Consider the following 276,225-nt stretch of genomic DNA (forward strand, 5'->3'; position numbering starts at 1 on the left):
CTGCCCGTGCCCAGCCCCGCTGCTGCCTGCGCTGCCAGCTCGCCAGGCTGCTCTGTGCAGCAGACGGGCAGGGCGAGCTGTCGGCAGCAATCAGTCCCCGGGGACCGAATTGGCCTTGACGTATCTCCCGAGCGCTGCTCGGCAGTGGCCTGCGGTTCTCCCAAGGGCAGAGTGCCGCTCGCTTATCAGGGCTGGGTGAGCCAAGGGGGGGCAGAGGGGAGAAGCCGCAGCCCCAGGCCTCGCTGTGCGGATGGGGCAGCGCTGGAGCGGTACCCGCTCGCTGCCCCAGATGCGATGGGGAGATGTTTATGTGCCAGAAATGGGGGGTTGCGACCTGTAAAGCTAGGCTGAATTCCGTGATTTATTTTTATTTATTTGAGCTGAAGCGATGTTGGTGTTGGAGGAGTCAGGTAGTAACAGTTTATTTTCCAGGTTGAGATTAGATCAAGCAAGGAGTAATCGGAGCAAAGCGAAATGCTTGGTGTGCGGTGGAGGAGAAGCAGCCCTGCAGCCTGGGCTCTCCCTTTCCTCCAGATTTCCCCAATTCCCTGCCAGCTCCCGGGGCAGACCTGAGTGTCCCCACCTTTCCCTTGCCTTGTGCCGCGGGGACAGGGACAGCCCCTCCTGCCACGCCGGGGGCTAGACGGGACTCGGCGCATCCTCAGAGCCCCACGTGCCCCGGGCCCTGCCGCCTCCTGCGCTGTGCCAGGCTGCGAAGCTCGCGGTACGGGCAGAGCTGCCGGCGGAGGGGACGGCAGCAGAGCCCTCCCGGGGCAGCAGGGAGAGGACGGACCCAGGTCTGTGCACCCTGTCCTGCGGGTGTGGGTGCTGGGTGCATGCCGTGGCACCCCAGCCAAAGGGGTCCCTGCGCCGAAGCTGTGCCAGGGCAGGGTGTTTCCACGGGTGCTGCCGGCCACGGTGGGTCCCCGCAGCAGCCACGCTCCAGGTGGGATCCCCCGGGGTAAGCCAGGGCGGCTGCACTGCGGCCGGGCGATGGGTTCCTGGGCGGGCGGTGGGCTGTGTGAGCCTGTTCCCCGGCACTGCCGGCCAGGGGAGCGTGCCGGCTGGGAAAGGCAGGCGGCTGCAGGGAGAGCCTGCCTGCAGCAGGCTCCGACCTGCGCACAGCTTGTCCTGGAGCTCACTCGTGCGCCCGTGGGTGCCGAGGTGCCAGCGGTGAGCAGGCAGCACGGTCCTGCCAGGGTGTGCCGGTTAGCCGGATAACCGCTCACCCCTAGGCAAATGGCACGGGGAAGGGGTGAAACCCCACATCCATGGGTGCAAGCTGCTGTCCGTGGGGTTGGCGGGGCTGTTGGGGAGGTTTGGGGCAGCAGCCAGCTCTGGGCCCTGGGGCTGGAGGGATCTTGGGGGGCTGTTGGGGAGGTTTGGGGCAGCAGCCAGCTCTGGGCCCTGGGGCTGGAGGGATCTTGGGGGGCTGTGGGGGCAATGCCCCGCTCCTGGCACCCTAGGGTGTCCGGATGGCAATCCCCACACCCTGCTGCAGCACTGGGGCTCGGGGAAAGCACCCACCTCACTCGGCAGCATCTCCTGTGCAGCCGAGGCAGCGTCGTCAGACAAAGCTGGCAGGCACTGGCGGCAGGAGGAGGGGACGGGGCTGCCGGGAAACTCGGGCACTTCTCCCTGCCCTGCTTTTCAAAGTGCTTTTCAATCCTTTTCTTTTTTCTTCTCCGCTTTCAAAAGCTGCTGAGAAGCAGTAAAAGGAACCAGCGATGGGTTCAGGAAGGGTCGGAGCGATGCAGCCACCCGCTCCGCACTCCCGAGCCTCCCGGCACCCCGACCTCGCTGCCATCTCCCCAGGGCCGGATCCAGCCCCGGGGCTCTGCGTGGCCCAAGCTGCTGTGGAGGAGAGGGGAGGGGGCCCGTCTCTCCCAGGCAGTTTCTCAAGCTGAGTGGGTGCCTGCTCTTCCCGGCCGGAGCTAGGCCAGCCCGCAGGAGCCTTCCCCAGCGGCTCCCACCGGCCGGCTGATTTTAATCCCTCCTGACTGCGCTGCCTTAGCCAGCGCCGTGCTCCTGTGACAGTGTCAGGTGAGGCGAGCGGTGCCGCACCGGCGCTGCACCGGCCTTCGCTTACCACGCGCTGGCCCCACGCGAGTGGGTAGAGCTGCCGGCGGGGGCTGTGGCAAACCCTCCTCCTCTTCCTCACCCACCGACACACCACCGCTGCATCCAGTGGTGGCTCCCAGGGTTCCCCTGCTCAACTGTGGGCGTGGGGCTTTGCTCCGGCCTCAGTTTCCCCATATGGAAAGCAAGGAAAATAAAGTTTGCCAAACAACCTGGCTACAAAAATGGCACTGGTGTGAGCCAAGGAAGCAGCATGGCCTGGGAAGCAGGCTGCAGGCACCGGCGGAGGCAGGGTGGTGCTGGACACCTGGGCTGCGGGCAGAGGCCATGCCGTGGGTGGTTTGGCCATGGTTCTCAGTCCGGCAGAGCCTCTCCTCTGTGCCAACCGCAGCATCTCTGCAGTGCCACGCTCGCCCCTGCTGCCCGCAGGAGCCACGGCTCTGTGGTTATGCCGCGAGCAGGCTCCTGCCCTTCCCACGGAGGGAAGTGTCCGTGCCAGATGAGCCATCAAAGCGCCCGGTGCTGCCCAGCCCCGGCTGCCGCCACAGCCATGGCCCCCGGCTTGGTGCTGCCGTGCCCGGGGAACGGAGCTCCTTGCACTGGAGACGTGAGAAATCTTCGGCCTTCCACAGCGTTGTGCCCCAGCACCCGAGCCCCCAGGGTCGCATGGCCGGGGCACCCCGGGACCCCACTCGCCATCGCCCTACGCCCCAGCCCGGATCTCTCCGCAGAGGCGACAGACGCTCCGGAATATGCAAGACACGCTGCATTAGGGAGATTCGGGATAATCTCGTCTCTCCCGCCCCTTTTCTCCCACAAAGGTCTCGCCTTAATCCCCGAGAGCGGCTGTGCAGCCCTGCACTCTCCCTTTCGGCACATCGCCGGGCCCGGGGGGCTGGGGTGGCCGGGGTGCCCCCGCCATCGCCTCCCGGCCCCGGCCCACCCAACCGCCCCACGGCCTGGAGGGGTCCTGCGGCCCCAGGGGGACGGAGCAGCAGGGCTGGCTGGGGACAGAGAGCTGGGGGACAGTCCAGGGCGAGTGTGGGTGCCGCAGCCTCGTGGGTGTCACAGTCACGAGTGGCATGGGGACACTGGTGCTGCCCCGGGGCTGAACCCGCCTCCTCCCGGCGGCTCGGTTCAGCTCTTAAATCCCCTTAATTAATTCGAGCCGGTCACCCCCCACCTCTCCAAGCCGCGGCCGGTCTGCCAGGGCTGCAGCCACCCCCCTGCTCTGCCCCCGGGGACCCCACTCGGGACCCCCCCCGAGGGAAGGGATCCGGAACCCCTCGCCCCCGCGGATCGTTGCACCCCGCCCACGGGACCCCACTCGGGGACACCCCCCCCCCGCCGGACGCTCCCGGGACCCCCCACGTGCGGGGCCGCGCCGGGGACAAGGGTTACCGCCCCCCCCCCCCGCCCCACTCGGGTTTGAATGGAGGGTGTGGGGCTGCCCCGTGACGTCGCGCCGCGCCATTGGCCCGGGCGGGGCGATGACATCATGCCCGCCGCGGCGGCAGCGGGGGGGGGCGGTTTCGCCCTGGCTCGGCTCGGCTCGGCTCGGCTCGGCTCGGCCATGGGCCGGCGGCGGGTCCCGGGCGCGCAGGTAGGGGGGTCCGGGGGGGCTGCGCTGCGGCTCGGCTCGGCGCGGCTCGGCTCGGCGCGGCTCGGCTCGGCACGGCGCGGAGGGAGGCAGCCGGGCCCCGGCTCGGCTATTGTCCGGCGGCGGGCGGGGTCCCCGGGGCTGCCCCGAGCCCCGCTCCGGTAGCGGGCCGGGCGCGGCGGTGACCCCCCCCCCTCCCCCCCACCCCACCCTACCCTACCGGGGCGTGGGGCCGGTCCGCGGCGCGGGTGGGCGAAGGGGTTAACAGGATGCGGAGCCGTGTTTGCCCAGCGTGGGGCACCGGCCCGGCTCACCCCGCCCCGGCGGCGGCGGCGGCGACCGGTGGCCGCTCGCCCGCGGCTCCCCGCGCTCCGTGGAGCCCGACGCGGGGTTCGCGGTGCCCGGAGCCGGCGGTGGCCGCAGCCGGGGCGGTAGCTGCCCGCGGCCCTTCTCGGAAAGGCTGATCCTCGCCGCGCTGGAGCGGGTCCAGCAGCACCCCTGGGCTGGCCGGGGCTGGGCGCGGGCGGGTGCTGAGTCAGAGCCGCCCGAAATCCCCCTCCAGCTCATCCTCCTGCAGCTCGGGACCGGGTCAGGCCTTCCCGGCCGGCCCCCAGCCCACCCTCCCGCACTGCTCGCCAGCCCTGGGCAGGACGCGCCGGCTCCCATGGGTGCCCTGGAGAGCGGGGACCTGCCCGGCTCTGCCAGCCTGGGCACGGGGCGAGCTCCCGAACCCGCTCCGGTGCCTGGGGAGCTGGGGGCTGAGGGGCAGCGACTGCTCGTGGGGAGCTGGACTCAGCCCGCGCCGCCCTGGTTTGACCCCAGCGGTAGGAGCGTTAAGTATAGATGTTTCCGAGTACCGAATCTATAGATCGGGACGGCTGGTCTAAAGGGAGCTGGGATCGTTAACGGTCTGGGGGAGAAACTGAGGCACGGAGCGAGGCAGCGAAGAGAGCGCAGGTCTCCGCACCCCGGGACGGGGCTTTCTCCCTCGCTGGGCGTGCAGTAAACAAGTCTGTTTTGGACGCGGCTCCCTCGGAGACCCTGGAGTGAATCCAGCTGAGGTTTAGCACCGAGGAGGTTCAGTGGGTTTGTGTCCTGGGGGGTGAAGAGCAAGGCTGGCCTGAATCCCCACGGCTGGGGCCGGCCACCGGACTCGGTGCCGTGGGCTGACCCGCTGCTGGGGCTCCCTCGGCGGCCCCGACAGGCAGCCACACACCGCTGCCCGCAGGCAGCCCCGCTGCCGGCAGCGTTGTGCTGACCGCGGCGGTCTCTCCCTTTGTTCCCTGGGTTTTGTCGTGAGCGCAAACAGCTGCCACGGGCGCGGGCCCCCCGAGCCGGCCGGCTGCGGGGTGCCGGGCCCTGCCGGCAGGTAGGGTGCCACGGCCAAGCTGTGGGAAGCCTGCCTGTTTACTTCCCGTCCACCCCAGCGAAACCGCAGGAATTTGGAGCTCGGCGGAGGTCGGGAGGTCTGTTTAGCCCCAGTATCCTGTCGGACCCCGGCCGGCCCCTGTTGTTGTGCGAGACGGAGCCAGGGCCAGCGAGGAGATAACCTTTCCCCCCGGAAATGTCCCCTCCTCGCCCTGGAGAGCCGCGGGCTGGTTTGCGGCCCCGTAGCAGGAGGATTTATGGTCCTGTGCGTGTTCTGGCGCGTCCTGCCAATAGTTCCCTGCTGAACTCTGGCTAGCTCCCGGTCGTCAGCGGTCCCTCGGGGAGTACTGCTCTGCTTTTGGCACCAGTGTGCCGGCACTGGGGCGGTGAGTTCCCCGGCTTGGCTCTGATCGGCGTGCTGATAGCCTTGGTGAGAGCTGAGCTTCGTCTCCCGCCCCGGCAAGCCGTCTCGCTGGCCCCGGCTCTGACGCTCGCTGCCGGCTGCCTTTCCGCTTCCAGAGGCGCTGCCGGGGCTTTTCCACGCATCCCATGGCTGAACCGCAGCAGGGTCCTGGTGCCAGGGACACGACCAGACCTGTCACCCGTGCCTGCGAGGAGGCGGTCACCAGGGCGCCTGGGCTGCCCGCGCTAAGAGGACTGTCTGCCCCCAGGCCCTGGGAAGACTCGCTGGGGAGCCTGACACGAGGGTGTGACAGCAGGCTGGTCCCCTCCCGGGGCCGGCGGTGGCAGGGTGTGATGGGTGCCCTGTCTCCGGCGGCTGTCTGCCAGGCAGCAACATCAAAGGGGATCCTGAGCCGGATACCCGGGGGCAGCGCACCAGAAAGTGGGGCTGAGCAGCTGGCGTGTCCTCCCTGCCCGGCGTGCGGGCTCTCCCTGGCCCCGGGTGGCGAAGGGGGGGCCCGACCGGTCCAGCGCAGCCCCTGCCCCAGCGCCTGGCAGGGTGGGGAGAGCATCCTCTGATCTCTGGCCTGGAGGGTGCTGCCTGGGGCGCTCTGCGCGGCAAAGCCGGGGAGGCTCGTTTGGAGCCGGCCAGGCCGGCCGGGATGCTTTTCCCCCTCCATGGGTTTGGCTCTCCCAGCCTGTGAGCAGGATGAACTGGGGACAGGACACGTGGGAGCGCAGCTGGACTTGGCGTTTCCCCCGTGTGCACCCGTGCGCTGGCTCCTTTCTTTAAGCCAATGGTGCCCTCTGGTCCCCATGGGTGCTGAGCGGGACGAGATGGGGAGGATGGGGGGGGGGGGTCTTGTGGGAAGCCTGCGCCATCGGGGCATACAGTCCCCGCGCCTGGCCAGGGCTGTCCCACCCTCCACGCTGGCTGCAGGACCCCGCTGTCCTGCAAGCAGACACGCATTCGCAGGGGAAATCGTGTTCCCGGGGACCTGTTCTCGCTCCTCAGAGCTCGCGGTCCCAAAGGGCTGAGAGGGCAGGTGGGAAGCAGCGCGTGGTCTGTCGGTTCACTTTATCCCTCTTGTCCTTGACCCGCGCTTGCAGGTCCTGTCCCCTCCCCTTTCCCCGAAGCCCTGCTGGGACTTGGCCGTGCTCTGGGCTCGCTGGCCCAGGACGGGCAGCGCTGCCTGCCAGCCTGCCTGCAAAATCTCTCGGGTTACAGAGCAGCTTTCCCTGGTAGGTAGCTGGAGGGGCGACGGCGGCAGGGAAGCCGCCCTGGCCTGGTTTCCTTTGTGAAAGCACCGGCAGCGGGAATGTCACAGGATCCGCTCTCCTCTCCCCGAGCGAGAGGAGGAGAAAAGGGCTCTGTGTCCCGCTCCCCCCGGGCAGGACGGGGCCGGCAGCTGGGCCGTGCGGGCAGCAGCGTCCTGCTGCGCTGCTGTCACCTCTCGGGGCGGGCTGGGAGCGAAGTGTCGAGGCATGGGGGAGATTTTGGCCACTATGAAAAGGCTTTGTGGGCAGGAGCGTCGAGGGGGGACGCGGTGGCTCGTTTGGAGGCTGCGACGGTGATGGAGAGCTGCTGGCCGGGAAGGCTGCCGTGGTGTGCCGGTAACGCTCCAACCTCCCGGTGGCCCCTTTGCCGAGGCTTGCAAAGTATCTCACAAATGCTGAACTTGGCCCTGAAATCTAAATACAAGGGAGGGACAGTCCCCAGATGGCCTAAATCAGCAGCACGGTTGCCTGGCCCAGCTGGGGAGCTTGCCGGGAGTGTTTGTTTTATGTAAAACCAAAGGCTGGAGGAATGCCGGCCTGAAAGGAGACCTTGCAAGGGGAAAATGTCTGTGCCACGCACATGCACATGCGCTCAGCTGGGCGTGCATGAGATTCTGGCGAGGGGAGCGGGGCTCCAGCGAGCTGCTTGTCTGCATGCGGATGGGGTGAGGAGGGGAAGAAGTCCACTCGCCTCCTGGTTTGAGGGTGCGGAGGAGGTGGCACGGCTGCTGGGGATCAACTGGGGGCTCTGCTGGCCACAGCCCCCATGTACTGTTGCATCCCCGGGGCTCTGCCGCAGCAGAGTCGGGCGGTCGCCCTGCTGAGAAGGGCTCGTGCTGCTGCCTCCGTGGGTTGGTGGGATCCTGCACGGGGACGGAGGGGGAGCAGTGCCGCTGACACCATGCCACGCGCCATGCCAGCCCTGGCTGGCCCCATACGGAAGCGGGGCGCAGCAGGGCTGGGAGGGCTGGGCACCGGGACTTTGCACCCGCGTGGGGTCAGAGTCCGTCCTGCCTGCACAGAACTGGCCTGGCCGCAGCCTGCCTGAGGCCCCGCTGCCGCGGCGGGGGACGGACAGGCATCGCGGGGCAGGTTTGGGAAGGGATGGGGGGCGGCAGCCCTTCCCCAGCTGCGCTGGGAGCTGTGGGGCAGATGCTGCAGCCCCCTGCGGTGTCCGGCTGAGCGGGTACGGGGCTGGCTTGTGTCAGGACCGTGCTGCCATTGCTGCCTGTGGGCTGTGGGGCCGGGGCTCACTTCAGCCGCACCCTGGGGCTGGGTGGGCAACGCAGGGGACACGGCCCCCACCCTGACGCTCGCTCGGAGGAGGGACGTCGGTCCCTTCCCTGGGACTGCAGCGTTGCCAGCGGTGCCCAGAGGGAGGAAGCGGGTGGCTGCGAGCCCTTCCTCCCCGTCAGCCTCTCCCGGGACCACCTGGGGCTGCCTGGCGCCAGGGGAAGAGCAGGATGCGGTGACGCGGTCCCTGTCCTCGTCCCCTCCTGTGGGGCCATGGGCGCTGGGCTGGACCGGGTGGCACCGAGGTGGCCACAGGAAGGAGGAACGTACTTCTCTGCATCCCGGTCAGCCAGGGCCCTCGTCATCTCTGCCGCCAGCTGCCACCCCTGAGTCACGGCGGTGACGGTGAGGTGGCTGGGGAGCGTGGGCACAGCCACGCGTGGGCTCAGCGCCGGGGTGCAGCAAGGAGCAGCGTTGGAGGGCTTTGGGGTGCTCAAGGGCAGCAGCAAGGCTGCATCCTCATGTCCTCATCCTGCCAAGCGTGGGCACAGAGGGGTACCCCCGGGGTGCCTGCCTGTCCCGGCTCCCCCCCGGCACGCTGCTTGGCTGGCGGTGCCTCTACGCCCTCCTTGCACACTTCCTGCCGTCTGTTTCCAATTCCTCCTGGCGTCTGCTCCTCCCCGCTTTCCTCCAATTAAAAAAAAAAAAATCCCAGGCATCTTCTCGGTGTGCGGCTCCCAGAGGCTCGAGCGCTGCTGTGCCCCGCTCCGGCGGGCTGAGGCCGCATGGGGGGGCATGACAGTGGGTGCCTGCGGCACCCCGCGTCCCTCTTTGTGTGCCCGTTCACGTGGGGCACAGGGTCAGGGACCCTCCTGCAACACCCCCGTGCCCAGATCTTTCTCTTGCAGTCCTTCCTGCACGTCTGCTCAGTGGATGGGGTCTGGGACCCGCTCATTTAGGGGGTGTGGGGAGCTCGGGGGTGTCTGGGGACCCGGCCCTTGGGGAGCGATGCCCTCTGTGGAGGCTTTTCCCGGGGGAGCAGAGCGGCTGGCGGGCGTGGGGTCACGTTTTGCAGCCTGGCGGGGTGAGGGCTGGTGTCGGCAGGATCGTGCCCATCCACGTCCTCGAAGCCTGACCGTGTCCCTCTCTCCTGTCCCCTAGGAGTGACCCGTCTGTGACACTGGTGGGAGCCCAGCCGCAGAGCATCGAGTGCGAACACCGGCCGGCTCCGTGGGACGCGTGGCTCCATCTTGGTGCAGCACGGCGCAGCCCCTCCCTGCCGCCGCAATGCCGATCCTCAAGCAACTCGTCTCCAACTCTGCCCACTCCAAGCGGCGCTCACGGGCCGACCTGACGGCCGAGATGATCAGCGCGCCGCTGGGGGACTTCCGCCACACCATGCACGTGGGGCGGGCGGGGGACGCCTTTGGGGACACCTCCTTCCTCACCAGCAAGGCGGGGGAGCCGGGGCCGGAGGCGGGCGAGGAGCCAGGAGCCTCCAAACCCAGCCTGCTCTCCCGCCGCTTCCGCAGCAGTAAGCGCTCGCAGTCGGTGACGCGAGGTGACCGGCGGGACATGCTGGGTTCGCTGCGGGACTCGGCCCTCTTTGTGAAGAACGCTGTCTCCCTGCCCCAGCTCAACGAGAAGGAGGTGGACAGGAGCGCGGGGCAGCTGCCCAAGAGCCTCTCCTCCAGCCCCGTCAAGAAGCTGCCCGAGGAGGTGAGCCCCGAAGAGCAGCAGCGCCCGAACGGGGCGACTGCTGGGCCGCTGAGCCCCGGCTTGGACGAGCGCGACTTCGGGGACATCACGGAGCTGCCCGTCGTGGTGGCCAAGAGCGGGGCAGGCATGAAGCACGCCGAGTCCATCATGTCCTTCCATATTGACCTGGGGCCCTCCATGCTCGGGGATGTCCTAAGCATCATGGATAAGGAGCAGTGGGAGCAGGATGAAGACCCCGAGGCAGAGGAGAGCCGTGAGGAGGAGGCGGATGCCGCCCTGCCCGGCTCCCCGGCGGCAGCGGCAGCGGCAGCTCCGTTGAGCCAGAGCCCGTCCCGCAGTGCCGGCGGCCGCTGCCCCAGAGACAGCAGTTCGGCGTCCAGCTGTGCCTCGGGGCCGGAGGAGCGCAGCCCCGTCCCCGGGCCACCGAGCCACCGGGGCCCCCCGAAACGCCCCGACAAGGAGTTCTCGTTTGCTGACGAAGACGACGACGAGATCAGAGTATAGAAGGCGGGCGGCCAAGCCAAGGGGTCTGGTTCTCGTTTGCGGTTGCTTGGACACGGGGCCGAATACCTCGGCGCTGCAACGGGTAGCACCGGGGAAGACTCAACTCCTCCCTCGTTCCCTCTCCCCATCCGGCGGCGGACGTGCCGCAGCAGGACAGCACTCTGCGCCCGGGGCCGGGGCAGCCCTGATGCCTCTCGGCTCCCGGAGAGCTCCAGCATATCCCAGGAGGGGAAAGCAGACTCGATTTTTGGTTCTTTCTGTTGGACTTTGGATATTAGCTCTTTTCTTTTTTCCCCCCTGCCCATGTAAAGCAATATAGGATCAAACAAGACGAGGCTTTGAAGTTTTAGCCCCTTTAGTAATATATATATTTTTTTCCGCCGTATGGTTTTTACTGCTCTCCGATTTGTACTTAACTTTCTTTATTCTTGCTTTTGGTTTTAACGGAGGGGAGATTTCCCATGAGGAAGGACTTGGCTCTGGAGCTGAGGGGGCCCGGGACTGTGGGCGACTCCAGCTCCCCCGGTTTCTTGGGGACTTTCTGCAGACCGAGAGCCTCCGGCCTCGTGCCGCAGCGGGGGCTCGCTCCCCGTCCCTCTGACGGATGGATCCATCCCAGATGCCTGACCCTCCAAACAGCCCGGGGGACGCAGGGATGTCCCCTGGCCAGCCCTGGCACTGGCTGCTCCCGCAGATGCTGATGGGAGTGTGGGTCCGTCCCCCGTGGGAGGAACACCTGGGACCCCCCGTGAGCCAGGGCGAGCCCCGGTGTCCTGCGTGCCAGGCGACTGCCGTCGCGGGGCTGGTCTGGCTGGGCAGTGCCGACGCTGGCCTGGTGCAGGCGGGTGGAGGAGGAGGGTTTTATACCATGTATGTACAAATGCAAAGAATAAAAGGAAATGGTAGTGACAGCAGCGGCTTGAGTTCCTGGGGGACGAGACGCATGGGGACATGGGTGTTTGCACCCCGCTGCACAGGTGGGGACCGGCTTTCTCTGTGCTGCCACCGTCCCCAGACCCTGTCCTGCTACCTCCACCTTTGCTGCCTGTCCCTGGCTGGTCCCCTGCCCGGCGTTTCGGCACCTGCAGTGGCCGTGCTTTATCTGCCCATCGCGCGGGGCTGCCTGCGGTGAGAGGAAGCGGGCGAGCTCCCGCCGGCCGGATCTGGCTCCGGGCTGGGACCCTCCGGCCAGGCTGGTTCCTGCCAAGGGACGGCTCTGCCAAGATGCCGCTCTCCTCCCTGCCAGCCAGGGAGGAGGAGAAGGCGATGGCAGGGCAGGACTGGCTGTCCCTGCTCCCACGGGCTGGGGGCCAGGGCGGGGGTTGCCCTGGGTGCTCCCAACCCCACGGGGCTGCCGTGGCCCCTGCCGACCCCAGTGAGGGTGGATGGAGGGGCCGTATCTGGCGTGGTGGCAGAGCGGGTCGCTCCCGTCCCGTGGCCGGCTTCCCACAGCTCAGCCCCTGGTGCGAGCGGGGCTCTGCCAGCGTGGAGGGTGCCGTCCCTCCCCAGCCCCACTGCTGGAGCTGGGCTGTGATGGGGTGAAGCGGTGGGAGCAGCCCCGGAGCCCTTCCCCGAGTGGGTGGAGAGCACAGCTCTGCTGGGAGCACCAGCCGGGCTCTCCTCACTGGTGCTGGATGGGGAGGAAAGGATACGGCCCTTCCAGCATCTCCTGGCCCTGGGAGGGGCTGGGTGCCCCTGCCATCCCGGAGGGATCTCCCCTGGTGAAGCCGGTGGGAGCGGGCGAGCTCTGTGCCGCAGCGGGGACACAATGGGGTCCTGTGCGTGCACCAGGGCCGACACAACGCCCCACGGCGTGGGACATTGGGCTATTGTCCGGGTCAGGGAGAACAACAGCAGCTGCAGCGGGTGGCTCTGAGCTCACCGGGCTGCCTCTGTCCCGGTCGCTGCAGTGCAGCCCCCCCGCCCTGCGCCAGGGTCCCTGGGGCGCTGGCCCCTGCCCCTGCTCTGAGCACCGATCTGCTGAGCTGATGGTCCTGGTCTCTGCCTCCTGGGAGGTCACCAGGCTGCCGCGGGGACCTGGCTCCTCTTGTCCCTTAACGATGCTCTGACGTGAAGCAGCGGGGCAGGGCCAGGGTTTGCAGCCCCTCGCTCCCTGCGGCCTCAGCAGTGCCGCGGGGAGGAGATGGGCCCTGGGGTGACCCGGCACTGGCTGCCTGTGACCGTCACTTGGCAATTGCGATCTTTGTGATGCCTGTCAGCTCCAGCCTCGCACTCGGCAGCACCGCGCTGCCGTGAGCCGACGGGGCAGAAAGCGTGCGCTGGCTCGCTGAGCACGCATGGGACACAGCCCCACTCGATGGGATGGGATGGGACGGGACGGGATGGGACGGGACGGGACAGGATGCGATGGTGGCTCCAGCACACCACGAGCAAGTGAGGACGGGGCCAGCGCAATGGGTCCCGGGCTAGTGGGGAGTAATGCCAGCACTGCTGCAATGCCAGTAGTGTCCAGCCAGTGGCTGCTGCAGGGGAGGGCAGGTTGGCCAGGCTGCACCCGCAGCCTCCCCAAAACCCCTCCATCTGCACAGCACAGGGTGGGCATCTCGGTGTGGGACCCGCCGTGTGCGTGGGATGCGGCCGGCATGACCGCTCGGTGCCGGGTGGGTGCACAGCGACTGGCGCAGGGCTGCGGCCGCGGCACCCGCAGGCAGCGCTCCGGCAGGCGGGCAGCGCTGGTCCAGTGCATTTATAGCTAGTGACAGAATGGGAGCAGGTCTCCATCCCTGATGTGTCAGGCCACGTCGCTCCGGGCACGTGCCGGGGATGCGCGTGGCCGTGGGAGCTGCATGCTGGAGGAGTGATGGAGCGTTGGGTTAAACCCGGGGGCTGGGCAGCCTTTTCTGGTTAGGACCCTGGCAGCCCTGGGAAGCAGCGTGGCACCGTGGTCGTGCCCGGCACGTGCCGCTGCAGCCTGGCACGCGTGCGAGCCTCTGGCTCAGCAGCGGGGACCGAAAGAGCTTCTCATCGGGGCGCGAGGTGCAACCTGGCCGTCCCCAGCAGGAGCCCAGGGACGTGGGTCTGTCCTGCTGGGCACCAGGCACTGGAGAGCGGGGCTGGGGATGGTGCTGCTGTGCACCCAGCAATGCTCAAAGCACTCAGAGTGCAACAAAACCCACACAGGACCCATCCCTTGCTACCTGAGCGTTTAGTTACAGCACTCAGGCTGCATTTGGCTCTGTTTAAGGCTGAGCAGCAGCCCCGATGTGAGGGGGTTAACCCAGCTCACGGGCAGACCCTGCTGCTTCTGGGGAGACGCGGGGGCCAGCTGCTCTGCCCCAGAGCTGGGGCTGGAGGAAAAGCAGATGTCGGTGCAGAGAGGCAATTATGGGGATGCGATGGGGGCCCGGGGCTGAGCTCGCTGCAGCTGGGCTGCGGCACCAGGCAATCAGGGCTGCAAATTGAGATCAGATGCGGGCAGCTTCTCTCTCTAAATGGAGGGCTGGGGGCTGCTGCCTGGGTTGGTTTTGCTCTGGCTTGGGGAGGAAGAGGAGAGTTTCTGAGCACTGCTGGGGCCCAGGTTGGCTGTGGTGACCTGCAGAGCGTGGTGCTCCCTTGGGAGACCTGTGCAGCCTTGGGCAGCCCCAGTGCCAGCTGCTTTGCAGCCGTGCTCCCTGCCTGCACCCTGCCTGCGTTGGGCTGGAGGTGCCTCTTGCTGGAGCAGGGGCGATGCAGGAGCTGGTGGCTGGTGTGGAGAAGATCAGGTTTGACTTGGAGGCTGATGTGGAGCAGCAGCGAGGAGCTCAGCCCCTGCCCTTCCCGGGTATGGACAGTAAGTTGGGGACGGGATCCTGTGGCATCCCTGGAGGGTGACAGGGGTGCAGGAGGTGTTGGGGTTCTCCTTGCTGGTGCTCCTGGCTCTTGCTGCACTCACCATGGTGCCTTGGTGCCTCTGGTCCTGCATCCTCCCCGGGCTCCTGCCTGAGGCCAGGCTGGCTCTGGGTATTGCTCCCTCGGGGATGCATCTGGCACAGCTCTGCGGGGGCTGCCGGTGGCGTGGGCTGAGATGCTCTTGCCCTTGATGGCACGGTGGTCCTGGCACTGGGGCTGGTGGGTGAAGCTCTCCCTGCCCTGCTTTCCCCCACAGAGCTGGGGGCAGCCGCCTGTGAGTTCTTCCATCGAGGGCTGTGCACCAAGGGTGAGTGCTGGGAAGGGACGGGGATGGGACTGACACCACCCTGCAAGATCCTGGGGCCACCAGGGAGCCGGGCAGGGCCCCCCTCTGCTCTGTGACCAGCCCATATCTGTGGCAGATTGCTCTGTGGCCCTATGGCCAGTGGGTTGGCAGGTTTGGACCCAAAATGCTAACACAGCTCAGAGCCCGTCCTTCCCCCTGGCCCTTTGGATGAGAGCTCCTACCCCTTCTGCACCGGGGGGGGCTTGAACACCTCCAGGGCAACCAGACCTTGGCAGTGCCCGGGGAACTGAGCCCCCATGCACCCAGTGGGTGCTGCAAATCTCCTCCACACCCCACAAAGCTCATGCTGGCATGTCCCAAGCCAAGGAGCTGGCGGGTGCTGGGGCGGGGGGGCTGCGATGGTGGGGGCTGCGGGGCACGGGCACGCTCCAACGGGTGCGTGCCGGGGCCAGGCGTGCGGTGCCCCTTCCGGCACGTCGGTGGGGAGAAGACGGTGGTGTGCAAGCACTGGCTGCGTGGGCTCTGCAAGAAGGGTGACGGGTGCGACTTCCTGCATGAGTACGACGTGACCAAGATGCCCGAGTGCTATTTCTACTCCAAGTTCGGTAGGTGTGCGACTGGGCCGGGGACCCCAGCGAGCCTCTCCCACCCCAGCACCCATGTCCCTCGGGTCTGGCCTTGAGCAAGTGCCTGATGCCACCTCCTGTCTGTGGGAAGAAACACCGCTGGCACCCTCTCAGGGCCACCACTCCCCGGGGCAAGCCTGGGTGCTCCTGGGGCACCTCTGTTCCTCCCATCCAGCCCATCCTCGAGCACTTTCCACCGCATTTGGCTTGAGCGACTGTTGTCCCACCCGTCGCACCCCTTACTCCTGCAGGCGAGTGCAGCAACAAGGACTGTCCCTTCCTGCACATTGATGCCACCACCAGCACCGTGGGCTGTCCCTGGTACGACCGTGGCTTCTGCAGGCACGGTGAGCTGCCGGGATGGGTGCCGGGGTGAGCGGGGGCTGCCCATGTTCCCTACCCACTGGTGATGGGGGGGGGGGTCCAGACCCCACTGCTGGCCCAATCTCCTGCCACTTCCAAGGTGACTGAGCCAGAGTGGGGTGAACCACAGCGGGTTGTCTGGGGACTGCCTGGGAGCGGGACTGGGTGCCTGGTGGGGATTTGGGCTTGCGGCAGCAAAGGCCCCATAGAGCTGAAGGGGAATGGGGCTGCTGGGGAAAACTGGGCTCCTGAAATCCCTGCGGGGCAGGGGGTGTGGTACCGTGTCCCCACAAACAGGAACCTCTCCTCTGCGCGGCAGGTCCCCTGTGCAAGTACAAGCACACGCGCAGGGTGATGTGTACCAACTACCTCGTCGGCTTCTGCCCAGAAGGACCCAAGTGCAAATTCATGCAGTACGTACGGGGCAGGCTGGGGGGGAGCTTGGCACACGGCCAGCCTGGGACAGCGGGGGACAGCTCCCTCTCCAAGGCTGCAGAGGTGGACGTGGCCCTTGCAGTGTTTGGGTCGAGGATGAGGGTGCTTTAGGTCCTTGTCTGAACTAACTGGACCCCTCTGGTCTCTCCTCGCGTCCAACCTGAGCTGGTGACCGCAGGGTTTGCAGCGGGTGGGCAGGGGACAGCCCCGGTCCCCATGGGGAAGCCTGTACCAGCTGCCCGAGCCCTGGGACAGCCCTGAGAGGCTGTGGGGGCCATGGGGGGGCTCTGGGGGTACCGCTTGCCATGTCCCAGGGAATAACCGCCTGTTCTCTGCGTCTTCCTCCAGCCTCAAGGCCGGGCTGATGACGAGCAGCACGGATCCACCCCAGGTGATGCAGGGAAGGTCCTATGCCATTCCCTCTTGAGCCGAAGCCCTTTTGCCCTGTGCCTCTGCCCATCAGGGTGATGCACCAGCTGCCCCTGCCCCACAGCTCTTGCTTCCCTTGCTTCTGCCCCAGCTCTTGTGGGACAGCAGCTGCCAACTGCCCCTCCTGCCCCATGTCCCCCCAGGGAGCTGGCTGTCCTTGGGGGCTGGCACGGCTGGATCCGGCTGCCGGCGGAGAGAGTGGATGCAAGGACATGCCACCCATGGAACCCCCTTTACCAGCCACTGGCGCTACCCAGCATGTGACAGCGCAGATGTGGGACACCAATAGCTGCCCCCCCGGCCCACAGAGCCTGCTTGAACAAGGCATCTGCTTCAAGGTGAGTGTTTTTGGGACTGGGAGGCCTGGGAGCAATGGCCTTGCCTTGGAGGGAGGGTAAAGCACTATGGTGAGGGGTAGCATGTGGTGCGGGGATCCCCACAGCGCTCTTGAAACAGCTTCCTTGATTCGAGATGTCTGTCTTCTCCCTGGGCTGTGTTTCTTGGCCCTGGAGCCTGTCCCCCCCCAAGGCAGCTGGGGTGTGAACTGGTGGGAAGGAGGCTGTACTTGGATTGAAATACTCTGACTGCAAGTGAAGGGACTTCTGTGGTAACAAACACTTGGCGTGCAGCGGAATAGCCCTGGAGAGCAATGAGCCCCTCGTGTCCCTCTGGGTTGGAGGTTTGTTGTGGTTGGAGGTCTTGGTGAGCTTGCTGTGCTGGAACAAGGCACGGCTCCATGAGCTCGGTCGCTGGGAAATGATGTGAAAGTGAACATGTGGTAACATGGCACTGGGTTGATCCAGCACAAAACCGATGCCTGCCTCTCCCTGTCCCCCCAGCGTGGACAGAAAGGTCACTGCGCCAGTAAGCGTGGGAAGACCCAGGTGGAAATCCTGCTGGGGAAGTGACTCGAGTGCTCCCGCACGGACCGTGGAAGGAGGCACCGTAAAGCGTGATGGAGCCAGCGAGACGGCTACTAGGGCAGTTGCTGGACTAGAAAAGCCAGTTGGTTTTGCTCAGCGCTGGCTCCCACAGCTCTTTGCGCAAGCAGCAGAGCAATCGCGGCTTCCTTAACACAACTAAAATGGGACTGGTCACAGCTGCCGCTGCTCTCTCCTGCGCAGCTGGCTGCACGCGGAGTGGGCAGGAGCGGTCACTACGCAGTCACAGGTTTGAAGGGGTGCGGGACCAGCTTATGCCTGTGTCCTGGGCAGATGAGGGTGTACTAATCCCCTGTGAGGGGGGCGAAGAAGCACCATGTTTGAGAACACACAGTACTAAGCAGGAAAGGAAAATTCACGAAGGCTTTTATTGCTGGGAAGAGGGAGTTTTTGGTGAAACACCTCTGACACAGTACTACTGCACTGTGCTTGGAATAAAGAGTTCAGCTTTTTTTTTCTTGGCTTTTTTGTTTTACCCTTCATGCCTGTAACATGACCGCTCCTTTTCCAGACATGTTTGGTGATGGCAGGCTACAACTAGCACTCATAACTGTCCTCATTTGTCTGATTGCCCTTTGGGCACAACAGTTAATTCAATGGATTTTCTTCCTCCAGAAATAGGGCGCTGCGGTCTGAGCGCTGCTGCTTTCATGCCTTCACAAAGGTCCTTCCCTCAGTGCCTGGGCAGTCCCACCAGCACCGTGCTGACAGTGAAGCAGGGGCTGGGGACCCTTTGTGGAAGGGCCCTGCAGGGACCACCCTTCTCCTGCCAGTCTGTACCAAACCCCACTGTGCTTGCTGCGGAGAGGGGTAAGTAAAAGACAGGCTGCGCCAGGCACAACTCTAACTTAAAGGGAATGCTTATTCTGGCCTAACCCCACCCTGCCACAACCCATCACAAACCTTACTGCCAAACACTCAGACTACAACACACATGTCAATTAATCTATATTAACAGCCCAGGTCAAGGAGTTGTCCTGTGTCTGGTGTCCCAAAGCAAAAGATTTGGGCTCCTGCAGACTACAGGAGCTCTACTGCATACAGACTTCCAAGGGCTGGCTCTAACACTTTCTTCTTTCAGTACTAAATGCTGCCTGATCCACAGAGCAGTGACCACAGGCTGTTACTGTCTGTGTCACCCCTCTGTCTACAGGAGGGTAACTGAAAAGCAGCTCCCTCAACAAGTAAAGAACCTGTCTCTGTCAGTAAATGGGCCTCTGCGGATTTGAATCCCTGTTGGGACACTGGTTCTGAGCACTTCTACTGATTCCCAGTCAAATATTCGTGAGTGTTCCTTGGGAGCTGTTCCAGCTTCTTCAGTGGTACTTACGCCAGCGATGACACTCTAGAAAAACGGGGGGGGAGAACCAGAAGAGTGTTAGCACAGTGCTATGCTTGAGGACTACATGAGTGTGCTTTGCCCAGCAGTGACGAGCAGGAGACCGCAGCCTTCTCTGTTTATGTGCTGTAGAGCTGCGTGTGAGAGCAAGTCCTGCTGGGGAAACTACACAAACACCAGTAAATCCCTTGTCAGTTATGAGTAAATCCAGGGAATGGGTGCTTAGTGTTGGAACGTCTCCTCTCTCTGCTTTGTGCAGGGTTGAGGAGTGCTCCTGACGGTTCCTGGCGCTCCCCAGGGAGAAGCTGTGAATCAGCAACTGTCATCACCAAATTTAACTAAATTCCTCTGCCTGCCTAAGCCAGGTCAGAATACTGTTCACTGAGCTCTGATATTAGTCTTAACTGTGAAGTATTTAAACTATTTCAGAGCTTGAATTAACGTGAATGGTAAATAGACTTTCTGCCTGCTGCAAAAGGGGGAATTGCCTGAAATAAGACAGATACCAAGAAGGAAATCTTACTGATGTGCTGGTAGTTCCATCCGTAGCTGAGGAGGCAGTATCCAGCCAGCAGCATGGAGATCCCAGCTGGTCCGCCCCTCTTCACGTTGATGTACTTGTCATAATAGCTGCTCCAGGCTGTTGGAACAGAAATGCAAGGGTCAAATCATGCGCAGGTCTTGGAGTTCACTAGTTTCCATGGAACTTTCCAAAGCCAAATGGTCGGGTCTGTCTATTTACTTCTTTATAATCGAGACTGGCCACTTGGACCAGGCTGCAGCAGGTAAATTAGGTAAGCGGGCCAACTTTGCCCCAAGAGCCAGGAATTTAGCCTCACCTTTCTGCGCTCCTCCAAGCAGCCCCTGGGGAGAAAAGTCGCAGGTGGCCAGCCACATGGGCAGCTCCCCCAGCTTCACATCCATCAGACGCCTTTCTGAGAGGGGACCTGTGCAATGAGAAGTCAGGGTGGTCAAAGGTAGGAAAGTGAGGGCAATGCGCGTGGTGCTCACGTTCCCTGCGCTGGTGGTGAGCACAGAGCTGGTATCTGGTACGGCTGCAAATGATTTGGGCTTGGGACTGACTGCTCGGGAAGGAAGAGCGAATCGTCTCTCCCACAAAGTGAGTTGGCTCCGCCAGCCCGAACATGCAAGAGCCTGTCTTAAACCTAAATAGAAATGTAAACCATTGGTTTTGCAGGCCGGAGGGTTGGACAGTTAACCTTCTTGGATCCCTCCTGGATCACTTTCTGGACAAGCCCAGCAGCTTAGCATTTCCTACCCCTCCTCTCCCATTCACATGGGACAGTTTAGCCTGACAGCGCAGTAAACCTCAGCAGCAGAGACTTTTCTCATGTTACCTTGCTGTCCCTCTGAGAAGTTGCCCTTTGGTGTCTGCGTTGTGATCCCCACACCTTCTTGGAAAGGCTTCCCTGAAAAAATACTCAGCCCATTGTAATTAGGATACAAGTCTGGAAACCACTCCAAGCCCATGGCACCTGCTGGCGTGCTCCTGCCAGAGGCCCGGGATAGACAGATGGGTTGGCTTTTGGAGGTGTGGAGCAAGAACTGGTGTGGCGCCAGCTCGGTGTCCCTCCTCGCATTCAGGATGGGCTCAGGAACTACAGCCATCTGCTCCTTGCTCTCTCGAAGCTTTTGTATGCTGGTTAGGTCATTTTTGGATGTCCCTTCATTGTGACCTCTGAAACCCTCTATCACTGACAGATGGAGGTTCTTGGTATGCAAGGCAGAAAGAGGGGCTTTATATTCCACACTAGCTTCTAGGTACATCTGCTTCTCTTCTGTCACAGTTTTGTCTATTCCTTCCTGCTGACCGAGGTCACCAGGGCTACTTCTGCAGTCAGCTTCAGGGGGATGTTGAAGTACGGGTATCCTTATTGCCTTTAAACTACCGCCTTTTTCTCCCTTGGAGCTTGCAGATGCATTCTCCGCAGCTCCAAGGCCACGCATCTCTGTGTTTGAGGTTTCTGGAAGAGTTATTTCCTCCTGTGGGTCAGGCTGGGCTGCAGCGGCGTGGTCAGCAGCACGGCCTGGAGCCGGCCCTTCCACAGGTGACTTGTGTGTGTTGTGGTTTCCTGCCGAAACGCCCCTGCTCCTGGCACCGCTCTTCTCCCTGATCACCCTGGCGCGGTGCTTCTCTATTACTATTTTCACTCCGTTACTCAGCTTTGCGGGTATATCTTTAACCTCCTCGGGGAGCAAATCAAGGCACTTGGCTATGTCCTGTACGGCGGGCTCCACGTTCTGCTCTGCGTGGCGGCCGTCGGGCTGGCGGAGAAGCCCGGGGCCGGACCCTCCACCCTGCTCGGCCGCGGCCTTCTTCCCCTTCTGGGTCGCCGCAGCCGTCTCTGCGCATCCCGCCACCGCCTCCCGCGGGGCCGCGCCGGGCAGCCCCTGCCCCACGCCGAAGCTGGGCGGCTGCTTGCTGCTCTTACCGACCGCTCCCGCCCGCGGCCTGCTGCCTGCCCCCAGCCCGGCGGCCGGGCCAGGGCCTAGGCCCGGGGCGCTGCTGGCGGCCGGGCCTGGGTCTGGGTCTGGGTCTGGGTCTGGGCTTGGGCCCGAGGCGCTGCCGGGGGCTGGGCGCGGCGCAGCCTTGCAGTGCGGGAGGTGGGAGCGGAGCCGCTTGAAGGGCCTGTGGCAGTGCGGGCACAGCTCCCGCCCCGGCGGCGCCGCGGCCATGGCCGCGCCGCGCCGCCCCCGGGGCCGCTTTTCCGTCAGGCGCCGCCGCCGCCGGTGCGACCTCGGCCGCGCGCAGTGCGCATGCGCGCCTTCCCCGCCCCGGCGCACGCTGTGACACAACAGCGGGCGTGGCCGGCCCGGGGAGGGCGTTACGCATGCGCAGGAGGCGGAGACGCCGGAAGCGGCGGTTGGAGCCGGGAGGGGGACGTCTCTCCTCAGCGGTGGGCGGCGGGCCGCGCCGGGCCAGGCCGCACCGCACCGCAGTGCAGCCTCTCGCCTCGTCCCGTCCTGTCCCGCCTCGCAGAGCTCAGCTCAGCCCGCCATGAGCTGCCGGCAGCCGCTGCCGAGCGAGCGGGGAGCGAGACAGAGGTGGGGGACGAGCCGGGTGTGGGGGAGGGGAGCGCGGCCTGAGGGGAGGCGGTGGTTGGGGAGGGGCCCGGGGCGAGGGGCAGGGGCTCGGCCTCCGGGGAACAGCCCCTCGGGCACCGGCGGGGAGGTTTCGGAATGTGGGGGGTCTGTGGCGAGCGGGGGAGCCGGGCTGGCAGGCGGGAGGAGGGGGTGAGGGGGGCGGGGGTGGTTCACGCTGCCCTCGAGGGGTTGGCTTGAGCAAGAGGGTGCGCGGAAGGGGGGAGCTGGGAGGGTGAGGGATGGGGAGAGAGGGGATTAAACTGGGGGAGTTAAACTGGAGCTGGGAGTGTGGTGGTGGTGAACGTTAAAGGTGTAGCCGGGGGGGGCGGTTGGCTGCATTCGGGAGATCAAATGGACGTAGAGAATGCAGAGGATATGGGGGCCTCGCGGTGTGCTGGAGGGGCATTTCTCGGCTCGGTGGGGAAGGGGAGGAGGTAGGTCCTGTCTGGGGTGGGGGAGAAACGGGAGGGACCGTGAAGCACGTAAGAGCTGGGCTGTGAGTGCCCAGAGTGCGTGAGGTGGCAGGGTAGGCCGTGGGGGATGGAGGTGCTGAATTTGCTTGTGGGCTGCAGGTGTTAAGAAAAGGAGGGATCTACAGGCAACACAAATGTGGAGCAAGGCGGGGGAATGTCTCTCCTAAAAAGAGCGGCCCTAGGAGAGGGAGAAGCCGACAGACTGTGGTGGACAACGGTTGAAAGCGCTGTGGGCATCCCAGGGATGGGCGAGCTGGGAGGCAGCTCCTGGTCTGTAGGCGTGGACCAAATACTGGCAGCTGAGTCTGCTGCTGAAGCTTGTCTGTAAGAAAAGATTCAGTTATAAATACCTCACTTGAGTCTGTTTTGACTCATTTGAGTATGTATTAATTTTTAGCCACCAAAACAGCTCCATCCTATATTTTGGATAAGTGCTCAGCACGCTGAGGTCCTGGTTGACCTATGGCATTTGTACGGTGGGAAAAATTATATTAGTATTAAAAATCTGTGGACAGTGAGAGACTTTGGTTCGCAGGGATTCTAGGTTGCTGTTGTTGATCAGCTGCTGTGAAGCAGCGTTGATGTCATAAGAGGATGGCAAATACGTCAGAAACAGGGAAAGATTTGTCTTCTGTGAGGTATTTTCTGACAAAACTGTCTTTCCACATGGAAAATAATGTTGCTCAGGAATGTGACTTGACTTTAAATGCTGTCAGAGTGGAGAGACTAAAGAAAGTCATCATAGGCGCTAACTGCAGACTCATGTAAGCCAGATGAACGTAATTGGGTATTTATTGAAAGTGTGGTCACTGCCACTCTTCCCGGGTGCTTTTCTCAGCCTGTCAGATGTCATTCAAAGTCCCAGGCTTATTTTTAGACGTGCCTGAGTACTGAGAGCAGTTGCAAGGCTGAGAATTGTCGAACGAGTTTATTTAGAAAGATGCTCAGCACTGGTTTTAGTGGCAGGTGTGAGTCCATGTCCCTTAACCTGACATGAAAACATCAGCCTGGCTGCTTTGTGAGAAACATGATCATTTTCTCTCTATTCTGTACAGAACAGCTAAAAAGAGAATGTGAAAGGCCACAGCACAGCAGAGGTTTAGATACATCTTTCATTAATTTATCAAGTTTTCCAGCTTTTTTTTTTTGAGAGTTCCCTTTAGAGAACAAAACAGAAGGTATATCAGTAAGCTGCTAATATTTTTTTTCCTCCTTTCTCCCTGAACTTTCTTCAGGAAGAGGAGACGGAATGGCAATGAAGATGATGGTCACGTTCCCCAGACAAAACGTAGTACCAGGAATACTGTCCTTCAAGACTCTTGGGACACTGAGGTGAGAGCTTTCTCAGGCAAATTCAGTTTCCTTTAATGCTGAATTTAAAGAATGGTTGGAATATTCTGTGAAATTTTATTAATGGAGAGTAGTTAATGAAAACACTTTTTTTTGCTTTGTATATGAGCTCATGAGGCTTTACTCTGTTACATACTTCAGAGATTGAAATCTGTAAAACGCGGTTTGGAAATCAGCATGTTTGTCAGTGAACCTGGTTATCTTTGACCTGAATATTTCTATTAATATATTTCAAATACTGATGTGTAGCACCCAAGTGAAGATACAAGAAAAGCATTTGCTGCCACTTCTAGTTTTGCTGTCTGAAATGAGGCGTAAGGTATCCAGAACTGAGGAGATGACTAGGCTGGATTACAAGTGTGTGTGGTCACTTTGCCTGGCCATCTACTCTTCCAACTTTGCATTTACTTATAGTAGTGTGATTATTTGTGCTAGAAAGTCAAAAAGCATTCCAACTAGGGCGATACACAAAGTGCCTGTTGCAAGCAGTAGTGCTTATCTGATGTTTAAAAAATGCTCTGATAAAGCTCATCAGTTTAAGCAGGACTTGCTCGTTCACAGCTAAAACACTTGAACTCAGACTATTGGGTTTCTACTCGTATTTGCCATGATCTTTTGCTGGACGTGGGATAAACTGTCTCCTCTTCTCTCATCGCTCGCATGACAGGTGTTCTAGGATGGTGTGGTTTGCTAGCTGTGAGATTTCTTTTTTAAAAAAATGCTGATTTCCAAACTGCTGCCAGATTTCCTGAATTGTTGCCTGTATTAATCATCTGAAAATTCACTGTATGCATTTCTAATTAGCAATGTGGTTCTGTTACAAAATGTTCATGGAAAAGAGCATGCAGAGCAGAGGCTCCTTCCTGGTTTGTGTCCCTAGGAGTTAATGAAATGGATTTCTTTTAAGGTTTTTGAAATATTGTTGTTGTTTTTTGTACAGCCCCCTCACTCCGAAGATTGGTTGTAATGAGTAATTACAAACTATTGCAGTTACATTGAACTATTAACCGTACTTGGACCGCAGAAAATGTTTTGTGCTATGTAATTTTGAGCAACATATATTTTGTCACATGGTAACGGCTTCAAATGTATACTTACATTTAAAATGATACAAAGGTCTGTATCCCATGGTTCCTTTTGTGAGGGAGACTTTCTTTTAACCAGTACACCTTTACACGTAGCTGATGCAATAGTCAGTGTTATTGTAGGGAAAAATGCTCTAACAGCTGAGATTTTCATCACGAAGGAATTCGCTGTGATGAAAAATGTTCCTGTATTGCTGTTTTGCCAGAAGTAAGACTTGCTGGGGTGAAGTAGTTTTTGCTTCTCGGGTATAACGGGTAGAGCCATAAATAGTTGCTTGCCATCTGACACTGAATCACTTGTCCAACAGGTTAAACACCTCTTCGTTTGTAGAGTAGTTAATGGCTAAACGAGCTTTGTGGCGGGAGGAGGAAGAATTTAGTGTGGAACAAGGGATTGAAGTAGGAGTAATGAAATTAAGAATATCAGGAAAAACCTTCATGGTGAGTGGCAGAAGCACCTTTGCTTGTCATATAAACACTTGGCGTTTGACTGGGCAAAGCCGCTAAAATGCAGAAATGGAAATAGTCTTGTAGTAGTCACACAAGAGTGGATGACCTTAACTCTGTCCTTAACGGCTGTTTTGTTTGGGTGTCTGCAAGTGAACAGCATGGGCATGAACTGCCTGCCCTGCCACCAGCAAAATCAGTGCAGAGGTCAGTTGCTGAAGCTAACATTAAGACTCCTGCTTCATGCATGCACTTGTGTTGTAAAAGTATGTTTTTAACACATTAAACCCTGATGTGCAGGCAAGGAGAATCTCTTACTGTTGATGCTGAAGTGGAGGAATGCGCCTGCTGGACACAGCAGTTCTACAAAAAATCAATGTTCTCTTTCTTGAGGGAACAAGATTCACAATGTCGTCTACTGATGAATAGAGCTTTTTTTTTTCTGCTTGTTTTCTTGTAATGTTGGATCGCTGAATTGAGCATGCCCAGAAATTCAAGCCATGAGATTAAATCAGTATTATTTTAATGTTTCTTTAAGGACTTCCTGTGCCGAATGGAGAAATTCTTGTGCTTATAGTGCACAAGTGCTTCCGATTTATGTCACTTTGAAATTCTTGGCCATTTGTAATACTTTTATTTACTTTCCTGATACTTTGCCATTTGCAAAGGCAGCTCTTGCTGATTACAAATCCTCACTGGCTTTAGGGTATTGAACTAGGAGAGAAGGTGTGTGTGTGAGAGCGATTTGTAACTTCAAAGAGTACAAGAGGAGAGAACTGCTTTTCATCTGAGGGCATACGTCCACCTGCTTTTTGTGAAACATTAGCTAAAATACTGATTCCTTCTGCCTTCCCTCAGTTGGAAGTTGACTGTTTTCTCCTACAGACTGTGGTTTACTTGAGAATGTAACCTCAGTATGAAAATCAGGCAGCCGTATTACTAAATGCGAACTTGGCTTTTGTCAGGATCTCTTTCCATTTTTTTTGTCTTACTCTTCACAGCTGACAGCAATATGTGTAAGATGGAGATTTTTTTTCTTAGAGGCAGGTCAAACATGGGCTGTTCTGTGATGTTGTCCCTCACTTTGAATCCTACTGCTCACATGAGCTAGATTTGATGCAAAGGCATATTGCTGTTTTCTCCTGCTAGATCGTCCTTTCAGCCAGGGTAGACAGCATCCTTGACTCCAACTGACTGTTACAGGAGGGAAACAGGTTCTCTTCAATCTACTTCTTGGCAAATTACTCTAACGATGTGCAATTCCTGCTCCTCCTGGAACAAACCACTCCCACACTCCTAGGTGACAGCCACCCTGAGGATGACAGTAAACTTCTGCTTCACAGTTCAGTCCATGAACAGGCACACAACAAAAACGCTAGACTAGAACTACAGTGAATGTTAAACATTAGCGAAGCGGAGCATTTGCCACTGCATTTTGCTTCCTGTTCGGCCTGTCCTCCATTTACTAAGAGGTTGGCTGTGTTGTTTTCCCTGGTACTCGCTTATAAATTCAGCAAAAGCCCTTCCTACTCTCCTGTCATTGCTGTCCTGTACATGAAGTTAGGCAGAGTTATAGTGGATCCTCTGAGAGGCTGGCTGCAAGCAGCCGCTCACGGGAATGACGAGAATCTGCAATTGTGCTCTGCAACCTGGGGAATCACTGATGAAAAGCCCTTTGCTCTGATTTTCCCTGGGAAGGAGGGGAGTCTGCAGTGTTCTGACTAGCTCTTTTCCTTCCGGAATAACTTTCTTCTGTAAAACCTCATTTCTTGTGGTTCCTCTTTGTTATTCTGACCAATGACAGGATTCCCCAGACCTTAGAAATACCACTGTTTTATCGATGGAGATTGCTGACGCACAGCAGCAGTTGCCTCTCTCAAATCAAAGTTTTTTGTCTAGCGTTGCAGCTATGCCACTCTACAGTATTACGCTGTTGAGGAAGAGCTGGGTTTAAATTCTCATTAACACCAGATTATGCCTCTGTTAAACTCATCCTGAAAGATTTTGAGAGCAGCAGGGTCTGAATGGCTGTTTCTTAAGTTCCTGTCATGAAAGATTGAGATGCTACGTCACAGATCAGCAGACTACTACATTTAACAGGACATTTGTTTGGAAATTATTGAAAACTTCTATAGCTACTCAGTGTGATGTTAAGAGGGGCTAATGAGTCAGGTAAACCGTGAAGATGTCCTTTTGATACTTAAAGTACTCAAACTTTCATTGGGCTACTTTCCTTTGCCCTTTCGCTTAAAACTTTGTTTCATTGTGTAGATGCCTGTCATTGCTGACATGATGACTTTAAGGATTCTTTTTTTGTCTAATTGTAGTCCAAATGCGTAACAGAATGTGCACCACAGCCTGGGGAAATGGTAGGTCTTTGATGTGATTTGGGCAATAAATGGGCTTCACGTGCTAGTGAATTTTTGCATTAGAGAAATGGAAATAAAGAGAGTGTGACAAACCAGATCTGTCAACAGCCTTAGATGTAGGAAGCACGTCCCAGGACACTGTCTCGGTTTTGAAAAAATTAGACATGCATAAAATAATCATTACTAACAGCTCTAAAATGTTTGTTAAGATGTGAAACTTTAGCAGTGAGTAATACCAGGTTCTCATTTTGATTTTTACCTTGATTTTCAGAAGGTGGCTGTAATGAAAAACAGTAAGGAACACAGACTAAAAGGAAACAAAGTGTCCTGTGCGGTGGGTTTCTCTCCAAGGCTGCTGTGACTTGTTCCGCGTAACAGCATTGCATTTCAATATTTGTGCTTCTACGCAAAATGAGATGGTCTAGCAAGCACCATTTTGTGGCTCCTCTCTGTCCTTCTGGTCTTCTCTCCCTCTCTAGCGTTAGCAGCATTAGGAAGAGGAGCTGGTTGCTCATGTAGTTACATCTGCTGCTTCCTCAAGAATGACTTCACATGTGTTCTGTTGTTTTCTCCTTGCTAGCTGAACCTAACACACTAGCGCGGGTGCAGCCTCGGTGCTGTTGTCTTGCTTGCTGTACTACAACAGACCGAAGCATTTTTGGTGCTTAGCAAAACAAGGAAATTTATGTGGTTGAATTGTTACGATCGATTGTGGAATCACTGCTGTGGGGTTTCCAGTCGGCATTGAGATGTGGTCGACCTCAAATATTCATACGGTGCCTTCCTGGGCCTTTCTCATTGCTCGTTGACAGACATGTCGGGTGCAGTTTGCACCGTTCTTCAGAATTACTCCAAAGTGAGGCCTTCTGGATGTGGTGCTGACTGTTAAATTACTGTGGACTTCTTTAAATTTGTCTTCCTCTGCTGTGGCCACCAAGCTTTGACTTCTGTGGTTTTAGTTTAATACTAACAAAAATGTGGACTTTTTTTAGCTGCTGTCACTTACGTTGGCTGCTTCTGAGAATTTACTTCTTGCGGATGGCAAAGTAGCCATTCTCTGGTTCTTAAGCACCTAAATATTTGCAGTGTTGTCCTGAACAGCATATCACACCGTAATGAAATATTTCAGCTGAACTAATGGAACCTTTCATTAGCAGCCCTTAAAATGGTGTAAACCAAACAGTTTTATGTCTTTGAAACACTGAAAATGATGGCTAATGCTCTTCCAGTCATTACTATGAAATGTGTTTATCCTAAATGCTGGCAAATGAGCCCTGTCCTCTCTGCGAGCTAAATAATGAGTTCTCTTTTCTGCATGTGGAAGTCTTTGATGCCTGTCGCTCTCTTGCTGTCATGTCAAGTAAATTGGTACGGAAAACTACAAGTTAACATTGCCGTCCCAGTACTTAACTGGGAGAAGAGTAGTTGTATGTATGTCAAGGTGTTCAAAGACTTAAAATGGGTATTGTGTTGCATTTGTTTTTAACAGCCTGTTGCTTTGGATGCTTCAGATCTCATTTTAGAAAGATTGACTTGTAGGAAACTGCTTTGCATGGTGCTTACCTAAAATGTCTGCTAGAACAGAAGTGATAAACTTTTCCTCGTGCCCTGCCTGCCTTTACTGACACGTGCAGTTCAGTAGGACTGTTCTTTATTTTCCAATTCTCGGATTAATTCAGCAAACTTCACTAGTGCTAACGTGGGTCATGGGGGCAGAGCTGGTGGGCCTAAAACTGAAAGATTGAAATCCAATGTACTGGAGGTCAGCAAACCTCTGGGTGAAGGCTTGCTCATCCCTTCATCCCTCAGATGCTCATCCCTCTGTGATGCTTTTCACGTGTTGGCAATAACGGAAGCTATGAATGCCAAGAAAGCACTTGGTGGATTTATGTTAGTCCATCAGGCTGAACGTGAGCCTGAAAATCTGGAAGGGAGGGACTTACTGTAAAGGTTGTTTGCTTAATTGCTTAACTGAGGTGTTTCATTATGGACAGGAGAGAAAACTGTGTGAATTTGCTGTTAACCTTCTCTTTGTCTCAGTCCTCCAGCAGTGATAGCGGCAGCAGCAGCAGCAGCTGTAGTAGCAGTAGCATCAACAGCCCTGACAGAGCGTGCAGTGCAGAAACCAGCCTAAACCCGGTAATTGCAGGATCCAGTCCTGTCTCCTCTCAGTCCTTCCATGAGCAGTCTGCACTAAGCCAAGGTCCTTACTTCCACATCAACCAGATCCTGAAGGAGGCACACTTTCACAGCTTACAGAGCCGGGGACGCCTTCCTACATGATGAACCAGCAGTTCCCTGCCTTCTGTGAAGGGACAGCACTGTGTAGATTTGATATTTCAACTTAAAAGTTTGTTAAAATGGAATTGCACAAAACGCCTGTTGCCTTTTCAGTCTATATTTGAAATAACAGGTTAACAGGAAATTGTTTACTTGTGGTTTGCTGCACTATTGCAATGCAAAAGGGGCTTTGAAGCAATTTTTATAGGATTCTTTTTGGGGTGTTATAAAGTACATGTCAAGAGGAGGCCGAGGAATCCACATCTGTGTTATAGGATTGCAAAACGTCCAATTCCAATCAACTGCCTGATCTGTTTGTTAGCAATTTGTTGCTTTATGTAAAGTTCTCTCAAACGTTCATCTTCAGTTTTATAAGTCTTTTTTAATTTCAATAAACTAGTAAAACATTTATTTGGCAACATAAGTTTTTTGAGCATTGAGAGTTAGTAAGACAGAAAAATAGGTGCCGTCGCTGGAATCCCTTAGGACTGCCCCAGCTGCAAACTTTCCACCCAGCTCTGTGTGCGATGAGCCTTATCTCTCTTGATCTTTACTGCTGCAGTACTGAAAATGTGAAACTAGAACCAGGAAAGCTTAGGCAGCTGTAGGCGAAGTGTCAGGTGCCCGCTGGGTTCACTTAGAGAGCAGATTCGTGGTGCCTATGGAGACAAGTGTAGAGTAGCCTGGGGAGGGGCTTTTGAAGAAGGAGTCAAATTTTACATTGCTCCTGTACCCATTTCTAGCTGTGAAATGTTTTGTTTTCTGTTACAGTGTGTAGGTTGTTTTTTTCCTTTAATTTGACTTTAATGGTAATGACTTCTAAGGAAGAGGAGGTGAAAGAGTAGCTACACCTCTGTTCCAGCAGCCAGATGGCAAGGACAGTCCTGGCCTGTGCCTGGTTCAAGGGACATACTATCATCTGGCTAAGGATGGAAAAGTACTTCTCTTCTGACAATAGCAGCAGAGGTGTCACCGCTCCCTGCTGAGGGGAGAGCGCAATCTCGCTGAAGATGAATACACAGACAAACTTTTTATTTTTTATTGCATCACTTTGTCATGCCAGAAAGCCAGCCCAGCTTGAAGAGAGAAGGTGCAGCTGTGTCTTCCTCCTCAGTTACAAGCTGCCTGAACAAAGAGCCAGGGCGCGATGCCTCGTCTTCCGCTCTTGTGAGTGCAGGAGGTGGAACCTGTTAAGTTTTTAAAAACAAAAGCGTCAGCAACTATTACAGCATACCTTTGACTTACCCTCATCTATAGTAGCTGCAACAAGGTGTAGACTACAGCAGAGCAGCTCTTCGTAGGCAACTTGAGCTTGAACTACATCCTAAGCAGTGTCACTCCTGGTGGTTAGTGACAGGCAGACAGAGGCAGTTCTGAGTGGCAAAAGCACAGCGCCTTGCTGTTGTTAGCAACAGGTAACTTTTCAGATGTCATTCAATGCTCAAAAAAAAAAAAATCATTCTGAACTGCAGGGAAGGGGCTGTTGCTCTCAGAGCAAGGGGATAACAGCACAGTGGAAGTACAGCTGTTGCCCTTGAAGAGAGCTGTTCTTGCCTAACTATGGACTTTAACCTCTCCTGAACTGTGTTAGTATAAAAGGAGCAAGCATCCATCAGGGATTCTGAGAAGTGTGGCTAGTGCAGAACATGTGTGCCACCACAGCAGGTGAGGGAGTGGTAGGAGCGAGCCAAACATCACTGCACGCTTCTACGCTCTACTACAGCTGAGGTGGGAGAGGTAAAGAATACCTGTATTGTGGCGCTTTGGGCTTTTAAACAACCCTTATACTATGTCTGGTCCTTAATGCTTCTGAATAATGGAGAACAAGAGTTGCAGAGTAAACATCAGCATCAAGTAACACACTCTGCTCTGATAAAAGCAGACCTTTACTCTGCTGTCCCCGTTGAAAAGACATCACCACAGACGGACCCTTGCGTTAATAATAGCTAAAGGAAACAGATTACTAATTCCTGCTTCCTGTAGTGGTGAGGTATTCCTTGGCTCTCTTAGTCCCCAGCATAGAGAACTCCATTTAAGCAGATGTTTTCAACTGGGGGAAATGTAGCAACATAATGGTTGTCTACTGATAAAACTCAGAAACAGGACAACACAGAGCCTTTGCAAGAGAAGCAAGCCACTCTGTTCACACAGGCTTAAATACCCAAGCCAGGCTTCGTCAGGAGTTAAAGGTCAGCATCGCACTGGAAAGGAGTTCAAATAATTAGCTAGTATCGTTCAACGTTTCTTGCAGCCATCTTTAAATGAATTTTATGCATTGATCTCAAAATGCCTCATCTGTACAAGTCTTCACTGCATTTTCATGGTGGTTATTGCCTATGTTTTACCACAGAGCAGTGGGCCCCAAAAATACAGGGGCCATCAGGGTTTTTTTGAGGGTCAAGGGGAAATCCAAACCATCTCGTGCTGTGTTGCCGTAATGGTTCTCTCATTTTACCGAAAATAAAAATCAGGTTAAATATTAACTGTTTGGCTACTTTCTTCTTTCCCTGCAAGCTCTAGTGTTGGTGGGAGAATGAGCACTGGCAAAAAGTTAGCACGGTTCAATTTTACCAACCTGAACTCTTTCTGTGCTCCTGGTAGCAGACTTGCTCTTTCGCGAGCTCGACATACTCAGCGGCAGAAGTCCAAATCTTAAGAGATGGAAGAAAGACATGTGGCCAGTCACAGGGAAGCAGCAATTCTAGACCCGCTTCCCAAAGAGACAGCAGAATGCAGAGAAGAGCCAAGTACCTTACCTGATCTGGCTGGATGCTAACGGCAAGATGTTGTGGAGCTCCTGGGAGCTCAGAGCGCTGCTCCTGCTTGTGTACTGGTTCTCTGTCCCAGTCAGCAAGCCGAAGAGCACCTACAAGACACGAAGGAGCTGGTCGAATTTGGGGGCAGCTGCAGAGCTGCCCCCACAATACACTGCTGGCGAGTCTACTGGCATGCCACTTGTGATTGGTTTTAAGTTTGAACACGAAGTGTCTCCCTTCCCCCTCTAACTCTTGCTTTTAATTGGCACTGCTCCTTATTACCATAGTTGAGTTCTAGGCCTGTTTCAGCACTACTTAACCCAATTAGCGTTGCACAGGCTCCAGTGAATCCTCTTAGATAAGGTTCAGCCAACTCCATGCACGATTATGTGCTGTGCAGCCAGCTCAGCAAGCTCCTCTTATCTTCAGCTGGCATTAAATAACTCTTCCCATTTCTGAGTAAGTGCCAGTAGTTATCTTTAGGCATTAAGCAGTTTATAAAGCCAGCCCTGCTTCCTGATCCATCCCTTCCTTTTCCTTGAACTTACGGAGGTTCGCTGAACCAAGCGATTAAGGTTGCTGTTCAAGTGCGGAGTGAAAACATCCAAGTCAAATGGATCTACGTGTCCCTCCAGGAAGTCGGTCACCTTCTCAATCCTACGAGCAGAGCAGAGGAGTCCTGTCAGGGGTTACATCCTAGTGATGGCTGCTGATGCCAACAGGGCAGTTTCACTGGTCCCTCTGAAACAGCGAGGGACTTGCCCCTAAGAGATGACTGAGCAAAATGGGAATTACTCAGCAGAACAGCAGCTGCCTAAAGGGTTTCCAGCTATTTCACAACCTACAATATCTGCTGTGGCAGGGGAACCTTCTCCCTGTGGTACGTCTTGAGAGAGAGATGCCTCAGTTCTCAAGACTGGAGCATACACAAGGTTTTAACTCTTGGGTGGGAGCTTAACTGTTCTCTCCAGGGGCATCCTCTGACAGTATCCCTGCTGCCGTACAGACACGCTGTGTACGCAAGCAGGGGGGACCAACCCACCATCGCCGAGCTCTCGGCTGCAGAATCCCACCCCTCCTTCTATATTTTGAGGCTAAGCTTAGTGTCGGTGAAGATGTCAGAGCTTAGAGTCCGCACTGCCCTTCTCCCGTGAGGCCCAAAGGCACCACTCCTGCAGGCATTCTGACAGCTGCTAAGGATGTCGGTTTAAACCATTTTAGGGGCCCACAAACTACTGCTAGTATCTGAACCCCAGAACTGCACCGCACCGGGAGTCATGCTTGATCCTGCTGGTTTTTGCTTCCTCACTCTTCGCTGTCAAGATGATACTCAGGTACCGCAGATCGTAGAGTAACTGCAGAGCTCTGTTCTGGGTCATGGGGAAGGTGCCTGCTTTCTGCAAATGGGACAGTCAGGAACAGGGCTCTTCACTTGCATCGAGAGAGGGCTGTCAAAGGACTGCTTCAGGGGAAACATTTAAAAACACAAGCACCAAGAAACAACCAACCTAACTGAACCGTTCTGAGCTTGCAACCTGCTGTCTGATCTCTTTTTGCCTCATTTTTGGGGGAGGCAAGGGAAGAATGCACTCACCCTTTACAACTCTCACAGGCAGACATACTCTGTTGCGAGGGACAGGACTGTATGTGTCGCTGTGTGTCCAGTCACCCTCCCATCCCACGCCAGCTGGAGCAAGGGCTGATCCCACTCACGTACCTTCTCCTGCTTCTCTTCCACGAGCTTTTCATAGGCAGCAAGCACTTCTGCCATGCAGGTCCTCAGCAACTCCTGCAAGGTGACTTTCGGAAGAGTGTGACCACCGATCCGGTTCACCTCTTGGCACAGGCTGAAGAGGAGGCATTGGACGTACCAGGACGGCTGTTTAAGAAAACAGTGTTATTTTCATGTGGTCTGTAAGCTACGTTAGCTTTATCAGCAGCAGAACATCGCTTCAGCTCTTGTGATGTGAACTTCCTACTTCCTCAGTAACCACAAAGCTCTGCCGCTGAGACCTACCTGCCCCCACAGCATGGCTCAAGTATCTCATGGGTTTTTATTTACTGACACACCAGACTTTCAGTTATAGCGGTCCTCAAAGGCCCACAAGTACTTTTACCAGAGGTATTTACCTGAGTGTAGTCAGAACAGAATTGCTTGTTGTGCCTCTTCTGCCACCACTGACCCTGCTCTGACCACCCGCTACCTGGGCTCGTTATTTACTCCCTTGCTCTTCTCCTGGGCCTCCCAGCTATCCTGAGCTCTCATCCGGCTGCTTTTTCCTTCAGAATCAACAAAATTCACCTTATAAGGTTCACTACAAAAGACAATTGCCCTATCCAGCCCCTCCCGTACTGTGCAAACACAGAACTTGCTCTCGCCCTGGCCCTCCTCTCCCTCCATGCGATTGCCACCTGCTTTGTCACTGTGAGCGTCATTCCTGCAGCACCACTGCGCCTAAGGAAAGCTGCAAGCCTCCGTTCTCTGAGGCTTTGCACAGTCCCACTGTTGCAGCCCTGTCCTTCAGTGCATCCAACTTCCATTAAATCTCTCTCCTGGGGGCCTCTGTCTATAAACCAGGCATAAGTCCTTCTTTGGCTCAGTTTTACAGAATCTGGGCCAATCTTATTCATTTGAATATACAGCAGCAACTATCTAATTTCCTTCCTCTGATCTCTGTCCTTAGAGGTGAGTATCTCAAAGAGCACCGGAGAGCGTCTGCCCTCTGCTCATAACACCAAGCAAACCCCACAGCAGGTCAGCACCGTTTGACAAAGCAGTGGTTTTGGAAACCAGAGCTTTTCTCCTCCCAGCCCACTGTTTCTCTTTGTTTACTGAGGAGATTTCTCGTACCTGCACAGGCAGCCGGATCTTTGATGTTACGCTGTTTCCAGACTCAGTCTCCTCCTGAATTTCAATTTCATCCCAGTTGGTGGCTGTGGCCAAGACAGAGCCAGCTGTGTCTAGCAGCAACGTGCGGGTAAAGCACTGAATCAGACCCTAGAGCGCAAAACACAAAAGCACGCGGTCACAGACAGACAGCTCTAACGGGAGTACCAAAGGATGGGCAGCCTGCTCCCGCCCGCTGAGAGACCAACCTCCCGCATCCCCCCGCTCCTCCCAAAGTGAATCCTATGGAGACCATCCCACTGGATGCCACCTCCGAGCTGCTGCCGCCTCCTCTCCCTGCAGCCTGACCGAGCAGCGTGGCAGCAGCGTGGGGAGCTCTCAGCAGCCAGCTAAGGAGCAGCAGCGCTGACCGCAGGGAGCCGAGCGAGCGAAAGCCACGCAGGAAGCAGCTGTGACGACAGAAGCAGCTCCTTACTTTGGTGACAGCTGAGCTCCAGATCTGGTAAGCAAACAGGCTCTGCTGCAGGAGCTCTGCCTTCACCCCCTGCCACTTGGCCTGCACGGGGGTCACTTCCTGGGCTTTCCCCTTCCCCAGCTTCTTGGTGGAGCGAGTTTCCTTCAGCGCCATCTCCGTGCTGCCCGACTGGCCCAGGATACACTGCTTCAGGTGAGGGCAGAGCTCGGTCAGGGACTGGCAGAGTCTCGCCATGAAGAGGACAGCATTGAGTCTGGCATCGCTGGGAGCGTCTACCTGCCCCCCCAGCAGGCTCTGGGCACTCTGGAGCTCTTCGCGCACGCAGCCCAGCACGTGGTGGATGCAGGCGACGCAGTGGTCGCAGAGCAGCCCCTCCACTGTGCCGGTGTCGGCATAGCGGTCAAAGGCAGAGCGCGGCTGCACCACGGAAGCAGCCTCCTTGGCGGCCGAGGAGTCTGTGGGAAGGTAGGACAGGAGGTCGTCCAACCTGGCCTTCAGCTTTGAGTCCAGAGCCGAGCAGAAGCTCTGCATGCACGGCGTGAGCACCTGGGCCTTCATGGACAGGCCGCTCTTGGCAAACTGGCCGCGGTTTGCCACGTTGACCCAAGCGGCGTCGGAAGGCAGGTCGCTGGAGCTCTCTGACCACAGGAACAGGGCCACGTTGTGTTCAAACTGGATGTGCTTGCTCAGGGGAGAGGTGCCGGATTTGACTTCAAGTTCCTGCAGAGCTAAGGTGAGAAGCTGTTTGGAGCTGCTTGAGATGGAGTCAAACCCTTCTTTGGTCAGTGTCTGGAAAAGAACGGGGAAGAAAAAAAGCACCTTTTACACGTGCCTCCTGCCACCTAGCACTTCGTGCTGCTAACAGGCACAACTGTGAGACAACAAGAGGGGGAACAGAGCGAGGCTCCCCATGAATCGCCGCGGCAGAGCACCCACCTCTAGCCTGTCCAGGAAGAGCTGCTGCAGCAGGTCCTCCCAGAAGGAAGCAGGCTTGTCCAAAAGGCGACGGCACACCGCCTCCCAGTTCTGGCTTATGGACTCGCTCGTGAGCAGCTCCCACACTGCGTCGCGAATCCCGGCGAGGCCTTTCATGCTCTTCACGTAGATGAGCAGGTTGCTGACCCCGGCCCTGATGTCGTCACTGCACCTGAAGGGAATGTTTCACTTCAGTCTGACTTGCTCAGACACAGCCCCGGGGAAGGCAGGAGAGAACATCGGCTACATCAAGGTGGGGGAATTCTTAACCTGACAGTAAGAGGCTCTGCCTGCAGAATCACCTGCAGGGCTGAGGGTACACTCTGTCTCCCGGTGAGGCAGCTGCACCCTGGATCCCAAACTGGGGTCCCGCCGGAAAGCCACGTGCCCACCAGCAGCAACCCTGGGCTCTGGCGGGTGTTGAAGCCAGGAGCGCTGCACCCCAGGAATGCCAGCAGGCAGGGAGGATGGGTGGGGGCTCTGCGAAGAGTTGCTGGGGAAACATCCCATAGCCAGCGAGCACATCATGGGGGCTGCAGCTGACGGCAGGGACCGGCTGGCTCCATCGGATAATGACAGAGCACTGACAATGCAGTTAAGGGGCAGGCAGGGCTGCCAGGCTGTCCCCATCCACAGGGCAAGGCAAGGTGGGAAGCGGTGGAGCTGGCAACTCGTATCAAGGGGGTCTGGCTGCCCCCACACAGTCCAAGGAAGAGCAGTGAGGAGGAAAGAGGTGCCGGACCAGGAGCCAAATGAGCCAGGTAAGGGATTTTCTTCTCATTTGCTCTGCGCTTGTCTGCTGGCAGTTACGGCAGTGTAAAGCAGCTCTAGACAAATATCTTTGTGCAGCCCAGGTGGTCTGTTATATCAGAGCGTTCAGCCTAACCGTTAGGACGGTGCTATGCTGCCTCTGGCTGTTTTACTGCTGGGGAGAGGGGATGCTGGGCAAGAAGCCAGCAGAAGGCGCAGCCTGGTTGGAGTGAGTGAGGAAGTAGGTGAGCTTGGGTTTGCTTTGTGCTGCTGCCTTGGCACAGAGGCCGTGTGGTCTCTGGGAGAGTCCTGCAAAGGGGGACATTGTCACACTCACATGGCGATCCACTTCTGCAGCGTGTCCCTGAGGTAGTCTTGGCTGATGGGGTGTGCCAGGGTCCGCAGGGCTGGCTGGAACTCCACCACGGACTCCGGGAGGTATTTGAACCAGCTGCTCAGCTTCACCTCATCCTCCAGAACCCCACCTCTCCCTGGAAGCACATGGGGTTGGGGGGAATCAGCCCAGCACAGGGGTGGCCTCCTGCCTGCAAACCTGGACAGGCGGAGGCCCAATGCGGGGCTGCCCGGGCACTCACCTGCTGGGTGCTGGCCTGTGGTGCTCTCCAGGGTTGAGAAGAGCAAGCCGCAGGGCAGGGCTGGATCTGGTGGCATCCCTTCAGGCATGGTGTAGAAGAGAGCATGAGCCTGGTACAGGGTAGTGGTTAGCAGCTCCATCAGTGAACACACCTGAGCTTTTATACCTGCACCTGTAGAGAAATGCCTTTCAGCCGAGGCAGCCCCTTCAGCAGAGGTGCGAGCAGCCCCGCATCTCAAGGCCTGCGGTTCTAGTGAAACCTTCCAGGGAAGGGCTGGAGGGCAAAGCACTGAGCCCCAGGCACCACCAGCTTCCACATTACAGATGGGCTTGGCTTAAGACCCTGAGCACTGTTAATTTTTGCGGCGTTTTGCTGCTGTGACAAAACGCTGCCAGCGGTAGCACGATGTGGTTGCGTCCCGACCATCGTGAGCTTTATGGGACTCACTCGCCTGCTCTTCTGCAGGGCGAGAGAGATGCAGTGAAAGGGGCTACCCCGACTTTCAAAAGGAGGCAGCTCATTGTACTGACCGTGGTGTGGCTGGTTGAGAAGCTGCTGAATGGCCAGCTTCCTGGCCAGAAGGAAGTCGGCGAGGGCCTGGCGTGGAGAGCTGTCCTCCAGGAGCATGATGGCACACAGGGCTTCTGCCACCGCCTGGTCCGATGCGGTCTGGCTCTTCAGCAGGGACTTGCTCTCCTGCAGGATGGTGGATCTGGCAAGGGAATGAGGCCGACAGTCACTGGTCTCGGTGCTTGACCGAGATATTCAGGTGTGGTTACGTGATAACCCACCAAGCAAGGATGTTATTTTCCCCTGGCAGAAGTGGGACTCTCTGGGTGTTGCGGGGCTGGGTGAGGCGTTCTCGCCCCACAGCTCCACGGGGCAGGGCGGCTGGCAGCGAAAGCCTCGGGGCAGCACTGGAGTCTTGGGTCACAGGCTCATAGAATGGTTTGGACTGGAAGGGACCTTCAAAGATCATCCAGTCCAACCCCCTGCCATGGGCAGGGACACCTTCCGCTAGACCGGGTTGCTCAAAGCCCCATCCCACCTGACCTCGACCACTTCCAATGACGGGGCATCCACCACTTCCCTGGGAAAGCAGCCCCCCACCCTCCTCGGACGACATTGCTTCCCGGCGGCCCCTGAGGAGCCCCCCGCGCCGGCCCACCCGGCCCACCTGAGGTGGCTGGCGGCGGCCACTTGCCGCAGGAGGATGGGGAAGCGGGCGAGGACGGGGCTGCCGCGGGCGCGGGGCGCGTCGAGCTGCAGCTGGCGGCGGAGGTGGCCGCCGAGCAGGTGGAGCCGGGCGGCGGGCAGGTACCGGCCGGCCTCCACCGCACCCCACACCTTCTCGGGCACGTCCAGCAGCAGCTTCAGCTGCGCCGCCGCCCGGTAGAAGCTCTCCTGAGCCGGCGGCCGAGCCTGGAAGGGGGAAAAAGAGGGGGTCAGGGGGGGGCTCGGGGCCGCCCCCCGCCCCGCCGCAGCCCCTCGCCCCCCTCACCGGCGCCGCGGGGCCGGGCCGGGCCGCGCCGCCCCGCTGCAGGCCCCGCACGGCGCCCAGGAGGCGCTCGGCGCTGAGGCGCATCTCGGCGATGGTGTCGGCCGCTTCGATGAGGTCGCGGTACCGCTCGCCCACCATCTGCCGCAGTTCCTCCCGCTTCTGCTCGATGCCGGCCCGCAGCCGCCGCTCCACCGCCCGCAGCTCGGCCGCCGTGTGCGCCTCGAACAGCGCCTCGGCCTCCGCGCCCCGCGCCGCCATGGCCGCCCCGGCCCGGAACCGGGACGGCGCTGACGTGGACGCCGCCGCCGCCATCTTTGCGACGGGAAGGGGAGGGCGCTTCCGGGCTGGCGGCGGGGCGGGGCGCCGCCATCTTTGTGCGGGGCAGAGCCGCGCCCGGGCGCCGTTGCCATGGCGACGCGGCCCGGGGGCAGCGGGGGCGGCGAAAACACCGATTTCTTTTTTATGGCTTTATTTTTTATTTTTTTTATCCGTTTCCCGGGGAAATGGGCCGGTTGTCGCGTCCTGCGGGTGCCGCTCTCGCTCCACGGACCCCGGGAGGCCCCTCCGGAGGCGGGGGGTGGGTTGCGGCCCGGCTGCCTCTAACCGAGCGGGCCGCGGCCCTGCCTCAGCCCCCGGGGAGCGGGGCGGGGGGCCCGGGGGGCTCTCGCTGGGTCCCCGCGTCCCCCCCTCCGCCGGATCTGCCCTAGAGGGGACCTCCCGGAGCACCCCCGGGCCCGGCACCCGGCCCTGCCGCCCGGCAGCGCTAGAGGGAGACAGCGGGACGGCGGAGCGTGGCGGGGCCCGGCCGCCCTGCGCGGCCCGGGGCCGGGGAGCTGCGGGGGAACGGGCGGGCCGGGCCCGCGGTTCTCCTCCGGCCGGGGCGTTTGTGGTTTGGTGGGCCCTGCTCAAAGAGCGGCCCGGGAGGGTGTGCTGGGGGTGCGCTGGGTCCCCTCCGACAGCCCTGCTCTGCGCAGGCAAGATTGTCCCCCAAAATGCTTTCCACAAAACGCCGCCGGCCCCATCTGATGGGCTTTTAATTTAAAAAAAAAAAAAAAAGTGCTCCTCGCTCGGGTTTGGCAAAATCACGCTGAGTGAAAGCGTGTCGGGGGGGGGGGGGGGCACAACTGGAATGCACCCCCTGGAAACAAAAAGGCCCCTCCGAATAGTGATTTATTTCTCCCTCTCTCTCTTTTTTTATGTAGCTCCACCTTGCAATACCTACGCTGCCCGTCGTCTCGCGTATTTTCAGCCTGCGGAGGCAGAATGGAATCAGCACGCTCTGGTTTTTGTTTGCAAAATCTTCCCCGGGCAGTTACTGCCTTTCTCGTATCAGCCTTTGTGTAAAGACACAATATTTTCCGACGGAAACCCCGAGCCGTCTCTCCGTGTACGTACGTATAGTTATATATAAACCTGACCAGAAGAACTCCCTGGAGCCAGCGTACCTGTTTAGCACCTCATACTGACTCAGCCAGCTACAATGCGGTGTAGCAACAAGCGTGGTGATTGCTTTCTTACAGACGCTTGTTCCCAGAGGAAAATCCTGCCCCAGCTCTCCGCTGCTCCCCGGCGAGAGGCAGATCTCCAGGGGCAGGGCTGCCTGCGGGGCCGCTTGCCTCTGCCTGGCAGGAGAGCATCCATCTCCACGGGAGATGCGGTGTGACGAGAGCGCGTGGTCTTGGGGGAGAGGCTGTGGGGGCTTTGCTGGTAGGGGTTGTATTCAAATCCCATAAAGCCCTGTTTGTGTTGCAAATTGGGGGGAGTGGGGAAGGGGGAGAAAAAATCATAGGTGTTTTGGAGTGAAGGGTTTCTTTGCATGGAAGGTGTTGATGGCAAAGCTGGCCTGTGCAGCTGGTCTGAGCTGAACTTTCAGTTTATAGCAGAGCCAATTTCTTTAGATCCGTGTGTTTCCCCGGTAATGTACCTCTTCTCTAAGTGCACATCCGTGTGTGCACACCCCCTCCCCGTGCTGGTCTCTCCAGCAGATTAACCCTCCAGCGATGGCACTTTACATGCCCTGATCTCATCAAAACCCCGTCTTGAGAAGAGAAGCTTTTCCCTTCCAGCCGTCCAGACTGAGTTCCTGCGACCCCTTGTACTCAAAGACCTATTTGTGGTCGTGCTTCATCTGTGCCCCGAGTTCACGCTGACCGGGGAGCGATCTTGTGGGGGTTTTGGGCAAATGCAGCTCTCCTGCTGCGTGGACCCTCCGAAGCCGAGACCACCCCGTGGGTGCAGAGCTGGGTGTGTCACTCGCCAACGGGGAGATGGATATGGGGAAGAACTGGTTTTGGGAGAGGGACTTGAGTGCGAGTCGTCCCTTGGCGGGACTCCAGGGTTGGTGCCTCTTCTCCTCTCAGGGAAGAATCCAAGCCTCGGTTATACCCCGCTGCTCCCGCCCAGCTCTGACACACGCACACCGAGTCAGAAACTGTAGGAAAACTCTTTTACTTCCCTCCCACCCCATCCGTGACTCCCTCCCCGTGGCACAGACCGTGGCAGTCGGGAGCCTTCGCTGTGGGAAGGCTGAGTTCCACACCGAGACATCAAGAAACAATTGCTATGGAGGAAAGCAAGACTTAAAGCAGAGAAACACTCTCTGGCGTGTTCCAGTCACAATGTGTCATACAGGAGACCCACGCACACTATACAGAGCACAGCTATAGGTACAGAGGAGCGTATGTACAGGAGGTGGGCAGCGTGGTGCGGTGCTGCTGGGGCAGACGACCCCTGAATCGCTACAGCCCTGGCTTGGCAGGGAAGGGCTCTTGCGTTTAGTAGAGACTAAAGCTCACCTTCCCTTGCCCTGCAGAAGTCGCCTGTCAATGCGGGAGCAGCCTCTGCGGTCCCCCCCAGCTTGTGCACGGTGCCGCCAGCCCCACGCTGCACGGGGAGGGCGAGGGGGAGCCGAGGGACCCCCAAGGGGCTGGGTCCGACTCGCTCCTGCGTGCACGGGGAGGGGCTGCTCCAGCAGCCACAGCAAAACAGAGGCTGCAGAGTGTCTCTACAGTGACAGGATAATAAACCCCTTTGCTGGAATGTCCAGTATATACACATATGTACAATCGCCCACCCCTTCCCTCCTCCTGGCCACGCAGCGTGGGGCGGGATGGCTGGGACGCCCAGGCTTTGCATCCCTCATCTCCTTCTGGTCAGGACACGGCTCGAGGCGGGTTCCCCCGAATCTCAGCTGGAGCCTGGCTGTCCTGCCCTGGCTTTTCGCAGTCTGGGTCCTTGGAGCAAGCAGGGAGCGGGCTGAAATCCGTCATGAGACACGGGCGTGAGGCTGGGGGTCAGAGGCTGGCAGGGACAGGCAGAGGTGTCCTTGGGTCGGGAAGCGGCAGTTCTCGTTTCAGACCTAGTAGCGGGAAGGCCGGTTTGGGGTCTGCTGTGCCCTTTGCTCGTGCCTTGCTGGCGATTCCCCCTTTGAGCAGCCCTGGGCAGGGCGTGCGGCCGGTGCAGCCCCGGCAGAGGGGATGGAGACTCTCCCTGAGCGGTTTGAAATCGGCTCGTTCACAGCGAGGGCTGAAACAACCCCCAGAGATGTGAGAGTCAAGCCCTGCTCTAAAGCAGCGGCGTGGATCCGGAGCCTGGGAGCTCTCGCTGCAGGGGATGGAGCTGGCTGGGGATCGCTGGCTGCACGACTGCCCGTGAGGCCGCCTGCATCTGTGCAGGTCTGGGAGGGAAGGGACCTCTCCATGGAGTCTCCATCAAAGACAAGGCTCTTCCCGTCAGGACAGAGTCGGGAAACCCTCCAGAGACACGACAGCGCGGTTCATTAGGAGATCATTATTTTAACGAAGTCCAAGGCAGGTTTGGTGCTGATATGAGGAGCTGTAGAGATGCAACAGGAAGGCTCCAGGTCCAAACCCAGCCTCTCCCTGCCCATCAGAGTGGGGTCTGGCTATCGAGCACCGGGGGGGGAACTGGCCATCACAGCACCAGGAGCCAGGCTCGTTCCGAGGCGGGCATGGTCGGAAGCACGCCCGGGGCGATGCTCAGCCCAGCCACAGTGCCAGGCTTCACACCCCCGGCCCCCGCTCCCGGGGGGGGCAGATCGATCCCGCGGGGGCTCGGGAGAGCTGCGGAGCTCTCGGCTTGGCTGGGGTTCCTCGTCTGTGCGGGGGAGAAGCCAGTGGCGGGGAGGGGAAGAGGAGTTGGTGTCTCACGGGCTTTGGGGAGGGCCACACAGGTGCTGGGACTGACAGTCTCTTGTTGCAACACCCCCGGTGACAGCCCCGCCGCCGGTGACAGCCCCAGCGGAGGCAGTGCCGTCGCACATGCAGCCCAGCAGCAAAGCGACCAGCCCCAGATCCGTGCTCCTGGCGTACAGGGGAGCTCTACAGGACGCACAGGTCTCTGCTTCCCATCGCCTCCGATTTGTGATAAATCTGCTCCTGCTGCTCCAGCTGGGCAGGCAGGAGCTGTAATTAATCTCGCCTGCCCGGGGACAGTCTGCGTGTGAAGTAGCAGCGGAGCCACTCCAGCACTTGCGGGATCAGCCTATTTGCTCTGCAATAACTGGGAGAGATTTCTCATTACACCGCCAGCAGCCCTGCGAGGCTTTTCAGAACAGATCCAATATGAGGTCAAGTTCCCACTAAAATCAAGTGGCTGGGAAGGCAAACTTTGTTACTCGCAGCAGCAGCGGTGCTGCTGTTTATTAGTCAGCAATGAACCAGCAGAAGGTTTTATTTTGCTGGTTTTACTGCGAGCTCTGGGCAGCGGCTGTGGCTGCGGCTTCCTCCCCTGCTCGCTCCACCGAGGCGGCACGTTTCGCTCTCCTGCCCTTTCCCTGGGGCTGAGCTGTGGCAGGGTGGCCGCGGGGTGCCCTGGCAGCCCCCGGGAGCCGTCTCGTGCTCCTGCCCTGCAGCATCCCACCTTGGTGGCCTTTGGGATGTCGGTGGCAGTCCCCCGCGCCCCTCGCTCCTCACCTGCAGCCCCATATCCCCAGCCCAAGAGAGCCCCTGGGTGTAAAGCGGGGCAACGGGGTATTGCAGATCACAGCCCCCTTGCGCAGCTCTGAGCTGCCACAAACATCACTGCCCGGGGGGTTTTGCTGGGACAAAGCTGACCTGGGCACACGCAGTGCTGGGCACAGGTCCTTCCCAGGGCTAGAAAGCCGGGCTTCCTGTATTTTCAACAGCAAATAAATGCTGACAATGCTCTGCGTTGCCCTGCAGAAAGCCCCTGAGCCCTGCGCCGTGTCCCCGGTGCTGGCGCTGCCACGCTGGAGCCAGTGTCCGACAGAGCTGTGCCAGGGAGCAGACATCGAGCCCGGCACTGAGGTCATTTTGGGGGGCTGGTGGGGGCACGGAGGCGGCACAGCTGGGTGCGTGATGCCCCAGGCAGGGACTCACTGCAGGGAGCAGGCAGAGCCACGGGAAAACTTCTCCTAGAGCTGGTGCTCTCAGAGCATTGAGCAGGGGTACGCCGTTGAGCAAGGCGGCATCCCAAAACGGGCGGCACCTTGCAGGCAACGCTCATCCTCACCTCCCGCATCGCTTGTAGCGCGAGGTGAAGGCTCCGCGTCTGCCGGTGATGGGGCTGGTGCGGGGATGCCAGGGTGGGATGGGAAAGGGGAGGGTGAACGAGACCGGGCTCTTTTCTCCACCTAAACCACTGCGTTCCCACGGCTCAGCTCTGCAGCAAGAGCCTGTGAACAGAGTCTGGCCTCTGGCACAGAAACTGCTCCGGGTGCTCTGGCAGGAAGACGGCACTTCTGCCTCTCCCCTGGGCTTTGCCTTGTGCTCCCGCTGGCCGAGGAGGGCAGCTTGGCCAGGGCAGGAGCAGGCGGTCAAGGGCTCTGGAGCCCTGGGTTCTGTGCGCCGAGCTGGAGGGGCAGGGGCAGAGCTGATCGCTCCAGGGTGGTCTTGAGCAGCTACACGCAGCGGGTGCCAGGCCAGAACTGCCCCCCCCCCCCCCCCCCGTGGACTGCACCCTGCGTCCCCCCTTTCCCACGCTGCGGTGCAAGAGAGGGACGGGGGGGGGGCTGGACGCACGCTGCCCTGCTCTTTCTCACAGCTTGGTGCTGGAAGCCCTATCGCCTGCTCTGCCCGGTCCCTTTGGCTCGGATGACAATTGGGGCCAAGTCCCCAGCACCCCCCACCTCCCATCCCCCATCCTCTCCATCACCCCTTCCTCCAGCGTGACTTGCCTGGAAGGAGCAGGGCGGGCGTCACCGGCAGCCGGTCGATGCTCGCTCACCGCACGCCGTGGGGCCGGCAGCCCCAGCCCCAGTGATCCTCGGAGCCGCAGCCGGGCCAGGACAAGCTCAGGTCTCACCCAGGTGCAGGAGCCGGGGGCAGCGGGATGTGCCGCAGCCTGTGCCAGGGTGCTCCAAACCCCCGCTGTTTCGCTGCTGTTTAAATGCTTCCAAGGATTTCCCACCAGGGACTGGTGCCGGGCGATCGTGCCATGGCTGCTCAGCCAGCCCGGCCGTGGCTCGCCGGGGACAGCAGTGGTCTTGGCTGCCGGTGCAGCCTGGGATGGACCGTGAGGAGATGCGGGCGGCAAGAGGGGCAGCGGCTACTGGGGAGGAAAAAGGGGGAAATCCTCCATCCGAGGAGAAAACCTGCGGGCAGGTGACGTCACGGCAGGAGGAGGGAAGGGGCTCTCCTGCAGCAGGAGACAGCGGGGCTGGAGGAGGCAGGGTAGGAGCATGGCGGGACCAGAGGGGCTGCCGGGGCGGCAGAGCTGCTTCCCGCAGGGCAGCCGCCTCTGTCCTGGCGTGCCACCTCTGGGCAGGGCGGCTGTTGCAAACGACACAGTCAAACAGCAGCAGGGAGGCTTCAGGGGAGGTGATGGAGTAACTTATAAGCCGGGCAAAATGCAACCCCAAATATCCTTGTCTCCTCGGGGAGGGTGACTGCGGGAGCGTGCTCGGACTCTCCGGGGAGCTCCCACCAGGTCTTTGCTACAAGACGGCGCATCTCCGCGGTGGCACATGTGTTGGCACACACCCATGGCCTCGGCTCATCCTCAGATCACCCCGCCGCGTGCGTGGGTCCACGTGCGAATGCCCGTTTCGGGGCAGAGCACCCACAGCCAACCAGCCCCGAGGGTGACACCGCGGAAGCCAGCGGAGCTGCCCCAGCAATGGCTGTGGCCCACGGTGGCACTTTGGTGTTTAAATGCGCTGCATTGCTACAAGTTGTCTTTGTTTCCCTGGCGAGGCAGCTCCTCTTGAACCGTATCTTTCCCAGTGCTTGAAAGCCAACCCGCCAGCAGCTCAGGAGGAGCCCAGCCAAGGACCCTCGCCGCCCACCGGTGTGCACGCGGCCGTCCCCTAAGCTGGCTCTCCTGCCCCGACTCCGTACGTGCCACTGCCAGTTGGGAGCAAGCGGGGAGAGGAGAGCAAAGGAAGGACAACCCTGCTGTCCTCTCAGATGCTCGTCTGCAGGTCACCATTGAGCAGGGTCCTTTGGGTTTCTGTGGTCTCGTTGAGCCTGGATTTGTCCTGCTTGCTGTCGCTCCGGTCCGCCTCGTCCATGCCACTGACCTTCACCAGGCAGAGGACGTTCTGAAAGCTCTTCTTGAAGTTGTCGGACAAGAAGGCATAAAGGATGGGGTTGGCACAGCTGTTGGCGTAACTGAGGACCACCACAAAGTCGAACATGCCCTTGAGGACAGGCGTGGGCACGATCAGGACGGAGACTGAGGAGACGTTAAAGATGTAGAAGGGGAGCCAGCAGAAGATGAAGACAGCGACCACGATGGAGACCATCCTGGTGACTTTCTTCTCGGACTTTTTCCTCTTGGAGGAGCCCACTCTGATGCCCGAGGACTTGACTTTGATAATGATGAACAAGTAGCAAAGGCAGATAATGGTGAGAGGCACCAGGAAGCCCAGGATGAAGGCGTAGATGATGAAGCCCGTGTACCAGGCACCCGACTCTCCCGGCCAGATGATGGTGCAGCTACTCCTGCCGTGATTATGCTGCACCCCAGCATAAATCATGATGGGCATGATCACCAACAGGGAGACGCCCCAAACGGCCACATTGATCATTTTAGCTGTCCTGGGCCGCCTCCACTTGGCAGATTTAATGGGATGGACGACAGCCAGGTACCGGTCAATGCTCATAACCGTCAAGCAGAAGATACTGGTGAACTGGTTGATCCCGTCCACCGTCATGACAATTCTGCAGATGGCTTTGCCAAAGGGCCAGTGTACCAGGGCGACCTGCATGGCCAGGAATGGCAGACCGAGCATGAACAGCTCGTCTGCGATGGCCAGGTTGAGGATGTAGATGTTGGTGATGGTCTTCATCTTGGCATAACGCAGGATGACGTATATCACCAGCGTGTTGCCGCACAGCCCTACGATGCAGACCACGAAGTAGATGAAGGTGAGGATGGCGTTGCTGGTCAGGTCGAAGTGCTGGCCTGTGCCGTTCTGCGACGCGTTGGTGGGTGCCTCCACGGAGAAGTTGTCGAAGGGGGAAGCCGGGGAGAACCAGAACGCGGTGGCGTTGGGCAGCTCGTATTCCAGCTCCATGGCTCTGCTGGTCCCTGGGCGCCGCTGGTTCAGAGGAGCCGAGATGTCATCTTCCCTTGCTCTGGGGATAGAAGAGAAGATTCTAGAAATCAGAGAATAAATAGAATTGAAGGGATTCCTGGGGAGGATTTGCCCATCCTGCTGCCAGGCTCCGTGGGAGAGAGGCTCCCTGGAGGGGCTTTCCCCAGGCCACCTCCCCAGCTCCCCTCCGGAGCCCGTGCGGTGCCGAGCAGTCTGCCCTGGACACACCGCAGCTCCTCCTCACTCCGGCGGTACCGGAGTCCTTATGACTCCCAAAATCCAACCGGTGACTCCCCGGTGGGTGCCACCGATGCCCGGAGCACCGGCCACAGGGGGAAAACCTTTCCCCTTGCCGTGCCTTTCGGCGGGGTGCCAGCCCCTTCCTTCGCGGCCGCGACCCGAGCCCGGACGGGCTCCCCTGGACGCTGAGCTCGGGGTGCGGGAGCAGCCCCCACCCCGCCCCCCCCTCCCCCGGGGTCCCATCCCGCCGCAGCCGCCGCCGCAGCCGCCGAGGGGCACCGGGCGGTGCTGCCCCGAGCGCGGCCCCCCCCGCTCACCGGCTCCCGCCGCCGCGCCCCGGCCCGGCGGGCAGCGGGAGGCGCCGGCAGCGCCCGCCGCTCCGCTCCGCTCGGTTCGGCTCCGCTCGGCTCCGCACCGCTCCGCACCGCTCCGCTCGGCTCCGCGCACCCGCCCTCCCCGGCGCGGCTCCGCCACCGGACCCAGCGCACCGGCTGCGCCCCGCCCCGCGCGGGGCGGCTCTGCGGGGCCGGGGCGGGGACAGCCCTGCCCGCCCTGCTCTGCCCACCCTGCCCACCCTGCCCTGCCCACCCTGCTCACCCTGCCCTGCCCACCCTGCTCTGCCCGCGCTGCCCGCCCTTCCCGCGCTGCCCACCCTGCTCTGCCCACCCTGCCCACCCTGCCCTGCCCACCCTGCTCACCCTGCCCTGCCCACCCTGCTCTGCCCGCGCTGCCCGCCCTGCCCACCCTGCTCTGCCCACCCTGCCCACCCTGCCCTGCCCACCCTGCTCACCCTGCCCTGCCCACCCTGCCCACCCTGCTCACCCTGCCCTGCCCACCCTGCCCACCCTGCTCTGCCCGCGCTGCCCACCCTGCCCTGCCCACCCTGCTGTGCCTGCGCTGCCCGCCCTGCCCACCCTGCTCTGCCCGCGCTGCCCGCGCTGCCCACCCTGCCCTGCCCACCCTGCTCACCCTGCTCTGCCCACCCTGCCCGCGCTGCCCAGCCCACCCTGCCCGCCCTGCTCACCCTGCTCTGCTCACCCTGCCTGCGCTGCCCACCCTCCTCTGCCCGCCCTGCCTGCCCACGCTGCCCTCCCTGCCCTGCCCATCCTGCTCTGCCTTCCTCTGCCCTTCCTGCCCGCTCCCCTCCCTGCCTGCTCTGCCCACCCTGCCTGCCCGCGCTGCCCTCCCTGCCTGCTCTGCCCACCCTGCCTGCTTTGCCTGTCCTGCCGTGCTCCCCCTTGCAGTGCCCGCCCTGCCCGCCCTGCTGTGCCCACTGCCCTGCCAGCACCCGGCGAGCCAAGCAGGGCACCCCGGCTGCCTGCGGCTCTGGGTGCTGCTGCTAGAGGTGCGGCCGGCCATGCGGTCCCAGACTTTGCACTGGGGAGTGGAGCTTCTCCTGCTCGCAGAGGCTGTTGGTGCACGGCGAAGGGTGCCCAAAACCAGGGGCTCAGAGGGGGTCCCAGGGGCATGTGCTGGAGGTGCTGTGCAGCAGGCAGCATGGGTGCCAGGACCCTGGTTCCTCCCAGAGCGTGGCGGGACCTGCCTGGCTCCATGGGGCTTCCCGCAGAGCCACGCACCCCTCGGCTCCTTCCTCTTCCTCGCACGACCTTGGCCTCGCTGCCTGGCTTCTGCTGCAGAAGCAACGTTTTGGTTCCAGCGATGGTGCAAAGGGCTCGGCTTCTCCTGATGTCTCCAGGGCCACCGGAGGCGGGAGGAACGGGGCAGGGCGATGGCCACGTGATGGCCACGCTGTGACCCCAGCTGGAGACCCCCAAGAGGTGTCCGAGAGTCCCAAAGTCTCCCGGGAAGCTGGGAGTACCTTGGCCCCAGGATTTTGCACTTTGCCACCAAAGGCAAGGCAAGGCAAGGCATGGCAGGTCCTTGCTGGCTTGGCACAGCCTGGGAGAGGTGGGAAGGCGATGCGGTGATTGCCCACAGCTTTGGGGTCTCTGGGGACTTGCGCAAGACGGGTGGCAACTGCCGCAGGCTCTCCCTCTGCAGTTACCCAGTAACGATGACTGGAGGAGGAAGAGCAAAAAAGAGAGGTTTGGGGGAGATAACCTCTGCTCTGGTTTGTTTGAGATGTTGGAAGCAATTAAATAATAGCTATTCCTCCCCCCCCTTTCCATCACTTATCGAGAGACAATAGAAAGCAGGAAATTAAGAGTGACTTGGAACAAAGAGCCCGGAGCGAGGCTGCTGATTGCGGCAAGAGGGGCTGGGAGGTTCTCATTTGCACTTAGCCATCCACTTCCCAAGGTGGATCTGAAGACACAGGGTCCTGGAGCACGAGTGAGAATCATGATCAGCCTCATAAATCTTTAGGAGGCTGGAAAAAGCTTCTCCTGAAAGAAATGATGTGGAAATTAATATCCCGGTAAAAGTGCGTGAGGAGGGAGGATAGGGAAGAAAATGGTTTGGCTGATGCGGATGGGGGATCGGGTCTCTGTGGGGTGCTGCCCACCGGGGTTGGGGTGTCCCATTGCGTGTCAGCTGTCCAAGCCCCGAGGGCAGCTCCCTGGGATGCTGCTCCGGGCAGGGTGGCTGCACGTGGCCCGTGGGACCACCGCCATGCTCTGCCTGCTGGAAACGTAGGCAGAGGTGCAGGCAGAGCAGAGATGTTCCCCGACACCGGGGAGGAGGGGGTGCAGCCCCCCAGGGTGCCACAGGAGAGGGTTCTGATGCCTTGTGACCTTTTCACAGTTGTTTTACCCTCCCTCGGCTGGTTCCTGGGCCCAGGAGGGATGTCCTGACCGTGCCCTTCCCTCAAAGCCGCATCGGCAGCCGTCGCCGGCAGCGGGAAGGGCAGTGTAAAGCCTTGCTGTGTGCGTTTCCAGCGCTGCCTCCTTGAATTTCTCCCCGAATAGGTGACGCTGCCACATCCCTCCCTTGGGTCCCTTGGTGCGCAGCCCCTGCGGTCGGCAAGCCTTGCCCATCCAGGCCGGCGTGCCGTGGTCCCCCGTTGTGCCGGCACCGAGACCAGCCCCCAGCCTGGGCTCGCAGCGGTTTCTCCCAGCACCCCGCGTGGTGCTGAGCATCGTTGTCCCGCTGTGCCGGGGGGCTGGAGCGGTGGGCGGCTGGGCAGGGCGAGCGCGGGGATCCCGGGGTGCCTCTCGCCAGCTGAGGGGCGGCCGGGGCTGCCTGCGGAGCGTCAGGGCTGCAGCCACCTTCTGCACTTCACTTTCACCTCCCTGGGAAGCCGGTGTTGGATGCAGGGGCCAGGGAGCTGTGTGAATTCAGCCAGCAAGCTCGTTTGGCTAAAACCAGATCTGATCTTTATTAAAAAAACCCCCAAACTAATGAAATGATGGGCTGGTGTGTGATCTGAGCTGATATCCATCCAGCGAAGAGTGCAGCAGCAGCTACCTGAGTCGGGAAGCTGTGCTTGAGCCTTTTGAAGATATTTTTTTAATTCTGCTTAGATTTAGGGTTGCATTACAGCCTAGTGTAGGCTCTGATCTGTACCTCTGGGTGGTCCCTGGTTTGGAGAGACATTGTCTTACCCCAGCAGCTGGTTTGGTGCTGGCAGATAAACTCCTCTTTGTCCTTTACCCTGGGAAGCGTCCACTCTGCTGAAAAGCAATTTACTGGCAGGGCTGGATATAGGAGAAACGCACGGCTTCTTCCCACACGGGTTCGACGGCCGATATAACCCATGGGAGAGGCACATGGGGATTACGTGACCACAAAGTAGTTTTTAAAGTCCTTCCAAGTTTCCTGCCATCCATTCCCAGCTGTTCTGCAAGACTCCCCGTGGAAAACAGCGCTTTCGACCCCTGTCCTGGAAACGAGTGTCGTAAGGAGCTGGGGGTTTGGTTGCCAACGGAGGGGTAGGGTGAGCCGGCCTTTCTCCCCCATACCTGGAGGGGAGGCAGCGAGATCTCCGGCATTTTGCAGGAATGAAGAAGGCTGTGTTGGACTGGTGGGGCTCTCTGATGGCGGAGGGGAACTGGGAGGCAGCTGCTGTTCCCCAGCAGTCAAGAGGGGAAGGATTTGCTCCCGCGCGCAGCTCGCTCCCCGGCTCGCTCCTCCTGTGCTCCGCTCGCCTGCAGCCGCCCCACGCTGCTGGGGGAGAGATGGGGGTGTGTGGGGCCGGTCACCCACTTTTGGGTCCCAAGTGGGTGCCACGGGGTCCCTGCGCACACCCTCCCTGTCTCAGCCCTGTCCATTGCTGTCCTCAGGAGTAGCCCTGCCCACAGCCCTTCTGCTGGACTCTCCCCGTTACCTCTGTTAATGACTGATGGCAAAAATGCCGGGTCGTTGCTCTGGACCCTGTTTGTGCTGGGGACAGGTCCCTGGGGGTTAAAGCTTCCCCTCGTCTCCTTTCCTCTGGATGCCCAGCTGCAGTGTCCCATGGTGTGGTGGGAAGGACCTTGGCAGGGAGCAAAGCGATGCCACGCAGCCTCGCTGGCCCCGTCACTGTCCCCACCCCAGCGCACAGGGTGCAGTGCCAGCCCGAGGAGCCCCGGGGCTCATCATCGCCTTCGCAGAGTGGCGAGCCGACCCCGAGCAGCTCTGCCTCTGTGCACGGGGCAGCCATGCCCAAGCCTGCTGCCCTCGCAGGGACCCCGCTGTCCCCCACAGGGACAGGGCCAGCACAGGCAGAGATGACTGTGGTGTTTCCTCTCCCGTGGGCGCTTCGGGTGGCACTGCCCTTTCCCTTCCCATCTCCAGCCAACAGCCACAAGCAGCTTTGGTGGCTCTGCTGATGCCCGGCCGGAGGCTGCCAGGCTCAGTTCCAGGGGCGTCTGGGATGGGGGGAGGCTTGGCTTTCTGCTGATTACCCAGACAAACAGGCCTGGACCATCTCCCCGCGCCCCTGAGGCAGGGCAGAACCAGGCTGGTTGCTGCCGGACGACGTGATCTAATCGGGCAGCGTCTGCAGCGGTGATGGATGGGGAGGGAGAGGCGCTGGTGCCTTCACCTGCGGCCAGGGCCGGCGGCAGCATCCCCGCACGCCCCGCAGCATCCAGACCCCACGGGATGCAGGTTTCTCTGGGAGAAGCTCTCCCAGGAGAGCCCTGCACCCTCCGCATACGGCTCCTTCCCTCCTGCTCCCACCAGACCTCCCTGCAGACGGCTCCTTCCTCCCGCTCCCATCTCTCCCATTCTCACCCTGCTGTTATTTGCCTCTGTAATTAGTTTATTGATCTCTGCTGAGGGTAGTGGGGCTGGGCTGCAGTGAAAGCTGCTGCACGCATTCCCTGTGAATCATATCGCTAAACCCCTGACACTAATGAGCCTTTGGCAACCACAGACTGAAATCTCTGCTCCTGCCCGTGTTTCTCCCTGCTGTGCCTGGCTTGTTGGAGGGTCGTGCACATTAAATCAGGACTTAACAGTACTCTGCATTTGGCAGTCAGGCTTCCTGCACCAGCTTGAAATGTCAGGGTTAGTTGCAGCACGCGCCGATCCGCTGGTACTCGCATCCCCTCCTCTTCAAAGCAGCCGCGGTCATAGCTCAGTGCCAGTGGGACTCTGTGCTCCCCCAGCCTTGCGCCGCGTCCATCGTGTCTCTCACGGCGAGCCTAAAGCCAGCGGAGAAGTGTGAAGCTGTCACTTTGTGCCCTGTGACTAATAGGTGCCATTAGCGAGTGGGATGGAGATGGCGTGATCCTGCCTGGCCCTGCCTGCGGTGCGGTGCGGTGCTGCTCCCGTGCCCTGTCCTCTGGGATGTCTCCGGATGTCCTCGTTCCCTCGGCTCGGCGGCCGCCTTGGTGCGGGTCCAGGCTGGCTCCATCCACCGCCCCAGCTTGACACAGATGGATTTGGGTTGGGAAAGAGCCCGGCCGTGAGCCCAGCCTGCGCAAAGGGGACACAGGGCAGGGACAGAGGGACCCCACTTGCCGTGCCCAGCGAGAGGCATCTCTGGGGCATCTCCAAACCTGCTTCAGCCTGCCGTGCCCTGGGCCATCACTGTGCTGGGATCTGTCTCTCTGCACCTTCTGCCTGCCACAGCTACCCCAGACATCGCTAAGGAGTTTTATCGCAAAAAACCAAAGGGATTTGGGTCCTGGCTGCCCGGCAGCCACAGGGCCCCTGGGAGCTGGGACTGCGGTGCTGCCCCTTGCAGCATCTCACACACCTTAATGAGAGAGATTGCACATGAACTGTTGTTTAAAATTCATTTTAGGGACTCCAGGCAATGCATGGTTGCCACCGCCGGCCTCATCCTTCCTGGGTGCTGCTACAGGCAGGGGCCACGCAGGAGCTGCCAGGAGCTGGTGCTGCCTTTGCCTGCCTGCACCAGGGCGCAGCGCAAGGGGTAACTGCCCGTCTGCCCGGTGTGGGGAAGGGCTGGACAGGACCCTGTCCCCGTCCCTCGCCGGGGCTGAGCCGCGGCAGGACCATGCAGGCAGGCGAGCCGCGGCAGGTGCAGGGGCAGCCCTCTTATCCTGAGGAAGGTGACGTGGAGATGTCCCTGCACACAGAAATGACACCGGCGAAGGGGAGGCGTGAGTTGATTTTGCTGATGCTTCTGCACGGAGCTTCACTGCCATCACGACTGTCCCCATTGTTTGGAGCTGCCCACACGTCCCCAAGGCAGGGACGTCCCTGCCAGCCGCCCCCAGCCCGCGGCAGCGCGCAGGGCAGGCTCCCGTGCCAGCGGTCTCCCCACGGCCAGCCCCGCTGCCTCGCCAGCTGTCCCCAGCCCTTGCCAGCGCCTCCGTCACGGCTGGCTGGGGAACCCCGGGGCGGCGGGGGGACCTCCGTTTGCTCCGTCCCCGCGTCCCTCCCAGCTGGCACCTTGCGCTCATCTGCCTTGTTATGGGAGCTAATGAGGGATGCAGGCAATTACAGGGGGAGATTGATTAAATCCTACATCAGGGAGGTTTCAAATGGCCTTGACCTTTCCCAGCTGTGTCAGGGGAGGCTGATCAAAGGCTGTTAAAAGATAAACACTCTAATAAAGAAGGGTTATGTTGCAGAAGAGCTGGATGTGTCCTTCTGCCACCCCCTGCACCCTCCGACATGGCACAAGCAGGAGGCACCAGCAAGTAGCGAGCCTGGCCTGGCTCCCTCGGCCCCGTGGCCGCCGGCGTAAGCTCCTCTCCCTCCTGCCAACACTGCCGAGCTCCTAGGGAGGAATCGCTGCCAGGGCTGCCTCTGCCCCCAGCCCATCTGGGGCTGCAGGCTTGGCCACTGTCTGCCCCGTGATGATGCTTTGAGGGGACGTCAACGGGTGGGAGAGAACGTGGCGGGGCCCGATGCACCCTCCAAAGGCCGTACTGGGGACGGATCACAGAATCACAGAATCGTATAGGTTGGAAAAGACCTTTAAGATCATCGAGTCCAACTGTAAACCCAGCACTGCCAGGTCCACCACTACACCATGGCCCTCAGCATCTCATCCAAACGGCTTTTAAATACCTCCAGGGATGGCGACTCCACCACTTCCCCGGGCAGCCTGTTCCAATGCTCGATAACCCTTTTGGTGAAGTAAAATTTCCTCATATCCAGTCTAAACCTCCCCTGGCACAACTGGAGGCCATTTCCTCTCGTCCTATCCTTGTGACCTGGGAGAAGAGACCGACCCCACCTCTCTCCAGCCTCCTGTCAGGCAGTTGTAGGGAGCGAGGAGGTCTCCCCTCAGCCTCCTTTTCTCCAGGCTGAACAACCCCAGTCCCTCAGCCGCTCCCCATCAGCCTTGTGCTCCAGACAAGCGGATGCCAGCGGTGCCGTTGTTTCCAGCAGGCTGCCATCGTTACGGTGCAACCCCTGGCTCTTAACGAGCACGGCTGATGGCGCTGCGCAGGCCCAGCCACCACCCTCATGCCGGGGCCACCCTCACAAGCTGCTGGGTGGCAGGAAGGGACGCTCTCAGGGCACCCCACTCCAAAGACCAGGAGCTGCCTTTATGCAGCCCAGCGGGAAGCCCTGCCCGGGGTTCACCTTGCAGCGGGGTGGGGGCTGCGCCGTGCCCGGCGGTGGCGGTGGCGGTGGCAGTGACAGCTCTCCCCACGCCTTGCCGCGCCCGCCCGCCCCGCTTTCCCGCCGCCTCGCCCGCCCGAAACGCAGAGCCGCGGGCGGCCCGCCCCCGCCGCGCTCCCATTGGCGGCGGCCGCGGTGGTGGGCGGGGCGGCGGCGGCGACACGTGTGCCGGTACCAGGAAGTGGCGGCGGGGCTGCGGCGGGGAGCGCCGGGCGGTGAGCGGGGCCGGGCCGGGGGGCTCCGGGGGCCCCGGGCGGCGCAGGGGCCCCGGGCCCAGCTTGTCGGCTGTAGGGCCTGGGGTGTCCGCGGTAGGGGTTGGGAGGGGCCCGGTGGGGCGTTGGGATCCCCCCCGTTGGGGGCTGGGGGAGCCCGGGGTGCTGGGGGCGCGGGCTGTAGGGGGGGGGTCCCCCTCTCCCCGGGGCCGGGCAGCCGGGGGGCGGGCTGAGCCAGGCACCCCCCCACGGGGTTTGGCAGCAGCCCTGGGGCAAGGCCGGGGGCCCGGGAGGGCCTTGGGGGGGGGGAAGAAGACAACGGTGTGTGTATTTCTTATATATTTATATATAAATACATGTGTATTTTGATCTATTTACATATAAATGTATGAACATATGTGCCTCTTGCTATATCTCTATGTCTGTATTTAGGCACGTGCGTGTATTTTCTCGGCAGCGCTGCTCCCTGGGCCGTTCCCCGGTGCGCGGAGCACGGCACCCTCAGGGACCCCCCGCTCACCCGCAGCCCTCGGCCGTGCTTCGGTGCCCGTCCCGGGACTCGGTCCCCTTTTCGCTCGGTCCCGGGGTGCCTCGAGCTGGGTGCTGCGAGGGCGTTCGCCTTCAGCGCGAGTAAAATTGGGTTTTGGCATAAATAAGTGCCACCAAGAAGTGGGACGTGATGCACGTGCCTGGGAACCGCCCGGGACGTGGGACGAGGCGTCCCCGCGCTCGGCGAGGTTCGAGTGCCGTTTCTTTGCCTTTCTCCGGAGCTGCTCTGCCCTGGTGCCGGCTTGGGGGGCTGAGCCCCAAATCGGGGTTGTGCACTGGATGGGATGTGGTGCACCCCACCCCTCCTCGGTCCCTCCTGCTCCTCTGAGCTCGGGTTAGATTGCAAAGCCTTACTTAAGGCGAAGCTTAGGGACGTGGAGCAGGGAGGACGGTTAAGCTGACTCTGTCCCCTTTGGTGAGGAGGGGTTTGGGGCACGCTCCCCCGTTAACCAGGGAGGAATTTGGGGGTTATTCTCTGTCTTTAAACACCAAGCGCTTCTCCTGACGCCCCTCATCTCTCCTAGGTCAGCATGATCCCAGGGCACGGGCCGGTGATCCAGTCGGTGCTGGGAACCTTCCTCACCTGGGGGCTGACGGCGGCCGGCTCGGCGCTGGTGTTCGTGTTTTCCAGCGGGCAGGTGGGTGCCGGGATCGCGTCCTCTGTCCCTGGGAGGCGAGCGGGGTCCGGGGCGGGGGGCTGCGCTGTGCTCGCGGGTGGGTTTGGCTGCCTGGTTCCCAAGCGTGAGGGACTTGACGTTGGTCCTGGGAGGTCCTGGGGCAGGAGAAGAAAAAATCCAGCTCATTTCTCTCCTCTGTGTCAAAACGGAAGAGGAAAAGGAAATCAAATTCTTGACCCTAGGCTGTGGTATGTGCTGTAGCGCAGCTCACGGCATTCGGGAGATGGGGCAGAGCCGCAGGCAGGGCTCTGCGTTTGGAACAGCAGGTTCTCCTCCTGTAACCTGGTTTCTCTGGTGCAGGATTCGGGTCAGCCTGTGCTCAGAACAAACAAAGTGCTGATTGTTAAGTCATCTTGTATTCCAAAATTAGAGGCCCCCCTTGCTGTTGTGTTCAAAATTGCCTGGATGAATTTATTATTTATGCCTCTCTCTTGTGATGATTTATTCAGGAGTTTGTTGCAAAGTGAGATTCCCTTTGCAGTAGCACGTTGGTTTTCTTCCTGGGGGAGGGCAATGTGCTAAAGAAGAAAAACTGCCCGGGGAGTTAAGGAGGGCAGGATACGTGCTGGGTTACTAGAAGACTAATGGCTTTGTTTATAGCAGGCTGTTATTAGAGGAATCAAAATCTTGAAGGGGGGAAATGCAGGGCAGCGTGCACAGACGGGCAGGAGAGTTTCTGGTTTACCTTTCCGTACCCTCAGAGTGTGTTGGCGTGGGCACTGGATGGGCCGAGCCCAGTCCGGGCAGTGTCGGTGGGTTGAGGGAGCCCGGATGTGCTGTAGGCTCTTGGTGATGGTGGGGTGCCATCACCCCCGGATGGGGGGCCCCTCTGTGGGGAGCACGGCTCTTGCCTCAAAGCACAGCAATCACTTGGGTTGCAGAGATGGGGAGAAGAAAGTTATCTCAGTGCGGCAGCGGTGCAGCTGGCTTCCCCCCTCTGCGCGGTTTGTGGCATGGTTGCTCTCCGCTGCTTCTGCCAGGAGTAAATGGTGTGTTTTGTGTTTTTTTTTTTTTTTTTTTTTTTTCTTTTTGCAGAGGCGGATCCTAGATGGGAGCTTAGGCTTTGCTGCGGGGGTAAGTACAGCATCCTTCTACTCATTGTCCGTGCTTGTGTTCTCCTGCCGACCCCTCTGAAGCCCTGCCACGCTTCATTTGGTTGCCCGCTCGTGTTAGCGTTTCTTGGATAATTGCCTGAGGTGCAGGTGGGGCAGGGAAGAGCACGGTGCGGCGCTGGTCTCGTCTTGTTGTGTCTCGGTGCCTCTTCGATGAGGGCGGAGGTGGCACGAGGAGGGTCACAAGGACGTCGAGCTGCCCACGCTGGATTTGGCTCTGTTGAGTTAAACTCTTCTCATTTCCTTGGGCTTCTGAATCATTCCTCCTGGAGCACTGGTGCGATGAAGATGGGCAGGAGAGCCCTTGTCCTGGAGGCTAATGTGCATAGCTTGCTCTGTGCTTCTCGCTCTCCTGCAGAGCGTGGGTGCTTTAAGCCCTTGGGAGAAGGGGGAATGAAGACACTGCAGCTCTACGTCAAGGGTGCACACTAAAGGTGGGGCTTATTGCATCCTTCTTGAAGGAAGACATGAAACTGCATGGCTTGAAATTGTGTCGGGGCTTGTGAATGTAGACCTTCTCCCGCTGCCCAGCTGCTGGGGCGATGGGGAGCAGATGGAGGCTCATTCAGACTTGTTAAATCATATTTGTTTTCCTTCAGGTGCTGGAGTGTGCCTGAGAGCCTGGGGGATGTGCTCTGGGTGGATAGTGCATCCTCCCAGGGTGCGCGGCGGGTGCGCTGGGCTCTGCCAGGTCCTGCTTGCTGTGTCCCAGCTGTGTAGCTGGCACCTGGAGCGTGGGCGATGCTGCTGGGTTTCGGGGTGAACCACCAGCCCAGCAGCGCGGGTGCTCTGCCCTGCAGCGTGCAGTAACGCCGCTTGTGCTGAGGCTGTGCGTGGAGTGGGGCTCCTTCTCCCCTGTGCGTCCCCGGATGCTGCGACACCGCTGATCAAGGTGAAATTTGACTGTTTGCCGCTCTGGAGATCACAAGTCTTCTGCTGTTCCCAAAGCCTGAAGCAAACCCAGCTGCACCAAGCAAGAGCCTGCCATGGCGGGTGATGTGAAATGCTGCAAAGCTCCGTTTGCTCCCTAGCAAGCTTTCCTGGAACGTGCCTGCGACCTGCTAATGATGCGAATAATCCAACTCTGTTGTAGCGGATTCTCGGGCCATCATTTATGAATGAATCACTTGCGTTAGGAAAGCTCCAGAATGGGCAATTCCTCTGTGGTTTGATTTCTGAGCTGTTTTTCTCTGGAAGACACACCCTCGTCTCTGCAAGCCAAGTCAGAGCCACTTCTGTGGTGTCAGGAGATGCTGCTGGGGACAGCGTGGGCTGGGCTGTCCCCTCGCTGTGGCATCGCTGTCTCCCGACACAGCTGGTTGTGACTGTCCTGCAGCTGGGGAGGTACCGGGGCACGGCGGGGTGTTTGCCCCGGCCGAGGGCTGGCTCGGGTGCTGCCCCAGCACGGCACGATGCTGTCCTTGCCGCAGCCACCGTGTCACCCTGCCAGGAGCACTGAGTCATCCCTGTGTGGCAGGGGTGTGGCTCGGCTGGTGAAGCAGAAGTCCTGCAAACATTTGCTCTTCCCCCAACTTCTTTCAATTTGCTGTGCTTGGAGTAGGAAAGGGGAATTTTTTCTGGGGTTGCTGCAGCGTCTGGAGGAGAGCATCAGCGAGGAAACCCGTGGTGGCAGGTCCCGCTGGCAGAAGGTGCTGCCACATAAACCACCCACGACCTGCAATTTGTGAAGGTTTCTAGGTCGTGTTTAAGGGCCTGAGCTGCTGAAGCTGGTGCTGGTCGGGGTGAGTGGTCTGTGTCACCCGGGGTCACTGCAGCCCTGCCCTGATGCTGCGTGGCCAGGACCAGCTCTTTCAGAGGAAGATACCGGAGGTCCACAGGTGATTGTGCCACCATTGCTTCTGGGGCCGCTGGGCTCGCTGGGAGCAGGTCCGTGCTCGGTGGTCGAGTCTTCGGGTAACAGCGATGTGGCAAAAGCACCAAAGGTTGGAACTTTTATCCTCCCGTTTGCTCCAGACGTGCCCGTAGCTCTCTGCCTTGCGTCTGACAAGGGGCTGGCGTATCCCCCTGCGGGGGCTGCGCTCGACCCTGCACCTTGACGCTTCCCCTGTGCAGCTGCCCGGGGCCGAGGAGGGGTTTGCTGGATGTTACCCCCAGGCAACAGGATCCCCCTGAGTTTTTAGCAGAGTTTTTCTTTTCCCAGCTGGGCAGCGTTGTAATCGCTTGCCCGGCAGCGTGGCGGCTGTGCGTCTCATCCTTACCCGAAAGGGTTTAATAATGTGAGAAGTGTTTTCCTCCCTCTGCAGACAGGGAGAGTGCTAGCGATGTGTGTGCTCGGTGGCTTTGCAAAGGGTCCACGGAGAAGCTGGAGGAGAAACCACCTCCTGGCCCGGCCCTTCAGGACAGCCCTTCGGCAGGAGGGACCGTGGCCGACTCGCCGCTCCCTGCACGCAGGTGGAAGTGGGATGGTGGAGGTGGGACGTGATGCTGGAGCTAAGCAGGCTGCAAGCCTGAGGCTGGCTGTGTCCGAGGGAGGGCAATGGAGAGGGAACCCAGATAGGCTGTGGAACCCTGCTGGCTGGCTGGGGCGAGGGGCCGTTCCTGCCTCATCCAGGCTTTGTGCTGCGAAACCGATGTCGGGGGAACCTCAGGAGCAGCGTGGGCTCTCTGTGTTTTAGTAGGCTGGCTTTGCATAGGGGAAAAAGCAGGATGTGGAGCAGCCGGTTTTGAAACCTATTTGTATTGTTTTCTCTCTTTTCTTCCCTGTAAGAAGTGTTTCTTCAGACAGCGACGTTGCTCTGATCATGGACTGCTTCCCTTGCTCTGAGGGATTTCTGTTTAAAACACCATGTCTTTGATGAAGATCTCTTGCAGATACGGAGGGGCCGTCTCTCTGAGCACTGGGACAGAGAGAGGCAGAACTTAACTTCCTCTTTACCTCTGCTCTGAAATCTGGGCTGCTGGGTTTAATTAAACTTCCCTTGCGCTCTGTCAGAGCCAGCAAACCTCCTCTTCCTGCGCTGTTGGAGGCAGGTAGTTACTTCAAATCTTGCTGTTTTGGTGCTTAGCTCAGGATCCCTGATAGTCATCTGGGTTCCAGGGAGCGTGCATGGTGCTCTCCAAGACCAGGATCGCTGGTAAAATAAGCTATAATGGATGGTTCTCTCTTCTGTTGGTAATGATTTTACTGCTTGTCTTCTGGGAGCTTGTAAAGCAAAATAAAACCAGCATGAACTAAAAACTTCTCTACCGCTGCTGAACCAGAAGGAGGACACGGGACAGGGATGTTCAGGGAACCTTGAGGAGGATGGTCCGGGATGCAGGGTGTTAATTTGGGATCCAGAAAGCCACGGCTCGGTGCTGCCTTCTCTGCAGATGTGCCATCTGATCTGGGGGAGCCGGCGTAAGCTTGGGCACGTGGTCAAATCGCTGCACGCTGGGAGAGCTGCCTGTGTGCGCTGGGAGCGTCCTGGCTGCAGAGCTAAATCCCCTTTAGGCACGGCTCAAGCTGACCACGTCTGATGGCACAAGCGTCGTCTCTGGTGAAGGGGACCCGTACGGCTGGTCACCGCAGCACGGAGGAGCTCAGCTTCTTCCAGCCCGGTACCTCCGCTCGGGTGTCTGAGCATTTGGCTTCTCTCTGCCTCAGTTCCCTTTCTGGAAATCGCGGATAATAGAGGGTTTTGTATGCGAAAGCCTCCGAGGTGATGTGTTTCCATGGAGACAAGGCTTCGCTTGCTTGGGCATCTGATGTGGGATTCTGGCTTTTCTCTTAAATCTTGATATTCTTAAATAAGACCTTTTTTCCTAGATGTTCTCTGTTATCTCGGTGTTATCCTGGAGGTGTTGTGCTCTTGGACGTTGTAAACACTACGTGAACGCTTGCAGTCCTCCTTCCCTGCAGCCTCGCGTGGCTATTCCACTCGCTGGGTCGCAGTCTGATTTCTTCTTCTGTCCCAGGTGAAGCAGCAAATCGTAAAGACACGCTCTTCAAGCTGCGCCAGGCACGTCTGGTATTGAATATTCCCTTTCAGTGCTGCTTGAGACAGCATCAGTAATCTACATGGGTCTACTGAGGCCGGTTCTCGTTGTTGGAGCCTTAATGAAGTCAAGCTAAAAAGTTTGGCAGGGAAAGTGTCCTGCTGGTCTCTCACCTTCCACTTTTCTTTCCTGTCCTGCCGAGGGGATCTCCTTCGCTTGTAAGCGGCTTGGGTTCACTGATCTGCACGCTGTTAATGCGGCTGCTTCCCTTGAAGCTGCTGTTCTCATCTCGATGATCCCGCAGGAGTGCGGCGAGACGTTGCCGCTTGCAGTGGACGAGACGAGAGGGCTTTAATTTTAACGCAGTGGTGTGATACGAGACTTGGATGTGCCGGGACTCTCCCCCTCGCCCTGGGGTCCAGGAGGGCCAGCTGTGGTTGGGGATGAAGATCGTTGTCCTGCTTATTCTGTATTTGCAGAAGAAAGCTCCTGTGTGGCTCTGAAGCTGCGCGGGCTGAGCTGGGGCGGTGCTGGCTCTGCAGCCCAGGTGGGGAGGAGTGCTGGCACCGCAGCGTTCGGGAGAGCCTGGGTTGGGCCCCCGCACCCAGCCCCTGCCTGGAAGGAGATGCTGGTGCCCAGGGGTCAGCGATGGAGACCCGTCAAGCCCTGGGAGTGGTGTTGGGTCACAGTGTGGTTATAAATCCTGCTGCCTGGCACGTTTTGAGGGTTTCCCGTCAGCGTGAGGGCACAGACCTGGGTTCAGTCACTTTCCATGGTGCAAGCCAGTTGGGTTTTGAGCCTGGGTTTTGTCTCTAGTTATGCTGATATATCCCAGGGAAGGGTTTGTGCTCCCCGCAACCCGGGGGTGCTTTAGATACGCAGATGCCTTCTGCGTGCTTTCTCCTCCCCCATCAACTGCAGCTTGTTTTCCCAAGAGCTGGTGGATTTACAGCAGCGTTGTTGCATCTTGGATCTGGAGCAAGAAGTCTCTTTGCGAAAATGTCCAAATCCAGTTTGGCAGGAGGTGCGTGTCCCGGTGCCAGCAAGCCAGCACGCTGTGGGTCCCTGCTCCCCATCTTGGCTGGGCTGAGCGGGGCTGGTGCGAGGGGAAGGCTTTGTGCAGAAAATCCTACCCTCTGCTGAAGTGGCTTCATGTTTTATTGATCTGAGGAGAGCGCAGGCAGGCTTTTTCTCTTTTATTCCTGCCTTTGACACCAGCTTGCTTGGTGACATTGGTGGGGTTTGGGTTCCTGTCCCTGGCTGGACAATTACAAAGATTTGAAACAGAGTGTGGGGTTTTTGTTTTGGTTTTTTTTTTTTTGTTACTTAAATCAGGTTGCTGGCAGAAATCCTCACCCTTTGGTTAGTTCATGAGCATCATCTGGTAAGGGATGCTGCCGAACCAGAGGGGTAAGTGCCAGCTCTGACACGGAACAGGGTGGGCAGGAGCTAGCACCCTTGAGCAGGACCTTGGCTGCTCCCAGGCAAGCCCGTGTCCCTAAACCCCCACCTGAGCTCAGAGGTGGGCTGAGGGGAGGCACAGGGACCTTGTCACTTCTGCTGGCTGCTGCAGGGCAATGACTTCCAGCTCCCCCACCAAGTGGGGTCACGGGGTTTCTCTGCAGAGAAGGGTGTAGGAATAAATCGCTTTTCCTTCCCAAGCAAGTGAAGGTGGTTGGTGCAGCCCAGCGGTTTGCTCCCTCAGCTGGTGAGGATGGGGTGGCTTAAAGCTCTGTCATCATCTTCCCCCAGAGCCCGTGTGCAGCGAAGCTGGTGGGAGCTCCGTTGCTGACTTCAGTGGTGACGGGGTCTGGAGGCTGAGCAGTGTCAGGCCTCTGTTTTCCGTGGGGAAATGATATCTTAACGTAAGATGACAATATAATTCTGCAAAGCCTTTCCCTGTTGCTTGTGTTTCCATGTTGGGGCGTGTGGTTGTTTTTTAAAGGAGGTGGCATTTGAAATATGAAGTTTGACAGCCGTGGTTAAGCCTGACATGACAGCTTGCTTTCTTCTTACTCATAGCGAGCTGAGATTTACACAATCCCGCAGGGACTGGTGTCTACAGCGATAGGCATCTCATTCCTTCGTTAAAAGTGATTTAAAATGTAATAGTTCGTTACGCACTTCTCTTCCGCAGGCGAATACTCGTGCCGTGAGAGCAAGCTGAGCGGCATCTCTTCTGAGTGTCTTGCAAATGGGACTTTGTGGGGTGCTCGGGGGGGTCGCTGGATGGAGAGGTGGGGTTGCCTTTCCTCGCAGCGTCCCTCCCGCTGCTGTCTCTGGGCTCGCTTTGCTCGTTCCTGCTGGATCCTGATCCCGCACCCCTTTCTCTGTTGGAAGCTCCCCTTTGATGCGCTTCCCTGCTCGCGGGCAGGGCTGGGAGGGAGCTCAGAGCATCACCTTGTCCACCCCGGGGCAACACGGACCCCGTCCGTCCATGGTAGGGCAGCGGGTGCCACCGCTTCTCTGCCCTTGCTGATACAGAGCGGTTCCCAAAGCCTAACACAGATCTCAGTGTGATTTTTAAGCCCATCTGTGCTTGTCTTGCTGACTTGCTTCCTCCAGCTATGTGATGGGACCGGTCCCCAGAGCTGGTCACGGCTGGGCTCCCATGGAGCGGAACGGCTGCAGGCAGAGAAACCAGGGCCAAGGCTGCTGCTGAGGGTGTTGCGCGGGGCTGATGAGTTTTTAATTAACCCAGCCCAGTACGTTGGGCAGCAGAGGAGAGGAAGAGATAAGGTGATAAAATGCATGTTAATATTATGTTCTTTAGTATAAGCTTGTGAAATTGGTGCCTTGCTTGGCTTTCTGTTCTCTACGCTGGGTAACAGCCTGAGCAACCAGCTCTGAACCCTGCCCTGCTTTGGGTTGGAGATCCCCAGAAATCCCAAATTCTCTTTTTCTATGGTCTTTTGGGTAGTTGTTCCTTCTCCCTCCCTGCTAAGCAGCAAGCAAGGAAAAAAAGCACTCTGCTGCTCGGAAGGTTTTTTTTGCCTGGTACAAACTGTTGGTGAAGCACTGTGGTAGGACTTTGGCAGCACTGGCCTGTGCCGGGAGCCGGTGTGTTGCTGTTCGGGATGGGAAACTTGTTCTCCTCCCAGCCTGGGCGCTCTGGCTCGGACGCTGGGACAGGAGCAGCCCAAGCGTTGGTCCATGCCGAAGCAGAGGAGTTGCAAAGCCCTTGTGCTGCGGTTGCCTTGGTCTGGGGTAGCGAGGCAGGGACCTTGGCAGCTAAACCGCAGCGAGCTTAAATCTGCATAGCAAAGCCTTGGTGTGCCCTCAGCTAGCTTGGAGATGGCTCTTTGGCTCCAGGTGTTATCCAGTATTTATTCTTTTCCTACACGAGACCAAGGTTGTGTGTCCTTCCTCCCCTGCCCGCCCTGCGGAGAAGCCCAGAGCTGGGTGCAGGACGGATGTGGCTCACCCCGGCTTTGGCAGGAGCGCAGTGGCCGGTGGGGTCATGGACCCACTCCTGTTGCTCCAAACCACCCGAGGGGAGGGTGGTTTTCCTGCTCCCGTGCTGCTGCCGTTCCCGTTTGAAGGACTGTCGTGGCTGTGCTAATCCCACAGAAAATCGGCCTAATGAGCTCGTGGTGTTTGTTTGCTGCCTTGGACTTTTGAGCCAAGAAAAACGCTCTTGGTGAAAATGGGGAAAAAGCCTCACTTCTCCATCCTTCAGTGATTTGTTCTGTTGGGAAGCAGGCTTTGATGGCTCTGCTGGGTTGCAACGGCCACGCAGCTCGTGGGGCCGGGCACCGGGGTTTCCTTGGCTGGAGGGTGGGCCGCTGGCAGGGGCACCAGCGGCACTGCCGTGCGGCAGCTGGTGTCAGATCCTCACGGCATCGGTGCCTACGTGGTTCTCACCGCTCCCTTTCTGTCTCCCAGGTCATGCTGGCTGCTTCCTACTGGTCCCTCCTGGCCCCAGCTATCGACATGGCCGAGGAGTCCGGCAGCTTCGGAGCCTTTGCTTTCTTCCCGGTGGCCGTGGGCTTTGCCCTGGGAGCAGCTTTTGTGTACTTCGCCGACCTGCTCATCCCGGCACTGGTAAGTAGGTGTTCCTGGGCCGGGGGGTTTCTGCTCTTCCTTCGGCTCTGCCATCACAGAAGCCAGATACAGATTGGTTTCTATCACAGATTTAATGAAACGATGCTTTCTCCAGGACCCCGGGTGGCTCCGCCAGTGCTGAATGCAGCTTTAGGCTGTCTACACTTTTTTTTGTTCCTTTTTTTTCACGCTTCTACTTTTTGTTCTTTTCACTGGCAACACTTTGCAAACAGTTCAGGTGTGACCTTCTGTTTCAGCCCAGGGGTTTAATTTGCAGAGCTGCCAACCCTTTAAGCATTTCAAAATTGAATGAACCATCCTACCGTCTAAGAGTATTATTAAATAAATAAATTGGAAGCCATTGGATTTTTACAGCTGAAAACACAAGAATGGCTTAGTTGGTAAAGACATTTTCAAAAAATTCCAAAGAGCTTTTTAAGTTTTTTATTTATTTTAGTGGAAGGGGGGATTATCTGTGGTTATGAATAAGGAGTGTGAGGCTTTCCATTTGAAGAGTGGTACGGGCTGGTAACCCCGGTGTGCAGGGGAGCCCGTGGCATCAGCCTTCCCTTGCTCCCTTTGCTTTTTGAGCCTGTCATGACAGGTACAGTCAAACGCATCCTCAGCTATGAAGAAAATTGCTTGATATTTCGGTGTGTCGCTTCTAGTGCAAACGGATGCATTAGAGTAAAGAACAAATAAATGAAACGACAGTGGGGTCAGACGGCTGAAAGCCTGGCCCCCCTCCGCGCTCTCTGCCTGCTCGGGTCTCAGCTCTTCTCGGGGCTCCCGAACCCTTTGCAGGGTGCAGCGGGGGGCCGGGGACTGCCGTCGGGCAGCCGGAGCCCTTGGAAGCCGTTTGCCATCAAACCCTGCTTTTTTCTTCTGCTCTCAGTAACCCGAGGTCTCTTGCCTGCCTTGGCCATGGCAGTGATTGCCCTTGTTACAAGGTGCTGGATGGGGCCGGGGTTGTATTTGATCAGCTGCCCGGAGCTGGTGTTTCCCAACAGGGTAGATAAACAGTTGCACCACAAAACCCGCTTCTTCCTGATGGCCAGCGTTCGTCTCTGCTGCGTTTTGAAATGGGAGCGTGGAGGGGGAAGAGTGTCGGGGGAGTGAAATTCTAGCGTTGCAAAGAGCAGGATAGAGCGGTGACAAGGGCGGCCAGTGTGCACGGTGGTGAGGGCGACGGTCTCGTAGGGAGCAGAGCAATATATATTAAAAAATATACAATTATAGCTTGTTTTAAATCCGGTTCAAGTATCAGTGGGAGAGGAGCTGTTGCCTGCTCTGGCTCAACAGAGCTGTTTGCAACCGTGCGGGAGAGGACGTGCCACCACACACTTGTCCCACGGGACTTCTGGTAGCCGGTGTGTGTGCCAACGCTGAGCTTGAAGAGGGTTTGCACCCCGTGGCTAATGCTGCTGCCTGGGTGTTTTGCTTCCTGCAAAAGCGGGTGTCCCTGTCCCGGACAGCGGGCAGGACCCACCTCGTTAGAGTTTGTACAAATGCAAAATGCCACTTGTCCTTCCCCCGGGTAACGGGTGAGGTCAGGAGAGCTGGTGGTGGGTGGGGGGCTCCTGCGCTCCCTGCCCAGAGGCAGCAGTGACGGCTCCCGGGGCTGGTGAGAGACTCTGCAATGGGCAGGGGATGGGACTGGGGCAGGGGATGGGACTTTTGGGATGCTTTAGGAAGAGGACGGGGTACCTGGAGACTTGGCGAAGTTAGGAGGCATGCTGCGGGAGGAGCACGGGTAGAGGTTAAAGCTGAATGTGTTGAAATGAAAATCAGCAAGTGCCTGGTCAGTCCTGAGCTGTCCTTGGGGCTGTGCTGGGGGGGAATTGGGCTCAAGATGCCTCTCCCTTCACTTGGAGCCCAGACTTCTCTCTCAGGAGCCAGTGCTGCTCAGACAAGGGTTAAACCATTGCACTTCACTTCCAACAAGTCTTGCTTCTTTCTAAATCCGTTAAAATCTCAGGGTGGTTTTTTTTTTGGCCCTCACTTAAAGTCAGGTGGGGAGGGGATGCTGGTGAGACCGTGGGGCACGCTGTCCCTGGGAGGGCAGGATGAGGGATCTGTTTTTAGCAGGCTGCTCTTTGCAGAGAGCTCTCTCTCTGCCTGGCACTCCTCCATAATTGGTTTGCCTGATAGCAACAGGTAGTAAAAGCCTTTAATGACTCCTTATCACCCCTTGCTCCCCAGGGATGGAGCAAGGCTTCGCTCCTGCTGCAGCCCCACCGGGAGCTGGGTGGCTCCGGTGGTACCCGAGTGTTTGGTCAACGGCAGAGCTGGGGCCAGCGGGAGGGTTAAGCCTCCAAGACAAACTGGTTAACGATGCCAAACAGCTGTAGTCATTAAATTCCTTACAAAAGACAGATCTCATCTATTATATCTTTATCTTTTGCCATTTTCCTGCGTGAAGCCTTTAACGCGTTTGTTCATCCTTTAGCTGAGTTTATGGAGGGGGAGATGCTGGCCTGGGAGCGCTCGGCTCGGCTGGTGGAGGACAGCAAGGCACAACGGGGCATTCGGGCGCGCTTGGAGAGCGAGACCGTTGCAGAAACGGACCTCAGGAGTTTTAGAAAAGGGCCTCTCCCTTGTTTTGGCATCCGTCTGCTTGCGTGTCGCGTTCAGCCAAAGTGTGTCTTTACCAGCTGCGCTGGGCTCGGCGGCTGGGGAGGCGGCGGCAGAGCTGGTTCTGCAGCAGGACGTTGCTATAGTTTCTGGAATATCTTAAACCTCTAACGAACGGCCTGTCTGTCTCTTCCCTCCCTGGCCCCCGTGATGCTGCAACAGGTTTCTCTCCTTCCTTCGCTCTCGTTCAATCTTATGACTGCTTTTTAAATAAGAACTTGGCTTTCAGCTGATATTTGAGGAGGCTTCTGGATGGAGAGAGGCAGGTGATGGGGCGTGTACGAGACGCTATTGCCTTTACTAAAAAGGTTCGGGGCTGAGGGTCTTCGATGCCAAGACCTAAAGCCTTTGAGGGAGAGTTTACTTAAATACCACTCAGCGCGGGAGGTCCCTGATCGCTGAGTTTGCTATTTTGGGTCTACTGTAATGCATAAGAGTTCTGGAATTAAGTATTAATATTCTCATCCCTTCAAATGTGTCTTGCAGCTCTGCTGGCTTGGCTGGGTTTTGTTCAGTGTGATGTTTTACTGGCTTTCCGTGATTGGGTTTCTTGCTCTGAGCTCCCTCTTCCCAGAGGAATCCCACAAGAGTCCAGAGGACACATCCAGCCCTGACTCTGGTTTTCAGACAGTCCCTGGCTGCTTTTGGTCCTGAATTTTCACATGCACGTGTGTTGCCTTTGTCTTTGAGCTGCTGGATCCCCAGGACCTCTCCCGGCGGTGCTGCAGGTTGTTGGAGTTCCCACGAGTGTTCCCGTGCCCACGTGGCTGGGCTTTGGGTGGGATGCCGGGTCCGGGCGCAGCGCAGCGCCCGTGTCGAAGCTGTGGCTTCCAGGAGCTCCCTTGCTCCTGCCTTCCCCGGATCGCTGCCCTTAAATGCTCCTCCGAGCAAGCGGGAATTCACAGACACGATGCTGGTGGGATTGGGAAGGTGGCATGGGCAGGAGGAGGAGACAGCAAGCTGGCCATAGCGGGAGATAATAAACCCCTTGCGGGCTGCGGGTCAGCTCGGCTGTACCTGCCTGCCCACGTGCATACACGCTTCTATTAACCGCCTTATTCTTTCTGCTCCCTGGCTGTGTGACGTCCTCTCGGCTCCGCGATCATTACGCTAAATAGGATAATGAGACTTAATCAGCTTCATCTCCTCTACCTCGAGGCTTCATTTTGCTGGGAAACATCAGTCCGCATACAGAAAGCAGCTCTGTCGCTCCCATCGTGGCGGGTGCGCGTCTGCGGCCGGAGCTGAGCTCGGTCCAGGACCCAGATGGGTGCTGGGGCATGTGGGGGTCTGGGGCAGCCCTGGGGTCTCCCCTGGGAGAGCTGGTCAGTGTTGAAGGTGGCTCTGGGGGGGGAGAGGAGGGCAGATGTTGCAGGAGAACCAGGAGTTAATATATAATCCAGGGAGAGAGCTGATGGGCCATTACTCAGTTGTAACTAGGAGCCTGCCAATACTTCTCGTGTAAAAGATGATCGGGGACGGGAGGATGGGGAGCCAGGGCTGTAATTCTGTCTTGGAAATACCATCTCAATTGGATTTTTAAATTTTTTTTTCTTGTCAGCTAGATACAGGCTTTGTTGTGGTGTTTTTTTTCCCGCAAGTACAGAGTAAATCAATAAAGCTGCATGCGATGGGTGGACCATTCCTTAGATTTAAACCAAATAGTAACTAAAGTGCTTTTTAAAAGCCTTTCGCCTGGGTTGATTTGTGCTCCGCGGGTGCCAGCACTGCAGGAAGGACCTTCCCGGGGGTCCAGGGCTTGTGTTTCATACCTGTTTTGAAACACTTTGGGCTGTGGTTTGCAGCTGCATAATGGTTTTCATGAGCAGGCTGAGGATCTTCACGTGGGGTGGGAGTGGAGCGGGTGCGCGTGTGTGTATGTTCGTAGTAGGAGGCTGGATCCCGTTAACCCTCTCAAAACATAATTGCGTTGTGCTCCTGCCCTCTTCTATTTTTTTGCAAATCGAGGCTTGCAAGCTTTTCTGGAATATAGTCTGGGATGGGGCATTTTGCACAGTGAATTTGCAGCTATTTTTGGCGAGCACCCTTGGGAAGGATTTGAGAACTTGATAAACAGATATCCAAGGGATACTCTCCCGTTTAATAATGATGGTATCTGTCGTTTGGCTTGGAATGTGCCTCAAGGATGTATATTTTGCTTTCTAAATCTGTGCAAGCCATGTATCGGGGGGGAAAGCTGAGAATCGTGCGTGGATGGTGAAGCTGCAGGAGGGGGAGGAGAGACCATCACGCCTGTTCCAGGCATAGTTGCATGTTACTTGAAATCGCAATTTCTTTCTCAGGGCTAAACCACAGCTGGATTAGAGCATGGGAAGCATCTTTTTTTTTTTGGGGGGGGCACTAGGCAGTGGTTCCTAGCACATACCTGGAGTACCGGGATAACGAGGCAGGGCAATCGTTAGTGCCGTGGGTGCAGTTCGAGGATGTTGGTGATCCTCCCGGCTCGGTGCCGGCAGCGTATGTGCTTCTACCCGGTGAAGATGGAAAGCTTTTAATACTTCTCTCCCTTCTGATTTGCATGGAGCTGGATTTGATGGGTTAATTATTTCATGAGGCAGTAAAAATGTGCTGGGTCTTGTAGCTGGTGTTAATTTATAAGCGGAATAAAGATTCCTCTTATGCAATTTGCTAATTCCTCCGAGACATGCCCGTCACAAGTTCCCATTCTTAATGTGCTTTTTCCTGTTCATCTGTGACTCCTAGAAAGTTAATTAGCTGCACATCCTCATTGCCATAGCAGGTAGAGGCTTTTTTTTGATTCGAGCATTAACCAAGGGAGATGCCTGTGTATGGGGCATGTGTGTTTTCTGGCTTATTAAATTTTTGCATGTGGGACTGAAACACTGCCCAGAGCAGCCCGGGGACCCAGGCGCGGTGACGTGGGTGGCATCTTGCCGAGCTCAGCCTGGCAGCTGCATGTCTTGGGCCACATAATCTTGGGAAAATGATCAAATAAAGGGGTTCCAGTGAGGTGGTTTTGGGGGTCTGGGGCATGCAAAGTGACTCTACCTTTTTTTACATGCAGACTGTGTTCAGTCTCTCCTGGTCCGTGCTCCGGGCAGCCCTGCCTGCTGGCTCCCGCTGCCTGCAAAGCCTGCCCGCATCTCTGCATCGCCCTCCCGGCGACAGCGGAGCTGGCGTGGGGATGCCTGGATGCAGAAAGTGGGAACGGGCAGATTGCACGATTGCAAAGCCGTGTCTGCGCCGCGCTCGCGCTGCCCTGAGCGAGGGGCTTAGCCCCCCTCAAAGCGGGGTGACGCAGCCCCTCAGGAGCCAGACAGCCCCGCTGCCATCGCTGCGCTTTCATACCCCTTGGCCACATCGATGTTGCACCGAGTCCAGCCCGAATCGGTATTTTGCTCGCGCAGGGGCTGCGGGAGGTGAGCCTTTGCCTCGCAGGGTGAGGACGGACCAGAGGCACTCGGTTGACATGGGCTTGCGTGAGCCGCAGCTCGACTCGTGCGTTCCTGGTTTGCTCTGATTTCCTTTGCTTAGGGGAAAATAAACAGCAGCACTTCTGTTTGTTTTGTTTTGTGGCATTCTGGCCCTTTTCCACTGGCTCTGGAAGGGTGGAAGGATCCGGCTCTGATGACTGAGGAAAGGATCCGGCTCTGATGACTTTTTTGGGAGCCTCAGCAGGGAACGTAGCGAAGTCTTCTATTGGGAAAGGTCCTTCCCCTTCTAGCTCTAAATAAATAGGAGTACCTGGGCATGAAGTTTATTAACTTATCAAATAAACCCAACTCTTCCCTGAGGCCAGCTGCGGAAGGTTATGGGTCCATGTGGGACTGATGCCTGGGACCGGCTCCCCTGTGTCCTGTCCCAGGCAGGGGGCAAGGGCAGGATTTCAACTGGTGCTGACCACAAAGCCCACCCATGGGATCCTCTGAAAGTCCCTTTTTGAGTCCCACTTCTCAAGGCTGGCACCCAGAAACCCCTAACGATTTATTTAAAATCTGTTTGCTCATATGATCTGTGGAAAGCCTGCCTGCCTCCCACCCCTTCCCTGCCCATGTGCAGTGGTTTTAGTGATTGAAATCCAGTTGTTGCTAGATAGGGTGAAATTATTTGCAAAAAAAAGCGCACAAAGTTGTAATTATACTAATTTTTAGAAAAGCATTTTGTTTTATTAATGGAGGTAAAGGGTTATTTACTTTCAGAGTGCAATTTGTCAGCTGCTCTTAATTATAATTCTCTCTCTTCTTATGCATTAAGCATTTCAAAAACCCATTACGTTTGAAGCCCCAAAGCTAGAGCTAAAGAGCAAAGATGCTTTGAATCCAAGTCAGGGTTAAATTCCCCTCCCACTCTCGTTAGGTTTATGGGGACAAACACTAACTGCGCCGACAGCAGACGGAATCTGGAGCAGTTTGACGGCGCTTGCAGCAGCGTGGCTCTGCGGGCTGGCAGCGGGGTTGTGCGGGGAGCGAGGAGGTGAATGAACCCCGCTGTAAAAAAAGCAGATACTGAGAAAACCTGGCTTAATTCTTCGTTCAACGAGCTCCTGCACTGGGATACACGTTTCTCCGCCATTCCCTTCTCCGTTGTGTACCTCTGCCCGTGATAAAGCATTTCTTTCCCTGCTGGTTACCTCGAGCGGGTATTGCCGACTGATAAGGCTGGTAATGTACCACGGGGCTCTTCTCTCCTCCGTGGCTCAGCCTTTGCTGATTGAATTTCAATTACTGTTTGGGGCCTGGCTCAGAATTGTAAAAGAGGATAAATTTTCCAAAAGGAAGAGCACACTGGAATACCAGATCTTCCCCGTACCTGCCAGAAGAGTCTGGCTGGCACCGCGGGGAGGGATGCATTGCTGTCGACAGGGTTCTGCTAGATCCTGGGCAGCGTCTGACCTTTTTGCTGATTGAATTTGAGCACTCTTTTTTGTTACGTCTAGTTTTAGCCCTGGAATAAGCAGAAAGCAGGCAGCAAGCTCCCAGGGGGAGAGCAGGGTGTGGGTGCTGACCCACTGCTTGCAGCTGAGTGTGGACCGGAGGGGACGTGGGTGCTCGGAGTGCCCCGGGGTTGCACCCATGCTTCAGGTTGGATGGGCTGTCTTGGTGGGAGCCTCCTGGGCTCCAAAGGCTGGTGGTGATGCTTGAGAAACTTTAAGCTCCCTTCCTTGCTGCAGTGATGCTCTGCACCCAGCCTGCATCCAGGCGGGCTCGGGGAAGGAGTCGGGAGTCCTCTGCCTCCCTTTCCTGTGACCGCGGGGCCGGTTCGTGGTGAAGAGCCTGCTGCCCTGAGACGGCATCGCCTGTTAAGACTCGCTCCCGTAGCATCCACGCTCTTACTCCGAACATCTGAACGAGGCCCCGTTTATCCACAGGCACGCCGAGTGCTATGGATGGTTCCTTGGCTGTTCTTTGCTCTTAAAATCTGCCTTTGAATTCACTCGTAGCATAACCCCAAATTAATGCCTCCGCTGTGGAAAGTAAACCTGCCATTAAAATGACAGAGAAGCAGCGAGTGAGGTTGCAATTGGTTGGGTGGTGAATGTCAGGGAGAGGAAGGCTGCTTTCATGGAGATCACGGAAAATATACATGCACAGATCTATAACTGCAGCACAATGCCACCGTGCTCTCGGGGTAAACTCTGACTCACTCAGGCTGACTTGGCACGCTGTCTGCTTTGAAGACGAGCTGTAAAGACTCAGTTTTGTGCCTCTCGTGTGCGTACGTCCCCAGGGAGGACAGCTCCCTCTGCGGATGGGTAACTCGCTGCCTTGCCGTGCTCGGTGACCACCCTTCGGTGCAAACGACTCTGCGCCATGCTGGCCGCACGCAGAGTGGTGTAAAACACCCCTGAGAGCGGTGTAAAACGGACGTTTACTCTTAATCCAGTGGAATATTGTATTATATATTGTATTATATGTATAGTATTAATAGGCTGACGACCCTGCCGGAGAGGGGCACGCTGCTGGGGAATTGGGGGAAAAACAGCTTGCTTGCTCCTTTCTGCTCAGCCCGGCTGAGGCTCCTCTGCTGGCGTTTGGACCCTGGGGGTGACTCTGCCTTTGCACCCACTCGATGCTCTGGGCACGCGGCCGTGGGGTGGTGTGTCCTCTGGGGGGGAGCGTTTGGGGTGTGCTGTACGCTCAGGGTGTGAAAATCTCCCTGTCTCCCCCCATCATGCTCTAATTATCAACGAGGTGGTGAAAGCGATGTGACTTTAATCTGTTGTCCGCAGGCTTCAGAGCTAATGCAAACTGAAAAACCGACTGGATGAGTCTCCTCTTCAAGTTGCAGGCTGTTTGCAGGCTCGGGAAGGCGTCTTGCTGTTGGTTTGCATTTTGTACGTGTTTTTTAAGGCCTGTCAAGACCATAGGTGAGGTACATACTACACGTATAAATAAATGCTATGAGGGCTGATTTCAGAGCTCGATTTCTGGGCTTTAGGTTGTCTTGGTTGGAGTCCAGCACCCGAATGAGTTTGTCTTGAAAGCTTAGGACAAGCCCTGCCCCTGGGGCTGGTTGGAGGGGAACCAGCCCATTCCCCAGCTCGAAATCCAGCCGTGCCCTGTGGGACAGTCCCAGATTTACTGTCCTGAGCTTCCAAAGGAAGGGAAATTGGTTAGCTTCTCGTTGGTGGTAATCAGGAAGTGCCTTGTCCCTTATTACGCCTCTCTTCTGTAATAAATTAACAAATTAATTGTGCTAGCTGAAGAGAATGAAGAGCCTCTCCTGTGGATTCATTACGCTGTGCTTCGGGAAGGTGTTTCAGGCTCCCCTGGCTCTGCCGCGGCTCCTGCAGATGAGCAGAGGAGTTGACGTCTCTCTTGGACTTTGGTGCTGTTTTGGTAATTGCGGGATGCGCAAGAAGCGGCGAGGAGGAAAAGAGCAGAAACCACGGCCTTGGGAACGAGCTGGCTGCGGGCTGGGTCCCCGGGGGGCTGCGATGCTCGGGGGGATGCAGGGAGAAGAGGCTGCGCCCCAGCAGTGCCGCTTCGCCATCCGTCTGCTGGGGACTGCTGCGCGTCTGCATTGCTAATTGCGGGTCTAAAGGAAGTTGTGTCTTAATGTAATGTAATTAGGCAGCGCTGGCATGGTGGGGCTCTTCCTTTGAGGGGTGATGGATCGCTGGCTGAGCCCTGCTGCATCCCGCCAGCCCTCCAAGGAGCCCTCGCCGTCCCTGTTCCAGGGCTCCTGACTTCCCACCCGCAGCAGCAGCCGCTCGCTTTGTTCGCCCTTTCCCATTAATTCAATCTGCAGTGATAGCAAATCATTACCGAGGAGTATATTGTGTAAAAATGAGCTGTTAATTGAAGTTTTGTTTGCTTTTTCTCTTACCCTTGCAAAAAGCCTTGCATAATAAAGGGCTGTAAAAATACATGTTGCCACGCTACAAATATACAAGGTGGGAAGGGGGCAGGGAGAGAGAAAAGAGGCAAAGCTGGTCTCCATTAGATTTTAATAAGCATGTGGAGAAAAAGGTCTTGTTAATCCCATCTGAGGCTTAAAGGTTTATTGCTAACAATTAAAATCTCATATTGTAGTGCTGACTCGATGCCACAAACCTCTCTGCTGTGTCCTGCTGAGCAAGCCACGGGTGTTGGGGTGGTGGTGATGTGCGGGGCAGTCCTTAGGAGAATATCCCTTAGGATCTGGCTGTGAGCTTGGCTGCAACAGGCAAGTTTCCTCCCAGCAAACAACTGGAAGTGTATATGCATCCTAACTGGTTTTGGTGGGCAGCACTTGTGCGCTCAAAAACTCTGCCTGGAGCAACTGGTCCTTTGAAAAATAAATTTACTGGTTGTATTTTGAGGTTTCTCCAGGCTTCCTGGTGGACAGGAGGTTGGTGACACGAAACCTGCTCTGGCTGTTGCAGAGGTGGGTTTGGTTTGTTTAACAAGTTGTTTGTTTTTTTGCAAGGTTGCATGGCAAAAGCAGCGAAAATACTCCTGTGCTTTCGATTTTGAAATGGCAAAGGTTACAAAAACGACCTCCTTTCTGCCATGTAAAACATCGCTGTTGCAAAACATCACGTTTTGTAACAAACCTCCTGGGTTTCCCGAGGAGCCTGGGAATTGCGTGTGTGTTCCCTCCTCCCGGGCAGCATTTGCCCCGGCCCCGCACCATTGGGGCCACCGCCTTCCCAGACCGGGTGCCAGCAACATTCCTGCTGTGTTTTTCCTCCCTCCTGGAAAGGCCAAAGCCCCAAACGTGCCAATGAGAAAAATCTGTACATTTGGTTTTAATATGAACGTTGCTTTGGCCAAAAAGGTGGATTTGCCTGTGCCTGGCTCCCCTTGGAGCCCCTCGCGTGGCTCTTGGGTCTGGGGCAGCCGTCGCTCTCCGGGGCTGGTGCCGCTGGCACGTGCCCGCTCCCCGGCAGCGATGCTCTCGGGGGTCCAGCCGTGCCGTGCCGGCTGGGAGCGGGAACCCCAGCATCCTCTGATCGGAAGGGCTGCGTTTGCCTGGCGTGGGCTGCGGGATGCGTTCCCCTCGTTCCTGTTGGAGGGTAGATTTGGCTTATTGGGGTGGTTTTTGATAAATTTGCCTCCCTAGGGTTGCCAGACTTAGTGTTTCTGGGTGTGCTCGGTGCTGTCAGCTCAGGAAAGCACTGCAGGTTTTGGCACTGCCGAGGGTCTCCCATCGGCTGCTGTTGGAGAAGGCAGCTCCCAGGGGAGCCCCCATGGCCAGGGCTGCTCCGGGGTCACCTCGCAGGACACCGCGGCTGTCCCCACGCTCCTGGTGACACGGAAGGGGGGTGATTTATTCCTCCTGCCCCCGCAGCTCGTCAGCAGAGGCTGGTGATTAAAGCTGCTGTTTGCAATTTTCAAGAATTATGAGTTATCAAAGTGGCTGATAATTAGCAGTGAATAAAATGTACTTGCAATAATATTACGTTAGTTACAGATAAACTGATAGCAGCCTTCCTTAATATTCACTTAAGCTTCCCTGTTTGCAGTTATTAGGGGAAGGCTCTGGTGTCGTGTTGCTGCCAGCTGCACTGTCAGGACGAGAAAGGCCTCCCAGCCTCATGTGATCCACTCGTGAGACGCTGCCGGAGCAGATCTGCCGTGAAAACGCTGAAATTTTTGTCTATGGATGAACCTTTCCTTCCCAATTCCCGCGGCAGCGCTGCCATAGCTACAAGCTGCCTGCCTGCCTGCCTGCCTGCTGCAGGCAGGGCTGCATGCTGGGCCGGGGGAGGATGCAGGGCTGGAGGAGCCAGATGGAAGATGCTTGGCGTGGGAAGCGGGGAGCCCCCGGGCCTCCCCCCGCGCCTGCTGCCGCGACTCTGGAAAAATATCGGTGGTCCCGGCACAGGCAGCGGGGCTGGCAATGGAGGGCATTCACCGCCGAGCCGCGGGGAGGGCTGCGGTGCTCGGCGTGTCGCGGGATCAGGCCCTCAGGGTCTGTTCCTCCTTGGGAAATTGGGGTTCATGAGGATGCTCTCGCGTTAAGCGATTGCCGGATTGATCGTTTGGCTCCTAGGCTGAAACCGTGCCTCTGCTCAGGGTCACCCCGCTTCTGCCTGGCACCGAGCAAGCCGGTGCCAGTGGATTTCCGCGGGGCCTCTGGCCGTCATCGAGCAGCGATTCCCTTCCGGCTGCCTTGCTGGTGGAGGAAACAATCCCAACCTGCCGCAGCACTCTGGAGCTTCTCCTGCCGCTGGCGTCGTGGTGGGACAAGGATGTATTTGGGACCTGGCTGTTGGGATGAGGGCTTGGGTTGGATTCGTAGACCCCAAGAGCTGCTGATGTCCACCAGCAGCGTGAGCCCACGTGCGATGCTTCCCACGTGCTCGCCTCTTCCCTTTGCCGACTCTGGTGTGGTTTGTCTTCTCCTGCCACTGTATTTGGCAGCACTCTGAGGCTTCGGAGGACGGTTCTGATCACAGCCTCTGGTTGCATATGCTGTGGTTTTAGGTTTTATGAAACTTCAGGCAGTTGAACTCTAGAGGGAAAATGGAAGAAATCCATTTCGCAACGTGATAGACAGTGCTGACCCAGCTCTCGTTAGCAAGCCCCAAAAGAATTGCCATTGAGGTGCCTTTCTGTCTGCCCTGCCCATTACTGCTGCTCCGTTGTTAGCAATCTCCAAATTAAAATGCAAACCAAGATGTACCTGAAACACTTGGAGACCCTTAAACTTTCATATGAAAATAAATTTGGCTTTCCATCTTCGTTACGCGGGGTTTTGTTGGCATGGGGTTGGGGTTACTCACTGTTACTCTGGCAGCTGGAGCCGTAGCGGTGATCTGGGGCACGCTGGGTGTCCCCAGGTTTATTCCCAATTTACGGGGGCACAGTCTGTCTGATCAAAGGGGTTTGGGTGCTGCTGGTGGGACCCCGAGCAGCTGGATCGGGCTGCGCTGGGGCACGGGGCTGCCAGGCACTGTGGGAATAGAAATAAGGGGGATTTGCTTGTGTCCCAGAGCTGCATATTGGGTGCTATTAATCATAAATATGACTGCACCCACTTCAGTGTTGAGAAAGGCCTTTTTTATTGCATGGAGTGTTTAGGGTTGCACTTGAGTTGTTGATTTTAGTATTTCGAGTGGGGGGTTGCCAGTGATCCTGGCTTTGAGAGGAGCTGCAATTCAAGTCCTCTTAAATACGTGCCTGCTAGCCCCTTCCCTTAACCCATCCCTTCGTGCAGGTCAATATTGACCCAAAGCATGCTTTTTTCCCCCAGAAGAGCGGGAGGACGCATTGGTTTTGGGGACGCTGTGCTGGGGGAACACGGAGCTGGCTGACCGTGTTTCAGAGGGATGTCTGGTGGCATCCAGGCTTCTGGCAGCACAACTCGCCGCAGCCTTTAAACCCCATCCCAGGCACATCCTCACCTGCCTGACTGCTTGTGCTCTTCTAACGAGCTCTGGCTTCTGGTCCCCGCAGAGCGACACGGAGCCTTTGTAAGGAGCCCCAGCCCGGCGTTTGCTCCAGCACGGTGCTGGGAACGGGAAGCGATACAGCCAGGTGGTGTTTGGCTTTTTATTATTGTTATTATTTAAAAAAATGTAGTTTGAAATGAGGAGGGCTTTGGAGAAGCGTGGGTGTGAGCAGGAGGACTTCCCTCCTGCACCGTCGGCGGCGGGGCTGGTGCAGGGTGCTGCTCCCTGTGGACTTTGGCACGGGGTGCGGTGACTTTGCACCCTCGGCACGGGGCTTTGGCACGTTGCATGGGGCGCTGGCTTCCCCGGGGATTGCTGCTGCTCCGGGGACTTTGGGAGCAGTGTGACCGGCTGAGGTCTCAAGAGATGAAGCCGAAGGGTGCCGAGGCAGGGTGGGGGGGACGCGGGAGCGCGGGGCGGCTCGCCATCGCTTGTGCCTTCGTTGGCTCTCGGTGGGTTGCAAATGAGAGCTGCTGGCCCGGGGATTCGCAACCGGCGCTGTGCTGGCGGAGGTTCACTTGGGAGCGTCGAGCCCTTGATATGTTGTTTCAAATAACAAAATACCAGCCTGTTGTTTTACATGCAAATGGGTGCTCTCGGATAACTAAGTGCTTTCTAAGGGAGCTCTTCCTATCCAGTCCTATTTCATGTTTTTAACATAAATCTGTTTGTCTGCCTCAGAAAAGCCGCGCGCTCGCTGCTTTGTCGCTGCACAGCCTTTGTCTCCATCCCCAGAGGTGTCGGGCTCTGTGCAGAAGCAGCGAAGCCGAGCGAGCGGCTGATGCACAGAGCTCGCCACGAGCTCGCCGGGAGCACGGGGGCCGCAGGAACACGCTGCGTCCCTCCCCGCGTGCAGGGCAGCCGCTGACACGGGCCGGGGACGTGCAGTGTCTCCCCTTCCTCTCCTTGCCCCCCCCCCCCCCCCTTTTCTTTCTCTTATCGCTTTCTGGTCTCTGATCTGTTATCACTGTCTTTTAATAAGTGTGAAACGGGAGCCTCTGGGCGCCATCAAAGCATGGCTTGTTATCGTCTCTTACTGTGTCTGTGTTAGCTCCTGGACAAGTTAAGAACACTTTTTTTTTTTTTTTAATAAGGTACTAAAATTGGTTCTATTTCTCTTTCCCGTTGAGGGGCTTTCTGCCGTCAGTTGAGGCCTTATGGTCTTTGTTTCCTGTGGCTTTGCGGAGCCTGTTCCGGGGCGTTTGCTGGGTTAAAGCCAGTAAGATATTGCATGGGAAAAGCAGCGTCACCGACCTTCCCAGACAAGCAACACCTCCAGATGTGGTACCAAGTGATCTACCCAAAGCCAGACCATCAGCTTTTGTCATCACTATTTCTTTATTAATTTATTCTCCTTCATTGGCCAGGTGGAGAAGAGCAGATTATTTCTTAAAGGTGTCACTCACTCTTCATTTCTTTTTAAAATGGGCTTCGGTTCAGTTAGCAACTTGTGCAAGAGGCTGGTTGGGCAGCAGGATGCAATTCGAAATCCTTGCCTCATCTAAAAGCAAGCAGCTGCCGCCTCCTCCCTGTCTCACCCCTTTGCCCCGCAACACCAGCGCGGTACCATTGATACCGGGGTGATGGCCGCGTCACCTGGATGCTTGCAGGAGAGGGACGCGTTTCCATTAATTGGGGATTGCTGCGGTTTTTGGGTAACAAGAGCAGGATCTGCCCGTTTAGGTGGGTGCTGCGTGGAGTGGCGTTCTTTGCTCTCTGCAAAGGCACCTATTTTTTTCTCGTCTGCTTTTCCACGTGGGGCCATGACAATCGAACGACCTTTCTGTTGTAGCTCCGCGAGCAGAGCCGAGTGCGGTGGGGACTCCCGCGTCCCAGAATAGTTTTCCTCCAAGCTCCACAGGTCTTCCTGTCCAAGTCTCTCATTGCATTAGGCTTTTTGAAATAATCAGCCCCCGTGGTTATTTCAGTTAACGCTAATTAGTGCCATGAACTAATTAATGTGGGTTGACTTTCCTTTTCTCTTTCTAATGCTTTTTTAACCCACTGACACATTCCAATTAAGGGACTCATGCAGGGACCGGACTGAAATGACTCAGAGCAATCACAGTTGGAATAAATCGTTTGCTTTACTGAAGGTCACTAATATTTTTTCAAATTGCCGGCATTGCATATTTTGTGCCTGCCAACAGGGAGATGACCTGACCTTACAATAAGCATCTGAAATATCTTCAAGTGTGCCTCCATTTCGATGCAAGCAGATTCGTGGGTACCACGTCAATAGGCAATTGATGTGCTGAGACCGGTGGCACAGAAAATAGCCGTGGGAGGCTTCTCATCAGGACCGCAGACCTTGAGGCAAGTGGTCTTGACCTCGCAAGGACCTTGCTTGTTTGTATCTGTAGCTGTGCGATGGTAACAGAGGGCATATGCTGAACATTACCCTCCTGCTCGTGCTTGTACGAGTGATTTCTTTTCCCCTTGGTTGAGTTATTGTAATTTGCAGAATCCTGTGGGCTCTGGCCGTGCCCTGGGCTCAATTCCCTGCCTCTGCTGACAAGACCCAGTTGAGCGACAGCTGTCTTTGGGCCGGGGGAAGCCACAAATCTGGTGGTGATAAAGCCTACAAAGCTGCTGTTGTAGTGTTTGTAGCTCGTTTAACAAAGCGCTGGTAGGAGCCATGTGGAAGGAGAGCCTTCTGCTCCGTGAAACCTGGCGTTCCCGAAGTCTGAGGTGAGAGCAACGGCGAGTGGGAGGCAGCCGGCAGCCGGAGCAGGGCTGGAGAGCCCCGTGCAACGCTCGCAAATCCTTCCTGTGCTCTTAAAGTTGAGGCTTTACTTCTCTAGCTTCAAATTCCCATCCTTGCTTTTCCTCAGGTTGGCGTTTTCCGGAAAGTGATGCTACTCGCTTTCCAGAATTGAAAACCCCTTTAGCTTCAGCAGGCCTGGACTCTCTCCTGGATATAGGGAGACCACGCTGCAGAAGTGCCAGCAGCAGGGCGAGCCCGTGAGTTTCCATTCTCGGTCTCTTCCTGCCTTATCCGAGTCGGGTCACGATGCTGAAGTCCCCTCTGTCCTCACTATGTCACGCCATCCAGGTTGTGCTGGAAAATGCTTGTATTTCTACCTGCTCTTCCAGCTGCCGCTCGTGAGACGAGGTGCAGAGCTGCTGGTGCCTCCCGCGGGCGGACGCGGTGGGGTGCTGTGGGTCTCCCTGCTCCCAGGGGGATTTAAACGTGAGCACCTCATCGCTGCAGCTTGTAATTGCTGGGTTAATGGAGGTGAAAGCACTCTGATTAAACTGCAATAGAGAGCAGACAGCAAATATGTGATTAGTATTAATAGCACTGGTCAGACTATATTATGCAAATGACGGGAGACCAGACAATTTAGTTATTCATCTTTAACCTTTATTTTTGTTTAATGTGACCTTACCCATCATGTCTCTCATTACCGTCTCTGGCCGTTCAACGTATGTTCGTTTATTCTGCTGCCAACAATCCAACCGCCACACCCCTGTTCCCAGCCGGCGACGCGGGGTGCAGCCTGGACACCCCCTCCTTGCGGGTGCTCCCGGGGGCTGGTTCCCAACCCTGCGAGGAGACGGGGACTCGGGGTCCCGCTCCCCATGTTTTGGGTAGAGCTGGTGACACCAGGTCGTACAGCTGCTGCCACGGGCCACGTTCCCTTCTCTCAGCTGTGTGGTTGTGCCTCTAACTCCGTGTTTTCTGTCGGGTTTGTGGCTGTCTCTGGGTGGGTCTGAGCAGCCTGGGGACATCCAGAGACACCAACCTTCCTGCCACGTGTCCAGCACCGTGGGGGAAAGGCACAAATGGTGTCTGCCAGGTTTTTTTTTTTTGTTTGTTTTTTTTTGGCCGATGCAGATAAAGGCTCTGGCACATCCTTGAGTCGCGTCTGGTTTTCGCGAGCCGTGCCCAGGTTGGCAGGAATCGCTCATGGGAGCAGTGCGGTCCCTCTTGCCACGGGGCGTCTGCTCTGATTCCCTGCAGACTTTGTGCATAGCTGGACGGTATTGGTTTTGGCCGTCCCTCTCTGCTTTCTGGAGGTTACAAATGGTGTAGGAATATATTCCAAGTGAGTCTGAAGTTTCATCTGGCCATCTGGCCAAGTCCCACTGAACTAACACTGGGTGGTTGTGAATGTAATGTCTCCTTTGATGCTCAAATGAGTTCAATTTTGAACAAACTATTTCCCTTGCAAACACAATCCGTCTTGAAGATATGGTACCCTACTGCAAACTAAACCCAGCAGCTTGACCCTCCGTGAGCGGCTCGACAGCGCTGACAGCAGTGAATGTCCCTCCTTGTCTGCTGGTCTCCTCCAGGTTGACTTTGGAGGGAGTTGCGCTTGTGGAATTGCATTTCTTTGCGCTTGTGGAATTGCATTTCTTTGCGCTTGTGGAATTGCATTTCTTTGCGCTTGTGGAATTGCATTTCTTGCTGTTAATGCACCCAGATTTTGGCTTTCCCTCTTTAACCCTGTGCTTCTTGGCCTGCAGCTCCTCCTAACCCTGTTCTTGATGTTTCTGCTGGAAATGCACATTTAAATCTAAACAACTGGGAAGTCTGTGGAGAGAGAGGGGAACCCAAAAGACACGTCTCCATGCGGCTGTGAGAAGCTGCTGTGACACATGCCCCGATCGACTTCCCAACCACACAGATGCCAGAGCGGTCCCTGAGGATGGGGCTGGGAGAAGGCTGAAGGGGAGATGTGGGAAAAACCTTACATTTCTCTCTTGCCTTGCAGGGTTTCAGCGGACCTCCCCACGCAGCGTTTGCCTTGAGCTGCGACCAACGAGTGGTGAAAGAAAAATATGAGCATGAACCTGCCCATCACCTGGACTACGCGAGCGAGTTGTCCATCCGGATAGGTAGAGCTGGGCTCCATCCAGGCAAGCATCCTGTCATATACCAACTGCAGAGTGTACGGGGAAAATACCCCTGTTAAACTGGCACCTAGACTGTCACGTATGTGATTGAAATTAGATTGGTTTTGACATGTGCATGCAAAGTGCACCTTCTCTTCCCTCTCTGGATCTGTCTCTCTGCTGGCTCTTATTCCAAGAATCATTACTTCTGTTTCTACTTCAGTTCTCAAAACCACTTGCACGTCTGTCTGTGCCTATGAATTATTGATAATTAGATATCTCATTCACCAGGGAAATGAAATCATCAGCTTAGCTCGAGATAAGTTTATTTTCAGCGTGGGCGCAGTGAGCGCTAACCCTGCCCTTGCCAAGTTATGCCACGTTGAAGGTGCCCCGTGACACTGACCCTCGGTGGCCCTCCCTAATTATAGACTAGGACTGGCAGTCATGCTGTCACTCCTTATTTTGAAGGTTAATAGAATTGTAGCTGCCAAACTGTGAAATAAAATGTCTTGTTGGCAGCTATTTCCTCCTTAAATAGATTGTAAAGACGGACCTTTTTAGTTAGGGTGGTGGAACCTCGTCAGGCTTCCCCAGGTCCAGGGTGTGTATATGGGACGGGTGGTGGCCGCCCTTACAGCCGGCTGCATGGGGATACGTCCTCTGAGTCAACACAATTTTCTATTCCTCTACTTAACAGCAGCTTTTCAGTAGACAGAGAACATGTAATTTAGTGAATTAATCTTATTGCTCCTCTGCTTTTTCTTGGTTGGAGAGAAACTGAAATAGTGGTTTACAGTATCTTGAGTACAACTGGGAGCAGACTGAGAGGAAGAAATGATCCTTCTTTTTGCAAAGAATAGCGCTAGTCTCTTAAATCAGGCTCCGTTATTTAACTGCATTGTTTAATTGCATGTTTCATAAAGTGTTTCAAATCTGCAGGATTTTTCAGGACTTGAAATACCAGCTTGGATTTTTCCAAAGGGAAGGAAGGAGGTTTTGTGCTAGACTCAATGGGCTTGGGGTCCTGGATGTCTTTTAGCTCCTGGGGCAAGTGCAAGCTTGAGGACTCTTCTAGTCCTGCAGGCTGTAAGGCTGTTGCAAGGTTTTCGATATTTTTATAAGGTGGAAACTTTACATCCCAGGTGCAGTTTAATTTTATTCTTCAAGAAAAAAAAGTAGGCAGCCCTGCAGTTTTCAGAAACTAAAGCTGATGGGGTTTTATGTTTTCATCTTCTCTTAGTTGCAAACAATAACAGCGCAAGTGGTTTTGAGAATAGAAAATTTCCATTAGACTTCATTGTTTTTCCTCTCTCTGGGGAAGTGGTATTAAGGATCTACAATACATTAATTCTTTTATTGTCTCTTGCTATTTTTTGTTTTTGCTTACCAAAATGAACTTGGTATTTTCACAAGATACCTCAAGCCTTCCAAGAAAGCAGCTTTCCCCAGCTCTGGGTACTGCTTGGCTGCGCTCTGGGGAACGCTCTGGGAACATAACGGGTATTTTCAAAGCCTAATGGGTACTAAGTGGAATATTTCAGACTTAATCACTATTGAATCATTGACCCTTCCTTCATATTTACATGTTTTAAAATTGCTAAAGCTGTGAAAAAAACAACAACAACAAAAAATCCCAAAGCACGCCGCTGCCTTGTTTTGCAGTTGCCTTTACTGCCTGGGGATGGTGGCGAGGAGCAGGGGAGCTGCTATGGAGATGGCTGGAGGACGTGTAAACACGCAGCTCTCCAGGGCCCTGCGTATCTGAGGTCTTTGCTGTTAGAGATGTAAACGCGTATTTAACGTGGCTGCGTGAGAGGCTGGGAGCAGAAGTGACTGTGCGGTCACGCTCGGGTGGTGGGATCCTTGTAGCCGCACTAAGCAAGCGAGAAGATTTCGTTTGGACCTGTAGAAAGGATGATAGATGAAATGCAATAGTTAGACCTGTCCCTCATCCACTCTGTTGGGAGAAAAAATTCTTATTCTGCGTTTTCCCCCAGTCAGCAGTGTGTTTGAGTGCCTCTGTTCTTCCCCATCATCCCAAATCCCTTGGTTTCCCATCACTTGTGAGTTGTTTGTAGGGAGTGAGGAAGCACGGTACCGTCCGGACGGGGCTGGGAGCCCCCTCTCTCCCTCCGCATCTCTCCTCTGCTCCCCTCGTCCTCCGGCTCCTCTCCAGCCCGCTGCTGCCGTGCGATCGCAGGCGTCGATGCTGAATCGAAATGAGATTTTTACGGGAGTTGCTAACAGCTGGCTGCCTCGCGGATGCGTGAAGTAAGGCACACGCATCCACGTGAAGTGGAGTATGGGCAGATTTGCTATGAATTGCAGTGAAAAGTCTGTGTCTAGACTCAGTGTTTGACGAGCGGGATAATCACTAGGCTTTAATTACTACAAATGAAAGACAACCCAGCCTTGTCTTTAATATACCTGGGTAGGCAAGGGATGTAATCTGTATTTCTCTGCCTCCCTTGGAACACATTGGGATAAAGCTGAGGAGGGTTTGTTCATTCCTCTGGGTGCAGGTGAAGCCCCTCCGGTGCCGTGGAGGGACCCGGCGGGCTGTGCCCTCCCTGCCGCGGGGGCTGCGGGCTGCCCCGGTCCCTAAACCTCCCCCTGCTGCCCCAGGGCTCAGCCCGCTTGAGTGTGCAGACCATAAAACCAGGGGAAGTGCTTTTGGCAGGGTCACCGCAGGCTGCGGGACCGGGAGGCCAGGTTTGACCCCTTAAATCACAGCTACGTGCGCAGTGTTCTTGGGTAGTTCTCAGAAAGGATTTACATACAGCATCGCACCTTGAAACCTGAGCTGTGACTCATGCTTCTATAAACTATAAACTGTATATTTAACAGCGAGGCATGTTGATTCTTTATCATATCCTGGTGCTGAATGATTCACGTTGCTCCAAATCAGATTACGGAGCGGAGTGGGAGGGCAACGATGTTCGCTATCAGCCGCCTCTACTCTCGCTTTAATATCCTCACTACCCTAGTGCAGGTGGGAGATCTTGTGTCCAAGGAGATGCTTTCTAGGTGTGCTGCGGCAGAGGAGTTTACCGTAACGTGGCCGTAAAGTACTCGGAGTGAAATACCAAATGTCATTTTGGTGCTGAGCTGGGAGCATCCTCAGCGGTTGGCACAGCTCTGGCCCTGGGGAGTTAAGAGGAGTAGTCTCTGAGCTGGCTGCTGACCCAAGCCACAAATAAATGTCTACTGAAGTACCTGGCTAACCAGCAGCATCTCTGCTCGCTCATCATCCATCCCAGACGCACGGATGTCTGTGCCAAGGGGATGTGGTGCGCTTCTGGCATCGCCCTGCCAACGCTGTTAAGTCGCTAATATTATTAAGGGCAATTGGGTCGTTTTAATGACTCCGATTGACTTTTGGTGGGGTGTGATTTAGGAAATGGTACTGTGGCGTTCCTGCATAGATGTTCAGTAAGTAAATCCGGATGGGCTTAGTAACTGGAAAAAGATACTGGTGTTTGAAATAGTGTACTTGAGAAATGAAATTTCATTGAACTTGTTACTTAAATGAGCCATGAGGTTTGGGGGCATGGTAGAGAAACCTCATTACATAGAATTTATATTTTTTTCCTTAAATTTGAGCTGCTGCGTCAAACCAGCTGCAATGTCGCAGAGGTTTAGGGGGTGTTTCGGCTGGGGATGCCCTGGAGCAGGGGAGGCGGGTGGGCTGGGGCACCACCAGCCCCAGACCCGGTGTGGGTCCATCCTGCTGCGCTACCCCAAGACCCGCGGTGCCCGTTTTGGCAGCATCACCCAGCCTCTCCTCTAATTTTCTACCTCCTTCCTGAGGCTGTAATTTTTTTCCATTTTTGCTTTATTTTTCCCCTTCAAAGGAAGTTATCGTGTACCAGGGCTGCTGCAGTGGACTGCACACCGGAGGAAGCAGAGCCTGCTCACATAGCGTCGCTTTCATCAGTGCCCAGGCAGTTCACGTCCTGTAATGATACAGTTCATCATTACAAGTTTGATGTAGTTCATCCAGCTTCTGATGAAAGGGAAGAAGGGAGCTGGGGAGATAAAAGAGGAGGCAAAACCCCTTAGGGACCAATACAAATAGAGGGTGTGAGCTGTGCTGTGGGACTGGTACTGGTGCTTCGGGCAGCGTATGGGTATGGTTTGCCTCTGTCTCTGGTTGTGTCCTCGCAGCCAGAAAATTCACTTTTTGCTCTGTTACTGCTGGTGTAACGGCTGGTTTCAGAAAGTCCAGCCTTGTCCCAGCTTTTCAGGCTGCCCTGATCTGCAGTTGTCGCCTGGTGCCGAGGGGAAAACTCCTCCATAGAAATGGCCAGTTCCCATCATAAGAGCACGAGTGGTTTGCTGATGCTTACCCTGTAAATTTTGTCCTTGTTCCCTCCTTCCCCGAGCAGAAGCAGAGGCCGTGAAGGAGGGATGATATATAAAGCCTTTCCAACCATGAAACCCGTTGTGATTCATTGGGGTAATATTCAGCTGGAGCCTCGCATGTGCATCCGAAAGGTTCGTTAAGTCATTGCAACTTATCACGCGAGGCTCCTTCTGCAAAATGGGATGTTCACTAGTTGTAGACGGTTCCAACTGTATTTGTAATAACGTTGACATGTTCACACTGTGCTTGGTCTGGAAAACTGCTGCTTTCAAAAGGCATCAATTCATTTTGAGTTTTAATAGCCAGCCTCGATGATGAACGCCTCTGGCAATGTCTCTATTGATTTAGAAACATCCTAATGCCCCTTTCTGGAGCGTTTCAAATTGTTATTGACCATCCTTGTCAGGCTGGGTTCCTTGGTTGGTTTTTATAGTCATGACTAAATGTGAATTTATATATGCAGAGCTTCAAAAAAATAAATAAAATCGGAGCACATAATCCCTCATAAACTGATGAAATGCCTTCTTCACACGTAGGTCTGTACCCCCGTTATTCTGGTCGCAGCCTTGCTCCTTGGATTAGGAATTTTGACTTAATGAGGCTAAATGCAACCTGGTGGTTTGTTCTCCTTTGCTCTTGGTCAGCATTGTCACCGGGTGCAAACGTCGTCTTTTGTTCTGCTTTCCAAGATGCATGTATAAACGTTTTGGATATATTTGCAGAGGACACAGTTCTGCACTCCTACACTTATCGCGGCCTGCAGTAAATAAACCACCCAGTTCAGCAGGTTGCTCTGGGTGTAAGTCGTTGGGATTTCCAACTCCAAACAGCCTGATCCCTAAGGAAATGTCAACCTGTGAGCTACCCCGAGAGAGCCCTGGCTCTGGGCGGCCCGTGCTGTGTCGGGATTGCCCTTCTCCCTCTCCGAGGGAATCTCGAGATGGGGATTGTTGTGTTGCATATCCCATCTGTTTGCTGTTGCTCATTTCCACCTTGCTGGGGGAGCAGAGCCTGTTTTCACACATCGTGGTGCTGATGTTATTACTAATAGGGAGGGGGAGGAGGAGGAGGAGAACCAGGCTGCAGCAGCACCGGCAAAATGACTTCTAAATTCCTTGGGTGGAATTCTTCCTCAAGAGACTCTTGAGTTAGTGGTAGGTCTTTAGGTTCAGCTGCCCTTTGAGGAGGAGGAGAAGTCTTGAGTTGGAGTGGGAAGGTTGTCGGACCCTTCGAAGAGGAGGAGAAGTCTTGAGTTGGAAGGCTGTCAGAGCTTGGGAGCACTTGAGGAATAGCTCCTCAGAATAAGCCTGGCATAACATTTGGTTGCTTTGTCCTTTGCTTCATTCTTGGTCGAACAGCGCTGTAATGAGCATGAGAGCTGCTGGCAAGCACAGACAGCTGCTTTATCTGCCTGTAGAGGCACGAGCTGCCTCCACACTTGCTGCTTTCATGACTGCTAGGACAGGGACAAGTGTCCCTCTCCGCAGATGTCATCTGCGCCTGTGAAATCTGCTCTTGGCATCTCGTACCGCTTCCTGCTGTTCTTTGCAAGTGTGGTCTTTCATGGCTTCTTGTTAACGTGTCCTTCTCTGGGCTTCATCCAGCGTCTTCCTAAATGAAACATGGCCAGAAGGGCTTAGCCTAGCTACAGGCTTCTCTGTTTAATTCTGTTCAATTATTAGAGTTGCAGGAGAGCTACAGCATTATTTCCATCATCTCCCTTTCAAGACGGGGACCCTTCAATGGGACCTGTGGGTGGCACTTGAGCTTTCCAAGGGAGATGGTGCAGGTGGAAGAGGACGACACAAAATTAGCTTGCTAGGGATTCGGTGTACACCAGCGCTGGTGGATTGAGTTGTGCCCTGCAGGTATCGTGGTGGAGGATGCGCTGTGCAGCAGTGCCTCATGCCGCGCGCGGGGCGGAAAGGGGACAGACGCTACCCGAGAACTGGAAGGGCTTTTGTCTTTGGAGTGGCTTTTCTTGTAAGCCTCTTATCCTGCCTGTGTCAACACAGGCACAGATTTAACAGCACGAGGACGTGGCTTTCCTGCTCTGCTGTTTGCTGTAGGGTCTAGCCGTGTCTTTTGCCTGTAAAAATGAAGTTAGCAAGCCAAGAGGGCTGGGTAGGTCTGTAAACGCAGCAGGGTTCCTCACCTGAAGTGCTTGGTGGTGGATGAGCAAGGGTCTTCACGCCTGCTGCGTGTGGTGGTGCAGGAGGGGCGGCTCCTTGGGAGACCACCTCAGCTGGCACCGTGACCCGCACGCCCAGCCCGTGGGTGCCGGGGATGCAGGTAGCATCGTGCTACGTGTGCTTGCTGCTCCGCTCTGCGCTCCTTTTATTTCAGGGTGATTTGTTAATCTATGAGGCTTATTAAAATCTGTTGAGTGACATGCTGGTTAGGACCCGTGCTCTGAAATCAGCTTTATCGGCAAGCGTGGAAGCTGCAGCGAGGCTTTCTGTGGTGCTTATGGCCATTAATCAGAGGAGTCATTTCCCAAATTGAGCCTCGTTAACTCTGTGCAATATTATCAAGGAGCTTTAATTTCCTGGCTACACCTGACAATCTGTTAAGTCTTTTTAATTCTGCAGCTGCATAAAATAGGTTACTCAGAAACTCATTTCCATCCTCAGCCTGTCGATGCAGGCAGCTCCGATGGCTTCTGCGCGGTGCTCGGGGGTGGCGAAGCTGCGGGGGTCAGACAAGCGTGTGCACGCGTGCGGGCAGGGGTGGGCGCTCGTGCTGTAATTAGTCCTCTAGTAATAACTCTCCCGACTTAGCAAGGTGATAGGGCATTAAAACACGCCCTGAGGAACATCTCCAGAGATGTGTGTTCCATCAAACCCGTGTCTTCCCGGAGCAGTTGTCCTGTGGCTCGGGAGCTGGCTGGAGGGCTGAAATCCTGTCTCAGCCCAGTTCCAGGCTGGAAGGGGATTAGCACAAGCGAAGCTTGGGAGAAACACCACTCCACTGCAGCTGCATTCAAAAATCCCTTGAATTTCAAGGTTTATTAAACTGAACTAACAGGCAGTATCATTGCCTCTGGAGTGGATGTTGTCTTGGCTTCATTCAATAAGCACAGTAATTCATTTATTTTCTAGCTATGGTTCTTTAGTTGAATGGGGATGGGAATAAATTTTAGTCACCCTAAGGATGCTTTGGAGGAGTGAAATGACAATCAGAAACTCTAGCAGTCACTCTGCGTTACGGCAGCAATATTAGCTGAGGAGTGATGCCAGGACATGTACTATGAAGTGTAGGAAGGCCATCATCATTACTTTGAAGGAAAGGGAATAAACTGCATCAAAAAAAAAGGGCTATTCCCTACATTCAAACTAAACAAACATTTTAAGGATAACGAAGTGTATAAAAAGCCATAACCCAGCTGTGTCATTGGGGATTGACCGTGGCTTCAAGAGTATAAAGGTGTGCGTAATGGGGTTTGCCACGGATGGACCAGGGGTTGGGGCAGTCCCAAAAGGGAGTTAGGGGAGGGTGCTGAAGTGGTCCCCAGCCCCAGTGCATCTGCGCAGAGCAGTGTGACCGTGCTATAGGACAGATATATACATATATGTATGTATGTGGGTGCGTGTCTATGTGTGTGTGCGTGTGTGCGTGTATATATATATATATACACACACATATATATGGTAATTTGCTGTGTGGTTCCGGTCACGCTTTGAGGTGACCTTTCTCTTCTCTGCAATGTGGCCACCAAGGGATCTATTTAGATAACAGCCTGTGCTGCTTTGGGATTTTTAATTGTCGCCCCGTGCCTGGTGCGTGGCGGTGGTTGGGACGTGCTGGGAACATCCTGGCTCTGCTTCTGCTTCGAGTCAGCTCTGAGCAAGCGCAAACCCCCTCAGCAAAACTGCAGCTGTTCTCTGGATGCAAGGAGGGGCACGGGGGAACACCGTGAACCGTATTTTTATTGCCTAAAAGCATGAAGCGCTTGTGTGCAGGGCTTTCTGTCTTTGCAAGGCCGCGCAAATGGTTCCTGAGCTGCTGAGAGGTGGCAAGAAATTGGTGGGCTGGCACCCCGTGTCCTGTCTGGGACCGGTGGGCGTTCGGGTGCTCAAATGCCTTCGTGGAGCTGAGCCTGCTCCCTGAAAAGACAGATAAATTAAGACTTTGATCTTGTTTGTGATTTGGAGCTGGTGGGTTTTGGCTGGGAGCTCTTGGCAAGGTCTCCCACACCGCTGCTGCTGGAGGAGGCTGTGCCCGGTGGGTTTTGCTCTCGCGCACCAGTTCGGCTCCAGTTTAAATCGCAGCCAGTCGCCGAGCAGCTGGGGAAGCTGCTGGGGACAGAGCTCATCCTCCTCGGGAGCAGAGGGTCGGGAACCTTTTTTTCCTTCTGAAGGCACCAGGTTTGTTTTCCCTAATCACTGGTTCTGGTGTGATTTGTGCTGGTGATTTCTTTCCCATCTGATTTCAATTTCAACGCACTTTCATTTCAGTTCACTGTGTCCTGAGACAGTTGTTCATGTCCAGGCTTCTCTTTTATCCTTTTCCATGTGGTATATGGCACAGGATGATGGAATATGCCTTTTCACTAAAAATCAATGTTTTATTCCCCCTGCCTCCCACCAGGAAGCTTTCCCAGATATGAGTATTGATTGTTCAGATAAAAGCCACGTTTACACTATAATTGCTCTTTAAATCAGTGGGGCTGGTGGTTTCATACTATAATTGCTCTTTAAACCAGCGCGGAGCTGGTGGGCACTGGGTGGGTGCCGTGGGATGGAGCTGCTCCTTGGACAAAGATGTTTAGAGACGTGCCAAGTGTTGGTCACCTGAAGTGCTTGGATAATATTTTGAAGAAGCCTCTTCTGTTGGCCAGGTTATGCACAACACGGAGCTGCTGCGGCACAGCCCTCACCTCCTGCACGCCGGGCTTCGGTGCCATCGGAGTGACTTCAGCAGTATCAATATTTTCAATGTTATTTTCAGTGCAGGCGGATCCCGACGGGCTCCTGAGCGGGCAGCTGGGCGGGAGGGGTACGCTGCTATGTGAAATGGCAAATAGCCGGCGGTGCTCTGCAGCAGCGGCGGGCACCTTCCCGGGGTCCCTGCGCCCGGAGGCGGCACCCAGCCTGCGGGGAGCCGGCGGGTGTCCTCTCTGCCCCAATCCCCGTGGGATGTGGGGCGATGACTCCTGCCCACGGCCGTGCAAGGATGGCGGTGTCGAGCCTGTCCCCAGGAAAGGCGATGCCTGCAGCTGGCAGTGGGGTGTGTGCACCCACTCGCAGCTGCGCAGGGCTCGGTGGTCTCTGCCTGAACCCACCCAGCCTGCGTTCCCCCCAGCGCACCCCGATCCCGGCTCTGTGCCACCGCCCGCGACCCAGGGGTACCGGGAACTGGTCCTTTAGCTCCTGGCACTGGGGTGACCACGGGTTCAAACTGCTCCCTGGGGAACAGTGCTGGGGGCCCCCTGGGCCAGGCTGCCTGGAGAGACGGTGCCCAAGGTTGGAGCGGGAGATGCCGCATGGTTACAGGGTGACTTTTACATATTTGAAGGAAAAAGCTCTGCAGGTAATGAGGGCTGTGCTCCCGCGGCTCCTGCCTCGCACCGAGTCCCTGCTGCCTAATAAGTCAGAGGCTGTGATTGAAGCTTTGTCAGCGCCTGGACTTTTGCAATGGCTCTATTTAATTTGAATTTTTCAGCATCTACAGAGAGCGAGCTCCTGCTGGTGCCGTTCCCGAGGAGGGAACCTGAACTGCAGAGCATCCCCCCGCTTCATCTGCTTGTTTCCTTGAAAGGGAGAATAGCTTTGAAGCAGCTGCCCTGCCTTCCCTGCCTCCAATCTGCCTGCTGCTGCCTGCTGCATCCCAACGCCATTCAGTGATGCCCAGGGGACCTGGTTGAAAATGTGCTTTGTGACTGGGACACGGGGAGGGGGATGCGGGGCTGGGCGGGAGACCCTCGCCCGGGCTGGGGCAGGTCCGTGCACCAGCGATCCCGGTCTGCGTGGCCGTCGGGAGAGGTGATGGATAAATAACCCCAATTAAAGAGTATCTTTCCACCTTTCACATAGGCACCACCAGACTGAAATGACTTTTGGTTTCAAGCTGAGCCCATGTAATGGGTTAGCTGCCGAGACATCCTGTCCATCACATAACGTCCCTCTCAGTGGGCTGTTTTCATCCCGATATTGGGGGGCAAACGGCATTCAGCCTGGCTGGGTCGGTTATTGCTGGGCTCGTGGTTGGTTTTTCCGTGGCTGCTCGGCACAGAAATAGGCTGTTGCTGGCTTGAGCAGGATCTTGGAGGAGCGGTGCTGTCCTCCCCTTCGGAGGCTGCACCGGGAGTTACTTCATCGGGGTTTGGATGCAGAATAGCTGCAGCATATGAGCAGAGATCTCAGATTGGGCTTTTTCTCTCTTATTTGTCAGTAGGCTGTGGAAGCAGGAGGGTTGGTGGGACTGGAACAGCCCCAGCACCCAGAGCAGGAGCCAAGCCTGGCAGCTGCCTGCGAGGGAGGTGTGACGAGAACGCGCTCCCCGAAACGTCCCCATCACCAGGGCCTGGGCTGGGGTGGTGGGGACCGATGGCAGCGGGGCAGGACCCGCCGCTGGCTGCGAAGGCATCGCAGCCGCTGCAGGGACGGAGGCAGCAGCAGGGTTTGTCACTCAGCTTCTTGGGAGCTCCGCAGAAAAAGGTCTTTTATTTTTTCTTTTTAAAGACTCGGTGGCTTCTCATCTGTACTTGCTGTAAGCTTAAACTAAGTCTCTCTATTTTTTAAACTGTGTTATCTGCAAGTCCTAAAGCTCAAGCATATTCACTGCCATCTGCGTGTCTCTGTGTAACAGCAGAGTACTCGCCCCGGGCCCCAGTTTTGCCCTCCCGGGTGCGAGCCGAGCGGGTGATGCCCTCCGTGGCACGTGCTGCTCAACGGTAACTCCGGCCTCAGGGCATCGGGAGAGAGGAAGCAAAGCTGAGATTGATTCTCTTTAAAGCCCTGAGATGTATCTGTGGCAGCAGATGGTGCGAACTGCCTTAAAGTCAGTATGAAATAACACTGAATTCCCAATTACGTGTAATTAAAATGGTGCTTATTTATTTATTTATTTATTTTACTGCCAACGGGCGGCTCTCCTCTTTGTACGAGGGGCTCCGGCCCTGGGCTGCGGCATGGTGCTTTCCCTGCAAGCGGGCGGCGGGAGTTTACAGCGTCCGCAAGCGATGCTCAGATTTAAAAATAATCAGTAAAATATTTGTTAGGTTCTTTCTGCCCAGGAGTCTCTTTCCAGTGTGCAAATGGGGACTGTCCCCCGATATCCCATCCCAGGAAGATGCATTTTTTTTGTTTTGAAGTTGCACATGCTTTTCCAGGTGGACCTCGGCAGCTTTCCCAGAGCGTGGCGAGGCGGCCGACACACTTCACTCTTAGCATTTCATTAGCTTCGGAGGAGACCTCAGCCTGCTCAGAGTCGCAGCCGTGCCGGGTTCGGGGGTGTTGGCCGTGCCTGGGAAGGAGCCTCGCTGCCGGGTGCGAGAGCCCTGCGAAACATCCGTCGCTTTATGCGCTGTGTCAGTTTTTTGCTGGTTTGGTTCTGGGGTTGGTCTCGGAGAAAGCAGGACCAGCCCCAGCACCGCGTCTCCGCGTGTCGTGGGCATTGGGAGCCCGCTGTGTAGGGCTCAGGAATACCTTCAGCTGGAAACAGGAGTTGTCTGGGAGGCTTCGTGCTGAGGGCTTTTCCATGAAAAGGCAGATAAAGCCTGTTTAAAATAATCCTTTATTGAAATACTAGAGGATACATCTAACAAATGGATTTTTTTTTCCCATGTATGTGTGTGTGCTTCCCAGCTGAACTCCCGTGCCGCGGTGGAGGAAGGAGAGCTTAGTGCCATTCTGCCGGCTGAGTCATCCCCGCCTTCCCACCCCGGGCTGAGAGAGATCGATTTGCTTTGGATTCAAAGGAGAAAAAAAGAACCCAGCTCCTTCCCATCACAAACACCGGTGGTGGTTCAGATCCCTTTTTTGAAATTGATTTTTGAGAGGTATTTGCTGCCTTCTCCCTGCTCCAGGTCTCTGCTGAGCCAGGAGCCGCCCCTGGGAGACGGGGTCCTGTGGATCTCTAAATGTTGAGGACCGGAGACCTCCGGAGCATCCCCTCTGCCCCGTCCCCACCGACTGCAGCGAGCTCAAGCCTGGTCCGTGGTGAGGATGACGATGGGCACGGCTTTGTGCTCTGCATGGCCAGGGCTGTGTGATAACCCTCCGCGGGGGCAGATGTGGTCAAAGCCCTGGAACATTGGCATGTCCTTGCTGCAGGGCTTGGGGCGAGCGCAGGGGAATCCGGGAGCGAGTTGGGCCGTCCTGACCCCCCGAGCCATCCTGGATGGCTGGGCTGGAGTGGAAGGCTGTAGCCACGCAGCCTTTTTCTGCTTAAACTCTGCTAGAGACAGGAGTTTTCATTTCTGAGGTGTTCATCCCAGATCCATAAATCAGAATTTATTAAAGGAAAAAAGCCCAGACCCTAAGCGAAGAGTCTCGTCTTGCAGCTGAGGCTGTTGCTGAATCCTCCATTTCACAACATAATGCTGCGGGTTGAGCCCTGGTTTTGCGTTTCTGGTTTTACTCTAAGGACTACCTAAAATAGGAAAATTAAAAATTTAATAGTAGGCTAGATAGTGCTGTCACACAGAAGACTGGGAATCTTTCATTAATGTGGGAAGGCATCTCCTGGTCCTCTGGCAGGGCTCAGCTTAAATCTTTCTTCCCCTTGGGCATTGCCCTGCTGCAACCGTCAGGTTCCTCTGAAGTGGGAGAAGTGAAATCTCCTGCTCTCCTTCCCGGATGCTCGTTAGGCACCGGCTAATGAGCATCCCTCCGTCGTGGGCCAGCCGTTGGGGCGGGAGCGTGCCCGTGGGTTCCATCGGGATCCAACCCCTCTTGTGCCAGCATCACGGCGGGGTTTGGGGAGGGGACACGACTGCAGCGAGGTCCCGTGGGAGGGACGGCGTGTGGGGTCCCACCGCCCCAGCCCCACGCCGGCCGCGGCAGCGCTGCTCCTCTCCAGGCTGCCGGCCAGCTCTCTTTCCATCCCACAATCCATTTGAAATCTGCTTTGTTTGCAAAAATACTGTTGTTCTGCTGGAATTTCTTTCTGTGGATCAAGGGGGTAGCTTGTGTGTGTGCGATACCATCAGGACGTCACACTCGGACACTCACCCGTCTCCGCGGTGCGGGCGAGCGGGGGGTGATGGATTGTGCTCCTGAAAGCAGCCCAGCAGTTTGGTTTTGCCGGGAGAGCGGGCAAAAATCCAATCCGCTTGTCCCTTTGGGGGCAGCCGGGATTGATTTTGTTAAGTCTGAGGGCTGAGCTGCTGAGAACAAAGGAGCGCTTTATTTATTTTCCTCAGAAATCGATTATTTATTCATTTGATTTTTCAGATTATGAGAATAGCCCCTTTTCCCCAGGGTGTGTTCGGTCTGCCCGGCCCTGACAGCGACAGATCTGGAGGGGTCAGAGCCTTTCCCTCACGCCGGGCTGTGGCTGGTGGGGGACGAGGATGGGAGCCCCAGATGTGTCCCTCCAGATGTGGTTTTATTCCAGAGCACACGTGAAGCTGCTGAACAGCAAATGCAACCTGCAGCTTGGGAAACTCTCTCTAGGAACTGGCTTGCAAGGAGCTGGCTTGCACTGGGGAAGCAGTGCACTGTTTTCTAGACTTCAGTAAAGCCTTTGACACCATTTCCCACAGCATTCTCCTGGAGAAACTGGCTGCTCGTGGCTTGGACGGGTGTCCTCTTCGCTGGGTAAAGAACTGGCTGGATGGCCGGGCCCAAAGAGTGGTGGGGAATGGAGTTTACTCCAGTTGGCGGCCGGTCACCGGCGGTGTCCCCAGGGCTCTGTGCTGGGGCCAGTCCTGTTTAATATCTTCATCAATGATCTGGATGAAGGGATCGAGTGCACCCTCAGTCAGTTTGCAGATGACACCAAGTTGTGCGGGAGTGTTGATCTCTTGAGGGGAGGAAGGCTCTGCAGAGGGACCTGGACAGGCTGGGTCGATGGGCCGGGGCCAACTGTGTGGGGTTCAACAAGGCCAAGTGCTGGGTCCTGCACTTGGGCCACAGCAACCCCATGCAACGCTGCAGGCTGGGGGAAGAGCGGCTGGAAAGTGCCCGGCGGAAAAGGACCTGGGGGTGTTGGTCGACAGACGGCTGAATATGAGCCAGCAGTGTGCCCAGGTGGCCAAGGAGGCCAATGGCATCCTGGCTTGTGTCAGCAATAGCGTGGCCAGCAGGACTAGGGCAGTGATCGTCCCCTGTGCTCGGCCCCGGTGAGGCCGCACCTCGAATGCTGTGTTCAGTGTTGGGCCCCTCACTCCACGAGAGACATGGAGGGGCTGGAGCGTGTCCAGAGAAGGGCAACGGAGCTGGGGAAGGGTCTGGAGCACAAGGCTGATGGGGAGCGGCTGAGGAACTGGGGTTGTTCAGCCTGGAGAAAAGGAGGCTGAGGGGAGACCTCATCGCTCCCTACAACTGCCTGACAGGAGGCTGGAGAGAGGTGGGGTCGGTCTCTTCTCCCAGGTCACAAGGATAGGACGAGAGGAAATGGCCTCCAGTTGCGCCAGGGGAGGTTTAGACTGGATATGAGGAAATTTTACTTCACCAAAAGCGTTATCAAGCACTGGACCAGGCTGCCCAGGGAAGGGGTGGAGTCGCCATCCCTGGAGGTATTTAAAAGCTGTGTAGATGTGGTGCTGAGGGCCATGGTGTAGTGGTGGACCTGGCAGTGCTGGGTTTACAGTTGGACTCGATGATCTTAAAGGTCTTTTCCAACCCAAACTATTCTGCGATTCTGTGAAATGTCACCGTCTGCGGCTCGCCGGTGTAAAGGGCAATATCTGCTGTCACCTGTTAAGCTTGTGCAGTTGGTACGTGGCTCTGTGGCTCGAGGGGATGGGGCTGAGAGGAGGCCGGATCCTGCCTGCCTTTCCTGATGCGTAAATGCCCCTGCAGAGTGGCCGGCGGAGGCGCAGAGGACGGTGCCCACGGCACCAGAGCCCACCAAAGCTGCTTGGCAGGGGCTGGCAGTGGAGTCCCCCGGGATGCGTGCACGGCTGAGGAGGGGTCCGTGGGTACCGGACCCCACAGCATGGAGCGGGTGAGGGAGGGCGAGGGGAAGGGTGAAGTCCCCTCTGGAGCCCTCTGCCCTTTGGGGGACCTCGCTCAGACCATTACAGAGGCTGCAACTGGCCTCTGCACCCCTGGATTTGATAAGTTGTTGCTTTATAATTTCTCCTAAATATCCCCTGCCCCTCATCTGCAAAAGAAAGGCGATAATTTGGGAAAGATCCTGCTTGGAGAAGGGTTGGGTTTGGCGTCGGGTGGGTCCTGCCTCTGACTCGGTGCTAACAGCGTCGCTCAGCTGCCACTGCGGGCACCGCTCCATTGTGCCACTTCCATCTCTAGTTAAACCTCTGGGCCCTAATGCATTTATTCACTGATTTTTATTTTCAAACAAATTTAATTAATTTGCAAAGATAATTTTTCTAGCTGAAGCCACCGTGTCCTTTCTGAATAAAAAAGAGGAGCAGGTGACTTTGAATAACGGGTACGCTAGAGTGAAAGTATGAGAGAAATAATGGAGAGCAAGAATTGAGCAGCTCATCTTGCTTGTCTCTAGTTTGGCGTCTTGAAAGTGCTGTAAAGGGATGTCGTGGCAGAAAGCAGGCAGCAATAACCGCTGCTCTGTTCTGCTCTCTGGGATGCCAACGGCTACGGCAGGGCTGTGTTTGTACGAATAGCTGCTCCTGGAGACTGCGCCGGCCGTAGTTCCTGCTCTGTGGATTTCCGTACTTTCATTCAGCTCTAATTAAACAAAATTAAAACCAAAAATAGGCAGGAGAGAAGTGCACTGGGAAGGTGGGCTGGGGTATAATGTGGCAATAAGAAGTGGATTAAAATGCAGGTGTGTGCAGGGGAGACGATGCCAGAGCATCCTTGGGCAGGAGGCAGAGCTGGTTCGTTTGGAGATGTGGCCCCGACGTGCCGGGGCGGTGGTGGGACCCTGCGGTGACGGCAGCAGGCAGCTCTGCGGAGCCTGTGGTCGTGTGCCGCTGCGCCGGGCTGCCTTGGGGCTGCTTGGAGGAGGGTCAGTGCGAGCCCTGTCCTCCCAGCTGCCTCCGTCGCTGCGAGATTATCATCTGAGCCCTGATAAAATAGCTCCTGATAAAAATTCCCGTTTTCTTGTTAAGCAGGTAATGAGGTTATTTATTTTTTTTGTCTTCCTTCAGAGATTCGTTGCATCTCATCTTGCTCGGATCAGAAGCTGTTCCCTGCCAAGCATCAGAGATCCGAACATAGCTCAGCCCTCTGAAATGAAGTGATTAAATTAACTCCAATGTGTAAAATTTCAGCATAAAATGATTCAGCGATGCACTTTATCTACTGGGAACTCTTTAAAGAGCCCTTGGAAGTTAGTGTGAATTAGTTTGCTTAAAAGGACCTGGTGCATGTAATTACATTTAACATTGTGCTGTCGCTCTCGCCCAAGAAATTAATCTTTAAACACCGAGCGGTGAGGTTTTTGGCATTCCTCCTGTCTTCTGACATTAGGCAATCTGTGTCACCCGAGGGGCGAGCAGTGCCTTGGCCTTGTCATTACTGCAGGTTGCCACCATGTGCTTGGCTGATGTCATGTCACCTCTGTCACTTGGGTTTTGGACCTTCACCGGGAAGCAGCCTTGGTGGCACAGCTCACCGTGAGGTCCCGTGCCTTACCGGGGAGATTTCCCAGCGCTTTCTGGGGCAGGGGCGTGCAGTGATGGGGTTCGGGTGGTTCCCAGTGCTGGGATCTCCCTCCTGAGCACCCCCCCTTGCACAGCGGGTACAGCGAGGGGACCCTCCTCTGCCAGACCCCGCTTCAAAGCCTGTGCCGCAGCGTCGTCCTCCGCATCCTCGTGGAAGAGGCTGCCGTGGCATCGACATTTGGTGGCTGCAAGAGCGAATCCCTGCGGCTCTGGAGGAATAAGGGGCTGGTTTAATGCCTCCAGTTGAGATTTCCAGAGGGTTGGTTTGTCTGGGCCGACTTTGGCCAACCTGTGCTGTTCCTTCCCTCTATTGCATTTTCCTATCGCCTTTCCCTCTGTATGAAGAGCTGCATTATGGATTCATTTTCCCATATGCAAACGCACTCTGGGGAGCTCTGGGATGACTGGAGCTTTCCCAGATGCAGGAATTACATGGCAGCTTGAAGGATCACCGGCGGTAAGAGACAAAGTGGGGCATCAAGAAAGATCTCTGCATTGTGTATCTGCCTGTACGTGATTTCTCAGGCTGCTGTGGATAAATGACGGCACGCAGAGGGCTGGAGCGGTAATTTCACGCGAGACTCGATGATGGATCGCTGGAGCAGCAGGGGGGAAGTTTGTGCATTAGGATTAAGGTTTGGGGAGACAAAAGTGGTGCTTGCAAAGTGGAGGGAAGGCTGGGAAGGGAGATGAAGTGGTGCAGCACTTGGGTTCGGGTATCAGGCTCCCCGTGGCTCGGTAGCTGATGCTCTCTTTGGAAATGGGCTGGAGGAGGGACCCGGCGGGGCTGGTGCCGGCGCAGGGCAGGCTGGCGCAGTCCGGCGTCCTCCTGACTCCAAACTTCAGACGGATCCCGGCAATAATCATGTGTCTGAGAGCAAGTGGTAGTCAGTCATGCTGAATTAAACAACCTTTTATGAAAGCTCCTGTGCACGCTTGGATAAATGAAGGCGCCTAATAGACAGTGAGTCATGACACTCTATTTATCTTCCTCGCTGAAAGCCTGGGCAGATGCAGGGACCTCTTTTATCTGCCAGAAACACTGGAAAATGAATTCGTTTTGTACAGGGGGCTGGAGGGGTGAGATCATGCCAGCAGGCTGGGGTTGCAGTCACTGCAATGTGTAAATGGGTGTCACGGGTGTCCTGCTCCCGTCTCTGCCGCAACACACAGTGCGGTGGCAGGGTTGATGGCACTGGGCTCTGCTTGGGCACCCGGAGTCTGGGCAGCCTGCGCGCTCTGCTCAAGCAGACTGAGCTTTTGCTAGCAGGAAATAAATGCCTTTTTTTTTTTTTTTTAAGAAAAACCACCCTTATTTTGACCATAGTTGGACAACTGTGAGGAGCAGCTTTGTTCTCTGCATGCAGACTTTCCAGGAGCTGGATCTTCCCTGCTTTGGGGACTTATTCCTTAAAAGAAAACCTTTTCCCTTGGCAGTTTTATTTCCAGCTCCTCTGCGATCCAGGCTGTCAGACCTGCTCAGAGCAGAGGCGTGCGACCCGGGACTCCTGCCTGCTCCCCTCCGCCTGGCTCAGAGCCCGCGGCACTCGCTGCCTCTCCCCGTACCTGTCTGCGCAGGGGATAGCAGTTATCCCATAAGAGGTGCTGTGCTTAATTACTTACAGTAATTAAAACCTCTTATGGAGGTGTCGCATAAGAGCAGCGTGCCTGTGCGGCGGCAGGGAGCAGATGCTCGCTTAACACCCATCTGCTCTTTAGCACTGAGGCCCTTCTGTGCTCCCTGAAATTCCTGCTGCAGCGGCACAAGGAGGACGAGGAAAACAAGGACATGGAGAAGTTTAGGAAGGGAACGAGCTCCCGTCGCTCGCTGCCAGCGTGTGCGAGGAATAGCTTCGGTTACGTGTATGCACTATGGGATGGGCACTCGGTGCTGGGGAGAGCAGTTGGACTGATGGCTTCAGACCCAGGTGCTGCCAGTAATCCTTGGGGGAAAAAAAAACCTGTTAAAAAAAGAAAAAGGAGATGAAGAAAGATAAGGGTGGTGTCCTCAGAAGGCAGAGCGTGCTGTTGGAGTAATGCAGAGCGATGCGTGGGTGCTGCTGGGAGTGTGCGTGTGTCTGGCTCCGCTTCCCGAGGGCTGTGGCTGTTGATGCAGTCTCTTTTCTGGGGTTTCCTCGTGGTCAAAAAATGAAGGAAAACAGGAGGCTGGGGAGAAGGGGATGGTGCCCAGCAGTCCATGAGCGGAGCGGGGTGCTGGGGAAGGGTATCGGCTGCCTTCTGTGGCCTTCAGACGAAGGAGGGATGCTCCTTCCCAGGGTGGTCCTCCCTCTGCTCCCCCTGCCCCGGGTCCCTGCGGACCCATGGCGATGCTTCCGCTGTCCGGCTGTGGCCGTGGGCACTGTGGGCGAGCAGCCATGCCTTGTGTAGGAGCAAGAGCTGGAGTCCAGGGTGGATGGTGCAGGGTGGAAGCGCTGATGGGACCCGTGTGCCACAGGGATGAAGCCCAACTGCCACGAAGCATTTGTTACATCTGCTTAAAGTTAATGGAGTATCGAGGGTTTATGGAGATGAGTGGAGCGGGGAAAGCGCTTGGGCTTGCAGAGTGAGAGACGTTAATAGCGTCATGCTTGCTGTACAGGCAAGCATTTCTGTAAGGGGCTTGGATTGGCTATCAGGCCTTTGGGAATCTTAGAAATTTTCCAAGTAATTTTGATTTATCTCAGCCATTAGGGGAGAGAGTTTAACATGCAATTATTTTCTGCGCCTCGGGAAGGGATGTCAACTACTTGTGTTATCATTTTCTTTAGCAAATGGTTCCCTCTTCCCTACCCCACCCCCAGACAAGGGGTCAGACCAAGCTCGCTCAGCTCTCCTGCTTTTAACAGAGCAGCTATCGTGCATAATGCATGATTCCAGCTGCAAACAAAGCAGGTGTCGGCAATAAGGAGAGTGGTGTGTGGTGTGGGGCTCGGAGGAGCTGAGAGGAATTTGGCAGCGCGTTTGCCGGAGCCGGGCTGGCCGCTGGCCTCGCCTGCGGCTGCTGCTTTGCTGTTACCTGCGCTTAGGGGTGCGGTTACAATGGATATCGTAGAAACAGATGAGAGAGCCAGAGACATCACTGGGCGGAGGCTTTTGAAATAAGAGTATTTGATGCTTTTCTTCCTTTGCCTTGTTCCCGTGCGCATCAACACCAAACAGCTTTTACCAGTAACCGGCGAGCGGCAGTTAATCGTGCCGGAGCCGTGGGGCCAGGCTGGATGGGGAGGTTTGCAGCTGAATCGAGACTAAAATGGGTCTCAGACCACCTAAGAGGGGTTGCATGGGCTCCTCGCACAGAGGCTTTGCCGAGGGGGGTTTGAACAGCCCCAGCCCAGGCTCAGCAGCCTGGTCGAGCACGTTGAACTTCAAGCATTTGAGAGCTGTAGGAGGAGAGAGGCAGGGCTAAAGCCAGGCCTAATTGGAGAGGAGGAGAAGGGCTCTAAAGCAGATGTGAAAAGCTAGAGAGCTCCATAGACTTTGGTTTGAATTTGGGAGCTAAAGTAGTGCGGTAAAGAGGGGTTTCTTTGAGCACAGAGTAAATAGCGTATTCGTCTCTCTGTGTACCGCTTGCGAGTGCAATAAAGCTGAGCTCACGGCTAATGCAAACAGTTTTCATTAAGAAATAATCAAAAATAAAAAGCCATTTCACATGCTGATAAGAAGCCTGTTGGTTTTTATATTTCACCAGCAGTTTAAGCCATACTCAAAGCCATTTATCTTTTTCCAGTGCTGGCTGCAGAGGATATGAAAAATGCAGCAGGCTGCACATATGTAATTAAACTTTTGGCAGAATCTTTGCCCTGCAGCTTTACTAAGAAATTCAATAATGATAAATCGAGTAGAATATATAGAGGACTTTTTGTGAACAAGATTTAAAATAATGTATGTGGCACAGACAATTATTTGCCACATAATTGTCTTGGCAACGTTCTTGCGAGTACCCTTGTCTGATTGTGTCAGCTATTCTTTAAAAACCACCCCTTGTTCTGCTCTTATCACTACTCCAATTTGCTATTGAGGCTTTCCTGATTTCCAGCCAAGTCCCTGTTTAGCCATAATTATTGTTTTGTTCCCCTTAGCCTGCAGTGTTTCAAGCTGGGAGTGCTTTGGGTGCTGCATTTTGCATGACAGCCGCACAAGTCCCCTCCCGTGCTGTGTCCAACACCGTGAGCTGGTATCATCAGTCCACTGTAATTATCTTTCTTTTTTTTTCTTTTTCCTTTCCCCACAGCAATTGGAAGCAAAACACATCGCTTGACCCATGTGCAGTTCGTAGTCTCACTGTTATAAGTGACACTGCTGGGAAAATTATGCTGGGGTTGTCTCCCTGGTTTTAGTGTTGCTGCCTTTATCCTCTGCTAATGCACCGATAATTTTACGAGAGGCAATTTTGTGTTCAAATTGTCCACCTAACCCACCCTCTGCGCTTCCCCTGTAAAAGCTGCGTCTATTCTGTTTATTTCTCACAGATTTCCCCCGTTTGCCGCTGGCAGGAGCAGAGCTCCTCGCCCCCGCGGGCACCGTGCCATCCTCCCTGTCCTTTGTCACCGCTGTCCTTGGAGGTGCTTCAAATGTGCTCGTAAAAGGTCTAATTTTCATCAAAAGTTTTTTCAATAGTAGCAAGCAGACTACGTGTAAGTAAAATAAAATAATTTTTTTTTAAAAAAGGTATCTAATAGAAGTGATACCCGTGTGCTGGGACTGAACGGATACCTTAGCAGGTGGCGGGCTCACGTGAAGCAACGGAGCTGGTCTGGGCATTTGCTGTCGTTAGCGAGAGCTGCGAAATGGAGCTTTTCTGGTAATTTGATAATGGGGAGAGAGCGCTGCCGAAACGCCATGGTAATTCTCAACAGAATGGGGACAGCTGGAACTTCCCCACTTACGCGACACGGGGAGATGAACGTCGGCCATTGCAGCCCTTGCTCCGCTCCTTCGCGGAGCCGGGGAAGCCGAACGCCTGCGAGCCGCGTGGGATGCGCGGGGACGTTCGTGTCCGATGCTCTCGGGCACCTGGTTTCCGCAGGTATGGGCAGCCCCGAGGCGCAGCTGGGTCCCTCCGCAGCATTCAGAGCTCCTCTCCGGGGCTTCCCCCGTGCTCGTGGCCAGGCGTTCAGCAAGGCACGCTTTTTCTCAATGAAAATTCACCCACAAATAGGAGTCGAGGGAGCTGAGATCAAAGCCTGGAAGAGGGAGCTGGCAAGGCTTCGCTTTGATGTTTAAACGCCAGCAAAAGCCTTGCTCTGCCTTGCTGCAGGAGTCCTGGGGGACAGCGTGGTTTCGCGGTGAACCCATCAAAGCCAAGGACGAGGGAAATAAGGATAAAGTACGACTGGGATAAGGCAACGAAAAGCCCAATAAACCAACAGCTCCAAGCGCTGGGAGTTTCCGTGCGGGAGTGCATCTTTGTGCTTGCTGGGGTCGGTTTGGACAGCTGGGTCAAGCTGGAGCAGGAGGTGGCTCTTCCCTCCCTGGGGGCTCCGTGCGTGTCCCGAGGGGACAGCGGCGGGAGGTCCCCTCCCTGACATCGGTCCGGGGAGAGCTGCGATTCCCCAGGTAACGGTGGATGAGACATAGCCGAAAGGGAGCCGGGAGTCTAATAGCAAGGGGACAAATTAACGGCTTTGCAAGCAGAGCAGATGCTAAGGCAGAGTTGTTTTGTTCAGAGCCCAAAAGTTAGATTTTGGAAATGCTGATGACATTTGGTTTATCGGTTCCGCTAAGCGCCAAGCGAAAAGCAGCTGGGAGGTTTTGATTTTTTGGCTTGTTCTGCCTAAAGCATGGGGACAGGAACTGAGACATCTGGGATTTCCACCCGTGGCTGTGCTGTGGATTTGCTGCATGGCTCTGGGCGAGGTACTCCTGCCTCCCGTGCCCATCCCCTGCCTGGGAGCACAAGGGCATCAGCCGTACTGTCACGATCAGATCTTCCCTGATAAAGTAAATCCCTGGTTTTACTCATTTTGTTTAGTTTATCGCAGAGAAGACGAGGGTGACGTGGTCAAGGACTCGGCCGGAGCAGCGATGTGGGGTGATGGATGGCTCCTTGACTTGGCGTGTTGTTACATGCGCTGCTGCGGCTGGGAGGAGAGGCTGGATAAATCCAGGGGAGGAGGCAGGCTCCAGCCTGAGCCTGGTCCCGGTCCCGGGGCAGAGCTGGGATAGGCGAGAAAGAGGGAAGGGAAGAGCTAAAATTGCCAAGGAAGATGTGTTGGACGCAGGCTTGTACTTGCTTGGATGGCACACGCTTCTCTTGAGTCAAACAGCTGGGTTTGTTTTTAAGCACAGTCTTAAAGTCAGAAATGCTAAGGATGGACTGGCCCAGGTCACATCGTGAGATGAGCGAAAAGAAAAAGGGGAAAAAAAAAAAAAATAGAAGACAATTGCCAGCGATGGAGTAGCCTGCCTGGTGTCGGTAACGCCGTTCTTAGCTGGTGCTGTGAGAGATGAGAGCGCAGCGGAGGTGCGACCGCGCTGTCAGCAGGCAGCTTGTTTGCCCTGATTTAAGAAAAAACAAGTCACTGATATTACATTCTGCGTTTTCCCTGCATTCCCCCAGCAGATACCCAAAGTCTTCAAAATGCAAAGCTTCCCCAGCAGCCACCGAAACCTCCGCTTTCAGCATTCATCCTGCATTTGTACCTTGCAAAAACTGCCTCAAGAGCCCGTGCTGCCCTGGCTGCCGCGGCGTTGCGGTCGCTCGTGCTTTTATTGAACGCTTGTTGTTTTCTATAAAGGGAGAAACGCTGGTGTTTTGTCACTTGAATGTAAGCGCTCTTCTCTAAATGTCACACAAACCGTTTTTCCTCCTCCCTGGAAAGCCCTTGACGCTGGAGGGGGATTCCTGCACCTCTCTGCATCCTCCCATCACCCTGGTTTTCGTGTAGGTGGTCCTGCAGCGCGGGCGATGCTGGGAGCCCAGGGGCAGCACGGGGACGGTGCCGTGGTGCCAAACCCATGCCCGTCGCGTTGTGGTGATGGGGCTGCCCAGCGCACGGGTCAGCGTTGGTGGCCGGGGAAGGGTGAGCTGAGGATAATGCTGTTTGCGGGGCCAGGGGGACGCACACCAAGCAATTAAAGTAATTAAAGTGGTCTGGCAGAAGGAGGGAATTTCATCTGTGAGTGGCTTTAGCCTTGGCTGCCCCTTTGCCAGGGGTCTGCTGCACCAGTGTTCCTGGACAAGCCAATCCACTGGATCCGGTTGTCCTTGCTATTGCTTAAAAAAAAAAAAAAAGTATCTTTGTCCCCGCAGGCTGGGATGAAGCTCTGCCATCAAACATTACTGCGCATTATTGACTGGGCTAGGATTTGGGGACAGAAAGTGTCTGGCTCCGTAGGGCTAACAACAATGACAATATTTATCTGCGCAGGATCTTGCTCTGTGGGAAGAGCGGCAGCGGTGATGGCCTTTCGGGAGAAAGCGTGAGAGTCCCGGGCGTCGCGGTTTGCAGCCCTGGTGACGCCGTGCGGGGATGCTCCTGCAGCATGGGAGGTGGCAGGAGGGAATCCACCGGAGAGTCGTCTGGTCCCACTGCAGACAAGTGGGGTTTCAGTCTTTGCCCTGTTTTTTTGGTACCGAAATATGTTAAATTCTTGGTTTTATTTTCTGTGTTGTTGAGGACCGTTTCGGGATGCCTTTACGTGTCCGTTTTTGTGTTACAGATGGCAAGATGCGAAGTTTTGCCGACACCCCTGCTCTCCCAAGGTGACCCCTTGTGTCAATTTGCATGAGCCCTCTTACGCTGAGGTTCTTAATTGGCGCTGAAAACGCACGCTGTGCGACGTGCAGCGTGACGGCCGGGCATCATCCTGCCTCCAGACGACAGGGGAAGCAATTGGCATTGGGTCAAAACTGCTTCAGACAGCTCCTTACACTGTGTCTGCAAAAAAAATCTTGGGGTGGGTGGGTTAAGGGACAGGAGAGAGAATTATATAATTCTCTCGCCCTGGATTTATATTGTTTAAAAGTCCAATCTTCTTTAATACGAAGCCGTAGCTGTTGCTGTGTGAGGTTAAGGAATTTGTGCTCCTCATTTCTTGGCTTCCCTTCACCTTTTCACACTGAAGGTGATCAGTGAGCGGCTTGGTGTGCGTAGGCTTTATTGCGGTGCTGCCTGGTGCTCGTTCCACCCTTCACAGCCCCAACTGGGGCTTGGGTTTTAGTGGCGTGGTTTTAAATAACTGGTTGAAATAGAGCCGATAGTAATGGTCCTGCTGGGAGCAGAGGTCTGGGAGAGCCAGGGTTATCCGGTGATGTCTTAGTAAATGGCAGCAGCAAATCTTTTGGTAGCGGAACAAATAGTCGCTAAATAGGGCTCAGCACACTCGTTTCATGACAGGGGTGAAATAAAAATGAAGTGTTACAGGGTTTTCCTTCATCAGCGAAGGCAAGGGAAGTGCAGACCTGCCAGGTTTGGGGTTGGCAGGGGGGGACGATCTGGCCTCACCACAGGTCCCTGCGGCTGCTGCCCGGCCGCTCTGTCCTCATCATCCTCATCAGCCACTGGCCCCAGAGCTTGTCCCCGCCAGATCAGGACTTCGGCTTTGCAGGCAGGTGTGAGCCCAGGGGTGATGCGGGGGACCCAGTCGGGGCCGGGAGTGGGTCCCCGGAGGAGGAGGAGGCAGAAGATGAAGTTCTGCTTTGCCTTAGGGTCTCACTGGCCCATGGGGGGAAACCCCCTACCCTAACCTGAAACGAAGGGGAAGGGGGGCCAATGCACACACCTTCAGCCCTGCTTTGGTCGGTGTTTTTCCTTCTCTCTGCTTTTTCCTTCTGGGAGGGGAGGCAGGAGATGCCCAGATGTCCGTCTGTCACCCTCTTGGCTGACCCAGCTGTTTTCTGTACCCCCAGACAAAGGTGAGAATGGGGAGCCCTATCAGAGGAGGAAGGGCATGGGGGCCAGCCTGCCAGATGGCCCCCCGGCATTCCCCACGGCCAGGGACGGTGCCCCGACAGCCGGCAGCAGCAGCTGGAGGCGAATTATGCTGATGATCCTCGCTATAACCATCCACAACATCCCAGGTAAGTCCTGTCTGTCTGTCCCTCCCTCCCAGCTCGCGGGCAGCCTCTTCCCGGGGTCGGTGCCGTCCTGCGAGCATCGTACAGGGCTGCCGCCTTCTCTCCCTTCTTCTTTTTCTTGCTGCTCGCAGATAGCACTCACCGAGTGGGTGCCTGGGTGCCTTTTGACCAGGTCTATCATGTCAAATCTTGCTCTCTTGGTAGGGCTGAACCATGGAAGGTCTTGGTAGCAAAATGAGGAGGGGGCTCGGGGGGAGCCTGGGGGCTCGGGCTTGCCGCTGCCTCTCAAACATCTGCAGCCCCGCTCGCTATTGCCAGCCTGTCGTGGGTAAAAATTGTAAATCCGAGAGTATATTGAGAAAGATGACGCTGTGAAGGCAACACATTCTGGTCTCTTTTTGTTTCTCTTCTGGTCTGTGTACCAGCAAGAGATGCATTTTAAAGCGCTGCTTCCCTGCGGGGGCACGTACAATTGGGGTTTTCTTATTCAAGGGATGGAGTTTGCCAATAGATGGAAAACTGCAGAGCCCCGACTCTCGGAGGGCTGTGTCCTTCCAGGGGCTGGGCTTTGAGAGTACAAAAAGAATGTGATAAAAAAAAATGAGATAAATTTGTAACAGCTGAGGACACTCAGCTGCCGAGCGATGTTGAAAGTAATATAAGGCAACCTTTGCAAATGCTTTCCTGGTTTCCTCTCCCCTCCCTCCTCCTCTTCTTCCCCTCCCCTTTTCTTTCTCCCTTCCCAGCTCAGTCTCTGCCTGTCTCAGGTTGTAGCCTGGATGGGGAGGTGCGAGGGGAATAGGAAAAGGCTTTTGGATCCATAAACTTGGGGAAAAACGATGAGCCGTGGTTTCCGAGCTGGTGCAAACGCGTGGCTTGTTGGCAAGGAGGCGGCTATTGTCAGCCGTGAGAGCTGCTGCAGCGCGGGGCTCGCTTTAACCATCAGAGCTGGGGAGGGGGAGCTGCCTTGCGTCCTCACGTGCGCTTTTTGATTTCGAGAGTGACTTTTATCCGATGCCAGGGCATCCGTCTTAAATTCCATCACTGGTTGGGCTTCCTGGGTGAGAAGGCTCCGTTACGGGTCTGTAATCACAGATCCTGTATTTCTCCCCTTGCAAGGGCACCCCAGGATTGAATGGGAGGAAAAAAAAATCAAAGCAAACACACAGTGGGCTGTCTCGGCGTTGGAGCCGGGCTGCGCGTGGGCGTTCTTCTCCTTGAGCACTCGTGAGCTGCTGTCCCTTCCAGCCTTGCTGCTACTTGCTTGTCTCTGGGCAGTAATTGCTTCCTTCCATCCGGTCATTGATTCCCAGCGCCTTAGGTGCTCCTGCTCCTGCGGATTTTCCTCTTTTCATCCCCCTTTTTTTTTTTTGTGGTTTGTTTTTTTTTTTAATTATGGGTAGATAACTCAGTTCAGCTCCATGTATTGCCGGGGGAGGCAGATGTCTGTCAGACGAGGCAAGTAGGGAGCTTTAAATTAGCCACACGCACAAAAAAAGGGGAAGCGTTCACACCGAGCGAACCGTAATTGGATTTCATCCTTCAGACAAAGTGTCAGGGAGCCGGGGTGAAGAGCCAGGCAGCGTGCACATCTCACTGCCTCGGGCCCTGTCGGCCAGGGATTCCTGTCTCTGTCACCGGCAAAAAAAGAAAGTTCTGTAGAGAAGTGAACAAAGTGTCACCCGTAGCAATAGGTTAATGGCAACACGGCCCTGGCTGCTGCAGAGATGCCGGTCTAACCTTTCATTGCTTCTGCAAGAGCACAAAGGCACCCTTGGACGGTTACAGAGGCTCAGAAATTCTCTCTTGCGTCTTAAAGGTCACAGTATTAAAGCTTAATATCCAGAGAGGTGTGGGAGAGCGGTGGCCTGCGGGTGGTTCTGCTGCTCGGCCCCTGCCCGGAGGCTCGGCTCAGCTCGGCGGGGGTCTCTGGCTTGCGGTGGGGCTGTCTGTCCCTGTCCCCAAAGTCCCCCTCCTGCTCTTTTCCAGCTGGTGAGTGCCTTTCCAGCAGCCCCACGGCACTGTTGTGGGGCTGGGTGGGTGACAGTGGCTGTTTGTGCTCGGTGGGGCCACTCACCAGTGGCAAAGCCCTGTACCAACGTCCTCGTTTCAACGGGGATTTGCCCAGTCAGCCAGAGGTTTCAAGTCGCTGAAGTTGGACTTGAGCCCGCGTCTGCAGGTCACAGGATGCCAGCACCGATTTCGCCCTAATAAATAATTCAGATTGTGATTGAAACGGGAGCTTGTGGCCTGCCCCGCTCATTACCAGGGTCTCTGGTCTTTCTTGCATGAAGCAGATGCCGGTCCAGCCTCTTGCTGAGCCGCGGGACGGGGCTCGGCTCAGCTTTCGCTGAAGTCCTTTTGCTTTCCCAGCAAAGTCTCGGCAACGCCGGTGGCATTTCTCCGATCTGCTGCGGCCCCTGCCTGCGGCACGGGGTTTGGAAACACTGTAATGCTCTACCTCAATTATCATCCCCGCGAGCGGAAAGGCTGACACTATAATTAGCGCAGACTCCTGCGGCGTAACGACACCTCGGTTAGCGTGCGGGGCGGCAGCGCCTGTGCTGAGGGAGGAGGCGGGAGGTGCTGAGCCGAGAAGTCGGGGATGCTCGGCGCCTCGGCACGGCCGCCAGACGCGGGCTGCCAGCTCGCCTGGCCCCTGGGCTTGCAAAATCGCTCGGCGCTCGCTTCGGCAGCGGCGTGCGGCTCTGATACCACATCTGGTGCTTGCTCCGCTTCCCTGCGAGCCCAATGCGCTTGCATGGAGCCCGTCATCAGAGGTTGTCCGGGTGGTTCCCAAGGGTTTTCTGTCCTACCCTTGGCTTCATAACGCTTCATAAAACTTCACATGCCTCGGGGGGGGGTTGCTGCGGCAAGGAGGATGCGGCCAGGAGGGCACTGCTGCTGTCCATGCTCACCTCGCCGGACCTCTGGTCTGGCCAAGTGCCTCTGACGGGCTGGAGGTGGTCTTGCTCCTCTGAAACCTGCGGTGTTGTACAAATGAGCCCAAATTCTACCAAGTCCCTCCGTCTTTGGTGGTTAAAACCCTCGCAAGGACCATGTCTGGCCCTGTTCTGCTCCACCACTCATGGGGAATGGGCTCCCTCTTATTATTGCCAGCAGAGCACAGTTTTATTGACTTTGAGCCCCATTTAGGGATGAACATGTTTCGGTCTTGGCAATGCATCTATCTTTGTTTTCAGGCAAATGTGCTAGAAGCCAGTGAATGTGCGGGTAAGATAATTGAATGTAAAGACCAGCCTCTCGCATGCGGTTTGTATTTAGAGGGCTCTGCCGGCAAGCAAAAGGTTTGTTAATTTGTTCCAAAGATGGGGCTGCCAATGTAAAGAATAAATTGATAATGACAGGAGATGCCAAACTGCAGACTATTCCTGCTAATTAATATTCATATATGCTGGGTTTAGTGGAACATTAATTATGTATTTAATCAAGCCCTGTTTATTCTGGTTTATCTTTGTACCTTGGGTGGCTGTTATGCTGAAGACTTCAGATTAATTAAAATGTTACTGGTGTATCACAAATAACAATTAGTGAGGTGTGAACTGAACCGCCTTTCTCTTTGCGCTCATTTAGAAGGGAGGAGGAGAGCCTGGTAGGATGGAGCTCGAGGGGCCGTGGGGCTGCTGCCGGCTCCCCGGGGAGCTCCCGGAGGGGTCTGCTCTGCTCTGAGCCGAGCCGTGGTGCTGTGCAGCAGGGATGTCCCCGGTGCGTGAGACCGGGGGGGTCCTCTGGCGTGGAGATGCTGCAGGAGCCCCTAATGCTCGCACCGCTCTAGGCGAGATGGAGGACAGGACCAAGGCCATCTTCGACCATCCTCATGCGACCATCTTCATGGCCCGGGGCTCTCCCTGGAGTCACGGTGCTCACAGGGGTGTCGCGGGGGTCTGCGCCTGCCTGGCACCCTTGGTGGCTTAACCAGAGCCTGCGGCACTTCCCGGTGGGTGTCCATACGTGGCAGTCGTGTGCAGGGTAGGGAAGGAGTTGCGGATGTTTCCTCTGTCGGATTGTGGCGATGCCCTGCCTTGCTTTCCTCCGGCAGTTGGGAAACGCATGTTTCTCTTCCACAAAAGCTCAGATGATGGCAGGTACCTGGCTGGGATCCCACTCGCTGTGGGGACCGTGATGCCCCATCCCTCCGTCTCCCTGAGGAGCATCCCTGCCTGCGCACCCTCCTCTGCTGCCGCTTGCTCCCGGGGGAGGCAGCGGGGCTGATGCTGGGGCCGGTTGCTGGCAGGCACGAGGTGATGCTTCCAGCCACCCTAACGTTGCCAAGGAAACCTGAATTTTCCTTTTTCTTTGCTATGCGGTGGGCAGAGCAGGGCGGCCCCAGACCCCAGCACACGCCACGAGCCCATCCCCAGGAGCTGCATGCAGAGCTGGAGTCATCCGCTTTGCTCCAGCCCTTTCCTTCCTGCAAGAAAATATCTTGCTTTTCCATATTCAGTCCTGTCACTCCCGTGTTTGCTCCCCGTTTCGATTTCTGCGATGTTTCTGCCTCAAGTGACACCGTTAACAGAGGTGTCTGGGAGGGAGCAAAAGGGACGTGGCAGCAGCACTGCGGCGTGCACAGAGCTGCCGGGTCGTGGTGCGAGGTGGCACTGATGTCCCCTGCTCGCTCCCCAAATCTCACATGGCTCCACCAGAGGCTTGCTCTCCAGTTCCCATTGCCAGGAATCCATTAACAAGCTGGAATTTTTATTTTTTTTTTTTTTTTAACGAGAAGGAGCAAAGCAAGGGGCAGGACAGAGCGCGTGAGCTAAATATAGAACAAATTCACCCTTGGCGGCGAAGGTGCTGTGGGGAGGGAGGTGTGGTATCGCTACGGGCAGGAGGGAAAAGATCTTAAATGGAGAAACTTTTAGATGGTGAAGCCTATGGGAAGGATGAATGAGTCTCCTGGGAAGCTGGACTGGGTCGGGGGGAAGGTCCCCGCACCCTCAGGTGACAGCGTCCAAGTTCATCCCTCTTGGGACTGTGCTTCGAGATGGCAGCAAGAGGCACCCGGCTGCACCACGGTTTGGCACCGGCACTGTGCTTTGGCATGCAGCAGTGTTTGTGGGGACCCTCCTTCTCTGCTTGCCCAGGAGGGAGAGATTTAGCCCCAAAACTCATAGGTCGGGTTCTGGCCAACGCTTGGAGTGAGGGTGAGACGATGCCTGGGGGAAGGTATAGCCCGGGGCCGGTGCGGCGGAGAGGGTGCAGGATTTACAGTGCTGGCAGCCTGCTTGCGTCCCCCGTCACCGGGCTGGTGTCAATGTCTCTGAGTGTCCTCACATCAAGGCATGACGGAGTCCTTTACTGACAGTGGCAGTTCCTCGCGTTGGTGATCGATTTAGGCCAGGCACCTCCTGCCCGTCCCCGGGGCAGCTCCGCAGCACCTCTCCATCCCTAGGGAAGGTGCAGGGTCTGGCAGCAAGTGCTGCTGCCGCCTTGTTTTATCCCGAGGAAACGGGGGTAGAAAGGAAGTCTGCACCAAGGGATGGTAAATGTCAAATTGATTTGAAACACGCTTGTTTGCAGCTTCGCCTGGAAAGGAGATCGGTTCAGCTGAGTGTCCTTGGGCCAGATAGCGTGAGACCTGCCTGCTGCCCTCTGCACGGTGGGATTTGGCTGGGGACAGCCCCAGGGCTGAGAACCGCCAGCTTAGATATGGGAGCTGCCTGGACACTTGGTTTTCTTTATGGCTTCTTACAGCTTTAACCAGTTTTAATGTCCTTTTATGTGTCTCCTGCTTTATGCCTGTCTGGTGGAGAGGAGCAGACGGTGGGTTTTGGTTCTGGTTGTGGGCTGATGTGTGCGGGGGATCCTGCCTGCCTTGCCGTGCCGGCAGCTCACACTGCAAACGGGAGCTGAATCCCTGAGCTGCCGTCACCCCGCACCGCCGGCTGGGATCCGGAGGTGGAGGAAGCTGGTGGGGACCCCAGCGTTGTCACCCCTTGGCCCAGTCCCCTGTTGCGGACATCTCCGGTGTGGACAGTGATTGAGTCCCATCCGTTGCTCCTCGGCTGGCCTGTCTGCACGTCTGCCAAAACCAGCTCCTGGCATTGAGGGCTGTAGGTGTGCGATGTAGGTGTGCAATGTGCTTCTTAATCATTAACTGGTGGAGACATGTCCAAACCAAAAGGATATCTTCCCGCTGGTGAGGAGGGAGCTTCACGGTGAGGTTTGTACCTAAAGCATGTGATGGTTTGACATCTCCCAGGTGAGCACCCTGCTGCGGGGGTGTCTTACCTGTGCTGGTTTTGGCTGGGATAGAGTTAATTTTCTTTATAGGAGCTGGTATGGGGCTGTGTTTTGGATTTGTGCCGAGAACAGTGTTGATAACACACTGATGTTTTAGTTGTTGCTGCACTGGTCAAGGACTTTTCACCTTCCCCTGCTCTGCCGGGTGCAGAAGAAGCTGGGAGGGGGCACAGCCAGGACAGCTGACCCCAACTGCCCAAAGGGCTATTCCATACCATACGGCGTCATGCCCAGTATATAAAGCTGGGGAAGAAGAAGGAAGGGGGGGACGTTCGGAGTGATGGCGTTTGTCTTCCCAAGTCACCGTTAGGCGTGATGGAGCCCTGCTGTCCTGGAGATGGCTGAACCCCTGCCTGCCCACGGGAAGGAGTCAATGAATTCCTTGCTTTGCTTTGCTTGCGTGCGCGGCTTTTGCTTTCCCTGTTAACCTGTCTTTAGCTCAACCCAGGAGTTTTGTCACTTTTACTCTTCCGATTCTCTCCCCATCCCACCGGGCGGGAGTGAGCGAGCGGCTGGGGGGGGCTCAGTTGCCAGCTGGGGTTAAACCACGACACTTACCGCTGCATGGCAGTGGTTGAGTCCAGGTTTGACGTGCTCCGCTGGCGGGTGCAGGGTGGGATGCTGGAGGCTGCAGCTTTTTAAACCTTAAACCAAGGCAGCAAGGTTCAGCAAGAGCTTGTCTGTCAGACCCAAACCAGAGCTGACGTTTTCTGTGGCGGAGCTGGTCCTCAGGTGATGGTGAATTCGAGGATGCAAAGAGATTGCCTGTTGCCGAAGAGGAGGGTATGGAGAGAGGGGTTTGTGGGTGGCTGCAGCAGCACAGAGGTTGTGTACTGTGCTGTCAGTTGGTGTTCCTTGGGAGGGGGTGATTTCCAGGCTGGTTACTTTGTCATTAGCAAAAAATTGATTGAATTCACTCTCCTGGTGCTCTCATGCACTCAGCCGTCTGAGAGAGGGCTGGGGCAGTAAGTGGGATATTACATCTCAATTATAAAGAAAAGAGATTATTTATATGAATATTCTCAGAGATCCATTAAAGGTTGGTAACATTCATTTTGAATGATGGGGTTTTTTGTTAGTCTATTGAAATTGAGACTATTTTACAATTCTTGACTTTCATATGCGTTTGGTACCCACTGGGGTTCGGCAGAGCATGAGAACGGGAGCCGTTTAGCTGCGCCGATTAATCTGTGTCTCGTCTGTGTGATGCCTCTTTCTGAAATTACAGCAGACCTCCTTCCACTGTCACTTCTGCTGGTTGCATCGCTCTTAATGGCTATTCTTGGGCCCTCTTGCAGAACCTTTGATTTCTACTGAAAGGCATTATTTTTAGTAAGAAGAAGGAGGAGAAGATTTCTCTGCAGCTTGCGTTTCAGAGAAGAGGGTGAAAAGGAAGACACGGGCAAGGGAAGGTGTCTGCGTGTGCGGTGAGCACGTTGTGCAGCAATTTGATGGAGTTCAAGTGCTGCGGAGGGTCAAGGGGAGCAGAGGAGAGCGCTGGCCCTGGGACCAGCTCAGCCTGCGCTCGTGACTCAGAAGGATGGAAAGATGCACGTTTGAACAGTCATGAATTTTTCATAGTGTTTTCTGCTCCAGGGAGAAAAAGCAGCCTGGGACGTGGTTTTCCGAGGCTGCTGCCCATCGCATCTCCGATTTGATTTCCAGAGGGACCCTTTGGGCGCGGATGCGTCAGGGATCGAGCGGTTGTTGTTTGCAATGGTGCTGCGACGTGATGGCCCTGCGAGCGGCCGGGGGGAGAGGAGAAAGGTCAGATCGGATGCAGCCCACAAAGACAAAGCTGGGTGTTCAGTGCTAACCGGAGTGTTTCGCACGGCAGTGACTCATGTGGGATCAGGAAGAGCACGGCCGCACGCACACGCTCGCTCTGGGAAAGGTTGCTTTAACCTTTCATTAAACCTTCCGTTAATTGTCGCCTCATCAGCACATATTTTGACATTTTCATCTATTAAGCACCTCGATGGATTGAAACGACTTCCTCAAAGTCATTAAGCTTCTGTGCAAGGGGGTGGAAAGCGTGGGGAGGCGGCCGGGCGAGGTGCCGGCACCGGGCAAAGGATGCAGGCAGCAGCCCCAGCCACGGGTGATGCTCTCAGCAGCGTGGGACGGCTCTGCCCCGTTCCTCTGCTCGAAGCAAGATGCCACCAGCAAAAACCTGGTCCTGTAAAGGTGGAGGCTAAGAAGAAATCCTCCTGCGGGCACAACAGGGCTCTCTTGGGTGCCTGTGTATGCCATGCATCGCTGTTTCCCTGTCCTCTGCGTGCACCCAAGGTGCGGGTGCCGCTCCGCAGAGCGGGGCTGTGTCACTGCTGGGGACGGGAAGGGCCCTGGCCCCGGGCTCTGGGCTCTTTTAGCTCCATGGCCACCGGCTTGGCTCCCTCGGGACTTCCCCTTGCTCCTCCTGGGCAGACAGAGGCTGAGGCTTCGGGTCTGGGGTGCCTCAGGAAACAGTGCATTAATAACAGCCCGATGTAAATGTAATTTCGTGTATTACGTGGGCACGGTTGGGAAGTTTTCCCCTGCAGCCTGGGGAGTGTCACAGCCCATCGCGCTGGCACCGTGAAAGGGGGGGTGAGCGTGGGCAGAGGGGCGAGAGTCGCAGGGTCTCTAATGCCCCACTGAGAGCGGCTCGTATTTCAAAAACTCATTTGCAGGCAGACACCTGGAAAGCCAGCGGAGAACTGATAATGTACATTTATCTCTGCAGCATCGTTTTGAGTTGGTGACTGGTGTTTTGTAAGCGGTAACAGCCGCAAAGGTGACAAAAGCCAATTAAATACAGTATTTTCACCAGCTGGAATGAAAGTCCACTGAAATATGCATGTGGAAGCTCCTTTTTCTTTCTTATCCCCAGCAGATCTCACCGATCTATTGCATTAAACATCGGTGAGCAGTGGCCTGCGAAATGATTTGCGTGCTAGAAATGAAACATTAAATATCCCTGATGGATTCACGTTGTGAGAGGTTGGGGAAGAGAGCGTTTCCAGCACAGGTCGGTCCCTGCTTTTAGGGTAGTTCTGGGCTGTTAATCTGGGAGAGAGTTTTCTTTTTCCAGAGAAGTGTTTCCATGATGGAGGAGTTGTGGGATGTTGGGCAGTTAATGCCAGCACCTTTAGTTCTTTAAAATCAGGTATCTCCGGTGTAAGCCGTGGCCGTATGCTGCCTCATCGGCTCCTGTTTAGCCATTGCAGCTCGACAGATTGAAATGACGATTTGCTTCACGTCGTTGTGCTTTGGTGAAAGGGGAAGAATAGTGGAACAGGATGGGATGTAGATGGTCTGGCTCCTGCGGGGCAAACCAGGAGGTGGCATTAGGGGAATTGCCTCGTGCTATCCAAATTCCACCTTGTTTAATGGACACAAACACTTGAGCAAGGCCACGGGCTTCTCTTGGGCTGGTTTTTCCCCGTATCTCCATGTTGCCATGAGTTGCCCAGAGTCACCTCGTGCCACATCCTACCAGGTTTGCTGGTCCCCTCCTTGTTTCAAACCCAAGCAAACCCCTTCAGCTCGGCTGCTTGCACACAGGTGGGTTCACTGGTGTGAGTGCCCAATTCTGGAGGCTTTTTTCAGGCAAAGCTCCTGTAAAATTGCCTGGGACCCCCACAGGGTAAGGCATTTGGTAGCCCATTGGGGCTTAAAATCCCCTTTTAATGGCCTTTTAACTCCGTGGCGTCGCACACAGCAATATGGTTTGGCTTTCTTTGTGTCCGTTCTGCTGTTAAGTGCTGGTGAGCTGGGGATTTCGGCTGTTTGCTTTTCCAGGTGATGGCTGGCTTGACCCTGTCATCGTCTGCTGTTTTTCATCACCTCTTGCATAACCTTGATGGGACCCATCCGCGAATCCCTGGAAAACTTGGAGGCAAAGCTGCGCCATTAGTTTTTATCTTTCGAAATCAAAGCGGCGGAGTGGAGCTGTCTGGGCACGTCAGAAGCTTTTGAGATGTTTCACCTTCTTTCAGCTTAGTGTATGCACGTCACGGGCCTCAGCCGCTGCTGAATCGGTGCTTTATTAATGCCTCTAATGGGTAAACTCCTGAGTCATTTATAGAGCTGTCCCCGGAGCAGGAGAGAGGAGCTGAGCTAACGTGCGATGCTGAAGCAGGTCTGTGATGGCTTGCCTGCAGTTCCCTACCCAGAAAGGCAATTTCTCTCCATTTTCAAACTGCCTGGCTTTGCTGTGCTTTCCTACTGCCACTGTCCCCACAAACCTTTATCGAGTTTCATCCCCACACACCTTTTTTTCCTCCCATCAACGTGGGATTACCTGAGGAGGCACTGCAGGGCTTCCCATCGGTACCAGCCGTGCCGGCGCTGGCAGCTCTCTGCACGATGTGCCCAGCCATGCTCATACGTTTTATTTGTTTGCCTCCTCCAGGGCGTTACGGTGTAAGACAGCACCAAAACGGGTTTATTTCTCCTATTGCTCTTTTCACAGCCAGCATTTTGGAGGGGAGGCACGGTGAGGCTCTGCTGGGCGGGATCTGTGGGGTTTCGCTGCTCTGCCTGCTCGCTGCTGGCATCTGCCCGTGGTTGCAAATAGTCGTGAGAATAATGATTGCCCAGGACTGCTTTGTCTGAGCAGATTAATCCAGCTGGTGCCTTGGGTTTTGTTTTCTCTGTCCTGTCACCGTCTGTTGGCAGGGTCAGGATGCGAGCGCTGCGTGGGCTGCGGCGTGCGAATCCGCGGGGGAAAGGGGACCGGGCCACTTCCCTGTCCCACCATACATTCCTCAAACAAAAGCTCTTGTTCATTGGGAACCCGGGGGAGGAGAGGGGACAAGTGAATAATTCATACCGCAAATAATAATACATGCCACTGTAAACTGCAAATTAATAATTTAAATTTTGTCTTTGTGTTCTGCTGAAAGGATTTTTGGTTAGGGTAGTAATTAGGAATGGTCTGGCTTTGTTCGTTGGCTTCTTCTGCAGGGCTGCAGAGAAGGCATAAAACGCGTTGAAATCCTGCTTGGCCAATGTGACTTTGTCACAGCTCCTGTTGGCGTTGGGATCTCTGCGGACAGCTTGTACGTGCGGCTGAAGAGCTGCCTTCAGGTCAAGCACGCTGTCACCGCTTAATGGTAATTCATGACAGCGTAACGCTCGAGGGACTCCTGTGCCTTTGCTCCGTCCACACCACAATCTGTTGCTGCTCCCCGGATCCTTTTCACGTGCACGTTTAGAGGACAAGGACTTCTGCACGTTTATCTCCCCCCGTGACAAACCAGCCTGAGCCCGGGGAGCTGCGTCCCACCTGGGTGAGCTGAATCGAAGCCAAACCCTACGGAGCAGCAATCTTTTATGATAAACTGCAGCTTGGTTTGTTCTCACGGCAGCCGTGATGGGTGCCATAAGCGTTTACCAGAAGATGTAGGTGTGTTATACGTGCATGCATGGGCAGCAGCGGTTTCTAGCGTGGGGATGGAAAATCTTACACATGCTGATGGGGCAATTCATGCAGGTCTGGAAAAGGCGCCTTTCTTCTTACTGCCTTTGAGGGAATTGGGGCTGGGGAGCCGGGGCTGTGGGCTTTCAGGGGGGTAACATCACCATGCTCTTGTGCTAGTGCAGTTTGCTGGAAGTCCTGGGGAGCCGGGAGCGTGCTGCTGGCATCCCGAGGAGCGGCCGCGTGGGCTGAAGCAGGAGGCGAATGGTGTCCCAGGGCTCCGGCACTGCACGGGGAGGTGGAAATCTGGCCAAGGAGCTTCTTATGGGGAAGTTGCGTGCCAGAGATCCAGGCGCTCTTGCTCAGAAGAGCCTGTGGTTATGGACGTGGAAGAGAAATGCAATGCGGAGAGCGGCTGGGTTGCCTGTGTTGAGCAGCAGGTCAAGAGTAAGAGCACTCGATCCACTGTGCCAGGAGCTCTGGTCTTGTGCCAGGAGCTCTGGTCTTGTGCCAGAGGTGCCTGCGAGGACAGCCGGGGCTTTGGGGGAAACACCGCTTACCAGGACTGGAGCTGATGGGGACGTACTGCCGCATGTGTGCGCAGATGGTGGCTAAGCAAGGCCACCTCTGGAGCAGCGGTAGGATTTATGTTTCAAATGCAAAGTGAGATCCACTGCTTTCTGGTTTGGTTAAGTTAAAAAAAGAAAAAAAAAAAAATGTCTTTCGAAAATGACTTTAACCTCCTCCTTGCTAGTCTTATAATGGTGGATACCTAGAAACATGACAATCACTGAAATCTGGTAATCTCTGCACTTTCTTGTGCAGTAATGGCAAAATGATGTTACCTAGAGGGAGCTGGAGTTCGATCTTGGGGGGAAAAAAACAGCGTTTGAATAGTGGCAATAGGGATGTGCTTAAACTCTCAAAGAAGTACAAACCTCGTTACAGCAAGATTAATTTCCCACTAGGAACTTAACGGTTCTTCAAAGAGCAAGATGAATAATTGATGGCATGTTGGCATCCGTAGTACCTTCCTAAAGGAAGTGTGTTCATTTGCTGACCCAGGAGAATTCGCTTCGTAAATCCTCGCAGGAGGAGAGCATGTCACCCCGGCTCCGTTAACGCTGCTGCCGGGCTCGACGTGCTGGTGGAGCATGGGTCGGAGGGTGTAAAGCACTAAGGTACATATAGCCGGTGCAGCCCGTGGGATTACCAAGGAGAAGGACTCGGGCAGCCGTTTACGAGCCCAGCAGTGTTTGCTTCGTTTAATCAGAGGATGCTTTTGCAATGAACCCTGCGAGCGTGTCTCTGGCCTGGCGTCCGTGTTGGCACCCATGGTCCTGTGTTGCATCGGGTGCGCGTTAGCTCGTGCAAAGGGTATTCTCAGCATCGCAGACTCCTTCCTTTACTCACAAAGAAAGGCATTTACTGCTGTTAAATCCAGAATTCTTTCCATTTCTTTGAGAGCTCTGCAGGCACAAGCCTCCGCTGAGCCCTGCTCTCCTTATCTGCCCCAGAAATCCGATGTCCCCGGCAGGCAGAGCTGCGGTATTTCTGCTGTAGGTAGAAGTTATTTACAAACCCTGCTTTTCCTCTAATCTTTGCCCTCCCTCCAAGCCCAAGATTTTGCCTCCGCTCAGACTGCGGGATCTGTGAGTTGCTCCTTGTTTTATCGTCACCGCGGATCCTCCTCCCCCGCCTGCATCCCCGGAGGAGTTAGGAAACTGCAAGGGTATTTTTTAGGCAAAGACACCCATGGGTGGGCGATGGGTGGGCTGTGCTGCCGGCACCCTGCTGAGCGCATCCTCTCGGAGAGCGAGAGGCATGGGATAAACTAACCGATAACGGGCAGGTCTGCGTTCCCGTCACTGCCGTCCTAACCTGCTTGTACATCAAGAAAAGGGGGGGAAAAAAAACCCCTAACACCTCTGATGCTGTTCCACAAGAGCGGGCTGCCAGGCCTGCCTGTAGCCTCCTGGTGCGGCTCTGCCTGCTGCTGCGTTTGTACGCGAGACAAGAGCGAGCAGAGGGCAGGCGAGCGGCATCGCTGCCTGCAAAACAGGCACGGGGTACAGCAGTGATCCCTCCTTGCCCTGCCAGGACGAGGCTCGAGCTCCGCGATGCTGCAACGCCATTTTCTTTATTCCTGATATCCTGTCTTAAGTGATTGCAAACTGATTTGGAAAGAAAAGTGAATTTTGTTTAGTGTTGTGTTTTGGTTTTTTTTAACATTCCTGTAGGATATTGTTCTCTATCCACAGGCTATGTTCATTTTCCTGCTCTTTATGGCATATAAGAGAAACATAATAACTGAGGTTAACGTACTTGCTGCTGTAATTTATTAAGGCCCTGTGAGCGATGCTTGCTATTTACCTGTTTGGATTTCTACGGAATCTGAAGGGCTTTTATTTTATTTTTGGTTGGTTTTGTGAACAGGCCTTCTCCCGAGGATTACGAATGGCTTCCCACGGTGACTGTGAAGCTCATTTCATGCTCAAAAACGGAGCTGGCGAGGGCAGGAGCTCGACGAGCCCCGCGAAACCCAGACCCTGGGTTTGCAGGAGGGTTTTTCTGGTTGCTGACTAAGCTGCAGAGTGGGTGGTGGAGGGCTGTGATCCCTGCCTGGCCACATAAGCTGCCCTGAATAGGATTTAAAACAGCAGCCTGCTTAATTTTACCCGGTTCTTTCAGCTTGCCAAGCTCTTAACGGACTCGGGCAGTGGGTGATAAGGGAGAGGTTTGATGGGATGGAATCAGCCGTTCCACTTTCAAGTTGATCCTTTGAACTTAAGGTTCCCGTGGCATTTGCAGCCGGAGGTGCTGGGGGACGAGCCCTGCTATGTGAGCGTGGAAGCGGACGCTCTCCGCACGGCCGGCCGCTCCGGGCAGGGCTGGAGCCCGTGCTTCTCGGAAAACAGATATTGGAGAGTGCGAGAGCAAAGAAACAGCGTTCAACGCTGTGGGCAGCAGCGGAAGGCGATTTCACACCAGGGCAAGTGGGCAAAACTAGATTTCGACCAGGGAAAGCGAAGCAGCTTCCCAGGTGAGTTCGATCTCTTAGTTTCCCAACTTCTGCGTAGTTTGGGGTTCCCTCCCCTTTGATTGAGCAGGCACGTACAGCACCGTCAGCGTGTATCTGAGCAGCGAGTCTGGGCTGTCTGGAGCCGTCTCTGTTAATGACTGAGCCTTCTACTTTCAGAGTTGAAGCATCTCTTCAGTAAATCTCTCCTTTTTAAAGTTATTTGTGTATTTTGTACATTATCGTCATCCAGGACTCTGGTATTCAGGGTTGGTTAGGAACTGGCAGTGCAGAGCCACATCCAGGCGCCCCAGGACCATCTCACATCTACTACGGCCCCTTTCAGCGGGGTCTGGCTGCCTCAGTGCCGGCACCTCGCTCCTGCCTGAGCAACCTTCCTCTCCTCCCTGCCAAGGAGAAGAGTTGCCTGGGAAGTGCAGCACTAGGCACTTTTTTGGGGGCTAGACCAAAGACAAGACACCCTTCTGTAGCTCAGAGCACCACGGTGATGCATCTCAGGAGCCCACGTGGTCCCCTCGGGGCTGCAGCGTGGTCCCCGGGGGGCTGAAGAGCTTTGGCCTCCCCAGGAAGATCCCAGCATGGGGTGGGAGATGCAGTGCTTTCCATGCCGAGGGGCAGGAGAGGGGTCAGTGCTGGGCCTCATCCCAAAGCCCATCCCAGCCAATTCATAGAATCATAGAGTCGTTTAGGTTGGGAAAGACCTTTAAGATCATCGAGTCCAACCGTTAACCCAGCACTGCCAAGTCCACCACTAAACCATGTCCCTACACATCTACACAGCTTTTAAATACCCCCAGGGATGGGGACTCCACCCCTTCCCTGGGCAGCCTGGTCCAGTGCTTGATAACCCTTTCGGTGAAGAAATTTTTCCTCATATCCAGTCTAAACCTCCCCTGGCACAACTGGAGGCCATTTCCTCTCGTCCTATCCTTGTGACCTGGGAGAAGAGACCGACCCCACCTCTCTCCAGCCTCCTGTCAGGCAGTTGTAGGGAGCGATGAGGTCTCCCCTCAGCCTCCTTTTCTCCAGGCTGAACAACCCCAGTTCCTCAGCCGCTCCCCATCAGCCTTGTGCTCCAGACCCTTCCCCAGCTCCGTTGCCCTTCTCTGGACACGCTCCAGCCCCTCCATGTCTCTCGTGGAGTGAGGGGCCCAACACTGAACACAGCATTCGAGGTGCGGCCTCACCGGGGCCGAGCACAGGGGACGATCACTGCCCTAGTCCTGCTGGCCACGCTATTGCTGATACAAATTTGTGTGCTCCTATGGATTAGAGCAGACGGGAACGTTGTCACTGTCCTCCTGCCTCAATGAGATGGAACATCTTGTGCTGCTTTGCAGCTCTGCCGATGGGGCACTGAAATGAAATTAAAGTAAAAATAAAACCAGAGCTGTAACAGCATGCTGCACACATCCGAGTCCCCTCTGCTCGCTGGTGCTGGAATGCTGGGGGAGCTGGGGACCTCAGGCCAAGCGTGAAGGTGTCGGAGGCGTGCTGAGAGCAGCGTGCCCCTCACTTTGCTCCCTTGGCTGACGTCCTCCTCGCCAGCTTTTCATGTGCTGCGTAAATCTCTCCTCGGCTGCTCTGCTCAGTGCTGTGGCCGTCGCGTCGTACTGTGCCATCGCCTTCTGCCTGTCCGTGGTGCCTTGACATGACTCTCTCTAGACGAGCATGACTTGTCTAGCTTTGCTCTGCTCCCCTTTCCACGGTCCTTCCCTTTGCACCGACTCCTCCTTGCTGCGGTGTTCCCTCTTGGCTTTTCCTTTCCAAATTTTGGGCTGGCTGCCTTCCCTGTGAAGATGCTTTTTGGGCTCAGAGCAATGCTCTTGCTAGACCTGCGTGCTATCCCCACTCCCGTGTGGTCCTCTCCTGCTGTGCCCGTGGCCACCATCTGCAAAGAGATGCCGAATTAACACCCCAGCCTGGCGCCTTCACCATGTGAGCTCTCCAGCTAACAGGGTCGTGCGGACCCTCCAGCTCTTCCAGCTCCATCACCGGTTGTGAGAGGGGCTGACAACTGCTTCAGCCACTGAAATCCTTGGAAAAACCCGCTCCGACATGGAAGGGTTTCCTGTGGGACGTGCACGCCTGCCTTCCACCCTCTTTCACATCCCAAGCTGCGGGGCTTTTGCCTTGCCCTCTGCAGAGCGGTGGCCCACCGTAAATCCTTCAGTTGTTCAGGGTTGCCCAGGACTGTGCTCCTCTTTGCCTTTGCTCGTGATGGTGCCGAGAACCAGAAATCGCACAGGGCTGTTTATTTTTCAAGCTGATGTCTGAGCCTTCGGTGGGTAACAAAATCTGCTCTCCCATCCCCATCTTCAGTGACCTAATGTCCTAGTCATCCATTTGCAGAGCCTTCGGTGCAGCCTATCTGTAAGTGGTTGACACAGAAACATTAACCTTTCTCTTTTTGTGTCTTTTCCCGTCTGAAGAAGTCACTCGGGCTATTTATAATTTGAGTATGTGCAGAATACCCAAGAGAGGGGCTGCAACCGGAGGGCTGAGCTGGCTGTGAGCTTTGAGTGTGGGCAAACTGTCAGCAAGCTCTTTCTGTTTGTATTCCATGCAAATCTTTGTGTCTCTGCTCGCTTACCTGCAAAACAGAGTCGTTTTGAGGTTTGACATCTTCTTTGAAAGAGGCTGAACCTGTATTTTTGAAGCGGTGAAGTTATTGTGTGATCTTGGCAGGCTTTTCTAAATTAAATATTTGAAACAAATCACAGCAATGGGCTGCGTGTGTCACACAATACCTACTACGTAGAATTAGAGGCTTCCCAAGCATCAGTAGTGACCATGGGATGTGCTGGGGTCCCTGCTGTTTCTGGACCACACGTGGCACCAGACTTGCTTGGCTGTGAGTTCCCGTCGGATGCTCTGGGGTCACCAGCCCGTTGGCCGATTCGTGGTCGTAGTCGTCCTGCCCCAGCTCTCGTGTCCTCTCGGGGGAAGCGGGGACCCGATGAGCCCGTGGCCAGAGGCTGCCCTGTCACCTCCTCCTCTCCGGGCTGGTGAGCATCTCCACCGTGCCGCAGCTTCCACCATCGGCTGCTTCTCCCTCTCCAAATAAGCAGTTCACTACGCACCATCTGTTGATTTTAATTGCCCATAATTTGTTTCCATGTATATGTAATTTGTACTTTCATTAATTGCACTGCCGAGTTTCTTATTCCGTGAGACCTGCTTTGCAGCGGGGAAATCGTTGTGGTTTTTCCCCTCTGTCAAAGCTATTTTTGTTATTCACACAAATGAGCACTTTTGTCCTTTGAATTTTGCTCTCTGGGCAAGTCTTGCTTAAAAAGAAATCTTTTGGAAGAGCAGTGCCAGACCCATTTGTGTGGAGCTTCATTACATCCTCATAGCCGTACCGAGCACAGCCATTAAACGTTTTTAGAAAGATCTGCCTCCCAAAGTTTGCTTCACTGCCTGCAGAGCAGAGACCTTCGAAGCCATCACCGTCTGCAGCCCCTTTGGCAATCGCAGCCCTCCACGGCTCTGCTCCTGCCCCCGGCTGCTCGCCCGCCTCCCGGGCAGGTGGTGTTGGGCAGCGTGAGAGCTTTTCACGAGAGCTTTGCACGAGCGTGTGATCCCTCCCGGGTCTGGCATGTGCCTCGGTTCCTCTGGCCGTTTTACTAGATGGAGTTAGCACCCAGTCGTGGTATTTTAGGGACAACGTGGAGTGCCCTTACCCCGTAACCCTGTACGTAGGGTTGATTGCTGCTGTCATTTTCCCTGTCTCCATCCGGAGCCTTGGCACAAGCCTTGGATCAGGGCTCTGAGGAGCTGTCGAGTGTTTCAGTTCTCCATGCCCAGCCTGGACTCAAGGATGCAAACGCCATGCTTTTCCGAGTTAGTGCTGCTTTCTATGGTGTGTTTCCAAGGCAACTGGAAATTCAGAAGACCACAAACACACACACACGGTCCTCTTCTTCGGAGACCTTGCCCTCCAGTACGCAGGTAAACACTCTCAGTGACATTTTCAACCTGTTTGCATGCTCATCTGAACAGTCCCCACTGTCCCGAGCAGGTAATTGCCTCCTTTGAGGGCTGTAAAACTCAGCCAGCTACACAAACAGGTTTGCTTTTATTCTTTGAATGCTGCACCCGCCCCCCCCCCCCCCCAACCTCGCTGGGAGGGGAACGATACCAGAGAGGCTGCAAAAACAAACCTGGGGATTTTGAACAAAGGGAAGAAAAAAAAAAAGTAGCAGTGATTTGATGCTTTCTGAAAATAAGATTTTTTTTTAATTTTTTTTTTCTGGGAGAGATGAGGGAGCTGTGCCAGTGGTGGGAGGCTAAGAAAAGTTTGAGAAAGGGCAGGAGGGGAGCGGGGAAGGATGGAGCAGTTATCCCCGAGGAGCTGCACGGAGGCAGCAGTGGCGGATCGCAGGTCTCCGGCACCCGCTGCCCTCTTGAGAAGGTTCCTCGGCTGATTTTCTTTGGGGTTTATGGGATCAACCGTAATCTAAAATTATGGGATTAACTGTAATCTAAAATAATCTGCAAGGTGGGAATTTTCTCGTGGAGTTTGGGTTTCCTTCTGCTTTGGAGACTGTCTGTACAGGCGTTGTGCTGGTATTTGGGCATGGGGAGACCAGAAACCGGGGAGGTGGCATGGTCCCGGCTTAGCGTAGCTCCCGGGGCGTTTATGGGAGAAGTCGGTGTTTGGTTCTTCTGCAACCCCCCGTGTCACCAGTTCGTCTGCACCGTGCAGAGGCGGCTCTCTGCAGAGAGGTTTGCCAAGCCGGAATCCTTTTGAACAGACTTTGGTGTTTTGCACTGCCATGCTCCTTGTTAAAATAGCATTTCAGCTGGTGGGGATTGTGATCTTTTCCCCTCCAGTGCACTCATAAATACAGAAATCTCTCCTCTCTGTGTTGCTTCTCAAGAAACTGCTGGTTTGGGTTCATAGTGGGCAAGTACCCTGGGCAGCATGGCAGGCTCTTGCATTGAGCTTAGATTAAATGCACTGAGATTAAAATGGGAAGGGTAACGACCTAGCCCGGAGTCCTGCTTTCCTGCTTGCGCCGGCCTTTGCGCCGTTGGAGCGCAGGAGGAGGGACGGTCTCAGGGCTGTTGTAGGGTTTGACCTTACTGTTTTTTTTTCCTTCCTGTTTCAGAGGGTCTGGCAGTGGGAGTTGGATTCGGGGCTATTGGAAAATCCGTTTCTGCGACCTTCCAAAGCGCCAGGTAAGCCACAACGCCGCTTCTGCTCTGCGTGCATCAGGTTTTGTGCGCGCCTTTGTCTCTTGGAGGTTGTCTGTCTGTCCCACATTGCTTCCGTGCCAGGGGGGTTGGAGATGCGTTGATTGACTGAAACTTGTCTGGAAGCACAAGCGTGGGCAGAGGGAGCAGAAGAAATTCCTAGTGCTGTTGTATTTTCCTAGTGGTTGTGCTTGTCAGATGTGACAGAGAAATGCTGAGATTTTCCACAAAAGCAGCATCCCCAATGGGTAGGAGCAGCTGCCGGGGCCGTTGGAAAGCGTGTGGTGGCTTTGCTTTCCATTCCTGCCAAGCAGGGCCACTAGACTCTGTCACGGGTGGCAATAAAGACTCAATCCTCCCGGCATCCCCGCTCGCCTGCTCCTGGCATCCCTGCTCGCCTGCTCCAGCCTCACCTGCAGCCGCTCTCGCCTGGCTCTGTTTTCGGCAGCGCCAGCGTTGCCCCCGTGCTACCAGGCAAAACCTTTTGTGCTCCTCTCCAGGCCTGCTGCGAACATGGGGGGTTAATTCAGCTCCTTCCAATTGCCTGGGGGGGTTTGGGCTTCGGGTGCATTTTCATACCAAACGGGAGCAAAACCTGGGCGTAACGGGGTGGGTGACAGCAAGGAGAGCCCTGCTGCTTCCCAACGCCCAGCGTCACCCGGCAGAGCTGAAACTGGGCTGACTGGGGGCATTGCTAAAGAAATGGGAGAAAGGAAGAAGCGTGGTGCAAAGCAGGAGCCGGAGGAGCTGCCTTGGCTCTGGAAGAGCTGCTGGCACCTCTTGGTGGCCGGCTCGCAAACGGCACGCTCCTGCCGAGACTCCTCGATGAGCCGTTACCAAATGCTTTTCTTTTTCTGGTTGAATTTTACACCCGAGGCTTGTGGCACACCACATTCTCTTTGCCCTTTGTTTACCAGACCCACGCTGTAATTTATGTGGTTTGGGGACACACAGCGTGTTCAATCTGTGAATAACCTGCCCAGCCCTTACGGCTCGGGGATGAAAGCGCCGGTATGTCTCAGCCGCCTTGTTCCTGCCAGAGGATCTGCGGGGCCTCGGGGCTGGTTTTGGAGCCCTCCAGGTTGTCCAGCCCCTTCTCTGGCTGGGCACAAGCTGTGCTCGTGAGGACCCTGCAAAGACACGAGCAAAACCTTCTGTACCCGATGCCCTGTACGTCCCCGGCTGGTGGGGGACCCATCCCGGCAGCACAGGCTGGCACCGCGTGCGCTGCCCCAGGCGCTTCGATTGCAGCAGGTACCATCCAGATTTGTGGTGAGAAAAGCAGGATACACCAGCTCGAGACACCGCGTTCCTCTAACCTCTTGAAATAAAAAGCTCTTCGTAAAGTTTGCGGAGGCTCTAGAGATGCTTGAACAAAAGGACTTTTTTTCATCAACTGCTCAGCAGAAGCTAAGAAGCCAGAAGCAGCTGGTTCTTTCTCTGTATTTACAACGGCATTAATCATGTTAGATGAAAGGTGGAGTCTGTACCCTGAAAATACCAATGCAAATTTAGTCAGCTGCGAAAGGAGAGAAAATAACTTCATTGCCATCAATCCGTCTGTCACTGTCATCTGCGGGCAGCCCAGAAATCACTCGGTGTAGCCGCTGCGCCGTGAAGCCGTTTGGAAATATCCAAGAGTAAAATTTTAGGTGGCTAATTTGTGTTATGTAGGCTTAAAAAACAGCAGTGGAATTATACTTGATGTGAGCTAACGTGAGAAATAGAGCTAAATCTTTTGACGCTTCCGAAGGGGAAATTGCTCCTTGGCCAGCCTCAGCTCTTAGGAGACACGACAGTCGTGATCCCCCTCGTGTCCGTTATTTTGAAATAGCGTTTTAATGAAACAGCTGCCTGACTCGGTTTACCTCCTCCATTCTGCTTCTGCTTCCCCCTGGGTGTGACTAACCGCCTTAGCACCGAGCTGGGGTGAGCTGCCTCTCAGGAAGGCTTATTCCTTCAAACCTTGAATCGTGCAAAAGTATTTATGAATGCTCCGACACGCTCGGAGCCCGAGCTCAAGATGCAGACGCCTGGGGGTGCTTGCAGTGGCTGGTAGATGTTTCCAGGGTTGGCTGTGACTTGCCCACGCGAACCAGAGGACCTTCCTTGCTGACTTGTGCTTGATGAATAAATGCTGGCTTGCTTGGGGAAGCGCTGCCTGATTGCATTGCTCCCAGAGGGGTGAAATCTTGGCAGGAGCCTGAATTCATTCCAGCTTGCTGTAGGGCCCTGGTGAGACACAGCTGTGCTGTATCCCGAAGGCCTCTTTTCAGAGCCACGGGCTTTGCAAATAAGCAGCGTGTTTGCAGAGAGACAATTAGGAAGAAGGGGAGAGCACCAGCCGCTCTGCAAACCACAGCGGTGCGGCAGCAGTGACGTCTGGGTGTTGCAAGCAGCCAGGTGCTGCTCTGGCCTGGTTTGCTGTCGAGCAAGCTCTCTGGGTAGCCCAAGGGTGGGTGTTGCAACAGGGTCCCTGCCTGCCTCCGCCGTCCGTCCCGGTCCCAAGTGCTTTGCTTTTTGCACGTGGTGCAGCAACGCTCCCCAGCTTTCTTTGGATGAGGGTTAACGCCCTGTTCCCGATACCTTGCAGGGATCCCGTGAGGCTTTTCCTAGGCTGAGGACTTTCCCCTGCGTTGGCAGTTGGACGGTTTCTCGGTGCTGCCCGCTGCCTGCCTGCCTGCCTGCCCGCGGCAGGAGGGGTGCTGCGGGGCTCCCGCCCCGGCCGTGCACTTGGGGCTCAGCGCTGGCTGAGCATGGCGAGGGACCATTTTTGGGTTTTAAAGCACGGTGGGGCCAGGTGTGCTCAGAGATGGGGCTGGCTGGGAGCCGCAGTGGCCGCTAAGCACCGGCACGGGCGGCATAAGCAGAGCAGTGCAGGCGTAGACCTGCAGCTGATGGTCCGAGTCAGGGGGATGCTTCGGGGTTTGGTTAAAACCCAAAAAAGGATGATTAGGAAGCAGCGTGGGATTCTCGCCTTTTAAAACACCCGGTGCTTTGCGTGTGCTGGCATCACCTCTGCCATTCCCTGACTCTCTGGGCTCTGGCAGGGTCCTGCCCCTTACCTCTGTGCTTGCAGGATCCGGCCCTCTGGGCTCCTCCGTCCACCCCATCTCCCCGGAGCCTCTGGGTGCTGCCTGCCCGGCCCCTGCCCGCACTCATCCGTGTTTCTTTGCTGCCACCGGGTGTGCAGGCTCCGTTCCTGCGATCTCGCTCCTCTGCGGCTCCTCTCCGGCGGTGCCAGGGCTCGCCCTTAGATTACAGCCCCTCGCCTTGCGAGTTGTTTCATTTATGGCTTACGGTGTGAGGGGAACCCACTTTATTTGGCCTGTCAGGGGATGCCAGCGAAACGCAGTCCAGTGTCCGAGGAAGGGGGGTTCTCAGCGGCGGGGCTGGATCTTCGCTTTTGTGCGCAGGCGGGTGTCGGTGCTCCTTCGGCTGGGCCAAGGTTCTTGGGCAGCACACCCGAGCCTTTCTTGGAGAGGCGATGTGGGTTTTAAGGCAGTTTAGACAGGGCTTAGGATGAGCTCACGTCTGCTTTCGGAGCATTTCCCATGGGGCGCTGAGCCGCTGCTCGTCCTCGGGCAGGAGCGGGCTGCTGCAGAGCATCCCTCCCTCCCTCCCCGCTGCGGGACCGTGGTTCGCCTGCCCAGTCCCTCCCATGTACGAAAACATCGGAAGGTCCCAGGGGCTGGAAATAACAGCTCAGGACAAAGCTGCTGTGGTGACAGAAGAGGAGCGAGACCCGGAGCGAGTGCGTGCCTGGGGCAGAGGAGCGATGCCCGTGCGGAGGAGCAGTGCCCGGCGGGCAGCGGGCCCCGGGAGGGGAAGGTCCCCTCCAGATGTGAGCAGGGAGGCATGAGCCGCTCCTGGCTGCCTTCCAGGCAGGAAGGTAAAGAGAAGGGCAGCCGTGTCTTAAAAAAGCTGTTTTACCTCCCCCTCTTTGCACACTATAGTGTGGGGGTAGGAAACCCTCTCCACCTTGTGTGGCTGATTTAACAGGAACCAGATGGGGCTGGAGCTGCTGAGATCAAGACGGGCTGAATTTGCACTTCCCTCGGCTGCTTTGGGGATGCAGAGCGGGCAGGAGTGCAGGCAGGGGTGCGGGCAGGGCTGGCCAACACTGGTGTGCTTTCTCCGGGGCTGGGTGTAGGAAGAGAGGGGCCGGGGCAGGTCCCCGCTGCTGGCCACGCTCCGCACATCATCCGCCGGGGCTGCGGTGCGGGGGAGTGGCGTGCGTCGGGGTGGTCTCCCTCTCTCCAAGTCCCTGCTGTGTCTTTTAGAGGACAAAAGCACCCGCCAGTGAACCCCGGGGAGACCCTGCGCCCGTCAGCCCGTGGGGGTTATGCCTGCCATGCTGGGCAGCTGGGGCCCAGGGCTGGCAGGGAGGAAGATCCCACGTCCCCTCTGGACCACATCCCTTCCCTCGGGACCCGCCTCGACACCACTGCGTTGGCACCCAGGAGACTGCAGCATCTCCACTCCGGCATCCCGTGCCCACGCGGCGGGAGCTCGTGCCCTGGATGGAATCACAAGAGCGGAGAGGGAGGTGGGGTCCCTGGGGACCTCTCTTTTTCTCTCCCCCCTCCCATCAGAGGCTCTTCCATTGAGAATCAGCACGAGGGGCTGGTTATCCCCCCCCATCCTGCCCAGCGTCGTGCTGTTGGCATGATGCCTGGGTTTGGGGGGAGCCCAGCAGTGTGGGGGAGCAAAGGGGGGGTCCTGGGTGGGGGGAGCAGGGACATGGGAGCCTGGTTCTGCGTCTCGCCCCTTACCAATCCTCCCTGTGCTGTTTGCTTTCTGAAAGCAGGAGGCAGCTTGTAATCGTGCTGTATGCGAGCACACAAAAGCCAAATCTGTTTTCTTACGGAGCGTTGCTTCTTCCTGCGATTTTTTTTCTGTCAAAGAGGAATTCACCATAAAATTAATTTCCATGGTCAGGATTGTGGGAACTCCCGAATGTACCTGTGTTATACTGCAATGGAGTGAACAGAAAACTACCGTAAAAAGCCTGTGCCAGTGATTTTGCTTTTAACAAGAAAAAGGTTTGGAAATGTCTCTAAGATACGGACCCCCCACCCCAAGGAGGTGGACGGCAGGCGAGGGCTTTGCCTCCGGACGGCAGCGATGGGGGAAGATGGGGGCGAGTGGAGAAAGCAGGACAGTTTCTGCGGAGGAAGAGCCATCCCCATCCCTGGTTGCCGCTCCTCTCCCGTCTGACACTAGGTGGTAACATCCATGTTCTGATCAGCCTGTTCTGGGCAGATCTGGGGCTGGTGCATGGTCTCGCACCGCTGTAGAGCAAGCCCTGGAGCTAACGGGACTCCCCAAATTGGCTTTTTTGCTGCCAAAACGCCTAGTGGAGGGCAGCTCTTTCAGATGTGAGAGAATGTTCAAATAAGTGAACCCAATATCGAGTTAAATGCCGTAAATTACTTTGAGCAGATGATATATAGAAAGGACTAAAAGTTTGAAAAATAAAGTGAAATGTTTTGTTAAGCCATGGGTGGTCTGGGCACCGGGTCCTCAGGATACCACGGATGCAAATAATTTAGAGAGGTTAAAAATGGTGCGGGCAAATTGTTGGCAAACCTCTGCCTCGGGATGAAGCCGAGTACGTGTAGGGGTGGGGGGCCGTGGGGTGTCGGTTGCCGCCTCTGGTTTAAAGCAGGGGGCGTTGTGGGGGCTCTGCTCACGGCGACGATGGCAGCTTTCCCTGCATGGCTGGGGAGTGATTCTCGGGGTTCCCATGGATCCCCTTTAGCAGCTGTAGCGGTCGGGGGTGAGCCGGTGGCAGGGGAGCCTGCAGGGAGCAGAGGCATCTCCCCCACGGTGGGTGTCACCCCTCCAGCACCCTCTTTTCCTGGGCACAGCACCGTTGGGGCTGGGACCCTCCGGGGTGAGGTGCACCTGCACCCGGCGAGCTTTTCTCACCTAAACCCCAAGCTCCTTGGGGCAGGGATGGATTTCTTCTCCCCTTCAGCAGCACTGAGGCAATCAAACCCCACCAAAGAGCTTGTTGCATCCTCTTCTGCAAGCTGCAGGTAATGTTTTGCCCAGGGTCTGAGCCCTGCTCGCCACGGATGCAAGGAAGGGGAAAAGGGCATGGTTTTGTGGGTGTAATGTTTAACTTGGGCTTGTCCTTCCCCAGCACAGCTCGACTTGCAACGTGCTTTTGGTGCCGACGGGCCATGGCATCGTGGCACCGGAGCTCCCACCAGCAGCCCACCTGCCCCGGCTATCTCCTGAATGAAAGCTCCTATTTAGGGCAGCTGGAGAGCGGGTGCGAATGTGGAAGTGATGTAAACAGATATATTTTTTTTTTCCCCCCGATGATGATGGTGATGTTTCCTCCACCGCAGCACAATGGTTCCCATTCATCGGCCCTTTCGCTGGGAATGCTGGCCTTGTTTTGATCTGTTGTGCCCACAGATTGCTTCCTGTCCAGCTTTGGTAAAACAGACAGAAAAGAGGCTTCGAGTTGACAGGCAGACTTTGACTATGGCTTGGAAAATATTATTTCATGGGACAGCCTGTGCCTCCCACGCTGTGTCTCTCAGGCTGGGGAAAAAAAAAATAGGCTTGATTAATGTACGGAGATTGAAACCAGGCAAAAATTTTATACTGTGTTTTCTTTGAATGAATGGAAATCATTGTGGTCTGAGAGACAGCAGAAGACACACTGGGTTTTTCTCTCGTTCGCACACATGCAATCTCCGTCTCTTGCTCATGAATAGATCCACAGTGGAGCTCGTAAAGAGGTTGCTCGGGTAGGATCAAAATGTGGGGTCGAATCCCGACCTCTTTATCAGATCAAGGCTGTGCACAGAAACGCCGAATGGAAAAAACCCACCTCTTGGTGGTCGGGAAGGTGGGGCTGGATGGGGATTTCCATGTTCCCCTGGGATCCCAGACAAACGCTGCTCCTGCAGCCAGGCTGCTCCTGCCTGGGGCGCAGCGCAAAGCCCGGTTACAAAACAAAACTGTTGGAAGATGCTTATTAAGCACCTTTTAATTAGCCTCTCCTGAAGGTAGATGTTTATTACTAAGTGAGAGTTAACAAGCTGGGGAGGTTTCTCGAGGGCTTTTCTTTTGTGAACGGTGGAGATGGTACCAAGGGGAGTTTTCACCACAGTTGGTGCTCTGGAGAAGGAAGTGGTCTGGAAGGGTTTGGTGAGCCACAAAACAAGGCTGTGGCTCCTCAGCTGCTGCATTTCTCACCGTGGCTGATGAACCTCAGCAGTGATGGCTGAAGAGATGGAGAGGAGAGGAGGCTTCTGCCAGCGGCGACAGCATCTTCCCAGCAGAAGCCTCCGATGCAGGGGTCCCAGCCCCCACGTGCGAACGTGCAGATTGGCTTTAAGAGAAATGCACAATTTAGGCAGAAGAGGAGGTCTCGGTGCCAGATGAAAGGAGGCTGTGTGGATGTTGGGAAAGCACTCTCCTCCATCACTTGCCGGGAGAGCCGGGGCTACAGTTTGGCTGTGACGGGACCGACGCCCCGCACTCGCCCCGCTGCTGCAGCAGAGCTAATGCACGTGTGCTCCTCCTGCCAAAGCCTTGTGATTCTCTCTTTGCCCGTCAGAAAACGGTGTTTTATTGTAAACAGATATTACAGCTCTTCTTGGCCACTAGGAAGAGGAAGTGGGTGCCTGGGAAGCGAGGTGAGGTGGGCTCAAACCGCTTCCCCCCGCCCCGGCGATGTTTGCAGGGCTGTGCAGTACCAGGCAGCGCCTCTGCCTGCGCTTCTCCCTCCCGAGGCCTTTCCCAGCAGCTTCCCTCATCTTGGATGGAATTCCCCGGTTCCTGTTTGAAGCCTCAGCAGATGCTGCAGGACTGCTTTGACGCGCTTGGTTTGCGGCGTAGGTGAGATCTCACGAAGCGGCCCCTGGTGCAAGGCCAAAGGGAGGATGGCCGTGGCCCACGGAGCAGCGTAGCCTCCCTGCCCACTCCTTATCCTGGATAAACAAACTTACACCGCCGACAGGCAGAAGCCAGACTGACCACGATGTCTTGGCTTCATCCTGTATCCAAGAAAAATTATTATCTGTGTGAATAATGAAATCAGCATGACACCAAACACAGCAGCGCATCCAGCCTCTCCCGGAGCAGCTCCGGAGCTACCGATGGCTCCCGTCATCTTGCATGGCCAGGTCTGCGGGACAGGCAAAAAAAATGCGGTGGGAAAGCTGTGTGGCCTGCAGTGTTTTTATTGAGCTGCCTTCAAAGCTACCAGATGTTTTCCGCACCAGGAAAACATTTATTCTCGTGCAGTGCCTGGATAGCCTAGCATCCTGCAGACGGACCCGCTTCCCATTTTGGTGCAACGCCGGGGAGTTAAATCCGGGGTCTTACGGTGCTTTGCTGCTCAGTCCCTGATGCGGAGAGACGCGGGCAGGGAGCAGAGACCTTGTTTTCTAATCCTGGGATCAGGAGCAGAGTGCAGACGTTTTTCTGGTCCTCAAAAAAATGTGGTAGCTCGGTTTGGTCACAGCAATCCAGGTTGCTGGAGACTGGGTTCAGGGTGAATTTCAATTTGTGGGGGAGACTTCCCCAATGCAAACCAGGTCTCTGGACCCCAGCAAGGACCCTCGCCTGCCTGCAGCACCGCGGGTTCCCCGGGCGATGGACGGGCGGTGGGATGCTGCTTGTGTCCCACCGTCGAGCTGACGTGGGCGGACCTGTGCCAAGCCCCCCAGCAAAAGGAACCCGTTTCGGATCGGCAGCTGCCGTCAGGCAGGGCTCCAGCCAGGAGAGCGGCTCCTTGGTAGTTCTTGGCAGCGAACCACGTCTTGAGCGGTTTACCTTGGCCTCGTGATGCTGGTCCTGCCTCCTGCCAGGCTGGGGAGGTCGGGGTGGGTCCATTCCCCCATCCCTGTGTGCCGATGCGGGGGGGGGTGCTTTTTGGAGGAAGACTTTTTTTGCTCTTTGAGTCTTACAAATGGGTGCTTGGCTGGCCGGGGGTGGTTTTCCATTGCATGGCTGTGTTTAGGGGCAAACTGCTCTTTCCGAGGCAGCCGGCTGTCAGAGGTTGCTCTCGGCTGGCGATGCTGCCGGGGACCACGTGGAGATGCCGAGGAGGGAATCGCGGAGCGGAGCTGTGCAGCGGCTGCTGGGTCCCGTGGAGGTGCCGGACCGGGGGTGAGGGAGATGGGGAGCATCTTCCAAAAGCAGCCAAACTGCAGAAGGTGGAGGGCTGCTAGAGAAAACAGGCGCTTTGTGCTTTCCTGAAATTCAGAAACCAGAATTCAAGGCACTCGAAGTCAGTGCCTCAGCAGGGAAAACCTGCCCGAAGTGGTGCAGCCCGTGGTGGAGCCAGGCTGAGCAGAATCCCTTGGGCTCTGCGGCTTGTGTCTGCATGTCGGAGCCTCCTTCACCATGTTGGTGCCGGCAGGTTTGGTGGCAACACTCATTCTTCTTCCTTGCCTGTCCCTTATCCAAAACGGGCTGGTTGAAAGCCCCCGGCAGCCCAGCCTCCGTTGGGCCCCAGCTCCTGGGGCTGGATGGGTGCTGCAGCCTTTATTCATTGCCCTGGGTTGGAGGAGGAGAAGACCTCCCAAGTCAGCAGGGAGGTCTCCAAAGCCTGGCTGGGAGCCGGGCTGCTGGCTGCGAATCCCTCGCTGGCTGTTGGCGTTTACATCACCGTTTGTATAAATAGTCTCCCCTTTTCTTCTCTCTCACTTCTTCCTTCTCCCTTACTCAAGTGTCTAGACCGAGGAGGGTTTTTGGTTGATTTGTAATACTTATGAGAGACAGCTGGCCTCCCAAGCAACATCTGGCTCTGTGGAAAGTCTGTGTAACGGTTGCTTTCTTCTCTTTCTGTGGTGGTCGCTGTGTCTGCAGATACAGCATGAAGGACAGGGGATGCCCGGAGCAGCTCCCACGTGAAACTCTTTGGCTTCTCACCTCCCTGGGAGAGGGCTTCGCAGGGAGCTGCCCAACCCTTTCCCCAGCTGGGCTGTTGGCCAACTGAATGGTTTCTGGGCAAGCTACGGCTGGGTGCTGCAATGGCCAAGCAGCCCGTGGTGGCCTTGCAAGAGGAGCAGGCTTCAGCTCTGCGTTTGCAAGAACCCGTGGGCAGCAGCTGCTGAATGCACTGTAATACTTCCCCGGGGGCACGGCTCACCCTGCACCCCGGGTTGGAGGTGAGGCACTCACGGTTTTCAATGCAACCATGTTGGGTGTCTGCATCATCCTCTGACGTTTTGCAGGAGAGCGGCTGGGGAGGCTGCCCAGAGCCGGGGAGGACCACGGAGGGGTCCTGGGGCCGGCTCTCCGTGGTGGTCCAGGCTGTGCGTGATGCTGTGGCCAGAGGATGGATAGTGATGCAGTCGCAGCGGGCGCTGTAGAGGATGGGTTAGTCGGGACGTGAGCTGGGGCCTTGAACCTGGTCCCCACTCCCACAGGATGAAGCATCGGGCGCTGCTCCCTCCCTGGCCCCAAAAGCCAAAATCTGGCAATCACGTGTTCTCCGGGACCTTATTGCAAAGGTCTGTCCTGCCCCAGCTTTGATCTGCAAAGTGCACCCGTTCAGTTCCTGTTCACCTTAAAATAAAAGAAAGAGGGCAAAGAAAAAAGCAGCAAAAGAAAAAGCCATTATCTGTGTTTATCTTATCAAGATAATGCCAAACAAGGCTGACTTTGAACACCAGGTTCCATCTTTGCAGCCCCAGTGGCCTGTTCCTCTCTTTAGCAGCCTGGTTTAAAAATAAACCCTCTGAGGAGGGGAAGCAATTTGAATGAAGACATTGTTACCGTACATGATGCGATAATAGGGGCTTTTATAGCTACAGCTGTTAGTAAATTGTTTAGTTCCAGGTTTTCGGGCTGCATAAAGGAGCTGCTCTGGTACTTTCACACTCTCCCCCCGCACATTTGAGCAGCACTGCTGCAGGAGAGGGAAGAGGAGAAACCGTTTTAGTACTTTTAATTTTGCTCTTAGCTAATGATCCCCATCAGGATGCAAATGTGGGTGCACAGGAATCGTCCGTGAGCCCCTCGCTGCAACCCTGCCACGGCAGCGAGCTCCGCTCGCGTGGCTGGTGGGCTGCCCACGGTGGGGTGGGAACGAGTGGGATGCTGAGCTCCGTCACGATGTTACTGCAGGCACCTGAGCGAGGATGAGTAAAATACATACGTACATTTATCTATACGTATAGCTGGGCTTTGATTCCCTTCAGGTTCTTTTCACCCCCTAGCTGGGAAGAAGAATAGTGTCTTTATTAACTGCGGTCATCCTTCTTCCCTTGCTTTGCTCGAGGCTTTTGTTTTCTGTAAGCGATGGGGGCCGTGTGTGCCGGCGGCTGCCTGGCTCTGGAGGACAAGACAAAAAAAGCCCTAAAAAATACCGCCCCCCAAGCCATTGCCCAGCAGGTTCTTTGCACTGAGATTTCCATGGTATGTAAAATAATTTTCGCTGTGAAACGTGCTTATGATTTGAAGATTCATACAAAGGGGAGAGGGTTGGCGTTTTTGCATGAAGCTATAAACGTTAATTGGCAGGTATTATTGAGAATTTTTATAGGTGGGCCATAATCCCAGCCCTGCTTTTAGACCACCCAGCTTCTGTGTGTGTTTCATTTTTTAAAAAATATTTTAATAACCTTTATAAGGTTCTGTATCTCCCTCCAGCTCTTGCCCTACCCGAGATCAGTGCAGCCACATCGTTAAATCCCGCTTTATTTATAGGTGTACCTATATGAATATGTAAAAATCTAAATTTTCTGCAACCCGACGCTGTTTAAAATAGAGTTAACGAGGTCTCACATGAGGGTTGTCTTAAGGTATTCAAAAATAGGTGCTTCTGATTGTAGGGTCTTAACCGAAACCTCCTGGTGATGGTTGGAGTGGAAGGTGCTGCCTGTGGCTCCTTGGTGGCTGCCAGGGAAGCGTGATCTTGGTTTCTGCTCAAAAATGGAGAAATTTCTGTCCAAGCCATCACCTTCAGGAGCCAGCTCTGACGAGGTGCGAGCTCTCGCTGTCTCCGCAGACTCCTGCTTTTATGGTCGTGGCCGTTCCGCTTGTAACAGTTTGGTGGGATTTACAGGGTGCCTCGGAGCTGGGTGTCTGCAGGGCTCGGGGTGGCCCCAAACGATGCAGAGCTTTTCTCCGAATACAATTCTGAGAAAGGAAAGATGCTGTGAATAGCAGCAACGGCGGGGTCCTGCAGCTCTGCGTGCTGCTTTTTTAATGCTGCCTTCATATCGTTATCTTATGAATGGGGAAACTGAGGCAGAGGCGGGTGCCTGTCGCAGGGGCTGAGCCTCTCTCCCGGGGCTCACCCACCCATCCGCAGCCAGAGCATCGTCCCACCTCGGACCGGGTCCCCACCTCCCCGCCTGTCTGGGCAGAGCTGGGGACCCTCCTCCGGCCATCAGGAGCCGATTTGTGCGTGGGTAACGTCACCGGTGCCAGACCCGCAATAGTTGGGTCTTGTGCTGGTCCCTTTCCTTGGGCAGGAATTTAACCCCAGTAAACACGACGGGGAAGTGATGCTGGGAATGGGAAGGGATGTTTTCATCCATTTACGAGTATCTGTTAACTTTTTAGCTAAGTAGACCATAACTGTGCAAATAGAAACTTTTCTGTGCGATGGATTCTGCTTTTCATTACGTGCCACGAGAGCAAGCGGCAAGACAAGGGCGATCGCTCCTGGCTTGCGTCTCCTGCAAAGGTGGCTTTGTAGGGAGCGAGTCCAGGGCTGGGTCACGTCTCCTGCTTGTTTTGCAGGTACCAGCCTTGGAGAGCCGGAGCCAGCCGAGGCTCGGCCGGCGCTGGCTGGATCCTGCGCTCGCAGGTCGCGTTCACGCTCTTATCTGGCAGCAGGGGAAAGCGCCGAGGCTCCCCGAGCCCTTCCTGCTGCGCAGCCGAGGTCAAAACATGGTGAAAGAGAGAAAGAGAGCAGGAAAGCTCATGAAACGCATCTTTGTGCTTCCCAGATTGGGGGAGATGTGAACTTTTACCCTGTGCGTGAGTCTGACTCATAAATCAGTTACATAAATAACCGGGCAGATAAGAATAAAGATTTTAAAACCCCAGAGGAATAAATAGCCCCTGGACAATGGGACCCCTCCATGCGATCTGGTGGTAGACACACGCCTGCCCTGCCGTAAGAGAACAACGACCGCCGGCCAGCCGCGCACAGCCGCGGTCTCTATCACTTATTGCCCACCCTGGCTGACGTCGAGGTTTTGAACTTGCTCTTGCCGGCAGCCGCTCGCGTCCGGGCGCAGCTGGAGGGGGTGGCCGGGCTCGTGTCCTTTCGGCTGAGCCCCCCCTGGCTTCGCTGGGATGGGGAGGAGATGTCCCAGCCCCGCGGGGCATCCGAGCCCGGGCTGGCAGCACCTGGGACCCGGAGTGATGACCCTTGCTTGCACCGTGTATCTCGTGGGATGTTCTTGCACCCTTGGCCAGCTGCATCCAAGGGCTTGCCCACCTTCGTGTGCCAGTCCTCAGTTTCCTCGGCCAATTAAGCTGTAATGGTGACGACTTGGTCGTTCATGCAGGCAAGGTTTGGGGGCTCAGTCCTCCCGGGAGAGCGCAGGAGGATGCAGCGACCGTGAGATGCAGGGGGAGCTGAGCTTTGTGTTTGCTCTCAGTTGAAGTGGGATTTGAGAGGGGAGGTAGGAAAGAGCCTGAGTGCTTGTGCGAGTCTAGCAAAGACACGTGTGCCGCGGGCAGGACGCAGAGCCCACCGACACGCAGAAGGGTGGGGGAAAGGAAAGAAAAAAACCCAACAAAGTCCTGCGTGTTTTAGCTAAGTGATGTAACCTGAAGATGGAACCAGCTGGGGCATGTGAATGTGTTTGGATGGCTCATGCACAGACCCATCCCCATCCCCGTCGCCTTGGTGCGCAGGATGCGGCCGGCCAGCTGGCGCGGGGGCTTCCCCATCCTGCCCACCCAAGCCCTGCCTGAGCTAAGGTTTGCCGGAGAGGGGAGGCGGGTGGCAGCCCCGTCCCGGGCTGGCCTGGCACCGACGGGGATTTGTGTCGGGAAAGCTGGAGAATTTCTTGCTCTTCAGCTAAAGTTCACGTCCCGGCTGCCGCAGTCAGAAGGGAGAGCAGGTTTTACGACTTTGAACTTAGCTTACGCGCCTTTGGGATAAATTAAGGGTAAAATTTCCTAAAATTGTAAATGTTTACTGCGTGCGGATCCAGAGCGGTGTATATTTAAGGCTGGCGGAGGGCCAGGCAAGCAGATGTGACACAGAGCAGGCGGCACGTTGCTTAAGAGCCGAGCGATTGAATGGGAAGAGGGAGGGAAGGGGTGGGAAGAGGTATGGAAGTGGCTACCGAGGAGCAGCGCCGAAAGGGCCGAGCACCGGGGGAGCAGGTGTTGTTCCCACTGGGATGTGGCTACCACGCACGGCTCTAGCAGAGACCCGCCACGAGCTTCTCTATTCCCGGGAGCAGGCTGGTGGAGCAGCCTGTGCGCAGGCTACGTAGCCGCTCAAAACCGTGCCCCTTTTGTCCTGTGCTTTTGCAGTTTTCCGTGGAGATGGGTGTCCATGTGACCGTCCAGCCTGTTCCTGGCTCCTGATCTCTGCAGCTCTTCCCCTGGTTTGTGCCCCAAATTCTTTCTTGCTGCTTCTCCTCTTCCCTTTGCTTCCTTTCGTGTGTACTGGCCGTCTTTGGGGCCGTTTGGAAAGCACCTTGCTCGTGGCACGGTTTGGGTGGAGGCTCTGCTGTCAACTTCCAAATGAAAACAGGGTGCCTATTTTTTTCTGATTTCATTCAGATATAATTTCCAATCTGTCCATATGTCTGCATAACTGGGAATCATGTGGTGGCTGCCAGCTTGGTTGTTTCTTTGCCAGTGGGGAGGAGACCTGAGGGCTTTCAGGCTCAAGGCATCGTGCGATGGGCAGCACATGCTATGTGCCCTGCCTGGGATGGGGGAACATGCTGCATCCCCTGCCCAGGACGGGGGTACACGCTGCATCCCCTGGCCACATGCTGCATCCCCTGCCCAGGACGGGGGTACACGCTGCATCCCCTGGCCACATGCTGCATCCCCTGCCCAGGACGGGGGTACACGCTGCATCCCCTGGCCACATGCTGCATCCCCTGCCCGGGACGGGGGTACACGCTGCATCCCCTGCCTGGAATGGGGGCACACACTGCATCCCCTGCCCAGGATGGGGGTACACGCTGCATCCCCTGGCCACATGCTGCATCCCCTGCCCGGGACAGGGGTACACGCTGCATCCCCTGCCCACATCCTGCATCCCCTGCCCGGAATGGGGGTACACGCTGCATCCCCTGCCTGGAATGGGGGCACACACTGCATCCCCTGCCCGGGACGGGGGTACACGCTGCATCCCCTGGCCACATGCTGCATCCCCTGCCCGGGACAGGGGCACGTGCTGCGTGCCCTGCGTGGGATGGGTTCCTGCATTGCTCCGTGCATTTCTGTGTTCCCATGGGTAATGAGGCTGGGGGCTGCACTCAAGAGGAGGAGGCATGGTGAGTTTGAATCCACTTTTTTTTTTTTTAATGGTTTTGAGTGTTTGGGATGAAAGATACTGTATTATCAAAGGACAAATCCGTGGGAGTGACATCCTCCTACCTGCTTTGCAGATTTGGCCTTTAAAAGGCCGAGCACCTACAGCAACGGAGTCACCAGGAGCCCCGTGCGCCCGTGGATGGGTCAGGCTGCTGCTCAGGGTGGGACCGTGGTCCGGTGGGCACTGGGGCTGGTGGGGGGACCGCTGCTGCCCCTCTCCCCCCTGCCGCTCCCCGCCTGCCTCCTCGCGTGAGAGCCTCCCGTAACGCCGTGGCAGAGCGTGCCGGCAGCTGTGTTTAACAGGTAGGGCAGGTATGGGGAAACGCTCAGGGCCCTGCGCTCGCCGCAGAGCTCCTTCCCACCTGCGAGCCCTGATCAAACACCTCGACGGGCAGCCCGAGTGGGAGCCATGATGTAATCTTGGGAACCCAAAACAATCGGCCCTTTCATGGCAAGACGATAACAATCAAAACAGTATGTAAGGGCCTGCCATGCAAGAATACACATGCACATTATACACTGGAGGGAATTGAAAGCTGTAGTGAAAAGGGGCTTGTTAAGAATATGTAGCCTGCTTTCATAATCAGTTTGTAAAAGAATAGGCCCTTGAAAACAAGGGTTTAGGCTTATAGAAGGCTTTCTGTGCCTTGACCTTGCAAATATGCAGAGATGCCAACTTTTTTTGAAAGTGAACTTGGAGTCTCCCAGCGTGGTGCCACAGCAGTTGGCAGGCGAGCTGGGGGTAGGAGGTCCAGCCCTGGTACGTTCCCGGGGGACACAGAGTCTTTCCCTCTCACCACAAGGAGCTGGTCCTCGCTGGAGCTCCACCAGGATGCCACGGTTTTTACCTTTTCTTCCTTAAAACTGAGCTCTGCTGCAGAAGGGGATCAGCCAACGCAAGGGCAGACCCATCCCAGTATGGCTGGCTGTCTGCAGAGCTCGCGTGTAGATGGCACGTGTCCTAGTGGCCTTTCTGTTCCCAGATTGAGAAGGTTATGGAGGACATCGCTGTCATCACCCCCGTGTTACAGATGGGGAAGCTGAGGCAGAGAGCTGGGAAAGGTAACATGTCCAATGCATGTTGGCTCCTTGATCCTCGAAGCTTCCTAGGACACCTGAGTCCGTTGTGCCCAAATGGAGCAGACACCCAAGTGACATTCCCACGTTGGCCAGGGTGCCGGTGGCAGAGCCACTAACGGGGCACGTGCATCCCCAGGCAGAGTCCGCTGCGGTTTCCCCTGGGCTGCTCTTTCTTTAGACCAATGCACGTTTGTAAGTTGGGGATGAGCCACAGGTTATCCTCCTTGTCTGCAAAATGTCTTTTAGCTGGACCCATCGGACCGGATGGGATCTGCTTCTAACACCTCTCTATCAGTTATTCCACCTTCCTCGCTTTAGAGACCCTAATGTCTCTAAACATTTCATTCTGACAATTGTTCCTCTGGGTACGTTGGCTCATGTCCCCGTCGTCGTCTCCTGCGTCCCATAGCACGCCGTGGGCACCGGGAGGTTCAGCTCCCCTGGGCCAGGCTGCTCCAGTCTGTCTTTGTGCGTCTGTTTTACAATGTGTTTCTTTGCAGTCGGGGGAAGCCTTCCAAGAATCCCCACCTATTTCCGTAATAAGGACTCCTTTGTTTCCCTCGTACACAATGCAGCTTTGATTCAGTTGCTTTCTCACCAACCGTGTTGCCGTCAGCTTGACACGGGAGCTACGGAGAAGGTGTGAGGTGTGCACAGCTCGGTGGTGAAGGGGGAGAGAAATGTCCCGTGGGATGGTTTTATTTCACGTTTGGGACATCGGAGGTAAATCTGCTTTGCCTTAGCACCCGGACATCTCCCGAGACACTGTGCTGGGCAAACAGAGGTGGCCCCTGAGCAGCGAGTGGAGGTAGCCTTCGTGCAGTGAACCAAGGCAAAGCAAATAGGAAGGCTTATGTGTTCCTGGCCTCCATGTTATCATGGAGTTATCCTCATCCTGATGTGTGTCCCTGGGAAATTAGTGTCCCTGGGAAAGGCTCAAAAGGCCCCAAAGTCCAAGAAGTGTTCAGGCAGAGCCGTGGTGGGAGGAAGTGTTGAAGGAATGAGTGTTCCTAGGGGCGGGGGAGCGTGGTCTGGGTCAGCAGAAGACCTTTGTGGGGACATGGAGGGACTGGAGGCCAGGAGATGACATGGGGATCTTCTCAGCCTGATGCTGAGCCCAGAAGGTCCTTTCTGCCCCATGGCTGTCCCAAGGCAGGAGTGAGAAACCCCACGTGCAGGGATGCCTGTGGCCAAGCGCTGGGTCTCTGGTGGCCTTTGCCTCTTGCCCTGTTGCACGCTGAAGCATTGTGCGCCTGCGCCCGATGTCTGCCCTGACAGCCGGCACCCATGCGGCGTGATGCTGACACCTGCGTTTCTTGGGAAAACAGGTTAAAATCTTGACCTGGGAGGGGACACGTGTTGCTGCCTCCCTGCTGAGGGCTGGGGGAGTTGGGTGGCCTGACCCCAGGGGGTCCCTGCCGGTGTTGGAGCACACCGTGACCCGTGGCATGCCGTGGCACGTTGCTTGCCATAGTGCATGCGTGCTGTGGCACGTTGCTCACTGCGGCCCGTTGCTTGCCGTGCTTGCCGAGCCAGCTGCAGCCCCGTCCCCGGCACGTGCCAGACCCACTGGGCATCCAGCACTGCCGTGGAGGTGGCCCAAGCTGTAGGGCTGGGGCCAGTTCTTGTTTCGGGGACCCCTGATGGGTTTTGCTAGGGGTGTGCGTGGGAGAAAGGGGAGGAGGAGAGCAGGGGCAAACCCCCCCGTCTGGGCTTCTCCTGCTGGATCCTTCCCCCGCTTAAAATCCCTTTCCTCCTGCCCCTTGGGGTTTTCTCTCCCCCGGGGCTGCGGCAGGGCAAGGGGTCAGCGTGGGGTTCCCTCCTCCCGGCGGGACCGGGGGCGAGGGGGGGACTCGCCGCCCTTCCCGTACAGACCCCTCCATTCACACCTCCCTCTCCCACCCCATTAATTTGTTGTGGTCGGGGCCAGTAATAGCTGCTTTGTGCGAAGGCGAGGGAAGGAGGAAAAAAACCCAGCGCACAGACAGCGGCTCCAGTGTTTTCTAAAAGGGATGTTTTTCCCCCTCCGTTCTCTCTCTCTTTCCCTTGAATAATGTTTTTGATTGTAATAGCCTGTCCTGGTTAGGGAAACCTACAGCCTCTCCCCCTTCCCCTCCCCTCTTCTGTAAACCCTGGTAGAAGTTTAAACAACCCAGAGAGATTTTTCTCACCAGTCTTATTTTACTAATAGGAAACAAGTGTTTAAGGCAGCAAAGGGAGCTTTCAGCTGCTGGCAAAGGAATAACTGACCTTGCAGAGAGGCGCTGGGGTCCCGCTCGGAGCCATGGGCTGGGGCAGGTCGCAGCCCCGTACCTCGCTGCTGGAGCCTCGAGCCCCCCGAGGCGGTTGCGCTCTTGGTGTCCCCCCAGGGACGGGCCACGGCCAGCTCCACCGACACACACCAGCGAAGCCATGCTCCAACCGTGGAACAAGTTCCCGTTGGCTCTCGTGGAGCACCTCAGCCTAAGGAGCCCACGCCATAAAAAACGAGCCCCTTTGGGTTGGTGCTTGCAACATTTTTGTTCCTTGAGTGAAGGAGACAACTCCATATCCCAGTTTCCTGGGTTTCACCAAAAATCCAAAACTCCCACTGAGCTGGAAGGGACCCTGGAGCGGAGGGGAAGGACCGTTCCCAAGGCTGGAGCAAATCCCGGCTGAGGATGGGTGACGGCGTGGGTGGGGGGTGCCGGGAGCAGCCTCTGCGCGCTGAGGTGCTGGCGTAGGGAGCTGGGGTGCAGCTGCCCGCCGTGTAGAAGACCCGACAAACCCTCCCACTGCAAATCCAGCTTTCGTGACCGCCAGGCTGTTCGCAGAGCTATTTCCATTTTGGATAAGCTCCGGGTGCTGTGGTGGTCCCACCATGGGGGTTGCTGCGTGGGAGAGGCTTGGGCAGGAGCGCAGCGGGCGGACGCAGGGTGCTCTGAAGGCGGGTGCTGAAATAGTTATCGGGTCTAAATATTGAAGGGGAGAGGGCAAGCGAGGAGAAACCTCACCTAATTCTCTGCCCTCGAACATCCCTTCAAACCTCTCCTGGCTGTCCTTCAGTTGCCAACTCTAAGAGCCGTGTTTTCTGCCGCTTGGGGACATGGGGCTTTACTTGGAGCAGTTCAAGGTCACCGTGTCTGCCTGCCTAACCCCCTTTATCAGGCTTTTTATCTCTCGTGGCTGGAGAAATGGTCCTCACAGCAGCCTGCCTCCTCCTGTGCTGCTTTACTGAGGGACAGACCAGCTCTCCTCTCTGGCTGGTTTTGGCTCTGGAAGTCCAAGTGCCGCCTTTCCAAGAGGGAGGGGGAAAAGAGAGAAAGAAAGCGAAACCCTGTGGCTAAAATATACTTCTTCTCCTCTGACGAGCCCCATGGTGGTAAGGCTCGTGCAGGGGTGGTTATGGTTAAGGACGGTGCCGGTGAGAGCTGGGGCAGGTTATGGGAGAGGGACCGGCCACCCCCGGGGGCTGCGTTGGGGCCCCTCTGGCGAAGCCCCCCCGGGAGGGAGGAACCCCGACCCTCTGGGGGACCCATGAGCCCGGGGTGCCCCAAACGCCGGGGCCCAGGGATGCTGCGGCTCCTGGGAAGGCTCGGGTTGGAAATGCCTCGTGGGGCCTCCCTGGCCAGGTCTCTTCTCCTCCATCTGGTCTCTGGTGCTCCCAGGGCTGATGCTGAAGCTGATTAAATGCTGTGGAGCTCTTTGAAGATGAAGTTTGCTGTGCTCGTGTTAAATATTAGCATGACTAGCCCCAGGGCTAGCTGCACTTCCATTCAAAAGGCATATCTTTAATAATGTCTCTTTTTTTTTTCCTCAGCTCCCAGCAGCCTACCCCAGGCTGTGCTTTCCACCTAATTTTTTTTTTTTTTTGGTGCTTTTTTGTGTGGATAGGAACTTAGCCATTGGGATTGGGATTCAGAATTTCCCGGAGGGCCTGGCCGTCAGCCTGCCTTTGCGCGGCGCTGGATTTTCAACGTGGAAAGCATTCTGGTAAGCCGAGCTCCTCTTTGCCCGTGGAAACGAGACCTCTGCCAGCAGCTCCTGAGGAGCGGGTGCCTATAGCTGCCCTCCCTGTACCCATTTCTCCCAGCGGAGAGCCGCTGCTGGGAGCGCTGCTGGTTTCCAGCTTTGAGGAAGGGCGGCGAGCGCTGCCTGCTCCCTCCGCAGCGCCCGAGCTCGGGTCCGAGCCCCCGGCTCCTGGGCCATGCAGCGGTGATCCCGGCGGGTCACCCCGTCCCGCTTCAGCTGCCTGCTGAGCGCCTGTGGTGAGCTCCCAGGTTCTCCACTAAAAAGTTTGGGGGTTTTTTTTTTGGTTGTTTCATTTTTTTCTCTCGCTTCACTCTGGGCTGGATTTCAAACCCACTTTTTATTTTTTCTTTTCCCTTTTCCCTGAGGTGAAAAAGCCAAGGGCATGAACCCTGCGAGCGCAGGGCTGCGTTCCTGCCCGTGCACGTGTGCTCGGCCGGGTGATGGATGGGAGGGCAGGGGGGCGGCTTGGAAACTGCTCCCGCCAAAGCTTTGTTTTCTTTTCCTCCCACCCACCTTCAGTTCAGTAAGCGCAGCCAGTGCTGGGACTTGCACCGGGATTGCTGCTGCCAGGAAGGGAGTTCCCATGGTCCAGAGAGTTAAAACAGTCCTAGAGGGAAAGAAAACGAGGGGGAAGAGCACAATTTCATCCTGGTTGAGGCCATGGCCAGATACCCTCTTTGGGATTGAGCTATGCTGGTTGGAACTGTTTCCTCTCTGACCCATCCCTGCCCACGAGCTGGATCCCCAAATCCCGCAGAGCTCTTGGGGGAAGGAATCAGATTGTGCCTTAATTCCCTTCCTCGAAAAATCAGCTAGGTTCGGTTAAATCACCTTCACTGCCCGTTTAAAATAATCCAGGTGGCTTGGCTTGGCATGGCCGGGTGGCCGACCTCCTCCCTGACGTGGTGGCAGGGAAGATGGTGGGGATGGGGAGCTGCAGAGCCGTGGCAGCCCCACGGGAAGGCTGTGCCGCCCCTCGCGCCGGGTCCCCAGTGGCTTTTAGTCTTGGTCTTTTGCAGGTACGGGCAGCTGAGCGGCATGGTGGAGCCCTTGGCTGGCATCTTTGGTGCCTTCGCCGTGGTGGTGGCAGAGCCTCTCCTCCCCTACGCCTTGGGCTTTGCAGCCGGAGCAATGGTCTACGTGGTGATGGATGATATCATCCCCGAGGCACAGACCAGGTGAGACCCCCTCGGTGACCACCACTAAAGGCAGATAGACACGGGGGGAAGCGCAGAGGACTCCGGAAGATCCCTTCCCTTGCCTGGATGAGATACAAAGCAGCGCGTCCCTCATCCGAAAAGCCGGTCCTGGCTCCTAGGAGCTCACGCCCTCCCCTTTTCTCCCCGCAGTGGCAACGGGAAGCTGGCTTCCTGGACCTCAATATTAGGATTTGTGGTGATGATGTCCCTGGACGTTGGGCTCGGGTAGGGCAGCGCGCCGCTCCCCAGGAGAAGACTTCAGAGCAAATTGTGCGGCGGCGTTTGGAACTGGACATGCGTTATCCTCTAGACTGTTTTTGTATATATATTTTTTTGGATCTGGTTTGGTGTTGATTTCCTATAATTTTATATCTCTTCCTCCCCTCCAACGTCATGTCGATGTTTTCAAAGCACAAATACGGGTGGTTCCTCGCAGGTCCTGGTTTCCTTTCACCACCAGATTTTCTTTTCCTCTCGGGAGGGTCGTTGGATGACGCATCGGCTGGGCTGCAGGTCACCCTGTCATTTCCCTTCCGCGCTGGGCTGGCTTCTCTGAGTCAGGTTGCTCTGGGTTTTGATCATCTTTGTTCTGTAGAAGATTAGAAATTCACTGTCGCGTGTTTAAGCTGGTCTGTGGTTAAGTAGCAAGGCATTTGAATGGAGTGAGCTCCTTACGGAGCCTCGATTTCCACACTGGTTTTGAAAGGCAGGTGGAAGGCTTTAGGGCTAAGATAACGCGTACAGCACTCTGCGGGATCACGGGTCTCGTGTATCCTGCTGGTCCTTGGGAATGTTTTAGGGTGTTAGTTTTGATGGATGCAAATAGTCCAGGCAAATAAAAATGAATTTTCTTGGGATCTCTGTAAGAGGGAAATGTCTTTTTTTCCTAAATTTATCTCCTAAGTGGGGCATTGATCCAATGCATTGGGTCCAATACCCTGAGGTTTTCTCTGGGGAAAAAAAAAAAAAAAGGAAAGAAGAATTTTTGTGTTTTCTAGCATGTACTCTTTGAGAAGGCAAGGTGTGGTCATCCACGTCGTCGGCGATGCGCTGTCATCAGTCGGCGATGCGCTGCCTGACTGGTGTACAGCGGGATACGTTTCCACGGGGGCCCGTGACCGTGTCTGGCCTTACCGAGCGATTGCTGGTTTACGGCTGCTGGTTCCAGCGGTTCATAACTCCCCGAAGAGCCAAGGCAGGCTTTTCCCGGCGGTGGCCCTGGTTGCAGGTCACCCCGCAGAAGAGCTCGGAGCTGAGTCAGGACCTGAGCCTGCCGGCAGCTCCCGCCTTCGTGAGCAGCATCAGGGTGAAATAATTCATCAGGGTGAATTAATTATCCTACCTGAAGAGCCAGAAACATGGACTGAAGGTACCTGCCTCTTCACCCTCTGCTTTTCAAGCATCTCTTGTTGAACGGCCGTTCCTGAGCAGGCAGGATAAGTCCCGTCCAGGCCGAGGAGCGAGCCCTGCCCGTCCCTCCCTGTGCCTGGTGCATGCTCGAGCCAGGAGCAAAACACCGAAGCTGGAAGGCTGCTGCAAACCACACCTCCCTCTTCGCTAAGGATGCTTCTGTCTTCCCTAAAAAGGGGTTCAGGGGACCCTTCAGCGGGAATAACTGGATCGCCTGGCTGCTGCCTGCATCTCAGTCCCTCCGCAGCCACGGGGCTCTCGGGGGGGAGCGGGGCTGCGAGTGTTGGGGGATCACGGACCATCGTTCGGTCCTGCCGGAGAAGCTGCAGGAAGGGCAGCCAAAGGGAACAGTCTTGAATAAACTAAGCTAAAGCCATGCATTTTTGTTTGGTTCTTTGGTTTTGGTTTTTGGGTTGTTTTTTTTTTGTGGGATTTCCTTTGTACTTAATTTGTCTGTCACTCTGGATGATACAAAACTGTTGTTTGCCAATGGATTTGACCTCTTAACTGTGACTGGTTTCAATAAACGGGAAATTCAGAGTTTGCACTGATTTATTTTAATGCCGTAAAGCTGTACCTTTGCTTCTCCTCCCTCCGTTCTGCGACGGTTCTTTTCTCCAGCTTAATTGTTCCTGGCTTGCCAAAGGTCCTGCCTCTCAGCCAGGAAGGCAGCCTCTTTGGGGAAGAGAAAAAAGGGGAAAAAAAGCCAAAGAAAGGCAGCTTTGCAGTGCCTCATCCAGGCACCCGTGAGTGTGTTTTGCTGTTCGCTGGGTTTGCTGCAGCCGACCAGCTCACCCCCAGGTCCAACGCCTGACTCAGAAAAAAGCAACTGCAAGAAATCCCTGAGGGAGAAAAAGCAGCTCTGCCTGCACCGACCTGGGGTGCAGGTACTGCGGTCGCACGCGGGGCCGTACGCGCACACGTGTCGGTGCTGTCCCTGGTTCGGCTCAGCCCCGCGGGAGGCTGCGACCGCATCCCGCAGCCCCGGGTGAGCCGCAGGGGTGATGCTCGTTTGGGGCAGCCCGGAACGCTGCAGTCGCAGGGCAGCGGGATGGGAAGGGGGACCCGAGCTTCCCCGGGGGCTGCGGGGCTGCGGAGATGAGCCGCGTCTCTCCAGGCGCAGGGGAAATTTGGGGTGGTGGCCCTCAGCGGGAAAAGCGAGGGGTGTCAGGACTCTCTTTTTAAATCCAGGAGGTGAGAGCTGTCCCTGCCATCCTGGAGAGGGAAGGGACCTGCCCACGGCCGGGACCAAGAGCCCTCTGCCCCTGCGGCCGGTGTCTCCTTCCCAGTGCCACCAGTGGAAGGGCTGGACGATCTCCCACCGCTCTTCACCTCGTTTCTAGACACGCTAGAAGTGTTTGTAAAGCTTTTAGCCCTCTGTTTTCAGCCGAAAGCCTTCGCCTGAAACTTAAAAACCTTAGGGGTGTCCATGCGTCGGGATTTCTCACAGACTGTTGGTCATATTTTCTTATTTGGTTTCTGGCGTGTGGTGTAAGCGGTACAAAAAAACACATTATACATTTAAAGGCAGCCTTGTAATGAAATTGCTGCGAGATAATATCACGTAAAGCATTTAATCCCGCTTAGATGTAGCCAGCCGAGATAATTACATACATTGGACCCGTAGGAAGCGAGTGGGGAGGATGATGCAGAAAGCACATACGAAAATCCTTCTTTTCTGTTTGTACCCTGGAGGTGAATGAAATTATATCTCTATTCCTTGGTATGATTGAAAAGCTGGCTGGGGGCCAGGCCTGAAATTACCCGTGGAAACAATAGCTGTCAATGAAAAGGTGGAGTTCGGAGCAAAGGCAATATAAACACACAGCCAAGCCCCCAAAATGGAGACGGGCTCAGCTCATCAGCCGGGAGGAGCCGGCTCTCGTGCGGAGACCGAGCTGGAGGGAAAAGAGGAAAGTTATCCCATGGCTGGAGCTGGATCTTGGGAGACCAGGGTGTGCTTGGCCCCCAGCCCTTGCCTGGATGTGCGTGCCGGGGTGCAGCCGGGGCTTTGCCCTCCCGGGGGGCTCCGGCAGCGGTGCGGTCCCTGCCCACGACAGGCACCAGCCGCCGAGCCCCCTTGGGAACGCCGTCCTGTGTCTCTGCCTCTGCGACACGGGGAGAGACCCCCGGCCCGCAGCACCCAAGGATGTACGCTGACGGTGAGCGCAGAGGGGGGTGTCTGTCTTTCCATCCTTCTGATGGGTGGCAGTCAGCCTTGGAGGGGCACAGCGGTGTCTGGGCCCCTCTGAAATGTCCTTCGAGCCCCTTACAAGTGTAATATTAAATTGTAGCATCAACGCTGGTGATTTCTCCCCCCCTACTAATTTTTCAGTAAAGCCTCACATATACAAAAACTTTAGATTCTTGGGTTTTATCTTAAAACGGTCATAACTTTTTGCATTGGCTGGAGGAAAACTTAAACTGTTTGATACTTAAACTATACTTAAAACTTAAACTATGACTCCCCTCCATCCAAAAGCCCCAAACCCCAAAAGGTAAAGAGAAAGATCTTTTTCTAAACAGCGCGCGTACGTGCTTTTGCGATGGGGTTTAAAAATAACCCAAACCCCGGTATGAGTTTGTGGCCTGCTTCCTGGTGCTTTTGCGGATGTTTTGGGGTTTTGCAAGCCCTGCTAATGGTGGAGGGTGACCCGAGCGTTTAGCTGAGAACTGGAAAATCCCCCGATTCTTCACAGCCCCAGAGGTGGCTGCGTTTGGCAGCGGGCAAAGCTCGGAGGCGGTTCGGCGCTGCGTGTGCAAGCACGCGTGCCCCAGGCGTGGAGCTGGTGCCTGGAGAGCTTCGCCAAGCAAAGTTGCTGCAAAAAAGCCTGGCAATGTGCAGCGCCGGGTGTATTTTGCTGCTTTTCTTGTGCTTTTTTTTCTTTCAGAGGCTGAACCACCGAGACGCTTTCCTGCAGGACGGCCGTGGGCACGGTACGCAATCCGGCAGTCAAGGGCTGGCAAGAAGATGGTGGAGGAGTCCACGGGGAAACTCCTCTGCAACCAGGAGAGCTGCCTGGGACAAGCCTCGGGTTGTGCTTATGACTAAGTGGTGGATGGAGAGGCTGCTGATAGCTCGGGTGTGTGGCACTGTATGTGTGTTTGCCGGGGGATTAGGGCTTTGGAGAGGGGATTATTTGGGGCTATGACTGTGTAATGCAAAGCGTTGGGCTTCTCCCTTCCGGGATGTGGCTGATCCATCCCGCCCGGAGCTGCGGTGCAAGAAAGTGCCATCCCGATGGGATTTGCTCCGGGCAAATCCCACCTTACTCCCTGCCCCGTGCGATGCCAGGCAGCTCCCGGTGGGTGCCAGGGCGGCACGTGGCAGGCATGGAGGCTGGCACCACGGCACGACGCCTGCTCGGCTGCCGCTCTTCCCTCCCCGGCAGCTCCTTCCCCTGCCCCGCGCGTCTCTCTCCCGGCCGGGGAGAGCGCGGCAAAGGGCCGTGGTTACGGTTGCGCAACCGGGGCAGGGAAAGCACCCCTTTCCCCACGCTGGCGTGACACGGCTCACATCGCCCCATGCGCCGTGCCGTGAGTCAGGGAGCAGGAATGGGCGGGTGGGCCCTCCGTGGGTGCTGGGCGCTCGCCGGCCCGCGCCAGGGTGCTGGGGAAGGCGAAGGCGGCTGCGGTTTGCAGGGCTGGGCGGGGACAGAAAAACCCCGAGCGAGGGCTTTGCACGCAACCGAACAATAATCCCATTATTAGGGCCTATGCCGTCAAACAAAACACGGCACAAAACATTACTTGGGCTTGCAAGATGCGCGCCCAGGGTAGATCGTAGCACCTGAGTCATTGCTTATAAAGGAGGAGATTTCACCTCCCTCCCCTCCCCTTAGGAAAGAAACAATTCAAACCTTCAGACAAAATGACTTCTATTCTTTGTACGCGGACTTTGTTGTACTTGGCAACGAGGCTGCAATTAAAATTGAGACGCGCTCTCTCTCGTGCGCACACACGCAGGCTCCCGGCTCCGAGCTCGAGAGCAAACGTAGGATCATCTTCCTCCTCGGAGCTCGCTCGGGCACCCCAAGCCCATCGTGCCGGCCCTGGCCGTGCCACATTGCCTTGCTTCATCCCCAGCCTGGACCCCCCAGCCTCAGGAACAAGCCTGGTTCTGGGGGACTGGAGGGAAGAAGAGAAATTATGGCTCAGGGTGCCCTTTTTCTAGGGCAGATATTACGGGGTCGTTGAGTTTCCAGGGGAGATGTAGTGCCAGTCTCTCCTTTTAGGTATATATTGGCATGCTCTAAGTACGTGTATTTAGTCTTGCATGGGCAACCAGCCCTTGAAAAGCTACGAGCTCACGTCCATGCTGGGTTGCTGGGACTGTAGCTCGTGGATGATCTCCTGGTTGCCTTTCTCCTGGTTGCTTTACTTAAAAAACTGCATTTCAGCTGACCGATAGAAGGGTGGTGACTGCGGAAAGGTTCCTCTCTGCCGTCTCAGAGGAACGCTCTCCACGCGGTTTCTTATGTGTTGTGCGAGGTGGGAAAGGTCGAGGTGAGGGTGAAATGCCATCGGTCCAGGAACGGCTCCGCTGCAAATTCTTCAATCTGGAGGGTTGTTCAAATGGGAAAAGAGGGAAAATTACACACGGTGGGATCTGCGTGTTGCACAGCTCTGATCTTAGTACTTCTTTTCTTGTTTTAAGACTTCTACAGTGCAGAGGGCAGCTGTCTCTGCAAGAACGGGGAGAAAAGATTCTCTAGGCTCTTAGTATGTCCTTGGTTGAGATTTCTGGGATATGTTTCTATGCCTTATAATCCTATGAGGGGGTTCTTGAGAGCAGGAAACTGAGCCTGAAGGTTTATTTTAATATAATCTTACAAAATGCTGATGATAACTAAAAAGCTTTTGTGTCCAGAGCTGGTTTGCATGGGGGAATTGTTTAAATCTCTCTCTCGCTCTTGCCTTCTCGTGTTCTTACAGGAACAATGAAAGCATTACAGACCCGACACATGCTTTGCTCCCCATCTCGTCTCCTACAATCCTTCTGCTGTGCCTGAAGCAGAAAACAAAACCGCCACTCCAAAACCCATATGAAAATAGGAGGGAAGAGAATGGCCTGGATCTGCTTTCCTTTTACTGCAAAATAATTTCCCTGCCATAAAATTACCAGCAAGAGCCAAGGGAAGATTAGGTCATAGGGAAAAACGCCGGTTGGGAAACAATGGAGGGAGGTGCTGGTAACGGCCGGGGTGCGGGACTCCCCGCCGCCCTCGGCTTCCCCAGGGACCCCCCTCTGCCAGGACCCCCACCTCTGCCAGCCGCAAGCCCCAGCGCGGCTCCCCCAGCTCCGCACAGGATGGGCAAAGGGCTTCGGCATCCCCAGCCCTTTTTATTTCCCAAGGTTAAAATGACAGCGAGGGCTGGAGCATCCCAATTTCTCCCGACCTGGTGTTTCAGTCCGGGCGGGCAGCAGGGGCAGGCGTGAGGTTGGACCTGGAGCACGAAGCAGCATCTCGCAACGTACTTTGTTTTCCCCTTTCCTTTCCAGGCCATAATTTGTCCTGGAGCTGCTCTGCCTCCATCCCTACCGACTGGCTCGGCTCTGCCGGCGGATGGACGAACCCTCCGGGGGGGTTTGGAGGTCCTTTTCCCTGAATCGGGAGTCTCTGGCGTGTCCCTGGAGGTCAGAGACCCCTGGGAATTCGGGGGAGATGTCTTAAAACTTGTCTTGGTGCAGGTTTCACAAAAGCCCTCCAGTGCCCTCCAGTTCTGGGTGGTGGCTGCCTGTGCCAGGGAGGAAAACCCTTGGGAGACCAGGGGAACAAATCCAGACAGCGAGGGGGCCCGAGGCCTCACAAGTCATTAAACAAATTAAGTTGTTTAGAACAAGGAGGCCCAGGTGACTGGGTGTGAAAGCCCCCGAGGCCTCCGTAATTGCTGCGTAAAGGCAGCACTGGTGGGTGGAAAGGAGACAAAGAGACTTTGGGGGATTTTTCCTCCCACCCGGTTCCCCTGGTTCCCCAGTTCCTGCTTCCCCAGCAGCTCCAGCCTGGTTTGGCTTCACAGGGTCCTTGGGGACTCGGCCACGCTGGCACCGGGAGCGCAGGCTGGGACGCCTGACGCGATGCTCCGGTCCAGCGAGGTGCCGTCCTGTCCCTGTCCCCTGGGGTGGGGCGCAGGGAGAGACCCCCCAGCCCTCCCAACTATGCTTCATGTCTTTAACTGGACCTTGGCCCCAACTCCCCCGAGGTGTTCCGTTGCCTCTCAGCCCGGTCGTTGCTCTTGCTGCTTCCTCAGGGTCAGAAGAGGCCGGAGAGCAAAAAGGATTTATTTTTTTTTCCTTGTGAAAATCTTTTTCCCTTCTGCTTTGCGCAAACGTAAGCAGAGAGTCCACCTCACACCAAACCACCAGCATGGTGTACCTAAACCTCTCGTCGCTCCAGAAAGAAATAGAGGAGGTGCTGCCTTTCCTTTCCTTTCATCCAAGGAAAGATGCAAAACTCCTGAACTCAGCTGCCTCTTCATTTCCAGGGTTAGACACACGCTGTGCTCAGACAAGATGACAAGCTGATAAGGTGGAGCATTGCCATCTCTCTTGGCGAGCGGGAGCGGGACGCTGCGGCTCGGGAGCTGCGGGAGGGAGCGGGAGCCTCTGCCGGGCATGGGGACCCCCCGCTTCCAGCTTCCCCAGGCCCCATGTGCTCGGCGTGTAGCGTGGGCTGGGCATCCATTTCTTAAGGACATCAACTTTTTGGGTCCCTTTTAATTATTATTTGATCAGTGCTTCTCAACTCAAGAAATGTGAAAATACCAGCGGGAAACACCACCTTCTGCTGCAAAGCTGTGAGCCGGGAGGGGACGATGTCCCTTCCAGAGCAAAATGCGGAATATTTAACCACAATTATTTAACACGGCCAGGACCAGCTCCACGGGGCTGCTTAGCACCACGTGCCTCTGCTTGGGCAGGGCTGGGCTGAGAGATCCCCTTTTGCGAAGGGTTCAGACGCAGTGAACGCAGAGGGGTCTCTTCGGGGTCTCGGGCTGCCGTTAACGCAGCGAGCTGCCCGCTCACCCCACGCGGCGTGGAAAACGCTGGTGAGACCCGAGAAGAGGTCTGAGGTTCCTCCTCTGGTGCGGGTGGCTTCTCTCTCGTCTTTTTTCTTTCCCTCCCCCTCTCCTTGAAGCTCTCCGAAACAAGTGCTGTTTTATTGCCGATAATTTACCAGCTGCACAAAGGCTGCCTTGTACCGCTGAGCTCCAGATGTTTAACATTTTGCAAAAATCCTAATCATAAGGTACCTGTTTCACTGGAGCACCGGCTGACCTGGATGGGGAGAGAGCTGCCTTCCAGTCTTTGCTCTGCCTTTCACAGGCAGCTGCCAGCAGATCCCAGCCCTCGAGAGAGCGGGTAATACCTGGGGCATCGTCGGTGACTCGGAGTCCCTGTTTGTGCTGCCCTTGTTTGGGGTGCAGCAGATGGGGTCCCACCCACGGAGCCAGGCCAGCGCGGCTTCGCCCGAGATGGGCTTGGCAGGAGCGGCTGCAGGGGCTGATCCCTTTGGCTGATCCCTTTTGCAGGGGCTCTCTGCAGCGGATCAGCCTCTGACGGCTCTGTTGGAGGGTGCCTACGGAATGGGAATATCTGCTTCCCACCTGTGGCCTCTGCTCGTGGGAAACGGGCATCTCCAGGGTGGGAGATGCTGCCGCAGCAAGAGCAGCGCGTGCTGCGAGGGGCTCCAGGGAGGAGAGGGTTGGTCCTGGGGGTTTTGTTGGCCCTGGGGACAGCGATCAGCAGGTCTGGGTTGTCCCCGGGGGCTCTGGCACAGCCCTGGGCGTCCGGCTGCTCCGTGGCTCTGCTCCCCGGCCCCGTGCCGAGGCTCTGCCCTCGCCGTGCTGCCGCAGTGCCGGAGGTGCTGGGCTCTCCAGGAGAAGGTGGCCCCAGGCCTCCGCTGTCAGCTCGGGACGGATCCTGCCAGGTCCTGAGGGCTGCAGTCCTGCAGGAGAGCGGTTGCCTGGCTCTGCTCCATCCCCACCCCATTCCTTTGACTGCAATCCCTTAATTGTTTCAAAAAAGCACATGACAAAAGGCAGGGAGATAATTACAGTCCCTTGCCCCCCCTTATCTCCGGGGAGAGCGCGTTGGGCAAATAGAAAACAGAGAATTAATTCTGGCTGTGGCCGAGGCTCCGCGGACCAGGCTCCGAACAGCAGGCAGGGCTGATTTACTGCCGTTGTTCGCAGCTATATTCAGCATTTTATTGCAACTATAATTATTGTTCTCCGTCAGGATCTCGCGGAGGTGTCAGGCTGGCACCAGCCGTTCCCCACTCCCGCGGGCCGAGGGCTGGGCAGGCAGGGCGGCCCCCGGCACGTCCCACCTTGGCAGAGGAGGGCAGGCGATGCTGCCCAGTGTCCCCAGGCGCTCGGGGACACGCTGGCTCCCAGCGAGCAGGGACCCCCGCCTTGCCACGGAGCTGCCATGCAGATGAGCGCGTTTCTGGGATGCCTTCCTCCCCAAAACCCGTGGCTGGGAGAAATGAAGGCGCAAGGTGCAGCCAGGCCAGGGCCGCGGGTCCCCTGTGCCCCGGGGAAGCATTTTCTGCAAAGGGTTTTGGTGGAGGGAGCAGGCGAAGGAGGTTGTGACGGCCAGGGGAGCATCTGGTCTTGCGTGGACAGGGCGGAATCCAACCCGCCCTTCGGCTGGATGAGGCAGCTCATCTTCAAGATCCAGCGTGAGAACAAGCCATCGCTCTGCGGCGGTGGAGGTGGAAACCCAAGCGTGGGGGCGTGCTGGGGAGGCAGGAGGAGAGCTGCCCATCCTGCTCGCCTGCCAGAAGGGAGGCTTCGCCGCGGGGCAGCGGAGCGGGCGGCCGGCTCTCCTGGCAGCTGAGAGGCCTCGGGAGTGGACTGACCCACTGGAAAGTGCTCCCCAGCCAAAGCAGCCCCTCATTCTCATGCAAAACGTGCAAGGGGGGAGGGAATGAATCCCTCCATTGGGGAGCAGAGCCGGGCAACTTCGCGCAATGAAGTAATCCTCCCCCGGCACCCGGAGCATATAAAGCACCACGGAGCACAAGTGCCTCTCTGTCCCGTCTCTTTCTTCTCTTTCCCTTTAATAATCGACCTCTTTTGTCCCCATACGTTTACTCTCCATGTCATTGTCCCCTTCTGCTCCGGTAGCTGGCTGCCCATCGCGGCCGGACCCTCTGCCTTGGAGGTGCTCACGGTGCCACCTGCTTTCCCCACTTTATTTTCCAGGACACCTGATGTATTTATTTTCTTTTATTTTTTTTTGCCTCTGGTTTAGGGTCTATTAAGTTTACTCCTTCTTCCCCTGCCCTGGGAGACCCGGTTAATGAGTAACCATAGTGTGCTTGGAGGCAGCTGTCTCAGACAAACTGACGGAGACTTTTTTGGAGCTGCATAAGGGAACGTTTGTTCTGCAGCTTCTCAATAGATCCTTGTGCAGGAGGCAAGAAGTGTGGGGAGAGAAAGAAAGAGACACTAAATCACTGGACTCCTTGAAAAATCTCACTCTGTGTGTGTGTGTTTTTATTCCTTTTTATAATAGATGTTAGATGAGTCACCTTTTCAAGTTTAAATAATGAATTTATCTTCACAACAGAGCACACAATGTACTTTTTAACAGCATTTTGGCTTTAAAGTTCTTTTTAAGTAACTTAAGTATAAAACACACTGCCTATATATACACTGGCATGGGGTTAGCATCACAGGAGTGGGCAGTTTCTTTGTCCCGGTCCCAGCAGAGAGCAGATTTTGCTCTTATGGTCCATAATTTTACCTGTTCCCTTCCTTTACTTTTGTCATATGGAGATGTTTTGGGGGTTTTATCAGCTCTTTGCCATCTGGGTTAAATGCTGTTTTGCCTTCCCTAGGGCACCTGGCTGACGGGCCAGGCAGGAGATGGAGGCCCATGTGCCGTGGAGGAGAGCAGACTGGGCGAGCGGGTCCTGCGCCCCAGATCTCCTGCGTGACCTTGGCAATGGCATTTAAACCTCTCTTCCCTGCTTTGCTTTCGTCACTATGCAAACAGGTGACGGATGTGCCTTCTCTCATACTTGCAGTGACTTTTTCCTTCCTAGTGTGCCGGGAAGCTTGTGGAGGGTGGATGGGATGTTGTGAGCGGGCAGAAAGCCACGGGAGCAGGGTACCGAATTGCTCCTGGTTGTCTTGAAATGTCTCTCCCTCTGTCTGTGGCTCTGTAATTCTTTGGTTCACGTCAACCTTCGAGTTTCTCGTGGCCAGCTGTGGACCTCGCAGGGCCTGTTGTGTGCTTGCAGGACTTGCTGTGTGCTAGGGAACATCCCACGGACCAGCCGATGTCCCCGTGTGGCTCAGGTCACAGTCCCTGCTCCTGGTCCCCGCAGCCGGACAGGGACATCGTTGCTTTGCAGCTCAGCGCTGTGCTCTCACTCTTGCTCTGGGGTCCTGGGCATCCCCCGTGCCCCCCCGGCATGCCGTGGGGTGCGGGACGGGGCAGCCTGGCCCTGCATCTCCTGTCCATCACGTGGTGCGAGTGCTCCAAGCCCCCGTCACCCAGCCGGCTGCGGCACCTCGTACGGATCGGGACCAGTGATGGTAGCGAGATCCTTCACGCGTTCCTGCTCTACGCTTGCTTGGGGCAACCCCCTCCGCGCACCGCGGCTCCCGCGTCGCTCAGCGTGGCTTTGCACCTCGCAGACCTCAGCCCCTGAGCAAAGCACGCCTGCGCCGTCAGCGGCTGTACAGAGGGGAAAGGAGTGTTTCCCGAGGTGCAGGCGTCCTTCCCTCACTGCTCCCCACAGCCTCTGGCTGCTTTCAGGGACAGCTCTGCTCCAGCTCCCTCCGCGGAGGTTTCCCACCGCTCTCGCAGCCGGACGAGGCAGCCGGAGCGTGCAGAGCGGTGCCCGTGCGGGAGCAGCCTGTCCTTCCCAGGGACCCGCCGGCGTACGCTTGTGGTCCAGGCTGCGATCCAGCACCGAGGAGAAAACCGAAAACGTGGAACCACCCTTCTCCTCCTCTTTTACAAAACCTCAGTTTTTTTTGTTTTTTTTTTTTGAACTTTGGGATTGGTTCAAGTTTTCGGTAAAGATTCAGGTTGTTTGTGTTTTACCTGAAACGCAGCTCCCCGTTCCCTGGAGCAACGGTTCTTTATTGGCTCTTGCAGACACTTGGCACTCTCAGCGCATGAAATAAAAAGCTTTTTGTTTCCATATTTCAATATATTTCTATATATTTCACTGGTTTGGGAGGGTATTTGAAGGTCAGAGGACTCTCAGAGGTTACCGTGCTGGCCAGGCCCTGGGTACAGCCGTCCTGTGGGAACTCATTCCCAGCTCACCCTTCCCGAATCTCTTTCTCTTTTATTTTGCCAGTGCTGGTGCCCAACGCTAAATGCTTTTTTTTCCTTTTTTTTTTGGTAAAAATCAACAGCAAAGTCCACGGTGAACTTTATAGATGTGCCATTCACAAACTGGTGTGGTAAAAGTAACACGACCTCGAGTTGTGCTACTGAGAAGGTGTTTGTACTAACAAAACTTTTACAAGAATAAGCAGTTTTTTCGGGCTCCACGCTCCCACGAGAGGCTGGGGCAGTGGCAGGTTAGGGCAGACGGGCTCCAAGCACCTCGTGGTGCTGTCCCTGTTTGTCTGGAGGAGTCTGCAACCCAGTTCTTTCTCCCTGCCAAGTACTGACCAGTGGCAATTCAGTATCCTGAGGATATTTTCAGCTGGAGAAGAATCAGCGCCCGTCCGTCCTCCCGGCGGTATCGCAGCCCCATTCGGCAGCGTAGCTGTGACACAGAGACCCTCACCCCAAAGCCAGCCCCACAGCAAGGAGCAGAACTTGCCTCTCCAGCAAACCCCTCTTCCCTTTCCGTTTGCCGCTGCGCTGAGGATTTCCTCTGCTTAAAAGCTTTCACAAAGCAACTCGGAGAGCGCGTAGCCAGCGGCCGCAGGCGGTTTTGCCCTGTGTTCGGCAGCCCGTGGACCAAACCGCCCTGTCCTCCTCGCCAAGGAGTGCCCCAAGTCCCTGCCCTTGTGGGATAAAGGATGCTTTCAGCTGCTCTAAGCGGATCTGTTGGGAAACCGCTGACTTTCTGCGACTTGGAAACATCTGGTTGACATTCTTATGTCCACAGGCTCTTGTGTAATTATCCTGATTACCTGATCCGCATGCACTTTATCTTGTTTTATGGGCAATTCTGCTCTCCCTCCCTGCCCGCACCACCCACCACCATCGCCCAAGCACGCGGGCCACTTTCCGAATTAAAACTTTATGCTTTCTTCCTCTGGCTCAGGTCTCCCCTCCCCAGCTCAGCAGTGGCTGAGGAATGCGACACAGGAATGCCGTCCTCTCCCAAGGAGCCGGGGAAGGGGGGGGCAGCTATCACTTAAAAACAATGTCTTTGTGTTTCCAGCCAGCTGTAGTCACGCAAGGCAGTGCCCGGGTGTGCACGGCCGCCCGCCCCGCTCCTGCTCGCCTGCTGCCTCACCTGGCACCGACACGGCAGAGTTCAGCAGCTTCCAAAACCTTTTACCATCACGTCATATTCTTGCAAAACCAGGGCTGGGAGCATCCCATAGAATCAATGCCAAGCCTGTGAATGAGTAGCTCACCTTTCCATTTCAATTCCTTTCTCAGAGCGTCCTCGGAGGCCGGCTGGGGCTCTCTGTGCAGAGCAGAGCCACCTCACCGGCACCCGGGTACTTTACACCGGTCAGACGTTGCCAGCAAAAGCCCGAGGAGCCGCGGCAGAGCCTTACAGCACTGCGAGTCGCTTCAGGTGATGATGTCTAACAGTACCGTGTCCTGTGGGCATGTGGCTCTGAAGGAAATGCCGCTAGAAAAGGGAGCAAAGCTTCTTAATTAAGTTATAAAAATGGTAATTTGCCTTCCGAAACCTCAGGCCTTCCAACCACACAGCTCAGTGCTTCCAGCCTGCGCCCAGCCGATGGGAGCCCTTTGGAGACCCGGTTCAGGTCTTGTTGGGTCAGCAGGAGCCTTTCCACTGACTCCAGCGAGCCTTGGCTCTCATCCTGCCCGTGAGCACCACAAGGCCAAGTGCTCCCATCCCACCCAGCGTGACGGGTCTTTGCTGCAGGGCGGCTGGGCCAGTTGTGCATCCCTGTGTCTGTCTGTCCGCCTGCAACCCAGTCCTGGGTTTATGGTCTGAGCTGCTTTTGGGGGGAGTTCCTGGCTGAGCCAGGTGAGGGACAGCACGCCGGACCTCGGCACGTCCAGCACCTCCTTCCCCACTACAAATACCGAATTAGCATCTGCCATTTTTGGCGCTGATGCTATTATTTTCCACACTCATGAGCCGCTCCTGAGGTTTCTCACCTGGTGCCCAGGGCAGGCTGCCTGCCTGTGTTTCTCATTTGCTGGTTCAAGTCCTGCCACATTTGGGAAGGTGCAACCTCTTACGGGTGAAGGATTCCTAAAAGCAAAGGGAAGCTGGAGCCAAGCGGGGCTCTGGAGGGGAGGGGAGAGGAGCAGGCAACGCTTCTCCGCTGGTGACTCAGAGGCAGAGCGGCGAGCGTCCGCTCGCACGCAGCCAGCCGCAGGAAAATCAGCTCCATCGTTTTACTGACCGGCGAGAAAAGGCAGAAAAAGGGAGCAGCCAAGTTTCTGTGCTTGAATAAAAGCAGCGGAGCCCTGAGAGGCTGGAATCAGGACTTCCCTGCCGCTTCCCGACAGTGAAGGATCCTCAGACAGACAGTGCCGCACTCTCTCGGGCCCTGAAGCTGCAGAGACTTGCAGAGGCGCAGCGCCGGGCTGGCACAGGCAGCCCCGTGGGCCGGCGAACCCCGGGGGAGCAGGGCCCCGAGCCCCGCTCCTCCGCACGGCATCGCCCTGCCAGCCGAGGGACGGGGACGGGACGGGGTGGCTCGAGGGGACACGCGGGGGCTGCGGCAGAGCCCCGCGTCGGCGTGTTTTCCCAGCTCTGCTCTTCGCTGCGAGTCGCGCTCTGGCGCTTGCCAAACAGGTTTTAATTTCCAGAACGTGGGTATGAAAAAGTAACGCAACCCCCTCCTCCGCAGCGCTAAAAGATTATTATTTTTTTCTTTTTAATATACCATAAACGATGACCTTTTACCTCCTTAAGAAGGCAGCCAACACAAGCACAACAATGTGATTTGTGCAGCATTTCAGCTGCGGTTTCTTCAAGAAATTCATCTGGTCTCGAAGCAATTAAGGGAAGGGAAGCATTTCCACTCCGGCTTTGGGCCCTGAAAACCTGCCAGGAGGGCTTTTTTCCCTTCCCCTTCGCTCTCCCTCCTTCTACCCCAGCCCCCCTCACTCACTTGTCCTAGAAAACTTCTGCGGTTTCACGTCGGCAGCTCTCCTGAGCGCACGTGAGGATAAATCCCCACCCGGTGCAGGTGGGAAGATGCTGGATCCGGGTCCCTGCTCCTGCACCGGGAAGGGGTTGGACATTGCCCACCTGGAGCCGAGCCCAGTGGCCAGCCAGATGAGGGGCATGCAGGATCATCCCCTCCGTCCGGCACCTTCCGCACCCTCCACCCTCTCCCCTGCCCAAAATTCAGTCGTCCCTCTGGCAGAAGGGCCGTGCCTGGAGAGGGCCCTGGGCGCGGTGGCGTTGGCCCTGCCGTTGCCACCTGCCTTTTGGCCGGTGTCTGCTTTGGGGCATTTCCCTGCACTGTGCAAACCCCCGGACAGAGTCAAAAGCACGCGGCGTTCGCAGAGCAGCAGGGGAACGTGCGGGGCAAGGCCCCGTCCCAGGAGAACGTACGGGTGACTTTGCCTGGCCCGAGCGCGCTTGCAAGAATGGGCCTTAAATTAGCACCTAAGTCAACAGCACAGTTAATTGCTCATTCATTCCACAGATGGGTTAATAATTAAGTTAAATTAATAATTGGGACAATAATTAAACTGAACAAGAACCAATACACGGGCCAATTGAAGTAATCGGTCTTCATGCTAAGTATTTGGTGGGGTTACTCATTTACCCAGCAGTTTACGGGACGGATTCTGCACTTGGCTGGTTTGGCGTCGGGCCGCCTTTGCCACGCCGCGGCGGGATGCGACTTCTGGAGTCCCGTGAACTGTGGGGTTTTTCCAGGCGACACCACCGGCTTCCCCCCCACCTCGGGGACCGCGGCGAGCAGCGGGGTCCCGCTGAGGAGCAAACCCGACCCCGACCCTGCTGCCGCCGCCCCGGGGCCTCCCCCACCGCCTGCGCCGTCCCCTCCCCGCGGCGGGCCGGGCCGGACAGACGGAGGGAGGGACGGAAGGACGGAGGGAGGCGGCTCCCGGCCCGGGGGGAGGAACTACAAGTCCCGTGAAGCCGCGCCGCCCGCCCGCCGCAGCGGGGCTATATAATGGCCCGGCCGCTGCAGTCGGAGCATCCCTGGCCGCGGCGGTGCCGGTCCCGGTCCCGCTCCCGCTCCCGTCCCCCGCCACCTGCGCGCCCCGGGGTCGGGTCCTGCACCGGCGGCCCTGGGGACATCCCCTCCCGCGGCGGCGGCGGGGGGTGGGAGCGGGGCCGTGCCCGGACCCCCGGAGGGGGATGTGGATATGGAGGAGGAGGAAGATGAAGATGCCGCTCCCCGCGCCGGCGGGGCCGGAGCCCCGGGAGCGTCTGGGCGCTGGCAGGAGCAGCGGGGGGAGGCGGCAGCGGCGCGGCCCGCCGGAGGTAGGTGCCCTGCTTGGCCCGGGGGGGAGAAGGGGGTACGGGGGGGGTCGGGTCGGGTCCCGGCCGGGCTGCGGGAGCCCACACGGGGCACCTCCGCCGTGCACTTGCTCCTGCCGCGGCCCTTCCCGGTGCCGTTACTCGGTGAGGCCCCCGGGGGGTTGCGGGTGCGCCCCGGGGGTCCCGGCACGGGGGGGGGCGGGGCTGAGTCCCACGGGGCTGGGCGGGCTGCGGGGCCCCTCCGGTGCCGGTTCCCCCCCGCCCCCGCCGCTCCCCGTGTCGGCTCCTTCCCCGTCCCACCCGCCTTTGTGTCCCGCCGGGTCCGGCCACCCCCCCCCCCCCCGCCCCCCCCAGTCGCCCCGGGGCCGAGGGGCTCCGGCCCGGGGCCGCTCCTCGTCCGGGGGTCGGGCGCGGAGGGGGGGCAAGCGCTGGCGGAGAGCAGGGAGGATTCTGCTTCTCTCTAAGAAAAACCGTGTGGGTGTTATTTTTTCTTCGGTTTTTTTGGGGGGGCGGGGGGGACGGACACGGGGACGGGACACGACTTCTGCCTTCTCCTCCCGTGGGAAAACCTTGTTAGAAAGGCTGGCAACGGCTCCCTGCGCCCCGGGCAGGTGCCCGGCGGAGAGGATGGGCGAGGTACGGCCCTGGGGAGCCGGCAGCCCCCCTGCAGCCCCTTCCTCTCCTCTGCTGGGGGCCCGAGGGGTCCCCCCAGCCTTCGAGGGGTCCCCCAGCCTCTGGTGCTGCCTGGCATGAGCCCGGCAGCGAGGAACACTTGATCGGGGTTGGTGATGCAAGGTATCTGTGATGCACAAGAGCACTTTTGTGTGAATTCTGGAAAAATATGAATGACTCCCTTCTTTTGCTCGCTACAACAAAAAGACCACACCAGTCTAGACCTGCAACCAATAACACGCATGAAAATTAGTGCTGTCTGCTCCGAGGGACCCAGCGCGCTGAGGACAACACCGGCCCTTCCAGCGTGCGAGCCCGCCGATCCGTATGGAGGGCGAGGGATGCTTGTTTGGGGAAAGGATGTTTGAGGTTACTTTGATATAAACAAGAGAAGCTTTTAGTGCCCAGACATTGTTAGTGTTGCTCTCTGCTGGCTTGGAATGTGTTTCCTCTGAAGGGTTTTGAGACTAGAGGAATTGCTCAGCTCTCTTGCTAATTGAGACATCTTTTTATAATCACGGTCACAGCTGGTGGGATGGGAGCGGGGGGAGAGGGCTGGTGTGCAGTGACTCAGGCCTTGGGAAGAAGCTGCATCTCGGTTTGCCTGGCACCGTGAAGGGGAGATTCCAGCCTGGAGGCTGGAGCAGTGTACGCAAGGATGCTTTTCTGCTCTGCTGTCAGGCAGGTGATGTTTTCAGGACATCAGCTTTCTCATTTCCCTGTAAAATTAGGGATGGGTGGAAGAACCTTCCCAGGGCTCCCCAGTTCATCTCAATCCTTCCCACCGGTGTGGGATCAAACACGTGTGGTGAGTTTGAGCCCCCTGACAGGGAGACATCACGGGGCAGAAGGGTGCTGCAATATTTTTTGTGCTCTCCTTTCTCAAAGGCTTTGCTGCAAAAAGAGCCAGAACTGCTTGGACTTGCTCTTGCTATAAAGCTGCTTGTTTACCAGTTGCTTTCCATGTGCAGGTGTCTCAAACAAAAGCCAGGCTGGGACATGGCACCCCTCAAGCTTTGTTGGATGTGTTGGTGATAACCTTTTTTGGGGTGCTGTTGAATGGCAGTGGGGTTGCTCGCTGCAGCCCCTCTGCCAGTGGGGATGTAAAGCTTTCCGAGGGAGGAAAGGGTGCGTGACTCGAGTGTGAAGGTGCTTTGCAAACACAACGTATGTGAGGAGAAATACAATCCATTTCTTGCACTGGCAGGAGAAAGTAAACTCGCTCTTAGGGCCAAGAGCGTTCCCTCCGTGGTGTCTCCCAAGCTGCGGGGTCGGAAGGCTGTGCTGGGGTCGGAGGGCTGCAGGAGTTTGATCTCCACTTGCACGGCAGAAACCTGCTGCGTGGCTGTGGAGCGTGGGGCAGCCTGAAGCCGGTGGGGTGAGATGTTGGCTGCCATGGGCAGCAGTCACCGGTGGCTTTCTCCGCAGGGCTTGGGTGCTGCGCTCTGGCGGATTCGATTACAGCGGCTGGAGATGCTGGTGCTGCAACCACTTCTCCTGCCCAACGGGCTGGGAGCAGCAGTGTGTGTCCCTGCCCAGCCGCCTCCGCTGAGCCAGTAAATCAGTGCCAGCAGAGTCCAGAACGGATCCTCCTGCCTGCAGCGATGGGGCTGTAAGGGCCATGGGGGAAACAACCCAAATGGTCTCAACCCCAAAGCCATTGGGCTCTGTCAGGAGCCAGTTCAGGGGCACTGAATTGGGGCTGCTCCTGGGCTGCTTCTCCTGGCAAAGGACCCTGGCAGAGCCCTCTGCCATGGCTGCGCTGGAGCGGTGACCTGGGGAAGGTGGATTCACCCCTTCTGGGCTGGAAGAGGAGGGATGCCTTAAAACAGACCAGGAAAACTGGTGGTCACACTGTCACTTGCAGTGGACATCGTGGACTGTTTGAGGACCAGCTAGAAATTAAACTACATATTACAGGGGTTTCAGTAGTTGCTGAACCAGACTCTGGTGCCATCTCATCTACCCTTGCCTGACTCGGGGCTCAGTGTGTTACAGGTTGCAGAGCGGAGAGGACTTAGGGGTTGTTCTGACCTGGGGCTGGGACTTGACTCTTTCTTAAGCGAATGCTTCTGTCTGCAGCAAAGCACAGCTGTGAAATCTGGAAGCCGTGGGCTCTGCCCCGGCTCTTCTGAGGGCTGGATTTTGGTGTGCATTCCTCGTGTGCTTGGTTTTAAATATATTTGATATAGTAGCATCACTTCTCCTTGGTGATGGGTGTTTTTTAGTAGCAACTGGCTCGGATCTAGGGTTTTGGACTCAAGCTCTTCTATCTGGGGGTTCTTCTGTATAAGAAACGATCAGAGTGTCTTAAATTTTAGGAGATCAAATGTCTTGGGCCACACCCGCTCCCCCTCCCTCCGCTCTCTGAGCCCCAGACAATGGGGGGATAATGCCAGGAGCACAATGCAGCTTGCTGGGGGGTTTTTTGTTTGTTTGAACTTTGAACAGAAAAGCAAAGCAACAAAAGAGAGGGCAAGAAAAGCACAGTGTTTTGCCAGTTACCAAGGCCGGCCAGAAAGTTATAACTGCATTACAAAGGGCGGCCTTGTTCAGAACGGCTTATTTCATCAGAAAGATGTATTTAAAACAAAAATGAAGGGGCAAATGCTAGCGTAAAGTCCCCCATGTTAGTATAAACACTGCATGAAAACACTTTTATTACCTCCTATAACTCCCTAATAAATAGTGTTTCTTTTTGATGAAAGCTCTTAACACAGGATTAGGGTTTACAGTGCGTTGCCTTATTAGTCCCTGGAGACAGAGCCCATGTTCAGTGTGGCTTCGTGTCCTGCTCTGCAGCCTGCTTTCAGAGCTTCAAGGCTTCCCCCTTTCTTTAGGGTTTTCCCCCCTGTGGCAGCATCTGAATTGCAGGCAGCGCTTTCCTGGACCAGCACCCAAGAGGAAAACTGGAATGAGTGTGGTTAGGGAGGTTGTTCTCACTTCTGGTTCATCTGTAAGTGTGTCTTCGCCCAAACAGAGCTGATGAGGTGCGAAGCCCTTGGCCCCAGGGTTGTGCTGCACCCATGCCCTAAGAAGGTAACATTTTTTTTTTCCTTCAATTGGCTGGCTCTTTCTGCCAAGCCACAGATGTTTTTTGAGGGCTAAAACCTAAGCCTTTAAATAAATGTGTTTGATCCCTGGGTGGTTGTGCAGCTTTCCTAAAAAAAAAAAAAAAAAAAAAAGCCCAGAATGGGTTTCCTATCAGGAGCAAATGTTATATAGTCAGGCTCTTTTTAAAGCTTCTTCCTCTGGGGTTTTATTCTTGCCTTTTCTCCCTGGGAGGGGACCAGAGCTGTCATCTGTCTGGTATGGCTGCAGCAAAACCTTCTGTGGTCCCGCAAAGGAGGAAACAAACAGCGATGGCTCTGTTCTAAGCAAAGCTCAGCTTTATACAACCTTGAACCTCTTAAGCAACACAACTTGGTCACAAAGGCCGAAAGGTTTTTGCACGGTACTGTATGGGAGCTTAGACTGGCTTTGAAGTGCTGCTGTGAACTTCTTGAATGTGTCCTGTAACTGGGTCGGATGGAGGCAGGATGCTTTGGGACCTCAGTGTCACCTCCGCTCCAGTCTGGGATGGATGGGGGCTTCACTGCTGTCATTCAAGTTGGCTTCAGCTCCTGCTGGTGGTCCTTTAAACTGCACTTTCAGGCCAGTGTGTTTCAGGAGTGGCTTCTGAATTTTGGAAGTTTTTTCCTAAGTTGGAATGAGGAAAACACATTTCTGGTGTGTGGGCTCACGCTGGCAGCCAGAAGGTGCAGAGAATGTCCCTTGAGGATTTGTGGGTTCAATGATGGTGGTGTTTCTTTGTCGGAGACATTCTCCTCTGCCCATCTCTGTTCTCTGCAGGTAAGCTCAGCACTAGGACTGGCACATGTCCAGGTAGGCTGTACTGCCGTTGGAGGGACAGGAACCTGCTGCCAGCCTCTGGGACCTGGGGTGCCAGTGACACCAAGAGGCAGTCAGACTCGTTCTGTAGCTGGATGGCCAAACACTTCTCTCTGATGCAATGAACTTGGAAGTAAACTCTAGGCATTAAAGCTGACAGGAGCTTCTCTACACTTCCAAGACTACAGAGAAGAGGTCCCCTTGTCTGCTGGGAAGGGGTTGTACGTGAGGTCTAGCAGCTTCCTTCATGGCCAGCTAGAGCTCTGCTATGGACTTGATTTTGCACGTGTGGTTCCAGCATCTCCTCAGCAAGTTGGACATGAGGAGGAAAGGAGGGAGCCTGGTAGAGTGAGGTCCTGGGGAGATGCTTGCACACCTCTGGGGTGACAATGTGATGAGCAGGGATCACTTTGGGGGTGGGAAAACGTCAGCATCTGGGCTGTGGTTGCTGCCATGTGAGATGCCAGAAATGCTGCAATGCAGCCCTTGCGGGTGCGTGTACATGAGTGTCCTGCTTGGCTACGTTTTGGAGGGGACTTGGTCACCAGTGGCCATGAGGGTAGCAAGAGCTGATATCGGTCACTGTGGAAGTGGTTGGGATCTGTGTTGGTGCTAAGCTGGAGCTGAAGCTCACCAGCCAAACCGCTGTGGCTTTAGCTCTTTTTTTCTAGGGTGTGTAAGACCGAGTGTGTCCGCAGAAACCTCTCCATCACAGTTTGGGAGGAAGAGCTGCTCGCCTAGAGCTGGCTGGCAGGTCTCCCTGTCCGTGTGAGTGGTGGGCAGGCTGTGTTAGCCGTGGAAGTGCCATCCTCTCTCTGCATGGATTTGGTGCAGGCTTGCATCTCTGTGGTACCCACAGAATTGCTCCTGTATCACTGGCAGGATGGTGGCATCCTGCTCCACCTGGTCCATCAGGGGACATTTGAGACAAAGATTGCTCCTGGGAGATTCCCTTCTCTGCAGCTTATTGCTTCTGAGGCAGGAGGACCTGGAGGCAGCAGAGCAGCTGGTCCTGGGGAGGAGGAGGTGGCTCACGTAACTGGTACCTGTCTGTGGGAGGGAGGAGGACATCTCCTGCTTGCAGGGTCTGGGCAGCTCCCTCGGCAAAGGGAAACGGGATGGTGACCATCGTCCTACCTCTTATGTTTGTCTGCATGGTATATGTCAAATCTTCCCAGCCGAGGACTCAGGAGGGGGAGGGAGGACTTCCCAGCCCAGCAGACTGGATGGGAAATAATGATCCCCTTTTTATAGCTTCTTCAATTGTTCCTGAAAATCCTTTTTAAAAGGAGGAAAGTTCCTTCCTTCCTTTCAGCTCCTGGTATCTTTAAGAATTCGCTCTATTGTGAGCCCAGGACAGAGACCCTTCTATGAGGGCTGCATAGGCGCTCTTCAGAGGCCCCCTCCCCGCGCCCCCTCCCACCCCATCCCAACAAGTCCCCATTCTCCTCTGAAGAGGGTCCCTCTGTCTAACGCCAAGTAACTCTTAAGGGTAGCATTTATCCTCGGGCACTCAGCTCACAAAGAGTGCTGGAGTGTCAAATAAACTCACTCCAGCCTGCAAAGAGAAGAGGAAGAAAATACAAAACCCCCTTTATTTCCACCCCTGCAGGGAAACAAATACGGACTTTGTGCTGGAGAGCAGCAGCGCCCTAACGAAGCAGGGTAGCGCGCGTACTAATGTATCTCTAATAAAATTGTGTGTGCGTGCACACGTGATAGTGTGTGCACAGACCTGGCAGATGAGCAATAAATCAAAATCCCTCCAAACAAGTGTTGGCCATCCTGCGTGCCTGCTGCTTTCTAGGCAGAGCTGGTCACCGCTAACTCTGACAGCGTGTCGGTGAATTCTGTGGGTTTGCTTTTGGAGAGGGGTGCAGGGAGGAAGGTCCTGGTTCTGTCCCGAGCCCTCTGATGAGATTGTCACCAAAGGTAAGGGACAGTGGGGGTCTGTGCTCGGCCACATCTTCAGCAGACCCTTTGAGCTCTGACCAGACCTTTGGAAGGGCTCAGCAGAGCTGAGCTCTGCTGCAGGTGCTGATTTCATCGGGAAACTCTTACAGGAGGGGAATTCAGCCCCTTGCCCTGCTGCGGGGGACTTTGCCATGGGAGATGACCATGCTGCACACCCTCAGAGCTGGGGTGCTGCTATCGGTGCGAATCGCTGCATTTTTGTGAGCCTTGTGGCTGCGTTTGCTGCATTCACCGCTCCTGCTGTGAGGAGAGGAGAGGTGCTGCCCTGTGAAGAAATCGTTGTCTCTTTTCTGTGGATGGATTTAAACTGTAGTCCTACATGTCAGAAACCAGTGTGACCAGTACTGACCAAACAACTGGGACAGTAACATCTAAGCAAGGAATGGGCCAGTGCTGCCTGCTCCCTGGGGATGTGTCCACCAGCATGGCCAGTACCTCTGCTCAACAGCAGCAAGAAAAATCCTGCTTTGTGGTCCTTCATCTTGGCACAGTCCTGGCTCCTTAATGCTGAATTTGGGAATACCTTGGAGCTGTGCTACATGGGATGTGCTCAGATGCCCTCAGATGTTCCTGCAGCTGACAGCAGACCTGGAGAACAAGGTGCAACTCTGGCTGTGCCGTAGTGGCCAAGGGTCACTGCTGTTCCCTCGTCCTGACACTTGTTTCTCTACAGGTTTTGGTAGCTTGTCATTACTGAAAGGGGCCGATGCCGTCAGCCACAATAGCTGTTGGACTGTCCTCGTATCTAGAAGCAAGAAGACAAGAGTCTGACCATGTGCAGGCTTGGGACTTCTCCCCCTCCACTAAGCAAACGGTCCTGGGCCAAGAGGATTTGTCTCTGGATGGTTTCTCTCTACTGGGATCTCTGGAGTCATAAGCCCTTGTGGACTGGCGTAGGTTTTGGATGCTCCCTTCTGTCTGTAGCTGGGAATGTCACGGCCAGAAGGCTGCAGACACCTGCTTCTCTCAAAATCTGGTGGATTACTTCCTTTGGCATTATTCTGCCAGTGCTGTGGTTTTTACTGATCTGGTGGAACTGGCTTCGTTACATGAAATCTCCCGATTGACAGATGTGGAAAAGCAGCAGTTACAGCCCAATGCTACAGTCACCTCTCTTTCTGGGCTACTTACTCTGAGCAGCGTGGCTCTGGAGGAGGGAGGAGTCCATGTGCACGTGTAGGACAAATCCTGCTGGTCTTAGGTGAGTCAAGAATATGTACTTTTCTTCCCTTTTTAAAAAAAACACCCCTTTCTGCGGGACCGGCTTCTTAGAAAATTATATTTTCCCTGACCTGAGGAAAAAAACATGCCAAATCTAGTGACCTGCTGCTCCAGGGGGAATAGGAGAGTAGATAGGCTTGTTTCTGAAAGCTGAAGTGGCTTTCTCCTCCTGCTTTAATCAAAGCACTAACTTTTTAGTACCATTTGAGCCTGAAATCCCTAATAAGAGTTTGCTTCTTGGAGTTACATTGCTGAGTAATGGACAAAGGAGTTAAAGCAAGGCAGCCTCCAAGCAGGTTTTTCTTTCTTTCCCTGGCAAGGGGGAACCCCGCTGGCTTTGGGGAACCCCGCTGGCTTTCCGCACTTTAAAGCATGTCGAAGCAAGTGGTGGTGGCTGTGTGGGGGAGCCTGCCGCTTGTTAGGCTGCCTGGGAACAATGTGTGGCTTGTCTCGAGGGTACCGCAGGGCTGCCGGTGCCTGGGCGGGTGCAGGGGATGAGCTGAAAGGCTCCCTTTGGAGGGCAGTAAGCCTCCTTGCAATGGAAAATCCACTTTCCTGGGGAAGGCAGAGGATAGCCAGGAAGTGATGCCAGGGCTTTGAATTTTGAGGGCACTTGTATCAGCATTGACATCTTGGGACGTGATGCTGGGAGATGAGCCCAAGGGGTGGGTGTGGTCTGGGAGAATGAGGATTAAATGTGGGGATATCTGCCTGGGGGGAGAATGAGCTGGTGACTCCTGTGCTGGTGAAGATGGGCTTTGCCTTCCCCAGCCCTTCGTGCTGTCTGTTGTCCAGAGGGAGACGCAACGGTCCTGTCCTGGCTTTGCTCTGGGACTGGTCTGCTAGTGACACCTGGCTTTGGTGGTCCTCGCGTGTTTGGGTGAGGACGTTCCCCTTCAGCCCCTGTTCCCTGCGCAGGCTCAGCCTACAGCTGCTGGGGCCCTTCGCTCTGAACCAGGGTGGGTCCAGCTTGGTTTTGGGGCACGGAGCAGAACCGACTCCTTCATTTGGGAAGGTGCTACAGTTCACCCTGCCCAGACTGCTTTCTCATGAGTGTGTTGGGTTTTTTTTGTAGTGAACTTTCCTCTGGGAGAACGAGGCTAAGAAATGTGGTAAATAAAGGGAAAACTGCTGCTGGGAAGGACTTGGTTTTTTAAAGTACATTTCTGTTTTTGGTTAGAACTTGTCTGTTCTTGTTTGGTGATCAGTCAGTCCAAGAAGTGTGATGCAGGCTGGCAGGAATGTGAGATCTGCGCTAGGGTCCATTTAGGAGCAGTATGGCTGCGGACATGTTCTGCAGCAGCTGAGCAGTGGACTGTGCCAGTATGGTTGAAGGGAGACTGGGAAGAGCTGTAAAGCTGCTGTTCTTCCCCATTACTGAGTGCAGATCCAGGAGGATGTGGTGTGCGCCCTCCCCAGAGAGACAGCTCTGCCAGGCGGGTGCTCTTCAGGATGGACAAATGGCAAATGCAAACCTGAAGAGCCAAGTGGCTGAAGCTCGCTTGATTTCTGTTCTTCTGTACTGCAAACTTCCAGCTATTTGAACAGAGCTGGGATGTTTTAATTTCCCTCCCTTGTCAGTGTCTGACTGGTGGTGTTACAGCTCAGTCTCTTCCCAGCCCCTCGGGATTGTGGTTTTTTTCCTTGATGAGCATCTGACTGTACCAAGTACTTGACTTCATCCCTTTGCAACGTGAGTCTCTTGGCTTCCTGTCCTGTCCCTGCCTCTGAAACGCAGGGAGGAGGAGGAGGGATGAGGTTGTGCACATGCTCTTGCTGGTAGTACAGGAGATTCTCAGGTGCTGAGCTCCTTGGGCTAAGGCAAGGCAGAGGCTTTCCACCCCAAACTAGCATAACGCAGCTCAGGCCTGCTTGGCTCTGCACCAGCTTCTGTGATAAGGGGCTGGGCTGGTACTTGAAGTTTGGGTGGCTTTTTGGCATCTTCAGCTTTTTCTGAGACGCCCTGTGAATGGATGCCTTCGCTGTCTGCTTGGTTGCTCTCTGTATGTGTATTAAGTGATGTACTGAGCCCTGCTTGCTCTGGGGACCTTGCTGGGAGCCTGGGTCGCCGGTGCAGATGTCAGCCCCCCTGAGAGGCTGCTCATGGTGGGTGCATGGCAAGGCAGGCTCGGGTGGCTGAGACAGACAGTCCTGTTCTGGTACCGTGCTTCTTCCTGGATCCTGCAGGAAGGATAAACCGCAATCTAGCTGCAGAGACCCCTGCCTCTAGTTGCAGGCAGCAAAAGCTTTCTAACAGGATCTTAAGTAGCCGTCCCTTGTCATGCACGCTGGCCTGTGAACTATTTCTTGTCAGAGAGGCACTTTCTCACCTGTAATCGCTCAGTGACGAGCAAGTCCCCTGGGCAACCGCAGAGCAGAATCTGTCCCCTGCCAGAGGCCCTGCTGTGCAGTGTCCGGTACAACTGGCCTGACGGACGCTCCAGGGAAGCCCAGCGCTGCTGGCTGGCCGCTGAGGTTTGGGCCAGGGAAACCCACACGCAAACTGCCAAAAAGCTTTAGGGGCCGAACTGACCCTGCTCAGCCACTCGCCCTGCATGCATCTCCGCCTCGGCCAGCCGCTTTCCCCTGGCTGCCCCCCGTGCTCAGCCTGGGGGGGGTACACCCTCTCTGCGCTCCCGGGAGCGCGGTGTGTCCCCCCGGGCAGGGTCTGCTGGAGCTCAGCCGGGGGCTCGGGAGGCTCCGGCGGGAGCGCTCCTGGGTGCGCGCTGACACCTGCCGGCAGCGGCGGGCAGGGGACGGGCGGCAGCGGCAGCGGCGGGCAGGGGACGGGCGGCAGCGGCGGGCAGGGGACGGGCAGCAGGCAGGGAACGGGCGGCAGCGGCGGGCAGGGCAGGGAACGGGCAGCGGCGGCGGCAGGGAGGGAAACGGGCGGCGGCGGCAGGCAGGGAAACGGGCAGCGGCAGCAGCAGGCAGGGCCGGCAGAGGGCGGGCGAGGGCAGGCAGCGAGGGCAGGCAGGGGCCGGGCAGCGCTGCCTCCCCCGCTGCCGGGAAGCGCGGTGCGGAGGCCTGGGGAGAGCATCTCTGTGGAGAATGGGGAGAGCCAAGTTCTGCCCCCCCACTCCGGGGAAACGGCCCCAAATGCTTCTCCCCCCCGCCCGCCCCCCCCCCGAAAGTCCCTTTTAGGCATTTTGGACAGTAGGAGAGATGAGAAGGTGGCTGTGGGGGGAGCGCACAGTCTTTGCAAACTCCAAATGTGGTCAATGCAAGGGAGTGGCAGAACAGATTTATTTTTTTATCCAGTGGATTTCTAAGGTGAACCTCTACTCAAAAAAAAAAAAAAAAAAATTGAGGCTGGGAGAAAGTCTGAACGGCATGCTCTTGTTTCTGATGCTTATTGGTGCTTTGACAGGTGGGACAAATTCTCCCTGTGTTCCTTGCCTCTTGATAGCTCCTTCTCACAGCCTTGAGCACCGTCTGGGAGGCTTGGGTCAGCCACCGAATGGTTCCTGCCACTGCCAGCTTCAGGTGACAAATGGCACCAATTCTGGGAAGGGGCTGGAGGCTGTGACCCCAGCCTGGGCAGCCTCTGTGCTGCACCTGAGTGTCTGGAGAACATCTCAGGAGCCCTCCTGGTCCTTCCCCTTTTGCTTCAGCCCCTCCTGTACACATCTGCAGGAACTCGTGGGTGCCCTTGTCCTGGCTGTACATGAGGACCCCTTCTCGCGCAGAAGTGAATCCCACCTGCAGGGACACACCAAGGGCCTGAAGCTGCCACTTCAGAAGGAGCCTGAACTCTTCTTAGATTGTTCTTGGTGGCAAGTAGGAGGCAAACTGGAAGGTGGGGAATTATGAGAGGAAAAGAAATCAGTGCAAACCTCCTGCTGCTGTGCCTGTGCATATCCCCACTGCGAACACCACGTGCTGTCCTTGTTCCCCTCTGTCCCTCTCTGAGCTGAAAAAGCTGGGGGGAAAAAGCACGGCGAAGGCCATGGAGCGACCAGCTTGCTGGAGAGCAGAAGTTAAACCAGGCAGGGCTGCCCCATCACCAGACAGCTGAAGTGGGAGGAAAAAAAAAATCAAATACGGGGGTGTGTGGGGGGGTCAAATTGGTGTCTGCTATGGAAAAAGTCGCGGGGGCAATGATAGTCAATGACAGTCACCTCTCGGTGTACCGGCAAGGCAGGGGCTCCGCACCGGCGGGGGCTGCCCGGGCCCCGGCCCCGCGGCCGCTGGATGGCAGCGGAGCTCCGCCGCGTCCCCCGCCCGGCTCCGCCGCCGCGGCCCCGCTCCCCCCGCGCTCGGCTTCGCCGGTGGCTTTTATCGCCTGCCCCTTCCCACCCGCCCGCACAAAATGGCTGGTCTGCGGGGGAGAGGGTTCCCACCCCCGGGGGGGGGAGATGGGTGGGAGCGGGTGCTGCTGCTGTCGGGTGAAGCGCAGGCTGGAGCTGCGCACAGCGGGCGGTGAGATGTCCGCTTTCCCTCCCGCTCCCCAAAATGCTGCCCAGGCTGAGCGCAGCTTGTGATGGCATCCCTGCAAAGGCTGGGTGCAAGGGTGTAGCTGGCAAAACTGGGCTTAAGGTCTGGTTTCCCTTGGGATGCGGCTGCGGAGAGAGATGGAGAATGGCTTTTTGAGGGCGGGAGAAGGAAGGTAATTCTGGATTAGGAAGGTGCCTGTGCTGGCTGGCGTGGAGGACATAGCATGGTAGCTCCCGGGGTGTGCTTGGTAGGTGGCTGACCCACTGCTGAGGGCACTTGCTGGTGCTTTGAGACCCGAATTAAATCCCTTACGAGGGCATCCTCCGTGGTGGTGGGCACCCAAATAGGCCACTCCAGGGCTGTGTCTCTGTGCCCCATTTCTTCAAGCTTTTGGGGCTACTAGCAGTTGTTCCTGATCTCCTGGGATGCTTGTGGAGGTACATACCCGAAAGCAAGTACACTGAGACCAGGGTGTCGTGGCAATAAGGCCTGAGGCTGGGGAGGGAGCAGATCTGGGACTATAAACATGACATCTGTGGATCTGGTTTTAGCCAAAAGCATTTGACACTTAGGAAAACCGTTAAGCTGTATCTAAAAAGCCGCTGGTCCATGAGCGTGACCTGGAAATGTGGGTGCTGAGGGCAGGGCTGGTCCTGAGGACCCCTCGCACGGTAACTCTGGGCCATGCCTGGGGCATCGCTTTGGGAATTGGGGCTGGTGCGCGCAGGGGCGGGAGGACGCTGGGAGAGCAAGAGGCTGGGGCTTGGGTGATGATTGCCTTAGGGCTGTGATGCAGAGGCATCTGCTGTCCCTGCCTGTCTCCAGCACGCTCTGAGCAGGCCACCTAAACAGCATTCCTGGAGCTGCGCGGCTGACGCGGGGACGGTTCAACGTGCTGCCTTCCCCCAAAGAAAAGGCGATGGAAAGCTCCTGCTCTGCCTCTCCCCTTCTCATCGGCCTTCCCCTCCCTTCTCTGACTCCCCCGGGAAAAGAGGGGTTGGGAGCACTGTCTGGCTCCGCTTCCACATCGCTCTGTCTGGAAGCGGGTGAATTATTGCTGGATAAACCAGTGTGTTTGGCTGCCTTGAAAAGCACTTCCAGAGCAGTTACAGACTACTTGGTCGGCACCATTCACGTTGAAAGGTTTCACTGTCCAGGCTGCCTCCTTGATAGCTGGAGCCAATTGCAAATTCCACCAGCGCTACCAGCCCCAGAGCTGGGTTTCCATGGTGAATGCATTTTGGTTCTGCACCTAAAAGCCCGGAGCTTTTGGGAAATTTTTTGCCACAAGTGTCACAGTTTGCCTATTGCTCTGTCCTGCTGCGCTGGAGGAGGTCCTCTGGCTTTCCCTAGCTGGCTGCTCCCTTTGGGGGAGAGCTGCCTGCCCAGCAGAGATTCTTTGAAGGCCTCTGACAGCCGATGCCTTGGGGACAGGCTCACGAGCTTTGTTCTCACGCTGCTGTGGACTCCAACACACCCCTCTGCCTCTGGGGTGCTGTGTGAGGCTGAGGTATGGGTCTGTCCTGGGACCTGTTTTTTCTCACGCCAGGACCTGTCCCTGCAAATGCATCTTGCCTGCTGCACCTCACTCCTTCCATGCATGCCTTGTGCCTTCCACTCGCTGTTATAAACCGCAATAAACCTGGTTTAATTTGCTGAGGTGCTAGTTCAAGCCCTCCTGACCCAACCTGCATTAAAACTAAACGAACTGTTTATACAAGGACTTTGCATTGAACGAGCTGCAGGTTGTACCTTCACGGAAACGGGTGTGAGCGTGCGTGCCCACCCCACCGCTCTGCGCAGCCCCGGCCGGAGCCCCGTGCTGCACCCCTGTCCTGACTCCCTCCCAGGCTTGCGTGCATCAGCTGCGAGACAAAAATCTTCTTTAAAAACTTTATCTAGGCTTCCTGTGCGTTGCCTTGCATGCCTTTATAATGCAAAGGAGGTTTTGAGTTTATATATTTGCCCTTCCTCAGGGTTGCATCTGCCCAGCTGCTCTGCGAGGACATCTCCTGTGCCCCGGGAGCTGGGCTGTGCCCTTGTCTTCTGGAATGCTCTTTTCATCTCAACCCAGGAGTTTTCTCACTTTTACCCTTCCGATCCTCTCCCCCATCCCACCGGGGGGGAGTGAGCGAGCGGCTGTGTGGGGCTCAGTTGCCGGCTGGGGTTAAACCACGACACATTGATATTTTCTGAGAACAAAAATGCCTGCTTTGTATCCACTGCCCCTTTCTTTCCCCACGCAGAAGGGGAGGGAGAAAATGACTAAAATATTTTCTTGTAACAAAAGGCTGAGGGTGAATCTAGATCAGCCATTCTGATCCATTTAAGGCAAAATCTCCAGGGTTTTCAGCAGAGAAATTAAAACACTGGAGCTTTCTCTTTTCTTCAGAAGAACAAACAGGAGCGGTTACCACTTCCTCTAGCTCATAAACAAAACCAGCCCGACGTCTCCAGGAGAAACCCTGCCAAGAGACTTTCCTTCCTAATTGTTTGATATTTTTTCAGTTCTGATTAGTATTCGGGAGTGCCTGGCACACAAGCGGGAAGTTTCAGGAACAGGCTATAGATCTTGCTTCACACAGATTCTACCCTCTTTTACCGTCCCTTGCCCTCCTTGTCTGTCCCACTCGCCTTCTCCCTCCCTCCCTGCTCTCCCTGCTTGGTTTTCCTTCATCTGCCATATTTGGCTTCTGCCAGGGCTCGTGGTGGTGGTGTCTTGTGGCCACCAAACTCTGGTGCTTGCTTTCCCTCTGAAGGTTCATTGCATTTGCAGGAACTGCATCAAAGGCTTTTATTGACCTGCTCTTCTGCAGTTCCTTTGCTTCGCTTTCAGGCTTTTCTCTGCTCTGGGGAAGGAGCTTTGGCTGGACCAGCTGCAGGGGGATTCGCCTTTTCCCGGAGGAAAGGGCAGGTTGGGATTTGGACCAAACTTAGTAAATGCTATAAAAGAATAAAGGGTGCAACTGCCTCAGTGTCCCACAGCGCAGGGGTGCTGTCTGAGAGGGAGTTTGCTGGAGAGCTGCTCCCACCCGTACACAGTGAGATCTCCTCTGTCTGCCCCAGCATCCTCTTAACTTTGTCGCCGGTAAAAATCCTTTCTGTGAAAGGAGGGAAACCTCCAGCTTGCCTTGGAGGTCCTCAGCGGGGAGTCCTGCGCGGCCACTTGCTCTGTCATGGGACAGCGACTCATTTCAGAGGGTCCCAGGGGAAGCAGGGAGAAGCAACTTGGATTTTTTTGCCCCTGACATCCTTCCCTAGGCAGCCGGTCTGGGGCTGCGCCTGCTGCCAGTGCTCCTGCCCAGGGAGCCAAGCTGCTGCCCTGGTCCTGCTTTCCAAGTCACTTCATTGTGCAGAGAAGAGCTTTCCCACATCTCTGGTTTGTGGCTGAGTTTTAATGTGTAACATTGTTCTGAGTTCTGTTCTTGCGTCATGTGCTGGAGATTAGGAAATCGGTAGCGATAATAAATATCGCTGAATGAGTGGGTGTGGGCAGGAGGGAGGGAGAAGAGTGATTTAAAGAGCAAGGGAAACTGTGCATTCCCCATGGGCAACACACTTTTTGCAGGGATGAGTCAAGCTTTTACATCCTCTTTTGCAGGAGGCACCTGTGTGATAAAATAACTCATTTTGAGTATGTGGTTGGAAATGCGGATCTGCGAGGCTCCCGTGCGTGGATGTGGTGCGCATCCCCTGAGCATCCCACCTCCCCTGCAAGTGATGGCCCAAAGTCTCCTTCCAGCCGCCTGCAGCCCGGCCGGGGCCGGAGCCGGAGCCGTGCTGATGGGAACCTGGAGACGCAGGGTCCCGTTAGCCATGTTCAGTCCCTTCTGGGACAAGAACCGAAATCCCTTCTTTGGAAACCAGTTTGTTGAGTGGCTGGTGCGCGCTCGCTGCCTCTGGGAACGCACAGCTTTGACTCCGTGACTCAGCCTGAATTTCTTAATCATAAAAACAACCGTTGTGTCTTGGGCTTTTCTCACGCTTTCCCTGCCACGGTTTCTAAGCATTTTGTAAACCACTGACGGACTCAGGCTGGTAACGCCTCTGGGCAGGCAAGTGAAGCGGCATTTACTTCTGTTTCCTTTTTCAAGAGGGGAAACTGAGGCTCTGAAAGATGAAGTAACTTATCCGAAGTCATGTAGGGAAATGGTGGCAAAGCCACGGAGCCCCGTGGAGACTGCACCTTTGGTCTTGGCGTGGCTGAGCTGATGGCTTGGCTCCTTGCAGCCTCCCCCGTGCTGTATTTAGAGCAGAGGGGCAGAGCAGTGACCCTGGCTTGCTGTTCCTGGTCTTGAGCAAGCCATGCAGGTATCTCTGGATGCAATTGTCCCCTTTCCATGAAGACTGTAGCTGCTGGGGCAGAGGGATCCTCTTTCCAAAGGAAAGGCACCGCCGAAGCTGCGTCTGGGGAGCAGTTCCTCGCACGGCTCTGTGCTCAGCTTCTTACAAGGCTGTTATCACTGCAGCATCTGAGCAGCTCAAAACTGGCGTTAGCGATATTCCTCTGGGGCAGGAAGATATTATCCCCTTTTTACAGAAGGGGAGGGCGGCTAATACAGCGCAGAAGGATTAGGGCTGGGATTTTCTAAAGCCTCCTGGTTAAGAAGACTGGGACTTGCAAGTCACTTAAGTTACTCAAGAGCCCATGTGTAAAATTTCTGGCTGGAGCAGAATATTGAACTCAGGTCTATGACGGTCCAGTACATCCAAGGTCTTCAGCAGCAGCAGTAAGGCACCACAATGACTGCGAACCCCTTAAGACATTTTCAGAGCACAACTTCTTGCTCTTTGACTTTCACCTGGCGAGGTTTCCAGCTTTTTTTTTTTTTTCTTTCCTGATGTTTACCTTGCGACTGACCTGGGACGGGGTGGGAGAGGCTCGGCAGGACAGGGCTGGGGGGGAGATGCCACGGGATGGGGGTGATAAGCAAATCTTTGAAAACAAAGTTCAGGCAAATACGTGTCCGAGTGCAGAGCAGGTTCCCCTTGCTGGTGATACAGCTCGTCTCGGAGCAACCTGCGCAGCGTGTGAAAGCGAAGGGAGCAGCTCTGATGCTCTTTGCTTCTGGGAGAGCTTTGAGTGCATCCTCCCTCGCCTGCGCAGGGCAGTCGCTTCTTGCTGTGTTGTAGCCGTTCTGCTCCCGATCAATCCTTCTCACGGAAGGCCTGCTTTTTGTAGGTGCTGTTTTTGTATCCCCCTGCACTTTTTTCACGTGGAAATGCAACTTTTTACCTTCAGGACTGTCGTACCCTATTTTTCTACAGCTGGTTTGCGTTTAGTCTGCCTCATTGAATCAAGGCATCAGAGCTGTGTATGCAACTTGATCAAAGTAAACTTGAAATCAGTTTTTAGCATGGGCTATTTTTCCAGCTGGGATATGGGGATAGCTGGCCGTGGAGCCAGGCACCCTCGGCCCAGGCAGGGCTGTGTGGTGATAGCCTCCCCTTGGCCCTGGGAAGTGCTTTGCCTTGGGGGCATTGAGGATGGGAATGGTCCAACTTCTGAGGAAGGAGGCTTTGCTCTTTTCTTTTGTAGTCTCTTGGTGGGACTGGGTGAGAGGAAACAGCTGTTGCTGGCAGCAATGAAGCTGGATATCTGGCAAATAACTCCAATTTATACAGTGAAAAATGCAAAGGGGAAGGGGCAGAGTAGCCTGCAGACGGGAGGGCGAGAGACCAGTGCTGCCAACGGAGAGCAGCCGCACTGCGTGTTCCTGCCGGGGCATCTCCTGGTCCAACGCTTGGGTAAAGTTGTCTGCATGAGAGCTGTATTTTGTTTCGATGTTTTTTGGCATCCCTTGCAGCACTTGGAAGAGGGATGCTGTGATGTCAGTACAGGTAGAGCGAGCTCTGTGCTGGCCTCCCCTTCTTGGCCAGGACTCATCCGGATGCTTATAAAACCTGCTTTCTCCAACCCCTGAAACTTGTTCCAAGAGGCTTTGGCTGGTTTTGGGAGGTGTGAGCATTTGCAAGACAACAGGGAGCAGTGTCTGGAGAGCGGTAGCTAGAGGGTGGCTTCCCACCCCCCACATGAAGCCCTCGCCACGCTCCCCAGCTGCAGTCCTGCCCAGCAGCTCGCTCAACCCTGTCCCCGTTTGCAGAAGGGAGCTCAGCTGCCTGCTGCTTCCCTGGAGCCCAGAATGGGGGCAGAGGGAGGTGTTTCTATAATGCATCTGACAAGTGACTCCTTTATTCTTCTTAAAATGTGCAGAGGCCTGCCAAGAGCATCCCTGTTAGGATGCTGGTGGAGAGAGGTCTCGGTGTAGGTCTCTGCACCATCCCAAGGCCAGGACCAGCTCTTGGGAAGAAGCTGGGTGAGGATGAGTGCGGTGTTCGTGGAGTGGTGATGCTGGGAAGCTCAGGGGCAGGAGCGTGGGCATCTGAAAAGGGATTTCACAAGGAAATCCCCTTAGAGCTGGACCCTGCTGTCAGTTCCTCCCCTGGACACGGTCCATCTCCAGCCCCGAGTGGGAGCTACGTGACAAACATCTGACCACCGGGGTTGCTTGCTTTTTTTTTTAAACTCCCTCTGATTATTAACGGTTTGACCTCAAAGCGGCACATGGCCATTGAGCCCCGCTGGGCGGTGGGAGAGGGCAGCCCCAGCGAGGCCAAGGGGGTTGTGTGTGCTTCGGGGTTTCTTGCCCAAGTGCCTCTGCTCCTCTGCGGACTCGGTGGGCTCCCCTGCTGCGGGGAGTCCTCGCTCATAAAGAGCAGCGCTAACAGAGGATTAATGGTTAATCAGTTGTTCATGGAGGGTTATAAACAACCTGTCGGGCTCTTTAACACCTTTCGCTGATGTGCTCGTTGCCCTTCATAACACATTCCTGTCTGTCTGATGCAGCCTTGTAACCTCTATTAATCACTCGTTAGCTCCTGCTGCCGATCGCGGCTTGGATGGTGCTCAGCAGACCGTGGACCTCACCTGTTGTGCCAGGATTTCCAAACTCCTCGGGGGACCCAGCGAGGGCTGGCGGAGGGCTCGATCGGGCACGTGAAGAACAGGGAGGCTCTGCAGCCCTTGTGCTTAGTGCTATGCCCTCCCCATGCTCTGCCCTTCCCCAGGAGCTGGGGATGGAGGTTTTAGGTTGTCAGGAAACACCTCAAAGGGCAGGGCCAAGGAAGGTCTTCTAGGTTGGCCCCACTGAGATGGGGATCCAGCACTGAAGGTTTCTGGATCCGTCAAGTTGATGCAGAAACGGACCCTGCTCCACCCCGGGTCGGCTCCCACCTCCCAGAAGATGGCTCCTGGCCCCATGCAGTTCCCTGCCTGGCGGAGGAGAAACGTCCAGCTCTCCTGCGCTGGTTTTGGTGCTTTCTGCTTCTGGCGTTTGGGTATGGCCTGCACCCTTCCTCGGGGCTGCTGGGGAGCTTGCCTGGTTAAGCAAACACTGCTGGGATATTACCTGTCTGTTAAACTGTCAGTGCTGTTTTGCAGCTCCGTTTAATCTCCAGTTGTGGAATTTCCCCTGCAGTTTCTGCCTCCCCCTTCCTGCCCCCTTCCCACGATCAGGGTAATTAAATATTGTCTGAGTCCCGTCACTTAATGGCCCAGTTGTTTGCCAAGGGGAGATAACCAAATGTTTGCTCGCTGTAGACCAAGGACACGGGCAGCTTATGCCCAGACCGGGCAAGTCACCAGGCCATGGGGTGACGCTTGCATGTGACATCTGGCTGCGGTGGCAGAGCTCTTCCCATGGGGCACAGCCAGCACCTGCAGCCGGTGCTTGAAAGGGAAGTGTCTGGAGCACCCTCTGCCCTTCGGATATGCTTCTACTATGGCCTGATTAGTTAAATACCAATGTTGCTGTGTCTTCAGAAACTTTGGTCAAAGGAAAGGTCTAGCCATGAAAGGAGGTTCCACTTTTTATATTTTTATATTTCACACTTTTTATATTTTTTTCCTTGCTTTTTCTAAGCTGCTGTTTGAAATTTTTTTTTTTTTGCTGAAGCTTGAAGCTGTTGGTAGATGCTCACCCAAGTCTAGGACAGGAGGGCTGACTAAGCGCTGGTGTCCCCGCTGTCCCCCTGCCCGCAGTAGGCTGGGAGTGGGGACAGCAGTTGGTTCTGGATGGAGGAAGCAGAGACCAAATGTTCATCACGGGCAAGGTCGGGGGTCCTGGGCTCTGCTGCATGTCCCGTAGCTGTGTGCCAGGGCTGGAGCAGACAAGCTGGAAGCTGCCGTGTCTGGTGAACCCTTGCTCCCTTGCGGAGCCTGGTCCCTCCCAGCTGTATCTCTGCCGTGCGGTGAAGGTCGGTGGTTTCTCCACCCGTGTGAAACGGTCCCACAGCCAGTGCATGGGCTGGGCTCTCCCTCTCCCGCCTGCCCAGTGCCCCGCAGGGACCGTGTGCTGGAGACACGGGCCAGGTCCTTCACAGGTCCTTGTGAAATGGTGATGGGGCTCTTGCAGGTGAGCATGCCCTCACCAGAGCCATCCTTAATCCCTTGGGATGGGGCAGGGGACGTGGCGTGTGTGCCAGAAGAGCCCAGCTTGCCTTCCTGTGCCCAATGGATGGATGCTGGGGAGGAAAAAAAATTCCCAAGGACCCCATCAGCCTGAAAGCCCATCCTGGTTTACTGTCGCGCTCAAGTCTTTGCCAGGGTTTAAGCTAAACACGGTGCCTGGGGATGAAAGCGAGCCGCCCCATCTGGAGCACACCCGGGGAGACCAGCAGTGATGGACTACAGCTGTCACCTACCAGACGTGCAAACCGCGGGCTCTGGTTTATTGCTTGTTTGCTGTGCCACGGGGTGATAAGACTCGCCTTCGGGGACGGTGGAGGGCTGGTGGCACGGCTGCTTTGCCCGTGCATCGTCCCTTCCCCCTGCCCAGGGGTGGCTGCCTTGCAGCGCTGGTTCAGGTGCCGGTGGCTCTATTTTAAACACCTTGGTGCTGGAGAGCTTCATGCTTGGACAGCCTGAAGAGCTTTATAGACCTGCTGCTACTTCTAAGCGAACAGGCAAGTCAGGTTTTAAATCCCAGGAGCTCTGAACTTGGTCCACATGGTCTGCCCAGGAGGTGGAGTTTCCCTTGCAGAGGGCTTTGGGATCCCCTGGGATGATGAGCCATGTGTCAGTGTTGGATTTAATACTTATTTAAGGCTGTCTGTGAAAGCCAACTTTCTTAAGCCAGAAACAAAGTCCTCTAGTGGAAAGCTCAGAAGGAAGAAAACTCCCAAATTATGATTTCTGGATACTCTTTAATTTTAGGGATTAGGAGTCTAATTTCTGCATTTCTCCAAGGTTACCATGAGCGCAGTTATAAATTAAAATTGCTGCAGAACTGAACGCTGCTGCCAGAGCTCTCGAAGTCTGGATGCCGCTTGGCTGCAGATGTCCTTGCTTCACCTTTCCACAGTTGAGGGAAAAAACCGTTTACACTTGGCTAGAGAAAAGAGTGTAAACAGTAAAATACTGAGCTGGTGCCCTGTGAAACCCATCACGTAGTCGGGCCCCCCAGCCTGGCCCCACTCCGCTCGCTTGGGCTGGACTCCGAATGGGCTCAATGCAAGGAGCCGGGCTGGCCCCGCAGCCTTGTCTGGGCCGGGACCTTCTTCCAGTGCAGACCTGGCTCTTGGCCGGTGCCTGACCTGGCCCGGCACTTGGGACGGATCCTGAGCCACGGCGGTGCTGGATCTGCTGTGGAGGGGTTTGCCCCAGGCTGGAGCCGCCCGTGCTTGGCTGCTCCCGCAGCGCTGGATGCTGCCGGCTCAAGAGCAAATTGAAGGCAGCGCTGGATGGCTTCTATTTTCCTCTGCTCTTAGCAAGACCACCCATCTCTCCCCAGCTCTTAATTTTTTTCAGTTAAAGCCTATTTCTATGCTACGTTACCAAGGTCTGTCCTGTGATCCCAGAGCTGCGTGTATGGGGCTTTCCTTGATGCCTTTGACAGCGGGTTTTCTCTCCGGTTTCGAAAGGAGCCATGCAGCAGATCGAGTGAAGCACACGGACCCCGTGCTCCCTTCCGCAGCTGCAAGGAATTCAGAGGTTAACCAGCCCTCTTCCTCCTCCCGCAAGATGATAAGCCCATAATTACGTGTATTGTGTTTTGGAGCCTGGGTAGCGGAGCTTTGCTCGCCCGGCTCTGCTCCTGGCAGATTAATGCCCTGCGTAAGCGGGAGCGACAGCCCCATGGGCGCTGGGGGATGAAAGCTCGGCACGGTGCATCCCGGAGCCACCTGGGAGGGGGCCAGCGGCTCCCCCGGCATCCCACCGCTTCGGGATGCGGGCAGGAGCCCCACCAACGGTTCGTCTCTTTTCCCCAACCCCCCCAAGCTGTTTGGTACCTGCAAAGGGCTCCGGCAGCCCCCCCTCCCCCGGGTCCCCCTGCCCGTGCACTTGAAATGAAGTTGCTGACTGTATGGGCTCCCTTTTGTCTTTCCTTCCTGAAGCTTGTGTTACCTCTTGAGCTGGCTCAAAGGCTCTCCTTCAGGGAGGCTCAATAGACACTACAGAGGAATGAGAGGAGGAAATTAAACACGGTGGGTGTTGGGCCAGCACCCTGGAAGCTGCTCCGTGACCCGGCTGCCAAAGACCCCGGGCTCCTCGGTGGCTCAGAAGTCCCTCAACGGGGGAAGGAAGCGGAGCGCGGGGAGTGAAGGGCTTTCGTTTAACCCCCAAGAGACAGCAGAAGTCTTCCCAGGCTGTGCCGTGGGGATGCGAGATGCAGCCAGACCCCAAGCCCGGTCCCCAGCAGTGCTTTAAGTGGGGACAGAGGCATCACTGCTCCCGTGCTCGGGGACGATGCGTGTAGGGGCCAGCCTGTCCGAGCTCTCCTAGCTGAAGTGCTTTGGGCAGGACGGGTCTGTGTCTCAGAAAACGCAGGCGTTAACTCCTCTTTCATTTAGGAAGAGGTCTCGGTGCCGGCACGCTTGGGGGTGACGGGGGCCAGGCCCCCGCTATCGTAGGTACCGCGTCCCCTGGTGCTCGTGAAACTTCACATTAAAAATAGTTTGGTGTTGGCTTCATGTGGTGCTTCCTCCTCTCGCTCTGGCTTTCACAGAGGCTTTGGGGATGGTTCCGAGCGGCTGTCAACTGCTCGGGGGTGTCCTGCCCCGCACCCATGTACCCTGCACCATTCTGCGCCGGAGCAGAGAGGGCTGCAGTGATGGCAAATTCTAGAACTTCATGCTAATAAGGTTTGGAAGTATTTGTGTTTTTTCTTAAAATTTGAGGTCTTGGTATTGGGTGAGTGCACTGTAATCTCACTTTTGTTTTTTTATTAAGTAACTTTATAGCTCTTCTCTTTGTAAAGTCAAGTTTGAAAACACAACCATGAAGTTTCAAAAGCCAGAAAGCAAATAAAAAGGAATGTAAACAATTTTTTCTATATGATCAAATCTCAGGATTTTTTTTTAAAGCCGTCTCATGATTTTCAGAGAGCAGTGAGCTTGAGGAGTGATACAATTACCATGTGCTGCTGCTGGTGGTGTCCTCTAGTGCCTGGGGAAGCCTGCTGTTGATGTTGGGTAATCCTGGAGATACCTAATTAAGATTAATTTAAATAAGAGCTGCTTCTACTGAAGTTGGCAGTGTGTTAACTTCCTTTTCATATACCACAAGCTTAAAAGTTGTTTGGAAGGACTTTTGAAGGATGCTTCTATGGCTGAGCCGTGTCATTGTGCCAAAAGGAAAAAAACCCAGCCTGGCTTAGGCTGGTGTCACTGCAGTGGCTGGGCATCGGGGCAACCCCGGGGGTGCCCAGGCTTAGCCCCCCGCACGCCCACCCCCGGCAGGGAGCGTGGCCGCATCTCAACCAGCGACCACTTGGGTTGTTTTAATGCACCGGCTCGCACGTCAGCCAAGCAAGGAGCAGAGGTGCTGCCCGTTTTGGGATGAGGTGACACGTCCCATCAGAGGTGACAACTTGACATCAGAGGTGGCCGTAACCTCTTCACCATCCCAAGCAGGAGCTGTCGGAGCCCGGGTGCTTGCTCAATGACGTGGGCAGCGTTGAGGCAGGCTGCAGGGTTGCTCTAGTCTAATCATGGCCAGGCCTTTCTCCCCATATCTCGCTTAAGATTTTTTTTTTTAAGGAGTAGATTCTGTCTGGGGCTGTTTTAGAGGATTAAGGTCCCCAAGGGTGTGTTGCTCTGCTGCGGTATGGGAAGGCAGCGTGCGAGGCTGGCTTACCTATAATGGCTCATTACTGGGGGCAGAGAGATTTTGGGTTTGCTCTCGCCCTCAGCCACGTGAGCAGCCTGGCTGGCACTGTATGATTAAATTAGTTTCTAGGAGAACAAATCCCGGATTAGCGTAGCCATTTGCCATGCTGAAAGTGGAGCCCTGCTAATTAGGTTTATGTAACGGGCTCGCATGGCGTTCCGTAATCGGCAAGGGGCGCGGGGGGAGAGGTGGGGTGGCTGCGCTGGTTAATTGGGAAGCACGCTGGGGTCCCTGGTGGCCACTGCAACTGCTGAAGTCAGGGCTGAACTTCTGCAAATTAAAAAAAAACTAAAAAAAAAATAGCATTACAAAGCATTGCTTCCAGCAGTACTGAGAAATACGTGCTGTGCAATCGAACTACTGTTGTTCTCTGCTTGTTGGTGAGACTGGAGATGCCTCCGACTTCTTGTCTTGTATCACAGACGCCTTTTTCTCGGGGACTTGGCAGAGCAGAGGCGGCTGCTGCTCCCCGGCCGTGCTGGCCCTGCTCAGCATCGCTGAGCAACCTCTGCCCGTCTCGCAGGAATAGCTGTCTGTGCACCTGGAAGGTGAAGCAGTGTGGGGAGGTGGTTATCCTGCCGGTGTCTCCTCCTTTTGCGGGGTTAATCGAAGTGGCCACAGCACTGCATCAAGGGCGTGCTGCATTGCCCGTGGGTGCGTGCAGCAGCCGGGCATGGCGGGACCCCTCGTACGGCAGACTGCGGTCCTGTTCCTGACCACGAGCGAGGCCTGGGCTTTGCCAGGGCCCCAGATGCGGGCCGATTCCTGCGGGAGATGCTGTATTTTCCCGGGTCTGTTGGTGCTGTTACAATTTCCCTGGGTAGGCAGCGTGCAGCATCTGGATGGCCCAGCCAGCCCGCTCCCTCCTGCTGAACAAACCCTAGTAAAAATTGCCCAGCGAACCTCAGTAAAAATTAATGGAGTAGTCAAAGGCTAATCCATCCCAGGGAAATGTAGATTAAATCCCTGCAGCAATGGGAGACTTTCCTTCCAGCTGTGATCGAATTGTGAATTTTCCCTTTGCCTCCCCAGCCGCCGTTCCCCCTCCTCTGCTGGCAGCGGCGAGGGAGGGTGGCACAAAGGGACATCGTTGGCATTGCGGTGACGGGGGAAAGTAGCTGGCCCTGTGACAGCTCGGTGGGATCTATAGCAAGAGGCTGAGCTGCCACTCCTGCAGATAGGTGTGATGGAGTCTGTGATCAGCTGTGGTTGAGGATTGCTCACCGGGGCAAGTTTCTGGGGCCCTGGGGCGGGGAAAAGAACCTTTGTGCAACAGGCAGTTTTTGCTAGATGTAATGGGAAGGTGGAGGTGGGGACGCAGCGAGGCGTGTCCTGCGTGTCCTGCATGCCAGGCCTGCGACAGCGCGGTGCAGCGGGCAGGGGTCTGCAGGCATCAGCACGTTGCAGAGCTGAGCTGCAGCGCAGCCCCCTCGGGAGCCACGCTGTCCCCCCAAGCATCCTGCGAGCCCCGGGAGCGGGGTAGAGGGCTTGGTGGGAACCTCAGGGATTTAAATCGGGGCATGTATAGAAATAGAAGGTCTGGTGGGAATGCTACAACCACCCTCCAGGAAAACATCCCCCCCCCCCGGGTGGATGCTTGCGTGGGGACGAATGCTGCCCGTTTGCAGCGTGTGCTCCTGGAGCCTGGGCTTTCCGTGCTCCCTGGCAGAGGCAAGGTTCGTCTGGTTCATCTGGAGGGTGGGTTTAATCATGGCAGCATCCAGCCACCCCCACCATGGGTTGTACCCCCAGAGGAGCTGAATGGGCTCGAGCAGGAGCCGAAGGTGGTGGCTGTGGGTGACGGTTGAGGTCCCTGTTCATGGCGTGCATGAGCTGTAGGTGGGAGCAGCGGCCAGGCCGGTGGCACACGCCTCTCCTGCTGCAGCTTAGAGCATCGGTGGTGGCTTAGGAAGCAGGGGATGGTCTGAACCAGGACCTCCTTGCAGGGGTGGGTCGGTCAGGCTGATGCTGCCGGTGCTGTGATGGCAGAGTTGGGGTGCAGAGGAGGTCTCTGCAGCCCTGAGCCTTCACTGCTGGGAGCGGCGGTGGCTCGTCCTCCCTCTCTGCTGGCATTTCGTTCCTTGGGGCCAGCCCTAAGCCCTGCCGATGGCTTTGGGTCGCAGGCAGGGACTGCTCAGCTCCAGCTCCCCTTGGCCCGTTGCACAGTAGAGATCCGGCAGAGAGACAATCCCCATGGGCAGGTGACATCCCGGGAGCATGCCGGGGCTGTTGCACATCGTATGGGCTGTTCCTGCTCCTCACACTCCGTGCACATCCATCCTCTGCTTTATCCCTGTGTGTCCGGCCCACCACCAATAGTGCTGCGGAGCTTTGATCTGCTCCGAGTGATTAAATTCATATCATCCAGACTGACAGCTTAATATACCTCAGTGAGGCCGCGCTAAATTAGTTGTGTCTGTCTTGCCAAAGCTGCAGAAATGCTTTCTGACAGCTACAGGCACTTGATACATATTTTTTTTTTTCTTCTTCTTTCTTTTAGTATACAGTAAGGGTTGCCGTCGCTCTCTTCGGGGCATCCTTCCTCGAGTTTCATATAAACTGCTCCGCCGCTGCTGGAGTCACTTTCTGTCTGTTGAGTGGAAACAGCTGCCCTGGAGTGCGGCTGCAGGCGCAGGGTCCAGTGTCTGCGTGGGAGCGGGCTCGGCGCTTGCGTGCAAAAATACCGTGCCATCATATTTTTAGATTTATATGCGTATATGTATATGTCTTAGTTTGGGTTGAATTTTTGTTTTGTTTTGTGAAAATGATGTGCTGGCTGAGTGCGGAGCAGCGAGATCGGTCCAAACTCTCCCTGCACCCAGAGGTCGTCTTAACATCGGTGCTTGGCAGCCGGGCTTGTCCTTGGGGCACGGGGCTGGTGGACATGGCTCACGTCACGTAATGACCGTGGGTCTGCGTTAGTGGTGTTGCACTGGGGCCTCTAATTCAGCACTGGCAGCCCTTCAGCTGCGATGTCAAGCCCTGAAAACCACCCGTGAGAAGTGAGATTAGCTACACACACACACATATATATATATGGGTCATAAAAGGTGTGTTTCCCAGCTCGTCCCTGCATCCCCAGTGGTGAAGAGGTCACTGCTTCGTCCTTCCAGGTGAAGCTCATGGTTGTACAGCTCCAGTGGCAGCTCCCAAGATGGTCGAGCCCAAGGGGCAGGACTTGGCATCAGTTGGCAGCGGCCATCCGGGCCATCCGAGCCCGTGGGGAGGGGAGGGCTGTCCCCAGGGGCGGCACGGCCAGTCCCTGGTGTTGGCAGAGGTGACCCAATGCCTTCGGTTTTTGGGATTCCCTGGGGCAGATGATGCCTTTCATCTCCCCGTGGATGCTCCAGGCCTGGCTTCCTCCACCAAGGAGCTGCAGCCATTTCGGGGTGAAACACGGCACTTTGCTGGTTCCCAAGCCCAGCGGAGGAGGAGCAATTAAAATGCCTTTGATGAAGATCTGCTGGCAGCGCATCTGTTCCACAGCGTTAGATTTGTGTACCAAATTTTCTCCCAGGATTGGGACAGCTTCTCCTTTCCTCTTACAAAAATGGACCGTAGCTGCGGATTTTCACATGCACGATGACAGACTGGGGTTAGGAGACAAGGGGCATCCCCTTGTGCAAGAGGCTCCCGTGGGTTTGATCAGAGAGGGAAAATACGACTTGAGATCTTAACTAACCCTTTTCAGCCAACTTGAAGAAAGTGTTCTCCTTGCCAAGAGCTTAAAGAAGAAAAAAAAAACACCCACCCTTCATAATTGCCACAGTTAGAGGAAGGAATTCTAAATAAAAAGTTAATCTTCTCCAAGGATTAGCAAAGCATGCGGCGTCTTGTCAGATGTGGAAGCAAAGCGGAGGCCTTAATTTTTTAAGACAAGAGAGATGTTTCTGTTCGAGCCTGTCTTCGCCGTGTGCTGGCCAAGCGACCCGTGCAGGGCCTGCGGGCTGGAAGGGGCCGAGGTCCCTCGTCCCGTCCGAGGAGGACGAGCTGTTGCTCTTGGGCTCTGTGCAGCCGTGGTGAGAGGCAGCCTCGCGGGTGGCTGACCTGCCTCCTCCAGCTCCGGCTCTGCTGGGTAAAGAAGTTCTTTTGGCAGAGAATTCCTCGTACGACAACGTGCAAGAGATTGGGATGCTGCTCTTTGTCCCAGGGTCTTCTCTCTCCTTGAAGAGACAGATTGCTGCAGCATCTTTTCAGCCCCAGGAAAGAAGAGCTTAATGCATCAACAGCAAACTGGAAGAGGTGGCCACTGGCTTTGGGAGTTGCTGTTTTTGGCAGTTGAGCTGTGACGACACCCGTAGGGTTTGGCTTTCGCAGGGCCAGAGCGCACGGAGTTATTAGTCGCTGTTAATTGTGGTAGGAGGTTTGGGAGTTGAGCACATTGGATGCCTTGACATGGACACGTGGAATGAAAAGCTGCTGTTTCCAAAGGTGGGAGCCCTGGTGAAACTCCCATATTTCCCGGGTTGGCAGGGATGCTTTCCAGCACTGGAAGGGGGGAGCTGCCGCGCCCCCCCCGTGTCTTCTCAAAATAAAGCAACAACTTGTCATAGGTTTGGTTCCTTCCCTCCCTGTATTTGTTTGTAGGTTATTTGTTTGTGGTTTGTCGATTATCTGCTCCGTCTTTGCTTCGCCACTGATAAAGGCATATGCAAATCCCAGGCTTGGCTTTTGAAACACGGATGCAAATCGGACGCTGTTAACTTGAAGATGTTGTCTCCACCGGGCAGGAGGTCAGGTCCGCCTGCAGCCTGGCATCCCGGGCGCTCAAGCCCCACTGCGGCGAGCGCAGGGCCGGTGGCAGTGGCACCGGCGGCCCGGCGGTGGAAATCGCCCGTCCTCTCCTCCCCGGCGCAGCCAGGCATGGATGATCCGGTGCTGAACAGAAAGAAAACAGTCGAGCAGGAGTTCTGTTTGCTGTCCCCAAACCCTTGCAGCTCTCCCAGCATCACTGGGAGTCAGCAATGCCCCGGCCGCTCGCTGAGCTCTGGTTTGTTTTAATATTTTCTCTGCTCTGGGAGAGCTCGGGTGAGCCGAGTTTCTTCAGTCTGGACGCTGACACAGGAACCGCACAGCAGGGCTCAGCGGGAAACGTTCATCTCTGCTGCTCATGCCCATGTTTCCCATCACTCACCGCCTCTCCAGCGTTGCATGCCGGCCCGGACAGGCAGCCCTTTCCTATTTATTTCTATTTATTTACTATATTTATTTACTATTATTTACTGATTACTATCCCTTGGTGCATCAGCTGAAAACGCTTGACGAGGTTAGCGTGTGCTGGATGGTCGGGGCGATGCTCAAACGCCGACCTGCCTCGTCCCTGCTAAGGGCTCGCAGAGAGCCGTGCCCGGGGAGCGCGGGGAGGACCCGGAGGAAGATGCTTTTGCTGCTGGTCATTTACACCTGAGCCTGACTCGGCGGGGGAGAGGCTCTGCGACTGCAAGAGGTTAAAACTTTGCCCCTGTGTTTACTTTAGTTGGCTGCCACACTGCATAATAACCTGTCAGCACTTCAGGTGGGGATTTATTTGTGCATTAAAAATTGCCTGGGGCGGGCGGATGCAGACACTCTGCAGCATGCTGGAAAATGTGCCTCCAGCGTAAAAACAGCCTCTCCAAATATTTCACCCTTTTAATAAGTGCATTTAATTAAAGTCATATAACTTTTTTTATTATTATTAAAAAGGAGGGAGGGGAGGAAAGAAAGAAGTGGGGCCTGCTGAGGCTGCAAGCAAAGGCTGGAATACAAAGAGGGGGTTTAAACGTGCGTATTTAATGGAAAAGCCATCAACAACATGTTGTGTTTCTCTTTATTTCCCAGCCTCGCTTTTGATTGTGGATAGAAAGTTGACGGGAGTTTCTGGATTTCCAGACTGCCTTTTCTCTCCTTCTCTCCATCCACTTCCCTTCTCTTGAAACGTTGCAGAATTATTAATTTTTCCAAACAAAGTTGCCAAATGATGTTGCTCTTGGATAGACTCACAATTGCTTTCTCTTTGCTCGTTTAACCTTCTATTTCTTTAAATTGGATCCTGGTGAATCTTTAAGCCACCGCTTTTATTGTGAGCACCTCAAGGTCCCTGCAAATCAGGTCCATTTTCCAGTCCCTGCGGAGGAGGAGGAGGAATAGAAGGAGCTTTGGGAAGGGGCAGTGAGGTGGATGATATTTTGAGCTCCTTCAATGGGAAGATGCTTATCTGCGTGGGGCTGTGCGCTAATCCGAGCTGCGCTGCGGGGAAGGGAGATGCGTGCACGGGGGGATCGGGGGCCGCCGGTGCGCACCAGTCCTGTGGGACGGGGGCCGTGAGGCCACCGTGGCCCCGAGCGTGCCCACCCCGAGCCGAGGTCCGGTTCGTTTTCTGAGGCATTGCCTTGCCCCTAACCAAGAGCTTAAGCTGGGCTTAATCTTTCACGCAGGAGCATTGCTCACCTCCTGCGGCTGGGCCGGTGATGCCGGGGCTGCCGGTGTGCCAGCCTCCCTTTAATGTCACAGCCAACATCTGCGGTTGTGTCAGGAGCGGAGGAGCAGGGGGGGATTTCAAAGCTCTGCTGAGATAAGCCCAATTTGGTCAAATTCCATATGGGAACGTGTTGAGAGATGTGCGTTACACAAAGCACCTTTATCCCGACACAGATGGCATCAATACGAGATGCGCTTCAGTGCGGTACGGCCGAGGCAGGGCAAGGCTGCTCCGCGGGGGTTGACTTCCCTCTGCTGTAGGCACACGATGCCCTGAGATGCGGCTGGGCAACAGCAATTTTTAAGGATGATTCTGCATTTTTTTCCAGAGCTGAGGAGAGGAGCTAAGGAGAGGAGACGGGAGGGACCACTTCTTGTAGCAGAAGTTGCTGATACTCTTGAAATACGTTGCTGTTACACCGAGAGGTGTAGAACAGGCTCAGTATTCTCCAGTGAGAGCCCTAAATGCTGCCGCATCATTAGTGGGAGTTTGAAGCCACGCAGATAATTGCTCTGAAGTGGGATCTTGCTCCTGTTCCCCATAAGCATCACTGAAACGGGTGAACGGGACCAGCGAAGGGGGAGACCAGGTTCGTCCTGAGCAGTGACGTCTGTGTACGTAGTACTGGTGGGGATGGGATGTTGCGACATGCGCTTTCTTCCTCTCTCCCTCCAAGGAGGATAAGATTTGCAAAAAAAAAAAAAAGAAAAAAGTCTGTTTTCACCTCAGGGCAGCCAGTCTCTGGAAGTGCTAAATGCTCGTGGGCTTTTCTGTAACGCAGGGTGGTTGTGTATTGCGTTTCCAAACCTGGCACCCAAAGAGCTTTCCCCATACGTTTCTCTGAAATGGAGTTTTGCAAGATTTTTGGTGCTGCTGTTTCTTTGCGCGCTCTCGCATGCTGCTCCCTTCTCTCTCTGAAGATTGGTTTTTTTTCCTGAAGGAAAAAAAATCTAGTGGATTTGGAATCTGAGGAAGGGCAGACGGGTTGTGGATAAGAACGATGCTGTCCTTGGCGCTGGAGCCTTGCTGGTGATGAGGAGGTTTGTGGGAAGGGGAAACTTTGCAGACCTGCTGCTAGAAAACAAAATGGGTTTTTAATAGCATAGAGGGCAGGTAAAAGGTGGGAAAATGGAGCCCCTTGGCATGCCCCTTCCCCTCCCTCCTCCATAGCATCACCCCGGCCCCCTGAGCGTGTCTCTGCAGGCAGCTTTGCTGGCCCTGCCTGGTTTAGGGGTGGGATGTCGAGGACCAAACGGTATGTTTGGAAGTGCAAATACATGGTGTGATTTGGTGCAAATCCCAAATTCCGCTGGAGCGCAGCAGCGCAGGGTCGCTGCCGGGGAGGCCGGGGCAGCCGGCGGTGAGGGGCCGGGGGCTGCCGGGGCCGGATGCTGCTGCGGTGCTGCCCTCCCTGCCGGAGCACAGAAAATGGCCTTCTTGTGCCTGCCGAGTCCCGGCCAGAATAATAGTCCCGTCAGCCAAGATCCACAGAAGGATTTGGGCTCTTTGCAACTCTCTGATTTCCTTGGGAGCTCAAGCACTGAAGGAGGAGCTAAGAGCCTTTCTGATTTTGGGCATGGGGCTCATGGGTGCGAGGTGGCTGTTGGCCAGTGTTGAAGTAGTGGCCTCTTCTGAAGATGCTGGGTGCCCTGTCCGTGCCAAGGATGACTTTTCCCCGTGGGAGTAAACCCGCAGAGATTAGTTGGATGCAGGAATAAGTGAGTGCCTCCTGGGCTATGAGAGCACCACGCGGAGCTGCGGGATGGTTGAGGGCTCTCAGCTTTCCGACCGGAATAGGACCTGGGTAAAACTGCCTGGAAGAGGGGGAAGCCGGTGCTTTTTGCCTTCCGTTTGCAACGGGATAGGCACAGGCACGTGTCCCTTTGCAACTGGAGCTGGCTCGGGGGGACTGGCTCGTGCCTGAGCTGTCTCCTTCCAGCCGGTGACTGTCCGGACTTATGGGCCAGGGAGAAAACTAGATGGCTTTCTTCTGGGTGCTGGGAGGTCCCTGCAGGTTGGCTGCTGCTGCAGGCACAAGGGGACCGTTAATGGCGTTCCCTGCGGGACCACGAGGACCTCAGTGCTCCCAACTTGAGCAGGTTTTGTGGCCAGGGTCGAGGCTTTCGGAGGAAGACACCGAATGGGGCTGTGATGGGGCCGGAGCGAGGAATAGCTCTCCGGTCCTCGGGCAGTCACCAGATCTCGTCCCAACCCTAAATCCAGGTCATATGAATCTTTATTTTTCTTTTCCTCTCCTGCCTGGAGTCCGCTCTATTCATTTTTGTTTCAAGCGAATGAACCCGCTGTAAAGGAGACTTGCATTCCTCTGTATAATCTTAGGCAAGCATGGCCTGGCTGCAGTTTCTCAATTAAGCAGAATTTCTCTTGCCTTTCATTCCCCGTCCCCTGGCATCCTAATTGGAGGTGCTGCGCCCTGCCCCGCTGCTCCGCGGTCGGGGGGACACACGGGTGCCTTTGGCGTGGTGCACTGGGTCAGCGCTGGCTGCATCGACACGAGGAATTGATTTGCCATCGGGGTGCTGCAGGCAGCTGTGCCGAGCCGCTCCTTTGCGCTGCTTGCTCCATTTTATTTTCTTTCTGGCAGAGGGAACAAGCTTCCTTTTGCATGAAATTGAATTAATTTAGCCTCTCCACAAAGCGTCCCTTTTGTCTTTCTCTCTTCATCTCCTTCCTGAAGCTCATGAGTGTGCATCGCCTCTCCCTGAGCCGCAGCGGTGGCCAGGGTGGAGCAGGGGCGCAGGGCTGCGCGTCCCTTGGCCTCTCTCTTATCTCCCTGTTCCCCTTCATTTACCTGCGGCAGCCAAATGAGCTCTGAAACGAGAAACCCCGTTCCTCGTAGCAGGCATGCCATGTGCTGAACTCTCCTTGGGAACCAAACCCAGCTTTCCGTGCCCATCCGTGGTACTGGTCTGCATCGACGCGATGCGGATGGCGAGCCTGCGGGCAGCCCCGATGCTCCTCTGCCTCTGCAGAGCACGGTTCCTGCCTGCTGATGGGTGATGGAAGCAAAGAAGCGTAAAACTGTCAAAGCAGGGTTGGGAAGGAGCTCGGAGGCATTTAATGTGTGCCCTGCCCTGGTCGGGTTGCTGTACTTGTGGCAGCCCTGATGGGTTCATCCAGCTTCTCCTTCCAAGGAGGCTGTGGCTGCCGTCCTGGCAGTCTGTCCCATTGCTGCCGCAGCCTGGGCCGGTGCTGCCGCGTCCTGCCCCTGCCGGGTTGTTTCCTTCCTCTTTGTAGCAGCCTTTTGCATATTTGATGCTCATGAACCTGTCTCCCTTCAGCCCGCTCCTCTCCCGAGCGGTCGGGCAGAGGGCAGCCGTGCCCGTCCGTGCGTGTGCGGGCGGCGAGGATGCGACTGCTCGAGCCCTCGCAATTTGGAGGAGAGCTTGTGAGCAGGGGTGTTTGCAGGGTCCGGCCGTGCCTGATGATAACGGGGTCCGTTCGCTCCCTTGGCAGCCCTGGCTGCTCTGGTGGGAGCCCGGGGCTGCAGGGGATGTTCTACAGGACTCAGCAAAGTTTATGGGACTTCTTAAATTTCACCCAAACCTTTTTCTTCCCCTTCTTGCCTTCCCCCCACCCCTGCTTCTTTTCTGTTAAACAAAATTTCAAGTCAGAGCCACCAAAAACAGTCCGTCCTTTTAAAACTGAACTTTGCTACAGCGCTAAAATAAACACAGGGTAACTGCTGCTCGCATGAAACCGCGCTCAGCTGCCGTGTAAAGAGAATAGAAAATGTGGCGTCAGGTTTTTCGGGCAGGCGCGTGCCTTGGAGGTATGAAAGTGTGTCTGCAGAGGGGCATCTGTCCAGGCACAGGGATGGCGAGTCCATACGTACCCGCAGGTGTTTGCTTTGCAGGCAGCTGCTCACACCCCGTTGCCGATGTCCTGGCTCACAGCTTTCCCCCCCCACAGAATTTGGGTAGTTACTTCTTTTTTTTTTTTTTTTTTTAATATATTTTTTCACACCGGCAGTTTTTAGCCCCATTCACACCAGCTCCAGGTTGTGGGTCTCGGTGCCAAAGCGCACCCTTCACGTGCCAGGGCTGCAGCGGGCTGCTACCAGCCCCGGTGCGCTGTGCCAGCGGCGATGAGTTATGGGGAAAGTGCAGGTCTTATGGCTGCTTTGGGCTGGGGAGGGGGCAGTAAATTCATGTTTTGGCTTTTGGAAGAGACGGGGCCACTCTTGCAGTCTGCAGCGTCTCAAATGGACATTGTCCTTCCTTATGTACCCGCAAGGGGAGTCCAGATCCCCTCCCTGAGCTTCTCATTGCCCTCTAATTCTGGGGAGGGAGGGATGGATGTACTGTTCAATGTCAACAGAGTGGATGTGGCCTTGGAATACAAACCCTTGGGGAGGGTGTGGGGGGACAAGGGAGCCTCTGCAATTCAGGCTGTTCCTGCTGAAAGCGGAGACTGAATGATTCACGTGCGTGACCGGACCGGGAGCTCGGTGGGAATCCCGCTGGCGCGGCGATGGGGGGCCAGCAGGCAAGCTGGGGAAGATGAATCAATGAAGGAAGGAGAAAGGGGTTGGAGAGATTTAATGCTGTGCATGGGCCAGGACACCAGGAACGGAGGATGGCAAACTGGCAGGGTGTTTGGGATAAAGTTTTCCCTAAGTATGCAAAGGACGGAGAACCTCCATGCAGAGGAGGGGTGTGGAGATGCCCATGGGGAAGATGAAGGAGTGCGGCTTATGGCTGTGGGGTCAAACCTTCCTGTCCTCCCAGATGGGTACTGTGTGGAGCTACGGGGGTCTAACTGGGCCGGGTCAGAGGGAAGACTGGGAGAGTCCAAGCCTGCGGTCTGAACAGGACCGGGGTGCGATGCCGAACCTCACTGCGGGGCGGCCGCTGCCCTGCGGTCCCGGCAGCGTCTGCAGCCCCGCGGTCGCAATGCTGCTCGGCCGCATGTAAATCACTCGAGCGTGTGGATTTGGGATCTGCCTCCCCCACCGTCCCACACACCCAGCCTGCCGCTAAAAGGGTTTATTATTCAGCCTGCAGATGCCAGGTAAGCTCCGCTCCTCCATAAAACTCAGGCAGGCGCTAGGAAAACACGGCCCTGCCAGGTCCATCTGCTCCGGGTGAGGGGAGGGCGAGTGTTGCGGGGGGAGAGCTGTTCCTTCTCCTTCGCCCCAGCCAGGCCCCTTTTCCATCAGTGCCACCATGGGGAGCTTTTTCCCACCTAGCAAGAGGAGGAGGGCAGGAGCCGTCGCTTCCCGGTGAGCGGAGCAGAGTATTTCCCGGGTTTCTCCCGGTGTGTGCCGGCGGGTGGCTTGCAGAGCCCTCCGCCTCTACCCACCATGCCATGAAGCGCTCGGGGCAGGACTGGTGGCGGTTTACAGGCTCCCTTTCAAAAATCACTGATCTGATTTGAGCGAGCGCTGCGAGCATCCCGCACGCCCCGGCAGGGTGGCTCGCGTGGGTGCACTGCATCCCCAGCCACATCATCTCTGCCCCTTCCCATCTAGCGATCATGGGCGATGCTCACATTTTTGCTAGTTATGCTCCTCAAGAGGACAAGATCCATCCAGGCAATGGGAAGACACTGCATGCGTGGCCATGCACGCTGCGAGCAACCCCAGCGCGCGGGGCCTCCTCTCCTGCCTCTCCAGATGTTGCACCGTGTTTTATGAGGAGCGATGGTTTCGGCTTAGCCGATTTATTTATTTACCCAAGGGGACTGGCTGGGGACGAAACATTTTGGCTCCTGGAGGAGTCGGCGTGATGCTCGGAAGGGCTCACTGCTTTTTCCACCCCTGGAGAGCAGGAAGGGCCGGTGGGGCTGGTGTGGGGTGCAGGGGGTGCCTGCTGCAGGCGTGGGTGGGCACCACGGGGTGAACACCGCGTTGGCGGGACGGGAGCGTGGCCCGTGCCGCAGGTACGGACACGCAGATGTGCAGTTGGGCGAGTGAGGCGTGCAGATGTTCCTGGAATTCCCAAGCCGGATACGAAGCGGCGAACAGGATGCGTTGGGGGGAGCTTGCCAAGAGCTTGACATAACGAGAGGATCGTTTTCTTCCATTCCGACGGCTGCGCGGGGCTGCGGTGATCTTGGGGCGTGCTGGGTCTGGGAGAACGTCGCAGGCGTCGCTGCAAGTTGCAGGATGCACCCTGAGCGGCAACCGGTCCTGCAGCTCAGCCCCCGGCCAGGGCACCCGGCACTGCTCGCAGGCATCGCACCGGGCTCGTTCCCCTCCCTGGCCCAGCCATCTCTCCACATCTCCACTCCCTTATTCGTGTGTGGTTTCTCCTTTTGGTTTTCATACTGATTTTTCAGGAAAATAGGCTGCACTCATGCAAACTAAGTCGACCGGCCAAGCAGGTTGCCTTACTGCAGAGCACCTCTCCTCTTCCCTTTCCTGTGGTTCCTGAATCGCAGCGGGGAGCGTTGCGAGCTGTGGCCGGGGCTGCCTCACAGTGGGGAGGGGGATGCGTCCCTGCGTGCGGTCCCGATGGTTTCTGCCGGGGTCGTCTCCGCCATCGAGGCGTGTGACTGATTTCAGCCAGCCAGCCGGGTCCCTGGAGGTGATGCTCTGGCTCTGTATCACCCCTGCTCATGTGGGGCCAGGACCAAATGAATTAGCAGGCGTATACCTTTGGAAAGCAAAGCGCAGCAAGATGGAAATCCTGTAAATGGCAAGAATCCGCTCTGTTTTACTCCTGGGTGTTGCTCCTGTGCACGGTATTGCTTGCCTGGACCACTCTGCCAGCCCAGAGTGGGGGTACAGGGCTTCAGAAATGTGTTCAGCCAAAGCCTGCACTTGGGAGAGTTTTCCTTAGTACCTCGGGGAGCACATCGAGGTCCCTGCTAAGAATTCAACATCTGCACAATTGATACTTGGCAGGAAATTTTAAAATTCATGTGTGTTCCCTGAGGTGAGGAGGGAAAGTGCCTGGATCTGCAGATCCATCTCCGCTCTGTCCCCAGGCCAGGAAGGATCAAGACCAAAATCCATAAGCCTGAGGGACGTGGGGCAGTGTGGGGTCCTCGGGTGATTTGGCTTTTGGGTGTCCTTCTGCCTTGTGGGCTGGAGTTTCTTCTAAATTTCAAGTGGTGATGGTGCATTCCAGTGTCTCAAGGGTGGCAAATCGTGCTGAACATCACCAGCTCAGGGCACGGGAGACCCTTTGCTCCAGCAGTGATGGCGAGAAGGCTTTGACTTGGCGAGACAGCCTGGACATGTTAACAGGTCTTGTTGCATCAGCTGATCCATGGTAGCCCGCTGCAGGCTCCTGACCCGAGCCCTTGGAGGATCCCCAGGCTCCCCGGGCAGGGACGGGGCTCTCTCTGCCTGCTGTACCCCAGCCCAGGGCTGCGGTGTGGTGGGCAGGATCAGCTGCTGCGGGGGACCTGCGTTACCTGCCATCACTCTTCTGCATGTAAACAGGGGGCAAGAAAAGCCAGCCTGGCTCTCAGGCCAGGTAGCCTGGGGTAGGGACTAATTGCGGTGGCGTCTTGATCTCCTTGTGCGGGTTTGCCATGCACGATGGCTGGGAGACCCCCGGGGTGGCACGGGATGCCCGCGGCGAGGACCGGGCTCTCCCCAGCAGCTGCAGCGCCTGTGCTCCGACCACGAGGCTGTCGGCCAAAACGGGCTCTGGGTGTTGCACGCCAGATGTTTAAAGACTGCAAAACTGTCCCCTCTGTCCGGTGCAGAAACTCGTCCTTCCCGGATCATCAGTTCCCGAGACTTCAAATGAAAAAAGCAGCTTGGTCGGTTGTTACCTTGGCCTTAAAAAAGCCTCCAGCTCAAGTGCAGCTGGTAAATGCCCTCTGTTTGCAAGAGGCGATTTTGTTCCTCGGTTGATCCCACATGGGACCCGGGACAACCGCCCCATTCCTGCTCTTGGCCACACGCTTGCCCTGGCTGGCAGGTGGGTTTTCTGCCGCCGTCAGCTGGAGATCGCCGGGGTGATAATCCTCCCTGAAACAAAAATAAAGAGCAGAACCGGTTGGACAGAAAGTGCAGCGGCAGAGGGGGAACGCAGAGGGCACCCAGGGCGTGCACGGAGCCGGCACCACTCTTGGGCGAGTTCTAATGAAGTAGCAGGGAAGTGTTGCAGCATCTAATTAATAGGTTAATATGATTATTGCTATCATGCACAGGCTGAGGTGAAGCTGTTTGCTTTAGGTGAGCTCTCCTGGCCCGCCCGTGGGAGTTAGGGTGAAGCAGGTCCATCACGCTGGCAGCGCTTCCCCTGGCGAGGAGCGTGGCTGTGAGCTGCGGAGGGGTGAGCTGATGGCCCTGCAGCCCTGGGCGGCCTTTCTGGGTCTAGGGCAGATGCTCTGGAGTCAACCACCTCCCCGTGCCTCAGTTTCCCCATCTGTGTGACATGGACAGTGACGCTGTTGCTTCATCAAGCAGTGAGAGGAGCTGGAGTTTTATCCTTTGCCCAAGTGCAAACCTGGGGAGTTCAGTGGCAGTGGAGGAAGGCGCAAAGAAGAAAAAAAAAAAGAGAGCTGCATTGAATGTTTTGGAAGGAAACAAACCTGTGGGTGAGAGAGAAGGATTTTTGTCGCACCACCTCTTAAAGCATGACAGCTGCTGGGCTGGCATTCAGTTATTTCTGAAAGACCACCACTAAGTGACAGCTCAGGGAGCCTCCGCCCGCTCTCGCCTGCGTCCTGTCCCGAGCCAAAGGTGTGGAGGGTGAAACGCCATCCTGAGGCATGTTCTCCACTCGTGGGGTGGAGGCAAGAGCAGACTCTTCGCCATGCTCTCCCCGATGTGGAGCGGACATTGCCGCAGGGTTTCCGTGCCCTTCATGCCGCTCGCGTGAGCGGAGGCTGCAGTACAGCATGGTGGCCCCAGCCGCTGCAGCCCAGGGTGACCCACGTGCCAGGATAAACAGAGGCGAATGACTTGCAGGGTCTGCTGATGACTTTTCCAGCAGTAATTAAGTGGGACACAGTAAAAGCCTGAGGGCTGTTGCCATTTCTGGGCTGTACAGCAGTTTCCACGCTCTCTCCCTCATCCTGGCTGGTGGTACCCCCCTCGCCGACTCGATGCAAGGACATCTCAGCACGTCAGTGGCGGTTGCTTATTATCACGTGGCTGCAGGAGACACAATTGCTTTCATTTCCCCAAGTCCATCCCTCCTGGAGCCTGTGGACATGGGTAGCTCAGTCCCAAAGGGGATGAGAAAAACACACAGGAGCTTCTTGGTCCATGAAGCCACAGCTCCCTGAATGGGGGACACCCCCGTCCCCAGGGCACCCTGTCTGCCGTGGGGTGTCAGAAGTGTTTGGTCTGTCCCCCCTTTCCTGGAGAAGTGGGAGCAAAGGGACACTGTCATCTTTGTCCTCCTCCTTGGGCTCGAGAGGAGATGTGAGCAGGGAATCGTACCATCAAGGAAAAATCCTCTTCCCCTTGACCGAACCACAGGGAACTCACTGGACTCGTGACTTGGATGGAGCAACGGGGCTTGTGGGTTTTCCTTCTTTCCCTCTCGCTTGCCTTTCCAGCGTCTGTCTGTCCTGCCTGGCTCGTATTTTGGGTAAACCCCAGTAACACTGAGTTTACTTTGAGAACTGTCCCCCTGGGTGGACCCCGCTGGAGCAGGATGGTGGCTGGGAGGGAACTGTGCCTCCCCTGTTCAGAGGGCTTGTTTGAAGGTTTCTGTGGTCTGCACGAAGGCTGCCCACAAGGACCCGAGGATGTTTGGTGTGAGATCATCTGGCTGCTTATTTAGGGACCACCAGCGAGTTGCCGAGCACCTCAGGAATCGGGCTGTGGCCACCTTTTGATATCGCAAAGGCAAATATTGAGAAACCCTTTGGGGTGGGGGAGCTGGGCTGGGCATTTCTCGGGTGCCGGTAGTCACCGCGTGCAGGCTGCAGCCGGGGCGAAATGCTTGATGTATTTCAGTGGGGTGGCACATAAAAGGTGTGGAGAGGTCATTAAACCGGGGACCTGGAGCCCCTGGCTGGCTTCGGGAGACCACCAGAGCTCTGTGGGGTGTTTGGTGTTTGGACAGAGCAGCACGTATTCCTCCTCCTCCCTTCATCTTTAAATACCACCCCGGAGATTTCAAGGAAAAAATAAATACACTTAAAATGGCATCATTTTGTGGTGCCTGGAGGACTATTTATATTTTTATTGGTCCCACAATTTTTGTATAATAGCCTTTTTCATGAAAACATCAGTGTGTATGTGTGTGTAATTAATCCATGCATCATCTTCAGAAAGCGATTTTATAGCTGGATTTAGGGCAGTGGCACACGGTGCTTGGGATCCCGACTGCCATCGGGCCCTTTACCGCGCTCTCCTGTGCCAGCTCCGGATTGATCTTGAGCTTTTCACCCCATTTGGAGCTAATCCGAGCTCCTGTTTTCCAGGCTGCGGTGGAGGCTGTAAGCTTGGTTGGGTGAGTTATTCTCTCCTGGAAGTCCCACAATGTCCCATGAAAATACATTTCTCGGTGGTGAAATAAGTTAAACGGTCAGAAGGCTGGTGCACGGAGTGAACCAGACCGACTTCACGCGAACCAGGTTTTTGCCTGTAGGTTTTAAGGACAGAAGGTGGCTTTTGGTGTTGCCTAGTCTGGCCCTTTCTGTAGCACGGCGCTGGGGCTGGGGCTGGCAGCTCCGCGCTCTGCTGGCAGACTCACCTCTCCCATTCCCCGTGGAAAATGAACCAAATCTCTCAACTTCTGACTGAAACCTAAGATGTGAGATAAGTGTTTACTGGAAGGCTCCCATTGCCAAATAGCCTGGAGACCCTTTCCTTCCTCCTCCTCCAAACAAGACCGTCCAGGTGTTAACCGCATCTCTGTGAGATGTGGTACTCAGCACGTTCTGGTCTGACGTGAGATTTTTACCTTTATCACAATAATAACTACCTTGAACAACGTACAAGCCACTGGCTAGCATCAAGTGTCTTCTAGCAGCTTCCATACCTCTTCCTCCTGGTGTTTGCTGGGGGGAGCTGATGTTTCTGGGTACCGCACCAGGATCTCAGAAGAAAAGGAAATAAAACAGTGGCTTCTCTGAGATGAACCAGCTCATCAGGACCTCGATTCTGCAAAACACTGAAGCGTGGCCCTCACTGGATCAGCACCTTGAGCCACACCAGCAGTCCCATTTGATGTTTCCACGCTGCTCTTCCCCTCCTTCCTGCATCCGTCCAGCCGCGCCGGTGGCTCGGGCCGGGCAGAGGGGACCCCGCATGAGCTCCAGCTGCTCGCCTTCCATAAAGACGCACGCAGAGACGCTGTGGCTCTTGTGGTGGGTATTTCTTCACTCCCAGCTACAAACCCTCCGTCATAGCTTCACTGCAACGCTGGTGACAATGTACTGACGCTGCGTGCATGGAAGAAATGGTGGGGGGGATGCAACGCTGCTGCAGGGTGAGGTGGGCAGAGCCGTGAGCCTGGCTGCTGCTGTTTAATATCTGTGGTCTAAGTGCAAATGGAGCAGGCTCCAGCTACAGTATGTTTGTCTTGGAGATTAAATCTGGAGAGCCTCCGGTCTCCAAGTCCATGCCGGGAAGAGAGGGGCGAGGAGGGAGGGGAGCCCAGCCCTGCGGGCGCACACACCTTTTTAACCCTCCGAAAGCTGCCGCCTGGCTTGAAAATGAAGGGTTAGAGGGCAAGCGCAGGTAGAGGGAGAAAGGGTGGGGAAGCATGGGTCTTTGAAAGAGCTTTGAGAAGATTGGCAAAGCCCAGATCGTCGCACCTGCTTGTGAAGTTTTTGCGGGCAGGAATCTTTCCTTGCTCTTTTTGCAAGGTGAAGCGTTACTGTGGGGACCGGTCAGTGATGCTGAAGCCAGGAGCATTTGTCCTGCGAGTGCAGACGCAGAGCAACTGCACCTCATGCGTGGCCGGTGTGCGTGAGACCTCAGTTTCACATAGTTTCACGTGATTCATGGGTTTCACCGAGCTCTTGGGCACCTTACGGCTTTTTCTGCAGCTCTTTTTTCTGCTGGGTCCCTCTCTGCCTGCTCCGCCGCATCCCAGCCCCTTGCTGTGCTGGCTGCTCAGCATCGCTTGCACCTGCCCTGGCAGGCGTAAGGGGCATGGGGGCTTCTCCCGCTGCATGTCCCGGCCCCCGGCATGGCCGGGAGCATCTTGGGCTGCAGCACACCACCACCCTCTTCCTCCGACCGAGCCTCGCGCCTGGGACGAGCGGGGAAACGCTGCACTGTGCTCTGGGTTGCCTTTAAGGCTGATGCGTGGGGCAGGCAGGAGGGAGGGAAAGCATCTCCCCCCGGGATCCGTTGCAGTAATGTTCCCAAACACTTCATCTCGTGTACGGTGCGTACTACAAGTGTTCCTACAGTGCTCAGGGCTGTTTTTGCAGTGCTGTTTATATAAGAGATCGCGCATGGTGCCTACATGCTTCTGGCACTTATAAACCCAGGTAGGCTGTGTTTATCCTGGGGATTGGCCCCAGTTGCAGTCATCTGGGGCTCAGCCAGCGGCGTAGCTAGACTGATATATATATATATTATTTAAAAAAGCTCTGGTTGTCGAGAGGCCAAGCCTGCTTGCTGCGCCGATGAAAAACGAGGCTTCGAGCGGTTTTACCCAGTCTGAACTGGTGGAGCTGTGCCAGTGGGCAGGCGGGAGCTGGGGGACGCACCCACTCCTCCGCGGGGTGCAAGAGCAGCTTTAGCATCGCCATCCTCAGTGCGACGCTTTAAGGAGCCTTGAATGGCTGGAGGCTGGAGCTGGTGGGTCTCCCCCTTGTCACAGGGGCTGGTGAAGGGGCGCAGGTAGGGGGAGATTTCGTTTCCCCCCTTACTCTTGTTGCTTGAAGTCCCACACGTTGCAATGTGTTTTTTGGCTGCTTTTAATGGGTAGTGGGGTGGGGATCTGTCTGTCTCCCAGATGACTGCCTGGTCCAGGTCTGGAATTGGGGACAATCTGCAGAAGAGAGACCATAAAGAAGCTGGCAAACCACAGGGGCTGTCCCCCACACGACTCGTTTCACCCAACGCGTGGGACGGGTTAGCTGGGTTGCACGTGGATCGCCATCAGTAAAGGGTGCATTTTCACCCATCCTCCCTGGCCACGCATCCAAAGGTCTCCAGCTCCTCTGAGCGTCCTCCTGGATGCTGGGTCAACCTCTTCTGCCTCCAACCTGGGAGGGAAAACCCAGCGGGCTCTGGGCTTGGCGGCTGGCCAGCTCTACTCCTCCAGCCCTTGGCTGGGCAGAGTCCTCTTATTTGATCTAAAAGGAAAAATTTAATTAAATGAGATGTAGATCTCATCCGCTGGGAATTCTCCTCATGGGCACCGTGCCCTGGATCGTGCCCAAGGCAACAAAGGGAGCCGGGGGGAGGAGGAGGGCGGTGGGAAGAAGGCTAGGCAGTGCTGGGCTTCCTCCGGCGCTGGCCGGGTTTCTCTCCTTGCCTGCCCTGAGGATGGGGCTGAGATGAAGCTGCTCTGCCCTTGGGTTCCCCTCCCAAACCCCAGCTTGGGGGCTTCAACCATAAAGCCATGTGAGAGGTTCACCAGCATCCTGCACCGCGCTGTCGGGGAGGTGCTTGCTTGTGCCGGTCCCGGCTCCCCTGGGGTCCTCTGCGTCGTGCCTAGGGGAACACGAGCTCCGTGCTGGCACGTGGTCGTGGCATATTTAGTGCTGCTCTGGTTTTCCGAGGTGTTTAAAAGAGGGTGGTTATGTGCTGGAGAGAGAGCCACCTCTGAAAGCTCAACCCCATTAATTTTCTATATTAAGTACAGAAGCACATGCACGTATTCCACAATGAAGTGAATTCAAGGAAGTTCCAACACATATATAAATTCAAAGCATCTCTTGCACGCTTTCCAGGTGCGTCGGTTTTAGTCAGCTGCCTCGGACGCTCAGGTCTCATTGCCCCTATGCGCAACGCCGTGGGGTTTGTCATTGTGAGCCTTGTGAGCATGGGATGAGGATCGCTCGTTTGCTGCAGGATGAGCGGTTGGGTTTGTTGGAGCACGGGGAGTATTTTGTCTCTGAGGAAAGAGGATGGATTTTAAAATAACATAGAAGCGGGTGTAGCTTTGAAAAAATCATATTTTGTGCCTGCGATCCTTTCGTTATCACAGGAAAATATCTTTCTTGGAAGCTTTCTTTGCTGTAGACTTGCTTTAGTTGTCTTGAGTGCTGGGAACTGGGAGCAGAGACCTGAAGGTGCCTGCAAGGGGGGAGACCTGCTCTGGGGGCGACCGGGCTGGACACGACCTGCTCGGGATGGAGGGAGGGAGGCTGCAGCGGTGTCCCGAGCGGATGCAGCTGCACCCAACTTTCTTCCTCCCCAAATCAAAGCGATGATGCTGGGGACCGGGTCTCGTTGCTGGCGGCAGGAGAGGCCCTAACCTAGGCTGCACGTGGCAGGACCTCCTCGAGCCGCAGTGCATGCAGCCTTCCCGCAGGAAACACCCCGGCTCCGGCGGGGAGAGCCTATTAAAAGGGAATAGGCCAATCAATAAATCAAGGCACCTGAAAAATGAAACCAAGGGGTTGGGAGAGGGTTTTTTTTTCTTCTTTCCCTTTTTTTTTTTCCTTTTCTTTTCTCAATTAAAGCAAACAAAAATCAAATTGCAGGAGGTGGCTGTCGCGGCGTGCTGCGGAGGGCTGAGCTCAGTGGCTGGCGCGGGCGCTGAACACAGGCACGGCTGCGTGTGGTTAAATGAGCTCTGTAAATTACAGCGGCGATACGTGGAAGTGCTGAAAAGGGATCAGCTATTCCCCGGCTCGGGAGGGGAGAGGGCTGGGGGCTGCCCCGCGGTTGCTGGGGCAATCATCCATTTTTTGTGGAAGGTAGATTTTCTCCGAAAATCTGTCTCCGTGAGGATCTTATGTTGGACAACAATGAGGGGAAGAAGATGCTTGTGAGGCTGGGTAGCTTGAGCCGAAGGGGTTTATCCCAGAGGTCAGCGCAGCATCGCCGCTGTTTGCTGTCGGGGTTTGGGTGACAAATGCTCGGGTGCGTCTCTGTCCTAAGCAAACCCTATTTGGCTGTGGGGTGCTTTCGGACTTTTTAATGGGGCACATGAAACTCACTGCCTTAATACCCCAGCTAGCGGGTTTTTGGGATCAAACGTCAGGATGCTGTTCGAGGGGTGGTAGCGCTGCCCTGGTTGCATTCAATATTGTGTCAGGAACTCGCTGCCCTTTGGCTTTCCCCTCCCTGCTTTGCCACCGGGCACGTTGAAAATGCCAGGCGGATTTTGTCCCAATGATCAGAGCAGGCGTTTACTGCTCTGCTGCAATCTGTGCCTTAAACTGAGTAGCAGAGTTCCTGGAATAACTGGGAAAGACGTAGAAATTGTACAAAATCAGTGTCTGCCCTGTGGCTGAGGGCAAGCTGGGGCGGGCTGAGCGTGCCCTGGCAGCACGAGCCCCACCGCGGCGGCACCGCCGATGTCCTCTGTCCGCAGGCACCGCAGAAACGGCTGCTTTGCCCTGTAAAAACCCTGAGGTTTGAGACACTTTCCAGGTGTGCATCGCATCGAGCCCTCCCCGAGCCTTTCACCCGGGGACGGCACCGCAGGGCTGGTCGGACGAGGCGTCGCGCCGAGGAACAAGGAGCTTTTCACTTGGATGCTTTTTTTCCTGACCTACATTTTTATATTCCTGCATCAAGTTTAAGTTTCAACCAATTGGCATTTCTCAGCCAGTAACAGTTTCAAGAAATTTCTGACTAATTCTAGGAAACGCTTGGCTGAAAAGTACATTTCTGCGTGCCCTCTGCCGAGGTCACCCCAACGGCTGGCCCGGCCGGCGGGTGCTGTTTGCTTTCCTTCCTGCTGGGAACGGTCCCGAGGGACTTTCAGGGGTCCCCAAACCCTCACCCTGAACCTTCCCCATCCCAGGACTGAATTTCGGAGCCCTCCTGCCCAGCACGGCAGTGCAGAAACCCCACGCTGTCTCTGCCGAGGGCTGGCAGATGGATGTTACCGCAGCACGGGGCTACCCACGACAAATGCGACACGGTGTCCCCGGGCGATGCCAAGCCCAAATAGTCCCAAATGCGGCCACACATGGCTAAGTTTCGCTTGCAGGATGATCAGCAATGGGTTTGTGTTAGCAGGAACATAATAAAAATGGGTTTTTTTGAAGTCCATTCAAATTATTTTTGAAAAATATGCTTTTCTCCCAGAGCGTTCCCCACTTTCAACGAATTTGAATTAAAACAAAGACCTTTTTCTTACACTTTTTCCCTTTCACTTGAAGCCCAGCAGGGCAGGAGATGGGTTTTCCTTTCTGCATCTCTGTTCGCCGTCAGGTTTAGCCTGAGATCAGCCGGCGATGAGGAGCGCCCGGGCAGGGCACGGGGCGGCGGCAGGGCTCCGTCACGCACCGAGGGGGACGTGGGGCTCTGCCCCGACGCCCCTCGGATGAGGATGGCTCTGAGTTGTGTGTTTGTTGGAAAGGGAATTATTTTGCTCTTTCAGTTGCATGTCCCTGGGTTGGACCGGACCAGCTGTGAGACTCAGTGGGGCCTTTTTTGTTCCATTTAAAGGGAAGTTATTTAAACTTAGTAATTAAAAAAAAAATCCCCAATTTTTATGCCTTACCATTTGAAAACAAAAGGCCAGTGTGTCTATGCTTCAGACTTCTGCCTTGATTTATGCGCATAAAGGATTTTTGTTGTTGCTCTCCAGTTTCAAGCATCCAGAAGGGACAAACAGCCCAACTTCACTCCTCTCCAAAGGCCAAATTTCGGGTGAGGGCAGTTGCTGAAGCTTCCCACCCTGCCTCAGCAATAAGCCCTAATCCTGACCCGGGGGCCCATCTCACTGCAGGTGAGAGGTAATTTTACCTCTTGATCCGGTGTTGAGGTCCTTTGTGAGAATTAAACAGTGTTTTGCTGTGCTAATTTACCGCCGCAGATTGTATAATTATCTTTTTATAGGGATGGGTGTGTTCCGGGCTTTCCTGCTGTACGGCAGAGCCGGCTGTGTCTGCGTGTGAGAGATGTTCTGGCATACCTGGCTTCTGCTCTGGGTTTGCTCTGTGATTTTAGGCAATTAACTGGGGATTATTTTCTGTTACAGATCTCGATCCATAGCGCAGGGGTGCTGGGGCTCGATGGAGCCGGGGATGCTGTGGATGTGGTACTGTGGGAAGCGGAGCAGGGGATGGGTCGATGTTTGGTGGCTCCCATGGGAAGGCGCCCGGATTTGAGGGGTGCGGAAGCGTGTCCGCAGCTGCAGAGCTGCCCTAAGGTGGCAAAGGGTTAATCTCGCTCGGTGAGCTGGGTGTGATGGATCAGCTCTGGGAGTGAAAGCTGAATTTAGGGCAGGATTTTTGGGAGAAGGATGACCGGAGCCATCTCCCATTAGGGACTGGGCTCTCGCACAGAGAGACCCTGCAAACGAAATTGCTTTTCCATGGCTGCTAGAGCCAAATGGGAGAGGAGCACCTTTGCAGTGGTGGTGCTGGCGCAGCTTGTCCCACCAGAGCCTGTCCCCGAGCTCCCGTGTCACCTCAGCAGAGACGTGCCCCAAAGCCACAACCCTGCAGGTGACCCTGGAGTTGCAGCTTTTACATCTCCCCCCGTCCCTGAGCCTCCCCAATTTCTCTCTTTAAGAGCAGCAAACCCCGGCGTGTCGCGGGGCTCGGCATTGTGCTGGGCTACGTGCCGCTGCGAGCGACGGCACTTGGACGAGGAGGTTCCCGTGCTCGGAAAGCGGCGGCTGGATCGTGCCAGGGCAAGTTGCGCTGCTCTTGGATAAGTCCCTGCCAGCGTCTCTGGTACAAGCCAGTTGTTTCCATTGCACCGGGAGAGCGATGCTGATGCCGATGGGCCTCACCCTGACCGGCTGGGATCAGCGGATGGGGAGGTTTCTCCCCTCCCTTGGGGATATCAGTTCCTTTGCGCTAAGAAGATAAAGATCATGAAGCCGTGGCTTGAACCTGACTGCACAGCCAGCGTGAGGGAGCTAATGGCTCTGTAGGAGAGGCAGGATCTGGCCCACGGCGGGCTGGGGGAGCGTCCTCCCTCTGCTCGGCTCGCGCTGGGCGGCTGCGGTCCTGCTCTCCCCGCCTGGCTCTGCCTTGGCACACTTTGCCGGCATTTCATATCCTCATTTTTTCATGCGAAAGGAAAGGGGGGGAACTGGGGGAGAAGGGGGACACAGAGAATTAATCAGCTTAGGGTCAGAACAGGAAAAAACACTGCTTAAATTGGTAATCCCCGGGGACAGAAAGCTCAAAGCTGCAAAATAAATGTGCAGGCGGATGGTTTTTTCCTCCCTCCCCTCCCCGGCGGGGTGGGTGTCAGAGGGCAGGGGGTGGCGGCAGGCATCCTGCCTCCAGCAAGGGCGGGACTCCAGCGTGGGGGCTTTTGCACCCTTGTCTGGGTTCACTCCCTGATTCAAAGCTTTCCAGAAAACACCTTGACCCAGATGTGAGGACTTTGAACATCCCCAGGCAACGGGGAGCAGAGCTCATCCTCAGGGTGGGACCCTGCAGGATGCATGGCCAAACCCATCACCTCCGCGGAGCCAAACAAGGAGGTTTTGCAGCACTTTTCCCATCCTGTGAGCCAGTGCATCGCTGCACCAGCGGAGAGAGGTGTGTGAGAGTAAAGATGTACACCCTGTAATCCCTTTTATCCCGGGAATCCATCCCTGCTTGCCTCTGCTTGGATGCAGGAGAGGCCACAGAGCAGCCTGCAGGGACGTTGGCAGCGCTGTGGGTCGACGGGCAGTTTGGGCAACCCCTGCCTCGAGAGCCACGGGGGTTCAGGCCTGTCTTGCATGAACGTTCAGGCCTGTCTTGCATGGACACGGGATGCGGAGCCCCAGGAAAGGCTCGGGCAGGGCGCGGGGGGCGGCTCAGCGGCCGCAAGCTGCCTCGGAAATGGGGGATGTAATCCTGGGGTTAATGCACTCGGGCCGGTTTTGCAGTGCTGTCCTTTCCCACCCGGCATGTCCAGGAGCCCATCCGCCCTCCTCCACCTCCGCTGGACCAGGCAGCGGGTGGAGGTCTTGCTTCAAGGAGACCCCGTGGTGCTCAAGAGGAGCCCAAATGCAGGATCTGAGTATGCCCTGCTCTTTCTCTCTGGGATTAAACACCCCAAAATATGGGGAGATACCATGCTGGTGGAGAGCAAAGGCTGCTTTGTGCCTTCGTGTGATGCTGCGCTGGCATCTGTGGCTCTTTCGGGGTGACAGCCCAGGGGACGGGAAGGTTGAGCCTGGGGAATGGAAAGGAGCCGCTCGGGGAAGTCGGGAGAGCAGCTCTGCCGTGGTAGTGGGTTGTTGCAGGAAGGTGAGAGTGCTCGGCCCCTCTCCCCGGGCTCTGCCAGTTTGTGATTCCCAGCAGATCTGCCCGTCCCCTGCCTGCAAAGCCAACCACAGCCTTGCCTGGCAGCTTTCAAAGTGCTCACATCGGGTGCGGATGCGGGGAGGCAGGCGAGGAGGTGGGTTACACCTGCAGCCTGCAACGGGGAAGAGCTTGCTATGGGATTAAGCGAGATCCTAAGGCATTTGTGGGTTAAGGCTGAATTAGTCTGGTCCTAATAAAGGAGGATTTAGCTGGTGAGGGAGCAGTGCTGGGTGTGCGTGGGGCTGCTCGGGGCTGCGGGAAGCCCTCGTGTCTGCGCTGGAGATCACCTCGTGGTCGGTTGGGATGTGGCCTCTGCGGTTGGGGCATCCCCTTTCCCCGGGGGGCTCCAGGGTTTGCTCTCCCTGTTGGTGAGAAGAGGAGGGGGAAAAGCCCTCCGGCTCATTTGGAAGAGCCCAGGGATCAGACGGATCATCAGGGGCTCCCGCCGATGGCAGAAACCAAGGGTAGCTGCGCAGCTCCCGGGGGACTGCTGGAGTTCCGGCAGGAGACGTAAAAATGCTGGGAGGTAAACAAAGTTCATGCTCGGGGAACATCGTTTCGCTGCTTAGGCCCATTGATCAGTCTGTCAGAGGGTTATCACTTTGGGGATGCTTTTAATAAAGGAGCCAGAACTGTAATCGGGTGCCAGAGCCTGCCCGAAACCTGCCTGCAGCCTCTCCTGGGAGTCCGCATTGTCCAAGCCCTGACATCGTTCTGTGCTTATCGCCTTGTTGCAAAAATGAAGGAGAATGGGACTTTCTTCATTCTTTCATCTGCCTGTCAGTCTCAATGTGACACGTTGCTTTAAAGAAAGAGTGGCCTTTTCAGGCGGGGAAGGAGGGGGAAAAATTGCTAGAAAAAGCCAGAGAAGGAGGCAGCCTCGTCCCACACGCAGAACAGGTTGGGGTGTGTGAGCAAGGCGAAAGTCGTCAGAGGTGTTTCTGTTGGGGGGGGTTAAAAGTTGTATTTTTAGTCTCACTTATTCTAGGGTGAGTGCCTGTGTTTAGGTCTCAGTGGGCTGATCAGGGCTGGTATTGGAGGAGGAAACCTCCACCGGGTGCTGGGAGCGATGTTTTGGGATGCAGCTGATGCTGTGTCCCAAGTGCATCCCGGTGGGGCCGAGCCGCTGCCAGTGCTTGCCTGCGGGCACCTCCGTTCCCGGCTGGCAAACAGCAGCGGCTCTCCTGGACCCTCATCCTCTGGGACGCAGCCGGGGCGCGTTGGCGATCGCAGCCGTTCCCTTTCATTTCTCTGATGGGAGAGCAGGGGGCTGCTGCGGCGCTGGGAGCAGACACGGGGCCCTTTCTGCAAATCCTACCTGCTGCACCTCAACCTTGCGCGTTTTCCTGGGGTGTTGCATCTTTGAGCAAGCTCTTGACAAATACCCTTTGCAATCTTTGGGTGAAATAGCCAGGATCGAGGTGGGGGTCTCATACAAGTCTGACCCCTTGATGGTCCAGCCCTGAGCATCCCCGCTCAGCCCTTGGGGTTCGGTGAGTGCGTGGGCGTGTGTTTGGTTAAAGGGACCGTCTCTCCGTGACTCACGGCAGTTTGCATCGTTGCAGGTCGGTGACTCACGGCAGCTCTGCCGCGAAGCGACGGCACCTGTCTGGGCCACGGTTATTTATTAACACATTACCAGAAAGGGCGGCATGGGAACAAAACACTTGCTTCGCTTCCTCTAGCTCAAGGAGTTTTAATGACATCTCTTCTGAGGCTGTCTGGGATTTTGGCAAGGCTTTTTGTATCGCATGCTTAGGTTAGTAAACGAAGATAATCTCTTCGGACTGAAACTCCGGGAATTAGGTTGACTCTTGCAACAGAGTCTGGTGGTTTAAGGGGAAGGCTCCTTTGCGTTGCAGCAGTGTCGAAGGGTTGCACTGAGCCCGGGGGTTCCTTTGTAGCCGGTTTAAAGCCACGTTGAGTGAGACACCGCTCCGAAGACGTGTCCAAGGAGGCGGGATGGGGAGAAGCCATTTGCTGGGGAGCACGAGGCTGGGCAGAGCTGGGGGCAGGCTGGGCACCCCCCTCCCACCCTGCCGTTTTTTCCTCTGGATCGCTCAGGTTCCTGATGGGAGTGATCCCTTCTGAGTGTGGTTTTCACGCAGCTCCAGATCGTTAAATCTTATTGCATCTTCATTCGTGGGGTGCGGACAGCGTGGGATGGGGTCGCACGGGCCGGTCGCTGCCGGGGTCCTTTCCTTCACCGCCTGAGGGTCTTTGTGGGTCCCTGGGCTGGGGTTCGGTGCCTGCGCTGAGATGTGGCCAACTTGGCTCCTCGCTGGAGGAAGGGGCCCCGTGGGATGGTGCTCACGGGTTACCGCCACGCTTGCCCGCCCACCCACCCGCACTGGGGTGGCCTTCACCCCAGGGGTGCCTGGTGGCCCGTGGCCAGAGCGTGCCGCTTCCACCAGATGGGGCTGTGAGATGCCATTGGGGGCTGCGGGGTCCCCAGGGCCAGCCTGAGCCCCCCATGGAGCCCAGTGGCTGCCCTGCCACTGCGTGGGAGCAGATAGCTGGAGGCCGCAGTTTCAGACAGGAGGTCCTGGATGTCCCACCATGTGTCACGCCGGGATGCGGCACATCTCACAGCGCTGCTGATGGAGCGGGCAGTGTGGCAAGAATTTTTTTCCCCAGGGATCCCACCCCAGGTCACCTCCTGGGGTTGTCACCTCCACCGTGCCACGGCAGTGGAGCTGGAGGGACCCCGATGGGGTGTGTGCCCACAACGTGCTGCTGGGAGTCATCCTGCAGAGGTGCTGAGCCAGCACCCCCAGGCAGCGGCTGCGCCGGGAAGGAGGCACCCTGCAGAGGTGCACCCAGAATCTCTGCTGCAGAGTGGGCTCTGGGCAGACCCCGCCGTGTTTCAAGCATAGCCTGTGCATGGGTTAGTTAACAGCGCTGTCGAGCTCCGTTTTTTGCTGAAAATAACCGTTGGCCTGTGGGTGTGAGATGGCCCATCGCGTGGGGTTCTGCCTGCTGCGGAGCGGGGCTGGCTCGGCAGAGCCGGCAGGTAGGAGAGGAGGAACGAGCTGCGAGGAGCCCCATGTGAGATGGGACGCGTGCAGACAAGGAGGGAGTGATGGACGGGTCCCCTCGGCAGCACTGGGGTCACCCCCTGCTCTGACCTGTCTGGGGGGCTGCTTGCATGGCGGGGGACGGTGGCAGCAGGAGTGACTTTGCAGGGGGTCTGCCAGGAGGCTGCCGGGGCTCGGGAGGACACCGTGCGTTGGCAGGCGCAGGCTGTGACTCACCGGGTCCATTTCATCTCCCTCAGATCTTTTGCTTTTTTTTTTTCTTTAATCCACTTGCCTCATTGACTTTATTTTACAATCTATTGCTGGGTTCACTGAAGAGCACTTTGGTCATTAAGCACGTTGGGGCATGTGAATAAACCTGCATCTCTAAACTGTAAATCGCTTTAAAGCCGGTATCAAATCACTGGCTGGGATGCGAAGGGCACAGCACGACCCTGTGTCCCTCCCACCGCCCCTCGCCTCCGTCCTCCCCCACCTCCCTGCGTTGGAGGTTTGGAAGGGGTGAGGCCAACCAGGGCGTGCAGGTCTGAAGCCCCATCCCTTTGCAGATCCTTTAATGTGTCCAGGTCCCCATTCCTGGACCTGGACACGTCAGGGCTTCCCTTTCCCTTTGCAGGGGTTTGGGGCCAGGCTGAACCCTGCCTGGGTGTGCGTGCAGGGACAACGCAACGAGGTGCTAACGCGGCTGTGCCGGGACCGGTTCCTGCAAACAGGCTCTAGCTCCCTGGCTGCATTTTTCTAAATCCAGCCCTTTGGATGGGAAGCGTTTCGACAGTAAACGTGGAATTGGGGCATGTCTGAGCAGGGTGAGGGGTCTGAGGGAGGGACACCCAGGAGAGGGAGCAGCAGGGAGGTATGAGTGCTGAGCGAGCCATAACGTCAGCGCTGCCAGAATCGTTTCCCTGCCTGTTGGTTTCCTTTCCTGTTTGCCTTTGCTGCCCACACAGTTTGTGCTCAAGCTGTCTGTAGACACGATGCTCCCATCCTCCGTAGCCAAAAGTCCCATTTCTATTCCTGTGCTTTGCTCCGCTCCTTGCAAGCATGTGTTCGGGGGGACGGGGCAGGAGGCACATCCCCATCTCCAACTGCACAGATGATTATCGCTCCTGCTGCAAACCCAGTGCCTCCTCCTCTGTTTGCTCTGGACGGATGCGCTCTTCTGCCTGGGCTGCTGCTGAGCGCGGAGGCAGCTCACGCCCTTGTCCCAGCGCCTGATGTATCCCCCCTGCTCTCTCTCGGGGTGTTGCGGCGGGCTCGGGGAGAGGAGAACAACAGCGCGGGGGCTGGTGTCCAGGAGCAGCGTTAGGCACCGGTGGCCTCGAGGCTCACGGTGTGTGGCCTGGCTGTGCTGCTGCTGCTCGTCCTCCCGGGGCCGGAGCGGTCCAGGGCGCGGGGAAGCAGATGATGCCTCGCTGGGAAGCGTGGGGTTTGTGGGAGGCAACCGGCCCGGGGAAAAAATAAATTGCACCTGGGATATTGCTCTCTGTGTAGGTTTAGTGCTGGGGGATGTGCAGATGGTGGGGAGGGAGGGAGGTTTGTCCTGAGTGCGGTTTGTTCAGGTCACCGAGGTCCGGGGAGGATGTCCTTCCTCAGGGGTGTCTCTGGGACAAAAGGCAGTGCTCTTTCCTGCGTTTTTCAGGCGTGTGGTTAAACTGGGGCACCCCCATGGCACTGAACCTGCCTGGGCTCCGTTTCCCTGCCTGAAGGGGGGCAACAAACAGTGTACCCAATCCACGCAGTAAGGACATGCTAACGTCCCCGATGCGGGCAGGACATCCTGCAGCAGCCACCCGGCTGGACGCATCGCCCACATTCTCGGTGCTTCCATCCTTGGGGCTGCAGCAAGCGCGGCTGCGTGGCGGTTCCCGCACTGGCGGCGCGTTCCCGCGGTGCTCCGGCTGCTTCCCGGCCCGAGGAGGGACCCGCTGGCCGAAAGGCTTTGCTGGGGTGGAGCGCATCAGGAAGCGCCTTTGATCTCCGGGTGCTAACACATTTTCAAATGAGCCGCAGAAATAACTGCCCTCCTCCCCCGCCGGGGAGGGGAGATAACACATCAGAGCCTGCGCGCATAGCTGCGATATCGCTCCTTTATGGAGCTTTGATTGCCACCAACCATGCAGCTCACTCAAGGGAACTTCAAAAGCAGCGTGCTGGACCTGCAACGCCCTGTGCAAAGAATCCCGAGCCGGGCTTTCTGTACACACACATATGTGTGTGCGGCTACGCCCAGGGCTCGTGGACAAGGCTTTTTGCCCTGTCTCATCTTCACACCAGCGGCAGGTAGTTTTTGGTAGACCTTCGGGGCCCGCTCAGGTGGGTGTGAAGTTGGATGTGGTGGGGTTGGACCCTCTGGACCTCCTTGCTCAGCACGTACTGGTGGGCACTGGGTGCCTCTGGGGTGCCACCACCAATGCATTAGCTCCCTGCCCCATCCCAGTCCCCGCTGTACAGTGGTCCCCAGAGCCTGGGCATTTGGGGCTAGTGCCTTGCAAACCCCAGGGATGCTCGTGAGGCAGGGAGATGCTCAGAGCGGGAGGGAGGATTTGCAGCCGCTCTCGGCGCATTCACCAGCAGCGTGGGAGTTAACAGGCGAAGTTGGGGGAAAGAGGAGGAAAAGGGCTGGGACCTCCTCCACTCCCCCCTGCCGTCCCCCTTGGCTGCTGCGATTTCATTGAGGCTGTGTATTGGCCTCTGGAGGATGGAGCTGGGTAACACCACAATATAAACAGAACATCTGGAAGCTCTTAAAGGGTTTTATTTTTTAACACATTTACAAGAGCCAGGGACACTTGCGCACAGCGTTTTGCAAACTCGGAGACGCTGCGCTCTTTCTTTCCCAAAAAGCCCAAAGCTGATTGTCAGGCTTTCCCCTGGGGAAGGGGCACGGGGGCTGCTTTATACCTCCACACCGTATTGCTGAGGGCGCGATATCTTGGCCAGGAGGTGCCAATCTTGCTTGCATATTCCTTGCGAAGTCCAAAGCAAACAGATGATAAGCGTTGCACGATAAATGAATGTAAACCTCTACCCTTCTTTCTGTGTGCCCCTAGTTAATGCTGGAGCAGGACAGGGAATTGGGCAGGGTTTGCTTGGGAGAAAAGCTGTTTAATGATCTTGTGGAGTGAACAGGGTGAGAATCAAAGAGGAAAGCAAATGATTAATCTCCCCAAGTGGGCCAAGAGCTTGTCTGAGCCAAATGGGAGCTGGTTGTGCCACGCTTAACAGTAGAGTTTGGATCCTCCAGTACGTTGCAGCTCATTTGAGAGCTTGTGAGTGGGGAGCCCACAGACAGAGGATAAATGAGATCCATTCCCACTCTGGTGACAGTGTTTGCTGTTGGACTGTGTTTTCCTCTCCCCGCCTCCTTCCAAGCATCTGTGGCAGCTTGGGAAAAGGAGCCCCCTTCTGCCAGCTCCTCTAGGACAGCCCAGGACAGCAGTGAGGGCACGGGGATGGGCATGGGGTAGCTGCAACCTCCCCGGTAGGTAGAGGACGTAGAGCTCAGGCAGAGCTACCCGAGCTGCCCGCACCTCCGATGGGGAGCACTCCTTCCTGTGCAGTCCTCAGTGCTAGCACGGTGGTCGCCCCGCATCCCGGCTCGGCGCTGGGATGTTTCATCAGTGACTCGCACATCCCTCGGACCGCGTAATGCAGCCCACATACATGCAAGCAAGACGAGCTGCTTTCCCTTCCTCTGCGTTCCCAGATGCCGTTGTTTTGTCTGCCGCACGGAAATGGCCATTTGATTTTCTTCCATCGGCCCCCGGCTATGTCTCTTATCCACCCTCACGCTATCCCGCACCCTGATCTGATGTCTCCTGATCCCGTGGGAGCTCAGCCTTGGGGCTGCCGCTGCTTTTGGGCTCTTGGGAGCCACGTGGCTGAGTAACGCTGGTTTTCCCATGGATGTTGTCAGCACATCCTCTGCTCTCGCCGTCTGAATGGCAGCGCCAGTGGCTCAGCTGTCCCTGAGAGTTGCTGTGGATGGAGAGCTCCTCCCAGCCTGCTTGGACGTGGACTGTGCAGCCACAATGGGTTCCCACCAGCCCCAGGACTTGGGAAGGGCTCAGCCTCCAAAGCACGGGGCCCACGGCACTGCTGAGCGTAGGGTGAGCTCGACGGTGCTGGTGCCGAAGGTGCTTTTAGGGGAGGCACTGGGGCTGCTGGTACGTCTCCTCTTTCAGGCATTGCTCCAAACGTTTAATTTGGTGACAAAGAGGAATCACGACCTGCTTCATCACAACCAGCTGCCTACCAGCCTGGACCTTTCATTAACGCCGTGTTTTTCCTTTGCAGGGTCTGTGGTGAAGGCTCGGGGTGCGGGGACGTGAGAGGAGACAGCCAAGGTGCTGCAGCACTGATGGTGGCCAAAACACCCAGGAGCACCCTCCTGAGGGTGGGTACTTCATCTGCGAGCAGGGAGAGAGGGACAGCAGGGACCAGCAGCTTGCCCTGAGCTCGCCGGGGAGCGATGGAGCATGAGGGGCTGCAGCGAGCTCCTTCACCCAACGCCCACCGCCGAAAACAGCTTCCCCACCAGCTGCCCCCCGTACGCTTGCTGGGCTCCACGTCCCCAGCCCGGCGAGGGGGATTTCTTCCCGGCGCTGACCTCACTCCCGACTCCCACGCGGAGCCGAAAGGACTTAATTAGCTGCTCTCTGCTGGGCTTTGGAAATGATCCTCTTGGCCAGGAAGTGCTGGTGATGGATGGTGAAGTGCTCTTGGGTCAAACAGTAGCTCGATGCTTTTCCCAGTGAAGGACCAAGTGCTTGCCTGGTTCCAACGAGCCAGCTGAGGATTTTTTTCTTTTTTACCCCTCTGCTCTTCTTTTTGATGCCTTTTGGGGTCTCGGGCTTTTTGTGAGGATGGCTGGACCCAGCCCGCAGCACGTGGCGTTCACGAAGTGCCGATGCCTGCAGTGGGAGCTGGAGAGGTGAAAGCCCTTGGAGGAGCCATGGGGTGGAAGCTGAGTTGGCGATCGCAGTGCCCTGGGGTGCAAAACTCTCCGGCAGAGTCTTGTCTTGTGCCAGGAGCGTTGGGTGGCCTCGGGGGGGGTCCTACTGCTGTGGGTGGCTGAGCACCCTCGGACTCGTCACATCCCACATGGAGCCCAGCCCAGGTAGGGCTGGGGAGCGGGCGCAGGAGCGGGGGATGCCAAACCGCAGCGAGGGGAACATCAAGATGGGGGAAAATGTCACCCTCAGAAACAATTAAACTTCTTAATAAAACCCGTTGCCTCTGTGAGTGCTCGATGTTCTTTTCCTTTTGCCTTGGCTCAGCCACACTTACATCATGGCCCTATCGCGGGGCTGCCGAGGGGATGCGTTTGATTGTACAGGAAACCAGCGCTTTAGCAAACTTCTCTGCCCTAATGAAGCCAGGCCAAGAGTTTAATGCCTTTGCTTTGCAGAAAAATTCTCCCCTGTCCTTTCCCCCTTCCCTTTCTGCAACCCTTAAGCATCACCGCCTGACTGCGTGGCCAGGAGAGCTGCCCCTAGCATGCCTCCTGCTCCAAAAGTGACTGAAATGCAAATTAATTTCCCTTAAATCATGTTGTTTCATGTCCCTGGACTGTGTGTTCCCTCCCACCTTGTAGACTTGATGCGAAGCACCGGAAGGTGCCCCGTGGAAATACAACATAAAAAGGATATTTATGTAATGGAAATATCCTTTTATTATTTTTTAAAAAGATTTAGACCATTATAAAATAAAGGTGTCTTTTCATCTAAAAAGCACAGTAGCCTCATGAGCATGGACTCAGTATAACTGTTTGGTGCGCAGCCATGGTGACTCGATGTCAGACTCACCGGTGTAAGCAGAGGGGGCTCTGCGTAGCCCTGTCTTCATTTCTCTGTGCAGTGAGTCCCCCACTGGGACAAACTTGCAGACACTTGGTCAGAAACACAGAGTCTTGGGTCCTTTCCTTTGAAACCCATTACTCAGCTCAGAAGCACCTCGGAGAGTTTAAAAATCATGTTATGCCCTTGGGCAAGGCTATGAGAGAACAGCAAAGCCCAGAAATCAGGAAACTTCACTTGATTTTTGGTTTGGTAACGATGGGTTTTGGGAGACCCTAACAAAAGCCAGTGTCAAGGTCATTTGCATCAATTAAATGACCCCGGAGGTGGAGGTGAGCAGCCGGCGGCTGAGGCTGGGACCTGCGTGCCAGCGCAGCGCCGAGGGTGTGCACGGAGACCTGGAGCGTGGTGGGATGGCGGTGATGATGGTCTGCCCTTCGCCGCTGCTCATTTCAGGGTAGGTCCAAAGCAGAAGGTGACTCTGCTCTTCCTTTTCCCTGGGTGGAAAGTGGATCCTGCCGGTGCAGGAGGAGATTCAGATGTGGTTACCGTGCCGCAGCAATGCCGTACATGGTGCCTTTGCTCCTCTCTGCACAGAGGACCCTTAGCAAGCAAACCAGCACCAGCACGGGAGTAAGGCTGGTGTTACTGGGTGCCCTGAGCTCCCCTGGACTCTCCCCTGACAGTTTCTCCCGGGTTTGAGAGCTGTGGTGAAGCCGGGGTTGTGCCCCGGGCAGCAGCAGCACATAGGAGCAGTCCTTGGGCAAATTACAGGCTTCCCACCCATGAGTCAAACCTGGAGTTTCGGGCTAGCTGTGAGACCCATTGTCTCAGCTTGCGGAGGAGCCACAGCGTACCTCTCCTGCCGAAAATACGGACTATGGCTATGGGGAGACATCTCAAGTGATGGTCCCGTGGTTACCCCCCCCTCCAGGGAGTGCGTAAGAAGCAATGCCGGCTGCCCCAGTGCTGCCATGTACAGCATTCCCTGCGTCCGGCCTCACCATGGGCCACACGCTGTTTTCAGGTACGTGTGTGAATCACCGCAATGTCCGTATAGGAGAGCTGAGGTGTAAGGAGGTTGAATTCCCATGAGGAAGGCAGAGGCTTTGGGTCACTCAGACCTACCACCCCGGTGCGCACCGGTGATGCTGCGGCCAAGGCTCGCACTGTAGCATCCTTTTTCGAAGTAATTCCCCGCCTGGGAGCTGCTTCTCCGTTAATCCCAGCCTGTGCGGACCTGCCCATGGGTGCCGGTGCTGCCCGTTGTCCGGCCCCGCAGCTGCAGACCCCACTCCAGGGATGGAGGGAGGAAGCTCAGCACTTGGACGCGGACCTTTTGGAGCTCATAACTAATATTGACTTCCAAGGCCGGTTGCCTTTGGTGTGGGTCAGTTGTACAGTCCCAGCTTGTTTAGAGACGGCGAGCAAACAGAAAGCCAGGCTGTTAAAAAGGGGAAGGGTGTGGGAGCTGTATTGCTATTTATTTACCTGTGTGAGCAGGAGGAAAACCTGCCTGTCATTCTTCCTAATAAATACAAACTGGAAGCACGGATAAACTCATGCGGATTTATTAGTTTGCTTTACCAAATGCAAATATTAAGACTGGTTGGTTCAGCCCAAGGGCTGCCTTTTGCCTTTTGTGTGCACTGCAGCGTCTGGCACCTTCGGGCGCTGATAGGGGTGTGCTCTGTGCTTAGCCAGTTACGCTCAAGGAGTTTCTTTTGAACTGCTCCTGTCTCCCTTTTGCTCAGGCCTGATCCTGCGAGGGGCTGAGCGCCCGGCGCGGTGTAGCACTGCCTGGGTTTGTCGTGCTCCAGCCTCCCCAGCCCCAACCTGCAGCATCTCCCCATGCAGGGCGAGCTCCCCGCCGGCGTGCCCCGACCTGCCACGTGCCCTGGGACAGTTTTCAGCTGGCGTTTGGATTTGTAGGGCCAACCTGGAGCAGGCGAAAGCTCCCTGTGCTTATTTTCACTGCAATTTTCGCTGGAAAGGGTAACACATGATCCTGCCCTATCGATTGTGGCCCTTTTTATCCCTGCATTGAAAGCAGCAAGAAGAGCTTCTGATCCAGCTTGGCTTGTACCTGCAGCCACGCAAGTCCAGCTTTGAAGAGCCCCTTTTTGCTACCCCAGTGCCAAATTATTGCTTCTTTCCCCTCCCCATCTGTCCCCTTCCTAGCGCCTGCTTCACTTTCGCTCCTCCGGAGCATTGCTCAGAGCACATCTACAGCCACCTCCATCCCCGGGTGCACCAGACGCAGAGTGGGGCTTTGCAGCCGGCTCCTTCACCAGCAAAATTCAGTAATTCCCCGCAGGGTAAGCCCTGAGCCCGAGCCAGCTCCGTCTCCAGAGAAGACCATCCATGACCACACCAGGCGTGGACCGCGGTGCCGGTGCTGTTAGGAGCAGGGATGGCTCAGGGCATGGATGCGCCCCAGGGCTCGGGGTATCAAGGCTGGCAGCAATACCGCTGGGGACAAACGGACGAGCGCGATGGCCTGGGGAAGCCGGATTTGTTTTTCCTCGGGTTGCTAACGTGGGGATCCTATTCTGGAGCAGGCTCAGCGGGCAGAAGGCCCCTTGCTTGCTTTCATCCTCCTGCTTGGGAAAAAGGGGAAGCAGAGTCCAGCTGGGATGGGGGAGGCTAGGGGACAGCAGTGGTTAATTTTGTTTGCTTCACATTGAATAAATACAAAGTTAGAAACCGGGAGCCATTGCAGCGAGGAGGATGAGGAGGAGGAGGAAGCCAGGTGAGCAGCCGGGGGGGGCAGCCCCAGCCATCCCCCCCACTTGCAGTTTTCCATTCTCGTTCCTATCTCTTCCCCATTTCATCTGTCCCTGTATCATCTGGTGTGTATTTACAGGCAGTTAGAGATGCTCGTCTAGACGTTATTTTTCCTCCAGGGCTCATAAAACCCATCTGCTGGAGCTGCTGGCCAGCTCGGGGGGAATTTCCAGGCCCTGCTTGGGTCCCAGAGCCGATGGTGTGCGGATTTGGAGGCTGCGTGCGCTTTGTTCCCCTGTTTGTTTTGACAGCTTAGCGGTGCTGGGCCATGGCTGCAGGTGTGTGCAGGATGTGTCCCACCCGGGATGCTGTGGGGGCACAGGGACAGGGACCCAGCATCGCTTCGAACAGAGCGCTCGGGGGCTTCTAGCGAACGCCATCGTGGATGGGGAGTGGGTGGTTGGGCTTTTCGGGAGATGCAGTTTTTCCCATTTCTCATTCTTTTCAGGTTTTCTCGCCCACCTCCCCCTGAAATAGCAAAACACTCACAAAACATCAGAAATCTGCACAACAGTGGCTGGAAATAATAGTTTTCATTTCCTACGCAGTTCTCCGAGTGTGCTTGCGTGCGTCAGACAAGGACCCGTTCCTTGAGGCTCCTCTGCAAACAGGGAACCAAGGACGCAACCGTTGGGCATCCCCCAGCCTTCAGCCTCAAGACGCTGGCCCCGAGCACTGCAGGGAGGTGCCCCAGGGCTCTTCCTTTCCCGTCCCACAGTTTGCCGGAGGTCCTGGGCCAGGGATCCTCCATGATGATGCACCATCCAGGAGAACCTCCAGCACTACTCACTTGGGGAAATTAAAGCATTTAAACCTCTCGGCTGTTCAGCTAGGACCATGATGGCTATGGTTAGAGCCTGGTGGATGAACCCAACGCCACCTCTGCTCCTCTCAGTCACGGCAATGCTGACGGTGAGCCGTACGCAGCCATTGGAACGCTGCTCTTGGTCAGGACTGAGGTGCCGGCTGGACCCACCATCCCCCTGGGCTGCTTCTGAGGCTGGGCCAGGTTATTGCTCCATGGAAGTCTTTTACCACATCCGCTTGCAGGTGGTTTCTGCAGCTCTAACAATCCTGTTAATGCTTGGTTTTGTTTGGGTTTTTTTTTTTTTTTTTTTCAATGAAAAATAGGGATGGAAGAGGCTGGGAGTGCTCACCCCAGTCCCACTCTAATTGTCCCCTCTCTGTCCCCAAGAGACTCCTGGTCTAATGGGTTCAGCAAAAGTCTCCAGAGCTCTTTGAGGGGTGTTGGTTCTCAGCCACTTTCCCATCATTCACTATCTATAAAACTATTTTTTTTTATTTGTTAAAGAGGGTGTGGGTGTTATCAGAAAATTAGGCTTTAAAGGCCAGATCCTATTAAAGTGAAGGGGAACCTCTCCATTAACTCCTTGGGGCTGGGCCAGAACTTCCCCTGTCCTTCCCCCCAGGTGTCTTTTCCTCCCTGTGTCTGCCTTGGTGCAGACACCGTCACTCTCCGCAGCGGGTTCCCAGCAGCTGGCACTGCTCAGGAGGACCCGAGACACTTTTCACGTCCGTGTGTTTTACAGTCCTGCAGACCCCCCTTTCCCTGAAGTCACTGTCCTGCGCTGGTGCCCCATTGTAGTGGCCAGGGATGGCGGGGGGGTTGCCCTTCAAATGGAGAGGGAGGAGACATGGGCCTTTGGGTCTTCTCTGGGAGAGGGGCTGGTCCTGGGGCTCTGCTGGCTGGTGAGTTGTTTTAACCTGTTATCTATTTATTTTTTCCTAAAATGCCAAGTTTCACCATTAGTTTAGCTGCAAGCAGAGGGGGGGAAAGTGTCTGGCTTTGTCTTCTTGCTAGGAGAAAGGGTGCTGGTGCAAACTGGGGTTAACCTTAGTCTGAAGCCCCCCGAAAGGTGGGGCTTGGTCTCTCCATGCTGGGCTTCTCTCACCTCCTTGGAGGGAAAGCTTTGTCCCATCAGCAGGCTGAGCTGGGATGGGGACTTGTGTCCCCTTGTCACTGCTGTGTAAAGGCTCAAAAGTTGTTTGTAGCTTATAACCAGAAGTTTCTTATTTAAAATAAAAAAAGGGGGTGGGTGTATGAATGGTGCATGGTACTTTTCATGGCCCGTGAGAAAGATGAAAAAAGGCTCTTGCTTTGTGGGGTTTTTTTTGGGAGGGAGGGTGTTGATTTTTTTTTTTTTAAAGCTCTTTGGCCTTGCTAGAATAGCTGGAAGTATCATGGGGAAATATGAAAGCTCTTTGGGCTGGAGAATCCATATTGCCTGTGCTTGCTTAGTACCAGGTATATTAGGTACCTACAGAGCTCCCTGCAGTCATGCTATGCAAATAACAGTGATTAATAAGAATATTTGTGATTAATAAGAATATTTGCAATTGCCATATGAGTTTGAAACAAGCCCTAGCTGCAAGGGCTTTCTCTGGAACAACAGCTTCATGCTCTACAAGATGCATTTTTGGGTTGCACACAGCTTTGCTCACTTGTTTAATTCATTCTTGCTTGTAGCAAAGCACACCTTTAAGCAAGGCTGAGCACCTTAGGGCCAATTTTTGACCCCCCCCTCACAGTTTCCCAGCTTTCTTAGCAACTCTCAAAGCCTCCCCTCAGGTGTCCCTAATTCTGGTATCAGTTACAAGCTCCCTGCAGAGGCTGAGCCCTGTTTATGTGATGGGGCTTTGCAGGAGCAGGAGCAGGAGCAGCAGGAGCAGCAGCAGCAGCAGGAGCAGCAGGAGCAGCAGCAGCAGCAGCAGCAGCAGCTTCTTGATGAAGGGAGCCTGGGCAGTTTCCTTTGCACTAGAGGAGGGTGTTGGAAGAGGTAGGTGAGGCTGAACCTCTTCTCCTGGTTTTTGCACATTGTGCTGGGCTCCTGGACTTGACTGAGGTCTGTGTAAGCTGCAGATAAATGGGGTTGAGGGTTACATGCCTTGGCTATCGCGTCGGTGTGATGTTGCCAAGGGATTTAGCATGCGAAGAGGCCTGAACCCAGGAATGAAATAGCTGATTATTGTTTTTTGTTCTTCAGACAACACAGCTGAGCAAATCCAAGCCTGCTGTCTGTTCATTAAGGGACTAATCCTTTGTTTTGCCCTGGAAAAATCCTTTCCAGGAATCCTAAGATTTTCTAAGTAGGGCCAAGCTTAGAAAATGGAGGAAAATATGTCCCTTTTCCATTACATCAGGTATTTCTCAGCTATTTCTTCAATTCTTTCCCCTTCTTGCTTGTCCACATGTGCTTCCCTCCTCTTTCCCACCTTCTGCACAGAAACTCATCTGGGGAGGTCCCAGGTCCCTTGAGAGCAACAGTGAGGTCTGGTGTCCTGCAAGGGATGAGCTGCCATTTCAGCTGCCCCTTGGGCAGGTCTCTCACCTCTACCTTGCTGAAGACTTTCTTGAAACCCATAATAATATCTTTGTCAAATTAGGAGGAGGTGTGGGGCTGGGAACTGGGCTGATGAAAGATCCCTGCCCTGGTTGCAGCTGACCCAACCAAGGCTTCCCCAAAGGCTTAAGGGCTGGGCAGGGTGCTCCATTCCCACCTCCCGGTGCAATTTGATGGCACTTGCAACATGCTCTTCCCCATCACCTCTGAAAACAATCACAGAGTACGAGCAGGCTGCGGTGTTGCCATGGGGTATCTTCTCATTTATTTTAATCCTAATACGCCTTTCTAGGGAGACGCTCCCCAGTCGTGTTTTTAATTGTAATAGCTACTGTGTTTTAAAGCCCTAAGTATGGTGTGTACGGTGCAGAGCTGGCCCTGCTCCATCCCCTGGGCTGCCCTGGCTGGTGTGTCCCTGCCTGGTGCACGGCTCTGCTGGGATGGCCAGGGGCAAAGGGAGGTAAATGTGGGGACAACGTGTGAACTGAGTGGGGAGATGGGTTGGCTCATTCTCTGTGGTGTTTCTACTTGGCTTTCCTTTGCTACTCAATGGGATCTCTGGTTCCAGCTGGAGACTCGACATGGAGTGGAGCAGCATGTGCTATCTGCTCTTGCACCGCTGGAGAGGAGAGGGAAGGTGGCTGATGGTGGCCCCTACCCGTTCCTGGGTGGTGCCTTGTGTCCTGCTCCCACCGAGCTGGTGGCTCTGCAGTTGGCTGCAAACTGGGACACGGAGCTGAGGTTGCAATCCCATCCATACCCCTGTTCCTCTGGGATGCTGTGGGACCTGGTGGGCGTCAGCCCACTCCTCCCCTCCTGTTCCTCCTCTGGTACCCACCATGTCCAAGGACGCAGCCTGGCTTATCTCCACGAGCTCCCCTCTGGCTTGGGTGGGTGTGTTTTGGGACCGTGTTTTGCACAGGTCACACCAGGGCTCAGTGTCTGCTGCCGTGCATCTTGCTAACCCCCCTCCGTGGAAGGAGCAGCAGTGTTGGGGTGCCTCCAGACCCAATCCTGCAGGAATGCCGATTAGCCCAAAAGCTGCTTGGTAGCAAACGCTTAAAGCTAAGCTAGTTTTCCCCTCTAAGCCTTCATGTTTCAGTTGCCTTCAAGGAGAGGAAATTCTCCTGCTGGAGATATCTCTGTTCCCTCCTAGCAGAGCAGTTTTCTGGTGCACAGAAGTCAAACCTTCCTGTCGTCAGCAGGATGCATTAGCCCTCAGCTAGAGCAGTTATTACTGTGCTCTGGGGGGGGCTGGCCCTGCTCCCCACTGCTCGTGTGGTGCTTGTTGACATTAGCTGGGTGCTTGTAATGGCAAAACCTTCCCGGAGCATGGTCTGACGTTCTCTCCTCCTCTTTAAATTAATGTGCCAGCCGTGTCTCACCCTAATTAAAACCAGCAAAGAGGACTGGTCCAGGACATAGCTTTGGAGGCTGTAAAATTCTAGGACAGTTTTATGTAGCGCAATTAAAAGGAAGGTAAAAAAAATTGTTAAGAAATTAAACACTAATTACTTTTTTTTTTGCCAGCTGAACTGTTTTGGCAGCGTGGCTGCAAGTGGGAAGCAAAGACCTGGGATGGTTGGTTCTCTGCTGCCATAAATCACATTGATCAAATGCTCCCTTGCTTTTTAGCAGTGTAACTCATCTGCTGTCAATTAGCCTAAATCACATTTTTTCAATTAAATGGGCTTAGAGGCCTGATAGTGAAGTCTGGTGGGGAGGGGGAGGGAAAGGCAAAACCTGGTTGTAGGCAGCAAGGTGGAAATATCTTTTTAAAAGGTGTGATCCCATTTTAGTGTTTTCCATATAAAATGCGATATTATCGTCTGTGCTCTGGGGAGTGGTAAGAGCTGGAAGCCCAGCTGAGGAGGGAGCCTGTGAAGCGGAGGGGACCGGCACGGGCGGCCCCACGGCAGCGGCAGGTCCACGGTGGCCCAAGGGATTAGATGGGGAATCCCAACCGGGCTGCTTGCAGGCCTGATGGCGAGTTACCGACTGCAAGAAAACTCCTTTGGGATGAATTTCAGATGTTCCCTTAAACTCCTGCCCTAATTCCCCTTGGTGGGGTAGAGGTTTGCAAACTTGCACAGTGTTTGCTGGGCTGAGCGAAGAGGCTGCCCGTGGGGCTGTGGCGTGAGGGCTCGTTTGTGCTCCAGGGAAGGTGAAATTACCCCGTCATTTGCATGCAACCGGCAATGGGAATGGGTGGCTTGCATAATAGGTGGCATAATTTGCCTTGGATGGTGAAGTAAACTGCTGTTTCCTCTCCCTCTGTCTAGTCTTGCTCGCCAAACCTTTTCTTTCTTGATTAGAAAAGGAAAACAGGCTGTGAAGTATTTGGAAAGGGCATGAGGAAGGGCAGGGCTTGGAGTAAATGGCTCCTTTTATACCTGCATCCACCCTGCGCCTTAAAAAGAAAAAGTGGACAAAACCTTCCCAGGCTGGAAAGAAAGAAATGGCTGGTGTGGAAAGAGGAGGTGGTCCTGGCCCCAGGAGGAGGGAGACAGAGGCACATGTGGCTCCTGATTAGTGTTTTAGTTGTTCACACAGTACCCATCTCCCTGCCCGGTCCCTGTCGGAGCCAGCTCGTGCTCTGGGAGCGCGCGGGGCAGCTGGGGATGGGGGTGGCCTCTGGTTTGGCTGGGGAGTGCTGGGTGCTGGGGAGATGCAAACACAGGGGCTTCAAAAGTCCCTGCAGATATCTGCCTGTTGGAAATGGAGCTTCATCTCCCTGCGTTGCTCGTTCAAGGCTTTGCAGGAACTGATGCCTCCTGGATGCTCTGGGACAGGGGAAGACACCGGTGGTCCCTTCCACCTCTCCCCGCACTGGGGCAGGATGTGCTCCCAGGACCTCCGGAGCCCCCCACGGTCTCATCCTGCAGCACCAATGATTCACCCACCCACTGCAGAAAGGGCTCAGGCCTCCCAGTTCTGCCAACAAGCCCCTGCAGGTTATCCTGTTGGGAAAACCAGACTCATTTATTAATATACATAGTGTTAATTGCTGTAATTTGAAGGCTGGCTTCCCACTCCTGGGGATGTGGGTGTGTGCTGCCGGTGTGGAAATGTGCAGAGGAATGTTTCCCCGTTGAGCCCCTGCGGTGAGGGGAGGATGCTCCTGTGGTTATAATGGTGATGACCGGTTTGTATTGTGGGTTTGGGCTCATGTGCTAAAAGAACAATGAGAAAACAAAACATATCTCCTTGTTGTAGGCTAAAAATACAGCCAAATGGATATTTAAATGTTAATTAGTATAATTTCCCACCACCACCTCCCCAGGCAAACCTGGCAATTCAGAGCGTGCTTCGTTCTTCATGCCTGCCCAGTTAACTGCCCTTAGTCTCCAAAAAGAGCTTTGCTGACCACCTGGAAGAGCTTGGGCTGGCTAGCCCAGGCTGGGGAGAGGCTCGTAGCCTGCAGGAGGGCAACGATGCCACCTCACCATCGGTGTCAAAGGTGTGGGACTGAAAAGACCATCGAGGCTCTGAGTCTGGTCTGCCCTTGGGCTTTGCCCGCACAGTTGTGTTGGTGAGGAGTGGAGGGAAGGGGGAGACTTGGCTCTTAGTTCTCAGCAGGGCTGGGTTTTTCTGACCCATGGATGAGGTTATGGGACAGGGCAGGATTGCTCTTGCTGCTCCTGCAGTGCTCATGCCTCTGGTCTCCTTCTTGCAGGAGCTGTTGGCCCCAGCTCTGTTCACATCTAGGTGGTTGTAGCAACAGCCAGTCCAAAGCTCTGCTGGAGATAAATCAGGCAGCAGCACCTTGGCTCCCTGAGGTCCTGGAGGACTCCTGTCTTTGTGTTTCTCATCCCAGGAAAGAAAAAGAAATGCACCATCTTTATGGTCATCTGGTGATGCCAGCAGAAAGCCTGGCTCAGGGCCTCTGTTCCTGCAAAAGCAACAGAGCGAGGTCTCTCCATGCACTGGGTTGTTTTGGGCTGCGCTTGGAAAATAACTCCTTTGCCAGGAGCGTGTGTGTCCTCACGAGCCAGATCTGCTGTTCCAGCTTTCCTGCCCTGTACCAACGTTTGCTTTGGAAAAGTAGCGCTGGTGGTTTCTGGAACGTGATCCATCTAACCCGCCATCAGAAAACAACAAAACCAAACCTGTAATTGCCTTTGGTCTTGAGCAATTTGAGCTGGGTGTGAATTGGCCACGAAGGCTTGAAAAGCGCTGTGGGCTGCAGAGCTGTGCGGGGATGGGGATGCTGCTGTCAGAGTGGCAGAAGCGAGTGGATGGTGTGTGCGAGCCAGGACCCCCCTCTTTGGCTTTGCAGCCCTCCTTCACTCGTCTGCATTACCCTGTATCCCAAAGTAAACCCACTGGTGCTCAGGGCTCTGCTGGCATCGAACCTAGCGTGAAACCCCAGCTTGGCCATCGCCACTGCTGCCTGCGTTGGTGGGTGAATGGCACCACGAGTCCTGGACCCAGCTGGGTGTTTTTAGCTCCTGTGGAGGATTACTAGAAGTGGAGAATTAAGCATTGCACTTCCCGATTCCTCTCCTTTCAGCAGGCCGGTGTGATGCTAGCAGCCCTTCCCCCTGCCCAGCCTTGCACAGTCATTAGAATTCCTTTTGGGAAAGGGGAGAGGGTGAGGGGGGGAGTAAATCTGATTTAATTACAATGAAACAACCTGCATGGCCCCAGCGGCTGGGTGGGTTTAATCTGATTTGGAGAGGGGAGGTGGTGCAGCGGCTGCCGCTGGCATGAGCACCGGCTGCACATGACGGGCTTAGGGCAGCGCCAGGCGCGGGCTGCCCCGGCATCCGGCAGCGGCGTGGGGAGACCTGGGCTGCCCACTCGGGGTGGTGGGTCCTGGGGATGGGAGAGGGATGGGGTCCTCAGCCTTCCACTGCAGAGAGCTGCTTGGGAGTGCTCTGTTTTCTCTTGCTTGTTCTGGAGATGGTGGGATCCAGGCAAAGAGAAGGTTTGGTTGGAAGTGACTCCTCTTGTGTCCCAAGGAGGCCAGAGAGCTCTGGGTTGGTCAGAAGCAGCTGCACAGTGTGGAGGTGATCAAACATTATTAAGTCCAAATGAAAGAGCTGCTTCTAGCAAATGATCTGAGGGGGGAAGAAAAAAAAAAAGCTCCACACATCCAAAAAGTTGAGGCATAAATGGGTCTTGGCTCCTGCAGCTTGCCCTGTGTCTGTCAGGGAAAGGTGCTAATGCTCTGGGTGCTAATGCTCCCTGCTGTGGTGGCTTGAACTGTGTCCTCTGGTGCATCTCCAGTTGCAAAGCTGCTCTTTGCAAACATGCCCTTTGGGATTCTTTGTCCTGGGGCTTAGCGGATTGCCTTGGGCTTTTAATGCAGCCGTCACCCAGCTTCCTCCTTCACAACTGTCCTCTCGCAACTGAGAAAGGTCATTGCTTCAGGGGAGAAACTGGCCCATACGCTGGCACCTGCCAGAGAGGTGTTACCTTCTAGATGCTCCTGGCATCCAAGGGACGGTTCCCATCAGCTGGTGTGGTAGTGCGGAGAGCTGCCTCGGCTGCAGGTCTCCTTTCCCTCTCCTATGTCACTGTAGCTGTCTTTGGGTGGTTAAAGGTGTCTCAGTGGCAAAAGAGGACAGGTTTTAGATAAAGTTGAAGGCATAGGTAGTTGGGAGAGTAGTGGTTACCCCTACATGGCAGCTTTGGGGAGGGAGAGCCATGCCTCATGCTCACCTGGTATAGTCTGCAGCCTACCCGTGGCAATGCACAGGTTGTGGAGTCCCAGCTTTCTATGTTCTGATCTGGCAGAGATAATAAAAGATCCCAAGGATGCAGTAATTAATTGCAACCTTCTTATCAATGCCCTGTGATGACGTGCTGGCTGTCCAGTTGATGAATTTCAGCCTGTATCTACCCAAATTTGGCTTCGCCTCCTTTCAGTGCACACAGACGTGCTTCTTGGTGGCACTGGTATCTTTCAGGACGTCAGGGGTTAATGGTCCTCTGACCACACTGCCCTCCTCCAGTATTCCCACACCTACTCCCATCCCTACTGCCCTGCAGCTCCTGGGGCTGCAGGGAGGATGGGAGCAGGGACCCCGGTGGAACTGTCACCTCCCACCCTGTCTGAGGCTTTGGCAAGGGGGAGAACACACCCAGCCGGGGGCGGAGGAGAGGCCAAGGCCAGATCCTGCAAAGGCTGGCAAAGAAGATTTTGGATCAGGGCAGGAGCTCGTGGGAGGGGACTGTAAATCCTGCAGAAGGATCTGGTGAAAGGTGATGGCTTGACAGCTCTGGAGCCCTGTCTCCGCTTGGCCCATGCGGTGCTGGCAGGGGCAGCGCATTCTTCACTGGCTGCTGTTTGCTTGGGCACCGGTGTGTTTTGCTACCAATGCACGTTTTGCTCAAAATCGCTCAGTTTAGGGTACTTTTCCCCTCTCCGTGCAATCGCACTCCTTTCCCAGAGTGGCTCAGGTGTGCAGCACGGAGCAGTGTTGTCGGTTCTGTCTCTGGAGCACAGGGGACACCTCTAACCTAATTTGCCTGGCTCTTCTTGGTCCTTAAAGGCTTATTTCCTCAGGGCTGGAACAGCTATTTTCCCTCAGTGATTGAAAAAGAAGCTTGCCTCAGCAAGTTAGCTCTGGAAAAAAGAAAAAACAAAAAACCCAACCCAAACCCTTCTGCTGCCTACTCTTCTCTTTCAAGGACCAAGAGCATCCTGGCTTTACCGAAGAGCTTTGCACCTCTGGGGACAGCATCACCATCGTGGGGGACCAAGAGGGGCCAGGGCTGACTGCAGGGAAGCCGATGTGGTGGCCTCCTGCCTTGACTCCCCGAGAGCCAAGCGTTGCAGGAACGTCCTTGGAGAATGTGGAGCTGCCAGCGGGGGCTGACATGCTGCCCCGGCTGTTTGCTGGCCAGGATGTGCTTGGGAAGAAATGTAGCAAATTGCAAACACCATCTGCAAACCCCCAGGCTGTCTGGGTTGCTCGGGACCAGTAACAGGGATTTGTATTGAAAGTAAGTCCAGGGTTGGATGTGCAGGATGGAGCGGGGCTGGGCACGGTCAGCGTGAGCCGATGGCCATGCCTGCCCTGCCGTTGTCTTGACTTTCTGTGTGGTGATGTTCTCCCATGAAGTGTCTTTCCTACAACTGCTGAATCCTGTTGGAGAAACCTCTTTCTTCCTCCTCTCCTGTTGGAGAAAACTCTTTCCTCCTCCTCCTCCTCTCCCAAGAACTGTCCCTCTCTTGCATCCCGGTTCTCCTGCAGCATATGGCTTTTCTCTGAACTTTTGCCTCTGTGCTTTCCATGTGCCGGCTGTGACTTCCCACACTGGACTGTCACCATTTGGGGACAGGCTGGAGCATGCAATAGAGAGGGGTTTTCTGGGCAGCCCTTGAGCTGCATCACCGTGTGCTTGAGAGGTCTCTCCTGGTGTGGCCGAGGGAGCGCTGCCAGGCTCGAGTATGTGCAAATCGCAGACCAGGCACTCCAAACCACGAAGTTTTAAAGAAAAAAACCAAATAACCCAATAATATATTTTGAGGTTCTTTCTGTTTAACTTCTGGGTTTTAAGCTTAAATTTGAGCTGCTTTGTTTTCTGTGCAGTCGGGAGGTCTGGGAGCCTTTCTGCAGAAGGAAAGAGTAAAATACCCACCTATTTGTGCGAGTCCTGCAGCGGCGGTTTGAGCAATGCCGGGGCAAGGGCAGTGCTGCTGGGGCCCCGGTGAGTGATTTCAGGGAAGGAAAAGTGAGAGACCAGCTTTCTCATCGTCCTTTTGAGTTGAGCCACATCTTGTTTGGAAAGCGCTGCGGTGGAGCAAGTGCCATGACCCAATGCAAGCCTGACTTCCCAGACCACTGAGGTTTTGCATTTCTGCTTTGAAAATGCTCATTTTAACATCCTCCTGAGGGGTAGCACCCTTATCCCACCCCTCCCCTTGAGAGCCAGAAGGTGGGAAACGTCCTCCCCTCTTGGTGGGATGGTAGCTGGTGCTGGAGCATCCCTGGGGTGCAGGTTGGGTCTGGAAAGCTGCTCTGTGCCGGTGCCTGGGGAGACGTACGTGGGACCTAACCCAGTTTCAAGCAAGGTGTTTCTGCTGACATAGCCACCATGTGCTTTAATTGTGGATTATTAAGAACTGCTTTTATTTTAAGAAACTGGCCCCTCGTTACAGTGCAAGTCCCCAAACCCTTTTCCCTACAAAAGGGGTGTTGTGCCTCTTACCTTTCGGCAGCATGCGCTTTAATTTCAGCTTGCAGCCCTCGCTGTGTAATCTAGAGGCGGGGGGAGCTTTCAGAGCGCTCTCACTCAATAACTCAGCCCAGCCTACAGCGCTAGTGAGGTATTTTACACTCCGCCAAGGCAGATAATTAATCATTCCTGAAGAATGAAGAAATGTTTCTGGACTTTTTTTCCCCCCTCCTTTCTAAAGAAAAACAGGGATTTTGAAAACTTGATGCCCCTCTGATAGGATGGAGAAAGGGGTTTGGGATGAGAAGCGCGAAGGTTGGCTGGCTCTTTGGGGAAAGCAACAGTGGGCTGCGACCGGCCAGGCTGGAGGACGGGTGCTTCTTGGTGTCCATCTGACCGTTGCTGTGGTGTGTGCACAAGGTGAAGGTGCTGCTGAACCCCAGGGCTGGGATGCACGGTCCCCCCATCACTCCTGGCTGACAGCGGAGCCCAGAGGACTACTTGGTTTCCTTCATTGCTGTGTTGATGCTGATGGTCTTCGTGGCTTCCAGCCTGGTTGCCCGGGGACCATCTCTTTGACCTGCAGATACCTTCCTTATAGTTCTGTGGCTGTTTACTTTTTTTTGCAGTCTTTAGATTAAGCAAGGGTGATTTTAAAAAAAAAACAACCCCCCCCAAAAAAAACCCCAAAACCCCAACCAACCAACCAACCTGAAAAGAACCTTAAACATGGTGCAGTGTTTGATGGGAGCGTTGCTTTTAAAGCAAACTATTCAGGAAGGTGCCTCATCAAGTAAAGATTTCTTTTTACCTTTCCCTTCAGCCCCTCTTTCTTCTATTTCTAGTTGTGGTCTGGACTTTAGAGAGAAGGAAGCTGTTGTCTCCTGTCTTTTGGGAGAGCTGATTGGATTTGTACTTAGGTCATGTAGGCAGGGGAGCGTTGGGTCAACACACAGATACTTACTAAAATAGTACAGTTGGCTTTTGATGTCCCTTATCTCCTCTTTCCATAGATCATAGCAATGGGAAAACCATCAGATGGTTCTGCTGAACAGTATCTGAAATGTGTGGTCTATAAGAAGAGTAAAAAAGACTTGGCTATCAGTGTTGGGGGTGGGGGGGTGGGCTTTTCCCCTCTGTAGGGAAAATAAAGGGTGTGTTAGCACCAGGCTGGACAGGCCACGGCAGACCCTGAGCACAAGGGGATGGGTACGTACATGGCTGTGGGAGCTGGGACGTGCTGCCTTGAGTAGGTTCTTGCTCATGACTGTCCCCACCAGCTCCTCCTTGGGAAGGGAGCCTGGGAGATGCAACGGACGCAGGGCAGGAAAGGCGATGGTGTGACACACAGCATTGACTGGGCTTTGTGCTACCATGTAATGTAGGTATGTCTTTGGCTGTTGGCTTCACAGCAAGTCTCTTCACAGTTTGTGACTAGTACTGAAGATCACTTCTCCTTTGAGCAGCCAATTATACAGACTACCTTAAATTGCTAATCAAAAGATATGTAGGTACAGGAAAAATATGCATAGTAGAGCACCTTCTGTAGCAAGTAGTTCTGGATGGAACTGTGAACCAGAAGACCTCGTTGCTCCAAGCCCCTGTGGATTCCGTGGGCTTTTGATAATGGAGTACGCGTTGGCTCGCAGTAGGCTGAATCGCACTCAGTTGTGTTTTTTCTCCTGCTTTTCCATGGCAGCTTGAGCAGGGACAAAGCATCCTTCACCCCACCACCTCTGCTAGGGCTGTCTAGTAGAGAGATGTGGCTGCTTTTCAGGCTCTTACCTTGCAAAAACTGATGTGAAGCTTTATTAGCAAAAGTTGCTGAAGTGCCTCCAGTTCCAGGAGTTTTCAAGGTGTGATACAGGAAAAAATAAAACAGGAATCAGCTGGTGAAGGGAAGCCCCAGGTGGGCAAAGAAACCAGTATGTGCAGTTCTTCCCCACTGCTGTCCAAATGGGAGCAGGATGGAAAGGGGGATGGTGGTATTTGCCACCAGTGCTCTCAGGTTGCCCATCTCGGGGATTTAGAGATGTTGTGGGTCAGAGTCTTCCAGTGGACCTCTTGTCTTGTGCGTGTTGTCCTCTGTGCCTGGCAATGTGTCCTGGAGCTCACTTAGTAACGCGAGGTGATGCTGATGGCGCTCATCGAATGGATTGCTCTCAGATTGCTGAGGCTGATTCAGAGGAGCTTGCAGGCTGGAGTACGCGGGCAATCAGGAAAAGCCCCCTTGGAAAAGTTACCTGCCAGGTTTTCAGCAATTTGTATCTCCAGCATCACCATCCAACTGGGAGCTGGAAACACACGTCAGCTCTGCTGAGAGCAAGCCAGCCCTTTGTTCATGCATCTCCTTGAAATGATATTGTGGTTTACTTAATTAAAAAACCAGCATTATTGTGGGAATGACAATGAATTAAAAAGATTAAATCTGGGAAAAGACCTATCTGGCCATCTAATCCAGCCCAACTCTGCTGTTCTCTGAGGTATCCTTCTTCCGTGCAGTTTGAGGCGCCTCAGGTGATGTGTTTGCTCCCTGTTCCCCAAGGAAATCTTTCCGTGGTCTATTAGAGAGCTGTTTGTAGAAATGAGCAGGCTGGTTTCATCTGCAGCCTGCTGCTTAATTAATCTCCCAGCTGTGTTTCCACCCAGCACTGGGTTTACTAACAAACCTGGCCAGCCTTGGCAGAGGGCTCAGCTCCTCCTTGCTTAGACCTCACTGTTGAGCTGATGTGCCCAAGGGTGATGCCCTTGGGTAATCTGAAAGTGGAATCCTTCCTCCTCCCTTCACAGCTGCTTTTTCCGAAGCTTCCTACTAGCAGGTTCTTGGGTTGAACTGGAGTGTGTTTGCTGGCGGGCCAAGCAGCTCTTCCTGCGTACGCAGACGGGCTGCAGGATGCCCCTGCTTCCTGCTGGGCAGTTAAATTTGCATTTTGGAACATCCTGCATTAGCTTTTTGACTGTTGACTGTTGCCTACTTCAGTCCAGAGGTTCTGGAGCAGAGAAAACGTGGCTTTGGGCTTGGTGGCATTCTGGTGGAGCATCTGAAAACTGAGAAGTAGCAAGGCAAAATCCTTAAAAGAGCCTTTCCCTGCTATGCCTGAGATAGGCAGATGCATATTGGGAAGCTGTAAACTCGCACTGAGTTGGTCTGTGGTCTTTTTATGGCTGTCACCATGGGCTCCCTTCTCCTCCTCCCTCCCATCACCGTCCCTCTGCAACCAGCTCCATCCCCAGCTGCGGGGACCCGCGTGCTGCAGGGAGCTCGGCCAGGGAGGACCTCGCATGGTTGTGCTGCCAGGGCTCTGCTCCCAGCAGGGTGCTTTCCAGTCTGGTTTTGGAGGGAATGTCAGTGTCTCCAATATCTTGGGCTGACTGGAATGCTTTTTGGGAAAACCTGCTTCTTCCTCCTCTGTGCATCAGCATGGAATAGTGAACTTCTGTCGTGGTTTAGCCCCAGTCAGCAACGAAGCCCCACACAGGCGCTCGCTCACCCTCCCGCCCCGGTGGGACGGGGGAGAGAATTGGAAGAGCAAAAGTAAGAAAACTCGTGGGTTGAGATAAGAACAGTTTAATAATTGGAACAAAACAAAAAAATAGTAATGAGAAGGAAAACATAAGAGAGTGAGAGAGGAACAAAACCCAAGGGAAAAAAAACAGTGATACAACCGCTCACCACCCGCCGACCGATGCCCAGCCCATCCCCGAGCAGCGATTGCTGCCCCCAGCCAGCTCCCCCCAGTTTCTATACTGGGCATGACGCCATATGGTATGGAATAGCCCTTGGGCCAGTTTGGATCAGCTGTCCTGGCTGTGCCCCCTCCCAGCTTCTTGTGCACCTGGCAGAGCAGGGGAAGCTGCAAAGCCCTTGACCGGTGTAAACGCCACTTAGCAACAGCCAAAGCGTCAGCGTGTTATCAATATTATTCTCATACTAAAATCCCAAACACAGCACTATACCAGCTACTAGGAGGAAAATTAACTCTATCCCAGCTGAAACCAGGACAACTTCCAAGTGCTGAGGGTGGTGGAAATGGGAGATCAGCTCTTTTCTGGGAAAGAGAGAAGCACCTAATTAATTCAGGGGACTCTTCTGTGGTGTCCCTGTCCCCCCTCTAACCTAGGGTTAGATCAAGTCAAGTAGCCGTAAGCGACTGCAAGGAGGAGGATGGTGGATGGGTGTTTTGGGGAACGATGCAGGTGCTGGTGGGTAAACACTTCATCTCCGCATCCTGGATCAGCGGTGGGATCTGCAAGGTCCACCGTGGTAACAGAGCGGTGGGAAGGGTCCCACCGCATGCCACGAAGCCACGTGGCCCCGGATCTGCAGCAGGGATTTCGCCCACAGCTAACGCTGGGGATGTGCAAATATGAGCAGCTGCTGCTTAGGGCAAAGCTGCCGGAGGGAGGTCTTGTGGTTAAGTGCTGTGACAAAGAAAACACCAGCTTAACGTTTCCACTGCCCCAGGCTCCTGTTTGACCTTGGGCAAGTTGCGTTGTCTCTCTGGCCGCATCCTGGAAGGCTGTGTGATGAGGTGAGTCCCGCCAGGATGTCTGGGTGTGGGAAATGTGCCTCCCCACACTCCACCCGCCAATGCTGCCGCCTGTTAATGCGTTGTTAAATATGGACTGTTTGCTGTGCCTTCTCCCTGTGAGCTGCGGTAGGAGGGGGCTGGCTGCTTTGCCAGGTGGTCTTAGCAAAAATTAGGATTTTTTTTTTTTTCCTGCTTCGGACGAGCCATTCTCCCTGCCTGTGTCTCTTCAGTGGGTGTCTGCGTGTTGCCCCATGTTGAGAACTGCCAAAGCACAAATCATTACCCGGGTTATGAACTGAGGTTTGCACTTTGAAACCTCACCTGGTGAATGACACAAATCCCATGGTGGTTTTCTGCGCGCCAGGGAGCTAACATTAGCTCTGATGTAGGAAGTCAAAACCTTGGGAGCTTCCTACTGAAAATGTGCCCTTTGCAAATAACGTTGCTGCTTGTGCTCGATGGGTGCTCACTTGGCTGCAGGAAGAAACACGGCTTCCCCACGAAGTTCTCCAACTCCATGTGCTTTAATATATATGCGATGGGCGTATAAAAACAATGCAATTCCTTCCTAAAGGAGATCTCCTGGTGTTCTTGATTTACCTTCAAATGTCAGCCCTTCAGGGTGTGTTCCAGTCACTCAGGAAAAAAAAAATTGTCCTGGCAGCCTGTTGCTACAGAAATGTAATTTAAAAAAAAAAAACAAAAACAAAAAAAACCCCACCAAAAACCAAACCAACAAAAAACCCCCAAAAACCAAATCCTAAAGTTGAGGTTATTGTTTATTCCCATGGCTCCAGCAGCTGAGGCTTTCAGAGGAGCTGCTAGTTTTTGACAACCTTCTATTAGTCATGGGAACTGGCAGTTCTGAAATTAATATTTGCAGACCCTCCCCTCCCTACCCCTGCTCTCTTTAATGCAAAGAAAACTCTCTCACCTCCAGCCTGACTTCCAAGTATGTGATTGAGAACATGTGAATCCACAATGACTGAACTGTGAGTGACCTCCGGGGAGTAAGTGGGTTAATCAAAGCTGGGCTCTTCCCCGCACTTCAGTCGCTAAAGCTCCTGCATTTCCTCCTGATGGCTGATAAGGAGGGATTGAATTTATGAAAGAGATGAAGATGTTTGGATAAGCTACAGTACCAAAGCAAGCCTGCCTGACAAGTCAGGGCCTGAAGGAAGCCCATGGAGTTGGAGGTTTTGGTTTTTTTTTTTCCCCAGGCCCCTTCCCCCAGCTGGGATTGTGTCTGTGAGGATCCATCCGGAGATGCGGCTGCTGCTCTGCAGTTGCAAGCCCTGGGTACCTTGGCTGAAGTGATGCGCTCTGCGTTTCGGCTTGGTCCTGGGCTCTGCGGGGCACAGCTGGGCTGTCTGGCAGCTTGCAAAGCCTCAGCCCTGCCTCGCTGCCCTCCCGTCAGGGTTGCGTCCAGTAAACGGCGTCTGTCGTTGTCCTGGCAAAGCCAGTATCGCTGCTCAATGTGCTGCTCCTATAGCAGAGGTGCTGCTGTACTGGTGTGATGGGGACTCGTGCCGCGAGACCCAAGGGATTTCTAGGGGGCCACCGGCACACAGCAGCCTCACGGAAATGTCCTGGCTCTTCTTCACCCCCAGCTCTGAGAGGTGCAGGGCTTTGAGACGCGCTCGGCCAGCTTGGCACTGTCCTGTTGGCTACAGGCAGCCCTGGGCAGAGGGCACTGGTACATCTGTGACTTTCTTTCTGTACCTAGGTCCTAAAACAAAAATATGGGTTCACGTTACTGAGCACAACATTTGATTATTTCCCTGTTCTTCTTTTGCTGTGCCAGAAAGGCCAAAACCTGTGTCTCAGAGATCATTATCTCTGTATATTTTTAGATGTGCCTTATCAATGCTGAAAGAAGGTGAATCATGTTTGGGAAAGGCATCTGCTTCTCTTCCAAATCTGTTTTGGAAAACAGACCTGAGCTCCAGGGGGAGGGGGAGGAAAGCGGCAGCGGGGAATGACCCATCACGGGAATGCGGCATCTCTCCGGCTGCCTGCGGAGTATCGTGGGGAGGATAGCCTGTTCCCCCTGGTTCAGTGGTTCTTTGCTGGGACACGGTGGCTTCTCATGGGACAGTGAGCAGCCTGGTTCCTGCATTGGGAAAGGAGGTGACAGCTCTAAGGGTTTTCCCAAAGCTTAAACATGTGGGTGTCCCGTCCCCCCCCACCCACCCAGTCTTAGAGTGGTGGCCAGGACGATGGTAGACCCAGGAGAGGCTGGTGTGGAGTGCTGGGAGGAGCACCTGCACGTCGTGGCTCTGTGTCCGGGCTCCCATCTGCGGTGCTGCGTGCCGGAGGCTGGGCAGGGTCTGCTGAGCCCCTCCTGTAGCCTTGCCCATGGTCACAGTGCCTTGGTTGTCCTCCTGGAGCCACCTGAGGACAAGTTCTCCACTTGGGCGCAGAGCCATGGAGTGGCGAAGCCACCGGCTGTCCTCCCCTGGGAGGACTTGGCTTTTTGCTGCTCTCTGGGCTGCCCTTCTCCCTCCTGAAAGGCACTGCTAAAGCTGGAGACCCTGGATGCTGCTGCCTGTGACCCCAACAAGGCAGCTCTGTGAGTGGCCATGAAGGCTTTTTGCCTTCAGGAGGCTTGCAGGTGGGGTGGGGAAGGTTAAACCTTTGGACCTCTGGGCATCATCATTGCCCCCTTCTTTGATATGCCCCCACCTCTGCAGGAAAAGAAGGTAATTCGGGTTGATGTCTCCATTAAAAAGCTGCAGCGGTAAAGTGGTTGTTTGTGCTGAGAGGGGAATGCCCACAGGTAATTTATCTTGACATTTATAGAAAGCATAAGGGTTTACTCATTCATAAAATGAAGGAACAGGGTGTTTTTCTGCATTGGCTGGGCTCTGGAGCTGCTCGAACATTATTGTAGCTGATCGTAATCGTTTCCGGACGTGCCCCAATATGCCTACGGGGGGTTGCATGGGAACAGTAACAATGTGGGACAGGAGAGCAAACCTGTTGGACAGGAACGGGCCGACTGGAGCTAACAAATCCTCTTCCTCCCCGGGCTTTTCTGAATGGCAGGCGAGGGCGAGAGCCAAGGGGAGGACCTGCTGGCGGCTGGCACCCGGGAGCTGGCGTGCACTGGGCTCTCGGCTTGTTTTAACTGGAGGGAGTCCTCGTGCTGGGGCTCTCCGTGCTCTGTAGCTCTGAGGAACGGTGAGGAATGCCTTGTTTTCAGAACAAGCTGGTTTTTTTGCAAATGATTTTTGTTGCTTGTTGTTCAAGCACAGATAGAGCGAGCTGCTCTGTGCAGGATGGAGCAGGAGCAGAGGGTCCGGCTCCAGCCTTGGAGCGGAGAGAGGGACTAGGTGCATCTTGAGATTTCTTCCTGTGCTGCTATTTGGGGAAGGTCCGTGGCTTCCCTTGAGCTGTGTGGACAGCAAACCTGTGTGTGTGGCTGTAGGAGCACCCAGGCTGGCTCTGTCAGTGTTTCGGAGAGGTGCAGGGGTTTTGTGTGCAAATGCACCGGCTTGCAGAGCTTCCCTCTTCCCCGCAGTGCATCCACAGGCTGCTCTTTGCAAACCATATTTGGCAGGTCAGAGGATTGTGGAGGTGCTCTGGCCCATCTGTCTTTGCTGTTGAGATGCTCCTATCGCTTCCTGGCAGAGAACCAGGTATGTTAGGTTGTCATAAAGTCCGTGGTGATATTCTGGCTTTTTGTGGCTGACCTTGTGACGCTGGGCTGCTGAACGGCCACAGCATCAGAAGTGGTATCATCGTTAATCCCCCCGTAATCCAACTTGCTAACAAGCCCCAGTCTCCCTCTTGCTAAGTTAGCAATTGTGGCAAAACCATCTGTGAAGGATCAGTGGGCGAGATGTGGTGGAGAGGACCTGTAGGTCTCGCTTTGGAGAGCTGGCGCGTTTGAGTTCCCAGGCTCCAGTCCTCAGGGGCTGGAGCTGGCCCTTGGGCGACCATCCCTAGGACATAAGGCAGCGGGCTACGACAGGGAGAGCAAGATCTTCCCTGAAGAGACCTCCTGGTGTTTCTCAGGGCTGCAGGATGTTAAGCAAATACACCAAGCTGCAGTAACTGTGACTTGGGTCTCAGCTGACAGGGAGAGCCCCACGCTGCATTGCAAGCAGCACGTTACCTGATGTGCTGCTGCAGCAGGGAAGTGTTGAGGACCGTGCAGCTCGGGGCCTTGGCTGCCTGGCTCCCAAAACTCTGTTCTTGGCTCTAAATGGGTTTTTCCCTCTCTCGTTGCTGCCAACAATAAGTGCCCAACTCAGGACTGATTCTTAGTGTTGGGCATCTAGTGCGTATCGTTCCATGGTAGCCGCTAGCCTGGAAATTGTAGAGCTCTGGAAAATGTGGTAACGCTCTCCTTGAACAAGAAGCTGAGGGAGCAGCTTTAGCTGCAGGACAGCCGTGTTTCAGCTGGGCGCTGCTGGCAGCATGCAGCCGGGGCGGACAAAACCGATCACCCAAACCCCCCCGTGAACCAGAGGAGAGCAGACTCGCCCACGTTTTGCTGGCCGGGCATGGCTGGCCTGCCTGGGTGTTTGATAAACAGCGGGACTAACGAGGAGAAACCTGCCTGGAATTGTCTTAAGGTGATAACATGCCTGTGCTGCTTGAGCGCACTGATTAGTGCGGCTTTATGTGAGATGTCGCTGGGTTTGGCTCTGGGTCTCCCCTTCCCCTCAGCGTGTCTCCTCTGAGCACCCCGGCAGCTTCTGGCCATGCACCCCCTCTGCCTTCACCACCGTTGGGATGCCCTGTGGAGATGGCTCCGAGTGCCACCTTTCTGTCCCCGCAGGGTGGGCGAAGAGGGGGAGTGAAGGAGCTGGGTGGCATGAGCGGGACAGGCTTGGCCCCCCTGCACCCGTCCTCTGCACCCGGCCGGGTTTTCCTCCCGTCTCTTGGGAGCGGCCGAGCTGCAGTTTTGGCAACAGCATCTCACGGGGAATGACGTGTCCGAGTGTTTGAGCAGGTGAGCCTGAGAGAGGCGCGGGCCGGGACTTGGATACACCCGGCTGCTGCCGGCACCGTGCCAGGGCCGCCTGGGGCTGCTGGGGGGGGGGGTGCTCCCGGGCTGGGGGGATGCAGTGGGGTCCTGAGCCTGGCGTGGGGTCCTGAGCCTGGCGTGGGGTATGGTGCCTCTCATTGCACGGCTTTTTAGGAGCTTGAGTTAATCTAAATCTTGATTGAATGAAGTGCTCCATCCCTGACTTCATCTGAGGTGGGTGAGTCACCCGTTGAGTCATGCTGTTCCCATGCCAGGTGGGGGACCAGAGAGGGGACGCTGCCTGTGCTCAGATGTGACCGAGCTGCACGGTCCAGAGCTCTCCTGATGCTGCTCTCATGCCGATCTCCTTCCTGGTGCGCTCCTAGCGCTGACATCCACGCTGACTGGAAATGCCGTCTCTGTCCCCCGCCTCCTTTTTTTTTTTTCCCCCTTGATCTACTTTTCCAGCAGTGACTTAGCTAGCAATAAATCCGAGCCCCAAAGCCTTGGTGCAGACCCTGCCTGCAGCTCCGCGGTGGCCGCTCTCGCCGTGTCGCTGGGACTTTCCCTGTTTGATGCTCTTACGAAGTCGCAGCTTGTGGACTCGCTGCCGTGTCTGAGCGTAGCGGCCTGGGTCGGGCGTCCAGCCGAGGGCTGGCCAGGGATGCTCGAAGCCTCGATCCCAGCCGGGGGTAAAATCTCAAAACAGTAAAAATCCAAATTTGGCATTAACCCCCCCAGATCTCCAGACGCTGAAGCTCCTCGGCCGCAGGACCTCCAGCTGAGGGAGCGGGGACCAACCCTGCAGCCCGGGTGGGTTTGTCCCCCGGGCTGCCCGGTGCCGCTGCCCCCGCGGGGGACCGCAGGGATGAAGGTCCCCCGGCCCCGAGTGGGCGACACCCGCGTGGGTGCCCCGGGCCGAGGATGTCGGCGGGGGTCGCTCCCCGCCGGGGTCACCCCGCGGTCCCCAGCGCGGGGCCGGGGCGAGGCTATGACATCACCGCCTCTGCTGCCCATTGGCTGCCCCGCTGGTGATGTCATCGCCGCCCCTGCTTGCGTTACCGCCCGGCCCCTTCTCCTCTGCCCCGCCGGGATGCGGCGTTGCCAGGGAAACGCGATGCGCGCTCCCTGCCCACGGCCACGCGTGCACGCACCGCGGGGCAGGGTGGCGGGTAAACGTGCGCTTCGCTTGGTTACGCAGCCGGTGCGATGAGTGATGACGCTTCGGAGAGTTTCCTTATGTGTCATTAAAATAAAGTCTCGACGCGTTGACACCCGGTGCGGGACGGGAGGGATGCTGGCCTGGAAGCTCAAACTCGGGGTCGGCGCCCTGAGCAGCCTTTGGTCGGGTGGGTGGGAGCAGCCTCGACACCCTGAGCAGCCTTTCCGGTGCTCTGTGTCTTTAGGGAGTCAAAAAAGCTGCATTTGTCTCGTTTCGCGAGACTTAATCTTTCACCAGCCCAGAAATAATACTGATTAAGGACCTGGCTGCTGTCTCGCTGGAAGGAGAAAGTTAAAAAGAAACTTCTAAATGTTTCTTTTGTCACCTTTACAAAAGAAAATGTAGGCCAGAGGTTTCAAGGGTGAGGTGGTTGGAAATGCCTCTGTGAAAAGTGCGTTAAAAGCGGCCGGTCCCTCCGAAGCGGGGCTCTGGGAGTGGGGGCTGCGCTGCCGCCCTCCTCCAGCCCACGGTCGCCGTCCCGCTCTCGTCTGCTGATGGCTGCACATTATTTCCAAGGACAAAACAAAGCCCTTTACCCCAGAGTTCAACTTTGACCTTGCTGTGGCAGGATTAAAATCTCATGAAGATGGACAACTTGATTGCAAAGAGTTAATTCCCCCCCCCCCCTTCTCCTCCCCTCTGTTTTTTACTCCTTTTCTTTCCAACTGGCCTGGTTTACTGCTGAGAAATTGGGAAAACAAACAGAAAATAGACCTCGGCCTTGTGGGTGCTGCTGTCTGGAGGATGACGCAGGCAACCCAGCGATGCGGCCCCGGGACGGATGCATAATCGGGGCTTTATTTTCTCCCTCTTATATTTGTGGCTCCATGCTTTGCTCTTGGGGTTCGTTTCTTGGTTTTGGAGCATCTCTCCGTAGGCCGGTGCTAGGGAGCCCCGTGGGCTGCCGAGGGGCTGTTTGCGTGTGCGGAGATGAAGGGCTGTGAATCCCATGGCTAGCGGCATCGCCAGCCGGTGGCACTGAACCCCAGTTTTGCCCGTGTGCCGGGGCACCTGGGCGTGCTCCAAAAAGGGCTGCACCTCCAGCACTGACTGCTGAACTGGGGGCACCTCCCTGTGCCTGTCCTGGCTCTGTGTTTCCATCTCCTGATTGCAATTGCTGCTTGTTTCTCATAGCAGGAGAGAGGTTTTACGCGTGTGCAGGCAGAGGATAGTGGGGTGGGGGTCCCTGTCCTGCTGCTGGTTGCAGGGACTGCTGTGGAAGCACTATTAATGCTCATTTTCTCAGGGGAAAGAGGTTTTTCCCCAGTATAATCTAAAAAAAATGTTTGTCCTCTTATTATCTTTTGTACTCAAATCTGGGTTTAGGAACAGTTTTGGTGAAAAGCTGAGTTTTGCAAGAGTTAGGGTTGCTTTGTCTGTCTTTTTTTTTTAATGAAAAAAAAAAGACCACCTCTGAAAATGTAAAGCGACTTTGATGGTGACTTTGTATGCATCCGCTGGTCTCTTTTCAAACTAAAACTTTGTTCACAGTTTCCTCGGCTAATTTCCAGCCGAGCGCTGGTGCAGCTCGTCGAGTCGGAGTACTGATGAAATGCTAACGTCCCGGTGAGCTCAGGCTTCTGCCCTGTGTTGCAGCTCCCATTTCTGCTCCAGCTGCCCGCTGCGTTGCTGCTGGGCTGGTGGGACCCGCGGAGGGAGGCAGGTCGGTACAGAGGATGCTTTGAACGCCTTTGCAAAGGAGCTGAGCGCCGGCTGGCTTTGGAGAGAAAGTTGTCTTCTTACTCTAGGCAAAGCAACACGTAGTCAGATTTTCAAATAGAGTTTTAAGAGGCTGAAATAAGTGAAAGCCTGCTTTGATCTCCTAAAATCTTGTCCGTGCTATGAGGCAGCCACCTGTTAGCTAATGGGAGGGGAAAAAAGCGTGCCTTTGCTGCTGGTGTGGTCTTACCCTTAGCGGGAAGCCGAGGGTGCAGCTTTGCTTCTCGCGAGCCCTGGCTGCTGGCAGTGCCCCCTTTTGCCACCCAGGCAAATGCATTTTTCATTAATTATATAATGGCTGAGTGTGACTGACATAGCTCATCAGGAGTCGGAGCAAACCTTTAACCGAAAGGCTCCTCCAGGCTCCCGAAGAGGGAGGGCAATGCAGCTGAACAGCTTCCCATCTCTTTGCCAAACTCGGGCTGGTCCCTGCCAAGAAGCAGCAACGTGGGGGCTCGGGAGAGCGGGTGGGTGGTGGCGGGCGCCCGGGATGCCGTTTGCAGGGCTCGGGCGTAAGTGAAAGCAGATGTGCGATCTCCGGGCAGGCCGGGAGCATCACCGGAGCCACTCAGACTGGGCGTCTCGGAGGATGCTGTGAAGTTGGGGCCAGATGTACTTAGGCGCCTAACTCCTATTGAAGTCAGTGGGATCTGGGCTTTGGAAGCAGAGCGTGTGCCAGACCATGGACTGAAAGGCTCCTGACCCGTTTAAGGCCAAGCTGAGGATTATTGTTTGCCTACAAGCAGGCTGCCAGGAGCCGTTTCGGACACGGTGCCTATGCTAGCCCTCTCCTCACGGGTGCTGCGGAGGGGCCTCTCGTTCGCAGCACCCAGGCCAAGAGCATCGATGCGTCCTCCTGGGGTCCGAGCGCTGCTGAAACTGTCCCTGAGACTTCAGTAGGGCAGGCAGAGGGGGTGTTTTTCTCCCTGTTTGTACCACTGGGAAAGCAAGGCTTGTGCAAACCTGTATTCACCGACGGTTGTGCTGGAGCTGTGCATCGCGGTGCAGTGCCCTTGGTGACCCTCTCACCCGTGGTTTTTTTTTGTTTTTTTTGCTTTCTTGCAATGAATGTGGAGGATGCTCGGGGACACAGGGGGATGCCTCCAGCACTTCCATCTTGTGCGCTTCCTTCGTGTCCCACCCTGGCCTCGTGCCCCAGCTCATCCTCCCCGATGCAATGTGGAGGATGCTTGGAGGAGGAGCTGCTTCATGGGAAGGGGAAGAGTTGAGCCCTGTTGTTTCATGGCTGGCACGGTTTGAAGCACGTGGCTTTCAGGGGAAGGGTAACTGCTGGGCGCCAGCGTGGGTGTGGAGGGTGTCGAGATGGTGCAACTGAGCCCGGGGAAAGCAGAGGTCATGGAAATATAGGCAGTGAGGGCAGAGAGAGCCCAGGGATTTCCTGCAGGCATCGCTCCTGCAGCTGGGAGGGAGGTGGGCGCGGGGGCGAAGCTGCCTCCAGCCCCTGGGTGAGCCGGGGCAGACCCGTGGGCAGGGTCCGGAGCGGTACCCTGGGGCAGCCCTTGCTTCGGCGGGGGATGCGGAGCCTGGGTTTCGGGCACTCAGCATCACGAGCTTTTGGGAGCGTCCCCAAGAGCAAGGGGAGATGGGTAGAGCCAGCTCCTGGGGAGGGATGGGGAGAGCATCTCCACTGCACGCAAATCCAAATTATCGGGAGCAAGACTCCACTTCAGGCAAGAGTAATTGCGGTGTAAACCAGCTCTGTCCTGCCTTTGGATTTTAATAGCCTTTAAAATTTTTTTTAATAAACCCTGTGCTATCCTCCGAGGACTGGGGAGGGCTGAAGGGGGAGGGCAAACCTCCTGGTTTTCAGCCCGGTATTACTAAGCAACCGTGTCCTGAAATTCACAGCCCAATGGAGAGAACTTTGTTTACCAGGAAGAAAACACTTGAAAAGGGGAATCTTTGGCGGAAGCATGACGGGATTAACGCTGGGGTTTCTTTAGGCAGTTTTGTTGTTTTTCAGGGCCTGACCTTAGTGCTCTGATTCGCTTTTGCCAAGCGACTCTTTCCCTGCCTAATTTAGAGTGCGGTATTGTGCTGGGGTGGGAAGGGGGAGGCGGGAGAGCCAGGTTTGGCAGCACAAATAGGAGCCTGAGATTATCTGGTTTAGAGTAGAGGGAGTCGATCATTAGATGCCGTGCTTCTGAAAATCCCGCTGTAATTAATTTTCTCCTGAATTAATTAGAAGAATTGTGAAGGGAGGCTGGGCCGGGAAAGTGCAGGGGAAGTTTTTCGGGGTGATATATAGGTTTTTGGCAGAGCAGGAATTAAATGGCCTTCCTCCCCCTTCCCGGGCTGCTTGCTAGAGCTGCTCTTGCCTCCGCCACGGCCGGTGCGTGGGCAAGGGTGCAAGGTCCTGTGTGCAGCGTGTGCCTGGCGAAACCATCCTGAGTGCCGATTCGAGGCATTTACCCCATTTTTTGTGTGCCGCTGGCACAACCAGCGTTGGAGTGGGACGGATGGGGTAGACAGCTCTTGGGGCTGGCGTGGTGAGGCTGAGCAGTGCTGGGCTGTGTGAGGGACCAGCATCTCCAGGTGCTGCCCAGGACGTGCTCCTCATCAAGTTGGCCAAAGGGACCAAATGCAGAGGAGAAAATTCAGTCTCTTGGCTTCTGGCCCCAGCAGAGGAGAGGGTTTGGGAGATGTTGGCTTCTTCTCAGCTTTGCTGAGTCTTTGCTGCGTAACATGGGTGGAATTGCTGCCTCAACTCTGCTCAGAAACAGGGGAGCAGTTCATGATGCCACGAGCCTTTAGTGCGTGATCGCTTGCACGTGAGAGGATGTAGGAATGGGGGGGCTGCGTCTCGGGGTCCCCGTGCTCAGCAGAAAGGTCTCCAGCATCATCCCCAGCTTGGCTTCCTGCATCCAACCCTCCACTGGTGTCAAGCAGCAGAAATTCCTGTGCTAGTGGGTGTGCACCGGTTTATACGCTGGCTGGTATCTGTAGGTGCAAGAAGGTGAAACTCCCCATGCGGGGAAATCCTTCCCTTTGCCTCGCTGGCATCTCCGCTAGCTGCCAGGCAGGTGGGCCAAAACACACACAGGGAGGGGAGGATGGGGAAAACTCCTGTTGGCTTTGACAGGGCTCTGCCTGCAGCATCCGTGCTGGTTCCGGGGGTGTGCATCACCCTCCGGGAGCTCACCTGCTCGTGCCGAGCCGGGGCGAAGGCGCTGCCTGCCCCGTGGCCCCCAGCTCGGGCTGCTTTGCGGTCAGCGACAGCTAATCCTTCCTTCTCTGCTCGGGGCTGGCGGAGGCGGGTGGGAGGGGAGGGCAGGCTGACGAGCATGGGAATCTGGAAGGCTATTCAGTGGTAATTATCGGCCTCAATACTGAGCGAGGGGGAGAAGGGGGGGAGCTGGGAGAGAGGGGAAGACCCATGGGGAAAAGCAGTGTGGGGAGGAGATTCCTTCCCCCCATTGCCATGGAAAGGGAGAAGGCTGGGGGCAAGGGGAGGGATGGAAGGGGTGACATCTTCAGGCAAATCCTCCCTCCCCGTGCTGAGGGTGAGGCGGGTGGTGTGGCTCTGCTGGCTATCTCCTGCAAGCACCATGCTGGCCAGCTGCTCCCCGGGGGATGCAAGCCCCGAGCCTGTGTCTTGGTGTCAGGGGCTCCCAGCCCGCTCCTGACAAGCTGGTCATGATGGCATGGTGCTACGTGCTATTGCACCTGTTTAATTAACCCCAGTTAGCTCAAGTGCTGTTGCCTCTCCAGGCAGTGGTACCTCCTGGGGGCACAGGCTGAAGGGAGGTGGGGCAGAGACCTTGCCAGCAGCTGGTGAGACCTGGGCAAGGAGCTCCTGAAGGCTCCTGTGGTGACATTTCCAATGTGCCTGATCTGAAAATGGGTTTGGCATATCCAAACCCACAGCTGAAAGTGGGGTTGGGGTGTCTACATTTGCAAGGCACCCTATATCTCTGTCTCAGCCATGTACACGGACCTCAGAGGTCCAGTGGCACAGGACCTAGAAGAAATCAGATGGTGATCTGCAGGTCCTTCAGTCCATTTAGGAACCCGTGCCCTGAGAGGGTTTGTTTAACGCTGGCTTTTCCAGTTTAGGATACTTTTGAAGTAGGCACTAAGGATGCTGGATCCAATGTCTTGTGTGAGGAATGATCGGTGGTGCTGCAAATGGAGACTGCGCTCCTGTTTGCTCCATGAGCTCTCTGCTTATCACCTGGCAAAGGGTTTGCTCTCCTAGCCTAGTTTCACCTTCCCAAATGACTATCAGATGTCTCTTCCCCTTAAATCTCAGCAGAGCTTTTATTTATCAGAGGTTGGGTATATCCTTCCTGCCAGATTACCAGTAGAAGGTACACTTCAAGGTTTAATCCGTCTTTGACAAGCTGTGGCACATCATTCGACTCTGCTATCCTTCCCAGCATCCAAACGTGGTTGCTGCATCGGGGACCAGAGCTGGTTTCTCCAGCAGTTTCCACCCCACGCAGACCAGGTCTGACAGCACCCCGCCGGCACTCAGGGGTCCCCGCTCCCCTCCTTTTTTGCCCCAAATCTGGGAGACTTGCAAGGCTGCATTGAGCAGGGGCTCTGGTTGCACATCCCAGGGCTGGGCTGCCACCGAGCCTCCGTTCTCCAGCGGTCCCGGTCCCGGTGGCCTCGCCGTGCTGTCCCGCTGCAGGTGCGCTGCCCTCGGCATCGCCGGGAAAGCAGGACCTGCTTCTCTCCCTGCCGCTGTGTCTTCAGGGCTACAATGCTGAGGGTAATAAAACCCCTGAGGTCCCTCTGCCCTGCCCTGAATGGGAGCTTTGTCTCTGCAAAGAAATGACTTGAAACCGATCTGGGGAAAGGCGATTGTTATCTGAAGGCTCCTGAACTGTTTCGATCCTGACTTTGTTAGAGATCTTGTAATTTAAACTTCAACCTGCTTATTAGAAATTTGAGATAATAGTTTAATAATAAAAAGTAGGGTTTTTTTTTTTTTCTTGGTTCCTGTGTTCCTGTCCTCCTCTTTCTCTTAGCTGCTGCGGATATTTAATCTTCTGATACGCCCCCCCACCTCCCTCTTTGCTTTTATTTTTTTTAAATAGTGGGATAAAATGGAGAGATGTTTCTTTTTGAGGTCTGCCAAGGAAAGATCATGCAGGCCTGTCCCTGCGGTCCCTGTGCGTGCATTTTAGAGCGTGCCTACAGAGAGCTGAAAGGAGCTGGAGGGAACACCAGCTTGTGAGGCGTCCTCCGTCCGTGTGGGTCCCCTCCCCTGTGAGGGCCTGGAAGTCTGTCCAGGTGAAGGGGGTCCCCTTCCCCACGGGGGTCCCCTCCAAGGAGTGCCCTGGACCCCCCCGGCTGCTCGGTGCCTGCGCTCAGCACGCCGCCCTGCCCCGCTGGCTGCAGCCCCGCGGTGGGGTGGGATTTGGGAGCTCTTCCCAAGAATGGTCCTCATCCAAATTCCCCCAGCCGGGCAGCAGCTCCCTGGCCCAGAAAGCGCCCGGAGGAAACGTGTTTGGACATGTGCGGGGTGTATTAGCATTCCTGCCGCCATCCCCCTCTCCCTCCCCGTGCTGGCGGTGGCCGCTCGCCATGGGGCTGGAGGGTGTTGATCCAGAGCCCCTGCCGGGTCTGGGCTCGGGGCTGGGGTGCTGTCGGGAGAGGCTGGCATCCCGCGGGGCTCCCCTGGGGCTTGTGCGTGATGTGGGTGGGCAGGAGCCGTGGTTGTTCAGCGACAGGCGGTTACGCTGTGTCCCGGTTCCCTGCTGCTTGCCCCGATTAACAGATTTCGTAGCGCAGGCAGGGCTCGCTGCTGGGAGCGCGGTGCCAGAGCCTGTGTCTGGCTGTATTGAAGCAGCTCCCGGGGCGCAGGAATGCGGAGGGCCGGGTGGGAGCACCACGTGGGTGACCCCAGTGGGTGTGGGACCGGCCACGGCGGAAGCCACCCCAGCAGACCCATGTTGCTGTCTGCACTCGGGTACCTTCGGTTCATCCCCTCAGCTGCTCCCAGCAGCAAGGAGCATGTTTTTTGGCTTCCATGGCTGCCTCCTGTGGGAGTAAATGCTAATTGAGCTGGGTGGCCCTGGGCGAGATGCTATGGCTCCGTCACGTTTCGGAGGTGGCTGCCAGGCAGTTACTTGCCCACACGTGGCTCAGACCCCTGCCGCCACCCCCTGCTCACGTGCTGCCGTGTTGTGGTGCTCGTTCATGTGCTCGAATCAGTGGGTTTAGCTGGGGCTTTGTGCTCAGAAATTGGAAGGTGGGTTGAGATGCAAGACAGGGCTGCAGGCGTTGGAAGCCTGCTGCTACCTGGGTTGCGTTTTGGCTCTGCTCACTGCTGGGTGCCTCAGGCTGTGAGGATGCTCTCAGTGGTCCTCACGGGGAGCGAGGAGACCCACGAGGGCATCCTGGGGGTCTTGCCACCGTTGCAGGGTAACCCTCTCCGGCTTTGCGCGGTGCGGAGAAAATGCTGTTATAGATGGGCAGGATGCGACTCCCACCAGGAGCAAAAGGCTGGGACTCAGCCGGGAGGAATCTGGCGATTTTAGCTTTTACAGTGGCTGTTGGATGCTGATGGCTCCTGTGGCTCTTGCTGGCTAAGAGGCATTACAGGGAGACAGAGCTCAGCTGGAGCCATGATTAGTTTGCAAGTTTGGCAGACTTGCTCTCTAATGACTGTAGTCGGGCTCATTTGAAGGCAAAGGACCAAACTCAGGAAGTTACTTGTGTGCAGTTGTGTTTGTGAGCTCTGGACTTGCTCAGGCACTCGGATGGTGGCACTTCAGCCCTGGGCTTCTTTCCAGGGTGGGCGAGGGGACGTGCTCCCCCTCTGCACCCCTGTGCTGGCGATGGGCAGCCCCGGGGGAGAAGGGGAGTTGTATTTGTACGGGGCTGTAGGTGCTCCTGAGCAATTTCCTGCTGGGCCCAGGTTACGTTGGTTCATATTGGCTCCTGCTCTGGATGCCACTTCCATGACATCATTTGGCTCTTGAAGAGTGGAGGAGGTGAGACACTTCTGAGCTATTATCTAGTGCAAATAGCCTATGGTAAATAGACTCAGTGAAGTATTGACACTGAGACTGTTTCTCTTCCTAATTTCCTGCTCTCAGTGAGTTTGCCCAGTAGCCAAAAATGGGGGGGGGACGACACCCAAACCCTTCAATCCCAACCTCAAACCAAGACTTCAAATTTCAAGTCAGGGCATATAGCTACTGTCATCCAGGTAATTGTATTAACAGTTAATGACATAACTTCCACCTGGGATCTTGGCCTGGGACTAATTTTAGGAAATGAGTCTCTATTTAGTTTGTATTAGCTGGGGATCTTCCTCATGGACCGGTGCTCTTATGTTCTCACCATTATGCTGCCAAACTGGTGGTCCCTGCCCTGACTGGAGCTAACATTCCTGGAACTGAAATAGTCCTAAAGAGACATTCCAATTAGTGCCCATTCACATGCCCCATGGTTGCCTCCTCCCTGAATGGCACCCAGGATGGACGCATTTCCAAGGCAAGGGAGGGATGAACGCAGTCCTTCAGGGCTGATGAACCTGAACTGCGATAACCAGCAATTTTCCCATCGGAAGAGTGCCGCGTACGCTCCCTGTCCCCTGCCCAACCTCTCTGCCCTGCGGAGTGGGCAATGCCGGCAGCTTTGCCTTGCTTTTCTCCCGCAGCACCCTCCTCGCTGGCCACGCACGAGGCAAGACCTGGCTCGACGTGGAGGCTCTGGCTGTGTCCCAGGGCACAGCAGATCCTCCCCGCTCTCAGGCTGGCAAACTTTAACTAACAGAGCCCGTTTTTTATTAACTTGCATTTCCTTCTGGTTCCACTATTACCTCTGCAGAAAAGAATCTGACCCCTTGCTCTCAGCATCACCTTCACTTTTTTTTTTTCTTCTTTTCTTCCCTCCCCGCTGTTGCTTTGTGATGTGGGTGAAACTCTGCAAAACCCTTCTGAGGCTCCCCGTGCCGGCCAAGCGATCCCTCGGCTGTGTCACTGCTCCCTCCTGCCTTTGTGCAAAACCCCCGAGAGTGCTTTTGGGCTGGCACAGCAGTGGCGTTAAGCCCGTCATAGGTCCCTCTTAATTAAATTTGAAAACTGCTTGGATAAGAGGGCTTTCTGAACGAGTCAGGTGCTGGGCCATGGGCCTGAACGACTGCCACAGACTAGCACTACCACCCACAGTCCTGATCCCCATGACATGTGTACAGATTACGGAGAAATCCCTTAGCAATGAGGCTGCTTTAACTCCTTCGTGCTCTGGGGCTTTTGCATGGAGCTCCGAGCTGTCCCTGGAGTCTGGCCCTGGCCAAGGGACATGCTGGCATCCCTGTGCCACCTTCCCAGGGGCTGGATCACCAAACGGTGTTGGTAGCGGTGGCACAGACGGTACCTCCGTCCCCCAGTGCTGGGGTGGAGGTGTGTTGCAGACCTTGCTGGGTATGTGCAACCTGTCCGGGGAAAGTGCCATCTAAATATTTTCTTTGGATGCGGCACATAAGGAAAGTAGGAACATCTCCCAGGTTGCGGCTGCGTGGCCAGCAATGAAAGAGGGAGGCTTCGGGTCACTGTTTTGCCAAGAAGGGGTGAGTGAAGGGGTCTAAGCGGACCGAGTCCCATGGGGAAAGCTCTGTGAAATGCAATGGGATGACATGCTTTCTTCTGGGAAATGCTGTGCTTGTTTCATCCCAGCCTGGCTGGGTCCGGCTTCCCAGGGAGTTGTGCCTACCCAGCCTGCAAAACAGGGCCGTGCTCCCTGGTAAATAAAAAATAAATAAATAGGCCAGAGCTGTGCTTTAATCCGTCCTGCTTGAAGCAGACCCAGCTCCTGCCAGCTCTGAGACACGTTGTACGTCGCACCTTTGAGCTCTCTTGAGTACCCCCTCGTGCACCCACCTGCATTAGGCATCTTACTTGTCGCCATGTATCTCCAGCGTGGAGCTGACCACGCAAATGCTGGAGGCCTTCGGGTTTCTTAAAAAAGTAAAAACTTCTTCCATCTCCACTTGGAAGAAAAAAAACCCAAACCTCGAACAACCCAGTCCCCATCCTTTGGGCACCTGGATTCTGCCTGGGAGGTTTTATAGGGAGGTTTTGCCAAATGGGTGTTCAGCGGTGTTGAAGCTGTACCCTGCCCCTGTTCCCAAGGTTTTCCCTGCATATTCATGCTGGTTTCCAAAACTCAGTGCTTGCCTGGGATGGGTGAGAGCTGGTAAAAGCCAGGCAGGGCTGCGCACGGACGGGGCGACGCGTGACTTCGCTAGCAGCAGCAATGGCTTCGCCTTTTATCGCAGCTCCCAGTTCTTGCCTAGTGCTGGTCTAATGGCAGCGGGCGTTTGAAGCAGGAGGGAGAGGTGGTTTAGGAGGAATATTAAAAAGCAATAATGCAGCTTGTTGAAGTATATTGAAGCCTCCTTCCAGCCTGGAGTTTTGCTGGAGTCAGGGTTTTTTGTCTCCTATTAAATCACACGTTCCCAAGGAGCCTTTGAGCCTGGCGCACTGGGCACGTTTCAGAGCCGGGCCAAAACCAACAATTATCTCCAGTTTCAGGAAATTTGAAGCTGTGGTTAACAGTGTCTTCTTGAGGACTGACAGATGACACAGGTGGCTTAGCGTGCAGCCAACGCTAACCCCGCCTGTCGATGGCATTAATCATCTCGACAGGTTGCGGTGTGGCAAATTGCTCAAGGTGGGTCTCCCGTTTGGGAGGTCAGGGGTTCAGGTCTCGGAGGAGGTTTGCGTGAGCAGGGGCTTGCAGCCAGCCCTGCTCATGGGTGAACTTGCCGCGTTGGATCGACATGACCCACGGTACTCTGTTTCCTAGCATGGCTCGCTGTTGTTATTTCCCCAGGCGGTGGGGAAATCGCTCTATTGCTTCCTGCAAAGAAATGGAGGTAGAGATTTTTATAGGCTGTTACTAGGCCCTTACCATTATGTAAGGGCTGAGGCAATACTTTATTTGCTGAAAAGTTGACTGTCACTTTTTCTGCAACTATTCTGATCAAACGTATTGAAAACTCGGGGCTCCAGATGCCCCTCTGGAGGCAGTCCTGCATCTGCCCCCCCCGCATTCTGACCCCAGCTCCTCTTTTATTCAAGCTCTGATGGTTTTGGATTCACGAGGAGAACAGGGAATTGTCTCAGCTCAGTGAGCGAGCCAACAATTTTCCAAGTCCTGTTGGTAAGTCCTGGGATCTGCCAGCCCGAGGGGATGTTTGGCATCTCTGCGTGAGTGGAAAATCCCAGTGTCTCTTATTCTAGGGGAATGGGGATCACAAGCTCGCAGGAGCTACTACCCAAATGCCTGCAGTGGGGAGGAAGGATATGTTTTATCAAAGTGAGTCCCTGCTGTTTGAGTTCCTGGTTAGGAGCTTGATATCATCTAAAAACCAACACGGGGAAGTAAACAATGACTCTGGTTTTATTTTAGTCCTCTTTTTCTTTCTTCCCTTATTTAACCTTTTAATTACTTCAAGAGTAGCTGAAACGGTAAGTCCCAACAGATGTAATGACTTGTTTGTTGGGGAGCCTCTGCTGCCAGTCCCTTCCTGTAATCCTGTAAAAGCCGAAAAGAGGAGGAAATATTTTTCTAAGGCAGCTGAAATGAGTCCTCCTTTGGCTGTTCGCTGTAATAATACTAGGTGTGAAAAACCCTCTGGTATTTATGAGCAGATGTGATTCAGGAATAATAAAGACCCGAGAACCTGTCATAAGATCACGTGGATCAATGAATCATCTGCCAGATATGGCAATTTTGCATATCAAGCTACATAACTGAAACTAGTGCTATTTTTATGGTGGTGTCTGGTGGCAGTGGGACTTACGGTCACTGCGCAAGTCCAAAGTGTCCCCAAAAGGGAGAGGGACCTGGCTGCTTCAGAGGAACTTCACCAGGAAAGAAAATTGAGTCGACAGGAACCACCACTTACTGCTGTCTGCAGCTTTGATGAGGAAATTTATGTTTCTGTTGAGCCATGCAGAGAGAACAAATATCACCCCCATCAGCTGCCTTCAAAGGAGAAGCTTCCGACCCCTCGGTTTTGCCAGCCGCTGAGTGGCACCCACGTGCCTGCGGGCTCCGACAGCATGGCGAGAGCCCGGAGAAAGCGTGCTCGTTGCACAGGTCCACGGGAGGGACCTGGAGGAGGAGGGTGATGTGCAACGCCAGGCAGCGATCGCATGCAGAGCCACCCTGGAGCAGCATCCCTGGATCTCTTCCGCTGCAAATTATCAAGATCAAGGGATTTGTACTCCTTAGCCAGTACTGGTAGACAGCCACTGAAACGCTGTTACTTGGTCTAACTTCATTTTACATCAGCTAATGGCTGACCAGGGGCTTGAAAAGTTTGCTCTTGCTTTTACAAAAGCCTTTCCTTGCTGCTTGTCTTCCTTTCTGTGGTTTTCCTCCTGTGCTTTCTCCCTTTCCCTCTTCCGCTCTCCCTTGCTTGAAGTTCAGGGAAAATATGTGCAGCCTTCCCAAGAGAACATTTTGGCATAGTCATAACTTGTTAAACACTGTAATTAAAATATTTTTCTCATTAACTTGGAAATAATGTTTCTTCCTAAATTATACCGGAGGATTTTTTTGCTAATTAAGTTGCCAGTTTCAACAAAACGGCTTCAGAAAATCCTGGAGTTGTGAAGCTGCCCTTGCTGGGTCCCTCACTCTGCTTCCTGCAGCCAGAATCATCTGCAGAACAGGGGGAGGTTGTCAAAGGTGATTTTAAAAAAGGGTCTGCTCCGGTTGCGTGGTGGGGCACAGCTCGGAGGTTCTTTGCGAGTAGATGTACCAGGCTGTGTTTGGTCTAGTAACGTCTTCTAGTGTTTCCTAGGTTTCTCAAAGCGACGTGAATCCCTCGAGGGTCTTGGTCTGGCTTTGTGTTGGGAAGCTCAGACGTGCAGGAGTTCGCTGCCACGGGGAGTGCTGCTGGAGCCCTCATCCTCGTGGGCTGCGCAGGCTGATGGAGTGAACCAGCACAACGGGCAGATACCCAGGCTGCAGAGGACTTGCTCCAGGCCCTGCCCTCCGCTGACTGCGTGGCCCTTTCTCTCCTGAATTAAGCTAAAGCAGCAGCAGGATCTAAGTGTTCACAACTGCTGGGACTTGCAGGCAAAACAAGGAACGGTTTCCAGTGGCCTTGGTGATTTTTCTGCGTGTTTACAGATTTCTCTCCAGGGATGCAGAGCACCAAGGGGAGGGGTTACCCACAGGTCTCCTGTAAAGGGCTACAGGAGCTGAATCCTGGAAGTGTAATTTTCTGCAGGAAAGCTATTGAGTTTTTTGCATTAAGCGTAGTCCTGGTCTGGTTCTGATGGTGGCTTTCCAAGCCTGTTACTTTAGACTGCTTGTCCTTGCTCAGGTGCCGAGGTGTAATAAGGCTTGTGCAATGGTCCAGGGAGCTCAGCATGGTGGGGTACAGAATCACAGAATCATATAGGTTGGAAAAGACCTTTAAGATCATCGAGTCCAACCGTATGCAGGCTGGGTTAATGCTGTTAACTTGAGCATCTTCTAAACTTGGCTGTGGTCCTCGAGGCTCTCTTGAGCGTTGCTCCAAATTCATCCCATTCACGTGAAAGGGTCTGTTGCTCCTTTAGCAGCTGGTGGGCGCTTGTTCTTCGTGGGTGTAGTTCCACCCCACAAACTTCTCTTCTAGTGGAGGACTCGAGTCCCACCTCTCGCTTGCCGGAGTTAGGGTCCCTGCCAGTAACACCTGGGGGGAGCTCCTGGGTAGATTCCTCACCTCCTAGAAGAGTTTGTTGTTTGATGATGCAATTCATGTTTTAAGTCTCCTTTTAAAAAACTAAATTTCTTCCCTGCACTTGCACATTCCCATGCACGCCTAGTGCCATTCTCCTCCTCCCAAACGTGGATGGGTTTGGGTCTGTGCAAAGCCAGGGGGTGTCAGCCCGGCTGTCCCACAGGCTCTTTCTTCCCGTGGTTTTCAGCATCCCCCGTGGGACGGGGGAACGGGAGCTGTCGGTGCTCCGAGGGCTCCCCGCAGCCAGCGGGACCTCTCAGGTTACAACCCCAACAAAACGCCTTGTTCTGCTCCTCTGACAATTACCTGTCCACGGATCTCAGTTGGGTGTTTTCTGTCAAGCTGGTGATTGCGGTTCAGAGCAAGGACAGACTTATGTACACATCACCCTGGCAACGTTTAGGTAAAAGTCTCCGAGAAGCACCGGGGTGCATATTATGGGCTATTGCCTTTTTCTGCCTGTGCGCATGTGAGTTTTTTTTTTTTCCCCAACACTAGCCCGAGGTGCAGGGAACACCCGAGCTGGTTTAATTACCTTCCCTGCCTCATGCTTTTGAAAATCTCTACCTTGTGTGGGTTTTTTTATTTTTTTTTCCTTTTCTTTTTTTTTTTCTTTTTTTCCTTCTTTGACTTATGTCTGTTCCGAACCCCATTGCAGATCTGTGCCTGAGAGTCTCGCAGGGACAGAGCGCAGCACGCTTGAGCTAACCCTAAGGCAGGGTGCGAGCACAATGGACCTCGCTTGGGCTGGCTGATGCAAAGTGCCCAAGGGCTTTGTCATGAGAATGGGTGGCCCTTGGATTTACTGAGTGTATCACCAAGGTTAATGCAGCAGCAGCGGCATCTGGAAAGCCTTCTGCATGAGGCTGCTTGAAGGTAAATCGGGCCAAACTTGTCACAACTAATTTAGTCATCTAGAAATGAAGAGGCTGGTCTAACTGGATAAGTCAGCCCACCAGCCTTGGACCTTTAGTTTAGGACGGGATGTAGGCTCCCAGCTCTCTCCTTTGACTCCCAAGGGAAGCAAGGCAGTAGCTGGACAGGGTGACTCTCCTGCCCGGGAGAGATGCTCCTCTCCAAGGAGCTGACAGTGTTTGGGACACTGGGGTGAAGGGATTGCATTTATTTCTCTGCTTGTATGATCATTTTTGATGAAGGCTTTCTGAATATTCAGGTGTTTTTATTTTTTTTATAAAGAGCAAAGAGGACTATACCAAACCTAGTAAATGTTGGGCATAGTAAGATTGAGCTTATGGATCACTTCAGTTGGGCTAGAGAGGGTGTTTTACTGACCTGCTGTTATTTGAGAATATTCGAATAATCTCCTTAAACTTTAATCTAAGTGTGCCGATGGGATCATTAACTGCAAGGTTGTCCTTGTGTGCTGCTTTCTGAAGCTCATCTAGGTTTTGAAACATTCTTGGGCTTCTTGGTCTTAAAAATATGATGCCACGCTAGACTTTAGCAGTGCACTGGAATGCAGAGGCTCCTGATTTTTCGCTTTGCTACTGATGGTCTTCAGAAACCCTGGGCCGATCACTTTATCTCTCTGTATCCCTGTTTCCCCTTGTGCAGAACGGGAATATCGCCTCCCTCCTGCTAGAGCAGGTTGAAAAATATGTTTAATGTTACTTCTCCACTTGGGAAGCGAGTAAACCCTTCTGTGCATTTGCGGCGTTGTTGTCTTGGGCAGTTTCAGTAAAGGCATTCTCCAGAGAAGTGCTTTTCAGAGTCCTAACGTGTCGCAAAGAGGAAACAACATGCTCGATCTTGTCTCGGGAATAGCATTTGCTCATGCAACCAGCTCATGGAAGAGAGCATACCCAGTGCCACCGGGCACCCGGGAGGCTCGTGGCCAGGGCATGCGAAGGTGCTTGAGACTGAGAGTGGACCAAACAGTGCTTGCTTGTGCCTTGCAATTCATGGCGAGATCCCTGACTCTCAAGGGGCAGATTGCGTTCAAATTGGTGTTTGGTTTTCCTCGTTGCAAAGATGCAGAATTTTGGAGAATATCGGTGAAATCGGCTTCCCCCCATCCCGCCACTGATGCTGCATCTTGGGGCTTGTACATCTGTATCCATGAGCAATACGTTTTGTGGGTGGCAACGTCAGATTAGCTGATGGAATTTATTAGCTCTGGTGGAACCGTTTTTAGGCAAGATGTTTTTGCAAACTATTTCATCATAAAATACTGCTGTCAATCACCTGTAGGTGAATGACTCTCAAAAACCCAACCCTAGATTGAAGGAAATGATAAGTAGTTCTGATTGTCCTAAAAGCTTTTTTTTTTTTGTCTCTTTATTTAATATATTGCTGGGTAAATAATTATTGGCCTCCTGTACTGCAGAATGGGTGTGGAGGGTCAGCAAGTGTCTTGAAAATGGTTTCAGTTCTGCATTTGATAGCAAAGCCAGACGTTCCCATGAGCAAACAGGACTGACCGTGCTGCATTCCTCCAGCCTGGTTGGCGGGTGGGTAGTCAAAGGCAAAAATGCACCCGAGCTGCTGTAAGAGCTCTCCCCTGGCTGGAGAGATGAGCTGGTGGAGGGAGAGCCCTGGCCACCGCTGGGTCAAACCTTCAGCGCTGCAGCGATGGTGATAGACGGACCTCAGCTGAGGCTCCCATCCTTCAGGGCCAGATCAAAATGCAGAAAGCTGGAATTTCCCTGTGGCTGCATGTAGGGATTAGCTCTGATTTTCAGTAGGAATTGTTGAAACAAGGTGACTTTTTCTGTAGCAGAGACCAACCATGAACTGTAGTCTGGGAACGGCTCCACCTTGGCAACGTTGGCTTGGCTGCGCAGCTGGAGATTAAGTCTTTAGTTGGGTACAAGGCATCAGAACTTAAATACTAATTTACATACCTGACATATTGATGGCAAATATTTTAAGGACTGACTCAGTGTAGAAGCAGCACCTAAACGGGGTGAGTGGTAAGAGATGAGGTGATGCATCTTTCCAAGAAGGTGTTTGATACACGAACACTCCCAACGCCAGGAAACAGAGACACCCAGGGCTGGAAACAGCCATCAGCCAATTTCACACTGGAAAATAAAGTATGCGGGTTTTTTATTTGGACTTTAATTAAATGCTGGATCAGCTTGTGAGGAGGGGGAGAGTAAATTCTCCATCCCTTGGAGTCTTTAATGAGAGCAAGCAGCTTTCTGAAAGACCCACTGTCATTGCAGCGCGAGCTGCTGATCTGCACGCAGGAACTCACCGTGCGAGCTCCCAGCCTTTGCTGCTGAGCCGAGCCCTCCTGGCCACGGCAGCTATGGAAAACCATCTCTGGGGGGGCTGCGGGTCCATCCTGTGGGCCAAATCACGCTCCGTGCCCGTGGCAGGGCTGCAGCGACTGTGCGATGGACCGTTAGCCGGGACTGCTGTTCTCCAGGAACAGGGCTGGTTAAGGCACACAGCCCTTCCCAGCCTCCTGACAGCATCTCCTTGTCTCCAGCTACTTTCACCACCTCCGTTGTTCAACCGCACTGTCACTTTTCTTGCCTGCTTGTTTTCAGTGTTTTCTCCAACAGTTGCTTTTTATAATTGTAATTTTTTTTTTCCCCCCTCTCTGTTGCTACCTGTTCTAGCCCTTAGGCGCTAAGCTCGGAAATGCATTCGCTGGGGTTTGCCCTGGCCTGTCGCATACATCATCCTGCGGAGGATGGTGTGCATCTGTTTGGCATTTATTAATCGTTGCAGCCTGACAGAGTTTCTTCTGCTTCTTGTGTTTTCTTTTCCAAAATTATCTGTTTAAAATAACAGAGCAGCGACTGGATGGGGGGAAGGATGTTCTTCGTGCCCTTCCGTGGGCTTCTTGGGTGCACGTACTAAACACGCTGTTTGGAAACTTTCTGTTTTCAGAAATTCGCAGGGCTGTAGGCAGTGCCCACCCCCCGTCCCCTCGCAAAACAAGAAAGGAGTGGGCTGTACGTAGGATTCATATGATGATGTCTTTTTGTCTTTGCTTATCAGTTGAAAATGAAGTTGAGATTAATAGGGGCCAAGACTTGTTACTGCTTAATAGCTCCCTGTGCATACTACCCTTCCCTGTTACCATTAAGAGAAAATCAGCTTTTGCCACTGGCTGCCTTCAGGTGACCATTTGGGACGCCCCAGTGCCTAATTTGTGAAGCTCTAGAGAAAATGATGCTCCGATCTGACTCAGCTCCGCTCCCCGCGGCTGGCATGCCGGAGGACCGCGGATTTACTTCCAAGAACCCTTGGCTTGTCTCTGCTGACTTCCCCGAGCCCTCCTGCCTGTAACGTCCATGGCGAGAGCATAAATGCAAACAGTGGAGTCTCAAAGGTGTCCCAGTTCAGGTGGTACTCTACCTGTGAGATGTGTGATCCCAGCTCCCTCTTCCAAAGGTAGAAGTGTTGCACAACAGCACGCTCACCAGTTAAATGGAGACTTCCCACCTTTCTTTTTCTCTGGAAATATTTAGCTATCAGCGAGCTAAGGGCAGAAGAAACTTGTTTCCAGTACGATGGTTTTTTTCCATCTGCATGTAATAACGTCTTTAGCTGTATGTAATTAACTCAGAAGTGATAGGCTTGTAATTACACAGCAGAAGCCTGTGAAAAGGATTGCGTTAGTCTTTATCGCGGGAACTTTATTAACAAAGACGTTCTGGGCTGTTTTGGGGTATGCTGAAGTATCTGAAGCAGTGCTCGAGCTGTGCAGAGCCCTGGGTGCAGGCAAAGGCTGTTGGAGGGCTCTGGCTCGGCCCTGGCGCGTCCCCGGCAGCAGGGCTTGGAGCAGATGGCTCCAGTCGTTGGTTTGCTGATGTCCTCTGTTTTGGAGGTTCATCGGGGATGACAGAAGTCCACCCTTCTGGTCTTTGCTCAAAACTGTTGGTTTCTGTTGTTCCTGTCTGTTCATGGGTGTCATTGGAGGGGTGGGAAGGAGGAAGCCTGCGGTTAACTTGTGGAGGCTGTGCTGTGTAGGAAAGACTCATAAAATAACCACATGACGTGAAATGACTGTATAGCTCTGGAAACTAATACTTAGGGCTTCTCCTGTTCGAATGTGATGAAATAATCACAAACTCAGTATATGTATTTGTACATACTGTAAGAATGCTATTAAAGAAATGTGGGTTTTAGCTCATGGTTCCCTCAAAAATAGTGGCTCTATTTTTTTTTGGTGTGCAACTCGCATGAGTTTGTCTTCATTATCACTCTGACTGGAAAAGACTAGTTGAGTTGGTCAAATGGAGATGACTCAGAGCTGAAATCATATGTCGGAGTCTTCTTCAGAAGTTTTGAGACAAATAAAATCATACAACATGCCCCTGGGGATTAGGCCCTGAATGGACATTAGAGGTTGATGTTATTTGAGGGAAATCTGCCCTGATTTTGCTCTCTGCAGCCTGCAGTTTGTGAGCGAGCCGCATTTGTGCTCGAGTTTGTAGCCGCTGCAAGATGGACATAACGCTGGGAGGCGAGGCACGCCCTGGATGCTGTGGTGTTACTCATGAGCAACACCCTGCAGCAGAGAAACGGGATCAGTTAATTTTGCATCTTGGCTGCTTGGGATTTGCTAGAGCTAGTTCTCGGTCATTTTCTAGAATCGCTCTTGTGGTTTGAACTCATAAGTCTTGGGCCCTTCATGGATGTTGTTTCACACCACATCCTTGCCTGCCTTTGAGTCCATAATTGGCTGGAGACTTCTTGGTGCTCCACCACCCCCAGCTGCTCTGCAGGGCTCATTGGCAAGTTGTGCTGCCAACTCCAGGATACAGGTGTAGGATGAGATGAGAATTGCCTTCTAGGTCCAGCTAATGACCTACGTGTCTTCTGACAGTGTTGGTGACTTCAGGCAGTGCACAGTGCTGTGGTAGACACGGCTGTCTTGTTAACACCTAGGGATTCCTGTGGCTTGGAATAACAAGGTGGTGGGTAACCAGGTTAATAAATGTAAAGGTAACTGGTGAACAAGAAAAAAAAAGCCATGCTGGCTACATAATTTATTTGGTAATTAGTTATTTTTTCCCCTGTCATTTGAGGCATTAATAGAGGAAGAACGGCTCACTGATTAGGGCACTGGTCTACTTCTTTGGAAAAGGAGTTTGTGTTGTTCCCTGCCATGGCTGTCTTGTATAAATCTGGGCAAGTCATTTCATCTCTTTATGCTCCTTGTGTTTTAAGTCTAATTATAATAAATTCAGTAACTTCTGTATCTCATGGGGGGGGGGAAATGTTATTACACTCAAAGCTGAATACTGTTCATATTAAGAGTGAATATATAGCAGGAGTAGGGCTAACTACAGTGAAAAGGTTCAGTTTAAATAGGTGTTTTGAATAATAATATTTAAGATACTTCAAGCATATATAAACTAATTTGCATGGTGCTCCTGTGCAGGTGGTGTGGGGACAGGCAGCACTGTTTTCAGTTTGCAATAGAGAAAGTGAATGCAAGCTATCTTGTGCTGTGACAAAAGGCCATAATGAGCGCTAATAGCTCTACTTTATAAACAGACATAACAAGTTCAACCCATGCTTTTACCAGAATGATTATCCTTTGGAATGGGCTCTTCATCTCCTCCACTTCTTGATGTCTCCCAATCAAGCCTGGGACTGTCTTCCTGTGTATGTTGTTCAGTCCTAGTCCTTGGGCTCGGTGCAGGCACTGCAGGATGCTGACACATGGAGAAATTAGAAGAGACCCTGAGACAGGACAGACGGACTCCCTGGTTGAGGGAACACCACGTTAAAAGGAAATTTGTACCGCTGAAGCCATAGGACTCATCTAATGATTTGGAGTCCATGGCCACAATAGTCCACTGTAAGGTCCCAGACCTTTCCAAATACCAGGACTCTCTCCATCCTCACAAATTGTCCATGCGCTGCAGGGTACCGAGGAGTTTCTGGCTCTGCCGGGGCTGTGCAGGCAGCCATGGCCCTGGAGCTGAGAGGGGAAAATGCAATTCTGAATTGCAAGGCAAATTAAGCCCCTTAGGACAAAATTCCAGGAGGACACTTTTTGATATTTTTACTCCCTTTGTTGCATGGGTTGGGTAAAATTCTTCACTTCTGCACCCTTTAATTTTAGCCCGTCTGCTTCTTTGTTGTAGGTCCTGGAATCGTGAGAACTTCCAATGACTTGGCAAATCTCTCTGAATCACTGACGTTTTGCTGCCACCTCCACCCATGCCTGTCCCTTGCCTGCTCCCTTGCCGGGTGTCAGTTCTCCAGCCTACGTGCTGAGAAGAAAAGTTAAAAAGGTAAAAGTCTGTAATCTGATTCCGCAGTGACCTGTCTAATCCTGTTCCCTGGTACAGTGAGAGCTGAAATACTTGTACTGCAAAACAATGACTTGAGGAGACTAGAGAAGGAAGATGAGAATCTGCAGGGTTTTATTTTTATTTTTTTTTCCCCTACATCTTCTGTTTTTTTCTGACCAAAAGCTGTCAGCTGGAAAGCAGGGGTGGCAAGGAAGAGCTTGGGGCTGGGTGCATGGGTAGCAATGCATTGGGTCCCTTTTTATAGGAGAGCAGGGGTACGGTTTCAGGCACCCCAGACTAAATCTGCATGGCAGTGGCCGCACTGAGTTGTCCCAGAGGTGAAGGGCTCAAATGTGATGAGTAAAGCACTGCAGCTCCACAAAGAGCTGCGGACTATGTTGTGCTCCTATCTGTGGAGCTCCCAACAACTCCAAAATGTTTCCATATTGGGCTGAAAATGAGGTTTTTGATGATATGTGGTTGGACTGTGTTGGGAGTGGCTGAGCTTTCCGGGCTCCTCTGGGACAGCAATTCAGACCTTTGCTCTGACCCTGTCTGGTTCACACCTGGAGTCCCAGGCTGCTGCTGCTCTTGTAAGACCAGGGCTGGTCTGCTGGTGTTTCCCTCCCCTTGACCTTGTGTTGCATCGGGGAGCTGAG

General features: G+C 55.5%; 7 protein-coding genes across 11 annotated transcripts; 4 read left to right on the forward strand and 3 right to left on the reverse strand.

The window, feature by feature from the left end:
* Nucleotides 1-3,560: 3,560 nt before the first annotated feature.
* CDC42EP4 (CDC42 effector protein 4) lies at nt 3,561-11,094 on the forward strand. Of its 2 annotated transcripts, none has more exons than XM_072881358.1 (2): nt 3,561-3,682; nt 9,122-11,094. In XM_072881358.1, the coding sequence occupies exon 2, from the start codon at nt 9,248-9,250 to the stop codon at nt 10,181-10,183; it is 936 nt and encodes a 311-aa protein (XP_072737459.1). In that variant the 5' UTR covers nt 3,561-3,682; nt 9,122-9,247; the 3' UTR covers nt 10,184-11,094. The 2 variants fall into 2 exon arrangements, with proteins under 2 accessions (XP_072737459.1, XP_072737460.1); XM_072881359.1 differs by lacking the exon at nt 3,561-3,682 and adding an exon at nt 4,287-4,503.
* A 2,776-nt stretch (nt 11,095-13,870) lies between these two features.
* On the forward strand, nt 13,871-17,100 carry CPSF4L (cleavage and polyadenylation specific factor 4 like). The gene is made up of 7 exons (XM_072881502.1): nt 13,871-13,973; nt 14,289-14,339; nt 14,792-14,944; nt 15,217-15,312; nt 15,648-15,745; nt 16,336-16,530; nt 17,032-17,100. The coding sequence occupies exons 1-7, from the start codon at nt 13,871-13,873 to the stop codon at nt 17,098-17,100; spliced, it is 765 nt and encodes a 254-aa protein (XP_072737603.1).
* Nucleotides 17,101-17,476: 376 nt separating this feature from the next.
* Nucleotides 17,477-21,251, reverse strand: MTNAP1 (mitochondrial nucleoid associated protein 1). Its single transcript, XM_072881440.1, has 4 exons — nt 19,831-21,251; nt 19,312-19,419; nt 18,996-19,112; nt 17,477-18,478 (listed from the first exon to the last, which is right to left on the reverse strand). The coding sequence occupies exons 1-4, from the start codon at nt 21,167-21,169 to the stop codon at nt 18,450-18,452; spliced, it is 1,593 nt and encodes a 530-aa protein (XP_072737541.1). The 5' UTR covers nt 21,170-21,251; the 3' UTR covers nt 17,477-18,449.
* A 76-nt stretch (nt 21,252-21,327) lies between these two features.
* On the forward strand, nt 21,328-29,990 carry VCF1 (VCP nuclear cofactor family member 1). 3 transcript variants are annotated; one of them, XM_072881443.1, is made up of 4 exons: nt 21,328-21,538; nt 23,286-23,382; nt 27,260-27,301; nt 29,342-29,990. In XM_072881443.1, the coding sequence occupies exons 1-4, from the start codon at nt 21,492-21,494 to the stop codon at nt 29,582-29,584; spliced, it is 429 nt and encodes a 142-aa protein (XP_072737544.1). In that variant the 5' UTR covers nt 21,328-21,491; the 3' UTR covers nt 29,585-29,990. The 3 variants fall into 3 exon arrangements, with proteins under 3 accessions (XP_072737544.1, XP_072737543.1, XP_072737545.1); XM_072881442.1 differs by lacking the exon at nt 27,260-27,301 and adding an exon at nt 27,573-27,635; XM_072881444.1 differs by lacking the exon at nt 27,260-27,301.
* Nucleotides 29,991-30,606: 616 nt separating this feature from the next.
* COG1 (component of oligomeric golgi complex 1) lies at nt 30,607-39,819 on the reverse strand. Of its 2 annotated transcripts, XM_072881439.1 has the most exons (15): nt 39,483-39,819; nt 39,159-39,403; nt 38,512-38,693; nt 37,982-38,152; nt 37,723-37,876; nt 36,597-36,807; nt 35,661-36,449; nt 35,189-35,335; nt 34,055-34,216; nt 33,607-33,734; nt 32,886-32,994; nt 32,338-32,447; nt 32,157-32,232; nt 31,743-31,782; nt 30,607-30,768 (listed from the first exon to the last, which is right to left on the reverse strand). In XM_072881439.1, exons 1-14 carry the CDS (start codon nt 39,792-39,794, stop codon nt 31,765-31,767), a joined length of 2,814 nt encoding a protein of 937 aa, XP_072737540.1. In that variant the 5' UTR covers nt 39,795-39,819; the 3' UTR covers nt 30,607-30,768; nt 31,743-31,764. The 2 variants fall into 2 exon arrangements, with proteins under 2 accessions (XP_072737540.1, XP_072737539.1); XM_072881438.1 differs by lacking the exon at nt 31,743-31,782.
* Nucleotides 39,820-45,645: 5,826 nt separating this feature from the next.
* Nucleotides 45,646-48,681, reverse strand: SSTR2 (somatostatin receptor 2). Its single transcript, XM_072881051.1, has 2 exons — nt 48,561-48,681; nt 45,646-48,043 (listed from the first exon to the last, which is right to left on the reverse strand). The coding sequence occupies exon 2, from the start codon at nt 47,980-47,982 to the stop codon at nt 46,867-46,869; it is 1,116 nt and encodes a 371-aa protein (XP_072737152.1). The 5' UTR covers nt 47,983-48,043; nt 48,561-48,681; the 3' UTR covers nt 45,646-46,866.
* Nucleotides 48,682-56,336: 7,655 nt separating this feature from the next.
* Nucleotides 56,337-154,853, forward strand: SLC39A11 (solute carrier family 39 member 11). The gene is made up of 10 exons (XM_072881405.1): nt 56,337-56,390; nt 57,461-57,574; nt 58,649-58,687; nt 66,550-66,708; nt 84,931-85,075; nt 111,035-111,205; nt 131,028-131,097; nt 151,573-151,671; nt 152,730-152,888; nt 153,060-154,853. Exons 2-10 carry the CDS (start codon nt 57,467-57,469, stop codon nt 153,136-153,138), a joined length of 1,029 nt encoding a protein of 342 aa, XP_072737506.1. The 5' UTR covers nt 56,337-56,390; nt 57,461-57,466; the 3' UTR covers nt 153,139-154,853.
* Nucleotides 154,854-276,225: the final 121,372 nt, after the last annotated feature.

The sequence above is a fragment of the Ciconia boyciana genome, chromosome 16, assembly GCF_034638445.1.
Source record: "Ciconia boyciana chromosome 16, ASM3463844v1, whole genome shotgun sequence".
NCBI classification, from domain to species: Eukaryota; Metazoa; Chordata; class Aves; order Ciconiiformes; family Ciconiidae; genus Ciconia; species Ciconia boyciana.

Coding starts and splice junctions, on each gene's coding strand:
- CDC42EP4 (XM_072881358.1), top strand. CDS start 9,248: ATGCCGATCCTCAAGCAACTCGTCTCCAACTCTGCCCACTCCAAGCGG.
- CPSF4L (XM_072881502.1), top strand. CDS start 13,871: ATGCAGGAGCTGGTGGCTGGTGTGGAGAAGATCAGGTTTGACTTGGAG. Junction 14,340..14,791: donor TCGAGGGCTGTGCACCAAGG/GTGAGTGCTGGG, acceptor TGCCGGGGCCAG/GCGTGCGGTGCCCCTTCCGG. Junction 14,945..15,216: donor CTATTTCTACTCCAAGTTCG/GTAGGTGTGCGA, acceptor TTACTCCTGCAG/GCGAGTGCAGCAACAAGGAC.
- MTNAP1 (XM_072881440.1), bottom strand. CDS start 21,169: ATGGCCGCGGCGCCGCCGGGGCGGGAGCTGTGCCCGCACTGCCACAGG. Junction 19,420..19,830: donor CTTCTCAGAGGGACAGCAAG/GTAACATGAGAA, acceptor CTCATTGCACAG/GTCCCCTCTCAGAAAGGCGT. Junction 19,113..19,311: donor GCTTGGAGGAGCGCAGAAAG/GTGAGGCTAAAT, acceptor CTGTTCCAACAG/CCTGGAGCAGCTATTATGAC.
- VCF1 (XM_072881442.1), top strand. CDS start 21,492: ATGAGCTGCCGGCAGCCGCTGCCGAGCGAGCGGGGAGCGAGACAGAG. Junction 23,383..27,572: donor AAGACTCTTGGGACACTGAG/GTGAGAGCTTTC, acceptor CTTGATTTTCAG/AAGGTGGCTGTAATGAAAAA. Junction 27,636..29,341: donor GAAACAAAGTGTCCTGTGCG/GTGGGTTTCTCT, acceptor TCTTTGTCTCAG/TCCTCCAGCAGTGATAGCGG.
- COG1 (XM_072881438.1), bottom strand. CDS start 39,794: ATGGCGGCGGCGGCGTCCACGTCAGCGCCGTCCCGGTTCCGGGCCGGG. Junction 36,808..37,722: donor CTGCAGAAGTGGATCGCCAT/GTGAGTGTGACA, acceptor CATTCCCTTCAG/GTGCAGTGACGACATCAGGG. Junction 32,995..33,606: donor AGGATCAAGCATGACTCCCG/GTGCGGTGCAGT, acceptor CTCTGCTCGTAG/GATTGAGAAGGTGACCGACT.
- SSTR2 (XM_072881051.1), bottom strand. CDS start 47,982: ATGGAGCTGGAATACGAGCTGCCCAACGCCACCGCGTTCTGGTTCTCC.
- SLC39A11 (XM_072881405.1), top strand. CDS start 57,467: ATGATCCCAGGGCACGGGCCGGTGATCCAGTCGGTGCTGGGAACCTTC. Junction 111,206..131,027: donor AACCATCCACAACATCCCAG/GTAAGTCCTGTC, acceptor TTCCTGTTTCAG/AGGGTCTGGCAGTGGGAGTT. Junction 151,672..152,729: donor TCAACGTGGAAAGCATTCTG/GTAAGCCGAGCT, acceptor GGTCTTTTGCAG/GTACGGGCAGCTGAGCGGCA.